This window comes from Paroedura picta, chromosome 7, assembly GCF_049243985.1.
Source record: "Paroedura picta isolate Pp20150507F chromosome 7, Ppicta_v3.0, whole genome shotgun sequence".
In the NCBI taxonomy this organism is placed as follows: domain Eukaryota; kingdom Metazoa; phylum Chordata; class Lepidosauria; order Squamata; family Gekkonidae; genus Paroedura; species Paroedura picta.
The window spans coordinates 21,733,843-22,022,200 of NC_135375.1; the positions used below are offsets into that span (position 1 = coordinate 21,733,843).

The 288,358-nt window shown below is 45.0% G+C and overlaps 3 long non-coding RNA genes and 1 pseudogene across 6 annotated transcripts; 3 read left to right on the top strand and 1 right to left on the bottom strand.

Moving 5' to 3' along the window:
- Positions 1-37,429: 37,429 nt before the first annotated feature.
- Positions 37,430-57,615, top strand: LOC143841733 (uncharacterized). The gene is made up of 3 exons (XR_013232764.1): positions 37,430-37,547; positions 50,383-50,543; positions 56,159-57,615. It is a non-coding gene; the product is annotated as an uncharacterized LOC143841733 (long non-coding RNA).
- Positions 57,616-73,011: 15,396 nt separating this feature from the next.
- On the top strand, positions 73,012-201,243 carry LOC143841735 (uncharacterized). 3 transcript variants are annotated; one of them, XR_013232768.1, is made up of 4 exons: positions 73,012-73,108; positions 78,712-78,771; positions 158,398-158,464; positions 183,793-184,008. It is a non-coding gene; the product is annotated as an uncharacterized LOC143841735 (long non-coding RNA). The 3 variants fall into 3 exon arrangements; XR_013232767.1 differs by lacking the exons at positions 158,398-158,464; positions 183,793-184,008 and adding an exon at positions 127,541-127,631; XR_013232769.1 differs by lacking the exons at positions 73,012-73,108; positions 78,712-78,771; positions 183,793-184,008 and adding exons at positions 127,546-127,621; positions 201,025-201,243 and having other exon boundaries at positions 158,395-158,464.
- A 32,438-nt stretch (positions 201,244-233,681) lies between these two features.
- On the bottom strand, positions 233,682-233,775 carry LOC143842516 (U6 spliceosomal RNA; annotated as a pseudogene).
- Positions 233,776-252,643: 18,868 nt separating this feature from the next.
- On the top strand, positions 252,644-271,499 carry LOC143841734 (uncharacterized). Of its 2 annotated transcripts, none has more exons than XR_013232766.1 (3): positions 252,644-252,693; positions 258,179-258,375; positions 271,431-271,499. It is a non-coding gene; the product is annotated as an uncharacterized LOC143841734 (long non-coding RNA). The 2 variants fall into 2 exon arrangements; XR_013232765.1 differs by lacking the exon at positions 271,431-271,499 and adding an exon at positions 262,355-262,546.
- The last annotated feature ends 16,859 nt before the right edge of the window (positions 271,500-288,358 follow it).

Below are 288,358 nucleotides of genomic sequence, written 5' to 3' on the forward strand. Positions count from 1 at the left end.
CTGCTTCAGTTTTGCTTGTCCGAGGACCTCACAATACCATGTCTGAATGCTTGTTCTTCACACTGAAGCCCAGGGCCCATTCTGCACACACTGGATAATGCACTTTCAATGTGCTTTGGCAGCTGGATTTTCTTTTGCAGAACAGGAAAATCTACTTCTAAAGTGCATTGAAATTGCATTATCTTTTGTGTGCAGAATAGGCCCAGCTCTCAAGGTGCTGGACATTATCTAGAGAGCATATCAAGATTTGCCCTCTCTTTTATTCCTCAAACATTTGTAAGATCTCCTGCCTATATTTACTATTTTTGATCAGTCACGAGGAAGAAACAAAGGTGTACTTATTCTGGAGGCATCTTAGGGCAGGGAGCGTAAGGGCAAGGACGCAGCTAATTGCTGTCAGCAATTGATGATATATTTGCTCGTTACTCTCTCATTTAGACATATTTATTGAGCCCAAGATGTTTCCCATGAAATTCAATCTGTTGGAATTGTATCCAAATAAATCCCAATAGTTTGTTATTCCTGTTTATCTCTGGAACCTGTTAAACTTTTTCATTGTGCTGCCTGCTAATTTACTGCTTACATTTTGCATTTAAGTAGGAACTGATTCTTTCCATTCCATGGCCATTGCATCTGAGGAAATGTGCCTGCTAACAAAGGTTCATACCTTGAATAAAACCTGGTTGGTCGTAAAGGTGTCCCTGGACTCTAAATTCATTCTGCTGCTTCAGACCAGCATGGCGACCCAGCTGGATCCAGTTGCTTCAAACTTATTGTTGCTGCTGCCATCAAGTCACAGTTGACTTATGGTGACCCAGTGGAGTTTTCAAGGCCAGAGATATTGAGAGGTGCCTCCGTGCCTCTGCATCATGACCCTGGTGTCCCTTGGTGGTCTCCCTTCCAAATACTAAGGCTGACTCTACTTCGCTTCTGAGATTATGATGAGATTGGGCTAGCTTGGGTGGAGTCTGCACGGAGCTTTTATTCCAGTCCCAGGTTGATTCAGTCCCTGCCATCTCCACTGAATGCGATTTCCATTTTGATTTTGTCTGATTAAAATTTTCCCTCTGCAACAAGCATGATTGATCCAGAGTGACCCTACCTTTATCCTGCAATATCCTGGAGTGGTTTTAACCCTCAATATTTGAAGAATTGGGTTGAGAAAGCATGAGAAAACATGCGGAGCTCCGGCTTGCTTTGAATCTGTTCCTGAACTCTGTGGTAGAGAAGCCCTGATTGGCCAAGGCTGCCCAGGTGACAAGCTTGCTTTAAAGGGGAAGCCCCTAATTTCTCTCAGCAGAAGCTCCCAGAAGCCCTAACTTCTGCCGGTAGAGATTTGCCTCTTGTTTTTTTCTTCTTTTTTCTCCCTCCTCTGCTATCTCCAAACCTCTCCCCCCCTTCAAGACAACAAAGAAAGAGTCTCTGGCTATGCTTAGCTCCTGCCTCCCCTTCTGAACTTCTCTAACCATGTGCAGAACACTTTTCTGTTTCAATGGGTGGGGGGGGGGAGAGGAAGACCCGAGTTCAAATCGATCTGGATTCAGCAGGATCCACAATGGAATAAACAAAGTAAGTGCAGATTCAGCCCTGGGTTGTCCAGCAATCTCATGGAAACCAGTGGAAAAATGCTGTCTACAAAATGGTTTGGGAGATCTGATACATTTTCGACCTGCAGCGAAACAAACAAGAGCCAATCACACTGGACACAATCCATCTATCATGAAGGATTCTGCTGGATTGGGCACGCCATCTGTTGTTACCGAGGAACATAAAATATTGGCACAACATGCTTCAATAGTATGTTACGTGTGATAACACGCTTCCCCCCCCCCAAGACACACTTATTTCAAACAATTAAAATGCATTTAAAGCAGACAATAATAATTACAGAAAATTAGTATACAGGGGAATTTTGCAGAGGAGGCCTGTTCAATGCCTAAGATCAAATATGATGCATGAGAAGATAGCAGTGTAGAAATTTCATACAATGAGTGTTTTATTTATTTACTTACTTTATTTATGGCCCACCTTTATCCCTGAGGCACAAGGCTCACCCACACCATATCGGCACAATGCAATCAGTCAGGCTGAGACACCCAATTAACAGTGCAATAGGGCTAGGATCACAAATGTCAGAAACACAATGCAGAAAGATAGAGGCTTCATCTGCGATGCATCACCGGCCGTGCAGAAAATGGAATGACAAAACGACAAGACAACGCAATAAGAGGAGCATTAAAACCTGCCATAAGCCTTGGGGACAGGCTGCAGGTCCGTTCCTTCTATCAAGAAGCCCCCCTCTGAACCGTTCTACTAAACGACAGCCCTGTTCCCTTTATAAAAAATGCTGAGCTTGTAAATAGTACCTAAATTAGTTGCTCGGGAGAGCCAGAAGCATGTAGGTGGCAAGTTTTGGTCAGCCTCATCTCTGTGGTCCTGGCAGAGATCTGGCACAGTTGATTTTGTATATTCCAGCTACCAAAAAAAAAAAAAGTCAAGACCCAGCTTGCACCAAGCTTGTGGTATGGCCTTATGCCAAACTCCCACGTGTTTTGGATCCTGGGGTGCTGCCAATCTGGACTGCACCAGGGAGCGACTCTGCCTTCTCAGATTGAGTCATCATGGTTCGTGGCACGAGGGTTACAGGAGCATCAACATCTCTGGCAAGGTATTGAATAATGTGGTAATGAAATCCTTGATAAGATGAGATATCACGCTGGATAATTGAAACCTTCACATTCATTTGCAGCAGGATAAAGCCATTGTCTTCTTGAATTCTTTGTTGTCTTCCTTAAGGTGTTGTCTTCCTTGTTAACCACTGTGGGAAACAGGATGCTCCAGCAGGTTTCTTCTTAAGTTCTTATGAAAGCCATCACATAACAGCTCTGGAAAGAGATTCCTGATTATGGAGTTTGGGCTTAGTGATCTAAAGGCCATTTCTGTAAAGAGATGCAAAGATAGAGGTGCTTGCAGTAGCAACAATTGGGATGCGGTCTCAAGCACGTGGTCTCAGGTACGTGGTCTCAAGGACATGATGTGAGCCACCTAGGTGCCTTTCCAGATCTTATACTTCCTGCCTCCATCTAGAGCAGGGGTGGTCAAACTGTGGCTCTCCAGATGTTCATGGACTGCAATTACATGAGCAGGCAGTGTGATGCTGCGGTAAACAGAGTAAACAAAGGCACCACATCAAAATCACAAGATGTCATAGTCCCATTGTATACGGCACTGGTCAGACCACACCTGGAGTACTGTGTGCAGTTCTGGAGGCCTCACTTCAAGAAGGACGTAGGTAAAATTGAAGAGTACAGAGGAGAGCGACAAGGATGAACTGGGGCCAAGGGACCAAGCCCTATGAAGATAGGTTGAGGGACTTGGGAATGTTCAGCCTGGAGAAAAGGAGGTTGAGGGGGGACATGATAGCCCTCTTTAAGTATTTGAAAGGTTGTCACTTGGAGGAGGGGCAGGATGCTGTTTCCATTGGATGCAGAAGAAAGGACACGCAGTAATGGGTTTAAACTACAAGTACAACAATAAAGGCTAGATATCAGGAAAAGATGACTCTTTTCACAGTCAGAGTAGTTCAGCAGTGAAATAGGCTGCCTAAGGAGGTGGTGAGCTCCCCCTCACTGGCAGACTTCAAGCAAAGGTTGGATACACATTTTGCTTGGATACTTTAGGATGCTTAGGGCTGATCCTGCATTGAGCAGGGGTTAGACTAGATGGCCTGTATGGCCCCTTCCAACTCTATGAGTCTATGATTCTATATTGTGCTGGCAGGGGCTCATGGTGACTGTAGTCCATGGACATCTGGAGAGCCACAGTTTAGCCACCCCTGATCTAGAGGATTTCCATCTGGTGAGATTCATCTGTAGGTCATATATTGTGGCCACTGGGTTAATATTTGCCTATTTCTTCTAAAGAGTAGTGTTAAAACTGTTGCTACAGTTTCTCTTTCTTCCTCTGGACAAATTTGCAAGGCATGAAAGTTTGGCCTGTAGTACTGGGTGGGATGGATGATGTTCATTCAGAAATGTATTTGTGCTCCGTTTCCTCCTTCTATATTGGCATGACATCATAACCAACATTGGAGTAATGTCCGGCATATCTCCCAGGAGGGCCCCAGAGGATATACAAAGACCCCTGCTGGATCAGCCAAGTGGTCCAGCTAGTCCAGCATCCTGCCTTGCACAGTGGTCAACCACTTCCTCTGCAGAGCCAACAACGGGGCATAGAGGCCAAGGCCTTCTTCTAAGGTTACATCATACGCTGCTTTCTAGAGGCTTACTGAGTCTGAAATTCCCTTTCGAGGAGACCAGAGTTAGCAATCTGTTGTAACTATGTTTGTTCTCCTTGGCTGTTTGTCCAAAGTACTTTCTCTAGAGTTTCCATATCATAGAATCATAGAGTTGGAAGGGATCTCCAGGGTCATCTAATCCAACCCCCTGCACAATGCAGTCCCTTTACCCATTCTATGTTGGCCTATTCCATGTGTAGTTAGAAATTTGATGCTTTCAAATTAAGATGACCATATTTTTAATATGTTGAACTAGTGCACTGAAGGTGATACGTATTTGAAAATTTTAAAAATTATTTTTGCAGCTCAGCCTTTGGGTTCCTAACTTTTATGAGTTTTATATGTGTCAAAAACAAGGCAAGAGGGCTTTATATCCTGTCATGCAGGCCAAAACGTGGTGTGATAAATCTGTGATAACAAGAGGCATTTCAACTGGTGAAATGGGATTTCCTCATCTTCCCCCTGCTGCAGGCTGAAATGCTTTCCCAAATGCCCCTCAGAATAATAATAATAAGAATTGGTTCTTATATGCCGCTTTTCTCTACCTGAAGGAGGCTCAAAGCGGCTTACAGTCACCTTCCTTTTCCTCTCCCAACAACAGACACCCTGTGAGGGAGGTGAGGCTCAGAAAGCCCTGATATTACTGAAGAAGAAGAAGGGTTCTTATATGCCGCTTTTCTCTACCTGAAGGAGGCTCAAAGCGGCTTACAGTTGCCTTCCCTTTCCTCTCCCCACAACAGACACCCTGTGGGGTGGGTGAGGCTGAGAGAGCCCTGATATCACTGCTCGCTCAGAACAGCTTTATCAGTGCCGTGGCGAGCCCAAGGTCACCCAGCTGGCTGCATGTGGGGGAGCGCAGAATCGAACCCGGCATGCCAGATTAGAAGTCCGCACTCCTAACCACTACACCAAACTAGGGGGACATGGAACACACAGGTTACCCATAGGGGGTAGTCAGAGGTCTGCAGTGGGAAGGAGGAATCGGCTAACGTTTCCCTCTTTCCCTTAGCAGAGACTTTCACTAGAATCCTGAACTACCCCTGGAAATGAATGTCTGCGGGGCGTCCTCAGTGCATACAAATCTCTCTTGAAGGTTTTAACGCATGCTGAGGAATGCTGCAACAGCAAATCCCTGATTACATATACAAAGTCCATATGTGCAGACGGCAAGGCTCCCTGCAAATGTTTGGCAATACGAATGGAGACTTGGAGGGCGCAATGCTGTTTCCTTTATACACAGGGGGGACGGTACACCTGAGAATGATTGAACAGGGTTAGGATATCATGGCTGTTCACCTGGAGTTCCTTCTTCCAGAGGACAATTGGAGTTCATCACCTGTTCTCACAGGCCATCTCGTTTTGCATCATCACTTAATTTGGCATTTCTAACAGCTTCCTCGGCTCAAATAAAGTCCTACCAAGGAAATAGTTGATAAAGAGGAACCAGACCAAAGGATATGGTGCAAGTAATTCCTCCGAACAGGCAGAAGCTATAATGCGGAACGTGAACATCTGTTAGAACTTCAAGCTCATTCGTGAATCATGTGTTTCCGACGGTTTTCTGTGGATGTGGACGTTTTTGAGGTCAGCAATATTGGAGGTTCCAATAAACCCTACAAAGGCACCAGTGACATGGCAGTGATTGTGCGTTTCAGTCACATGTGAAGGACATAAAAGAATCATGGAAGCATAGAGTTGGAACTTCATTGGGTACTTCTGTGTTCTAATACTATGGGGCAGGGAGAGAAAGGTCTCTCTATCCACTTTCTCCACCCTGTGGTGAATTTTTTGAATCTCTGCCATGTCTCCCCCTTTTTCTGCACTGGAAACCCCCAGATTGTTCAGCTTTTTCTCATATTCATAATGGACTGCTTTCACATGTCGGATAATGCAGTCTCAATGCACCACAGCAATAGTTTGTGGATGAATTTTCTCTTTCTTCTGTACAGATTCCAGGTCTACAAAATCCGTTTTTGAGATGGGGGGACCAGAACTGTGCATTTGATTCCAGCAGGGGAATCGGCTGCCTGAAGAGGTGGTAAGCTTCCCTCTCGCTGACAGTCTTCAAGCAGTGGCTGGACAGATACTTATTCTGGATGCTTTAAACTGATCCTGCATTGAGCAGGGGGTTGGACTAGATGACCTCTATGCATCCTTCCAACTGTAGGATTCTATGATTCTAAATTCTGCAGGGCCTGCAAGATGGAGCTCTTCTCCCGGGCCTATGGTTAAGGCCCACCAGAATCAGAATTTCATTAACCAGGCCTCCCTCCTTTCCTTCCCTCTCCCCAACTCCACCAGCCTGGTTTCCTGTTATTTAAGTGAGTCATTTAAGACCAAATAGACCAGCTACTGGCAAAAAAAAATAATAACTTTTAAAATTATGAATTGATTTTATGATGTTTTATGTGTTTTACTGCTCAGTGTTAGGTATTCTGCTGTTCACCACCCCAAGATGGCCAGTTTGAGAGGGGCGGTATATACATCAAACTATAAATAAATATAACATGGATCTATCTAACGGCCATACAACACTGACCATTGTATTTTAAATCCTTTTCCTAATCATCTCCGGCATGGCGTTTGTCCTTTTTCAGCACCGCTCTGCCCTGAGTTGATGTTTTCATCAAGCTATCAATGTCAGTCCTTGAGATTGAGTTCTTAAAATAAATCTTGCTCTCTTAAAACAATGTTTTAAATAACAGGCTGTCAACTCCGGAGGGAAATCTCCAGAGTGGATTAGCTGCCACTCCCCTCAAGTAGATTTTTCAGAAACTTATTGCTGTTGCATCCCGTTCCTGTTTTAAAACAAGATGTCTTGCTTCATGAAGGTTTCTTGTCACAAGCAAATGCTTACATATGTGTTCCCCACCCTACCATTATTAATCTTCATGCAAAACCCTAGGGAGTAGAGTAATGACCAGTTTGGGCCATTTTAACCTTCAGAAAGTCGCAGCAGAAGTTACCAGTGGTGCTGCTTTCTCACTACACGTAAAATGCGCCTCACATGGAAATCCTGAACAGAACTGCTCCCTTCTAGAATCATTGACTTCAAGGGATGTAGGAAGGGTATAACTGCTTAAAATGATGTTGCTAGGTGTGCTGAAAGATAACTTTGCAGGAACAAGAGTCACTCTTAGAATCATAGAATAATGGAGTTGGAAGGGCCCTCCTGGGTCATCTAGTCCAACCCCCTGCACTATGCAGGGCACTCACAACCCTGTCGCTCACCCACTGTAACCTGCCACCCCCTTAAGCCTTTACAGAATCAGCCTCTCCGTCAGATGGCTATCTAGCCTCTGTTTAAACATTTCCAAAGATTGGTCAACAGATTGTTCAAAATTTTACAAGTGTGTTGTCTTTCTTATGTGCTTTAGTCTAGTGACCCACAAACAGGACCACAAGTGGTCTTTGAATCATAGAATCATAGAGTTGGAAGGGGCCATACAGGCCACCTAGTCCAACCCCCTGCTCAATGCAGGATCAGCCCTAAGCATCCTACTGTCCGGGCTACTGTCCGGGCAGCAAATGATGGCAATATAGGCTTACCCAGACTGGTTGGAGCGGTGGGCAACCTCCTGCCCTCACTGACATCTCCCACTCTTGCAGAAGGAAATGATGTTGCAGAAGCTGTGACATCACTTCCACCACAAAGATCTAGGAATTTTCTCAAACTCTGTGTTTTTTTTCCTGGACGTGATTTCATGCTGCACAACACCTTCCCATGCTGCACGCCAAGGTTCTGGGATTACCAGGCATAGGCCTGGAAACCGCATGCCTAGAGTTCAATGGCTGAATCCATTCTTTGCTTGCAGAAGGTCCCAGGATAAATCTCTGACATCTCCTGTTTAAGGAACTCTGGCAGACAACATTGGGGGAAATCTTTCTGGACTTGGGACTATGAAGAGAAGCTGTTAGTCTGAGCAGGCCCAAATGGATAGATGGACCTTTGGTCTAATTTCAAATAACATACCATTGTCTGTTCAACTCTTGATTTTGGAAGTTTAGGCTGCATAATGTCTGTATTCTCCAATCGAAAGACCTCTCCTTCCTCCTACTCATGGCTGATTTGGCAGTACACCTGAAGAAATCTGGATTATTCCATTGGAAATTCTGCTTTCACTAGGCTATTAATCACGTTCATTCTTTGATACACTTCGACAGTGCAAGCAGTCATCCAATCACAACACTTTTTTGCCAAAACAGATGTTGCCAAAGTTGACAGCTGTAAAGTCCAACTCGTAACGTCAGTTGTCCTGGGGATTTGGCCATAGACTTCTTCGGTTTAGGATTCTGTTTTAAAGCTTCTGCACGTGTACAGTCAAGCTGACTGTAATGCCTTGCAGTAAAAAAAAAAAAAAACCCTTTTCCTAGATGAAACTCTTGTTAAAACACTCATTAATTTCTCTGATATTGCCAACAGCATCCTAAGCTGATTTATACCCTTCTAAACCCATTTAGAGCCTCTTGTGGTGCAGAGTGGTAAGGCAGCCAACCTGCTGTCTGAAGCTCTGACTATGAGGCTGGGAGTTCAATCCCAGTCACCCGGATGGCTGCATGTAGAGTAGTGGGGAATCAAATCTGGCTCTCCAGATTAGTAACAGATTAGCTCTTCTTCCGCACCAAGAATCTCACTTAGGAAGCTCATAAATGCAGAGATTCCGACTTGACCTGCGGAGAATTTTGGCCGTTCTGCCTGCCGGCCATAAATGCTCTTTTCTTCAGAATGGTCAAGTCCACACTCAGCATTATCCTTTTCTGCTAACTTATTTCATCGGTAGCCCAGTCACTTCCCGAGAACAAAGTTAGCAAACTGACTTGTTCTTTCAGACTTCTGTGGTTTCTCCCCACGTATTAATTACGATGAACTTCTCGTGTGCCATTCGTTATGCGATGACACCATGACTCATTGTCCCTGCTGCATTAGGACTCATTTCCTGTGGCCGAGGCCCGGTTGAAGTATTATGTAACTATGGCCTGTAAGCAAATTCCCAATTCTCTTCATCCTTCAAGGGCCAACAGAGGAAAGCTCATGAATGTTTGAAATGGCACTTAAACAGGATCGTTGTCTGATGGTTCTGATAGAGGGCATAACAGGCTGAGACAGAGGGAAGGTGTGGCGTGGACAGTGAGTGGAGGTGCGGGGTCCCCGGCGGCACCTCCCTGGCATTTGTGGGAAGTGGCAGCGGGCAATCCGTATCTGCCCCCTGAGGGCATGACAGCGGCCACGTGGGTGCTCTCGGGGTGGCATCAGAGTGTGTTGGGGGGGGGTAGGTGCACCTCCCTCGCCAGCCCTGAAAGGCTCGCAGTGGGCTGGGGAGGTGGCGGGGAGCCCGTTGGGGGGAGGCGCGGTGACTGTTGTGGTGGCGTTCTGTGGGCCAAGCCAGCCAAGGGAGGCTTCCTCTTCCCATGCTGAGAGCACAGTGGAGGTGGGACTGGGTGGATGGGTCCCCCCCAATGGGGGAGCAGCAGTGGGATCTGTGTGGCTGTGTCTACAGCACCAGAAGGGGTTGGGGTGGGTTCTGGTGCCCCCCCAGGAGTCCCCTCGCCTCCCTCCCAGGCCGGGAGACCCACCTCCTCTCACTACGGTTGCCAGGAGCGCAACGGCAGCAAGTTTACCAGAGTGCTCCTGGCTGGGGTGGTTGGGGGGTGGGCAGTAGTGGTGCCTGGCCAATCAGGACGCCTACAGTCCTGATTGGCCCAGAGTCCAGACACACGTTCCACCCAGGAAGGCTCTGCGCTTTTATTTATATAGCAAATGGTTAAAGATATATCCCTTCTTGACCTGAAAGCCAAGATACATCAGCGCCTGTGCTCTTAATCTTGGAAATGATTTGATCGTACCAAAAGAGGAGTCCTGTCAAAGAGGCTGGCAGCTTTTTGAGTTTTCTTATGCAGCAGCTGGGGTCAAAAGGTAGGTGGTCAGTGGGAGGCCTGTCAAGCCTACCCACAGAGTTGTTGCGAGCGTAAAATGCAGGAAAGGAGAACCAGGTGTGCTTCCTCAAGTCGTATGGAAAGAAGGGTGAGATAAAAAGGTCCTCAGAAACTCTGTGGAAATGAAAGGGAATGTTCCCACCCCTCCCTTGCCTTTAAATTGGTACCCACCTAGCTACTGTGGTAATAGCTGCCAAATTCCTCACAAAACCAGAGAGAGAGAGAGAGAGAGAGAGAACATTACTTGGCCGGGAATATTAGCAACCCCCTGGAACCGTTTCACATACTTTCCTCACTGTGGGGAACAACAGTTGGGTTTCTAAAAAAGACCTTTGTACGGGACCTTTTAACTTGCATTCCGTGTATATCCTATAAAAGCCTAGAACAAGAGACCAGCTTTCTTCTGGACCTGTCGGTAAAAACCAAGGTGTGAGACAGGCGAATTACCCTGTTACAGATTTTCAAGGGGCAAGAAAAAAATAATGAAATGACAGGGATTTATTTTCCTTCCAAGTTGGTATTCCTGGAGGAATGTGCCTTTAAGGGTTACTATAGCAACGCGAGCTGTGATTGAAACTGTAAACATTAATGATGACTTGGAAGGCTGACCCTGCGAAAACATTTCTCTCCTCTGGCCCAGGATCGGCCTCGGCCGGGCTGTAATGGAAGTCCAAGATCGAGAGGTTTCTTTCTAAAAAAGCCCTTGCCTTGCTAGACGGAGAGTTCAGATCCAGTGAAGAGGAAATAATACATTCTAATTTTATAAGAAACCAAAGTTCCTGCTTCAGCATATTTTGGGAATTCGGCATATATTTCGGGCCGCGGCAAGGCTGCATTTAAAGAACCATGTGCTTTGGCAAGCAAAAATTCCTCCCCCTCACTCCTTTCGCTGCTTTTACAAACAGAAATGTCAAGACTCAAGGCTGCGATGGCCCCAAGAAATCCATCACACGTTACCTGTCCTTCCCCCAAAGACCTTGGAGCAGCCTATAATGTCCCCCCGACATATTCAAAATGATCTTAGGGTTAGCAGCTCCAGGTTGGGAAAGTCCTGGAAAATTGGAGGTGGGACCTGGGGGGGGGGGATGGTTTGGGGAAGGGACCCCTGCAGGATTACACACTGTAGTGTTCACATTTCAAAATAGCCATTTTCTCCAGTGTGTCATCTAGTACAGGGGTAGTCAACCTGTAGTCCTCCAGATGTTGATGGACTACAATTCCCATGAGCCCCTGCCAGCAAACGCTGGCAGGGGTTCATGGGAATTGTAGTCCATTAACATTTGGAGGATCACAGGTTGACTACCCCGATCTAGACCAGTGGTCCCCAACCTTTTTATCACTGGGAACCGGTCAACGCTTGACAATTTTATTGAGGCCCGGGGGGCGGGGGAGTAGTCTTTTGCCGAGGGACATCGCCGACGCCTGAGCCCCTGCTTCTAATATGATGAGCTGGGTTTGATTCCCCATTCTTCCTTCACATGCAGCCAGCTGGGTGACCTTGGCCGGGCCACCGCACTGATAAAGCTGTTCTGACCGAGCAGTGATATCAGGGCTCTCTCAGCCTTACCTTCCTCACAGGGTGTCTGTTGTGGGGAGAGGAAAGGTGAATGTAAGCCACTGAGACTCCTTCTGGTAGAGGATAGTGGCACATAAGAACCAACTCTTTCTTCTTCTTCATTTATTTATTTATTTATATTTATTTCCCACCGCTTCCGAGGCTGGCTCATGGTGGGTCACAAAGTCTATAAAACCATTTAATCTCCCCCCCCCATAAAAGGACATAAAATCCCCTCACAATCATAACAATTCAATAAGATAAACATGGCGAAAAATATAACCCCCTCCCCCACGCTAACTACTCAAGGGGATCACAGGAAGGATGTCTGAATAGTTGAATGTAAAATAGTATCAGATGTTAGTAGCGCTAAGCAATAAGATGAGATAAATAACATAAAATAGAACAGCATAGAATAGAAAGGGGGGGACCTCTCAATCTTCCGCACCGACCCCGGCCTCAACCATAAACCTGGCGGAAGTGCTCCGTCTTGCAGGCCCTGCAGAATGCTGAAAGGGAGATCTTCTTGTGAGATCTTCAGTCACCACCCAAGAGCCAATGTAGTACAGTGGTTAAGAGCAGTGGACTCTAATCTGGACAACTGGGTTTGATTTCCCCCTCCTCCTCCTCAACATGCAGCCAGATGTGTGACCATGGACTCATCACGGTTCTACGTCTCAGGGTGTCTGTTGTAAGGCGATGAAAGGAAAGTTGTTTGTAAACTGCTTTGGGACTCCTTTAGGTAGTGAAAAGTAGAGTATAAAAAACCAGGTTCTCTGTAAGCTGGCAACCCCAGGTCAAGGAGAGGCCGGGTAGGTGGGTGTGAAACAAGAGTCATGGTAAGATCCCAAGATCTGTTTATGGGCGTATTCAAGAATGCAAACCCAGAAGTGTGTCTTACAATAACATTCTTGCGATGGTTTTCAATTCAATACAATAATAACTAAAGATAATACCCGCTCCTAAGGAATGATCACATGTCTGGAGGTCATCACTTCTTCTCATGTCCCTAATGGCATGTTGGTACTCGGGAATGAATTCAGCCTGTGCAGCATCACCCATCCGAAGAGTGGACTTCTAGGAGTGATGATGAATTTCTCAAAAAAATCTCCATTTGGATTTCACTTTTCCCTTGTGCTAAGTGAACTCATGATTCTTCATTTCCTTGCATCATTTTGCAAGACATGCCTTTTCCAGTGTTGCTTGGGCATTCCACAAATCAGCATTATATCTTGTAGGCATGTTATACCTACATGTGATGTAGGGTTGCCAGCACTGGGTTGGGAAATAGAAGGAGATTTGGGGGGTGGAGCTGGAATTGTTGAGATTTCTGGTGGGGAGGGGCATCAATGGAGTGTAATGCTATGAAGTCCACCCTCCAAAGCAGCCGTTTTCTCCAGGGGAACTTATCTCTGTCACCTGGAGATGAGCTGTAAAACCAGGGGATCCCCAGGTCCTACTTGGGAACTGGCATCTCTACTTAAAATCTACCAATGTCATTGTGTGTTGGGGGTTTTCATGGACTCGCCATCGGAAGCCTGAAGGGAGCAGTGAAAACGGACAGTGCTTCAATTAGGGGTGCTACAGATCTCTCCACAAACCTCTAGTGTGATGCTCTGACACAAGCCCATTGTCAAAGGTGTTCGGTTTGCTACCGACTGACTCAAATGGCTGCCCAACAAGTTGGTCCTGAATTTTTGCAAAACTGTTTTTATGCTGGTGTTTTTGCCAAAATGGGTTCCGGATATTGCATCGCCTGTTTTCAAAATAATGTGTGCCGCTGAGGAAAGTATTATTTTGGAAACGGGCTATGCAATATCCGGAAACCGTTTTGGCAAAAATACCGGCATAAAAACAGGTTTTCTGTACTCTTTAGTTAGAGTGATTTTGAGTTGTTATGTAACCAAATATCAGTTTTGATGTTTATTATGTAATTGTACAATAAGTGAGACCAATGACTTTTGAGTGAAAATTGTTTATTGAAAAGCTGCTTGTTGATCCCCCACTACACTGGATTGTGAAACTGACTAGCCTATTTTGCTTCCACTGGGTCAATGAACAGGCAAACTGTCCATCTCAAAATTGACTCCCTATTCATGACTGGCAAACAGGGTTGAAGCTGAACCAGCAGATATTTGAACATCCTTAATTGCAGCAGTGCCCTGACCTTGGTGGCCCAGGCTAGCCTGATTTCATAAGGTCTGGGAAGTTTAGCAGAGTTTAATATTTGGACAGGAGACCAGCAAGGAATCCCAGGGTTGCTATGCAGAGGCAGGAAATGGCAAACCACCTCTGAACCCCTCCTGCCTTGAAAACCCTACTGAGTCACCATAAGTCAGCTGCAAAAATAATAATAATGATTCTGATTGGTCAGGAATTTCAACAATGCAAAACGAATATGAGAATCAAGGCTCAGTTTATTGCATATGGTGCACTCCAAGTTTGGCTACTCGGTTCTGCTCGCCACTCACAAAGCTGGCACAGTGTGCTCCAGGATCCACATCCCAAAAAGGTCAGCCTGACCTTAGTGCAAATGCCAAACAGTATATAATGTGTTAATGATTCGCCATCTTGATAATCCTGGGATGGATGCCAAACAGCTTTCTTGAATGAATGAGCCTGTGAATTATTTTCAGAAGAGCAGGCCTCGATAAAATTGATTGGAAGCAGTGGGGAGGAGGGGAGGGGCTTTTTAAAAAAAATCATAACACAATTTCAATTAGCATTGCTGAATCATTAGCTTTGGAGAAAGTCCAGATGAGTGGATGTCTTAACCAAGAAATAAAAGAGAGAGAGAGATTTACATTGCATGATGCAAGAGGCTGTACAATAGCCTGAGACGAGTTAATTGAGGGAGAGAGAAATATAAGGGTGGAAGAATGGGAAGTTTTCTTTTGGGAGCAGAGAGAGTTAAGGACCGAGGAGCTAAAAATAGAGACATTCCATTTACATATTGGCAGAACCCCGCTTTGGAATTGGAGCCAGCTATTGAAAACAAACATCTAGGGAGGCGAAGTAGATGAATCACCCCCCGTTAGAGATTGAGACAAGTCAGGACCAACCCTGTTTTCCTTGAAATCGTCTTAGTTGCTGTATTTATAGTTTTTAATTTGGCTTTTGAAACTAAGCTGTTTGCTACAAATCGTGGACTAGCCTGGTGTATTCTCCTGGCATGAACTTTTCATTTGTATGGTAATGAGTATTTAATCCCAGCTCCCTTAACTGCACAAAAGAAGTGGCAAATGGAAATCTCCAAGGGGATTTTGAAACTGATGATATAAAATTCTGCCTTAAGAGAACACCCGTGACCGGCTTATCACAGATTAATAGGGTTGCAATTAAGAGAGAGAGAGTGATGGCTTCTCTTAAGGCTATGGCTTATGCCACCCATCTTGTAAAAAGGTAAAGGTAAAGGTATCCCCTGTGCAAGCACCGAGTCATGTCTGACCCTTGGGGTGACGCCCTCTAGCGTTTTCATGGCAGACTCAATACGGGGTGGTTTGCCAGTGCCTTCCCCAGTCATGACCGTTTATCCCCCAGCAAGCTGGGTACTCATTTTACCAACCTCGGAAGGATGGAAGGCTGAGTCAACCTTGAGCCGGCTGCTGGGATTGAACTCCCAGCCTTATGGGCAAAGCTTTCAGATGGCTGCCTTACCACTCTGCGCCACAAGAGGCTCATTACCCATCTTGTACGATGAGTTAAAATGAAGGCTGCTTCAGGTAACTGAAAATGACTCCAAGGTCCGTAGCAGATGAAGGGGGTGAAGACCCGTGTTGTGTTGTAGAAATGCAAACCCAAGCAGAGTTAATGTTTTATCCTGGGAGTTCAATCAGCATTTTATTGTGACCTCAGCATGATGTTACAAGAGGCAGAAGGGAACTGAGAAGCCCTTGAAAAACCCCAATTTACATACAGTAGGAAACAAAGGATCTTCCCACCAACGCGGGCTATTGGTCAGTTTTGGTTTAAACTGACTGGATCCTGCAGACGGGTTCTAGCCACACATTGGCCAGTAACACTGCCAGCTTCGATCCTGCCTCGGACAGTTTGTATATTTCTGTCGTGTGGAGTAGGGTGGCTGTTGAGTAGCGGCTTGAAATTGTTGGGTACGGGACTGATTGTAAGGAAAAGGCTTGTCATTTGGCTGCAATTGGTGGGAGATATCCTGCCCCCAGCTCCTATAGCTTGCTGGCATTCCAGCAGCTGATGAGAATGAAAAATAAGAAGTTGCCATCAGAGGCAGCATGTCATTCTGAGGAAAACCAGGAAGTGACATCACGCCTCTCTAGGAATTGCTAGAACTCTTGTTTCTAGTGATTTTTAGGGAGGCATGACATCACTTCCAGGTTTCCCCCCAAAAATGATGCAACACCATCACCTCCCCTCCACAAGTACCTACCTTTTAGACTCTGGCCACCAGCTGGTAACTGCAGAAAGAAAGGATGGACCTACTTCCTTAGGCATATGAGAGGAAAGGGAGAAGTTGCAGGATGAACTGTAGGGAAGGATGCCAGTCCTCAGGTAGGACTTGAGGTTCCCCTAGAATTATAGCTCATCTCCAGTCAACAGTTCCCCTGGAGAAAATGGCTGCTTCGGAGGGTGGACTCCTTACATTACACTCCACTGAGGTCCGTCCTTGCCTCAAATCTTGCCCACTCCTGGCTCCACCCCCAAAGTCTTGAAGAGCTGGAACTTTTTATTACCCAAAGAAGTCACGGCTTACAAAGTCTCCAGGTATCTCCCAACCCAGAGCTGGCAACCCTTTGCTGTTAAGTCCTCAATGATGGCCTGTAGAGGTTTTAGTTGAGATCTGTAGGTGATGGCAAAGGGCTTTCTGTTATTTATTTATTTTGCTGATTATTGAGTATCTCTGTTCTTATTGATCTGTGAACATATTGTAGCTTTTAAATATTTTAATTTTACTGCAAGATACATATCTGAGTGCCCCCCTCATATTCTCAAAGATGCGCAATATTACCTCAGTTTTACTCTCTCCTGAGTACAATATCATTTGTAAACCATAGGGAAAAAGTAAGGGTTGTAGTTGGTTATCATTCCACAGTGTTTATGTACCAGACAAATGAGTTATTTGTTTGGATCAGAAAGCTTGGGGTTTTTTGTTGAAGAATTCCCAAGGGCTTTCATTGCATCAGAAATTGCTGTTTTCCTGTTTTGTGGAGTAATAATAACAGAGAAGTCATTAGGTGAAGTCTAAGAGCATTCCTTTGAAAGTATAAGCTGAGTCCTCCCACCCCCTTCACAATTAAATAAAACTGGAGTCTTTAGTTCAAGGTAAAATAAATTATATTTGATGTCCCTGATTTGAAGTTGTTTCTATTGGGTCATGTTGAACGATTGCTTATAACAACAGGGTAGCACAAGGTTCAGTATCTGACAGAGTGAAATGTCTCTAAATCACAGTCTCTAAGCCTTTGAACTGCATTAAGAATATTTAGATCTGCCAAATTCGGAAGCCTTCCCTGGACTCCTCTTAAAAGCAATAGCCCTGACATGGATGGCCCATGCTAGACGGATGTCATCAGTTCTTGAATGCTAAGCAGGGTTGTCCCTAGTCAATATTTGGATGGAAGACCACCAAGGGAACCCAGTGCCATTACGCAGAGGCAGGCAAATGGCAAACCAGCTTTAGACCTGCTACCGGCATTCTGCAGAGCCTGCAAAACAGAGCTCTTCCACCAGGTCATTGGCTGAGGCCGGGCGACAAGGAAGATCAGGGCCCCCCTATAGGGGTGATCGGAGCAGAAGTAGCGAGTGCCATCAGCGCCCTCTTTCTCCCTCCCTTCTAGAACAGGTTGTGTTTTTACTGCCTTATCTTACTGCCTCATCTTATTATAACTGTGGTAAGAATTTATTGCAGGATTGTTATTATTGTATCGTTGTTTTATTCTGTATAGAGTTTTTATTGGGATTTTAAATGCTGTAATTCGTCTTGAGCCTCAAGGGAAAGGCAAGTAATAAATCTAAACAACAACAACAACAACAACAACAACAACACTGGATACACACTTTTCTTTGATGCTTTGGGCTGATCCTGCGTTGAGCAGGGGGTTGGACTAGATGGCCTGTGTGGCCCCTTCCAACTCTAGGATTCTATGATTCTAACAACAACAATAACAACATCTCTTGCCTTGAAAACCCTTCAAGATCACCATAAGTCAGCTGTGACTTGACAGCTCTTTACATGGGGTCCCACACCACCCCATATGGAATAGCCTTATGGTCACAGTAGTCTAAGAGAAATGGTCACATCCCAGAACTGGCCCGATGGATGGAGTGATAAGAAATGAATGTACCCATATGAATGTATCACTTATGAACATATCACTCCAACAGTCTGGCCCTTTCTGAAGAGGGACCATTTCTCTTAGAAATACTTGCTTCTCTCATCATTTAATCCAGCTTTGCTCAACTTTTTTACCACCGAGAAACCCCTGAAACATTATTCAGGCTTCGAGGAGTGGTGTGATCATGCAGAATATAGTTGGGAAGCATATCTGTGTAGACACCCACCAGGGTCCCTCCCCTCCCCACCCCCTCCAGGTACATCATTGGTCATTTTGGGAGGGAGGAACAACATGACCATATATGGTCATATCACCTGATAAACTTTTAGCAAGCTTTTTTAAAATTAAAAATTAATTAATTTCCACCCATTTGGGAAACCCTGGTTGGGAAACCCTGATTTAATCTATGAACTAAGGCAATACAAGATGACCTGCTCTTTTGGGGACATATTTGTGGTTTCAACCTTTTGGTCCTCTTCACAAGGACATGGATTACAGATCAGAAAGTGAGCATCTAAATGGATCTGCCCCAGCAGTAGAGCCAGTGCTTGGCTGTTTTGATCCTCTGCGATTTCAGAGAGCAGGTACACAGTGGAAAGATCCCTGCGCATGAAACAGCTCCAGTTGACCCTGGCAAACACAGCTTTCATGCTAGAGGAAAGTCAAATAAACAGACAAGACAAATTGCACCCCCACATGCTTCTTTCCGACCACAAATATGGACATTGGTCAGACCTTAAACAGGAAAGTTTCCCCCACCCACAGTGCGAACAACCAAATATCATCTGTACACTCACATCTCAGAGCTTTTCCGACTGAAGAGAAGGAAACAAAATAAAATGACAGGGAAGGAAGACAGGAATTCCTATTCCCTCTCTTCTTCTTCTCTCTCTCTTTTAAAGGAAACAGCCTAATTCCTTGTTAAACCCTATTTGCTCAATGTAGAAGAAGTGAATTCCTGCTATACGTAATGTGTTGGGGTGGGGTGGGGAACTAGTCCTAAGCATCTGCATAAAAAATTCACAAGAAATCTAAAGGCAGATGCAACTTCATTGCATTCAGCAATTTCTTGTTGTGGTGTATCCTGGCATCTCAGAGAAAGGGGTGGCCAAATTCATGGGGGGGGGAAGGGGGAGAGAAAATCCTCTCCTGATCTTAATGAAAGTGGCTCAATGGCAAAGCAGATATATGTGGAATGCAAAAATGCAAACATATTTCTCAGCTGGTCTCTAGCAGTTAAAGGGCCTAACCAGGAAATTCCTTTGTTTGAGACCAGGGAGGACTATCGCTCAGAATCTGAATGCATAACAGTGTAGACCTAAACAAAGTTACACCCTCGTAAGCACATTGATTTCAAAGGATTTAAAAGGGTGTAACTTTGTCAGGTTCCAGGTGTGGTCTTTTAGCATGTCAAGCTAACAGAGCAAGGAGTCAGTTCTGCTGGGGATGCGGAGAAAACAGTTGCCAGTCAAGGTAAACACATTACTGAACTACCAGCGCTCTGACTCAGTTTAAAATAGTTACTTACATACCACCAAGATATCAGAAGAACCGTCTCCCAATGAGTCTGCTTTTTTACTTTCCTTTACTCAGCTTCTTCTGGATGCTGCTGGGAAAATTAACTACGTTGTTCCCACCACCGAAAGAGTCCACAGAAGTTACTAGTCCACCAATTTTTTCTAGACTTCCTTTCCACATTGGTTTATATTAATAATCTGTACTCTCCAAAAATACATTTGCAAAGCTTCCTTTCCTGGCTCCGTAGAGGCCATTCTTCCTTGCCTTGGGCAGCCAAGGAATTGGCCATATCTAGCAATTGCAATTTGCTTTGTCTTTCACAGGTTTATAGGGATGCCAGCCTGTGGATGGCACCTGAAGAGATCCTGTAGTTACAGGTGATCTTGAGATGACCAAGATCAACCCCCCTGGAGAAAACGGCTGTTTCGGAGGGTAGACTCTGTCCTTATACCCTGTTGAGGTCATTCCCCCTCCCCAAACCTTGTCCTCCCCAGGCTCCACACCCCCAAAATCCAGGTATTACCCAACCCAGAATCGCCAACCCTACATGTTTATACAGCCCTCAGGGCTCAGGATAGGGCACATGGTTCTTCTCATCTCTCTTTATCTTCACAGCAACCCTGTGAAGTAGGTTACTCTGAGAGAGTGAATAGCCCAAAGTTCTCCAGTGAACTTCATGTCCCAACAGCCCCATCCTAACCCATCTCCCGGTTACCTAATTCACTTCTAAGAACATTTTCTAGGAGTCAGGACTTCAGTAGGATTCTCCCTTGTAGGGTTGCAAAATACCCGGTTTGTGAAATTTCAGGATATTTAGGGGGGTGGAGCCTGGGGAGGGTGGAGTTTGGAGAGCAGAGGGAGTATGATTCCATAGAGTCCACTCTAAGGCAACCATTCTCTCCAGGGGATCTGATCTCATTTGTCTGGAGAGCCATCATAATACAGGAAGATCTCCTCATCTCACCTGGGCCTAGTCTGCACACAATAGATAATGCACTTTCAATGCACTTTAGAAGTACTTTTCCTGTTCTGCACTGGAAAATCCAGCTGCCAAAGCACATTGAAAGTGCATTATCCTTTGTGTGCAGACTAGGCCCTGGAGGCAGGCACTCCTACTGAGTAGACAGTTTAAGGATTGCATGGTGAACGCACATTGAAAGCTATGCCTTACCCAGTTCTGGTCTGGCACTAACCACTAGGCTACGCTGAAAGCTTGATGTCAATTTTGTGTCTGGAAGGAAAATACAAAACAATCCTGTATGCACAGAGAGTCTGTGTGTACCCACAAAGGGAAGCAGAATCAATCCGGCCCATGTTTTTTAATTGTGATTTTTATAGTAAGATCCATAAAGAAAACATTGACCGCTTGCTGGAAGGTTTCCCTGGCTGGTCAAATAAAATCAGACTTGAATTCTCTGATAAAAACAATGGACTATGTGCCGGAGGGCTAGATAGTGCACTGAGGTCTGCACACTCAAGAACAATCTGGAAACCTGTAAGTCAGGGAAGATCATAAGAGGCACTCTACACCGGGACCAGGAGGAATTTATAAAACTGATTAATTGGTTTTACCTTTGTATTCATTTTGCTTTCATTATCCAAACAGTCAATCGCCCATCCTTATTTTTGTATATATTTATGCTGACTGAGACGGTCCTTGAATCTATAAGATTTTCTTTTCCTGTATTGCAATTGGATTTGGTCAAAGACTGCAATAAATATTTGTGTGCGTCTCCTGTTTGTGGTTTTCAGGTCCACAGTCGTTTCCTCGCAGCATTGCTCGAAAACTCCAGTGAAAAGTGGATTCTCGGTCCAGAATGGTTGCTTTCTCTCTTTTTGGGGCCAACATTTTAAGACAGATTTTTATATCCTAGGTGTAAACTGCATGGAGCTTTTATTCCAACCCCAGATCAATTCAGTCCCTGCCCTCTACACAGAATGCGATTTCCGTTTGGATTTGGGGCGATTTTAATTTTCCTTCTGCAGCAAGAAGGATTGATCCGGAGTGACCCTACCTTTATTGTGCGATATCTTAGAGTGCTGTTAATCCTGAATATCCAGCTTGGGAAAGAAAGCTCCGTGGTAGAGAACCTCTGATAGGCTACACCTGGTCATATGACATGCTTGCCTTAAAGGAGAAGCCCCTAATTTCTCTCAACTTCTGTCGGTCCTGGATTTTTCCTCCCTCCTCTGCCTTTTTCGATCTTCTCCCCCTCCCCTCCAAGAAAAGAAAGAGGCTCCCTGCCTGGCTCCTCTCCCCCCCCCCTTCAAGAAAAGAAAGAAAGAGGCTTGGCTCCCCCCTCCCTTCTAAACTACCCTAACCACGTGCAGAAGACTTTCCTGTTTCAATGGGGAGGGGGGGGGAGACGAAGACCCGAGTTCAAAGCGATCTGAATTCAACAGGATTGACAATGGAATAAAGAAAGTAAGTGCAGACTCTGCCCTGATCTCAGGGACTTGTTCCGTTATTGCATTCCAGTGCTAAATACGAAGCAGATTTATACGCTTCCCCGTGGCTGGCATGATGACAGGAACAAGGCAGTAATCATCCTCTTGGCTCTGGAGACCACAGTGTTGTGGCGAACAGCTGATAACATGATCAATGAAAGTTGGCACCCAGCCCCTTCTCTTTTTGCTCTCAGTATTATTGAGGAATGTAAAGCAAACGGCCTCCAGGCAGCTGCAAAGAGTTACCAGCATCTTCACGGCAGTCCACAATCGTAAAGGTTTGATCTTAAACGGATTTTTAAAACAATGTGTTGTGAAACTGTATCTCAACTTTCCTTAACTAAGTAAAACTTTGGCAAAACTCCTGTGTCCCAATTCACCAGAAGAAAAGGATGGGGATTTCTGATACAACGGATAACGGTTTTCAGAAGCAGGTTCGTTTTTTTGGATTTTTTACTTAAGTCTTGTGACTCTTAACAGGGCAATCCTAAACAGAGCTAACCCCCTTCTTAGCCCATTGAAGTTAACACGCTCAGAAGGGCATAACTCTGCACAGGGTTGCGCCACAAAGTCTGTTCAGTGTTAAAAATTACTGTTCTCGTTTTTTTTAAGAACGAACAGGGATCAAAAAGGTGTTTCCTTCTGTTTTGACTTCTATGGAACCAATTCTCATGTTTGCCTTTAAAAATAATCATGTTTCAGAGCAGTGGGATCTGCCTGCCAGAAGCCAAGAAACTGGTTCAGTTTGGACTTTAAACAGGGGAGAAGGACATTCCATTTGGGTGAAGAGTTTGCTCCTTTCCAGTTGAAGGGCTCTGATTCAGAAGGGCTCCGATTTCTCTGTCCCTTTCCTGGCTTTGACCTTGCTTCTTGGAAAGACAGTTTTGCAAGGCCCTCTTGGAGTACACAATCTGAAACAACACAGGATTCGAGAAAACAGGCTAGAGAAAAAAACAGTTCTGGGCAGCTGTAGGGTTGTCAAGCTCCACACGGGATACTTAATGACTTTCCGTAAGGCAGCATGGAACGGACAAGCATTCTGGAGACTCTTCTGTAAATATTACCCTCCTCTATTTATTACTCAGCGGCCTGAAATCTCAGTATATGGACTACTAAAGGTCAGCCATTAATAGAAACTTCCAGCCAGTTGTTAACTATTTGCTTGTCATTCATCAGCGACAGTAAAACAGTAACTTCTTGGTCTTAACTGCTCCAGTCACATGATGCAAGGAGCCGATAGACCAGAAATGACCATGGCAGGTTGCAAAATACCTAAGATTGGTTGCAAAATCAAGGTGCTTTTGTGGCATGCAGAAATCAGAGCCGGTTTGTGCATTCAGCAGAATTAAGTGAACCTGAACTAGCAGGTTCATAGTTTTTGGGGGGGAGGGGAGACTATTTGGTCAGGCCTACAGGTAAGCTATAGGTGTCCTCCGTGGCACATGATTCCTTTGCACAATTTCAGCTGGTGCATTGAATCAGGTTTTTCCCTAGAAAAGTATGATTTTGCCATGGCAGTCCATGTTCTAATCACGTCTATGCTAGACTGCTTCTGTACAGGGCTGCCTTTGAAGACTGTTCAGCATCATCTCTTTGTACAAATTGTCATGGCAAGATTGTTGATAGAGGCCAGTTATCTATTGTGTTCAGAATAGGCCCAGGTCAGGACTTTCTGAATGTTAGATGCCAATCCCTTTTTTATTCATCCAGACTTTGGATTTTGGTTTCCCTCATTTTCTTTCTGATACTCACACCTTTGATGAACCCCACCTCCTTCCTCACTGCTACATATTTCTTGACAATGCTGTTAATGGTAATTATATTGATGCACAGTAGGGGGCCCCTGTGGGCACCACAGGACTCCCTGGTAGTATTTGTGGTGCCCACTGAGTGTTTTTAGAAAGTGGGCAGGGTCAGATGGGTCACTGGAGATCTGATTGGCTGTGTGGACATTAAGTCAAGTGAGGGGCTGAACAAACAGACAAATGGATTAATTAATTAATTAATTAATTAATTAATTAACAAGAATGATGACAACCACATTCAAGTGTAGACCTTCCTGCCTTTTGTCCTTCTGTTTTTACTTTCACCATTGATAAAAATGTGATGTCTCTCGGTCACTTTTTCTGCAAACTCTGAGTCAGGCCATCCGCATGATCCAGTTTGTTCTTCCCGGCAAAGACTGTTCTCAACGAGAACACGATTTATTTGCTTTGGCCAAGTTGAAAAATGCTAACTCAATTCCCAGGGACCTGGCTCCATTTTTTTCCTCTCCCCCCTGGACTATCACACTTCCATTATTCTTCCTGGGCTGTCAGGGAGTCCTTTAAGGATCTGCCATGGTTGTTGCCAAACTCTGTTATCCTTTATTAGTAAGCGGTACATTTCCCGGCTCCTGAGACCATACAAGCCTCCCCTTTGTTTGGGTATCGCTTACCATCGGACACACGTGCTTGTCAAAGTGCCTTTGCTCCTGATTCAGCAAAAGCCAAAGCTAAAACAGTCTCTGTGCGCGCGGGGAGGAAACCTCATTTACTTTGGGCTATTTATGTTTAAAGAGATGGCCTTAAGGGAACGCATCCAAGAGAGTTGGAGAAAATGTATTCTGCAAAGCGCAGGAGGCAGCAGGCGCATCCTGTATTTCTCTGCCATTCAGCAGTATCCCCTGCCAATGTCAACATCATATACTTGCTGGGCTATATTTTACTTGTTTTTACACTGCGTGTTTGGACTGAACCGCGAGAAATCAATGTTGTCTTCCCATTCTGCACCAGCGTTGATGATACAGATTTGGACAGCCTCCCCATTTTAGCACTTCGCAGTGGAAAAAAGGGACTTATACATGTTTACTTGGAAGGAAGACCATTGAATTCCATGTCGTTTCTCCCCAATGATTCCTTTCCTTTGAAAGAGCAGCCATGGAAGCTGCGATCCGTGGCAAGAGACCAGCGTGGAGGTGCTTCGTGCTTTCCATTATGCTTCTTCTAAGGGCCTTGGTACAAATTATGATGCAATTTGTCATAGAATCATAGAGTTTAAAGGGACCTCCTGGGTCATCTAGTCCAACCCCCTGCACTATGCAGGACACCAACAACCCTATCGCTCCTCCACTGTCACCTGCCACCCCCTTGAACCTTCACAGAATCAGCCTCTCTTATAGAAACTCAGCCTTTCTTATAGTTGCTGGTGGACAAAATAAGGATTTTTTATCAGAGGCATTATGGGAGATTGGTCTCTCCTAGATGCGTACTGGCCTAGAGTTGCCCAGATTGGGTTGGGAAACTCTTGGGAGATTTTGGAGGTGGTGCCTGGGGAAGGTGTGATTTAGGGAGGGGAGGAACCTCAGCATGGTATAATGCCACAGAATCCACCTTCCAAAGCCACCATTTCCTCAAAGAGTACTGATCTTTATGGTCTGGAGATCAGTTGTAATTCTGGGAGATCTTTAGCTGCCACCTTGAGGTTGGCAACCTTAACTGGCATTTTTCTGCTGGCAAGTACAATGCATGAGGGGAAGTAGCTTCAGCTTCCCCTTTCTCTGCCATTTTCACTTCTCCAAACCTCCCTGGGGACATGTCGTTGGCTCCACTATGAAAATTATGTGCAGGGTCTGGGTACCCACATCTTTCCACCAATGGGAGGAAAAAAACCACAAACCACCCAGTGTAGGTTTAGCAGAGAAATGGCCAACAGCATTAAGAGAATTCATGTGCGCAGGTTTTCCTCTTCAGACCACAGCCTCTGTTGCTACGTTCGGGAGAAGAAGGTGGTGGTGGTGGTGGGACTGTAGGTTGAATTTGGTCCTTGGGATCAGCATTGTATGTTCCACAGAATCCCAACTTCTTTCCTTTCTGCTTTATTCGCTCAAAGCAGCCCTGATTGGCCAAGCTGCATCTGAACAACTGGGCAGTGTCAGTTTTTCCTCCTTAGTCCTTTTTTAGCTTAAAATCAGCCTCCTCCAGCCGCTTTTTCACCCACTGGCCTCCCCGTGGAGGTGAAGTAGCGCACGGTCATTTTGTGACCACACACATACGTGCATTTAAATGTGCCCTTCTAACGTTGAGAAATCAAAGAAGCCTTACAGTCTCCAGAGAACAAACTAGCAGCATTTGTTAAAGAACTCCCAGCATATCACCCAGAATCAAAATAGGGAGAGAGATTTGCCAGGGACGGGCACCAGAAAAGAAGCTTTGTCCCTAGTAAACCTAGATAACAGGTGACTCACAAGGACTTTGCAGAGTGGGATCTCATCTCTCTTCCCCTACGGTTTGATCTTTCTTTCTTTCCCCTGGAAACCACCATTGCCTCTCCCCTTTTCCTGCTTCCTCCTCTGCTTCCCACACACACTTTTCAGTTTCCCTTCTTCGTTCTCCCAGCAATGTTTATCTGGGGAAACTACTGCCAAGTTCTGCAGTGCTAGCCCCAGGGCCCAGTGCTGGCCACTGACAAATCTGCAAGGACCTGCAGGGCACACCTCACTTTCCCATATATCATGTTCTCCATACTATTTCTTCTTTCCTCCTCCTGGAAGCTCCTGTATCTTTAACTTTCCCTTCTTCCTTCTCTCTCTTGAGAGCCAGCTTGATGTAATGGTTAAGACCCATGGCCTCTAATCTAGAGAAGCAGGTTTGATTCCCCACACCTCCACATGCAGCCACCTGGGTGATCTTGGGCCAGTCACAGCCCCGATAGTGCTGTTCTGACCGAGCAGTCCTGTCAGAGCTCTCTCAGCCTCACCCACCTCACAGGGACCGATTATGCACGGGAGCAGCCATGCTGGGATGCTGTATATACCACCGTTCGCCAAAAGGTCTCACGGTGGTTCACAATAAAAAATAAAATCAAAGTAAAATCACATAAAATCCCATAAATTCCCCATTATTGCAATAAAAAGATAGAATTCTATTCTATAACTTTCCCCACTTTCCCCACTTGTTCAGAGAGAGGTCGGACGTTAATTCTGTAAGAGAGAGAGGAGAGAAAGGCTGGCCGATGGATTAGGGATCTTGGATGGAACCCGGGCTCTGCCCTGGCCTCAACCATACGCCTGGCGGAAGAGCTCCGTCTTACAGGCCCTGTGGAAAGATGGTAATTCCGGCAGGGCCCTTAGCTTCTCCGGGAGTTCATTCCACCAGTTGGGGCCAAGACTGAAAAGGCCCTGGCCCTGGTCGAGGCCAGGCGAACATCCCGGGGGCCCGGGACAGTCAGTAGATTCATATCAGCAGAGTGGAGAGCCCTGTGGGGGGCATAAGCAACCAAACGGTCCTGCAGGTAAGTCATATGACATGTATGTAACATAGCCAGGAGATCCTAAAATTGTCTAGCTGGCAGGCAAGAGATATTTGCAGGTGGCTTGCCATTGCCTGCTCCTGCAACATAGCCATGATATTCCTTGGGGGTATTGATCTTCCAAGCGCTAGCCAGGGCCAACCCTATTTAGCTTATGTGATCTGATAGGATCGGGCTTGCCTAGGCAGGGTGGTTCTAACAGCACAGAAGGCTTCAACTTCCCATTTTAAAAATATTTCAGATTTTCCTGCAAGCTTGCACCTCCCCCCCCCACCCCCCACAGCAGCTTTGTAGAAAGTGCTGCCTTTTCTGTTCATGTCTCCAGTCTCTGGATTTAAGTATTCACGGATCTGGCCATGTTGAGAATTTGCTATGATTGGGAAATATGGCATTCTCCTTTGTACATCCTTTAAGAAAACTATTACAAATAATGTTCTGTTTTACGAGCTGTCTGACACACCACAAACAGCATGTCCCAACTTCAATATAATTTTATGGCACATTGATTACTAATAATTGACGGAGACCAGGCTTTTCCTACACACAAATACATGGCTTGTTATATCCGGGACATGTGATGAAACTTATTTGAATGACCAAAATAGATCCTGGTGTTGCAAGACGTTTTTGTGGCTGCTCTTTGCTCCTGAAGCAGCGCCATTATCTGTGACTTTCATTTGCAGAAAGCATTTCAAAAGAACACTGAGAACCTCTCTGCATGCGGCATCAGGGAGGAGGTGGGTGGAGGAAGCCAGATTGTTGTTGCTCAATGCAGGAACTCTCAGTACAGACACGAGGAACACTCCAGAGCTCTCCTCGACAGTGTTTTGTCATCCCTATTTTTGTGTTCAGCTTAGCTCATTCCCAAGCATTCTGGAGAGGGATCAATGCTCCGGTTGCATTCAGAAAATGTAGCGACTTAAGCAAGATCACACTATGTGTCCATATGACCCAGCATCTTGCTCTGAATGGCATGGACACCAAAGCCTCCCCATGTTGTTGCCTCATGTGCACTGGTATTCAGAAGGTTACTGCCTTTGAATATGGAGGTTCTCTTTTGACATCATGGCTAAACAGCCATTGATGGATGTGTCATCAAAAATGTCATATGCTTCCTTTTAGTTGAGTTGTACATGCATGCAGTTTGTTTGCTGGCCTTGCATATGCCTCCTCCTCCTCCCTAGATCAGGGGTAGTCAACCTGTGGTCCTCCAGATTCCCATGAGCAAATGCTGGCAGGGGTTCATGGGAATTGTAGTCCATGAACATCTGGAGGACCACAGGTTGACTACCCCTGGCTTAGATCATGATGAAGTTGGAATATCATAGGGCCCTTCCAACTCTATGATTCTAGGAAGTATTTATAGTTTTGAAACAAATTCTGATCCTTCATCATAATTGACAGAGACTGAACTGCAAGTCTCCTTATGCTCCCCGCAGAGCCCTTCGTTCTGCAGGTGTTAATCTGTTGGTGGATCCTATCTCTAAGGAGGTACACCTGGCCTCAACAAGGACCAGAGCTTTTTTGGTCCTGGCCCGAACCTGGTAGAATGAGCTCCTGGGAGAGCTGAGGGCCCTGACAGAGCTATCACAGTTCCACAGGGCCTGCAAAATGGACGTCTTCCGCCAAGTCCTGGGCTGAGGCCAGAGCTAAGATCATGTGGCCCCTCCTCATGCTGGGCATTTACATTTTTGCATCCTGCCTCTAGATTAGTGTTACGTAATGGCGTAACACTAAATATTATCGTGCCTCCAGGCATTCCTTTACCTTCTTGCTGTCTCACTTCCATAATATTGGGGCTCTTTCAGCTTCACGTACCTCACAGGGTGTCTGTTGTGGGGAGAGGAAAGGGAAGGCGAATGTAAGCTGCTTTGAGACTCCTTCAGGTAGAGAAAAGTGCCATATAAGAACTATGTCTTCTTCTTCTTAGTGAAAATAATGTGGTTTCTCAGATATGATGAGTTCAGACTATACTACACCATTCCACATGTCCTGGAGAATGTCAGCTGTGTTCTACGTTCCATGAAAATCATGCTTCTATGAGGCCTAAAATCCCTCTCTGCCATCACTTGGATAAACTGGTGACAGGGATGAGACAAAGATCCTTGCAGGGGAGTCATTGCAAAGTGGCTTGGTTTTTTAAATTACCTGGACCTAATCGAAGAGTCATTCAATTAATTTTCACCTCTCAAGGTTTGCCAACTTCAAGGTCGGTGGCTGGAGATCTCCCGAAATTATCAGTTCATCTGAAGAAAATGCTCGAGTTGGAAGTTCATCCCCGTGGCATTACACCCTTTGACGTCTCTCCCCTCCCCAAGCCCCACTCTTCTCAGGTTCCACCCCCTAAATTCTCCAGAAATTTTCCGACCCAGAGCTGGCAGCCCTACCCCACCCCACCCCTGAAGTTTTCAATCCATGAGAAAACTAGGGCTGCCAACAACCTTGGTAAACCCAGTCCCTTGAATAGGTTTAATGCACAGAGATCGACAGCTTTCCATTCTTCCACTGTCCGGATGCAAGAAGAAGAAGAAGAAGAAGAAGAAGAAGAAGAAGAAGAAGAAGAAGAAGAAGAAGAAGAAGAAGAAGAAGAAGAAGAAGAAGAAGAAGAAGAAGAAGAAGAAGAAGAAGAAGAAGAAGAAGAAGAAGAAGAAGAAGAAGAAGTCAGTTCTTATATGCTGCTTTTCTCTACTCGAAGGTAGCTCAAAACGGCTTACATTGGCCTTCCCTTTCCTCTCCCCACAACAGACCCCCTGTGAGGTGGGTGAGCCTGAGAGAGCCCTGATATCACTGCTCGTTCAGAACAGTTTTATCAGTGCCATGACAAGCCCAAGGTCACCCAGCTGGCTGCATGTGGGGGAGTGCAGAATCGAACCTGGCATGCCAGATTAGAAGTCTGCACTCCTAACCACTACATCAAACTGGTGATGTCCTGCAGACATTTGCCAAGGACGCTCTCTCATTCACGTGGTTTGCATAGAAAATCAACAAAGCCTGTGCAAGGTTTTAAAGACAAGTTGATTCTTTATGATGTCTTGAAGAACAAACGTGAAGCATTGTTGCCATAACACTTCCAGCAAACAGGAAAAAATGATTTTTCTTTTCTTTTTTGGGGGGAAAGCTTTGTCACTAAACTGACACATTGTTCTTGTGCAGAGGCTGTGCACATTTTGATGGATCTTGTGTTGGTTTATGTCCAGCCCAAGCTAGATCTGAGATCAGGCCGAAGGAATCGGGGGCTGATATAAATTTGTCTGAACGTAACCTATCCTCCCAGGAGTTAATCTTGATAACAATAAATCTCCTTTATGACTTATTATATAAATATATATAAAAGAAAATCATTGTTACCAATGCATGTGTCTCAGATTTTGTTTTGTATCCTTACATGATTGAACAGGAATGAATGAAATTTTGACATGTCAAGCTGGTGCTGAATAACAAGGGGATGTTTCAGCAACAAATGCAAAACAATAGACTGATGCAACCAACTCTTCTGCTGGTTGAAAGGGTTAGAACGGTTCCCTCTAACCCAGTTCCCTCTCAACCTTCCTAATGCTGCGACCCTTTAATACAGTTCCTCATGTTGGGGTGACCCCCAACCATAAAACTATGCAAGGGTTCTTTCACAGAAATTAAACCAAAACTGACCAATAATGTGAAGAACTGTTGTTCATGATTGTATACAAATTGTTTTTTCCCCCGGGGTTTCTCAGTCCAGTTCTGCCTCTTGTCCCACCATGCCAATCTTGCTCTTTTCCGCTGCTCCAGACAGACGAACGCTCTATCTCGATCTACCCCACAAGGCTGTTGTGTGGATCGCACTCCCGGGCAAGCTGCTTGCCCTGCTGCAACCCCTGTGAAAGGGTCATTCGACCCCCAAGGGGTTCCGACCCCCAAGTTGAGAACCACTGCTCTAACCATTCAAAAATGACAATTCTGGGGATCATGGGATCTATAGACACAAAACTCACATGGGCTGAGGACAAAAGGAGAGGAATTGGGTAAGATTGAGGGAACAGCAGCTTCCTAATGGGCGAGACAAATATAATGTCTAATTCCTTAGGAATCCAGTCATCAACCTTTTTTAATTTTTTGCCATCAAGGTCCACCTGATTTACAGCAGCCTTTTTCAACTTTTCGACCACGGAGGGCAAGTAGCAAGCTTAAGAACTTGTCAAAATTTGCAAGGCCTTTCAATGGGATTTACGGGGCAGGGATCTTCTGTGTGTGTCTGTGTGTGTGTGTGTATTAATGGGATTCATAGAATTTTGAAAGTTTTTAATTTCAGAATTGCAAGCATACTTGGCTGTGACCTGCAGGGCCCAGCCTGGCCTGATTCGGTCAGATCTCAGAAGCTAAGCAGGGCGGGACCTGGTAGGAGCCCACCAGGGAGTACCAGAGGCAGGCAATGCAGAGGCAGGCAATGGCAATTGGCAAACCCCCTCTGAACGTCTCTTGCTTTAGCAACACTATGGCCGGGGTGCCCAAGCTGTGGCTCTCCAGATGTCCGTGGACTAGAATTGCCATGAGCCCCTGTCAGCATGGCCAGTTGGCAGGGGCTCATGGTAATTGTAGTCCTTGGATATCTGGACAGCCATAGTTTGACTGCCCCTGCACTGTGGGATGGCCATTAGTTGGTTGTGACTTGAAAGCATTTTCCACCACTTCCAAGCAGCCTTGAACCACAAAAAAACAAAAACAAAACAGGATATACAAAGTTTAATAAAATTAATAGCTGCCAGCCAGTTGGCCTGGAAGCGGAAGCCTATAAAACGAATATAATAATAACAAAACAAAGGCAGAAGTCTCAGATATGAAAATGACTTGTGCGTTGACACTTCATACCTTCTTCTTCTTCTTCTTCTTCTTCTTCTTCTTCTTCTTCTTCTTCTTCTTCTTCTTCTGCTTCTGCTTCTGCTTCTGCTTCTTCTTCATGCTCCAGAACTATGGGGTGAAGAGGGTGAAGCTGTGCTTCCCTACTTTTTTGCAACACCCAGAGTGGTTCTGCCAGAGGAGGGGGTGGACAACCAAGATATTGTCTCACAGCGTCATTACAAGCAATGGTTTTCTATCAGGTGCTGGGTTGCCTTGCTGAACTTTAAAGCATGCTCCATCTCCACCACCAGCCCCAGCAACTGGGAAAGGGGTGTGGGGTTTTAGTGGCCCACTATTTTAGTGGCAGTTGACATCTCTAGCAAAAACCAATAAAAGACAACCACTTTGGGCTCCGTTAAAGAGGTAGGTTTTTTTGTTTATTACAATTGAATTAGGCATCCGTGGGTTCACTGGGCAATATTGCTTGGCAGCCATGATGCATTCTTTTCAAGTGGCTTAGAATGGAATGGCAGTTCATTGCCAAATTTTTATGGATACTTCTGATATATCAACAAACATCTCCCCCCAAAGGCAGGGAGTTGGTGGGTTAATGGCAGAGGGGGACAGGCAACATGAAGTGAAGTTGAGGTTCAAGATCTTCTGCCAGACATTACAGCAGGGGCATCTTTAGATCAGGGGTAGTCAAACTGCGGCCCTCCAGATGTCCATGGACTACAATTCCCAGGAGCCCCTGCCAGCATTCGCTGGCAGGGGCTCCTGGGAATTGTAGTCCATGGACATCTGGAGGGCCGCAGTTTGACTACCCCTGCTTTAGGTACAGGCAACTTGATGGATGGTCCAGAATAGCAGCCTGGGCTGGCCCTCCTGGAACCAACACCTAGGGCAGTGAAAGGAGAAGAAAAAGAAATAGGTGCAGCAATCAGAAGTCTTGTGAAAACAAGCTAACTAGGTGGTGGGGATATGGGATCTGTCTGGGGTTGCTTTAATACCCAGTGGTTTGCCTCCTGAGCTGTTTGCCAGGGAGAAGATTATTGAAGGATTTTTTTTTTTTGGGGGGGGGGGTCTGCCTGTTGACTTGTTCTTGGCTGTTCAGCAGGTTTCCTCACCATATTCTTTCCTATGAGTGCTGTATGTAGCAAAGTTGACCTCTTGCCCCATTGAGTTGTACTCCCCTCCCCATCCCTGCATAACTGTGGGTCTGCTTGACAGGCAGTTGTTTAAACAGACTTAAATCCGTCACAAATAATATAAATCAAGAAGGCTGTGTTTTAAAAATAATTCCTATCCTTTGGTGTTCTTCTAAATAGACCTTAGCAATGTTAACAGATGCCTACCTCTTTGGAATCGGATTAGCAGCATTTTGGGAGCGTGCACAGTTTGGGGGAGGGGGACCCAATGATGCAAGTTTCTTTGGCAGGCATTCAACTTCTTTGGTGCCTAACTGAAAAGTCCTGATGCCAGCATAGAGTCGTGGTTAAGAGCAGCACACACTGATTGGGATAACTGCGTTTGAATCCCTCATGCTCAACATGAAACCTGCTGGATAACCTTGAGCCAGTCACAGTTCTCTCAGAGCTCTCAGCCCCGTCTACCTCACAGGGAGACTTTTGTGTTGAAAGGATGGGATCTGTAAACTGCTTTGTAGTTCCTTCAGGTAGTGGAAAGTGGATATAGAGACCTGGGCTGATTCTGCACTTACTTTGTTTTTTTCTGTTGTCGATCCTGCTGAATTAAGATTGATTTGAACCTGGGTCTTCCTCCTATCCCCTCCCCCAATTGAAACAGAAAGTATTCTGCACTTGATTGGGGATGCTCAGGATGGGAAGGGGAGCCAAGTGCAGCAAGAGGCTCTTTCTTTTCTTGAATGAGGAGGCGGGGAGAATATTGGATACAGCAGCTCACAGAGAACAAGGAGGGGAAAGTAAATCCAAGAGGCAAATCTCTGCTGAGAGAAGTGTAGGCTTCTAGAGAACAGTCACTTTAAAACAGGGCAAAAATAAGTCTTCGTAGGGAAATCTTGCAACCGGGAACCAGGAAGTCTTTGAACAATCAGGGAAGACTGCTTTGCTACGTCAGCATTGCAGGAAGTTAATCCGGCAAAATGCAGAAGATCTACACTATATTGGGGGCTTATAAAGCCAGGTCTTCCAATATAATGACTTATATCTGCTCCTGGATATGGCGGGGGAAAGATAGGGTCACCGCAGATAAATCATGTATGTTGCAGAGGGAAAATGTACCGCACCCAAAATCAAAATGGAAATCAAACACAGTGCAGAGGGGAAGGGTTTATTTGGGCTGGGAGTGGACAAAAAGTGAAGTACAGACTTGACCCTACTCTTCTTCTTCTCAACTGTTTCACTTCTGATCATTACAGTCCATCAAGTTAAATCCAACATTTGACATCTGAGGCATCCTTAAATACATTGGTTGAACTTTTGAAGTTTGTTTTCTGAAATTCTCCAGCTTAAAGGACTTGTTACACGGCATCTAGGGTAGGTAAGTCGGTAGGACAATACTGGGTTGGCTGCTGGTTACCAGCTCTTCTGTCCATCAGTGGATGAGGAGACCACAGCAGCCATTGGGCCCAGCATGAATGAAGGCCAAGGCTGTTATATCTCTGCATGAGCCCTTAGAATTTCGCAGGGATTTACGACCAACCAAGAGGTTTCAAACAAAACTGTGAAGATAGCAAAACCACTTGAGTAACTTCTTAGAAACTGCATGATGACCAAATGGTATGTGATCCTGTGCAAGAGAGCTGGCGAAGCCCATCAAGAGCAATCCTATAAAACAGGAAAAGGGTTAGTGAGACATTGAGGTCTATAAGTCACAATGTGGTAAACTGGATCTGAGCAGTGTCATTAAGTAATTGTCCTCTCAGGGCCACCGCATCCTCAAACAGCCCATACATCCTGGGATCAGCAGGACCAGGGCTTCTTCCTGGGTTTTTAAGTCCTGCAAACACAGCTTTTCTTGGCTGGAGGTATCCTCATGTGGTCAGCTTCTTTCAGGCCACCCATGCTCTGGGAATGTTTTCCTAGAGAGCAGGCTTTTCTTGGCTTGCGTCTCGGTGGAATTTGGGTTTTGATGATTTCGATACGTGGGCATTGCGCCGTAGCTTTAGTGTTCTTAGGTCAGCAAGTAATGGCAGATACATCTTCAACCCGCAAAACCTCCAGACTTCCTCCATCACCTGGCAGACAGCTGTTCTGGCCTTCAGTGGATGATCAAGGAGGCAACTGGAGGACAGGAGCTGGGCATGCACGAATAATTACTAAAAGCTGGTATAGTGGCACATGATTCCATGGCGTTTCCTTAAGATCTATGACTGGGAAGAAGGTAGGGTGGGTGAAGGCTGTCAAGCAGCAGGACAGCCATGTGCTAGAGCAAGACTGAAGGGCAACAAAGCAACCTGAACTCAATAATGCATAGAAAAAGGTCAGTGCCATTTTGCGCTGTGTTAAGAGGCATAATTTCCATGATTGGAGAAGCACTTACAGGGCCAGTTCAGGGTCCTACTCCGTTTTATAGACATTTTATATGGTCGATCATACCTGTTCCTCTCATTGATAAGATCTGAGCAGAAATTGGCTAAACTCTATGAAGTCAGTTTTCATAGTCCTACAGACTAAGATTAAAAACAACCCTGATGTTTTCAGGAACAGATTTCTAAACCTAGCCTACAATTGCAGCCCAGCCACCAGCCAGATAGCAGGATTAATTTCCAGCAATTTTAGCCGCATTCAGAAGTCAGCACAAGCTGCAAATAAAGGGACACAGCCTGTTGACAAACCTATGTACTTTCTTTTCTCTTCTTCTCATGCATGGAACTTGATCAAAAACTTCCTGGTCTGAACAAACTCCAGGTTGCCAAGGTACCTGATTGCAAAGGTCTTGGCAGACTGGGGTTTCTTTCCTCCCCACAAACCTGGACTCTACACCTCAATTAGTTTAGCACATCAGCTTGCGGGGAATCCAGTTTGTCAAGACACTTTGGCAATTTTGAGCTTCTCAGCAAAACACTTTTCTTAAAAAATCAAGTTTAATGGCAGATTAGGGATAGAGCAGTCAGTGGCTCAGTGGTAGAGCATCTGCTTTGCATGCAGAAGGTCTCAAGTTCAGTTCCCAGCATCTTCATTCAGATAGTAGATGATGGGAAAGACCTCAACCTGAGACCTTAGAAAGTTGGAGGAGGCAACATTGACCCTGAGGGCCATCTTGGTGTAGTAGTTGGAGCCAGTTTGATTCCCCACTCCTCCTCCTGCAGCTATCTGGGTGACCTTGGGCTCGCCACAGCACTGACTGAGCAATAATATCAGCCTCACCTCCCTCACAGGGTGTTTGTTGTGGGGAGAAGATGATTGTAAGCAGCTTTGAGATTCTTTCAGGCAGTGGTATAAAAACCAGCTCTTCTTGAAAGAATCTATATAAGGCGGTTTCGTGTATCCTGATTATCTTTTTGGATTGCCTTTCTGGAAATAATAGCTTCTGAATCTTCCAGAACAAACATACCCAAGAACAAGACAGAATTTTAGATTTGAATTAGGAACAAGAAACCTCCGAGTGAATTGGCTCAGGCAGTGAAGATTAGAAACCAAAAAGCTGTCGCCTTCTGATTATATAGGTCACACAGCAATCTGGGAAGATTTTGTGGAGAGAAGGAATCTGATTTTAAAAGATTCCTGTGCATGCACCCCTGAAGCAGATGACTCTCTGAATAGGTCATCATTATGGCAGATCCCATGTTTGAGCACAAGAAGGCATCTTTGGATCCCGTCCTATAATTCATTATCTTTGGGGTCTCAGCAGCAATCCTGTTTGGATCAACACTCGCCATATCACATCTGAAAACGCTTATTTGTCAGAGAGGAGGCCGATAGCATCAGCCGGTTAATCATCCTTGAGCTGACCTTTCCATATATGCCTTTATGAATAGTTGCTCCTTTGGCCTTTCATGCTGTCCGTCTTTTTCTGGCTTCCTCTCTTTTCCCACCTATTCTTGCTGATTTAGCGAAAACGAGGAAAGCACAAGCTCTCCGGAGTGGCCTGCAAGAGGAAGCTACCGTTATTTACATTATATTTTCGAACACGTCAATGCTCTGATAATCCAGATCCTGTTTGGTTTCCCTCTTCCAGGCTAAATGCATTGTTGTGAAGACATTCATCACTTCAGAGGACCCTGATGCATGAAAATGTATTTAAGTTCAACCCTACCGTTGAAATAAGTATAAAATCCAGAATCTATCCCTCATTTAGAAGAAGAGTTGGTTTTTATAACCCCGCTATTCACCACCTGAAGGAATCTCAAAGCAGCTTATCACCGCCTGCCTTCCTCACTCCATAACAGATATCCTGTGAGGTAGGTACAGCTGAGAGAGCTCTGAGAAATGTGACTAACACAAGGTTAGTCACCCAACTGGCTGCATGTGGCAGAGTGGGAATCAAACCTGGCACTCCAGATTAGGGCCAATGCTCTTAACCACTTCAGCACACTGGTTCTCTTGGGAAAATTTAAGTCCTCAGTATTGAGCATGGATTGTGTGATGTGAGCAGCAGGGGATGGACCAGCATGGAGTGAGAAAAAGTAACATCATGACTCCCAGCTGATCAACAGTAGCGTTTTTTTTCAGGAAGCAACTACTTGTCTCCCAGCTGAGCAGCAGTGGTCGGCTGGAGGTTGAGGGTAGGTTCGACCATGTCAGCTGACAAGTCAGCTCCCTACCTTTCATGGAGAGGTCAGTCTCTCTTGTGAGAGTCAGTCTGTAATGGGCATTCTATTCAAAGGTGGAGAGCCTGAGGACATACCAAATCCTAGTCCAGGTTGGGGAACAGCAGAGGCAGGCAAGAGGAAGAAGACATGGGTGATCCAGAACACACTTCTGTTTGAAAATGAGCCAAAGGAACTGAAGGAAACATGTTGAGCTGCTGTTCAGGCCAGTGATCCCCATTAGAAGAAGAAGAAGAGTTGGTTCTTATATGCCGCTTTTCCCTACCCGAAGGAGGCTCAAAGCGGCTTACAGTCGCCTTCCCAGTCCTCTCCCCACAACAGACACCCTGTGGGGTGGGTGAGGCTGAGAGAGCCCTGACATCATTGCCCGGTCAGAACAGTTTTATCAGTGCCTGGCGAGCCCAAGGTCACCCAGCTGGTTGCATGTGGGGGAGCGCGGAATCAAACCTGGCATGCCAGATTAGAAGTCGGCACTCCTAACCACTACACCAAACTAGCTGCATGTTGTCTCTTCTACCTGCCAGCAGCTTTCCAAGGTCTCAGAGAAAGGTGTTTTCCAGCACCTTCGACCTGAGATGCTGTAACTGGAGAGGAAAGGGACTGAACTGGGGCTTTCTGAATGTATAGTCCGCACGGTATTACTGAGTCATAGCCCTTCTCAAGGGAAGTAAAAGATGTTGTAGTTAGTAAATAGACCATCTCTGTAAAATGTACCTCACCAGTTGCATTGAGGGCTACAAATACTGCCACATTGTAATAACTGTCGTATGTTATTTGTCCTTCCTTCCTTAGTTAGCCTTAGACAGTTTTGCAGCCAAAGAGAAAAGAATCTAACACCCCACCCAATAAATCCTTCTTCCAAGCTCTCAGCTGGAATCTGGAGATTGGTTTGTTAAGCGTGAGAGAGATCAGAGGAAGAAAAATGGCCCCCTCAGTCTTCTTGACATCTGGAGTCTGAAGTGAATTCCTTCATCCTGAGGCCAGCTCTTTCTTTCTTTCTTTCTTTCTTTCTTTCTTTCTTTCTTTCTTTCTTTCTTTCTTTCTTTCTTTCTTTCTTTCTTTCTTTCTTTCTTTCTTTCTTTCTTTCTTTCTTTCTTTCTTTCTTTCTTTCTTTCTTTCTTTCTTTCTTCTTCCTTCCTTCCTTCCTTCCTTCCTTCCTTCCTTCCTTCCTTCCTTCCTTCCTTCCTTCCTTCCCCTTTGCAGTGCAATCATAAGAAAAGTCACACCTTTCGAAACCCAAAGGCAACTTCAGCTTCGATGCTGCATGATTGTGGGTGAGGAGTTGTTTGAGACTGGGGGGAGGCTGTCTGTACACAGGAAAAAGTTTGTCCTCTCCTCCAGTACTTGTGAAAGAGAACTGACATTATTCACTAGAAATTGGAAGCCACTGATGATGAGTTGAACTGTTTTGAGTTGAGAGCTGTAGGTGACCACTAGTGGTGTTCGGTTATCGTCTCTCTTGGGCCTGTCTTGCAACAGGCTTTCTCTGGGTACCATTCTGGCTTTGTTAATCTGTTTCTAGACTTAATCAGGTAGATACTTTAGTTCCAGAAAGGCCTGGTGTAGAACCTTCAGGTGAGGATCTCTGTATATAATCTTGGAACAGATGTGGCTGCAGCACAGAACCTGGCCGTATCACTTTGGGATTTTTAGGACGGTAGCTTGAGACATGTAGGTATGATTGTCGCTCAGTAGGTTTCTGGTATAAGGAGGTATCTATGCATCCATTATGTATTTTTACAGTAGTGTAAAATCTAGAGAACACTCTTAGCCATCATAGATGTGCAATCTCTATATACCAACTTCTCGCACAGAGATGGATTAGAAACCATAAGAAATATGAATTTCTGACAACACCACAGCTGGCTTTGCCACCAAACGGTGTCATTTTGTTCTCACCCATAACTGCTTCCGATCTGGCAGCATCTAAATCAGTGGGACTTCCTTGGAAGTCAGTGGGGCTTACTTATAAGTTAGTGGGAGTCACTTCCCCCAGGCTTTCTGTTGAGGGTGCTTGAGGCCATTTTTCTACCACCCATTAGCAGTGCCACCTGAGCTGTGGGTTGTTAGGTGCCAAATGAGCATGTTTTATTCTGATGCCCGAGTCACGGGCCCATTATGCACGGCCGCCGAAATGGCGATTTCGGGTCACATGGAAAACGCAGAGGGGGAAGACGCGAAGCACACCGGTTATGCATGGAACGGGGCGCAACGGCGGCAAAACCCAGAGTAACCAATTATGCACGCGGCGATCCCGGCACCGCTTCTGGTTGCGCCCCGGTCACCTGGAAGCTGCACTTTCTTCCGCGTTTTGCTAACGCAGCTTTTTTGGCGGCATGCACCGAAGCTGCGGCTGGTTGCAGCCGGCTCCGTGCATTATCGGTGATTTTAGTCGCCGCCATTCCACCCCGAATGTGCGTTATTCCCCCCGTGCATAATGGGTCACGGTGCTGCTTGATCAATTGCAGTGTAATGCTTTTGCACGTTACATCTCTGTTTATATATTATTTTCTTGAATGCTTTGAGCCACTCTGAGGCCAGTGACCCAGGGGAAGGGCAGGGTTTAAGCCTAACGCTAAGTAAATAAAACAAAAATATGAGACTGTAAACATCCCTATGAGTCCAGAGAATGTCTATTTTCATTTTTCTTAGTAAAGAGCTTTGATTTTTTATTTTTTTGTATAAAGGCCCTTGGTTTCTGTGAGGTCCAAATCCAGTCTTCAAATATACCTTCAAGAGAAAGGACTTGGGGTGCAAAAAGGAAAGGAAAGGAAAGACACCCCCACCATCCCCACCACCACTATTCCAGATATGCTCTAGGGCTGCACAATAGTTAAGAATTCTCCCTGTTCCATCGCCTCCGCCCACATCAAACCTCTTGGTCCCTTTTCGGAGCTTGTTAATTCAACATTAGGTAGGATGCTCTGGCCTTGTTCCCAGAATTTAACAGTGGGGGCCTTGTGAAATGCTAAATGATGTGTATAACAGCATTCAGGCCCTCCGCGAGCCGATCCGTCAAAACATTCGCTGCTTTGAAAATGTGTTCTTAAAAGGGAGGGGGGGGGGAACAGGGCATATGGAACATATTAGTATATTTTGGTGAAGTTTAGGCAGCCTGTCCCAAGAGAAGCTTTAAAAAGCTGGAGGGCAAAGTCCTACCTTATAGCAACGAGCATCTCCTCAAAACGGTTCTTCCGTGACCTGGCGCACGCAGGAGCCCTGAGAGAACATTCACAAATATGGACGTCGATCTTTCTCCAAAGTTCTTTGTGCGAGGCCTTGAGTAAGAAAAGCAAAGAAGGTTCATGACACTTGTGCACAATGGCTGCTATTTTCTTTAGCGTGGCTGTCTTGGTTAACGGCATTGATCCTTGGTGCTTTGAGTCACGCAGTATTGCTCGGGGATCTCCGACTCCATGATTTCACCAATCAGAATTCCTGCATCCCTGAAGGCATTTGCGGGAAGGGCCAACCCGTCTCCTTGGAGATGCACAAGATGGTTCCACAGTAAAGAGAGACAAGTGAATTTAGGCAGATTGTAAGTGGGTGGGCAGAAGGGAGTGTGTAGGTAATTGGGTCTTGTGCAACAGGGAAATGCCCATCACCACTTTGGGATAAAAAGGTGAATTTCCTCAAGGCCAGACTGGCTGGGGATTCTGGGTTGTTGTTGTTTTTTTTGGGGGGGGGGGAGCACCTGGCTACATTATCTTTCCCTTAATTCTTTTTCCACATGGACAAAGACAGTGCACAGGTATATTACTTGCCCTGCCAAAGAAGAAGAAGAAGAAGAAGAAGAAGAAGAAGAAGAAGAAGAAGAAGAAGAAGAAGAAGAAGAAGAAGAAGAAGAAGAAGAATTGGTTCTTATATGCCGCTTTTCCCTACCTGAAGGAGGCTCAAAGCGGCTTACAGTCGCCTTCCCATTCCTCTCCCCACAACAGACACCCTGTGGGTGGGTGAGGCTGAGAGAGCGCTGATATCACTGCTCAGTCAGAACAGTTTTATCAGTGCCGTAGCGAGCCCAAGGTCACCCAGCTGGTTGCATGTGGGGGAGCGCAGAATCGAACCCGGCATGCCAGATTAGAAGTCCGCACTCCTAACCACTTCACCAAACTGGCTCTCAATAATAATAACAACAGTAACAAATGGTGAAAGGTTTGCCTGCAGCAAGAAGGCATGAGGGCTTTTGAGATTAAACCAGGTTGAGGTGGTCGAAAGCTATTTATGGGAAGAATAATAAGTGGGCGGGTTTGGAGACAAATAAACTTTTCACTGCTTTTCTTTTTAAAGGTTGAGGAAAAACATAATAAAATACAACAGTAGGTGAGTGAGTACAGGGATTTTTCTGGATGTGCTTAAATTGTGAAACATGACTTCTACAACACAACATTAAAGGGAAACATTTCTTGTCTGTAGCTCCCAAAGTCTCTGATCCAGAGGATGCTGTTCAGATTTCGTTTTTGAGGAGGTGGGGAGGGGAGGACATCCAGAGGAATGTTTCCATGAACACTCTGCCACTAGACTTTTGTGGCATCCTAATCCCAGGACTGCACTGTAAACCACATTTCACTTTCTTTGCTACTGACTAAAGGCCAGACTACATGATACATGTAACATGAATGTGGACACGCATACCAAAACTGACCCCATCTTGTGTAGGGTCATTATAGTTCTCTTTGAAAGTGTGTCACCCTGTGCAGCTCCAAATGCTGCAAGGGGGGCAATAGCAAAAACAGCATGGTTGATGTCACCACCTTGCATAACACTCTAGAAATCTACCTGAGCTCTATGGTTTTTACCATAGAATTTCAGGGAAATCCTAGAGTGCTGCATAATGTAGTGATGTCACTTCCAGTTACACTCAGCCAGAAGTGACTGAGTGTTTCCCACCTGTCCCAGTTTCCCACCAGTTGCTAGCACTGGGATAGCAACCTTACCAGAGGCACCCCAGAGGTTTGTGGAGGTTTCATAAAGCTATTGTCATTACACTGAGGATTGATTTCTGATTACACCGAGGATCGGTTACAATAAAGTCACAATAAAAATTTATTGTGGCCACTACTGAGCATTGGGCTTCCTGAAGTTTCATATTGAGGCCTTTTAAAGAACATTGTTCAAGTACCAAAACAAATGACGCATTCTACATTCAAGTTTCTTTTGCTCCGCTTCTTTGTTTTTGGTTAAGTAGACTCTAAGCCAGAAAGTCATGTTCTGCTCAGGTTATTATATATAGTTTTAATAATTTAAATTTATTCTGCTTTGCTAGCATATAGTCACTTCCCAGGGATTTGTGCCCAGAAAAATTAGAAGAATGAGCCACATAAGACCACGAGAGAGAGAGAGAGAGAGAGAGAGAGAGAGAGAGAGGCTGTAAAATAAACATTATACCATATGTGGGGGAACATTTTTACAGTCAGTGGCTGCTCTCACTTTCTGGCATTTTACACACAGAGCCATCTGTTTGAGGGTTGTTTGAAATGGATATTTTCCAGCATTTATGTAACTTTGCAGCTGAGAGGAAATGACATCACAGTTTCCTGCAGAATATTAGCAATGTCAGAACTATGGATAATAAATAGGTTTTTTATTTTATGATACTGTCCCCGTCCCCCCCATGGAGTTTGCTTACCAATCATAACTTTATGTTCTGTCTTGCGTTGGGGCCGTGTCCTCAAACCCAAGTTTTGCTCCTATGCCCTAAAAATCATTTCTCAAACAAAGACAAGCAAACTGCCCTTGGTGGGAAAACTGAACCGATGCGATCAGAACTCTGCTGACAGTTTTTGTCTGATATTTGTCTTTGCAAGTGTTGACAAGCACTTCCCGTTTTCACCTGCTTTCTGCCTTCACTGTGAAAAACAGTACGTTGTGTCATGACTGGGTTTTGGCAACATTTTTCTTTGCCCTCCCAGTTTGTTGGCTTCATGAGCCTTTAGGAACCCTATTGGCTGTGGTGGGCCACATGACATGTCAGTGATAGTTCAAACTACCTATCAGGCCATGCTATCGTCATAAACAAAGGATTCTCAGTCATGCTGAAGAACAGGATTAAACTGTAGTACTGGCAAATGAGGTAGAGGGTAGTGAGGGCAGAAAAAGGAGGGAAATGATGTTAAGAAAATACGGCAAGCAAACAAGTCGAACATTTGATGCAACAAAGCATTTTAAAATGCTACTCATTTTGTTGAATATATCTAGCACTTAAGTGCTTTGCACTGACTTTCGGAGGGAATATTGAAGTAAGACAACATTAACTGTGGTCACAGATCATGATCTATAATGGGGTGGCCAAATTGTGACTCTTCAGATGTCTCCTAAGCCTCTGCCCCACATGTTGGCAGGGGCTCATGGGAATTGTAGTCCATGGACATTTGGAGAGTCCCCTCCTGAAGGAAAACTGTGGGGCTCAGAACAGTTTTGCAATGACTCATAGTCCTGGATAGCCCAATCTCCTTAGAGCTCAGAAGCTAAGCAGGGCTCCTGCTTGCCCTGGGAATTGCCATGGAAGATAGGGATTGTGATCCAGAGGAAGGTAATGGCAAACCACCTCCTCTCATCTCTTGCCTTGAAAACCCCATGAGGTTGGAACCTTCATTGGTTGTGACTTGAGGGTACACTTAAAGGTAAATAGACTCTCAAATGCCTGAGGCTGTTAATGGTTGAGTTCAGTAATACTGGTTGTGTGCCTGAGGCTAAGAGATAGACCAAGAGACCAGGGCCCATTCTGCACACATAGGATGATGCACTTTCAATGTGGTTTGGCAGCTGGACTTTCCTGTGCGGAACAGGAAAATCTGCTTCTAAAGTATATTGAAAGTGCATTATCTATTGTGTGCAGAATAGGCCCAGGTCTGATGGGTCAGGGAGAAGTCAGCATGGGATTTGTTGTACTCAGGGTAATGTCTGACAGAATATAAGTGGACCTGTGAGCCAATCAGAAAGCCTGGAATAAAGCTGATTGTATTGGTTTTTCACATGCATGAACACTATTCCCCCCCCCCCCAGTTAGCTCAAGAAGGAAGGGAGCTTTTGCCCAGTTCCTCTTCTTATTGTACCTCCACTGTCATTTTTTAAAATCTATTAAGGTCCTCTAAACCTGAGCATTGCTTTTTAGGGGGAGTCAAAAGAGGCTGCAGCTAGAAGGGGAAGATCCATTTCCACCACCGTTTGTGCTGATTATTTGTGGAATCCAACCCTATAAACTTTGATTATAATGCAAAGGCATCTGGAGGCAATATTGAAAAATATGCAGAAATTAACAAGCACAGAAAAGATGCACATTATAGAGTTTGGGAAGTTTTCATCTCTATCAGTTACTAAGCTTGGCGTACACATTTCCTCTTTAAAACACTGCTCAATAGTGTCTAAGAAGAAGCAGGCCATTGTCTCCTTCCTAATGACCCGCAGCAGAAACTTTTAAACCTGCAAAGGATTCTTCCTAAATTTTGGGAATTTAATACAGCTGTTAAATATCGAGAAAGGGTCAGGGCCATTCTGCACTGGGATCTATGTAGCAAATTGGTTGCGGAACGAAAAAACGCCATTTTAAATAGTGGAATTCGTCATTATGCATACCTGCCTTTGTAGTGGAATCCAGTTGCGCTTCTATCGTTTCCCACAGGTTTCCGGTCTCGGCAAAAATCGCTAGCCAGGAAGCGATATTGCCGAGCTGTGTCCCGCCCCTGGCCGTCAAGCAGCCAATGGGCAGCCGTTATCATGCTCCCAAACAGCCCCTTTCCCTTTAAGGAAGGTTTAAAAAAAAAAAAACCACACACGTTGCAACGAATCTGCGTTGATTCGTTGCAACCGAGAGACCCATCCAGCTAGCAGGTGGTGTTTGAGCTGCCGTTTCATCATTGCCACGCTCTCCCCGAGTGAAAAAAAAAATGCCCCCCCCCCTCATGGGCGCTATTTTCGGCCAAAAACAGTGTGAAAAATAAACGGAAAATAAATCAGCAAACGGGCCTCTGTGCTGCTTGTGCTTGGTGACTTTAAACAGAGGGACTGCAACCGGAGAAGCCTCGCTGGGTAAACGAAGGCTTGCCGGTGCGTTGATCTCCACTCGCTCTGAGAAAAAAAAATGGCAATCGCTTCTCCGGAAGATAAGAGGAGAGAGCCAGGGGGAGGGACTTTGCAGAAATCGCAACAATGGTAACGCACAGAACTTTTCCGCTAGTGTTGCAGATTGGTTGCAGGAGTGTAGCCCTTTCCAGAGGGTGAATCTACTTTTTGGGATTTCCCTGAAAGCGCTACAACGAAGCGCTTTTTGCGGATCGGTTTCAGGAGTGTTGCAGATTGTCAACGACGTTGTGCATAATGGCAAAACTGTAGCGATTTCAATTTATAACCATTGTACTATTTGGGACGAGTGCGGAACAGCCCTCAGTCTAGGAGTCCTGCAAGAGTGCAGCTCTGTAGTAAACCATGAAGTATTGGAATATGTGGGAGACTATATGTGGGGATTTGATAACCATCTTCAAGTATTTAAAAAGCTGCCATGGAGAGGATGGAGCAGAGTTGTTCTCTCTTGCCCGGGAGGGATGGACCAGAACCAATGGGATGAAATTAATTTAAAAGAAATTCTGTCTCAACATCTGGAAGAAGTTCCTGACAGTCAGTGGAACAGGCTTTCTCGGGAGGTGGTGGGTTCTCCACCTTTGGAAATTTTAAAACAGAGGCTGGATAGCCATCTGACGGAGAGGCTGATTCTGTGAAGGCTTAAGGGGGTGGCAGGTTACAGTGGATGAGCGATAGGACTATGAGTGTCCTGCATAGTGCAGGGGGTTGTACTAGATGACCCAGGAGGTCCCTTCCAACTCTATGATTCTATGACTAACTGACCTGCCCGGGCTCCACAGGAAGAGTAAGGCTGCCAGCCTCCAGGTGGGAGCTCCAGAACTGCAAGTGATCTCCAGACAACAGAGACCAAACTCTCAGGAGGAAATGGCTGCATTGAAGAGTGGCTTTTCTGGCATCCCACCCCTGCTGAGCTCCATCACCTCCCCCAAAGCTTGCCTCATATCTCCAGGAATTTCTCCACTCAGAGCTGTCAGCCCTACAGAAGAAGTATGCATGGAACATGCCTGTGCCAATTTTGATGTTGCTTCTTTGAAAGTGTTCATGTAGAAGACTCAAGCAAAGTGAAGGCAGTAACTTATTTAGTGATCTTGTCCATATGAATCTTCTTCCCTGGGGGGCCTTCAAAAAACAACAACAACAACAACAACTTTAAAATGCCAGGAACAGTCTTTTGTGTTTTAAAAAGAGGTCAAAAGCTGTAGGTTTAAATGAAAGGGGGATGGGGAGAATAAGCCCACCTGGTATTCATTCAGAATTCTGCACTTTTAGTTCATGGGCTAGCTTGCCAAAACAGCAGGGTTATTTTAAAATAGAAAAGCAAAAAAACCCTCCGATTGACCCGCAGGGATATAAAACTCAGTGATGCCAGCCGACCAGTCAATTTAAGTGGACTACAAGGAGGAAGTTCTTGGCAGGTTGACAGAAGGTGCCTCCGGAGTTCCCGATGAATGCCAGGTGGGCTTACTGCAGCATGAAGCCAGTGCCTTTGAATGGTTTGCATAATGCTGGAGGAGATGGATTCTGGTTGTTTTCAAGGCATTTTTTAAGGGATCTGCAGGCCAGTGTTTTTCAAGTTACATTCCAGGAAACCCCCTGCGGATCCCAAGAAGCTTGTCAAGGATCCTTCAGTCACAAAACAGACAAACTTTCCCGACTGTTTTCCCATTACATATTTTGATGCTACACTCCCTCTCACTGTCACATTTCTACCTTATAGGGCAGTTGTTGACTAGGTTTGCCAACACCAAGCTGGGAAATTCCTGGAGGTTTGGTGGTGAAGCCTGGGAAGAATTGGTTTTGGGGAGAGCAGGAACCTCAGTGGGATATAATGCTATATAATGACGTAGAGTCTACTATATTAGATAGGAAAAATCATATGCATCAATATGGGATAGGTGAGACTTCTCTTGGGGTCTGGGGGTCTTAGTAGAACAGACATGGAATATGAGCCAGCAGTGTGACTCGGTAGCTAAAAATGCAAATGGGATTTTGGGCTGTTTATTATAGTGTCCAGATCACGTGAATTAGAGTGTCCAGATCACATGAGTTGATGCTTTACTCTGTTCTGGTTTGGCTTCACTTGGAGTGTTCAGTTTTGGGCACCACAAGTGAAGAAAGATGTAGACAAACTGGAACATATCCAGATGAGGGCTACAAAGATGGTGAGTGGTTTGGAGACCAAGATGTATGAGGAAAGGTTAGAATCATAGAATCATAGAGTTGGAAGAGGCCATACAGGCCATCTAATTCAACAAAGGAGCTTGGTCTGTTTGGAAAGATGATGACTAAGAGGCTATATGATAACTATCTTCAAATACTTGAAGGGCTGTCATATAGAATAGTAATCCCCAACCTGTGGGCCGCAGACCACATGTGGGCCGCAGACCACATGTGGTCCTTCGACTAATTGGAGGTGGGCCCCAAAGGATGCCTTCTCTCTCCCCCCCCCGGCCTTTACTTCATCCCCCCCAGCCCTTTACAACACACTTCATTGTTGTGGCGTGTCTGTATCTTATTTTGAAGGGATGTTTAAACATTACCATAGCGATCAGAGAGCGTTAGGGAAGTGGTTGAGAGTAGAGGAGTAAACTACCCCCCCCCCACCGGGCCTCAGTAAAAGGCGTTGAGTGGTCCCCGGTGTTGAGTGGTCCCCGGTGATAAAAAGGTTGGGGACCACTGATATAGAAGACGGAGCAGAGTTCTTTTATGTTTCCCCAGATGGTCAGATCAGAACCAATGGGTTGAAATTACTTCAAAACAATTTTCAAACATCCAGAAGAAGTTTATGACAGCTAGAGTGGTTCCTCAGTGAAACAGGCTTCCTCGGGTAGTGGTGAGTTCTCCTTCTTCAGATGTCATCAGGCAGAAATACTGATTTTATGAACTTAGGCAGATTGTGAGTGGGTGGGCAGGAAGGGATGTGCCAGTGTTTGTCTCTTGTGACCTTTCCTTGCATACCCAGGGAATGGCTGATTGCCACTGTGGGATAGTAGGTGAATTTTCTTCAGGCCAGGCTGGATTCTGGAGAGTTTTGGTAGGCTGATCACTTGGGCATAAATTTGGGGTCACTGTGGGTAGGCAAATAGCTGTGAGTTCCTCCATTGTGCAGGGGGTTGAGCTCAATGACCCAGGAGTTACCTTCCGACTATATGATTCTAAGCGGCCATTTTCTCCAGGGGAACCATCATCTGAAGAACAGTTATAACTTTGGGAGATTCCTAGGCTCCATTGGAAGGCTGGGAACTCTGTGTGAGATCTTGGAGAACTGCAGCCAATCAAAGCAGTTAAACCTGACCTTGATAAACCAATGACCTGTCTCCATTTAAGACAGTGTCATGTGTTCAAAATAGTTTCATCAGATGACCGTGGTGGTCTACAGTAGAACAGCTAGATACAAATCCAGTCGCACCTTAGACAGCAACAAAATTTTCCATGTAGGAGCTTTCAAGAGTCATAGGATAGAATATCTTATTAAAGGAGTTTTGACTCTTCAGAGCTCATACGATGAAAATCTTGTTGATCTATCATGGCCTACTGGACATATCATCGATAAAAGAAAATATTAGAAAACCAACTAAGATTGTCCAGGAGCTTTCAAGGTTAACGGCACAACAAGAACTTGGAGAGGCCAGCCATTTGAGTAATCGATTGGGGGGGAACTACATAGAGTGCTCTGAATACTTCGGAAGAAGGGCAGGGCAAAGAAATAGCCGATCATCATTATAGCAGCTGAACACTCCTGAAACTGCCTTATACAGAATCAGAACCTTGGTCCATCAAAACCACTATTGCCTACCCACCAGCTCTTCTGGGTCTCAGTCTTTTACATCATCTACGGCTTGGTCCTGTTAACGTGAGATGCTGGGGATTGAACTGGGGACCTCGTGCATGCCAAGCAGATCCTCAACCACTGAGCCATGACCTCTTCCCTACTCTATAGCATCAGGTTTTGAGGACCTCCATCCCTTCTTCCTTGCTAAGAACACCAGACTGTGAAGAATCCTCACCCCACACCTGCTGATATTTCTATTACACACTAGCGGCCTCATTGCTCGGCCTGTGTGTGGGAGACTTTGAACATCAAAGACAGCCCTGTTTGACCCATTTCCCCAGTTCTTGTTGAGTGTGCGCTTCTCCCCATTCTATCAACAAAGAAAGGCACCTAGGAAAACAAAGATGCACAGCTGATTTCATCTCAAAAATACGAACTTGACACTGAGCCAGATGCTTTCTGCATTTATTAAAGTGAACATCTGAGTGTGTTTCATTTTGGGCCCTCTGTCTGTTGATTGAAAGCATTTTAAAAAAGCCTTCGGGGAGGGTGGTATATAAATGTGAATAAATAAATAAAATGAATGTCTAGTTAATCATCTGCCTTTATTAATTGCAGGTTGAATTGCACTGAAAATTATGGCCTGTCCTATGATTTCTGCACATGGAATGCAAATTTTATTGCTTCTCCCTTCCTACTGGACTGCAAATAGCTCCAACTTCTGCTGCTGGGAGCAGAGACCCTGCAGAACAGCAAGAGTTCCCCCTGCATGTATAAAGGTAAAGGTAAAGGTATCCCCTGTGCAAGCACCAAGTCATGTCTGACCCTTGGGGTGACGCCCTCTAGTGTTTTCATGGCAGACTCAATATGGGGTGGTTTGCCATTCCCTTCCCCAGTCAAGCTGGGTACTCATTTTACAGACCTCGGAAGGATGGAAGGCTGAGTCAACCTTCAGCCGGCTGCTGGGATTGAACTCCCAGCCTAATGGGCAGAGCTTTCAGACTGCATGTCTGCTGCCTTACCACTCTGCGCCACAAGAGGCTCTCCCTGCATGTATAGATCTGGCTAAAAGGATCCAAGCCCGTATTTTCTGCCCAACTTTCTCCAAGACACTTAAGGAAGGATGCCTCCCATTCCTTTATCCTCATAACCCATTAGGAAGATGAAGAAGACAAAGAAGAAGAAGAGTTGGTTTTTATACCCCACTTTTCACTACCCAAAGGAGTCTCAAAGCAGCCTACAATCATCTGCCCTTCCCATCAAAAATGGTGCAATGGCTGTTTTAATGCTCTGTGGAATTACAAGCATTTTGCACAAAATCTTACAATTCAGGTACAGCTCTGAATGGGCTCCCTGTATGCCCCCTTTTTTGTAAATGCTGATAAAACCAGATTCCTCCCTGCTTCCTGGGAGGGAATTCATGGTTACCTAAAGAGGAAGCTCAAAAGAGTCAAGTTGGCTTCTGTTTCCAACCTGAATGACATTTCAACCCTGACCAATGGTCTGCCTGTCTCTCCTCCCATCCTTCCCTCTTTCCCTTCCCTCCATGCCATATTTTTTTTATTTTGGACATGATCACGTTACAACACTAATCCACAGTAGCATAAGCACCACACACACATACTGCCTCCCCATCTCTCCCTCCAGCATCTAAATGCACCTTACAATTGAAAGTGCATTTTGTAAATTTCATGTATGCTTGGAAGTAAGAAATCCTTGAAGCCCATGGGATTTTCTTCCAGTTCAAGACTTTCAGGTGCAAAATGCTTCCTGCAGCACCATCTTTGGCAGAGGTTCTCCCGTTTAAACCCATTGAAATCAATTGGCGGTGACTTTGTACAGGGTTGCACAGTCCGATTCTTCTGCAAAACAGTTGGGTCGTCCCAGCACACTGGGCTTCCAGGAGAGCGTTTGAAGGCTTGCTTTTGGACAAAACAGGAAGTGCCTTTTCTAGTGGTCATAGATTTGCTGAGGGGCCGTGCCTGATCCCTTCATTGTCCTGGTTTTCCTGTCACCGTCTGAAGGAAGCAGTCGGGGAGCAAGGGTGGGGGGAGCAGGGAAGCTCAGCCAGAGCTCAGTGGCTTTTACATGGCAAGTTCTGCTGGCTTAGGAGAAGCCTGATGAAAAGCCACTCCAGTCCCTGCCAAAAGCGCACTAGAAATATTTGACATCTCACCCCCATCAACAAGCAGAAGTTAAAGGTTAAATTGCACACAGTCCATGTGCTCGGGGAAAGGATGTGTTTGTGTCATCATCTTTCTTTGTTCCCAAGCGCTAAAGATATTGATAGTAAAGTTGCGGCCTGGTGAAAGTGAGAGAGAATGAATGATGCTGGGAGAGGGTTGCAGAGCTTTTCGGAATAGTCACTGCCATGCAGGCATTACATGGAACGGAATTTGGGGTAATGTGATTCTAAATTTCGGAAGCTGCTGGAAAAGCTGGTTTGGTGCAGTGATTAAGTGCAGCAGGGTTTAATCTGGAGAGCTGGGTTTGATCCCCCACTCCTCCTCCATCTGAACCCCACATGTATAACTTATAGAATCCTGGAGCTGGAAGGGTCCATACAGGTCACCTAGTCCAACCCCCTGCTCAATGTAGGATCAGCCTCGAGCATCCACAAGAAATATCTATCTGGCTGTTGCTTAAAGACTGTCAGTGAGGGGGAGTTCACCACCTCCTTAGGCAGCTGATTCCACTGCTGAACTACTCTGGCTGTGAAAAATTTGTTGTTAATTCAAATTTGAATTACACATTGCCATCTTAAGTGGCTGGGCTCATATATCCTGAGCGTGTCTCATGGCTTAAGTGCCACTCAGCACTTAACACCCACTCAAGGTGGCTGTCTCATCCCTGAGTGCCTCCTCCTCCAACCGGCTTGTCTGTCCATCCAGCGGCCAGCCAATCACCTTCTGTCCCCCATCCCTGACCACCCCCTCCTCCTTCCACTTCCCTCCGAGGCTCGGAGGCTGCAGATCCCTGTCGCCTGAGAGCTGCCCCTACCGGTGAGTTCCCTAACAGCTGCCTGCAGCCTTTTCAGATCCTGGGGGGACAGGAAGACCATCCACAGAGTTCCTCCATTCCACCCACCCCCCAGTCTAGCGCCTATTGTATTCCTGAATGCAACGGGCTTGGCCCCTAGTATTAATATAAATCTAAAATCTCTCAGTGAGGCATGGCATAGAAACCAAATCAAAGCCTTTCTAAAGAGATCCCATAAGAAGCTGCGGCTATTTCAACAAGAGACACATTTCTTGGTTTTTAGCCAGATTGTGAGGCACAAAGTGTTTCCGTTGTGTATCCCATTGTGCTTGGATGATGGAAACCATATGGCTTGACTTTCTTTCAAAAGGAATTTGCCTTACCCAGGTTAACTTGCTGAGTCCCAATGAGATGGTGTTACACCTTGGTCGTCTTATTAATACGTTAGTGAGTACAATGTGTAACCTTCACATTCGAAGCCGCTATCCTCGTTCCCAGATCTCTGCTTCCAGGGACACTCTGACCGGACAAGTTTAAGCCTTGTTTTCCCGTCACTCATGAAACAACCATGAGGAAGCACATCATTTTTCATGTTCATTCTTACTTCATGTGGTCAGCATCACACGTATTTCTTTGGAACGGCCGGCCACTGAACGAGGAGAGAAATCCACCACAAGGGCAAAGATCAGCTGCTGTTTCTCCTTGACCTTTGACCTTTAGCAGCCACTCTCTTTTCCGTCCCCTGAGGGATCATATGACTACTCTCCCAGCAGATAATTTTTTTTCCTGGACTCCACTTGGCTATTTCCTGGTTAGGCCATCCTGTCCTCTCCTGCCAAGTGTTTAACTGATACTGTTGAATCTCACATTAACCCTTCCTTCTTGAAAATATACATTGTCTTCCTTTGTGTCAGTGGTAAATAATTGTGGGTTTTTTGTGTGTGCTCTAATGGGTTTCTTCCTCCAGGGAAAGGGCAGTAAATGCTAGAAACAACAGTGGCAATATTTCAGGAACTGCTATATTCAAAAAGGTGATCTTGAAAGCTGAGAAAACTCTGGTGTGGGCATTTGCACAGGTCGCTCTCATGCTAAAGGAATGCATTTGTCTTACATTGACACAGCCTTAGGGCAGCCTCAGAGGAAGCTTATACATGATTTTAAATCAGGGCATTTCAAATGTAAATATGTAATTGTAATAAACTGTTATGAGCCTCTTGTGGCACAGAGTGGTTAGGCAGCCGTCTGAAAGCTTTGCCCGTGAGGCTGGAAGTTCGATCCCAGCAGCCGGCTCAAGGTTGACTCAGCCTTCCATCCTTCTGAGGTCGGTAAAATGAGTACCTAGCTTGCTTGCTGGAGGGTAAACGGTAATGACTGGGGAAGGGACTGGCAAACCACCCCGTATTGAGTCTGCCATGAGAACGCTAGAGGGCGTCACCCCAAGGGTCAGACATGACCCGGTGCTTGCACAGGGGATACCTTTACCTTTACCTTTAATAAACTGTTAGCCAAAGACATATTAGCTTGCGTTCTCCAGAGTTCTCTGGAACAAGGAAAATATGAGATTAAGGACATTTATGATTGGGAGGCTGGACAAATGGATCCAATTGGTAACCAGTGTAGCTGCTGGAGGTACGATATGAAAGTACGATGGTATCATACTTGGAAAATATTGCTGGTTTCTAAGGTGCAACTGGACTTGTATGTAGTTGTTCTAGTGCAGACTGACATGGCTACCCACTAAAACTATCTTGGGCAAGGATGGGAGACATCTGTGTTTCAAAACCATAGAGGAGTAGGAATCCTGTAAAGCAGGGGTAGTCAACCTGTGGTCCTCCAGATGTTCATAGACTGCAATTCCCATGAGCCCCTGCCAGCAAACACTGGCAGGGGCTCATGGGAATTGTAGTCCATGAATATCTGGAGGACCACAGGTTGACTACCCCTGCTGTAAAGCAAAGGGCTTATAGCTGGTAAGTCCGCAATATTTTGAGAGGTATGCCCTAGGTTGAGGAGTAACAAATGTTCTTTCCACATCGGTTCATTGGAGAAGAATGCAGCTTGCGGTAACCAGCTGGCTAGTTACCCTGATCAGCTGTATGTTCTGTATTCCTGGTCATTTTAATTAAATGTCTGAAAGCCAGATCAGTGCGCTTGCAACACTGCATACCAAGGGAGGAGAAGATCCAAATTGTTCGTGGGGAACATGAAGAGCATATTCATTGCTTAAATTCCCAAGAGGCCCCTGACAAACCACTGCTTTGTTTATCACTTCCTGTACATGAATAACAATGCCGGCTCTCTTGCTTGCATTACTAAGCCTATTGTGAGCCTCTAGCTGTGCTTTGGAGTAGCTTAATTTCAGAAACAAAAAAAGAGAGATATGTTATTTGTCTCTAGTTAGCATGTGATATCTCCTACAAGGGCAACATCTGAAGAATTACTGTATGCCCCCATAGTCTCATAGTCCATTTTGGTCAGAGAATCCAGAGCTTGCGTTGAAATTGTATTATTGCTATGAATGGCACTTAAAAAACAAACCCACACTCTCATAACCCTCCCTCCAAGGAATTTACAATATCACTGTTGCTATAAGGTAGACATAAACGACAGGTGAGGAGAGATGAGGATAAACAGTAAGGTTGCCAACCTCCAGGTGATGGCTGGAGACTACAACTGGTCTCTGGGTGACAGAGATCAGTTCGCCTGGAGAAAATGGCCACTTTGGAAGATGGACTTTTCTAAACTGAAAAATCCCAGACTCTTCAGCCTTATAGTGATGGTGCTCCAACCCCTTATCATCTCGGTCACCCTCCTCTGTTCTTTTCCCAACTCAATGATGACTTTTTTGAGATCCGGGGACCAGAACTATATACAGGATTCCACCCCGTAGATCTATACATGGATATTATAATATTGATCATTTTATTTTCAGTCCTCTCATACTCCCTAACACAGAGTTTGTGCTTTCCGCTGCTGCAGTCCGCTGGGTCGAAATTCTTATTGAACTGTCCACTATGACCCCAAGATTCCCCCCCTCGCAGCCTCAGCAAGTTCAGACCTCATCACCTAACAGTTACCAACATTGAATTTCATTGGCCACATGGTCGCCCACTCACACGCTCTCTGGACATCCTCTTGGAGGTCTTCACAGTCAGCCTTGGTTCACGCTATCCCAAATAATTTTGTGTTATTTGCAAACTTGGCCACTATACAACCACAGCCTAGTTCCAGATCACTTATAAAAAAATCAAATAGTACCCACCCCCAAACTGGATACCCCAACTACTAACTTCCCTCCATTGTGAGAACTGTCCATTTATTCCTGTGCTGTCATCTAACCAATTCTCAAGCCATAAGCAAACCTGTCCTCTTATCCCATGATTGCTAAATTTACTCAGAAATCTTTTCTCAACAGCACTTCGTCACATGCATCCATTATGGGTGGCCAAAGGGGGCTTCAGAGGAGAAGAGAAGAAAAGGAAGACCTGCTGTAGGACCCATAGAAGACTCATGAAAGCCTGGCAAACAAATGAGCGCTGCAAATCTGCCCGTTTGGGCTGCAGCAACAGAGATGGATTGCAAAATACATACAATCCCTTTCTTGTTCTCACTCCGTCATCGTATAATGCAAGTAAATATGAGAAACCAAGAGTCAATATTGGCTTTCATTCACATTGCCTTCCCAACTTTTTTGTTAGATGTGACATTTGTATCTCACTGTTCGTCCACTAGGTTGATCAAGGTGGAGTACATAGAGTATATGTCACAGGTCACCCAGCTGGCCACTGTTGCGGTCCAAAATACCTCCCTACACCCTACTTCATTGGAGAATCTCCAGCACTCTAGAACAGTTCATCTCCAGCCAACTGGCAGTGTCACATGCTCAGCAACGTCCCTGTTATTAAGATAGCCATTGAAAAAGTTGCCAAGGATTAGTGCTGAAAATCTGCCACTGCACAGTCTCCAAGGGCAGTGGGAAAGCACACAGCAGTGCAGTCTGGCTCCTCTGGCAGAGTTTGCTTCTCCCTTGCTTCTCTGCTGCAATGCTGGGGTTTGCAATCAACCCCTCTAAACAGTCAATTGAAACTAATCCTGCTCCATTCAGTAATTCTAATGTAGATGCCTCCTACTTGGTACACCAGCCAAGGATGATGGAAGAAATGTATGCTGCAAGACTTCAGATCTGAGCTTGTACGGTTTTTGATCCGAGCTATCTAGCAACACCGTATATCTGACTTACCTACCAATTTAGGCTTCAAAAAGTCACCTGAACTTAATTGTTCCTTCATCACATGTGAGAGAAAGATTAGGGGAGAGGGTGTGGACCAGTGGTAGAACATCTGCTGTGCACCCGTAAGGTCCTCCTGAGTTAATTATCCAGCATCTCCAGAATGATCAGGGAATGGGTGATGTGGAAGACCTTCACCTGAGACCCAAAAGATCTGCTGTCAGTCAGCATAGCCTGTGTTTACCCTGATGCCTCAATGGTCTGATTCAGCATCATGCACATGGGAGCAACCCTAAGCAGTCTTTTCAGAAATAAGTCCCATTTCATGCAGTGAATCTTATTTCCAGGAATCTATAGTTCATCAAGGCCCAGTCAAGGTGCTGGTGTTGACCTTTAGAGCCCTATGTGACATGGGCTCCCCCTATGGCCCACCTACTCCCAAATGAATCTACCCCATCACTCCAGCCATCTTCAGATGCCCTGCTTGAAGTGCCCTTGCCATGTGAAGTTAGATGAGTGACCTTTTGCACACCTCAGTGTTGTTGCTGTTTCAGATGATGCTCCAACTTTGTGGCCCTGCTCCCACAAAAGGGCATTTGTTTGGTGAATATGTTTCTTGAATTTGGATCCAACTATCCCCATGTGTACTGCTCTTCGTTTGAAAAGGAGTTATATGGCAATGGCATCATGTACTTTGTCAGCGATGGAACCTCCTCTTTTTTGACACATGCATAGTAATGTTATAACATCATAACACTGTAAATAAAAAAAAAGGCTGGATGTATTGGAACAGCATGGTTGCTGACATTTCTATGTTCCTCCTTAGACACCAACTAAGAAAATGGCTGGTGATTGTTGAACTGGATACACCAATTCACAACAGGGTTATTCAGTAATTATGAAGCATGCTCAATATGTCCTCTTGTGCTTTTGTCAATGACGGAACCTCCTTTTTCTGAGCATACGCCGTAATGTTATAACATCATAACATTGTAAAAAAAAAAACACTGGGAACTCTAGGGGAAGAGAAGGATGAAGAATGAAGAAATAATGCAAGCACATAGAGTGAAAACCTACAAACCAAAAAGAAACAAAAAGAAAAGAACTTCATGGACAGGTATTTTAATGGAGAAGACTACATGAAACCTCAATGCCCATTTTGTCACAATGTTTTAATGTTGCTATATCATAATGAAAAAAAATCACATTGAGACACTATCAACATTATACTTCATTACAACAATAAAAAAATGTAGTGGATTGCTCAGGGTACAACCTGGGGGTGAGTGAGTGAGGGGGTGAGTGAGGGGGTGAGTGAGGGGGTGAAAGGTGGGTGAGCATGTGACACTGATGACACCAAAGGGCAACAGGAAATAAAATTTGAAATTGGGAATCCTTCACTGGAAAATTGTGGGAAATCCAATGGGGAAAAATCATAGAAACGGTGAATTCAGAAAATGTAGGGTAATGGGACACTAAATTCGGCTCTACTCCCGAGGAGGCAAAAATTTGTGTGAAAAGTTTTATGAACTTCAATTATTTAAGAATGTCAATGTGGACTTTCAAGACAGGCTGAAAGGTATTAACTGTCCTGGTTGCTCTGGTGACAGAAGGACAGGATACAAACATGTTAAATAAATGAATAAAACAGATTGTTAACAGGCACTGCTACAATCACCAACTGAGAAGGTGGCAACCCTGACTGGAAACCAATCTGTGTTTCGATTAATTTTATTCCAGTTAAAAAAGATGACAGTTAAGTTCTTAAAACTTTTGAACAAGGCCCCTTTATTGAGTCAGAACAAACAATTCCTAAGGGGGGGGGGATACAGACACACCCTCTAATTTACCTGAATAGTGATTAACATTCAATGAAAATTAAAGTAGGGTTCAATAAACAGCGATTTTATACTACTGAAGTTAACTTTGTGTTCCCTGTCCTGAGGAATCCCGTTTGAAAAAAAAAGAGAGCTTTCATAAAATATTCCTCTCCTTTTGCTTCAGTAACCTCCACAGGTAAACCAATGACAGAAAACAAACAGGATAATGGAAATGCAAGCACCATGTTTCTTTAAGATATATATTTTAAAACAATTATCTGATGTTCAGTTCAGGCTTTTAAAAATTACTCTTATTAGAGTAATACCTATTTTCATTTCTCCCTACACACCTGCCTTGGAAGAGATGACCAAAGATTCTGAGTCTTCCATTAACAGAACACTTTCCTGGGAGTAAGTCCTATAGACAAGACTTGAGTAGGATTCTGAGTACACCTGCTTAGGACTGTCCTCACACACGCAGTTCCCAACTCTCCCCTGATGGGGGAGATTTAATGGGGGCCCCTGACTCAAATCTAGCTTGTAGCTGAAAATCATGTGGCATCATCATATTCAAGATTCCCCTTTTCCTGCAAGAATCGGCCATTGTTGAGTACCAGAGAAATGCAATCTCGATGATGTCACCTTGTGCTCTTTCTTCCTAAAGCACATTACCAGGAAGCATCCACCCAGTTGGTGGCACCCACCCATTTCCCTGAAAGGCACAATTGGGGTGTTAGTTCACAAGAAGCCCATGAAAGGTCTCCCTGTTGCCATACTTAAATGGAGAATGTTTTTCTCTAGCTGTCCTTTCCACGGTAAGATCCAAAGCCCTGCCTGATTTGTTTGTCACTGTTCATCTTCCCATTGAATCTTCACAGACACAATAATGACGATGATGATATTTAATTGGAGTGCGGTTTGGTGTAGTGGTTAGGAGTGCGGACTTCTAATCTGGCATGCCGGGTTCGATTCTGCACTCCCCCACATGCAGCCAGCTGGGGGACCTTGGGCTCGCCCCAGCACTGAGAAAGCTGTTCTGACTGAGCAGTGATATCAGGGCTCTCTCAGCCTCACCCACCTCACAGGATGTCTGTTGTGGGGAGAGGAATGGGAAGGCAACTGTAAGCCGCTTTGAGCCTCCTTCGGGTAGGGAAAAGCGGCATATAAGAACCAACTCTTCTTCTTTTTCTTCTAATTTCAATCCTGTCCCTCCCCATATGGGATCAGGGTGGTTCACAACAATATAACATTCAGTCAAAATAGTTACAATAATAAAATCACAACAAAACACCATTTTAAACACCCCACACATCTCTTTCATGCTCTTCGCCAGCTCCCCCAGGCTGAAGAGATATTGAAATGGGGGAGCCAAGAAAATGATATCAAAATGGAGGAGGGAGGCCTATAAAACTATGGGCTGCCTTCACCTCAGCCATAGGCCTGGTGGGAGAATGCCATCTTTCAGGCCCTATGGAACCTTAATAGCTCTGTCAGGGCCCCGGCCTAGTGTTCATGGTGGTTGGGGAGGGAATGTGATTAATTTCGGGTGCGTTACATTTAGCAGGCAAACGATGCAATTATCTCATCCAAGTTATTTCATCCAACACACAGAAATGACATAATCATAATCATATACATGCTGGAATGAAAACACACACACAAAGAAACAAAAAGATCTGTAAGAACCAATAATAAATGCAAAAATCACAGAAAACATATGCAGTTCAACTATTTGATTGATAAATTATGTTCAAAAACAGGAATTCAGCAAACTTTGCAGCAAACAGGCTTGGCAGGTGAACATATCAGAAGGCTGCGGTCACTCGTGAGCTAAGCCTTGGTTTTGTCCGCCTTGGGCAGCTGTCGATCAGCTCGGCAGCTGCGCAATAGATTGTGGAGCGTCAGTTTCATTTCCCTCTGCATTGAGACATTCTTTTTTCATCTGCGCAAGGGTGGTGGAAAGCACGATCAAGCTGTAGCCAATTTACAACAACCCCATAGGATTTTCAAGGCTAGAGATGGACAGAGGTGATTTGCCATCGTCTGTAACCCTAAACCTCCTTGTTGGTCTCCAGTTCAAGTACTAACCACTGGATTCTTGTTCTTTTCTGCCACTAGGGACAGAATGACACCGCCACCCATCTTGCTCTATTTCCTGGTCAGGAATAATAGAATCTTTGCTTTTTCAAAAGTAAGGATAGGCTGAATTCCCAGTCCAAGCCAACCTGCAAATAATTTGTAATATGGATGGTGAGCCAGGTTGGTGTAGTGGTTAGGAGTGTGGACTTCTAATCTGGCATGCTGGGTCCAATTCTGCACTACCCCACATGCAATCAGCTGGGTGACCTTGGGCTCGCCACAGCACTGAGAAAACTGTTCTGACTGAGCAGGAATATCAGGGCTCTCTCAGCCTCACCCACCTCACAGGGTGTCTGTTGTGGGGAGAGGAATGGGAAGGCGACTGTAAGCCGCTTTGAGCCTCCTTCGGGTAGGGAAAAGTGGCATATAAGAACCAACTCTTCTTATTCTAAAGTGGGCCTAGACCAGGGTGTTATATCTTGACATGATATCACCAGCATTTATCTGGGGATGAGAAACAAGAAACTTACCCTCCAGGTCCTACCTTTTTAAAAATTACTTGCTAGTAAAGTGACTATTGAAGGGAGAAAGACTCTCCCAGGAGGGCTCCATTTACAGCAATGACGGTGAAAATAAACAGGAGTAACTGAGAATCACAGAGAGGGATGAAAAAGTGGAATTCACTGCTAGATGTTGTAGTGATGGCTACAGGCATGGACAGTTTTAAAAGATTAGACAGATTCTTGGAGGATAAGTCTATCAGTGGCTACTAGCCATGGTGACTGAGGGGAACCTCCACATGCAGAAGCACTAAACCTCTGAATCCCATAGCCAGGAGACAACATCAGGGTAAGGCCTTGGTATCTATGCCCTGTTGTTGGCTGCCTTCCAGAGGAACTGGCTGGCCACACATGAGACAGGATGCTGGACTAGATGGATCAATGATCTGATCTGGCAGGGTTCTTCTTAAGTTCTTAATGGGGACTTGGATCTTTGTGTGACACCGTGGACTGTTTCAAGAGTAGGGTTGATGTAAATTCCATGGCAAATTATTGAACTTACCCATATTCCATTGTTACAATCAGACACAATTTGATTCAAGTCCAGTAGCATTTTAGAAATCAACAACATTTTTTAGGGAATGAGCTTTTAAGAGTCAATGCACCCTTCGGCAGATGCAAGTAGAAATGGAGATCTCTGAGTCCTTTTATCTTAGCCAGAAGATAAGGGGCATGTTAAAGCAGCCTTTCTCAACCTTTGGACTGTGGAGGCACACCTGAAAATTTTTCAGGCTTGAGGCATACTGGAAGCGATGTCAGCTGGTCACACCTCCCTGCCCCATGTCCCCCCTGGAAGTGACATGTCACCTGGAAGTGACATCACTCAGGTGGAACCACTGCTTCATTAGCAAGTTTTCTGCTACAGATGAGAGTCAAAGGAATAGGACACCTGGGATCTCCAGTCTATGTGAAACCCAACAATTAAGTAGGCTTCACTGTAAAGATGAGTTGCTGTTGTTGTTTTTTGAATCACAGAAGGCCCCTCTCTCCACTACTCAAAGTCTGGAGCTTGACAGGGGGCAGCAGAGCTAGTCCATGGCAAGCACAACAAGGCAGAAGGCCTCTCTGTGCCACCCAAGGCCCAGAGGTTGCAGAAGACCCCTTTCTCAACCGCCAAGTCAACCCTCCCCCCCCCCAAAAAAAACACCCAATTCTCTCACCCCAACTCCTAGGATGGACTCATCTTACTCAACTCCAGCTGCCACCAACAACCTAGGTTGATGAAATGGCAGGGACCTCATCTCCCAAAGGTTCGAATGACTGAAACCTCTCCCTTTCCCACCCCCTCCAGGCCCATCCTTGGCCACTTGGGGAGTGGGCGAGTTAAAACACCCATATGAGGGAGTTTCTAAAAAAAACACCCTATAATAATAATAATATTTTTTAAAAACCCCAATACACCATGGGTGCACGAATGGCATACCAATGTATTACAACACACTGGTTGAGAATCCCTGCTTGTAGAAATTGCAGAGGTACAACGAATGTTGCAAGTGGCTTGATCAGGGAAGTGCTTGGGGGCAGATGATTAGCATCTGTAGTAAGATAAGCATCCTGTGTCCACATGCAGCCCTGGGAAGGAGTCTGCTGTTCTGACCTTGTGAATGAACCCCAGTTCAGCAGTGTCATTTCTCCTTGAAGCTTCCTTGAGCACTGCCACCACTCAATGAGATGTGAATTGATTGGTAGGTCTGTTTTGTTAGACCAGGCTTTCTCAACCAGGTTTTCATGAAGGCCTGAGGTTTCTTGAGGGCCCTGTAAGGATTTTCCGAATGGGTGGGAGTTAGTTATTTAATTTTTTAAAAAAATGTGTTAAACGCTTATCAGGTGATATGACCATATACAGTCATCTTGACCTGCCCCCCTCCCCAAATGGCCAATGATAGGCCTAGAAAGTGTGGGAAGGGGAGGGGCCCCAGATGGGCGTGTCCACAGCTATGCTTCCCAACCATATTCTGCATGATCGTGCCACTTCTGGGGCTTCTTGAAGCCTGAGGTCTGTTTCAGGGATTTCTCGACGGTAAAAAAGGCTGAGAAAAGGCTCAGTGAGACAGTGAAATATTCAGATGTCTGACAAATTAGATTTTTGCAAAAACTTTGTGGGGAAAAGTGCTGTTGGGTTGCAATGGACTCAGGGCAAGGTAAGGTTTTTAAGGCAAGAGATATTTAGAAGTGGCTTTTCATCACCTGCCTCTGCAAAACAGCCCTGGATCTTTTGGGTAGTTTCCCATCCAAGCCCTCACCAAGGCTGACGCTGCTTAGCTTTCAAGACCTGACAAAATCCAGCCAGTCTGGGCCATGCGGATCATGGTACAAAAGCTGTCCTTGTGCAAGCACACTGCTGATCTAACCAGACTGGCCGTCTTTACCACTGCTGAAGACAACTTAAATACAGAAGAGCAGGATTTTTTATTTTTTACATGCACATGCAGTGTGAGTTTATAACCGATTTCTATGATTTGTGACTGTTTTACCTGTTAATTCAAACAATTGCTTGACCAGCAGTGCAGTAAGGACAGGAAGAAACAGACATTCATCAAGCCGGGTCAGAACACGCAGGCACAAAAACCGTCCTGTACTGTTCTGCTAGGAAGGACGACGTTGCAGCCGCCTGCCAAGCCACCACAAACAGGCTGATGGACTGCCAAACACGCCCAAAATAATTGGCTCTCTATTTACAACTAGCATGGGGGGAGAACCTAGTTACATGAACAGCTTTAAAAAAAAAAGAGATAATTTTATGACAAAAGGACTATTTCTCCACACATGTGCATATTCAGATGTGAAAAGTCTTTATATCACGAATAATGAAATAAACAATACATCACAGAATCATCTTAACATTGGCTCATATATTTTTTAAAGGGCCATGTAGGCGGCCCTATCCAAGCCCAGACAGTCACCCTGTCCAGGTGGTATCCAGGTAAGCGGGCCTATCTGGACGCACCCGGCCCCTGGAGTGCCTGCCTCCAGGATCCAAGCGCGCGGCCTAATCCGGGCACGCCCAGCAAAGCTGGGCACTTCTGTATTGGGACAGCGGTGCCACCCAGCCACCACATCAACCATGGGCCCTCTGGTGAGGAGGGCACAGGGCCAGGGAAGCCGCGGACTCACCTGGGGGGGGGGCTCGGGGATGGGGATGGCTTCCCCATGGCCTGCTAAGCACACCTGGCACCTCTTCGAAGCGGTGGGTGTGCTTGGCAGGCCACAGGGAAGCTGCTGACTTGTGGAGGGAGGGTGCTGGGGATGGCACCCCTGTGGACCGCCAAGCACACCCGCCACGTCGAAGAGTCACCGGGTGTGCTTCGCGGCCCACAGGGAAGCCGTGGAGTCGCGGGGGGTGGGGGAAGGGCCAAGGATCACTTCAGGTGATCTTATGAACGGGCTTTGAAGCTAGTAGAATCATAAAATTGGAAGGGACCTCCAGAGTCATCTAGTCTAACCCCCGTACAAGGCAGGATAAACACATTGCATACACTGCTCGTCGCATGCCTGAAACTGATTCTAACCATGCCCCCTTTTTTCCTGGGTTTGCATTTTTGCAGTTTACATCTTCACAGAGAACTTGCATAAAGAGCTAATTGTGTGTGCGCGCATGTGTGTGTGAAGGGCTGTCAAATCACAACCAACTTATGACAACCCTGTAGGGTTTCCAAGGGGAGGGACATTCAGAAATGGTTAGCCTCTGCATGCCCCTGCAGAGCAGTCCGGAATTCCTTGGCCGTCTCCCACCCGAATTCTGACTAGAGCCAACCCTGTATAGCTTCTGAAATCCCAGGAGGTCAGGCTAGCCTGGGCCACCCAGGTCACGGCCATGACATGGAAATTGTTGTTGTTGTTGTTGGGTGTGAAGTCGTGTCCGACCCAACGCGACCCCCATGGACAATGATCCTCCAGGCCTTCCTCCAGACCATTCCCCGGAGTCCATTTAAGTTTGCACCGACTGCTTCAGTGACTCCATCCAGCCACCTCATTCTCTGTCGTCCCCTTCTTCTTTTGCCCTCGATCGCTCCCAGCATTAGGCTCTTCTCCAGGGAGTCCTTCCTTCTCATGAGGTGGCCAAAGTATTTGAGTTTCATCTTCAGGATCTGGCCTTCTAAGGAGCAGTTAGGGCTGATCTCCTCTAGGACTGACCGGTTCGTTCGCCTTGCAGTCCAAGGGACTCGCAAGATATCTAGCCAATTCTGCTCTAGGATGTTAGGTAAAGCAGAGATGACAGCCAAAGATGAGTAGAAAAGAAAAGGTAGTTTTCACGCTGGCAATGGCAAAAACTTTATTCAAACAATGTAAACTGTTAAAAGCAGAACGAGTTCCTAGGTGCAACAGCCTCGTTTTTGTTTTAACTTCATCAGCGGACTGTAACAAAAGCAGAATATATCATGTCTTCATGCAGACCCGTATATATTTTTATAACTAAAGTTGTTTTCTACCTTAAATATAGTTTAGTATTTCTTAATTGCTTTTTTAAAGGATACTAACAAAGTCAATCTTCAACATGCTTCCTGTATATGCAAATATATACATTTGATATTAAAAAATTCTTACATCAAAAAGGCAAATCATTAAAGAACATATGCCAAATATCCATACCTTGTATTTTATAGCCAGTTTGGTGTAGTGGCTAGGAGTGCGGACTTCTAATCTGGCATGCCGGGTTCGATTCTGTGCTCCCCCACATGCAGCCAGCTGGATGACCTTGGGCTCGCCACAGCACTGATAAAGCTGTTCTGACTGAGCAGTAATATCAGGGCTCTCTCAGGCTCACCCACCTCACAGGGTGTCTGTTGTGGGGAGAGGAAAGGGAAGGTGACTGTAAGCCGCTTTGAGCCTCCTTCGGGTAGGGAAAAGCGGCATATAAGAACCAACTCTTCTTCTTCTATACCTTATATTTTATGACATAATGGATGTTAGGTAGTCTTTTTACCAAGCTTCCGGTAATGGGAGAGACTTTCCAGAGATTGTCACAGAGGGAAAAGGCAATTCTGGAGTCCACAGGGGTGGGCAAAATATATCAGTCCACAGGGTCAGAGCTAGACGAGAGAAGAAAGTATATCCGTGCAGGTTATCTAGACCATCTGCCCTAACCTGGATGGCCCAAGGTGTCCCGATCTCGTCAGGTCTTGGGTGCTTAAGCAGGGCCGGCCCTGGCTAATACTCGGATGGGAAGTCTAGTGTTGCTACACAGAGAGGAAGTCCATGAAGTCCAAGGGAAATCCAGGGTTGCTTCACGGAGGCAGGCAATGGCCAACCACCTTTGTTCGTTTCTTGCCATGAAAACTCTACAGAGTCACCCTATATCAGCAGTGACTTGACAGTACTGTCCTCCACCCTTCGGACCATGTATATGGCTAGGTGCTGGAGGCAGGTGGATCAGAGAGCCAGTTTGGTGTAGTGGTTAGGAGTGCGGACTTCTAATTTGGCATGCCGGGTTCGATTCCCTGCTCCTCCCCCACATGCAGCCAGCTGGGTGACCTTGGGCTCACCATGGCACTGATAAAACTGTTCAGCCTCACCAGCCTCACAGGGTGTCTCTTGTGGAGAGAGGAAAGGGAAGGCAGTTGTAAGCCGCTTTGAGCCTCCTTCGCATAGAGAAAAGCAGCATATAAGAACCAACTCTTCTTCTTCAGTCGTCAGCAAAACATATTACTGGGGAAGGCATCTGGCCAACAAATAATATAAGGCTAGGCCGTATGATTTATTTGGTTCTTTATCCAAACTATTTATAATTTACTCATCTGATCAACGGGACTCCAAGGAACTGAAATGGAACTTTTTGAATCTGCACCGAGGATTCTTCTTCAAATTGAAGGAGTAAAATAAAATGCTGAAAATCAATTTATACGCTGCCAACATCTTTGTGTAAACTAGATATCACATTTTTGCATCACTTACAGGGGTAGTCAAACTGCGGCCCTCCAGATGTCCATGAATGTCCCCTCCCCACACTGAGGGACCTGCATGGTCCTATGGTTGGGAAACCTGGCTCTAGTGAGTGAGCCCAGAATTGGTGTGTTTGTAGGTGGGTGTCCTTTTCTGGAAATTGACATTTTTTGAGTGGGTGTGTTTTTCAGGAAGAGGTTAAGACCCACAACAACAGCAACAAAATTCATGATAGTCGAGACCCGATTTTGATATTTCAGGTCAGTGAGTATGTGGAGCAGATGGTTGGACTTGGTATCATTCAGTGTGAACTGCAGAAGGTGTAAGATTTTCTAAGCTGTCAGCACAGATTTATGAGAGCAACAGATTGGCTCCCGGTGCCTCCAGAATCTGTACTTTCCCAGGTTGCTTCCTGATATATTTACATCTTCCACTGACAAGCAATGTAAGAGTTTCAGCCGCTGTCACACTGTAGGGCTGCTCTGAAATGTAATTAGTAATGTGCCTCGTTGCTTTAAAAGCGACATTTGGTTGATCGTCACCAAGACCAAGGAATGCACAACTTTTGAGAACCATTCCACAGAGCAATGAACTCTATGAGAACATAATTTAGTTAGCATAGGGTTGCCAACCTTCAGGGGAGGCCTGGAGATCTTGGAAGTTACGAGCCCAGCGTAGCTCATGCTGCACCCCCCCCCTCACCAATCTCCAGGAATTGTCAAACCTAGAGTTGGCAACCATACTTTATCACTATAAAACAAGAGCTAGCAATGGGATTACAAGCCTCTTGTGGTGCAGGGTGGTAAGGCAGTTGACATGCTGTCTGAAGCTGTGACCATGAGGCTGGGAGTTCGATCCCAGCAGCCGGCTCAAGGTTGACTCAGCCTTCCGTCCTTCTGAGGTCGGTAAAATGAGTACCCAGCTTGCTGGGGGGTAAACGGTAATGACTGGGGAAGGGACCGGCAAACTACCCCGTATTGAGTCTGCCATGAAAACGCTAGAGGGCATCACCCCAAGGGTCAGACATGACTCGGTGCTTCCACAGGGGATACCTTTACCTTTTAGCGGTGGGATTGGCTTATGAAGGGCTAGAATGGAAGGGGGTCCCGTGTGCAGTTTTTCATGGGACCCCTACCTTTTCTCCACTAAGTGTTAGGGTTGCCAATGTCCAGGTGCAGCCTGGAGACCTCCTGGAATTACAACTGATCTCCACACTAAAGAGATCAGCTCCCCTGGAGAAAACGGCTGCTTTGGAGGGTGGATTGGGTGGCATTCTACCCTGCTCAGCTCCCCCCCTTCCCTCAGCTCCCCAAACGTCACCCTCAAATCTCCAGAAATTTTCCAACCCGAAGTCAGCAACTCTATGCAGTTTGGTTCAGGAGGTCTGCTATGGCTGTGGCAACTAGAAGAAGAAAAGTTGGGCTTTATACCCCACTTTCACTACCCAAAGGAGCCTCAAAGCGGTTTACAATCGCCTTCCCTTCCTCTCCCCACAACAGACACCCTGTGAGGGAGGTGAGGCTCAGAAAGCCCTGATATTACTGAAGAAGAAGAAGAGTTGGTTCTTATATGCCGCTTTTCTCTACCCGAAGGAGGCTCAAAGCGGCTTACAATCGCCTTCCCTTCCTCTCCCCACAACAGACACCCTGTGAGGGAGGTGGGGGCTGAGAGAGCTCTGACTGAACTGGTCTGTGAGAACAGTTCTATGAGGACTGTGATTAGCCCAAGGTCACCCAGATTGCATGTGTAGGAGATGGGAATCAATTCCGGCTCTCCAGATTAGAGGTTGCTGCTCTTAACCACTACACCAAACTGGCTCTCAGGGGAAAGGCTATTGTCCCTTGCTCTGCCTGGGACATATTTCATTTTCAAGGCTTGGCAGGTGAACAGTTGCCTGGCAGTGTTGAAATGCGGCTCAGGTGTGCAACTGACGGTAAATCACCTGGCCTCGGTCCACACCTGCAACAGAGGGGAGGACATCCAGGTATTTTGCAGGGGGAAATTAAAAGGTAGCTATATAGACATCTCTTCTTCCCCTCAGCAGGGAAGATAACTTTTTGACATATTGGGTGTTACTCAGTATTTGTTCTGGGAATCCTCTGAATAAAACAAAACAAAAACCTCTTCTTCTTTTTTTGCTGGAATAACCCAGTTATGGGAAAAAAATATTTTTCATGTTTTCTGCATACTTGGCTGTAGGACAACTGTGAAGAGCTGCTGACTGGAATAAAAGTTTTCATTTTGTGGTCTTTGAAAATTACCTCTTTACCAATAAAGTAATTTTTTTTAAAGTTTGATTGACCCATACTTTTCTCTCCCTCTCTGTATGTGTGTGTGTGTGTGTGTGTGTGTGTGGGGGGGATTTTCAAACAGCTGTGAAAGAACTTCAAGTATGTGTACTTAATATGCCCTGGGTTTTAAAGGATTCTAGGTTTTAAACGGATTAAGACCGGATTGAGTTTCTTTGTTAATTTGTTAGCTGAACTTTGTCCTTCATACTTCAGCGCCAAGATTGTCTGTGAGACTGAGGCCTGCCGTCTGCCTCAAATAACACAAAATTACTTTTGGGGTATGGATATGACTTTCTAAAGGCTTTTGCAAAGTCATGCCCTTGCAAAGCAGGTAGAATGTTTGGCTGGTCAAAGGTTGGTTAACTTGTTGTGAGCCTAGGGGTTCCAGTCCCCAGGTGGGACATGGGGGATCTTCTGGAATTATAGCTCATCTCCAGAGTCCAGACCAGGGGTAGTAAAAATGCGGCCCTCCAGCTGTCCACGGACTACAATTCCCAGAAGCCCCTGCCAGCATTTGCTGGCAGGGGCTCCTGGGAATTGTAGTCCATGAATAGCTGGAGGGCTGCAGTTTGACTACCCCTGGTCCAGACTAAAGGCAGAAATGGCTGGATGGAGGATGGACCCCATAGCATTATACTCCACAGAGGCCCCTCCCTGCCTCACATCCCTCCAACTCCCAGATCCACCTCCAAAGTCTCCAGGTATCCCCCAACCCAGAGTTGGCAGCCCTACATGAACCAGTCATAGAGTTGCCAAGCAAAAGACCTCCCACCAACCTGGTTTGTTGCCCACCAGCTCTTGAAGTGCCAGTGTTTGAAATTAGGGGGCATATGTTGTCGTTATATTAGAATCATAGAGTTGGAAGGGGCCATACAGGCCATCTAGTCCAACTCCCTGCTCAGCGCAGGATCAGCCCAAAGCACCTATTGGTGTGCTGATGTCACTTCCAGTGAAAACTGGAAGTGACATCATGGGACCCCCTAGGGTTTGCAAAAGCTCCATGGTGATAGGTTGCAGCCTGGCAACCTTGCAGCCCTCTAAGCTCCTCCTCATACCCTGCCTCAGACACGAACCAAAAAGATAGGTAGCAAAGATCACCTACTAGCTGGGTGTGAGTTAATCAAGGTGTGTGAGGAGGAAAGGAGGCAAAGGGGAAAGGGAGTGTTGGGAAATGCTACATAAGAGCTGGCCTAAGGGCCAAACTACAACTTATAATTAGAGACAGGTTTTCCTCAACCAGCTTGGACTGTCACATGTCAGGCTGCCCTCTGTACCCACACCCACCAAGCTGAAATGCTATACTTTCAACTGAATGACCTCCCTCCATCCCCTATGGAGACAACTCTGCAGTTGATTTTAATATCTAATTTTATTTTTATTTATTTATTTTGGGATTTGTAAGCTCCCCCTCTCCAAAAATTGATCTTGTGGCAGTGTATAACAGTAAAAAGGATACAAACTACAGTCCATCTGAACAAAAGTTCTAAAATTCAACTAAAACCAATTCCTTAACCCTTATTAATCCCTTCTGTTCTAAACAAGCTAGCCGAACAAACAGACTACTCTGATCTCGCCAGATCATGGAAGCTAATCAGGACAGGCGGACTGCTTGGAGGGACTCCCCCAGACAAGACGCAGAGACAGGCAATGAAACCACCTCTAAATGTCTCTTGACTTATGAACAATTTGGAGTTGCCATAGTCAGCTGCGATTTGATGGCAACCCCCCCCCCCAAATTAGTTGTTTTTCACAGATAAAGCACTGCCTAAATTTCACCATGCTATATAAAAGCACGAGAATATATGCTTTACAGAATTTTACTCAGGTACACTTTCTGCTTGTACATAAATGCTAGGACACAAAGCATCGATCACGTTTCTGGCTTTTATCCTAATATAACATGTGTGCTTTGTGCATATGCTTGATTTGCTGTGTTTAGGGAAATGCCGCTTGCCAATGGATCGCCACAGAATGCTGTGTTTGCAAAAGGATCAAGTGCTAATAAATCCAGAGTTTTAAGCAGTTGGAATGTGCAATTTTAGATTTTTGGGATTTTTTTTTTTTTTTTGGCAAAGCAAGAAACTACCGAAAAGAACCCTCCCCCCCTCCCCCCCCCAATGTCTGTATGCAGAACCAAGTCATTAAAGCAAAGCTGGAGAGTCCAGGGGCACCTTTAAGACTTTATTGATCTTAAAGATGCACCTGGACTCAAACTTCTGCTGCTTTAGACCAACACTTCTTGAACCAAGTCATTAAAACATTGGAGAAAAACAACTATTCTTTTTCTGCAATAAGTATCCAAAGTTCGCCACCTAGTGCTCTTGTTTGGAAGTACATGAACAGGTTGCCTATACAATAGTAGCTTTTCAATGCCTTTTTGATCTCAGCTTCTTTGGTATGAAGGCCCTGTGTGTTGCAGAAGATTCTGCGGGGAATTAATATTGGAGGAGGGCTGTAGCTCGGGTTTTGGGTTAAATCCCTGAAATCTCCCCTTAAAAGGACCAGGCAGTAGGCAGTTTTAAAGACCTCTATTGCAGACCCTGGAGAGTTGGCTGCCAGTCAGGGGTGGGCAAACTGTGGCCCTCCAGATGTCCGTGGACTACAATTCCCATGAGCCCCTGCCAGCAGATGCTGGCAGGGGCTCATGGGAATTGTAGTCCACAGACATCTGGAGGGCCACAGTTTGCCCACCCCTGGAGTAAATAATACTGACCTGGATGGATGAATGGCCTGATTCAGTGTAGGGCAGCTCCACATATGTCCATGCATGCCCCAGTTTCCTACATCTTTTCCAGGGGGGATTAACAGGATGACCTGAAAACACATCCAACATTCTCCTATGGTTGAACATTGCAGACGACGTTGGATGGCACAGAGCAAGCTGTCTTTCAGAGAAGTCAGTTTCCCCAGGACTTGTCTTCTGTTTGAGGAAGTTCTGATAAGAGCTGAATTGTCTGATAAGAGCCTTGGGCAATTACCCAGAACTGCTCTGAAAACATGCATTTATCTGCTCATTGAGCAGTGTGCTTAATTTTTGGAATGATGGGAACCACTTATTCAAACACGTACCTCAGGTCATCCTAGGTCAGGCAAATGTCCCTGTTTCTTCCCCTCAAGGGTTAATGTGTGGAGTCACTAACTCCATCTTGCAGGTGTTCCTAGTCGGGCCACTCAGCCAGCAGACCTCTCATCTTCTTCAAGGCCAAAGCAGGGAGGAAGCTAATTGGCTCATCCCGAGAGCTTGTGAGCCACACCCTGGGAGGGGGAGGATCAGGAGGAGTGAGGTAATTTTCTAGAGAGTTCTAGCCAGGACCTATCCTGATTGGTTGGTGATCATCATTACCTGATTCAGGTGGTGGGCCAAAACTATAATTGGCCTAAGGGGTAGAAGCAAGAGAGCTTAGCTTGGATTTCAAAGGGACTAAAGGCTGGCATATTTGACCTGCTGAGGTGCAAATGGACAGTGTCCTGGAAAATGCTTGAGCTGGGGCCTGGGGTTCCATAACAGTAAGACTGTGTCACCTAATATAATTCATATATATATTTTATTAAGCCTATAGGCTTATTTACTATATACTGGGTGCCCACTGGGTTCATATTTGGACTCTTTGACAACCAGCTTGTAGGAGGCCTATGGTAATGTGGGAAACATGTGCAAGTTGGATTGCTGTTTAAATGCTGTGTTGCATGTAGGGATGCCAGTCTCCCAGAGTCCGGGGAAACACCCTCCCCATTTTACAGGCAGCAGAGATCACTTCCCTTGGAGAAAATGGCTGCTTTGGAGGGTGGACTGCGTAGTATTACACTCCACTGAGGCCCCTTCCTGCCCCAAATCCTGCCCACTCCCATCACCACCACCAAAGTCTCCAGGTATCTCCCAACCCGGAGCTGGCAACCCTAGTTGCAATACCATAATTTGTCTCTCAATATTGCATGGTTGTTGTTGCCCTACTCCTAAAGGTGCTTTCTTGAGAATAAGCCCCATTTGATAAACTGGGATTTAATTCTGTGTAAATCTTGCTTAAGGGTCATTCTGTTGCTGTAGAATGAAGATTTGTTTTGCCCCTACTTTTGCTTTCATACACAGCTGCCAGGGGGGGTTGTCAGTTTGGGAAATTCTTGGAGATTTGGGAGGCAGAGCCCAAGGAGGGCAGAATTTGGGGGAAGAAGCTCAGCAGGTATTTGATGCCATACAGTCTACTCTCTGAAGCTGCCAATGTTTCCATGGAAACTGATCTGGGTAGTTTGATGAGCAGTTGCAATTCTGGGGGAACACCACCTGGAGGTTGGCAACCTTAAGTGATACACTGTTCCATCTTTGCTTTCTGATTCTTTGTTGACTGATGTAAACCATGAAAAGGAGATTGAAACAAGCCCCTGTGGTGTATAATTTACCCATGTGTGTTCTGTCTATTTCGCTTGAGTAGGGCTAGCTGACTTTAAAGGTCCCCAGTCTGTACATGCCACCTGCATTTCATGAAAATACAAACTGAAATAAAAAATAATCCCTTTCATCATTTAATGAGTACAAACCCTAACAGTTTCTTGGTGAGCTCTACTGTAGATAAATTAAAATAGCAAAAATCGCCTCATGAAAACCACAAATATTTTATCTAGATTCAAGTCTTAAGAGGCCAACAAGATTTTAGAGGGAAAAACTTTTGAAAATCATGGTCCCAATCATATCTGGAGGGAATGTTGACTGTTTAAAAGCTTGTAGCCTGAAATAGTATTGGTCACGATAGTGCCACTGGACAACATGGCTACCCTCTGGAACAGTTTAGTTTTTTAAGGTGCACAAACCAATTTGAAACTGAGAGGAAAAATACCGGGATCTTCAAAGAAGACTTTAGTCACAACATTATAGTCATTCAGTGGTCACCAGGTGCTGAATTGCCAATCCACACAACTCCCCAACCAGATGGGAAATTTGAGGAGGCCTTAAATTCAAGTTCTAATTCCTACCCGTCAGCCACTAGCTGTAACAGAAGAAAGGAATCAGTAAAGAGGAGAAACCCAAAAATATATCAACAGAAGCAGTGCAACTGGACCAACGTTCATCAAATCAAAGCAACTATGAATACAGTTGACAGGATGGGATTCGACCATGATAAATGTGAAGGAGCCTTACCATTTGGTAAGAACCCAGCATGCTTTCTAGTTCTAGTTTCCCCTCTCCCCATAGACTTCAGTTTTCTCCTTAGTATTGGGCAGCCAGCTCTACAAAAAAAAAAGTGAGCAGATGAGCTGGAAGTTTTTATCATTTTTATTTATTGCCTATATGCTTATAGACTGCCCTTCCCAACTGGGACAGATTATAACTGAACATGCTTTGTTTATTGAGTTTTGATTATGTTTCTGTGATTGAAGATATTTATTAATGTCATTTAGCAAAATTATCCCCATGTCATTTAATAATCTGACCATCCATCACCATGGGGGAGAATGAGCCAAACAGTTCTGGGTGCTTGGTCCATGAGTGCCATACACTATATGCTTGCCATGACAGCTGTGGCCTCTCGAGCCAGACTGGTTCTCTCAAGGCTGATTCAAGGTATTTTGTTACCCTAAGGGAGGGACAACTTCATCTTCCCTCTGAACAGCACAATATGGGTAACTGGGAAGTGCCCTACAGTTTCCTGTGATGCAATTTTACCCTCATCCCCTGGAATGAAGAAACAAGATATGTATGCATAGGCCTATTGGAGCTGTCTGCAGTCACCTTTTAAGCTCTAATAGACTCCCCCCCACACACACAAAAATGTGCAGATCATCTTCAAATTAGTATGGCACTGGGATTGACTAAGAATTGGAGAAGTACAGCTTTGGGATTGGCTACAGCAGGGGTAATCAAACTGCGGCCCTCCAGATGTCCATGGACTACAATTCCCAGCGAATGCTGGCAGGGGCTTCTGGGAATTGCAGTCCATGGACATCTGGAGGGCCGCAGTTTGACTACCCCTGGGCTACAGCACTGGGATGGGCTAGTTGCCTAGCCTACGGAATGATTGCCTTGGGGTACTGTGGGGTGGAGGTGAAGCTGTCTGACTAGGATGGGGGAAATTCAGGTTCAAATCCCCACTGGTACCATGGCAGCTTGCTGGGTGATCTTGGGTAAGTCACACACACTCAGCCTTGCCTACCCCACAGGGTTGTTGTTAGGATAAACTGGAGGAGAGGCGAATGATGTAAGCCACCCTGGGTCCTATTGGGAAGAAAACCGAAGTCTAAAAGAACTGAGTCAAATAAAATTTGAAAAATTGGTATCATTTGGGAAAGGGGTTGGTGCCAGATTTATTATTTCCCCTAGTATTAGGTATTAGACACGAAGGGCCATTTTTATACTGTCACACAGTTAAAATAGTCAAATGTCAACAGAAAGATTTGTCTTCCCCAGAAATGCTTCAAACTTCCACTGTCTCTTTAACATCTTTGCATTTGGTTCATAGTTTATCAAATGTTTTTATAGTAACTGCAGAGATCTGCCACTAGATGGCAATATTCCCATTTCAGACATTCCAGGCAGCCATCCTGCAATACAGCTCATATTAATTGATGTTCTCTACTTCCCATTTAGTAGTCCCATTTTTGAAACATGGCCATACAGCCTTCCAAAAGGAGGCTGGCAGAACAGGGGAGGATGCAGGAACTCAAGTTGAAAATTGTGGCCAGGGTACCAAGTGATGCTTGATGGCACCAAAAGCCTACAAAGTTTAGTTTAATGGGCAGACTGACATGATCCCAATATGGTGCATGACTGGTATGATATTTATTGTATTTATATACCACCCTCCCCTGGGGCTGTCTTCCAGTTGCTTCAAGATGCTGTCGGGCCAGGGGTCGATTGTATACTGGTGTGCTGAAACCATGGGTGTATACACCTAGAGGGGGGTTGCCAGTGGTTTCTGAAATACCGGGAGGAGTCAGTCTGGGGATGGTGGGGTTTGGGGAAGGGAGGGATCTCAACAGGTCTTCCCTCCAAAACCACCACTTCCTCCATGGGAACTTATCATGTTTGCGTGGAGATCAATTGTAATAGGTCTCCAGGTACTACCTAGAGGCTGGCAACCCCACACCTAAAGTAGAATAGCTCTGAAACAAACATTGCGTCACTCCCCAAACTGGCACATCACTATCATGTTGATGATAGCTTCATAATTTAGTGCGTTAGTATGCGCAAAATGCTTTCTGGACTTTGCTTACGTTTATGGACCTCTTAGGCCCATAAACCTTTACTCTTCCCCACCCCCAATAAAGCAGAAATAAAATCCTAATCCTTTAATTCATCTTTTTACTCCTGTAATCTTTTTACTCCTGTAATTCATCTTCTTCTGCAGCTCCCTTTGAAATGAGAAGAAATGTGGCCCCTTTTGACATTTCTGCCTTAGCGGAAAGCTCAGGGAAAGCAAAGTGGTACCCAATTTACTAAGGCTTTGATTCTAGATGCATAAACTTTGATTTCTAAATAAGGAACTTCATAGAATGGGGACGGGGGGGGGGAAGAGGGAGGTGCGGGCACCAAAGCGTCTCCCTTCCCCCTGCCGCTGCCCAGTACCGGTCAGCAGCCCGGGGGTTGGGGAACACTGCTCTATAGCATTATACCCCACTGAAGTTCCTCCCTTATTCATTCATTCATTCACTCACTCACTCGTTTATTTTCTGGACTGCAAGTCTCTGCCAGGCCAGCTCAGTTTACAATAGTAACAACAACAACAATAACAACAACAATAACAACAACAATAACAACAACAATAACAACAACAATAACAACAACAATAACAACAACAATAACAACAACAACAATAACATTAAAACCCCAGTACATTGATAACAGATGGTGGTAGCAAACAATAACCTATTCTTTCCCACGGAGCCCCACTCTACTGCTTATCATCTGTGTGATGGTCTGGTCGATGTTGGCCTAGGGGAGTACTGATCAAAAGGAGGAAGGGAGGGACCCGATCTTACTAACCCTGGTCTCCAGCCCTTTCCCAAACCCTGCCATCCTCGGGCTCCGCTCTCCCAAATCTCCAGGTTTTTCCCAACCCAGGGCCGGCAACTCTAGTCAAAGGACTTCTTTCTGTCTTGCTTGTACTTGGCATCCATTTCTCTAGGAAACCTCAAGTGTGAAGGTGATGAGAGGGAGAACACAAATCTCTGCCCATTCTCTCCCCATCATGCATGTTTTTATAGACATACATCCCGCCCCCTGCCACCAGTCATCTTTTATTCTAAACTGAAAAGTAGGGACGATTGTGCAATTGGAATAATCAGCAATCTAATCAGCATTCTCCCCCCCCCCCCCCCGATTCTGCTGACTGGATCAAATCCATCTCTGTGGGATTTCAGATTTCTGTTTTCACAATCTGTCACAGACCACAGACAATGGGGGGACATTTTTCTAAGGAACCATCATCACATTCTTTGATGATCCCACAATGCTGGGATTGTGCTAAAATGCTTTCCTGAAGCTACTTGAAGATTCCTGGCTTTTGGGAGAACAGAGCAGCATTGGCCATGGTAAACCTTAAATTTTGAGCTTAAGGGTACGTGTCACGAATCATAGAGTTGGAAGGGGCCACACAGGCCATCGAGTCCAACCCCCTGCTCAACGCAGGATCAGCCCAGAGCATCCTAAAGCATCCAAGAAAAGTGTGTATCCAACCTTTGCTTGAAGACTGCCAGTGAGGGGGAGCTCACCACCTCCTTAGGCAGCCTATTCCACTGCTGAACTACTCTGACTGAGAAATTTTTTTTCCTGATACCTAGCCTATATTGTTGTGTCCTTTGTAACCTCCTACCTCTATATCCTCTTAACCTTGTCATTGAAGGGAAGGCATCTCCCCCACACTGTGGGATTACAAAAACACACTCATATGGGGAAAATATTCTAAGCCCCAAATGGAGCTCCTTCAGCAGCCCCAAGTCTAGAAATCCAGTTGGATTTGGAAATAAATTTGTTTGCGCTTCATGGGGCTTGTTTATCAGTTAGAATTTTAGAGATGCTAAAAAGGACACATCAGAGCCCCAGATTATATTCTGAGGAGTCCCTGAAATATTGGGTTGTTAAAGATTCTCCCAAAGAACAATGATCAGTTGTTGTTTTTCAGGTGGCTGGAGCTGTTTGAACCCTTGGATCTTCTGAAACTTCTATTTGGTGAGAAGATCTGGTAAGAAACTGATGCTCAGAACATATGAATGGCAACACATCATTGGCATGTCAAGTTCAAAGTTATATTTTTGCCTGTCCCTTGAACCTTCTTGCAATCTAATCCCTAGAGGTGAGATTGAGAAGCTGCTGAGGCTACATACCAATTGTAGATACATGGCCCTGTCTCCATTCCTCAGGAGTCAATACCTGAATTCCCTCTAGCCTTGGTGGTTATGGATTTACAACCAGGGCTGTCACTTTTCATTACATCTACCTCTTAGTTTCCTGAAATGCCTCACTGGGCAAGGCTATGAATCGAATTCTTCCACCGCTTTGAATGACACTAGACCTGTTAATGCAGATGTTATTTTTACTTGCTGCTTGTACATCAGGCAGCGTTAACTTCTCCCAAACAAAAACAAATTCTCATTCTTTACAGGGAAGTTTGCAAACAGGACACTTTCAGCATTATCCTAAGCAGAGTTAAACCCTGCTTAGTCCGCTGAGGTCAATGGACTCCCAAGGGTTTAACTTTTCTTAGGCGACACTGTTTTTTTCTGAATTCCTTAGCTGTCTGATTATCACAAGTGGTGTTGGTGCAGGGAGAGATATTAAGAAAATCCCAAGGAACTGACTTTCTGGTTTCTAAGAGCTGCTTCTGAAATGCATCTCCGAAACACCCAGGGGTTTGAATTGCCTGTCCTCATTTTCAAAGCAGGTCTGATGTACTAAGAATTCTGCATTGTTCCATTAATTATTCCAAGTTTTATATAGATAAATGTCTCCCAATGAGCTTCTATGGCAGAACATGGATATGAACCTGGGTCTTCAAGATCCTGGCCAAGCACTGTAGCACCTAAGTACACACCTGTCTCTCATGTATTGCTCCAGAGATCTAGCACCTATTTCACTTGGATTTGACAGAGTGGGGTGCAGTGCTTTATTTGCTGTGGCACCCATTTCCTAGAACTTCCTGCTTATTATATAGTTTTTTGCCAGCAGATTAAACTGTTTTTGTCTTGAAAAGGTCTTTTGCTTGTTTTGTTGTTGGTTGTACAACAGTGTTTTGTTTTTAATTGGCACGTGGTCATAGCTGGTTGTAGTTTTACACAGGGTTTTTTAGAAACTGGATGTCCCTTCAAGTGCATTATGGTTGGCAGGGGATCTAAAAAGTTCTGTAAGTAATAGACAAGACATTCCCAGGGGTGCGCACTGGGCGTTGCTAAGACATCGGTCTTTTGTGCCTCGGCAGAACCGCAAAGGTCACCACGAGCCAAAATGCAAAGTGCCAGGGAAGTGTGGCTGGTTTGATGTGGACTTTGAAGTTCGGGACACAGAGTGTGGCTCTGATGGACTCGAGGCCACCAGAGGCATGAGTGAGAGTTGTAACCTTTTGGAACTTTTTGCTAGTTCACACCAGCAACATAATGCAATTGTCAGAGAACAATATTGGATTTCCTTTGGCTCCCTCCGCTCACTTAACGAGAAGCAAAGGCCAGTGGTCTCATTACTGCATCTTTTGTTGTGCTTCCAGGCCCCGTCTGTTTTGCAGAAAGAAAAATGTGGCCATTTAAAGGGAAGAGGCGGTGGGAGGGGAAGGCAGAGTCTTGTTAACCTTTACATGCTTGGAGACTCAAGCATTCCTTTCGGGAGACCGGCCTTGAGCAGCTAGAGGCAGCTTGCCCCTTGGCTATGAACAGGCAACCTTCAAGACAAGGCCCCTCCGCAGAAGGACTTGTAGAATTACAGCAAGCAATCCCCAACAGCACTGGCAGCATTGTCCAAGCAAGTCAATGGGCCAGATGTAGGGTGGCCAACCTCCAACCTCCAGATCTCCTGGGACTACAACTGATCGGTTGACTTAGAGCAGGGATGCCAAATTGTGGCTCTCCATATGTTCCTGGACTACAGTTTCCATGAGCCTCTGCCAACATGGCTAGTTAACAGGGGCTCATTGGGAATTGTAGTCCATGTACATCTGGAGAGCCACCGTCTGGCCATCTCTGAATGGCCATTTTGGAAGGTGGACTCAATGGCATTATACCCCACTGAGGTCCCTCCCCCCAAACTCTGCCCTCTTCAGGCTCCCTCCCCCTCAATTCTCCTGGTATTTCTTATGTCACTATGCATGCAGTTCTCGCCTCTGCAAATTCTTTTGTTGTGCTGTATGCTAATTTGCTGCTATGGACAGGTCTTATGAACTGCCTGAATGCAATCTTAGCTATCATTATTTCTCAGTTACTAATGTAACTTGACTTTAATTAGCTTTTCCTGGCAACAGCCTCTGGACCCTCCCCCTATAAGTAATGGGTGGTGAACTCTGTTTCAGTGTTATCTGAAGAAGTGTGCATGCACGTGAAAGCTTATACCCAGAACTGAAACTTTATTGGTCTTAAAGGTAGAGAAAGAAACAAATGGTTTGCGTGTTTCGCATTCAGCTTTATCAGGAGGAAATTACTGAAATAATATAGAACATATTAAATACCTCATTCTTTTAAAATACAGGACAATTTCACAGAGCTTGTACAAAGTTGTAATTTGTTGTTGAAAACACTAAACCAGCATGAACATATACCATACTATCACAAGTCATATCCAGAGAGCAATTAATATGAACCACCCTGAGCCTTAGGGAGGGCGGGGTACAAATGTAGTAATAAAATAAATTAAAACATATACATAGTACGTAGACTCAAAAGAATCTCTGTTTAGAGTATTAGCTAAATAGGTGTTAGAAAATCATCCCAACCAGCTTGGTGTAGTGGTTAGGAGTGCGGACTTCTAATCTGGCAAGCCGGGTTTGAATCTGTGCTCCCCCACATGCAGCCAGCTGGATGACATTGGGCTCGCCACAGCACTGATAAAGCTGTTCTGACTGAGCAGTAATGTCAGGGGCCTCTCAGCCTCACCCACCCCACAGGGTGTCTGTTGTGTGGAGAGGAAAGGGAAGGCGACTGTAAGCCACTTTGAGAACTCCTTCAGGTAGGGAAAAGTGGCATATAAGAACCAACTCTTCTTCTTCTTCAGTAATATCAGGGCTCTCTCAGCCTCACCCACCTCACAGGGTGTCTGTTGTGGGGAGAGGAATGGGGAGGCAACTGTAAGCCGCTTTGAGCCTCCTTCGGGTAGAGAAAAGCGGCATATAAGAACCAACTCCTCTTTTTTAGATGCTTTTCCCAATTCCCTTCTATGTGACACTGGAAAAGGTACCCCTGCTGCACCTGGAGATTGACAGCCTGATGCATTAGCCTACCTATTCTGGCAAGAACAACTTGTAACTTTTGGGCTGCTGACACACCATCTTTCTGTCTTGTCTTCAAGTGTGTGCAAGCAAAACATTTCTCTTTACCCCACCCATCTAGAGCAGACTGGATATCTATCACTGAAATGTATATATGCAAAGTCTGAATCCCCACCATCAATCTACACAAGAGTTGACCAACTTGTATAAGCAAAGCATGCCTCTGCTCCCTGTAGAGCCATGGGCAGGCTGTTTTTACAGGTCACAAGGCTGGGAAAAGCCCCAACAGTTACCCTTCAGTGTGCCCTGCCTGACTGCCAGCAGATACAAGCAAAATGTTTCCCCTGTTGTCAGAAATGCAGGCCCAGATGAGAAAGCAACTCAGACAGCCAGGACCCATGGCTATACAGAGTATAGGACTCGGCTACCACACTGACTACCAGTGAATCTCATTCAGTTTTAAATGAGACTTCACCCTTACTCCATCTGAAAAGGACTGCACCCTGAAAATTAAAATTCCTAGGCCCATTGCAGCATTTGAATGCATTTCCTGAGGCAAAAGATCATGACCACACACTCTCCATTCTCACTACGTGTCCTATGCTAGTTCTCCTGAGAACATCATGCTTTTACATACAACGTTGTGGTTTTAGAGCAATGTGTGTAGGAGTAAATTGTTGGAACCCAGTATTCTCTATCAGGTTCTGTCATATAGGGTTGCCAGGTCCCCCCAACCACCAGCAGATGATGGGAGCCTGTTCCAACATTGGATCAGCTTATATGAAGTGTGCGAAGTGTATGCACAGAAGCATTATCCCCATGGCTACAAACCATTGGAAAGCAGCTTTCCTTATGTGCCCAGCAGCTACATAAATACAGTGCAGAGATCTGTGATGGGGTTTGCCTGCTCTGGGCTGGGAAATACCTGGATATTTCAGGGGTGGAGCCTGGGCAAGCCGGGATTTGGCTGTATAAAATTTCATAGAGTCTACCCTCCACAGCAGCCATTTTCTCCAGAATATAATTCCTTGGCAGCCATTTTCTCCAGTATATAATTGCATACAGTCTACCTCCCAAGCAGCCATTTTTTCCAGGTGAATTTATCTTGCTCACCTGGAGACCAACTGTACTATGAGAGATTGTTAGGTGCTACCTGGAGGTTGGCAGCCCCAGTCTGTAAGCACCAACTCTCCATGAAATGATTGTGCATAGGTCAGAGGTGAACCCAAGACTTGATCGCGAACAGGGGCGCAAATCTCAGTTCTTGATCCCATTTCCCCTTTGCGCTTAGCGATGCTGCGTATTTATGTCCCGTACACAGAGCTCATGTGTCAACATACGTGGGTTGGCGGAAATAGCCATGGCATTGCAACAGCTGTTTAGAGTTGCTGTTTAGTCCAGGACAAACACACAGAAAGTTCCTCCATGGTCCAGCTACCAAATATGGATGTATTAGTAAAATATTATTAGAGCTGAAGTCAGTTAAACCATTTTATGGCTCTGGCTTCAAAGAGAAGTACAAAGGTGGAGAACTGAACACAAAATCACCATAAAATGTGAAATGTAGCCGTTCTTTCCAGGGAAAAACTTGGCAGTAGAACAATGTCACACCCTTCTACTGAAATTCATGGGCCTAGAAGGGGGCAACTCTGTTTAGGATTGCGTTGTTAGTATCTCTTTCTAATCATTCAAAATTAGATTTTGCTCAACTGCAACTCTTTTTTATGACTTAATTTGAAAAGCTTTGATGCCTGATTTTACTGCCCAATTAAATTTAATTGTTGAGGGCGTTTGATAAGGGCACTTGTCGTGTTGCACTGAAGTCTATTAACGAAGAAGTGTGTTTCAGGCAAATCACTGTTGGGAGCTGGTGCTTATTCGTTTTGTTGTTATGTTATTCTTCAAAGCATGAAAGGTTTGCCTTAAATAATTCTGTCTTTTGACAAAAACAAAACACCATATTCACTATTTTGTTTGCCTGCTTAAGAATACACAGTGTTTCCAATGGTCTATTACACTATACATGGGTATAGAATCATAGAATCATAGAGTTGGAAGGGGCCATACAGGCCATCTAGTCCAACCCCCTGCTCTATGCAGGATCAGCCCTAAGCATCCTAAAGCATCCAAGAAAAGTGTGTATCCAATCTTTGCTTGAAGACTGCCAGTGAGGGGGAGCTTACCACCTCCTTAGGCAGCCTATTCCACTGCTGAACTACTCTGACTGAAAATATTTTTCCTGATATCTAGCCTATATCGTTGTATTTGTAGTTTAAACCCATTACTGCGTGTCCTTTATTTTTATTTATTTTATTTATTTAGATTTATATACCGCCCTCCCTGAAGGCTCAGGGCGGTTTACATTAAAACTAATCAACGATACATGAATCAGTCTTCGTTAAAACATACAGTAATTAATAACAGTGGTTGTAACCATATAACAGAATAACAATATAATAAAATAATATAAAGATGGAACGGTGCAATACCACAACAGGTCCAGAGCGCTCTGGTGGAGTTCTGGGAGGAAGGGGAGGAGAGGGGAGGAGGGGAGCGGGGGCCCTTCATTCGCTGTTGGTTGTGCCTGGTCTCAACCAAATGCCTGGCGGAGGAGCTCCTTTTTGCAGGCCCTGCGGAACTGTTTAAGCTCCGTCAGGGCCCTGATCTCCTCCGGGAGCTCGTTCCACCAGGTGTGGGGGCCAGAACAGAGAATGCTCTGGTCCTGGTCGAGACCAGGCGGACTTCTTTAGGGCCAGGGACCATTAGCCGGTTGGTGGCGGTGGAGCGCAGAGCTCTTTTACGCGCATAGGCAGGGAGGCGGTCCCTCAGGTACCTTTCCTCTGCAGCCAACGGGAACAGCATCCTGCCCTCCTCCAAGTGACAACCTTTCAAATACTTAAAGAGGGCTATCATGTCCCCTCTCAACCTCCTTTTCTCCAGGCTGAGAGAAAAGGACACTTTCACAGGACATGTCTGTTGGGTTTTCTTTGTCAGTCCGTGTAGATTTTTCCTTCTTCAGTGCTCAGTTTGTTTTCTGGTCACTCTCTCCTTGGGCTTACTGAGAGTGTTTTAGTGCCAATTTTCTCCTTGTTTCGCTCCCAAGATGAAGGTAATTCAAAAGTATACAGATTTCCCCCCATCCTTTTGCCATCCCTCAAAGGTCACTTCCCATGGTGCACCTTCCATCATCCTCCCCCCCCCCTTTGTAGAAGTACAATAACCATTTTTCCCTTTTTGTAAAAAAAGTGGCATTAGTGTATTGATATGAGATTATCGGCCATCTCAGATTGCTGAATTAAAAGTTAAAATGATGGAAGGAGCTGTATGAGGTTTAGTTTTCTGCTAGTATTGACTTAAAGGGAAGGTTGAAAAGGAGGCAAATGGCAGCATCCCCAACTGGAGAAAAAATTCACTGCTTCTTGCAAACAAAATACATGGAGTGGGGGAACATCAGCACGGAATGCAATTGACATGAGATGTAAAGAGACAAAGACACTGGGATGAGAAACCTAAAGCACTGAAAACATTTTTCTTTAATATTTTATTAAACAAAGTTTGGGGGAGAACCATTTTGGCAGTCTTCAGAAGCCTCGCATTAACATGGCCGCTGAGCCAAATGAACCTTCTGCAAACCACCAAAGTTAAAAATCACTTGGGATCGATCCATTTGGAGGGCAGAGGGAAACCCACTCAGGAAAGGCTGTAAAAAATTGCCATGATCATGATTAGTGTGCAGGATCAAATCAGAGAATCAATGAGAGAGAACCATGCAAATTTGCAAGGAAGGGTAGGAAATTAGCATTTGCTAGGTCATCTATGAAAATGCCCCCCCCCCTCAAATTAGTGTCACAGGACTAAAAAGTTCATTTCAGTTTAGCAAAACAGCACAGCAGGACGATTGAAATTGCTTTTCCATGTGAGCCAGTTTGCTTATCTAAATTGGACACTGTGTGCATAGGAATTAGCATTGAGCAGGGAGTTGGACTCTGTGGCCTTTCTGGCCTCTTCCTACTCTATGATTCTAGAAAGAACCTGCAATGAACACAAGTTCTGGACTCCAGGCCCAGACCTGTGTAATCTGTAAGATACAACTCATAGTGGGTTTCACCCTGGGGAAAGAGTTCATCCGTTCTGGATAACTTCTATAAATTAAAGCAGGGGTAGTCAAACTGCGGCCCTCCAGATGTCCATGGACTACAATTCCCATGAACCCCTGCCAGCATTTGCTAGGAGGGGTTCATGGGAATTGTAGTCCATGGACATCTGGAGGGGCGCAGTTTGACTACCCCTGAATTAAAGTATGAGAAGCTGTTTTGAAGGTTAAATATATAGATTCTCTTGGTAAAGGACTATTCTCAAGATAAAGGTTCAAAATTTACTGTTTATTAGGACACATTCTTGATACCTATCTATAATCATTCTCTCCCCCCCCCCAACTACTGTAAAGCTTGTGAGAGAGCAAATGCCTCTCCCCCAATCTTAGTGGAAAATGAAAATTACAGAATAGAACCACAATTTGCAAGACCTTCTGGAAATCCAGGCTTGCAAATGGCAATTATAAAGCAAAGATAGGAATGTGGGGGGAAAATGGAACCATATCGGATTGACATGCCATAACCTGAGTTTAGGATTCAAGTGACCAAAAGTGACTTTAAGGGACTTGCTTGATTTATGCCTAACAAAAATAGCCAACTGCAAAAACTTGACTTGATACATTACATTGTGGTAATAAACAAGGGGGATAGCAACAGATGAACTGAAGGAATGGGTTGCATTCGACTGCCTTTGCAACCAGCGAAAAATCAATGATGGGTCCACGTTGGCCATCCAAAATGCCAATGGGGTGTCAAGGCAAGAGACCAACAAAGGTGGTAGGTTTGCCATTGCTTACCTCCAGACATCCTTGGTGGTCTTCCATCCCATTACTAACAATTGCCAACCCTGCTAACTTCGGAGATCTGGGGTGATATTCAGGCCAAGGGCGCATTGAGTTTGGCACAGAGATCATTCATTTCAATCCAGAGAGGCATTACAACTCAAGGTGCCTCGACCAAGAAAGAGTAGAAATGTTTTTTATGAGAAGCAGCTCAATGCCATATTTTGGGCTCAAAGACGGCTCTTGCCTTTGCATGAAAGACAGACCACAGTGTGCAGTCTGTGTATTAAAGCAAGCTTGGGCATCGATGTCATCAGAGAACTATGTCTAATTTCCTTGGCTGAGCTTTTGGAGCTATAAAAACTAGAATTAATGCAATAACAAACACTTGAGTGTCAAGTATGGGCTTGGCCTTGGCTGGAAGTGAGCCTGGAAAGGCTCCATTGTCAGGGCTTCTGATAGCTGACAATGTATTGAAACTGAAAGACGTTTATCACAGTATATATTCTGTTTGGGAGAGGACCAACTCTTCTTCAGATAAAATAATATGTCAGAGTGAACAGCCCCCTGTGTTGTTTTTGTGCTCTTCTACATCCTAGAGCAGCGGTCCTCAACCCCCGCGGCCGCGGCTCCTTCTTGTCCTCCTCGGCTGCTGTTCTGGGGGCTGCCCTGCCACTCTGCCACTGGCTCACCTTTGGTGCTCTCCAGTGGCCACCATGGCTGGGGCTCCCCCTTGGCGTGGCACTGCACAGCTGCTGCTGGCGGCGGGAAGTCAGGGGCGCCGGCAGGAAAGCAAGCAGAGCAGGGGCTCAGGCGGTGATGGTGACATCCCTCGGCAAAAGACTACCCCCCCCCCAGGCCTTAGTAAAATTGTCAAGCGTTGACCAGTCCCCGGTGATAAAAAAGTTGGGGACCACTGCCTTAAAGTTTCTCTCCAGCCTGCGATCAACCACACCCACTGCAATGTAGCCAGCCTTCTTAGTACAATACTGGGTGCAGTAATCAGCTTCTTTATTTAGGATCCATGTAATTCCAAGTATCCTTTAAACAAAGGGCTTGACGTTGTGGCATAATGGAAGTTATAACAAAGTTGGGAAAATGCATTGACTTTTTAAAGGATGAAACACTGGGCACATTTACTGCTTTTTATAGCCTGACCGAGCACATGAATTTAATAAAGCTGCCTTTCCAAACCCTGATAGATTATGCCCGAGTATTTGACAGAGGCCCTGTTTCACATCTGCTCTGCTTCATAATCAAGTATTTTGATCATCCAAACCGTAACGTATCTCTTTGGCCCTTTGGAATTCTCGAGGAGCCAGGAAAAGAACTGGCAATGTCGGAACATCTGCGTAAACCTTTTACTGAAAACCTGTGTTTACTTTCCATGCCAGGACCTACTCACTTGCCCGGAACTATTAAGTTATTTGCGGGAAAATGATGTTCTCTCCATTGCAAGGGATGGGTAAACTTTGATCTCCAAAAAAGGAAACCTGCAGCAGCAAAAACTGGAAAAGGAGCCAGCAGGTCCAGTTCTAAGCAGACTCAGGTCCTTCAAAGCACAATGTCTTTGAGGCTGAGAGGGGACATGATAGCCCTCTTTAAGTATTTGGAAGGTTGGAGGAAGGCAGGATGATGTTTCCATTGGCTGCAGAGGAAAGGACGCGCAGTAATGAGTTTAAACTACATGTACAACGATATAGGCTAGATATCAGGGGAAAAAATTTCAGTCAGAGTAGTTCAGCAGTGGAATAGGCTGCCTAAGGAGGTGGTGAGCTCCCCCTCACTGGCAGTCTTCAAGCAAAGGTTGGATACACACTTTTCCTGGATGCTTTGGGCTGATCCTGCAGGGGGTTGGACTAGATGGCCTGAATGGCCCCTTCCAACTCTATGATTCTGTGATTCTTAAATGGATATAGACACAGGGGGAACTCTGTTTAGGATTGCCTGGCCTGTCACAAGCCACTGCACCCAATTTTAGTTCTCTGATTGTTACACTATAATTACCAGGCAGGGTGCCTGTTTCAGTTCTGTCCAAGCACACCATCCCCAAAAAACAAAGGCCAGAGCATTTTATTTCCTCTAAATGGCAGCTTTTCTTAAGGGAAAACAAACAAGGAGCAAATTCAATAGGAATTTGATCATGTGTTTATGATTATGGATTAAAGAGAACTGCAGAAACATCACAAACAGGGGAGTGGGATTGTGTCATGGCCCCCTAGCAATGTCATGGTGTCATGGCCGCCTGGTGTCATGGCTCCCTAGCAATGTCAGTATAACTAATGATGTGACTGGGTGATTCTTCATTGCTCATCCTCCTTTTTGGGCCAGAATAGACCACCTTCTGAATGAGTAGGGAACAACCAGAGGGAATGTATTTAAAAGGGTTGGTAAACATTGAAAACCGTTACATGCATAATAGGCCCTGGTTAGAAAGAGGTATTCAGCCATTTCAGGAGTCTTGCCACCAGAGGGTGCAAATACACCAAGATAAGGACACGTTGATCAGTACTTACCAAGTGCGGTTGTGGTAGCATGTGCGTTCTTTTCATTTTCGCACACTTTATAGATCAGTCAAAAGTGAATCAATCAGGTGTTTTCAGTTCTGTAACACAGTTTAAGGCTTGATGTCAGATCATGTAAACAATGAATAAGTGGGTTCCCAGTTAGAGCAAGCCTGAACTGTTCCTAGAAGCTAAAAAGACTGAACTGAGACCATCATATTTTGGCTGTATCATGAGAAGACAAGATTCACTGGTAAGCTCAGTTGCAGCAGAACACATTGCATGTACAATATATGGTACCTCTGCTGTTTAAGAGGCATTAAAAATAGCACCATCCTCCTGAAGTCTGAAGAAGACCATTTCTGTCACTTCATTTGGGTGATATTGAGGTTATGTGGGGCATAGCAATGCAGATCTTTTTTCTTTTAAATAGCCTTATGCGCTTTCAGGAAGTTGAAACATGGACAGGGATAACTCCAGGAATCATCAAACTCATGGGGTTTTTGATAATTCCTAGAGCTGCTTTGAAAGTTGGCTCTAGGAATCTTAGAATGTGGAAACCCCAGAGTTTCCTGTGTTTCCTAGAGCTAACTTTGTCACTTCTTGTGTCAACTTCCGGTAATTACGTGAAGTTACTTTCCTCCGTAATTTCCCCACCACCAACACTCAGCTAGGGGTGGGCTTGGGGAGTCTCCAACCTCAATGGGGGTCCTGGAAACCTTAAACAGGTATGCTCTGCATGTGTTTGAAATAGTCTCTCTATCTCTGGCTCCTCAGGCCTTCAGCCTCCTGATGTGACCTGGAGATCTCCCGGAATTACCACCGATCTCCAGAAGACATAGATCTAGTTCCCTGGAGCAAATATCTGCTTGAGAGGATGGACTGAGGTTCTTCTCTTCCCCAAATCCAGCTTCCCCAGGTTCTGGCCTCAAATGTCAGGAATTTCCCAGCCTGGAGCAAGCAAATCTATGTTGTGGCTCTGGATTTCTCACTTCATTCTGCTGTGCTGTGGTACGTGTAGACCAGGCCTCATCCAGTTGCCTTGGCAGACATTTTTGGTTTGGCCAATTTCCTTCCTACCATTGACACAGTTATATACCAAACAGCATTTGAAGGCAGATAGGGAAGATGGCGGATTTGTGCTGTCGCAAATTATTCATCATTGAATCTATAAGAGTCAGCCCAAGGGAACTCATGGTTATGATACATAGACATCAGGCTTTTAAAAAAACGCAATTGTTGCCTGAAGCGCAATTTGAATAAGCAGCTTCAGATTATTTTCCCCTTTTTCTTGATCTTTACTTAGACAAATCGTGTTTCACAATCTGAAGCATTTATCAGCTTGCTCTGTTCAGTGTCGTGGAGACTAATAAGTATTCTAGCAAGACCAGACAGCTACTTCTGAGGAGAAAATGCCATAGTCTCTCCCCCCCCCCCACACACACACATTAAATGAAGGCTGTGATTCCAGCAAAGGATAAAACCAAAAAATGAGTGCAAAAGCCGAAATCTTGTCCTTCACAATAGGAATTGCCTACGACAGTTGGTTGACAACTTCTATGTCTGAATTATCCAGCACATGTCTTTAAAATGGCTGAACCTCCCCCCGTTCTTTGTAATAAGATGAGAGCTGAAATGCACTGACCTCACTTAGAATCATAGAGTTGGCTGGGGCCATACAGGCCATCTAGTCCAACCCCCCGCTCAACGCGGGGGATCAGCCCTAAGCATCTGTAACTTCTGGTTACAGAACCGGAAGTGGTGTCATAGCATCACATGCCACCATTTCACCAGGCCCCCACCCTCTGCTGAATGCCAGTGCTGGTCCGGCCCTCCTCCAGACTGGCTTGGCCAGAATAGATCAGAAATGAACTTGTGCTGTTGCCTTTAGCCACTCTTGCTAGCTCCAAGACTCTCTGGGCCACCAGCTCTGTGACTGGCCTGCACCTGAGACGTCTCTCCATCCATGCCTTCATTCTTTTGAAGCACAGCACTGCTACAGGCTACTTCAGCACATCTCAAAGGCAAGAAAAGGAAAAGCAGTGGAACCATGGCAACCCTATGCTCCATGAGCACCCCAATCATTCATTACACTGGGAGTTGGCAACTATAAAAGAGCCCATCATTGGCACAATTGGTAGATCTTAACTAATCCTGCAGTGTGGTTTGCCTATACCAAACTAGGACCAACTTAGGAACCCTGTTTAGTTGAGGCTGATCCTGTATTGAGCAGGGGGTGGGACTAGATGGCCTGCATGGCCCCTTCCAACTCTAGGATTCTATAAGCAGCAGTTGAACAGAGACTTATCCTGGATGCTTATGGCCCCTTCCAACTCTAGGATTCTGTGCTTGAGGCTGATCCTGTATTGAGCAGGGGGTGGGACTAGATGGCCTGCATGGCCCCTTCCAACTCTAGGATTCAATAAGCAGCAGTTGGACAGAGACTTATCCTGGATGCTTATGGCTCCTTCCAACTCTAGGATTCTATGCTTCAGGCTGATCCTGCATTGAGCAGGGGGTGGGACTAGATGGCCTGTATGGCCTCTTCCAACTTTATTATTGTAGTTCTCCATGTATATGCTTTCTCTCTCTCTCCCCCTTCCCTCTCTGATATGGGAGAATCTTGGTTTCTGCCCTGCTAAGAAGACGGGTTGAAGTGGAACAGACAATTCTGAAGGCCCAGGTCCTGCTGTACATGTTGTACGCCAGGGTGTTGGGGGAGGACGCACTAATTCCTGTTGGAAGAAATTGTAAATTACATTATTGCTTGCCCTAAGGTAACTGAATAAAAGCCAAATAAGATTTCCCACTCCGAATTCAAAAGGTGCCGTTCATCATTTTATCGAGAGCACAAAGGCAAAGGGAGGCAGAAATTTGATTGCATTTTTCGGCTGCTTTGCACAGTGGCAAACCGGAAGTCTCTAATGATGAACTCAAAAATCCTCATTATGGCAGTGAGCAAGGAAAAAGGACAGCCGCAAACCTCTCCGTAATGCAATTGAAATAGCGCTGCGAGGAACACCTCCGCAGTTTGAGGCGAAAATCTGTCTCTAAACTTTACAAATGCTCCCAAATCACAGGCAGGCACATTTTCAAGCACATAAAGCAGCTCCTGCTTAAGGAGGCTCCTCCCTTCCCTGCAGTGGAGGAGACAGGTCTATCTCAGATTCCTGGAGTGCAGAAGCTCATTTTGACCATTGGTGGTCCTCTGTCCACATAGTGCCACTGGATGATTTAGAATTGTCCATTGCTGCTTCCTGGTGTAGTGGCTGGAGTACCATCTAAACATCCGGAAGAAGTTCCTGACAGTTAGAGCGGTTCCTCAGTGGAACAGGCTTCCTCGGGAGGTGTTGGGAAATTCCCTCTTTGGAAATTTTTTAACAGAGGCTGGATAGCCATCTGACGGAGAGGCTGATTCTGTGAAGGCTCAAGGGGGGGGGCAGGTTACAGTGGATGAGCGATTGGGATGTGAGTGTCCTGCATAGTGCAGGGGGTTGGACTAGATGACCCAGGAGGTCCCTTCTAACTCTATGATTCTACCAACAGTGGGATTTGGGAGACCCGTTTCAGATCCCCACTCTTCCAAGAAACTCATGACCCCTTGCAAGGCTTTCTTCCTCAGCCTAATCTCCCTCACACCACTGGAAAAGGGGGAAAACCAATCACACTGGCCTTAACCTTTGGGACAAGAAGCAGGATAACAGTATACTCAACCAATTATTATTATTATTTAATTTCTTACCCGCCACTCCCAATAAGGCCCGTGGTGGGTTACAAAATGTGCATAAAACCCCCGATAAAACTTCCCCTTAAAACACAACCAGAAATTACAATTGAAAATAAAATACATAGGATATGAAAGGTTGATTCCCCCCCAATCGTTGTTGTTTGTTTATTGAAAACATTTTAATGCTGCCTTCCCACCCAATCATGCTCCACCAGGCAACTGACATAAAAACACTGGAAATGCTTTAAAAAACTTTGCTCCTTTCTGGTTTGGCACCAACCCATGATTGACGTTCTTTTGGGTTTCATGTCGATTTGGGTTTCTTCACATACTTTCTCCCCTGTAAAATGTATGCATTTTTCAACATTAAGGGTGCATCAGTGTACTGGCATTATATAAAGAAATGGCATACTTTGTATGTAAATTGTACATCAAAACCAAGCCAGAAACATTTTCATTGTATTTAAAGCATTTCTTTTGACCCAATTCAGGGGCTTCAAAGTGGTGAACATCAAAACATTCCAAACAACTAAGCTTTTAAAACATTAAAACAGTGCTTAAAGAACAAATATATTTATTATTTGGATTTTTATCCCGCCACTCTACAAAGACTCGTGTTGGGTCACATAAAGACAAATTAAAACCCCATTAAAATAAATCACAACCCCCAATACCATTAAACCCATTAAAAAAACCAATAAAGTGGCAGCATAATCCCCAATCCTTCCCCAATTTACAGTCAAACCATCACAGGTACAGGATTGTGGAGTGGAATAGAGCTTGCTGGGGGAAGGGTCCCGGTTCTCCATGATATAATCCAACATTAAGCCTGAGCCCAAAATCTATGCATCTGCCCCTTTAAGGGGAGCATAGCTCTATCCATAACTTACATCATCCCAAATCCTGGGTCGAACTTTCCCCTAGGGTTGCCAGCTCTGGATTGGGAAATGCCTGGGGTCTGGTGGGATGGTGATGGAGCCTTGGAATGGACCTTGGAAGCTTGGGGAGGGACCTTAGTGGGGTACAATGTCATAGAGTCCAAAGCTGCTATGTTCTCTAGGGCAGGGGTAGTCAATCTGTGGTCCTCCAGATGTTCATGGACTACAATTCCCACAACCCCCTGCCAGTGTTTGCTGGTTGACTACTCCTGCTCTAGGGGAACTGATACCTGGAGGCCCTGCCTGGAGGTTAGCAAACCCTACTATCACCCTACTGATAGCATCTCTGTTTTGTCAGGATTTTGTTTCAGTTTGTGGCCTTTCATTCATTCCAAAACTGCTTCCTGGCGCCAATGGATGCCAGTCCCAGGTGTGAGCAGGAGAGCCAGTTTGGTGTAGTGGTTAGGAGTGCGGACTTCTAATCTGGCGAGCCAGGTTCGATTCTGCGCTCCCCCACATGCAGCCAGCTGGGTGACCTTGGGCTCGCCACGGCACTGATAAAACTGTTCTGACCGGGCAGTGATATCAGGGCTCTCTCAGCCTCACCCACCCCACAGGGTGTCTGTTGTGGGGGGAGGAATGGGAAGGCGACTGTAAGCCGCTTTGAGCCTCCTTCGGGTAGGGAAAAGCGGCATATAAGAACCAACTCTTCTTCTTCTTCTTCTTCCCCCGGAATTACAGCTCATCTCCAGACTCAAGAGATCAGTTCACCTGGAGAAAACGGCTGATTTGGAGGGCGGACTCTATAGCATTATTCTCCACTGTGGTCCTGCCCCACCCCAAATCTCACCCACTCTTGACTCTACTCCCAAAGTCTCCAGGTATTTTCCACTCAGACTGGGCAACCCTACCAGGACCTGTTCATAGTTTCCACAGCCTCTTTTGGATCTGCTGGAGAATGACCTTGTAGAATGAGCTCCTGGAAGATCTGAGGACCCTCTCGGAGCCATCACATTTCCACAGGGCCTGTAAGATGGAGCTCTTCCATCAGGCATTTGGTTGAGGCTGGGAAGAGGAACACGTGAAATATTAAAAGAAATGGAATAAGGAACATCCACTCATCCCAGATGACCTCAGAAGAGAATTGTGTTTCTGTAACCAACAGAAATTATCCCTATAATCCATTTAACCTGCCAGTTCTGTGGGCTTGTTTGCATTTGTACATCCTTCACAGTGCTTTCTGAGACCAATGTGCTCTATCTAATTTAAAATTAATCATAAATTTGGATCCAACACTGCCTCATTTTGTCCATCCCTGACTTGTTAGAATGGATCGTTCATTTTCTTCTTGAATCTGGACAGAATTGTTGCGGTTCTTTTTTTGTGGACAACAAGATTACCACCACTGGATCAGAAGGGCAAGCAATGGAAGCTGTGATATCTGACAGAAAACTGGCCCAAGTTGTGCTGAATGTGTCTTTTATGGCTTAGTGTCAAAATGTTGCTCTCAGATAAATGCAACTTTAGATTAGGTTGGATCAAATCTGTATTACACAGCCAAAGGGTGAGACACTTCTGCGGCTTGTGCATATCGCTTTCCCCTTGTTCTAAGATGATTCAATACCCAGACGTATTTTATGAAAGCAGCACATTAGAACGCGGTAAAATGAGACATACAGGCTCTTAACTAGGCTAGGTGGAATTGTTCTTTTCTCATGCCTCCCATAAACTATTGAGGTATGTGTATGTTCGGAACATCATCTTGCGATTGTTCTGTTTAAGGGAAGAAATAGCCCTAACCAATAGAAATATACTTCTAATTCTTTATATGGGAAATATGATCTGCCACAGATGGGAGAGAAAGATCACTTAGAAGCCATAAACCTCTGGGAAAGTGAGACCAGCCTTGGAGATATACCAATAACTCCCGGTCTGCGTTGGCAGAGTTTAAATATGCAGGAGAGTTCCAAGCGCCAAGCTGTTTAAAAGAATAAAATAGTTTTATTTAGGAGAGAAACAACTTTGCATGGAAAGAGAGGGGGGGAGACCTAAGTAACTTTCTCTTGTTCTGTATTTATGCGATCTGGCGTGAATTCAAGCTGGAAGGAAGTGTGCTCATAGGAACAGGAAGTCTCCAGTTGACCAAATCAGGAAGCTGGAGGAGATTATTTGAAAAATATCAGGAAGTTCCTATTCTAACGATGCTAAATCCAATCTCCTCTTATGCCCCCTGCTGGATATTATTCATATTCTTTGAATTATGCACACTATAGGTCCTGCAGAGTCCAACAGTTCTCCGGACTCTAGCAATTATGCAATGGTACCACTTCTTCTGACCTTTCTCCTTTAGAGCTCTCTCCCAGTATTTCAGAGGCTCTTTTAATAATGTATATTAGTTTTCTCTCTTCTACCCTGCAGGGTTGATTTTTTTTCAGTGTTACATTCTGCAGGGTAGGCATGGATTGCCTCTGTCTAAATATTTATGTATTTAAAACAATTATCCCACTTATCCTGGAGATGGCTATATTAAAAAAGTGGATTTCATGACATAATCTACCAAGATCCTTCCTCTCCCTAAAACCAGGGGGCTTTTCGCACACCTTCAAAATCGCACAATGGTTGCCAATTGAAAACGCTACTGATTTGCCATTATGCACAACGTCGTTGACACACCTGAAACCGATCCGCAAAAAGCGCTTCCTTGTAGCGCTTTCAGGGAAATCCCCAAAAGTGGATTCACCCTCCGGAAAGCGCTACACTCCTGCAACCAATCTGCAACACTAGCGGGAAAGTTCTGTGCGTTACCATTGTTGTGGTTTCTACAAAGTCCCTCCCCCTGGCTCTCTCCTCTGATCTTCCGGCGAAGCGATCGCCATTTTTTTTTCTCCGAGCGAGCGAAGTTCAACCCACCAGCAAGCCTGTTTAGAGGCTTCCCCGGCTTCAGTCCCTCCCCAGAGCTGTTTATTCCCTTAGCACAAACAACAGACAATCCCGTTTGCTGATGTATTTTCCCTTTATTTTTTACACTGTTTTCGGCTGAAAATCGGGCCCGTGAGGGGGGGGGGATTTTTTTTTTCACTTGGGGTGAGCATGGCAACGATGAAACGACAGCTCAAACACACCTGCCAGCTGATGGGTCTCTCCGTTGCAACGAATCAACACATATTCGTTGCAATGGGTGTTTTTTTTTTTTTAAACCTTTCTTAAAGGGAAAGGGGCTGTTTGGGAGCATGCTAACGGCTGCCCATTGGCTGCTTGACGGTCAGGGGCGGGACGAGCTTGGCAATAGCGCTTCCTGTCTAGCGATTTTTGCTGAGACCGGAAGCTTGTGGGAAACGATAGAAACGCAACTGGATTCCACTACAAAGTCAGGTATGCATAATGACGAATTGCACTATTTTAAATGGCGATTTTTCGTTCAGCAAACAATTTGCTACAAGGATCCCGGTGCGGAAAGCCCCCTACTTTTCAGGCTCAATCCCCAAAACATCAGGTATTTCTGGAGTCTGAAACCTTTGGCTAAGGTACAAGAGAACGACTGGTCCAAAATCACACAGGGAGCTCTGCGGCCTGTGATGACATCACCAACTATCTTGCTTACTGATACAAATCCCTATTCTGATGTGGAGGTTTGTTGGGTGACCTCAGGCCAGTCACACACACTTGGCCTAATCTACCTCACAGGGTTGTTGTGAGAATAAAAAGGAGAGAAATGGCAGAAAGGAGAATCAACCATTTTGCAGAGAAAGGAAGTACCTGTAACTGGATTTTATTGTGTTTTATATTATTCTGTTTATATGTTGGGTATTTTAATGTTCTAAGCCCTTCTGAGCCATAGGGAAGGGCTCAGGAAGATCTGTGTATAAATGAAATAAATAATATCAAATAATTAAAGTAAATAATTTTTTTTTACCACCAGGCTGAGAAACATTTACCCATGTAGGCATTCGTTGGTAAAAATTGGACTCTCCCCCCCATCTTTATGTTTGGAGACCTCAGTATTGAACAATTAAGCACAAAACATTGTTCCAGAGCATTGTACCCTTCCTTAGCCCTGCCTGTTCTTCTGAAATTAATGCCTTTGACCCTTGCCATTTTATTCTGATGTGATAATCATCAGGAAAGTGCTCTGGCTGCAACTGAAAACAAGAAATCATTGGGAGGATTAGATTTACTTTTATATTTCTTTCCAATATGCATTTATCTGTAATGAACCTATCATGTCAAACCATTGCATCATTTTATTGACATTATGCTTTACTGAACTATCGCAATTTATTTATCTAAAGCAGGGGATCCCAACCAGGGCTCCGTGAGAGCTCCACTGGGGGTCCATGGCCTTAACAGGCTTAGCCACAAGCTAAGGAACTTGCTGCCTCCACCCAGGGGGCTTGGTGGGTAGTATTAAAATCAAGGGGGGGGGGAGAAAGTTGGTTGTAGCATGATCTGGGGTGTCCAGGCTGGCTTCTCAGCTCCTGCCTTTCTATCCAACTTGCATGAGGTGGAGCCAGTGTAGTACTAGTAAAGGCAGGAGGAGAGAGTGAAAGGAAGGTGTGGATGGTGATGTCACTTCCGGTGACATGTCACTTCTGAGGAGCATCAGGGAGGGAGCAGGGAGGCATCACCAGCTGACATCACTTTTCCAGGGGTTCTCGAAGCCCGAAAATTTATTTCAACAGTCAAAAGTTTGCAAAAGGCTGATCTCAAGACATATATAATTTCAGCCAAAGAGTGTAAAATCTATCCCACTCTATGGTATATGACGGTAATGTTACTGCACATAATATTCCCCATATTTTACCCAGCCAGGCTCGTTTAGTTGGCGCAACTGACATTTTCCAATATTTTGCAAAGGTCAATCAAGGTAGTAAATTCATTTATGATTCACCCCGTCAGCCTGGTGCAAAGTGCCTAATCAAAAACCTCAGCAGTCAGTAAATCATTTTTAAATAATATAGATCATAGTCCTGCATTAAAAAAACCCTCTGTTTATATATCAAACAACATCTATCAATAAATCAGAGTGCAAGATATTCTCTTGTTTGTTTTATGCGGTCAATTTAACCATTTGGGCATGTATTCACTGGACCATTCTTGTTTAACTAGTGCAGCTCACGCCTTCCAATGTTTTGTAAAGGGTAATCTATTCATTAATTGCATTTCTTATCCAAGCTATCATGATAGTTCAAGGTTGTTAATATCATTACATTAGCAATGAAATACAAGAATATTTCGAAACAAAATGGCATATATTCATTGAAACACCGCGTGCAGTTCCGGTAATTCTATCTCAAAAAGAACATTTTAAACTTTTTAAATTTCATGTTTGTTTTGTTTCAATAAAAAAACAGTTGAACATCAGTCTGGTTATTTCTGAGAGTTCTCAGAAGCACAAATCCTAGTATAAGGTAGAGATTCCAGCCATCCACCTCTCGCTTTGTCTCTTTTTAGCTCAGGTGTAGTCAACCTGTGGTCCTCCAGATGTCCGTGGACTACAATTCCCATGAGCCCCTGCCAGCAAATGCTGGCAGGGGCTTATGGGAATTGTAGTCCACGGACATCTGGAGGACCACAGGTTGACTACCCCTGTTTTAGCTCATTCCCCCAAGCTCAGTGGAGACTGCCTACTTGAGGTAACACTTATAACTTAAAAGAAGAAGAAGCTAGTACTCTAGCAACTGTATCAATGTCATTAGAACACAATGGTGTTCTCTTGCACCATTGGTGCAATAACAATTATGTTTTATTGTTTCTTCTTAAAATAAGAGTCCTCCTATTGGCACAGTTGGGTGAAAGGCCAGCCATGGCTGCGGGAAAGCTGACGGCACCCTCTTGCTTTGCTAGGAAGGAATACAGTGAAGCATCCTTTTGAACAGCCATAAACTGGCCAATTACCAAAAAAAAGTGGCTCCCTCTTTGCAACTCATGGACAGGACGGAAGGTGAGCCAGTGGGCATTCAAGCATTCATATGCTGCAGCCTTTTAGCCATTTAAAAGCCCCATGGAAGGGGTACAACTGAGTACAACTGTCCGGTGACTTGTTTGGTGTGGATTTTACTAAAATTATTTTTGGCTTCATTCCGCATTTCTCGGATGGTCTCTCTCAAGCAGGAATCTTGCAGAAGGCAGGGTGATAGATCATTCTTACCTTTTACCTGTCAGCCATGGGCTACAAAAGAGGTTAATGGTATCGTACAATTTTAAAGAAGAAGCATACCATTGGGGAAGACTTTAAAAGCCAAGCTGGTTGACATTTACCCATTTGCACTTGTTCAAATGAGATTGGCAACTTTTTCAGTTTCCCAATGACTAACTTCCCACTGCCTGGGCTAAAAGTAAACTGTAAGAACCAATTCTAAGGCAGGCATTCATCTGCTACTTTAAACTGGGTTAAGTACAATGAGTGTGTGCAAATAATCAGTCTTGTTACCTGGCTTATCTGCCTTTCCAGCTGTTTAGCTGGAAAAATGGGTAAACCAGATGGCAACTAGTACTTTTTGAAAACTTCATTTCCCATTGGAATAGTTTTCCTTTACTTAGATTCTGTTGACCTTAGCTGTGCTGCTGTAAGTTGCTATGTGTGGGTCTGCCCTTGAATACAAGAGAGAATCTACAGTGGCCCCAGAATACAGCAGTTAGATTACTTACAGGGTTCCGCCCTCAAACCTCTATGAATCCCCCAACTTGGAGATGGTAATACTACCCCCCATCCCCTGCTGGCAGCTAGGGTGGTCCTGCCAACCGTACCCAGAATCTACCCACAAATCTCTAGAACCTCCCACCCCAGGGCTGGTAATCCAAATTGTACCACTTGGCCCATCAGCCCTGCCTATGTTAAAGGGTTGCCAGCTCTGGGTTGGGAATATCTAGAGATTTGGGGGGGGCAGCGCCTGGGGAGGGGGGGGGTTTCGGAAGGAGTGGGGCCTCAGCAAGGTCTAATGTCATAGAGTGCACCCTCTGAAGCAGCCATGCTGTCCAGGAAAACTGATCCTTCTCATCTTGAGTCCAGTCACATCAGGAGATCCCCAGATGTGACCCTGGCAGCTTCGCTATGTCTTAAGGCTAAGAAAAATAAAATGGGGGTAGAACGCTATACTGATTTATGGATTCCCCTCTCTTTAAAGGAAAAGAATGATATTGCAGATGGGTTGCTGAATGATTGCCTAAAGCTGTTAACGTGGTAGGAACGAGAGGTGGCCTGGGGCCTTCCTGGGTTTATATTTCAGCCTTAGCCACAAGAGGTCCAATTTTAGGCTGACCCCATGAATCTGGCCTACTAGGTAGATATTCATCTGCTAGCAAAAGCTACCATCAGGGCCCCATAAACTGGAGGTGTTCCATGGAGTGACCCGAGTTACATCAGTGCAAACAATATACTATGCTCCTGACATTTTATGACCATTTTTGTGACACACGCGGGATCAAGTTGTTCCTCAGTCTCCTCTTTCTGCACTCTGCTGGAAAAAATGGAAACTGGCACGCAGGCAAGGGTCACAAAACACAGTATTCTGATGCTGTTTCTAACTGCTTCTCCAGTGTGGGTGAGAAAATGGGAACTGGAATGCTGAGAAGGTAGTCAAATAACACCATGGGCAGAATCTGCTGAATTTCACATGGGAATACTAGAAGAGAGCAAGAAACCTATCGCAAGGCAAACAATAAACCTTATGAAAATCAAGTGGGAAGTCCTCCAGTTAGTCAATTTTCTTAATGCAATGGATTAAGAAAACAGCTTGTTTTAAACCTTAGTAATTGTATACAAACGGCCAACGGCTCCTGACAGTACGGGGATAGCATGTAAACTACTACGTGTAAAATTGACTAACTGGAGGACTTCCCACTGAGGAAAGTTGTTTTCCGTTGAAAACGGAAATTAGCAGGATGCTGTTCTGTAGAAGTCCTGGCAAATGAAGAACAAGCAAAGAAAAAATACACAAGAAGGAACTGCTCTCATGTTTGATTGCATAAGCTTTCTTGTTTGCCTTAGGATAGGTTTCTTGTTCTGTTGTAGTGTTCACTTTGAAACTGTCCTGTTTTACTCTTGTTAGAAGTTTCACATGGGAGACAGCCTCGTTCGCACAGATGCATTTGTTTCCCTCTGCTTTAGGCTTGCCTGAGGGCAGAGGGAGGAGTAGAGTTTGCCCAGAAAGACAATTGTTCTCCAGTGGTCAGTTCTGCTGGGGAAAAAACGGCAGCTTCAGCATGGACTCCATGGTCCCAACATCCCCATGAGCTCCCTCCTCTCCCCAAACTATGTGCTTCATGGGCCCTGCCCACAAATTTGCGGGAATTTCCCAACCCAAATTTGGCAACTTTACTCTGCTTTCATGAACCTAGCATGCCTTTGGGATAGCAGCTGCCATTACACCAGTGGACAGCATAATCTCAAACCTATTTGCCTGCACAGCAATCAATACACTACATCCTATAGCGGACATGAAGGCTGCTACACTCAAATGCAAAGGGATGGGAATCAGCATGGTTGAACAGCTACTTCCTCCAGATTTTCATGGGGGGGGGGGCTTGTGCCAGTGCAGTAATAAGGACCTTGAGAAACCTGCCTTTGTATCTAAAGTCATTTTGAAGGATCAGACGACAGCATAGCATGCTCACAATGTTTCTTGCAGCCTGACAGAGAAAGCTCTTTGGCCAATCTCCAACTAGTTGCTGACCACAAACCACAGCTTAGGAGCTTTTGTGTGTCATTCTGTAGGAGTCAAGGATGAGGCAAGAGTCTGAAGCGAGATTTTGCCCGTGTTGTAGCCCAGTTTATATTGTGGAGCTAGCTGATCAATTTACCAGCGATTCTGCAGATGGCGTAAAAGGGTCTGCGAGCCAAGAACTTTTCAGAAGCATTATAGCTTTCAGAACTGCAAACAGGCTCATCGAAGGTTTCTTCTGCAAAACGTGCATAAGCAATTCCTCGCTTGTAAACATCACTGAACGTTAAGCGTCTGATGCCACACAGTCGGTTCTGCTGGTGCATAACAGGGCTGGAATACAAACAGTTCTCTTAGTATGATATTTTTATATTCATCCTCTGGGCCGTCAGACTTGGTCTCATAGCAACATTCTGTTTAGGTCCAAACACTCCATTATTATTTTATTGACCAGAGAAACAGAAGGGAAAGAAAGATCACATTTCCTCCAGAGCTAGGCCACCATGTGTTTTTGCAGACTAAAAGAGGATGGGTTAGGCAGATCTACAATATCCAAGGGTTGGGTGAGTGAAATAAGAATGGAAGTCTGTTCACTTCTTAGGCTGAGGAAGTTCATCAGCTCTGACGTGGGCTCTGTTTTGTACAGTTTTATTCATTAAACCCATGATGCTCAGTAGGAATCCCAGGTACCAGCCCAGGAATAGAGGAGTTAGAGAAAAGGAGGGTGGAGAGAAGGAATGGAGCCAAAGACCTCAAAGAGGTTCATTCACCCTCCTCTATCTTATTCCCTGCTATGCTAGTATCAGCTTCAGCTTCCTTGGTCATGTTCCCTTTTGGTTCAAAATAGTACAAGTTCACCATTGAGCTGCCTGAAATGAAGGAAGATGGTATCTTAGAGGCATACAAGCTAGAAGCCACCAACTGGCTTGTGTCGTAGGCTTCTGCAAAGATGAACATTAGAGTTTGCCTTTAAGAAAGGCCTATTATCTGGTTTGTTTATTTATGCTCAAATTTGTATGCTACCTCTCCTCAACAACTCAGGGCAATGAAACAAGTCTCCTCGCTTCAAGTATTTATCAACTTCCATCCTAATGGAGTCAGAAATATCAAACCAACTCTACAAATCACTGTTGGTCTGTGCATCTACAATATGCACATACATGTTCCATTCTTGCTTCTAGAACGCTTATGTTGTAACCGTCTGAGATATAAACACAAGATTGTCACCAGCAATGGAAGCTCCTTTCTCCAAAACTGCACCTACACATTCTTTGGCAATATGCTTTTGTGGGCCTACAATAATCATTCACAACCGGATGTTCCTTTGTGGGCAAGACTATCCCAGAGGGGGCTGATTACTATAACTTAACCATAGCACAAGACCTAATGATGTGCAGATGAGGCCTAGCACATAATGTACAGTTATGTAAAAGCATGATGTGATATCACCAGGAACAGTGTCCCACCAGGAACTTTCCCAGTTAATTACAGGGACAGTTCGCCCCATGATCATTATGTCGCATGTCTCTCTTGCACATCATTGGCTGCCATGTGGAGGTAAGGGGTAGGGAAATATTGACTCATATGTCTCTGTTGGGGGAGGAGGGGAAAGTCAACCAGGATGATGTGAGTTCCCATAAGTACCAGGGAAGAAGGGAAAACTCAAGATGGGGTTGATGCCAAAAACGGCAAAACCATTATGAACTTTAACCTTGCAGGGTGTAGTTACAGGAATACATTATGTGAATCATCATGTTGTACATTTCCATGTCTCCAAGCTGCAGCCAAAAATTTGGGACAGGAAGATGGGATTCTTGTCATCCCTTTGGACCTCAGATGGCTTTCATGCAACAGTCTTGTCTATACTTTCAACAATAGTGCAGGACTATGTATGTGCTCAGAATGCATCTCTTGACGTATTACCTCTTTCAGGAGTTTCTTACCAAAAGACTTTAATATCTCTGAGAAGCAAGAAGAAATGGGATTAATTTTCAAGATTCAGAAGCCAGGCCTTTTAAAAATCAAATCCCAGGAGGGCCAGATAAGCCAAGAAGCCAGTAGTTCTTCTGCTTGGGTTTTACCACTATTCTTGGTGAGTCTGTTTTGACTTGCCTCTCAGAGTCTTCATATAAATCATGTCTGAGCTTGGTAATAAAAAAGAAAAAGTTAAAAAAAAGACCAGTCTAGAAAAATGTGCACTAAATATATCCAAGGAAATAGACAACATCTTTGCTAAAATTATAGTTTTGCTCATGTTTGCTGTACAGATGGAGTATCTGAAAACATCAGCAAGTCCCTTTGAGATACTTTGTCCCCTTCCACAGGCAGATGATAAGTGGAAGAGGGGGTAAGTGCCCTAGAGATCTAGCCATAACAAAGCTCAATCCATATCTCAGCAGTCAACAGTTTTGCCAAGATTTCCTCCCATCTAGAAGAGCCTCTCTTAATGCCAAGGCTTAAATGGTTGAAGCAAAGTATGGAACAGAATCTAAGTTCAAATCTCACTCAATTGCCATTGATGTTTCTCTCCTGTAAGAAGGCCATGCCCAGGAATAAATAACTCTTAACAAAAGAGGGAATGGGAGCTTATCAGGATTTACCCAGATCGCAAGCTCCTTGAGAAGTTCCTAAGACTTCATCCCTGCTAGCAGAGTCCTTAGTTGTGGCCAGGCTTAAATACCTGTCCCTCTAACAAAGGAGGGAAGAAAAACTCCAATCTTAGCTCATCCCCAGATTTTCCCTCCCATTCACTCCCTTACTTCCTCCCAAGGTAAGAAGGAAAGGCGAACGATGTTTACTTCAGTCTTACTAACTCAGAAGTTGCTGAATCTATCTGGTTTCCTTGATTGAATATATGAGGAACTGCATCTCTCTGGGCTGTTGTCCCTTACATTAGGCAGAATAGCCCTGATAAAGCCAACCTCCCCCCCCCTCCCCACCAATGCAACAGGTTCTATGATAGTGTGGAAACCTATTTCAGAGGAGGCTCAGCTATATAGTCCTTCGTTTCTGGGCAGCGTTTGGACGGGATTTATTTTGAGTGCTTGTATCTTTTGTTCCTGGCTATGTAACCTTCCTTACCTCCACAGGTGAAGGGGAAGAGAGTTGAAAGGATGCTAGCTTTAACTAGGGGAGCATTCTGAAATGAATGTTCAGTAGTGTAGCTCTGAGTATCAGTTGCTGTGGGGTGACAATGAGGAGAGGTTTCAGCCTACATTCCCTGTTTGTAGCCTTCATGGGACATCTGGATAATTACTATGAGAAATGGTATCTGGAATCTGGGGGACATTTGGGCTTCCCCCGCAGGGCACTTTGTATGCCCTTGTGCTCATATTCTTTTCTGAGAAAGAGTGGATGTGTGGAACTTATCTGCTGAACTCATTCAGCTAGTGAAAAAGTCCTTCCATCCATCCATCCATCCATCCATCCCAAGGTTGTTTATACATAACACAGGAGAAAATAAGGATAGCACAGTGTAATTCAGTAGTCATCTAAATATCAAATAAATAACAGTAATAACATATAACAAATAATTTTCTAACATTTCATAACTGGTGGTAGCAACATGAAATATAGAACTGCAATCCCAAAGGTTGGCCAGCTCAGGATTCAGGTCAGGGGAGGGGTTCTGGAGGTCCCAGTAGATCGTGTTGGTTTGGTTGATCTCAACCAAATGTCTGGCAGAAGAACTCGTTTTTGGAGTCCCTGTGGAACTGTGTTAGCTCTGGCATGGCTCTGCTCTCTTCTGGCAGCTTGTTCTACCAGATGGAGGCCAGGATCTGGCCCTGGTTGAAGTCAGATGTGCTTCTTTGGGGCCAGTGATCACTAGCCAGTTGGAGACACTGGAGAGTAGAGCTCTTTCGGGGGTATAGACTGCGAGGAAGAGGTTATTACTGTCAAATGACGTATCTACAGCTTTTCCTGGCTTTCAAACCCGGCTTTCCAAATTACAGGCTGTTGCTCTTAACTACTACACCCAACTGGAAAACCCAGCTTCAAATCCTACCCTGTCTTGAAACTAACTCATAGGCAAATTCTCTCAATTGGCCCACCTCACAGGGTTGCTGGGGGAATAGATAGAGGGCAAGCAATGTGTGCTAACATTGCATGGCACCCACAGGTTAAATAATGTAACCAAATGTTACTCCCAAACGAATCAGGAATGTATCCATATGTTCTAGATTGTAAGGACTGTATCACTTTGACCGTTTATGCACTGGAGATTTTGTTGTGGCAGGTTTCCCCACCTCTTCCTGCACCCACATAGAGGAACATTTGGCCCAGTGCACCTCATCCACCTCCGATTTGTACTCCTGTATGAGAGCTGGGGCAGTGAAGTTCCCAGTGCATAAACGGTCTTTCAGATGCTCAGAATATCTGACGTGTCCTTTTCTAATGAAGGAATTAATTCCGCTTGTGACCTGACAGTGTCCAACCACTCATGCCTCTGTTTCCTGCTTGCTTTCAAAACTCGTATCAGGCCAGTCCCCAAATAATGGGTCAGACTCTATAAAAACCAGCTGGAAATGGTTTTCTGTGGCAGTAGCAAGCGATAATGAACCAGAACCCAAGTCTGGTGTTAAAAGGCTAGCTACTAATCAGTCTTTTTGTATACATTGTAAAACTCCCAACACTTGCAGTGACTTGTAAGATCCCTCTGGTTCTCTTCCCCCCCCCCCCACCCCAAGAGCAGGAAGCTAATTCTAAAAGCCAATTACGTTTTTTAACACGGGTGCTTTTCTTGGAATTTGAGCTGAATGGAAGCAGTTCATCTTTGATTCTTTTCTTGAACATGCTTGTCTCTTATAGTTCAGCAGTAGTCAGAGAGGAAAGTGGAAACTTAATATCTTTTTATGCCTTGACCTGAATTGCTCGTCTGGCCACATCAGATCTTGGAAGATGAGCAGGATCAACCCAGGCCTGTATTTGAATGGAAGGACTCCAAGAAAGACCAGGATCGTGACGATGAGGAGGCAGGGAATGGCAAAGCAACTCTGAACAGCTACAGGGTCAACAAAAATCAATTATGACTTGGTGCCTTTTCCTACCATCATTTATTTTTGTCCTCTCTGTAAAGAGGGCTCCCTCCTGCAGCTCTGATCCTAAGTGCATTCACTCCCATGCAAGTTGCATTAATTGCACTGGCCTCAGGGGTCAGCCAAAAGATATTTTCACATGCAAACTTTAAATGGCCTTTCTGTCTCTCTAATACAGGCTTTCTTGACAGCCCTGGGAGGGTTTCCTGAATGGGTGGGAGTTAATTCATTTTTTAATATTTATTATTATTATTGTTGTTAGGTGCGAAGTGGTGTCCAACCCATCACGACCCCATGGACAATGATCCTCCAGGCCTTCCTGTCCTCTACCATTCCCCGGAGTCCATTTAAGTTTGCACCGACTGCTTCAGTGACTCCATCCAGCCACCTCATTCTCTGTCGTCCCCTTCTTCTTTTGCCCTCAATCGCTCCCAGCATTAGGCTCTTCTCCAGGGAGTCCTTCCTTCTCATGACGTGGCCAAAGTATTTGAGTTTCATCTTCAGGATCTGGCCTTCTAAGGAGCAGGGCTGATCTCCTCTAGGACTGACCGGTTTGTTCGCCTTGCAGTCCAAGGGACTCGCAAGAGTCTTCTCCAGCACCAGAGTTCAAAAGCCTCAATTCTTTGATGCTCGGCCTTCCTTGTGGTCCAACTTTCACAGCCATACATTGCAACTGGGAACACCATAGCCTTGACTAAACGCACTTTTGTTGGCAGGGTGATGTCTCTGCTTTTTAGGATGCTGTCTAGATTTGCCATAGCTTTCCTCCCCAGGAGCAAGCGTTTTTTAATTTCTTTGCTGCGGTCCCCATCTGCAGTGATCTTGGAGCCCAGGAAAATAAAATCTGCCACTATCTCCATTTCTTCCCCATCTATTTGCCAGGAATTGAGAGGGCCGGATGCCATGATCTTTGTTTTCTTGATGTTGAGTTTCAAGCCAACTTTTGCACTCTCCTCCTTCACCCGCATCAACAGGCTCTTTAGTTCCTCTTCACTTTCAGCCCCAAAACACCATTTATGTATTTCCCACCTATTTTCCCCCCAATTCAATTATAGCCAAATGCACACCCCTAGCTACTGAATCTCTTCTTAAGTACTGATGGGACATTAAAGAATGTCTTTTATCATAAAGAAAAAAAATGCTTCAAGTGAATATACACCCGAGGAAGATTCATTTCCTGGTTACTTCATAGCCCAGTTCCCGTTTTTATGGTTTAGGAGGAAAATACCACATTTTGTCAACATCCTGATAAACCCAGGATGAGGCCTTTAATCTGCGCCTGAGGTTTCTGGATAATAATCATGGCGCTCTAGAGCTATGGCTTATATGAAAATAGTTCATGAACTCTTAGCTTGGATACAAATCAAACATCTTGCTAGCTCGTTATATATAATCATCTTGGCCTTTCAGATTAATAGCCTATCTGTTCTTCTGCTGCTTCTGGGAAGGTGGATCTATTGTCTGATAAAAACATGAATCCCTCTTTTATTGGTGTCTCTGGAAGGAATTAATACCTCCTTAACTATATATTCTGTTGTCCATATAAAGGCACTTGGAAAGCACAAATCAATGTGATAAGCCAGCATAGCCTCTAGTCTGCAGCTGATGAACCGAATGTATTCCCCAAAGGGTCCTTGTTGCTTGTGATTGCATCTCGTTGTTACAACTGTTTTGATAGCTAGTTACTTTGAAGCCCGTTCACCATTTTTAAACTCATTGTTTATAGCTAGGGGGTTGGGAAAGCTGAGGTTCTCAAGGACATGGTCTTTCCCACTTTTGTTAGGGTCCAGCTGACTTAAGTGTCTAGGAGTGAGTGTTGCCAGGTCTCTCTTCCTGGCAACTGGGGGGAGAGGGGGGAGACTTAACAGGAGCAGGAGGGGGGCTGAAGCTACATTGCTGGTGACATGACAACATCGCTTCTGGCGAAACCTCTGTGGCAAAAATGGCTATTACCAAAGCATTGCCATGATGTTGCCCACATGATGATGACACTTCTGTTACACACTGGCAGTGATGTCGCCATGTGGCTGGCAACATAGCCTGGGTCCCCTGCCTCCAGTGGGGTCAGACTGGCAACCCCACTAGGGGTGGTATTGATCCAACTTTACTGCTGACTAGCAAGCTACTGCCGCTGCAAGAAAAGAGCATTCTACCAACTTCACTCAGCTTAGAAGATAGCCCACTACTTGGATTCAGCTGGTGTGACCATATGCTATGGTTCTTTTGAACCTAGACTAGTGTAGTGTATTCTGTATAGGTCTGTCCTTGAAGATGACTTGGACAGTCCAGATGGTATAGAATTCCACAATTTTCGTTACTATTAAGGACTAAGTGAAATGTGCATATCATTCCCCTTCTGCAGTCAGTCTGTTGGTTATCAGTCAGTTGCCAGGTTCAGTGGAAGGTTCTAGCTCTCATCTACAAAGCCCTTTATGGCCTTGTGTTACCCAAAGCAGACCTCTTGAACGGAATTATGAGGAATTTGTATATATTAGCAAGAGGCTGGGTAACGGCAGGACTTTTTTACCAATGTTTATGGGGGTCCTTTTCCCAGGAAAACGATGACTTAACTTGAACTCAAGAAGATTTAGTTGGGGAAAAAATCAGAGCACACTCAAAACACAGACAGGAGCAAAACTCATATACATTCCTAAGAAATAAAGTAGAGGAAATTGAGATATCCAGAGTAGGGCCAGGAAATATTTACCTATTGGAGGAGAGCTGAAGATTGGAGGGGGCTGTCATGTGACCAACAATGCAGTGCCTAAAGCCAGTTAGCACTACAAGTGTACCGATTACAAGATAACAATATGACCACAACAATATGGAGCTAGAAGGCTATTGTTATAGCAATAATTGTAGCCTGAGGCCATATGCTACATGCTGGAAGTCTAACAATGGCTTAACTTCCTGAGGACTAGAAGTTTCCCAGAAGACAATGTTTACAATTTCTAAATAGTTTGAAATGGTGTGGCTGAATATTTGCGCATGCTAATAGACTCATGATATTGGAAAGGGGGATGAAGAAGATTACTGGTTGGAAGGCAAGATTGAGTAATTGCCTATTTTGATGGCCCATGAATGCAGATTTGTTGGAAGGAGTACAAGACAGCCCTGTGACACTTTTGTGTCAGGATGAAACTGCTTATCCCAGCATGCCCCCATCTTCATTTCATCCAGAGTCCCTGTTCTGAACACAGATACAATATAATTCTTATTTCTTTAGGGCTATGGGGGCTATAGAGCCTCAGTGGCGCAGAGTGGTAAGGCAGCAGTCATGCAGTCTGAAAGCTCTGCCCACGAGGCTGGGAGTTCAATCCCAGCCACCGGCTTAGGGTTGACTCAGCCTTCCATCCTTCCGAGGTCGGCAAAATGAGTACCCAGCTTTCTGGGGGGTAAACGGTAATGACTGGGGAAGGCACTGGCAAACCACCCCATATTGAGTCTGCCATGAAAACGCTAGAGGGTGTCACCCCAAGAGTCAGACATGACCTGGTGCTTGCACAAGGGGATACCTTTACCTTTACATTTTATGGGGGCTGCCTTTGGGGGGGGGCTATCTAGGCTGTCCTTCTAACCCTCAAAGGGAAGAGTTGTCAAGCTGGTATCAAGTGATATCGCTTGGATGCATGTATTGCCTCTCCTGCTGTGTTCAGCTGCAGGTGGGTGGGTGGGTATTTGTGTAAGATCAAATGACAGCGTGATGAGAAGCTGGAGCTGCAGGGTTTTCTTTAACATGCACTCTGCAAACCCTCTTTCATAACTACTATGGCATTATTTTGCATTGGAAATAAGTGTGACGGCTGCCATTTATTTGTTTGCGTTGTGAACAAACAGAGCATAGAACTGTTTGCATTTTAAGGGGCAAATCCAGACTTCTGATTGCAACAGCTCAGAATGATAAGCTCATACCTAAAAGGACAATGGCTCCCCCCCCCCCATTGTGCTGATGGAAACGTAATGATGGTTAATGGTTGCGATACTGTTTGTTGCTACTTTGCCTGGAAACACAACTTAGTGAAATCCAGAGGAGCTGAGCTCTTGGCCATGGCCTTAGAATAGTCAGCAGCTTTGGAGACGATGTCAACCGTCCATTATCAGCCATTTGTTTCTCAAGGTAGAAGCAGAGACGACCCATCAGTCGAAGATGTGTAGACAAGAAAAAGGTAGTTTTCAGGCTGGTGATGGCAAAATCTTTGTATTCAAACAATATAAACTGTTATAAGCAGAACAAGTTCCTGGGTACAACAGCCTTGTTCTTGTTTTTACTTCATCAGTGAACTTATCAATATAGTGTAGTATTTCTTTAAATTGGTTTTTACAAGGATACTAACAATGGCTGTTTATGCACTGGAGGTTTCATGCTGGGCTGCAGGCTGGAGTTTTAGTCGTGGCTGGTTGCCCCACCTCTTCCTGCAGCCACATGGGGGAGCGTTCGGCCTGGTGCACCACATCTGCCCCTGATTTGTGCTGGGGCAGTGAAGTTCCCAGTGCATAAACGGTCAATGTTAGTCTTCAACACGCAACCTTAAATTTTAAGACATATATCTTGGGTTTACTAATATCAAAGGTCCAACAAGGTAACCATCCTCTAGGGCAGTGGTCCCCAACCTTTTTATCACCGGGGACCACTCAACGCCAGGGACCACTCAACGTCTTTTACTGAGGCCCGGTGGGGGGGGGGTTAGTTTACTCCTCTACTTTCAACCACTGCCCTAACACTCTCTGATCGCTATGGTAATGTTTAAACATCCCTTCAAAATAAGATACAGACACACCACAACAATGAAGTGTGTTGTAAAGGGCTGGGGGGGATGAAGTAAAGGGCCGAGGGGGGGGGAGAACGCGTCCTTCGGGGCCCACCTCCAATTAGTCGAAGGACCACATGTGGTCCGCAGCCCACAGGTTGGGGATCTCGCTACTCTAGGGAATCTTATAAATAACCCCTTATATATACACATTATTATTTTTCCTGAACTGCTCACATGAATTTAGAATTAGACTACACAAGCAAAGCAGAACAATAAAAACAGTTACAAGTGTTTGGGTTTTCTCAGCCCGCTGCTCCCCTTTTACAAATGACCATACATTGACAGCTGGCACCAGCAGGTTATTATCAACACCTCACTGATACCCCCAAGGCTACACATAACCAATAATAATACTGAATGATGATGGAATTAGGCTGGTCAACAGGCAGATCCTGGCAAAAGTTTGGTTAGGATAGCTTGGATAGTTTCTTTGTGAAAAAGAGGCTCTTCTGAAATGTCTGGATGTTTATAAATATTGAGGATGAGGATGAAGGAGACAGACAGGTCAGTGGTGCTACTCTGGGAAATGGCATCAGTCCTCTGAAATAACACCCTCAAAATGATATCGCATGCAGTAAAACCTTGTGCCAGCTACACAGTACTGGTTTCGTCCAGTTATACACATACACCTACATCTAGAAGAAGAAGAAGAAGAGTTGCTTCTTATATGCAGCTTTTCCCTACCCGAAGGAAGCTCAAAGTGGCTTACAGTTGCCTTCCCTTTCCTCTCCCCACAACAGACACCCTGTGAGGGAGGGGAGGCTGAGAGAGCCCTGAGATTACTGAAGAAGAGTCGGTTCTTATATGCCACTTTTCTCTACCCGAAGGAGGCTCAAAGTGGCTTAGAGTCGCCTTCCCTTCCTCTCCCCACAACAGACACCCTGTGAGGGAGGGGAGGCTGAGAGAGCCCTGAGATTACTGAAGAAGAGTCGGTTCTTATATGCCGCTTTTCCCTACCCGAAGAAGGCTCAAAGCGGCCTTCCCATTCCTCTCCCCACAACAGACACCCTGTGGGGTGGGTGAGGCTGAGAGAGCCCTGATATCACTGCTCAGTCAGAACAGTTTTATCAGTGCCGTGGCGAGCCCAAGGTCACCCAGGTGACTGAATGTGGGTGAGTGCAGAATTGAACCTGGCATACCAGATTAGAAGTCCGCACTCCTAACCACTACACCAAACTGGCTCTCTAGAATGTTGGTAACCACCACCATCCTACACTCGCAGTAAATTAGACAACAAAAGCATGGAGCAATCATCTTCTCACCATTAGAATCCATTAAGGGGTCATATTCTTGCAGCTGATGTCCATTTAGGAAGCAGTTTCTTGTCATTAGTGCCTATTAAGCAGATGTGTTTTCGGCGCTGGTGTCCACTGAATAACCACCTAGGGTTCTTAATTTTAATTTAAAGGGAATCCAGAAATAACTCAGTCTTGGCGCTACACAACCAGATTTATGTGGCAATATTTCTCTGTTTTTTTTTTTAACTCAAAATATACCCAAACCATTCAGGTTTTTTTCCTTTGTATATTTGTCTTCTGGATCTTTCTAAAGCTTCTGAGTTGTCTCTGGTTCCTGTCTAATGCACCTTTCAAAAGGATGTGTTCGGTATGTAGTTGATGACACGAGTGTTACGACTCTCTTCGGCCCATTATGCACAAACATCTGACTGCCGATTTTTCAGAGCAGTACGCCTTTAATCTTGTCTTCGGATTCTGTGCTCGCCTTTTGCCTTTGGTGTGCTTATTCTGCATCTACAATTTTTAAAAATGTACTTTTGTAAAGTAGGATGGAACATCACTTGTGACATGTGGGGGATGTCTAAAGATTTTTTAAAAACCCAATTTACACAATTTCCACCTGAGCGTTACTCTGTTCTGGTTCGGCCTCACTTGGAGACCTGTGTTCAGTTTTGGGCACCCCAGTTGAAGAGGGATGTTGACAAACTGGAGTGTGTCCAGAGGAGGGCAACAAAGATGGTGAGGGGTTTGGAGACCAAGACGTGTAAGGAAAGGTTGGGGGAGCATGGTCTGTTTAGCCTGGAGAGGAGATGACTAAGAGGGGATCTCATAACTATCTTCAAGTATTTAAAAGGCTGCCATATAGAGGATGGAGCAGAGTTGTTCTCTCTTGCCCCGGAGGGATGGACCAGAACCAATGGGATGAATTAATTCAAAAGAAATTCCTTCTAAACATCTGGAAGAAGTTCCTGACAGAGTGGTTTCTCAGTGGAACAAGCTTCCTCGGGAGGTGGTGGGTTCTCCATCTTTGGAAATCTTTAAACAGAGGCTGGGTAGCCATCTGACGGAGAGGCTGATTCTGTGAAGGTTCAAGGGGGTGGCCGGTTACAGTGGATGAGCGATTGGGATGTGAGTGTCCTGCATAGTGCAGAGGGTTGGACTACTAGATGACCCATGACGTCCCTTTCAACTCTATGATTCCATGATTCTATGCCTTATTGTGTCTGCACAGTAGTGTCCTGCAAGTGCTTTCCATTTAAATCCTCATGGTTCAGGTTTCACACATACAATGTGGTGTTAGTTCATTGAATGAAAGGGAACATAAAGGAATGCAAAGGATGGAGAAGAGCCTCTTGTGGTGCAGAGTGGTAAGCGGCAGAAATGCTGTCTGAAGCTGTCTGTCCATGAGGTTGGGAGTTCGATCCCAGCAGCCGGCTCAAGATTGACTCAGCCTTCCATCCTTCCGAGGTCGGTAAAATGAGTACCCAGCTTGCTGGGGGGTAAACGGTAATGACTGGGGAAGGCACTAGCAAACCACCCTGTATTGAGTCTGCCGTGAAAACGCTAGAGGGCGTCAACCCAGGGGTCAGACATGACTTGGTGTTTGCACAGGGGATACCTTTACCTTTACCTTTATGGCTTTGAAGAGAAATAAGAGGGAAATTGGCACAAAGGCACTTTCAGAAAACCCAAGGAAACAGTGACCAGAAGGCTAATTGAGCACTGGAGGAAAATCAGTGCAGAAGGACAAAGAAAACTCAACAGATATGCCCAATGAAAGAGGAAAAACACTCATGCATAATAGGCCTATGTCCCTCATAATTTGTATTTCAAAACAATTTGGGAAGGCTTAATGGTGATTCTGTGGATTGTGGATGTTGCATCACAAAAGCCTTTGCCTTAATTCCAGGAAGGCTGCCATCCCAACATTTTTCCCTTCCAGTATACAAGCAAATCCACATAATTATTATTTCTTGTCAAGCCGGCGAGTGGTAGACTTCTGCTTCTCCTCCCTGCCATCACGGCCAGTCCTTCAAACAGAAGAGAATGGGGGACATTGATCTTCCGCCTCTCCCTTGGGTTGCGAGCAATTGTTACAGGAAAAGCTATTTTGTTGAGTGCACAAAGGAACTGAGCCCTCTATTGCCAGCAGGATAGGATGCTCGATCAGTGATAAAAGGGGGGGGGGAATTAAAATCAGTGTGTGTTAAGACTATAAATAGTGAGAGCTGAAAGTAAGAGTCATTCCACAATGACAAAGATGGAAAGATCACTACAAAACTCTTCTTCCTTCAACAGGAGAAATGTCAATCTATCATGGAATCACAATTGCTTTAAAACAAATTAATTTGTGGGGGGAGGGCAGAAGTGGTAGTTTGGAGTTTTACTACATGAGTAAATACGTTCTTATAGAACATGGCATGCTTTAAGCCTATTCTTCATTATGCTGATATAATCGAATACTTGATACTGTTATCTGCAATACTTAGTTACTTTAACTGATACTGCCTTGAGAAAGTAGAGTAAAAAAAAAACACCTTATAATATCCTTGGTTAAATATTTAGTGACACAACTTAGTAAAATCCAGGGGGAAGATCCTGTGACGAATCAAGCATCACCTGCTAGCAAGAACTCAGGGAACAAGATCATTTTTCGACTCATTCTTCTCACACAGGGGTAGTCAACCTGTGGTCCTCCAGATGTTCATGGACTGCAATTCCCATGAGCCCCTGCCAGCGTTTGCTGGCAGGGGCTCATGGGAATTGCAGTCCATGAACATCTGGAGGACCACAGGTTGACTACCCCTGTTCTAGCGTACCTTGAGAGTCGGTTTCAGATGAGAGGTCTGCAGGAGAAGATCAAGATAAGAGCCTGGCTGCACCTGAGAGACCAACAAGATTTTCAGTGTGTCAGCTTTGAAAGTACAGAGTGTTTGTAGAGTTCTATATGCAGAGTGTGAAGCACCATGATGCTTAGATAATAAAATGGTTTTATTGATGGAGAAAAAAAACGTCATTCAGAATGCAATCATTCTTTTGTTCAACTGCTGTTTTGGAGGGAAGCAGAGAGGAAGTGTATTCAAATCAGCAGGAAGTTCTCTGTTGAGCCTATCAGGGCACAGGAGGAGAATATTTGACAATCATGAAGAAATTCCTGTTCTAAGAATGCGAAATACATATCTCCTCCGATACCTCCTACAGGACATCCTTCATATTCTGCTCAGTCCTGCACACTGCAGATCTTGTATATGCCAAGACAAAGTCTCTTGACTCTTGAAAGCTTATTTCCTGAAAATCATTTTGGCCTTTAAGCTGTTACAGAATTCAAATCCAACTTGTTTTGATAGCTGAAATTCAAAATAACTGGTGGGTAGTTTAGACCAGGGGCAGTCAACCTGTGGTCCTCCAGATGCCCATGGACTACAATTCCCACGAGTCCCTGCCAGCATTTGCTGGCATGGGCTCATGGGAATTGTAGGCCATGAACATCTGGAGGACCACAGGTTGGCTTCCCCTGGTTTAGACCATACTGTGCAATCCTAAACATGTCTACTCGGAAGAAAGTCATACTGTGTTCAATGGGACTTACTCTCAGGTACATCTGTGTAGGATTGCAGGCTTATAGTACAATTCTGTTTAGGATCATCATTACTGGTGTAACCATTATGGATAAGCGATAGGGTTGTGAGTGTCCTGCATAGTGCAGGGCGTTGGACTAGATGACCCAGGAGGTCCCTTCCAACTCTAGTAGTCTATGATTCTACGATTACAATCCAGTTTTAAGCAGAATTCTACTCTTCCATAAGCTTAGCATGGTGCAACTTGCCTGAGGACTGCATTGTAAGGAAATAAGAACAATGTCAGAAGCAAGAACCAAATGGAGGCAAACATGAGAGAAAAGCATTCACCTGTCTGTAATATTTGTTAGGATAGAACTGGTATGGCTTGGGAGTCAGACAAAACTGTGTGAGTTGTGTCTAGTAGTCAGGATGACACCCTAGGCCATAAAGAAACATCACACTCCAGATAAAACTGAAAATAAGACATGTCTTAGATCAGCAGTGAACCAACAGTTTCCTTGATTTTCTGCTGCTCCTCAAATTGATGTTCCAAGGTGGCTGCGTGGACATGCTGTGGTTGATTTGTTCATAGCCTGAAGCCTGAGAATTGGCTTCAGCAGCACTCAAACACAGATGAAAGCCAGTGGTTGTGAGTCAGCCTGAATCAGCCAAGGTCTGCGGTGAGCTCAGTTGGAATGCTCTGTGCAGTTCCAATTCTTGGCCTTCAAGCCGGTTGACTGAAGTCAAGCGTACTCCAGGCATTCCAGGAACTTTAAATGCCCGAGGTTGTAATTGTGGGCAGGGCGTAGGCAGAGCAGGAAGCATTAAAGTAGCACTAAGGGACAAGATCAATGAAACACCTTTGACTGGACCAAGAGGTCGTTCAAGTAGACCATTGTGTTTGTCGTGTTTCTCAGAACTCTTCATCAACAAAATTGGGTATTCTTCTAGCTGGAAGCATGTTCCAATTAAATGACTTATGTTTGAGAGTGCGGGAACGTTGTATTGTCTAATCCATTTTGTTTCTTTGGATTGTGTTTGTGTATACCGGTAAAGGTTTTCTGAGTCTGTTCTTCTAGCAAAAAAGTTCAACAAGTAGGGATAAGTGACTGTTGGTTTCTGTTCATTCTTTTCCTGTTCATTTGTGGTTTTTGCTAACAGCTTTGGTCCTTTTCTTTTTGTGGTTGTGTCGATTACTGCAACCATATGCTTTGTGAATATAGTTTTGGAGATAACCCTGTTGGTCCACCACAGAACAGGTAAACTTGAATCTGGGAGCACCTTTGAGACCAACAACATTCTGAAGGGCCTGAGCTTTCAAAAGTCAGGACCATTCCGCACCGGGATCCATGTAGCAAATTGTTTTCTGAACGGAAATACCCCATTTTAAATAGTGGAATTCGTCGTTATGCATACCTGCCTTTGTAGTGGAATCCAGTTGCGTTTCTATCGTTTCCCACAGGGTTCCGGTCTTGGCAAAAATCGCTAGAAAGGAAGCACTATTGCTGAGTTGTGTCCCGCCCCTGGCCGTCAACCAGCCAATGGGCGGCCGTTATCATGCTCCCAAACAGCCGCTTTCCCTTTAAGGAAGTTTTTTTAAAAAAATAAACACACACCCGTTGCAACGAATATGCGTTGATTCGTTGCAATGGAGAGACCCATCCAGCTAGCAGGGGATGTTTGAGCTGCTGTTTCATCGTTGCCACGCTCCCCCCCGAGTGAAAAAAAAATCCGCCCCCCCTCACGGGTGCGATTTTCAGCCGAAAACAGTGTGAAAAATAAAGGGAAAATAAACCAGCAAACGGGCCTCTGCGATGCTTGTACTTGGTGACTTTAAACAGAGGGACTGCAGCCGGGGAAGCCTCACTGGGTAAACAAAGGCTTGCCGGTGCGTTGATCTCCGCTCGCTCATAGAAAAAAAAATGGCGATTGCTTTGCCGGAAGATCAGAGGAGAGAGCCAGGGGGAGGGACTTTGCAGAAACCGCAACAATGGTAATGCACAGAACTTTCCCGCTAGTGTTGCAGATTGGTTGCAGGAGTGTAGTGCTTTCCGGAGGGTGAATCCACTTTTTGGGATTTCCCTGAAAGCGCTACAACGAAGCGCTTTTTGTGGATCGGTTTCAGGAGTGTTGCAGATTGTCAACGAAGTTGTGCATAACGGCAAAACTGTAGCGATTTCAATTAGTAACCATTGTGCTATTTTGGACGAATGCGGAACGGCCTTCAAAGTTCCTTCAGATCACGCTTTGTTGTGTTTGCTTAATCAATCAATTAATTGATTCATATTCATTTGATTTCTATACTGCCCCTCACTGCGATGTCACTATTTATGCATAAAGGGTCCATCATTTGAATGTACCACAAAGGTATAATGATGATTTATTGGTACACGAACAATGAAAAAAAATATGTGCATTTTGTGAAAAATACAGAATGAGGAAACAGGATTTGGAATTAAAATAACCGTGCAATCGAAAGAATTATGGCAGGAAGGGCCATAGCTTAGAGCAGGGGTAGTCAACCTGTGGTCCTCCAGATGCCCATGGACTACAATTCCCATGAGCCCTTGCCAGCAAATGCTGGCAGGGGCTCATGGGTATTGTAGTCCATGGACATCTGGAGGGCCACAGGTTGACTACCCCTGGCTTAGAGGAAAAACATCTCCAATTAAAAGGATCGGATACGAGGTGAAGGGAAAAACCTCTGCCAGAGACCCTGATCAGAGCAGTGATACTGATTTTGATGGACCCTTGGTCTGACTCTGTAGAAGGCCGCTTCACATGTTCACGGTCCCTTTGTTCCCCCATCGCGTCACAGCTGACTTATGGTGATCCCTTGAAGTTTTCAAGGCAAAAGATATTCAGAGGTGGTTTGCCATTGCTTGCCATTTTGTCAGGACCCTGGACTTCTTTGGGGGTCTCCCACCCAAGTACTAACCAGGGCAAACCCTGCTTAGCATCTGAGATCTGTTGAGATCAGGCTAACCTGACCTATCCAGGTCAAAACTTCTGGTTCCATCGGAAGGAGATAGCCAGAACAGGGATTTGCAAGTCGAAACCGCAGGCATGAGAAATGTGGGCTTGTCCTTGTTAACACAATCCTTCCTCCTGCTTGAGAAGCCAGTGTGAACTGTAAGCTGAAAAGCAAGAGGTCATGGAAGTTTCTTATTCGTGTCTTTTTGAAATGACATCCTTCTCTTGGGAGTTCTGAGAGCTCTGGGTGGCACTCTGTTTAAAATAGCTCCTTATAGCAAAACAAAAGTTAGTTCCCACCTGATTTTCCACTAGTGAAAACAGAGATGAGGTGGGGTTACCTTGGACCGGCCAAAGGTCATGCTGAATATCCTGGATAAAAGGCATGTAGGATGTGACCCACCTTATAGCTTAAGTGCCCTTCATCCAGCCTACCAGAGAGCCAGGTTATAAATAAATTACATCTGCATTCATGCTTTGATTTGTTTATATCCCACTTTTCAACTTGCAATTGGGATGCATGTCTCAGAGCATTATTTTGCTCTCCTCCATGCTTTCACAATGCCCCTGCGAGGTAGGCCAGACTAAGGATTTAGGACCAATGCTGCCCAGAGAGCTTCCATGGTAGAAGTGGAAATTCATTAAGTGTCCTTTTCAGTGCTGTAAAACAGATAAAACTTTTCTTTCACTAAGATCTCCCCCAAGGATTGTTGGCTCACGGTGATAGAGTCTTAAAATGATTTTCAGCAATTGTTTAACACTGTCACCAAGCATGCACAGCAGGTCTGACTTTGCTGTTTTATACAGCATCCATCTTCCGTCAGACCTCTGAATCTAAGTGCGGCAATTAAAAAGAGACATAAAAATGTATGCCCACATCTTTCCCAGGCTCTTGGGGGTTTTGTAATCAGACAAGAGCCAGCAATGTGTTTCAAGTTCGTTTCGAAAATTCATTTGAATCAAGAGGCAGAAACACCTGTCCAGGGACAGTTGCGAGCCAGTTTGGTGTAGTGGTTAGGAGTGCGGACTTCTAATCCGGCATGCCAGGTTTGATTCTGTGCTCCCCCACATGCAGCCAGCTGGGTGACCTTGGGCTTCCCACAGCACTGATAAAACTGTTCTGACCCAGCAGTGATATCAGGGCTCTCTCAGCCTCACCTCCCTCACAGGGTGTCTGTGGTGGGGAGAGGAAAGGGAAGGCGACTGTAAGCCGCTTTGAGCCTCCTTCGGGTAGGGAAAAGCGGCATATAAGAACCAACTCTGCTTCTTCTTGCGGGATAGTTAGGAGGCTCTGAGTCATAGCAGTAATAATCCTTACACAATGACATTTTCTTCACTTTAAGGAAGATTTTAGCACAACAATCTGGTCTGTTAAATGTCCCACTATAAGTACCAAACAAGTAAATAAATAGGGGTGTTATTTCCATGTTCATGGAGGTTGCTAATTCAGAAGACTGCCATAAATCAGAAGCAACTGGATGACATGTAAGACATGTATGTTTCCATATTCCCTACCATCACAATTTACCATGCAGCATATATTTTTATATATGAGCCTCTTGTGGCGCAGAGTGGTAAGGCAGCCGTCTGAAAGCTTTGCCCATGAGGCTGGGAGTTCAATCCCAGCAGCCGGCTCAAGGTTGACTCAGCCTTCCATCCTTCCGAGGTCGGTAAAATGAGTATCCAGCTTGCTGGGGGGTAAACGGTAACGACTGGGGAAGGCACTGGCAAACCACCCCGTATTGAGTCTGCCATGAAAACGCTAGAGGGCGTCACCCCAAGGGTCAGACATGACCCGGTGCTTGCACAGGGGATACCTTTACCTTTTTACCTTATATATTTTTATTTATTTATAATTATATTTATTAACCACCCTATCTTGTGGGACTCACAGGATATATTGGTACAGGATTTGGACATTTTTAAACAGAGGCTGGACAACCATCTGACGGAGAGGCTGATTCTGTGAAGATTCAAGGGGGTGACCGGTTACAGTGGATGAGCAATAGGGATGTGAGTGTCCTGCATAGTACAGGGGGTTGGACTAGATGACCCAGGAGATCCCTTCCAACTCTAGGATTTTAGGATATTAGGTGAATTTCTCATTGCAATTTTCTAAGTTTGGGTTGTTTTTGTGTGCGTTGGGTTGCCAACTCCAGCTTGGGGAATTCCAGGAGACCTGGGGCTTAGTGCTTCTTGATCACCACCTCTGTTGTCCATCAGCCTGACAAGGACCAGAAAGGGAACTTTGTTTTAAAAAGCAGCATTACAGCACTGCAAATACCCAGGAAGGACATCACCTCACTGAAGTGATACTGACACAACATTCTAGGATTCAGGCAACATTCTATGGTTTTCTGCTCAAATCCTAGAGTGTCACATTGACATCAAGCTGCTGGTGGTGTCACTTCCTGGTATTTGCTGGAAATGAAGTGACATTATTTCTCTTGCCCCCCCCATTGATTGCCCACTGGTGGCTGGCAACTCTACCAAGCAGGGATGAGTTTGGGGATAGGAGGCATCTCTAGGACTTCTGTTTCTCTCAGACTCTCTATGATATACCATAAAGCCTTGACTCTGGCATTGTCATTTCTTTGAAGGAGACTGATCTCCATGGTCTGGAGGTCAGTTGTAATTCCAGGTGAACTCTAGACCCCATACAGAGGTAAGTAGCCTTAAAAACAATCCTGTATGGCAGGGGTAGTCAACCTGTAGTTTTCAAGATGTTTATGGACTACAATTCCCATGAGCCCCTGCCAGCATTTGCTGGAATTGTAGTCCATGAACATCTGGAGGACAACAGGTTGACTGCCCCTGCTGTATAGTATGTTAAGGTGAGAGAGAATGTCTATTCCAAGGTTTCCTAGTGAGCATCTTGATGGCTCTTAAAAAGTATCAAAATTGAAAGGGTTTAAATATACACATATATGCAACACCAAGCTGCTTCAAAGCTTAAAATAGTTTATTTAGAAGAGAAACAACTTTGTAAAAGGAAAGAGAGAGAGAGAGAGATTCCTGTCAAACTGTTGTTCTGTATCCATTCATTATGTTACGGGAGGAAGTGGGCTCAAAGGAGCAGGATGTCTCCAACTGAGCCAATCAGGACACAGGAGGAGATCATTTGAAAAATGCTAACTACACATCTCCCCCAATGCCCCCACAGGGTATTATTAATGTTCTGTTGAATCATGCATATTCCAACAACCAAACATGCCAAATAGGTGGGACAGATAACAGATCTCCTCTGCTGATTGCCAAATAGAGTTGAGAGCTTTGGTGTGATTTGGCCGCCTTGGCAATCACCAAAGCCCAAGGCAGCCAGCGGCAAGGTGCAGAGAGGAGGGGCGGTGGTGGCGGCGGCACGTCAGCTGGCAGCCACCAGCCGTCTTCTCCGTCCTGCCATGCTGGCCGCCTCGGGCTTCCTCGATGATCGCCAAGGAAGCCGAACCACGCCAAATCGCTCAACCCTATACCCAAAGTGGGAAGGAAGACTTATGACTGCAAACATTCTCAAGCAATGGTTTATGGCTAGGGATACTGCAGGACAGAAGCAGGCCTACCATCACAAAAGGTCTGTCCATAGAACAATGCAGTTTCATACATGCCTCTTCCTTTTATTGCATCGTCATTACTCTCCCCACATACACATCCCATCTGCACCAAGAGTGGTCATGTTCCCTCCTATGTTTAAATAACCGTTTCCCATAAATCAAGAAGATACAGATTACAGACAACCAGTTTCTGGAAAGGGCATTAAAAGCTGAGCTGGAGAGACACCTATTTATAACCAAAACGACGAGTGGGTTACGCCATTTCTTTTGTGTACATTTAATAGCATTGTTAGCAGAGTTACAGTCAAAATATTGCTCAGACTGAAATGGAAAACTCACATCTACAAGGAACAGAATGTGTTTACATGAGAGGGCTATCCAAATCAGAGTTACACCGTCCAAAACTCTCAATGGGCTTAGAAGGTGTGCTTCCTGCTTCAGATGGGACTGTATATCCATCAGCAGGGAAATACTGTGGCCAGTTCTGGAGGTCTCACTTCAAAAAGAACATGGACAAAATTGAAAGGGTTCAGAGGAGAATGACAAGGATGATCCAGGGTCTGGGGACCAAGCCCTATGAGGAAAGGCTGAGGGGCTTGGGAATGTTCAGCCTGGAGAAGAGGAGGTTGAGAGAAGACATGATTGTTGTCTTTATGTATCTGAAAGGCTGCCACTTGGAGGAGGGCCAAGAAAGGTTCCTGTTGGCGGCAGAGGAGAGGACCTGCAGTAATGGGTTTCAATTATATGTAGAATGATATTGGCTAGATATGGGGGGTGTGGGGTGGAATTCACAGAGTAGTTCAGCAAAGGAAACGACTGTCTAAGGAATTGGTGAGCTCCCTCTCACTGGTGGTCTTCGAGCAGTGGCTGGACAGATATCCTGAATGCTTTAGGCTGATCCTGCATTGAGCAGGGGGTTGGACTAGATGGCCTGTATGGCCCTTCCAACTCTAGGATTCTATGATTCTAAGACAGGACAAGAACATCTTTGCCAGACAGGTTTTTGGCCTGACCTTGGCTAGAGGTGTCTTCGACGCAGTAGCCCTGATCCTTTCCTGGAAGTGGCCTGCGCAGTGAAGGTCCCTGGATCCGTGGCGGGAAAGGAGCAGGGCCGCTGCGTCGAAGACGCGGCAGCCCTTCTCCTTTCCTCCCGCTGACCAACAAACCTTGCCCGGGGGGGAGGCCTTCCTGAGCCTCCCAGCCCGCCTTCCCCCCAAGCCGTTGCCTTGCCATGCCTACCACCGCCCGCCACACCTTGTGCCCCTGCCGAGCCGCCTGCTACCACTGCTAAGGTAAGCCCCCCCAAAGCCACCCACCCACCCACCCACTCAGCTCTTCCGCCCACCCCAATATGTCGCTGGACCCCCGCGGTTTCCCCGCTCCCAATCACCCCACCCCGGCATGATGCCTCCCGCCCTATGCACCCGACCCCTGCCCACCCACCCCCACAAGTCGCCGCTGTGCTCACCCCTCTGCTGGAGACCCACCGACCCACCCATCACCATTTCCCATGGCCAACACTTCCCATGGCCAACACTCGCCCCTGCACTCCCCCCTCCCCTGCAGATCCCCCGAGCCACCCACCCACCCGTTGCTGTTTCCCGCCCCCGATGCCCAACACTCGCCCCCACGCTCCCCCCTCCCCCGCAGATCCCCCAGGCCACCCACTCACATGTCACCATCTGCCACCGCCCACCCCCCAAAAGGTGCCCCCCGAACTGCCCAACTACACATCCACCCCTCTCTACCCCACGCTCTTCCCCCCAATCACCCCCCTAATCGCTCCCCTTTCACCAATCCCCTCCACGGACCCTTAACCCCCCCTCCTTTTTCCCCACTCCCCTTCAAGTCCACCTACCTCCCTGCCTGCCTTCCTTCCTTCTTTCTTCGTTCCTTCCTGACTTCCTCCACTTCTCCATCTACTTCCTGCCTCTTTCTCTCTCCCTCTCACTTTCTGTCTTTCCCCCTTCCTCTCTTTCAGACTTCCTTCCTTCCTGTCTCCCTTCTATTCATCCCTTCACCCACCCCTTGCCCTCCTTTCTCACTTCCATCCCTCCTTCCCTCTTCAACCTCCCTTATTCTTCCCAATCCACTAGCGCCCACTGTATTTCAGCTACAGTGGGCTTAATTTCTAATTTTCTTATAATTTGTTATGTTCAATTTTGGAACCGTTGTTATGTTACTGTCACTAGATTTCTATGTATATTAATCATCATTAAACCGCCTGGAGCCCTATGGAAGGGCAGTATAGAAATTCAACAAATGAATGAACAATCGAATGAGCTCCCACCCATTCGGGAAACCCTTCCAGGACCATCTAGACCCCCCAGAGATTCATGAAACCCTGGTTGAGAAAACCTGTCATAGGATATCTGCATCGCTCTGTTAAAAAGTTACAGTTGTGCTTCTCGGACTGTAAAAGTAGGTCTCTGATGGGGAAATGCTTAAGAGCCAGTGTCACAGGTTATTAACTTTTATTTCTACAATGAATAACATGGCAGACAGCTTTGGCATTGCACTAGGAAGCAAATTCCAGATGACTTCTTCTTCCAAAGGACCTTCAGTGTGATACTTTTACATGCTCAGTTCTCCTTGCATGACTTTGCAAGATGCCTTCCTTATTAAGGCTTGGCTTTTTTCTTTCTAAGCAACCTCTTCATGGAACTTGATATAAGATTCTGAAGTCTTTCAGGAATATGTAGGAAAAGTAACTTTTTTCAGGAGTAAACTTATTTAAGAGAAACAAGGAAAAGAACACAAAGCCTAACCAAGTCCATCACAGTGGTCTTCTCTACAGTTTATCCAGCCATGAGTAAAATCTGGGCTGGAATGCCCCCAGATTTTAGTATCTTGGAAGTAATATAAAACATTAAACAGACTAATGAACATTACACTTGCTACCACAGGCTGTGGCCAAGCTAGCTTCAGATGGTTTAACAACAGAGTTAGGAAAATTCATGGAGGATATCTCGACCAGCAGATGTTAACAATAATAGATGGACAACAGACAGCACATTCTCTACTTCTTGTTAGCTTCCACGGAGATCTGGCTAGCCCAATACTGGAGGGGAATTCAGCTCAGTGTTAAAGTGACTTCTTAGAGCCAGTTTGGTGTAGTGGTTAGGAGTGCGGACTTCTAATCTGGCATTCCGGGTTCGATTCTGCACTCCCCCACATGCAGCCAGCTGGGTGACCTTGGGCTTGCTACGGCACTGATAAAGCTGTTCTGACTGGGCAGTGATATCAGGGCTCTCTCAGCCTCACCCACCTCACAGGGTGTCTGTTGTGGGGAGAGGAAAGGGAAGGCGACTGTAAGCCATTTTGAGGCTCCTTCAGATAGGGAAAAGCAGCATATAAGAACCAACTCTTCTTCTTCTTCTTCGAATGCAGAAGGTTCTGGGTTCCGTTCCCCAGTATCTCCATTTAAAATCAGTCAGTAGGTGGAGAGAAAGACCTCTGCCTGGAACCATGAAAAGCCTCTTCCAGTCAGAGTAGATAATACAGACTTTGGTAGACCAACAATCTGGCTCAGTATAAAGCAGAATCATACGTTAGCTGATGGTTAGACTGGCCATTGGCCAGATCTAGTGAAAGAAATATAATATTTTAAAAATCTTTTGGGTCTTTCTTTCATCTCATTGCTATCTTGAAAATCTGGAAAGGAACCAAACTAGACAACCCGTCTTTTAATATGAGGAGACACATGGCTAACTGTCCTTGGCCCATTTCATAGGAGAACACAAGCAGACAACATCTTGGCTTGAATGAGGAATGGCAGAGATTAACTACAGCAGACAACTCAGCAGGAGGTTTGGTGAGTAGACTCCTGGGGGGAAATGGAAGAATACTCAGCCAAGAAAGACAGGATAACCCCAAAACTTGTGAAAACAAAAGAACAATATATTGCAATATACAAACAATGACCAATTCAGCTACACAAAGCACCATATAATAATTCAAGAACCGACTGCAAACATCCGCCGGCAGTGAGACAAACCTAAGTGCCATATGCAGTTCTGACAAACTGTATTCACTCGTAGCTCAAACTATTAATATAATCAGTGCCTCACTCATACAGCGAAAAATCACAATAAAGCACAAAGGCCAGTTGGGTGACCAATGGATAAGATCTGAAGAGAAACCAAAGTATGAATGACCCAGTTCCAAGCTCTGGACATTTTATGAACTCCTCATGACAAAACAACAGGCTTCAGTAAGATCGTTCACTTCAGGATATTGCTGAAGTAGCAATAAAAGGGTCAAAGACTCACCTCTGACTGCTGTTGACACTGGAAGGCTGGGCGGTAAGGAGGACGCTCTGGGGAAGTGAGTTTGATGGTGCTCAGGGTGGGGTATAGCAATTGCAGCATGCTTGTCACATTTGATCTAGATGAGGGGGTGGAGGGACTACTCATCAAGTTTGCAGATGACACCAAATTGGGAGGACTGGCAAATACTCCAGAAGATAGAGACAGAGTTCAACGAGATCCGAACACAATGGAAAAATGGGCAAATGAGAACAAGATGCAATTTAATAAAGATAAGTGTAAAGTTCTGCATCTGGGTCAGAAAAATGAAAAGCATGCCTACTGGATGGGGGATACGCTTCTAGGTAACACTGTGTGTGAACGAGACCTTGGGGTCATTTTGGGCTGTATCAACAGGGGCATCACATCAAAATCACAAGATGTCATAGTCCCATTGTATACGGCGCTGGTCAGACCACACCTGGAGTACTGTGTGCAGTTCTGGAGGCCTCACTTCAAGAAGGACGTAGATAAAATTGAAAGGGTACAGAGGAGAGTGACGAAGATGATCTGGGGCCAAGGGACCAAGCCCTATGAAGATAGGTTGAGGGACTTGGTAATGTTCAGCCTGGAGAAAAGGAGGTTGAGAGGGGACATGATAGCCCTCTTTAAGTATTTGAAAGGTTGTCACTTGGAGGAGGGCAGGATGCTGTTTCTGTTGGCTGCAGAGGAGAGGACGCGCAGTATTGGGTTTAAACTTCAAGTACAACGATATAGGCTGCCTAAGGAGGTGGTGAGCTCCCCCTCACTGGCAGTCTTCAAGCAAAGGTTGGGTGCACACTTTTCTTGGATGCTTAGGATGCTTAGGGCTGATCCTGCATTGAGCAGGGGGTTGGACTAGATGGCCTGTATGGCCCCTTCCAACTCTATGATTATATGGCTCAGGGCACCTTAAACGGTGCCATGTACAGCCAGCCCAGCCTTGATCGCCAGAATCACTGTTGGAGCAGCTTCCCTCCCAGCCAACCTGTTATGTTGGCTAATACTGTTATGTTGTATGGCCACTGTCAAAATGTATTTGAGTTTCATCTTCATCGCAGCTGGTGGTTTGGCATGGATGGAGCCTGTTCTGGGGGGAGTTCAGTTTGCGTATTGGACTTCCCAAGTTAGGGGCCTTCTTAAGAGGTGGCAGGTCTGCAAACAGGGCCAACCCAGCAGGGGAGGCATGGAACCCGCTGGGTGGGACTAAGGGAGGTGAATGTATCTCCTTGGCACCCCAGGATTTACAGTGCCAGGTAGCCCGGGGTGGGGCCAAGGGAAGTGTGTGTTTTCTCTTGGCACCCCAGCTGCAGGGGGACCCACATCCCCAGTGGGGGAACCAGGTGGACCCCACGTACCACTGGGGTCCGGGTTGTTATGGTCAGCTGACTGCAAGTCGGGCTCCCTCTCCCATGCTGCCCCAACACTCCTGTGGGGTTAATAATAAAGCTATGGCCTTATTTAACCCAGCAGACATGTGTGTTCATCTTCCTTGAGCCAAGGTGCCCTCCTGCAAGTCAAGAAAATACACATAGGTAAGGATACCACTGAAATTATACCAAATAGCTGCCAGAGTTGTCAGTTAATAGCTGGGCCTGCATAAGGAAGCCCAATCTCTGCTCTTAACTTCTAATATGGTCAAAGAAGAAGAAGAAATAAGTAGCTGGGTCAGCAGAAGGCTTCAGCAGAGAACTACGACTGAATTCTCTGAGTTTGGAATGGGGACGAAGAACATAAGAAAAGCCATGTTGGATCAGGATAATGGCCCATCCAATCCAACACTCTGTGTCACGTTGTGGGCAAAACCCAGGTGCCCTCAGGTGGTCCACAGGGCACAATCCTTCAATTTCTCTGGCCCCAATTGCCCACATAACAGAGTAATGAAAAGGGCTCTCTTCTTTCTGAAAGTAAACTCTGCCATTGGTTCACTCATGCCATGGGCTGGATCCTATCCCTATTCTTCCATTTCCACTTAGTAAAATTTGAAGTCTTCCTCCAGCCTATGGGTCCTCCTCCAGCCTAACCTGCTTCTCCTGCAGGGCAAGAGCTGCTGGAGGAGGGCTTTCTGGAGGAAGGATGGACCAATGCCAATGTTCTGAAAATTGCACCTGTAACAATCATTGGCACTACTTGAATTACATATTGTTCTGTCTTTGAATCACAAGCTATTTTGGGAATCAGTCTGGTTGAAAAGTGGCATGTACATGCAACAAATAAAATATAGTGCTTTGAAGTGCTACCAAGTTGTGACCCCATATTGTTTTCAAGGCAAAACACAGATGGTTTGCCATCGCCTGTTTAGCAACTCTGAACTTCCTTGGTGGTCTCCTATCCAAATACTAACTACAGCTGACTCTGCTTAGGTTTTGAGATCTGATCAGGCTGGACTAGCCTGGCCGCCCAGATTAGGGTTCTTGGAAGCCTAAAAATATAAAGTATGAAAGTGCCAACCATATGGTTGGAAACATATCGGAACTCTTGTCAAAAAGGACTCATAACCGGCTATGATTCCTTATTGAAATGAAGAAGAGCCAGTTTATATGGGCTGTTTTTCACTGCCTGAAGGAGTCTCAAAGTGGCTTACAATTCCTCTCTCCACCACAGACACCCTGTGAGGCAGATGAGGCTGAGAGAGCCCAGATGTTACTGCTCAGTGAGAACAGCATGATCAGGACTATGATGAGGCCAAGGTCACCCAGCTGGCTGCATGTGGAGGAGCGGGGAATCAAACCCAGGCCACCAGATTAGAAGCTGCCACTCTTAACCACTACACCACACTGGCTCATCTAGTATTCAGAAAGCAATCCCTAGTGCTACATAAACCTCCCTAAATTATCTCAAATTTTTCTCTTGTTTTACAAGAGCTATCAACCTCAATAGCACTGTTGTTTCATTTTTTTAAATTATATCAGATCTTCTTCCACAAGTTCTAAATTGTGATGAAAAAAGCTATGCTATGAGAATTATCATGGCTACTTGCAATAGATTGACAATTTGGTTTGTTATTTTTAGTAACAATGAACTCAGCTGTCTTGAAGAATTAATATAAGGATACAAATTGGGCTCCCAATTTGACCCAAAACCCAAACTTTGGATGAAACAACGTCATTAGGGCACTACCAAACTCTGCTCCCCAACCCAAAATTCAGGAGCCCCACAGAAAGGTGACCCACCACAAGTTTCTGAGAGCAGCGGGATATAAATCAAATTAAAGAGATAAATTAATAATAAATAAAGTCAATGGCTATGCTCCGTCCCTCTTTCTGCTGATTTGAAACCACTTAATCCCATCATGCAATAACATCTCCTAGACAGACATCAAATGCCATGGGATCAGTGATGGCAAAACCGATTCGTGTAAGGTCAGCAAATGTTTATGCAACTTGGAAACTACAACACCCACAATGCAATGTGTCATCACGAACTGCTCTTTCTTAAGTCACATGACAATGTTCATGGGCGTGAAAGCACACATAGGAAAATATCTGAGGTCCCTAACAAAAGTGAGCGATTAATACTGTGGAAGGAACAGAACTAGCTTAAACTTGAACAAGCGATTTCCTACAAGCCGTGTTGCCTGGGGCTCGGAGGATATTGATAGAAATGGAATTTCATAAGCTGGCTTCACACATCAGCGTGCAAAGCCAAACGTGTTTTATCTAGTCTCGGACCATGCTAGCCAACTCTGCTCAGGAGGAAAATAAACCTAGTGGTTTGGCAAAGAGGAGCAATTCCTTAGGCGAGTCGTGCAGGTAGGAAAAGCAACCCCCCCCCCCTCTTTTTGGACTGCACAGAAAGGAGTGGCAGCTGTGGGTGAAGATGAAATAAAGCTTTGTGGTCCTCACAGGAGAGCGGGAATGATGGCATTACACTAAATTCAGTCTAATTATCCAGCTTTGGAAAACCAACATATTTGTGGCTTTGTTTGTTTTCTCTCAGCTGTCAACCCAAAGAAGACCTAAGGGATTCAGCAGATGAATCTTCTTTGGGAGGGAATTCAACAGTTTTATGCCAGGTTGTAAAAGGTCCTTTCTTGGGTTGCTACCTGCTTTGCCCTCAAATTATAGGACCCCTGAAGATGGCCATATTATTGAGTAGGTTCATATGGCAACCGATCAGGTTAAAATGTAATATTTACCAAGACCCCATCAATAAAAACCAATAAAGTCTTTAAAAACCAGCCGGTTCATTAAAAACCTGAGTTCAGATAGGTACTAAAAACAATTCAACACCTAGACACAAAAGCAAGGGAACCATAAAACAATATATCCCATAAAATCAGATTAAAACAACAGTAACAATGATCACAATATCCCACAGTTATAAGAGGGGGATAAAACAATAATCCCCCCCCCCCAACCCAACTCCGCTGATCCCAACCAAGGAACAAAATCCTGATCTTAATTGTAATTCTGGGGCGTTCAAATAGAGTGGAACCCCCAGATCAAAACTTTGGTCAACCCTCTCCTCCCCCCTCCTCCCCCCAGGAGACGCTGCTCACACGGCATGTGTTAAAACAAGATCCTGCGTTGAGCAGGGGGCTGGACTAGATGGCCTGTCTGGCCCCTTCCAACTCTATGATTCTGTGAAGAAATGTGTTCTATAGATCCCAACAGGGATCTGGGCATGTGTGTGTTGTAAGGGGCAGAGGTCACAATGCTACTCTGCAAATTCTCACTCTCTCCCTGGAATATGTTCTAATCACTCCTTCACAGTAGGGTTACCAATTTCTGGTTGGTAAATTCTTGGAGGATTGGAAGTGGGGTATGTGGTTTGGGTAGAGGGTCAGTATACAATGACATCCAATCCATTCACCAAGGCAGTCATTTTCTCCAGGGGCACAGATTTGGTTGACTGGAGATCGGTTTTGATAGCAGGAGATCTCCAGGCCCCACCTGGAAGTTGGCATCCCTACTTCCCACCCGACCCTTGCCTCTCTGCTTGGATAATGCTCCAGTTTGGCTTTGTGAGTACATTGCCCTGCCCATACGCAGAATCATTTGCTGGTTGTTCCCCTCCCACACAGACACATATGTTGTTTTTTTCCCCAAACCACTACAAAAGTGGGGTGGAAAAACACAGGAAAACCTCAAAGGAATTTTTTTGGTTTTCTCTTTAATATTCCCTGCTCCCGCCAACCGCTGGCATGAAAATATATAGGAAAAACTCAAAGTGAAAAAAGGGAAAGCAACAACTGGCATGGGACACTGAGCATAAAGCAGCGGGAAACACGATGCTGTTAAGAAGCCAAACTCAAGCCAAAATGCAGTGTGGAGCAATGAGGACTGGCTGAGGGACTTGGAAATGTTCAGACTGGAGAAGAGGAGGCTGAGAGGGGCCAGGATGGCTCTCTTTAAGTATCTGAAAGGCTCTCACTTAAACGAGAGCAGGGAAAGGTTCCTGATGGAAGCAGAGGAGAGGATCCGCAGTACTAGTGGAAGAGTTAATTCTTATTTGCCACTTTTCTCTACCCAAAGGAGGCTCAAAGCGGCTTACAATCGCCTCCCCTTTCCTCTCCCCACAACAGACACCCTGTGAGGGAGGTGAGGATGAGAGAGCCCTGATATCACTGTCCGGTTAGAACAGCTTTCTCAGTGCTATGGCGAGCCCAAGGTCACCCAGCTGGCTGCATGTGGGGGAGTGGGGAATCAAACCCAGCTTGCCAGATTAGAAGTATGTGCTCCTAATCACTAACACCAAGCTACTTTAAACTTTGTGAAGAATGATATCAACTAGATATCACCAAAAAAAAAAAAAGAAAATTACAGTCAGAGCAGTTCAGCAATGGAATCGATTGCCTAAGGAGGTGTTGAGCTCCCCTTCACTGGCAGTCTTCAGCTGCAGCTGGAAAGATAATTATCCTGAATGCTTTAGGCTGGTCCTGCATTGAGCAGGGGGTTGGACTAGATGGCCTTTACCGTACCTTCCAACTTTAGGTTTCTATGAAAGCTGCAGGGACAGGAGTGGCAATTCTGATTTCCACCATCCTGGGAACGTGATAAGAAATGGGCGGGTTCAGACACCAGATGCACAACTCAGCTCTGGTTTACAGGACATAGTCCATGGGCAATTTGCTGTACACTTCAGAAGCAGAGGAGTAAAGAAATTCCAGTTAGGGTTTTTTTTTTAACAACTCTTGATAACATGCATGAGCGCCTGAGAATTACAGCGATATGGAAGATATGCAGCAGATGTCATTAGGCTGCCTGGGGATAAAATGTTTAATAGAGGTTTAATGGGATGCTATTTACCTGGCAACTTTATTTCCCTCCTTGCTTCAGTTTCAGAGTCTGTTTCCACACATTAAGCCTCTATTCAAGGAGAGGGTTTTTTCCTCCCTCCAGGCCTGCTGGCAACCCTGGCAAATCAGGCCCTGACTCATGTGTGTGCATGTATAAAGTGCTGTCAAGTCACAGCCAACTTCTGGCAACCCCAGCAAGGGCCCCCAAGGCAAACGAGAAGCAAAGATGGCTTGCCATTGTCTTCTTCTGCAGAGTCTTCCTTGGTGGTCCCCATTCCAAGTGGTCTCCCGGCTTGTTTCCGAGATCTGATGAGATCAGGCTACAGCATGCAGGCTTCCCTCTCAGGCCTGCCTTGTACATTCAGTAAATAAAAGCACAGGAACTAAGGAGAGATAGGATTGCTTAGGTAGCCTAAATCCAAGGACAGCTAAAAATTCTCCCCATCAGAGTCCATCATTCCCAGGGAACAACCTTGCAACCTTGCAAAACACAGTTTGGGTCCACTGGCATCTTTATGACCAACAAAGTTTAATTCTGAGTGTGCGTGTGCACTCTTCTTCGGATGCATTAAAACAGACTGAACTAGTGAGCATGCACATGAAAATGTATACCAAGAATAAGACTTTGTTGTTCTTAAAGGTGCCAATGGACTATTGCTTCAGATCAGCATGGCTACCCACCTGGAATCCCTGTTATTTCAATACCCTAAAGCAGGGGTAGTCAACCTGTGGTCCTCCAGATGTCCATGGCCCCTGCATTTGCTGGCAGGGGCTCATGGGAATTGTAGTCCATGAACATCTGGAGGACCACAGGTTGACTACCCCTGCCCTAAAGCACTGAATGGGGACAGTGGTTTCTTGGTTCATTTTTACCACTTGTTTGAAAATGCATGCCCAACATACCGTAGAAGTACACACAGCATACAGATGGGAATTGGATTACCTCTAGCAGGGCCTTGTTGGAATGATGGGCGTTTTGCTAGGGTGTCACAGTTGCGATTGTCAAACATCTTCCTTATTGCTCCTCATCTTTTTTAAAAAAAGAAAATCCTTTCTTGATTGTTCATTTCTCAATCTTCCATGCAAATGATGCTGGCACTAAAATGCCAGAGAAGGGGTAAAAAACCCTACAAACAAAAAAAAACCCACTGTGACATAATCCTCCAAAAACGGAGATGTCGAAACATGAGGTCACTTAGGTGGTGAGAAGAAGATCAGGCATATTTTCATCTTTGGATGGTTCCTTCTCTGCATCTCAGGACATGACCGTTCTGGTTAGAAGAACCTTTACCTCTCACAATGAGCCTTGTGAAATCAAGATTTAGACAAAAGTGCACTGTGTGAAAAGACATGTTACTGTCTGCGGCTGCAGATTATATTTAAAAAGTGTTTTTTTTGCAATTTGTGTGGATGGGGCCATGATCCTTCAGACAAGGCTCTTTGTCTGCTTTCCCAGCTCTGAAGGTGTTTCAATTAAGGCATCATCGGGCACAATTCAACTCACGACATTTGTAGTTCCAGAACTGTGTCAACATACATAATTATACATGTAAGTCAGACAGCAACTTAAAAAAAAGGTCTTGTCTACTTTTAAAAAAGCTTTTCTTAATTTGTACATCCACACATATCAACACGCATATGGCCTATGTGGTCTAAGGGTGTCTTTAAATATTCGAAAGGTTGTCACTTAGAGGAGGGCAGGGAAAGGTTCCTGTTGGCAGCAGAGCATACAACTCACAGCAATGGGTTCAAACTACATGGAGAACAATATTGGCTAGATATCAGGAAAAAGATTTCATAGTCAGAGTAGTCCAGCAGTGGAACAGGCTGCCTAAGGAGGTGGTGAGCTCCCCCTCACTGGCAGTCTCCAAGCAGTGGCTGGACAGAAATTATCCTGGATGCTTTAGGCTGATCCTGCATTGAGCTGGGGGTTGGACTAGATGACCTGCATGGCCCCTTCCAGGTCTATGCTTCTATGATTCTAAGGCAGAAAGACGAAAGCAGGCAGGGGGAAATCTCCTTTCCTTTTATCAGGTTTGCCTGCTGCTTTTTGCTGCCGCCGCCACGAAGCACACCAGTGGCAGCAATGGAATTTATGTGGGGTGGAGCGCTTAAGGTTTCTGAATGCTTGAGCCCAGGATAAGCCAATATTTCTGCTTTATTGTCACACAGACTATATTGATGGGCTATGTGACATCTGAATGATGCCCCATTCTCAACACAATGTCTGTTTGGAAGGGATCAACCACACGATTAATACTTTATGGAGGGCAGAGCAGCTGTCAGGAGGAGACAGATCCTCATTCTACAGCCAAGGAGCATTAAAGGTTTCGTGTACGAAAACACCTCTTAAAGCTCACCCGTCCCAAGACCGATCTGTGATTCTTCACTCTCACAAAAATAGATTGAAGCACAGAGCACACTGGCAAACTTTAGACTCCTATTCCTTGTGAGAAAACACCAGTGAAAAGAAGAATGAAAAAAAAAACCCTTCCAACTTTCAGTAAACACAACTATTTATCACTCCTTGGCAGAAGACGGAACAATTGGCTGATGTAAAAGCACTGGGTGAAAACCCCCTAAAGCAGAATCGTTTTGGAAGGTTCCCATGTAAACCTTGCCAAGGTTCTTGATCCACAAATTGGTATAAAACTGGCAGCATGTTCAGAACTTGAAACATGTTTAATGGGAGACAAGTTTACGATATACAAAAATGGCTTTTATGGAGGACTCCAGAGCAGTGGCAGTGTTAGCCTCTTGTAGCAAAACAAAGTTCGACAACATTTACTCCAGCATGTGTTCGCTTGAGGAACAGCTCAGTGCTTCAGACATCACGGAGAGGAAATCATTTTTGACACCGTAATAAGGAAAAATACAGCAGAGAAGGGGGAAAGGGAGGAGCTGGAAGCTGAGAGAAGCTTGGCGTGAATGTAGAATTGCCAGACCTCCTAGTATCCAGACGATGGATATCAGTTCCCCTGGAGAACATTGCTGCTTTGAGGAATGAGCCGTAGAGCATTATGCCATGCTGAGGTTCTGCCTCATCTTCCTTGGGCTCCACCTCCAAAATCTCCAGGAATTTCCCAGCCTGAAGCTGGCAACTCTAAATTATGCCATAAATCCATTCCAGTCCTTTACAAAGAAAATTGTCCCTAAATGATCTCTCCCTGTTTAGGTGCCACCGGGTTTCTGTTTTCTTAAGGCAGTCTGGAAGGATAAAAAATGAGACGAATTCATGGAAATCTATCAGCAGCTATTAGCCATAATGGTTAAAAGGAGCTTCCATGCTTGGAGAGGCAATGCTGTTACAAGAAGAAGAAAGAAGAAGGAAGAAGAAGAAGAAGTAGTAGTAGTAGTAGTAGTAGTAGTAGTAGTTTCTTATATGCTGCTTTTCTCTACCCGAAGGAGTACCAAAGCGGCTTACAGTCCCTTCCCTTTCCTCTCATAGAATTCTCATAGAATCTATGAATTCTATTCTATTCTTCTCTCCTCCCAACAGATACCCTGTGAGGCGGGTGAGGCTGGCAAAGCCCTGATATTACTGCTTGGTCAGAACAGCTTTATAAGTGCTGTGGCGAGCCCAAGGTCACCCAGCTGGCTGCATGTGGAGGAGCGGGGAATCAAACCCGGCTCACCGGATTAGAAGTCTGCACTCCTAACCACTACACCAAGCAGGCTCTCAGGGAAGATGGTGGCCTCCGTACCCTCCTTGGGAATCCCCAGAGGCAATTGGTTAGTTGCTTACCAACATGACACTTTGACATGATTTTAAAAGAGAAATCATAGCTCCAATCCCTAGTATCTCCAGCTGGAACTAGCAAGATATGAATTATACAGTATTTATATCCCGTATTTCAACCCTCACAAGGGCCACCAAAGCAGCTTGACTGGAAAGAACTTTGCCTGAGGATTTGGGGGAAAGTCATGTCCAAGGTGGGATAATGATCTGACTTGACACAAGCCAGTTTCATATGGCAGCTCACACTCTCTTAGGGTGGATGTAGGGCCGTGATTGAAGTAACCACTGGAGGCTGCCAGCGTGCCACTGAAGCATAGCTTCATTTGGCTAGGATTGCCAGGTATAACCTGGCAACAAGTGGGATAGGAAAGGTGGAGACATGGGGGATGACAATGATGTCATTCCTGGGCTAAACCTGGAAGTGATAACATGTCTCTATAAGTATCACTAGAAACTCTGTGGCGAAGCGCAGAGTTTCTAGTTATTCCGAGGGAGGATTAACATTCTTTCTCGATTTCCCCAGAAGTGACATCACACCCAAGATTGATTTTTTTAATGGTTATTTTTGTCCTGGGCCCATTCTGCACACAATAGATAATGCACATTAGAAGTAGATTTTCCTGTTCTACACAGAAAAATCCAGCTGCCAAAGCACGTTGAAAGTGCATTATCCTAGTGGTGGTAGTGGCAAAGAAGCTGGGGCAGCCCTACTCTTGAGTGACAAGAATGCTGGAGGTGGTGATGGGCTTAGCAGGCCCACGATACCACTGCCCAGGTCCAGGCTGCATTCCTGAGGGGCTGGCAGCCAATGTTTAGCCTTATTTCTGCCTCCTGAGCCTGAGTTGCTACCAGAAGGCTCCCAGCCAAGCTCCTGCAAGCGTTGTTGGCCAGGGTTCAGGTTGCCTGAAGGGAAGGTCTGGGAAGACAAAATGTTTTGTTCCAGAATGGTGAGAAAGATTCACAAAGGAAACTGTTCACTTGCATTTATTTATTTAAGTTTCTTTCCCCCTAACCCAGCCAGGTTGGCTTAGAGGCCAGAATAAAATAAACCCTGACAGCAAAAGGCAGTGGGGCAAGAGGATGAGCACACTGCATACCAGTAGACTATCAAGGAGGTTGTTCCCATCATCAGGGGGATGGGAGGGAAGAAGTAGAGCTGGGGAGATTGAACAGGAAGTTGCCAAAGGACAGTAGCTGGACATCCCTGAAGAGTGCCAAGGTCCAGTCAGCAAGCTTGGGTGGCAGAGGAAGTAAGAAGAGGAACGTGTAGGGAAGGGATTGAAGTTTCTAGCACTGTGATTGGATGATGGAGCTAGACCTAGGCCTAGTCTGCATACAATAGATAATGCACTTTCAATGTGCTTTCGTGGCTGGATTTTCCTGTGCGGAACAGGAAAATCTACTTCTAAAGTGCATTGAAAGTGCATTATCTCTTGCGTGCAGACTAGGCCCTAGACTCCCTGCAGATAGTTAGAAGACCTGTAGGCCAGAGTAGGCAAAGGAGCACACGAAGAGCACAGCTTCATAGCCTGGGAAGGAATGAGCTAGACCCCCTTCATCTTCATCCAACCATATTATGATAAAAGATCCACAGGGAGATTCATTCATGGCGTGGAATCCAGGTAAGCATTTCCAGAGGCAGAATAATTTCTTCTCGTGGACTGATTATGCACGGGGCAGGAATCCTGGGATGGTGGCAACAGGGCAGCCTCGATTATGGATGACACTGCTGCCATCCCAGCCCAGGCCTGGTGCAGCACCCCGGAAAACCCACGACAAGGGAACGTGGAATTTTCCACATTCCCTGGGATGCTGTGGGCGCGAGCGGGGGCTGGGTCGGGCCAGTGCCATACATAATCGGCAGAGCTGTATATGCTGGGGGATTCCCTCCCCCGTGCATACACGGGAAGCATAGAATCATAGAGTTGGAAGGGGCCATACAGGCCATCTAGTCCAATCCCCTGCTCAACGCAGGATTAGCCCTAAGCATCCTAAAGCATGGGGCATGCTGGCCTGGTGCAGTGCTTGGCAGCAGCCCAGCATGCCTGCTGCCATGCACAATGGGTCATGGAGAGGTAGCTTTCTGCAGCACCAAACCTGAGATGCTACTCCTGGAGACAGGGAACAGCATTAGAGGGCCCATTTTGAGCTGCTGTGGGAGAAAATAAAGCATCACAGTCAACAATCTTTCCACCCACGGGACCGCTCTGCTGGATCCAAGCCCTTGCTGTTTATTTCTGGGAGCAATGAAAGATGGATCTATCTGGCCAGACTCTCTTAAAATGTCCCATCCATCTTGGGATTGAATTTGCTTTCTGGTTTTAAAGCCCCGTACAGTCGGCACCGCTGCCCTCCACCGTCAGATGCAGGGAAGTTGCTGACAGATGGTTTTGAGTTGTTTGCTGCTCCGCTGACTTCAAGCCCCCGTTCAGGATCACTCTGTCTCCAGCAGATGTTAACCTCAAAATGGCTGCGGACCATCAGGGACAGGTTCTTCGAAAAGCACACAAAAGAAGCCTTTCTTTCGTATCCCCTGGAGAACAGAAATAAACTCCTGCCCGCTTGTTGAAGCAGGGTTAAATCAACACATGCCAATAATGTCTGAAATTCTGTTCTATATTTTTTGCCTTAAGAGAGGGTGTGTGTGTGTGAAGAATACAACACAGAACTCCTTGTTATTCCCTGGATGCTGTCCATCTGGCCACAATTGCCAAGTACTATGAAGGCATTTGCCAAGGCTTGACCTGAAACAAACTGGTGGAAGAAGTGTTTCCTGAGCTCCAAAAGGGACTTGAAGACCAACATTAACCAGCATGCTATGACTCTGTCAACAGCTTCTACCAATACCATTGACAGAGCCAGAGAGGCCAATGATTGAGTTTTTGTCCTGAGCTAGTTGTGGGTCTTTGCCAGGTGCCTTAATCTTCTCAGCAGGCACCATAAAGCAGGGGTAGTCAACCTGTGGTCCTCCAGATGTCCGTGGACTACAAACGCTGGCAGGGGCTGATGGGAATTGTAGTTCATGAACATGTGGAGGACCACAGGTTGACTACCCCTGCCTGAAAGGGAAACAGAAAACCCAACCTGAAAAACTGGCGAGAACCAAAAGGGTTAGGGATGAAAGCAATTATAAAAATAGAAACATTTTATTTGTTTGTTACACTTATATACCGCCCTCCCCGGAGACTCAGGGCAGTTTACATAAAATGTAGAAAACAATACAAGAAACAATCCATAACACATAGATAACCAAAACATTAATACTACTAACCGATAATTGTAACAGTGGTAACAGTGCAATCAGGTCCAGGAACAGAACTCATTGACGGATTTCTGGGAGGGAGGGCGGGCGTAGGGGCCCTGCAGATGTTATTGGTTACACCTGGTCTCAATCAAATTCCTGGCGGAAGAGCTCCCTTTTTCAGGCCCTGCTCATATATTTAAAAACATGAAAATATCTGACAGCACACATAAAATATCTGGGCAAGTCCACCAGTATTGCCAAGTTGTTGAAAACCTAATGTGTTTAGATCGAGCGGGTTTCATTTTGGACCTTTCTTCAGAACAACATGCAGTAAGACTCTTGAATATCCAGGGGAGATATAAGCTGGCTGAGGATTCTGCTAAACAACAACGCCTTGCAGGATGAGATCTAGCTATACTGGATATTGCACAAATATATATTCCTGTGTGTGCATCTGTCAATTTGCCACTGATGAAGATCTGTAAGATTTAAACACATTAGGTACAGGTCCTAACAGCTACTTGCCCAGATATTTTATGTGTGCCATCAGATATTTTAATGTTTTAAATATATGAGCTCCAATAAAATGTTTCTAATTTTACAATTGAAGAAGAAGAAGAGTTGGTTCTTATATGCCGCTTTTCCCTACCCGAAGGAGGCTCATCCCTAACCTTTTGGGTTCTCGGCTTAATTTTTCTCCACTGATATTTCTTTACAGGTACATTCAAGTATGGATGCTTCCATGCTTGCGTGGAGACGGATGGGGCAAGCAACTAGTCTCTTTTAATTATTTCTTTTCACAACTGGGAAAGCCTCTGCTGTTAATCCCTACCCTGGACATTTTGGTTTCTCCAGTGTTTTTTGTGAATTATTGTTGTTGTTGTTATGTGCGAAGTTGTGTCCGACCAATCGCGACCCCATGGACAATGATCCTCCAGGCCTTCCTGTCCTCTACCATTCCCTGGAGTCCATTTAAGTTTGCACCTACTGCTTCAGTGACTCCATCCAGCCACCTCATTCTCTGTCGTCCCCTTCTTCTTTTGCCCTCGATCGCTCCCAGCATTAGGCTCTTCTCCAGGGAGTCCTTCCTTCTCATGAGGTGGCCAAAATATTTGAGTTTCATCTTCAGGATCTGGCCTTCTAAAGAGCAGTCAGGGCTGATCTCCTCTAGGACTGACCGGTTTGTTCGCCTTGCAGTCCAAGGGACTCGCAAGAGTCTTCTCCAGCACCAGAGTTCAAAAGCCTCAATTCTTTGACGCTCGGCCTTCCTTATGGTCCAACTTTCGCAGCCATACATTGCAACTGGGAAGACCATAGCCTTGACTAAACTCACTATTGTTGGCAGGGTGATGTCTCTGCTTTTTAGGATGCTGTCTAGATTTGCCATAGCTTTCCTCCCCAGGAGCAAGCGTCTTTTAATTTCTTTGCTGCAGTCCCCATCTGCAGTGATCTTGGAGCCCAGGAAAATAAAATCTGTCACTATCTCCATTTCTTCCCCATCTATTTGCCAGGAATTGAGCGGGCCGGATGCCATGATCTTTGTTTTCTTGATGTTGAGTTTCAAGCCAACTTTTGCACTCTCCTCCTTCACCCGCATCAACAGGCTCTTTAGTTCCTCTTCACTTTCTGCCATTAGAGTGGTATCATCTGCATATCTGAGGTTGTTGATATTTCTCCCTGCAATCTTGATCCCAATTTGTGACTCCTCTAATCCCGCATTTCTCATGATGTGCTCTGCATACAAGTTAAATAGGCAAGGCGACAGTATACAGCCTTGCCGAACTCCTTTCTCAATTTTGAACCAGTCAGTGATTCCATGTTCAGTTCTCACTGTTGCTTCTTGACCTGAATATAAATTTCTCAAGAGATAAATAAGATGCTCTGGTATTCCCATCTCTTTAAGAACTTGCCACAATTTGTTGTGTTCCACACAATCAAAGGCTTTAGCATAGTCAATGAAGCAGAAGTAGACGTTCTTCTGGTACTCCCTAGCTTTCTCCATGATCCAGCGTATGTTGGCAATTTGATCTCTAGTTCCTCTGCCTCTTCGAAATCCTGCCTGTACTTCTGGAAGTTCTCGGTCCACATACTGCTGGAGCCTAGCTTGTAGGATTTTGAGCATAACTTTGCTAGCATGAGAAATTAGTGCAATGGTGCGGTAGTTTGAACATTCTTTGGCATTGCCCTTCTTTGGGATTGGAATGTAAACTGACCTTTTCCAATCCTGTGGCCATTGTTGAGTTTTCCAAATTTGCTGGCATATTGAGTGTAGCACTTTTACTGCATCGTCCTTTAAGATTTTGAATAGTTCAACTGGAATGCTGTCACCACCACTAGCTTTATTGTTACTCAGACTTCCTAAGGCCCATTTGACTTCACATTCCAGGATATCTGGCTCCAGGTCAGTAACTACCCCATTGTGGTCATCAGGGATGTTAAGCTCGCTCTTGTATAGTTCTTCTGTATAATTTTGCCACCTTTGTTTAATCTCTTCTGCTTCTGTGAGGTCCCTACCATTTTGGTCCCTTATCATACCCATCTTTGCATGAAACGTTCTCTTCATATCTCCAATTTTCTTGAAAAGATCTCTGGTCCTCCCGATTCTATTGTTTTCTTCTATTTGTTTGCACTGTTCATTTAAGAAGGCATTCTTATCTCTTCTAGCTTTTCTCTGGAATTCTGCATTCAGTTGGGTGTATCTTTCTCTTTCTCCCTTGCCTTTCACTTCCCTTCTCTCCTTAGCTATTTGTAAAGCTTCCTCAGACAGCCATTTTGATTTCTTGCATTTCTTTTTCTTTGGGATGGTTTTAGTTGCTACCTCTTGTACAATGTTGCGAACCTCCATCCATAGTTCTTCAGGCACTCTGTCTATCAGATCTAATTCCTTAAATCTATTTGTCACCTCCACTGTGTATTCGTCGGGGATATGATTTAGTTCATACCTGAGTGGCCTAGTGCTTTTCCCTACTTTCTTCAATTTAAGCCTAAATTTTGCAACAAGAAGCTCATGATCTGAACCACAATCAGCTCCTGGTCTTGTTTTTATTGACTGGATAGAACTTTTCCATCTTTGGCTGCAGAGCACATAGTCAATCTGATTTCTGTGTTGACCGTCTGGTGATGTCCATGTGTAGAGTCGTCTCTTGGGTTGCTGGAAAAGAGTGTTTGCTATGACCATTGTATTCTCTTGACAAAATTCTACCAGCCTGTGCCCTGCTTCATTTTGTACTCCAAGGCCAAACTTGCCTGTTATCCCGGTTATCTTTTGGCTTCCTACTTTAGCATTCCAATCCCCCATGATGATAAGCACATCATTTTTGGGCGTTGCTTCTAGAAGGTGTTGTAGGGCTTCATAGAACTGATCAACTTCATCCTCTTCAGCAGCAGTGGTTGGGGCATAGACCTGGATCACTGTGATGTTGAATGGTTTGCCTTGGATTCGAACTGAGATCATTCTGTCATTTTGGGGATTGTATCCCAAGACTGCTTTTCCTACTCTCTTATTGATTATGAAGGCTACTCCATTTCTTCTGCGAGATTCTTGTCCACAGTAGTATACCTGATGGTCATCTGAATTAAATTCACCCATTCCTGTCCATTTTAGTTCACTGATTCCTAAAATGTCGATGTTCAGTCTTGTCATTTCTTGTTTAACCACGTCCAGCTTGCCTTGATTCATGGATCTGACGTTCCAGGTTCCTATGGAATAAAAATCTTTACAGCATCGGACTGTCTTTTCGCCACCAGTTACTTCCACAACTGAGCATCCTTTCGGCTTTGGCCCAGCCGCTTCATTCATTCTGGCGCTACTCGTACTAGCCGTCTGCTCATCCCCAGTAGCATATTGGACACCTTCCGACCTGAGGGGCTCATCTTCCAGCGTCATATCGTTATGCCTATTGGAACTGTCCATAGAGTTTTCATGGCAAAGATACTGGAGTGGTTTGCCATTTCCTTCTCCAGTGGATCACCTTTTGTCAGAGCTCTCAGCTATGACCTGTCCGTCTTGGGTGGCCCTGCACGGCATAGCTCATAGCTTCACTGAACTACGCAAGCCCCCTTGCCACAACAAGGCAGCGATCCTTGAAGGGGGTTGTGAATTATAACTGAACCCAAAAGACGGAGTAGCCTTTTTAACAATGGATTGTCATATTGCATAATCTGGATGTTATGACACAGCTGACTAATTTGCTGCTCATTTATTTTCTCCTTATATCTGTTCTTTCATGATCCTTGTTCCATTGTGTGTTGTCTGAGGAAGAGCGCATGCACTCGAATGCGCACACTTTGAATAAATCTTTGTTGGTTGCCGTTGGACTCGTATTGTGTTGTATTTGTTTACAGGGTTTTACAACTTATTTGGGCCAGGAGTTGCTCTTTAGGTCTCACCTGCCTTAGCATGAAAGTAGACTGTTATCCAAACAATAACTAATTGGGTTCTTGATCAAATCAAGCCTGAACTCTTCCTAGAAGCTAAAATGATTAAACTGAAGCTCTTTTACTTTGGTCACATAATGAGAAGACGGGAATCACTGGGAAAAGCGAAAATGCTAGGAAAAGCTGAAGGCAGTAGGAAAAGAGGAAGACCCAACCCAGCCAAAGAAACAGTGGCCCCCAGTTTGCAAGATCAGCTAGGACGTTTGGGAGATCACTCACTAGTAGGGTCACCATAAGTTGAATGTGACCTAGAATCAGGGTTGAAAAGGACCTCTGTCCAACCCCTTGTACAGTGCAGGAACTCACAACTACCTCCCCACTCACAGTGACCCCAATTTCATACCCAAATGATCCCCCATCCCCCAAAAAATCTCCAGAATCCATCCTGGCCAGGAGGAAATCCATTTACCATCCCACATTGCAATTAGCAATTCCCTGAGTATGCAAGAAAAGGGCACAAAAGTCAAACACTGGCACATCCCTTCCGGCCCACCCACTCACAATCTGCCTAAGTTCATAAAATCAGCATTTCTGTCATATGACTGTCTAGCCTCTGCTAAAAACTTCCACAGAAGGAGAATTCACCACCTCCCAAGGAAGCCTGTTTCACTGAGAAACCACTCTGTCAGGAACTTTTTAGCCGAAAATTCTTTCGAATTAATTTGATACACTTAACGCACATAAGCCCTGACATTGATAGCTCAGGCTAGCCTGATCTCCCGAGATCTTGGAAGCTAAGCAGGGTCAGCTCTGGCTAGTATTTGAATGGGAGACCTCCAAGGAATACCAGGAGCGTAATACAGAACCAGGCAAGGACAAACCACCTCTGAACGTCTCATACCTTGAAAACTCTACTAGGACTGGAAGGCTCTTTCCACCAACACAACATAAATGACACACCTGAGACAACTGGAATGGCTTTCTTCCATCCCAGTCAAAAGCATTTAAAAAGAGGCAGCTCTTAAACCAGCCTTCTGCTGTTGTTCATAGGCTGTGCATGCCTCACCTTGAAGCTAGCACACATACTGCCGTTGGTTTGGTTTGCCTTCTGCTGACAACTACTAGAACGGGGGTAGTCAACCTGTGGTCCTCCAGATGTCCATGGACTACAATTCCCATGAGCCCCTGCCAGTGTTTGACTACCCCTGTACTAGAATATGCAAGCATCCTCCTCTCCAGCCTCTTTGCCTTTCCATTCCATTTTAGCTCAGCTCCACCTCTGCTGATTCATGTGTCATGGAGTACCCAGGCTGGGTCTGGGGTTCTCATCCTGTTTAACTCTCAGACAGGAGTTGAGAGTTCTCTTCAATTCCCACGCATGTTGGGCCTAATTCGAATCGGGACTCTAGTGTGTCTGAAGAATAGTCCTCAGTCTTCCCCTCATGCTACTTTCTTGACTGGAAATTGTCCCAGAGTTGTTATTTGGCCCCGTGGGAAAACTAGGGCTGTTGGAGATGACCTTTTAACTTTGAGGTCGACCCTCTTTCTGCCACTCCAAGGAGCAGTAAGAACAAAATGAGAAGAAAAACCAGTATTGCGAGATGCTCTAGGAATTTGCCATAGAGGGCTTTAGTATGGAGGTCTGAGACATTGCTAGAGCATTGCTGATGCTATAATGTCATTTCCAGGTATGAGGCTGGAACTTCTGTAATAGCATTGTGCAATACCCCGCTTTTTTCCCTTTTTCTTTTCAACCCCTCATTTCCAGGTTTTGCCAACTGAACTAGCAGCTGTAGGGGAAATCCATGTGTTCCTTGAGGGACATTTGAGTTTCTACACATCCTGGCTAATACTGTTAATAGCACACGTCTGAAGTTTTGCTTTCACCAAATCTTGCTAGGGACAGCTTGCATGTCACGAAGCATCTCGGACTAGATAGTAAGCGAATCCGATGGGTTAAGGAGAGAAGAAATTATGTCCAGAGGCACTAGGTGAATGTTCTGTCCCTTGTTACATCATACGCATCTCCTTTCCTTTCTCCTCGTGGTGCATTTGACATGTGCCCTGGGCTGTCATTGCACCACCAGGCTGAGTGTTGTTACCTCACAGGTGTCTGTGATTTATGTCAACGGTCCTTTGTAAAACTGTGGCAAATGAGAAGACACTTGGAGAACAGTGTCTGTGGGTGTGACCTGTAGCCCCAGGGCCATTTAAGGGAAGAATGTGGTCATTTCAAAAGGGGAAATATTGTTTTGGCACCTGTGAACAGGCATGTCTTTGTGGTCTCACCTGAGCCCACCATGCGTTCTGGCATTTCTACATGGACAAATTCTTTTCTAAAATGGAATGGCCACCATAGGTGGCCACTGTAACATCAAGTCCAGCCCGACTATGGCCAGAATTTCCTAACATTTGGCTTCCAACAGTATGGATATTCAAGCAGGGTTGTTGGCTTGCTGTGCTCTTTGCCCAAGGAAGGACATTTTTGAAGCTGGTAGAACTGAAAGCCAGCATGGTGCAGTGGTTAACAGTGGCAGACACTAATCTGGAGGAGCGGGTTTGAATCCCCACTCCTTCACAGGCAGCCAACTGGGTAACCTTGGGCTAGTCACTGTTCTTCTAGGCCTGTTCTAGCAGAGCAGATCTCTTACAGCTCTCTCAGCCCCACCTCCCTCACAGGGTGGCTGTTGTGGGGAGAGGAAGGTAAAGGTCTTCATAAGCTGCTTCAGGACTCCTTCAGGTAGTGACAGGTGGGTTGTAAAAAAACAGCATTTCTTCTTCCTTATTCCATTAAAAGGGATTCCAGGGACAGTTATTGGGTTGGAGAAAGTATGCTGCCACTTGATTTTTGGTTTTGGTTTTTGCTCTTGTATGTTTAAGGGGTTTTTATGGGTTTATGCTGTATTTTCTTGGTTTTATGCTGTGAGCTATTTGTCGTGAGGGGCAGTATACAAATGTAAATAGAAATAAATAAATAGATAAATGAATGATGAATGAATAAATAAATAACAACCCAAGTAGTCCGTTGTATACACCTAAGCATTAGTCTTTTATGCATCCTGCTGGCCAGGACTGGACAGGCACAGATGTCTCTCATTTCAGAATTCATATATATTGCCTCTCAAGCGATATTTTTGCCAAGCAAACATTCAAACAGCCAATTAGAAGCATCTTGTGGTCTCAGCACTGCAAAGAGGACTTTCCAGCTTCTCCCTTTCTTATCTCTGTCACCAGCGCAGCTCATCCTCGGACCCTCCTGCTTTGACCACATCCTCTTTCTCCCCACCCGCTTGCTGTGGACCTAAGCGGAAAAGAGCTTGCCTTGCTGCTCTCAGCGCATGATAATAAGAAGATAGTTATTAGCCTTTGTAGGAAAGGGCGTTAGCCTGCTGGTTATCTTTTTCCTGTTATTAGAAACAGCACTGGCATTAGCATGAGTTCTCTCAGAGCTCTCTCAGCTTCACCTACCTTGCAGGGTGTCTGTTGTGGGGAGAGGAAGGCGACTGTAAACTGCTTTGAGACTCCTTAAGATAGGTACAACCTCCCCCCCCCCAGCTCTTCTTCTGATTGTTTTATTTTGTGTGTGCATGTGCGCACACACATTCACAGTCATGCGTGGGTGTGTATGTGTGTGAAATTCCATATAATTTGCTTTTCATAAAGAAAACAGGGACAGGTTTATGTCAGCGTGGTGTAAGGGTTAAGAGCGGTGGCTTCTAATATGCCAAGCTGGTCTTGATTCCCTGCTCCTCCACATACAACCAGCTGGGTGACCTTGGGCTAGTCACAGTCCTGACAGTGCTGTTCTCACAGAGCAGTCCTGTCAGAGCTCCCTCAGCCCCCACCTACCTCACAGGGTGTCTGCTGTGGGGAGAGGAAGAGAAGGAGATTGTAAGACTCTTTCGGGCAGTGAAAAGTGGGGTATAAAAAAATCTCTTCTTTATTATCAATGCCCAAATATGTATCATTAAATTAAGCACTTCACAAACAGAAAACAGATGTATACTGAGTCCAACCATTGGTCTGTCAAGGACAATTTCATCAAGCTAGCAGTGGCTCTGCAGCATCCACAGAGCCTCAAGCAGAAACCTTTGCTGGACAGAGACTTATCCTGGGCAGAGTCTGCACTTACTTTGTTTATTCCATTGACAATCCTGTTGAATCCAGATCGCTTTGAACTCGGGTCTTCCTCTCCCCCCCCCCCTCCATTGAAACAGGAAAGTCTTCTGCACATGGTTTGGGTAGTTCAGAAGGGGGGGCAAGGCTCTTTCTTTCCTTTCTTGAAGGGGGGGAGAGGAGCCAAGCAGGGAGCCTCTTTCTTTTCTGGGGGGGGGGGGGTCGGAGAGGATTGAAGAAGGCAGAGGAGGGAGGAAAAATCCAGGACCGATAGAAGTTGAGAGAAATTAGGGGCTTCTCCTTTAAGGCAAGTTTGTCAAATGACCAGGTGTGGCCTATCAGAGGTTCTTCTACCATGGAGCTTTCTTTCCCAATCCGGATTTGAAAAATATTGAGCGTTAAAAGCACTCTAAGATATAGCACAATAAAGGTAGGGTCACTCCGGATCAATCCTTCTTGCTGCAAAATTTAAATCGCCCCAAATCCAAACGGTAATCGCATTCTGTGTAGAGCTCCATGCAGTTTACACCCTGGATGCTTGAGGTTGATCCTGCATTGGCCACGGGGGGTTGGACTCTGGGGGTAGTCAAACTGCGGCCCTCCAGAAATGCTGGCAGGGACTCCTGAGAACTGTAGTCCATGGACATCTGGAGGGCTGCAGTTTGACTACCCCTGGACTAGACGGTCTACAGGGCCCCTTCCGGGTCTAGGGTTCTGTTCTGTTTCTTTCCTGGGTCTTCCACATCGCCTACTGCCGGTCTAACTGGAGATTCCGGAGGCTGAACCTTGGACACGCTCCGTGCAAAGCAGAGGCTCTCCCACTCTGTCACCACTCCTGCAAATTCAGAGCAAAGGTCAGGTTCACTTTGTCGTAGCCTGCTCACCACTTGTAAATACCTTTTCAAAGAACTGGTTCTACCCCATTCTGGGGTGGGGTGGGGGGTTCATGATATTTCGCTTCTTGAAAAAATATTACGGAGGAAACCACATAGTAAATGCTGACAGGCGAGCATTATTTTCTACATAATGGGCCTGCGGACTTGAAAATAAAGGGGGGGGGGGGGACGACCCTATAAATAAATAAATAAACATGCTAGTCCACACTTGCAGTCTGAGTAAAAGGCTGCCGCTGAACACGAATGCAGAAGAGGTTTTTAAAAATTGCTGTGCAACGCTCATCTGTCTGGTAGAGCCAGTTCGATCTCTCTCTCCTTGCTCTCTGTCCTGTGCATAATTGAGAGGGGAATGAAGACAGGGCCATAAAAATTCTAAGCCTGCCTGAGCTTGCTGGATGATGTTGGGAAGAGTAAACTAACATACCACAGTCTCAGTGATGCAAGAAAAGAAATGTGGCTCTCAAAGCCTCTCTCTGGGTCACTGGTGGTTCATCGCGGGGACAGGGCCCAGGCCAACGCATTAGAAATATGCCACCTACGCTCAAGTGGAACGATATCAGAGGTATGCAAAGGAAGGAAGGAATGAAGAATCAGACTTGGTTGTGTGCCATTTTGAGAGCCTCGGCTGGGTCCTTTAATGCTGGGATTAAAGGTGGATATAATTCACTTCTGCACCAATAGGGATGTATGGTATTCCCCGGATTTGTACCCCACGTCCATCCCTCCCACATTTTATCACAGTAATGTCACTGGGAGATGCTCTGTTAATGTTTTCCAGACCCAAATCATCCCTGCCCTGCTGTGTCAGTGCCAAGCACTTATATGCCGCTTTTCTCTACCCGAAGAAGTCTCAATCATAGAATAATAGAGTTGGAAGGGACCTCATGGGTCATCTAGTCCAACCCCCTGCACTATGCAGGAGACTCACATCCCAGTCACTCATCTACTGTAACCTACCACCCCTTTGTCTTCAAAGAATCAGCCTCTCCGTCAGATGGCTATCTAGCCTCTGTTTAAACATTTCCAAAGATGGAGAACCCACCACCTCCTGAGGAAGCCTGTTCCACTGAGAAACCACTTTAAGTGTCAGAAACTTCTTCCAGATGTTTAGATGGAATTTCTTTTGAATCAATTTCATCCGATTCGTTCTGGTCTGTCCCTCTGGGGCAAGAGAGAACAATTCTGCTCCATCCTCTATATACTTGAAGATGGATATCAGATCCCCTCTCAGCTGTCTTCTCTCTAGACTAAACAAACCAAGCTCCCCCAAAGTGGCCTCCAATTGTCTTCCATTCCTCTTACCACAACAGACACCCTGTGAGGTAGGCGAGGCTGATATTACTGCTCGGTCAGTGGTGTGAGGAGCCCAAGGTCACCCAGCTGGCTGCATGTGGAGGAGAAGTGGGGAATCAAACTCGGCTTGCTGGAATAGAAGCCGCAGCTCTTAATCTTTGTTGTTGTTGTTATGTGCGAAGTTATGTCCGACCCATCACGACCCCATGGACAGTGATCCTCCAGGCCTTCCTGTCCTCTACCATTCCCCGGAGTCCATTTAAGTTGGCACCGACTGCTTCAGTGACTCCATCCAGCCACCTCATTCTCTGTCGTCCCCTTCTTCTTTTGCCCTCGATCCCTCCCAGCATTAGGCTCTTCTCCAGGGAGTCCTTCCTTCTCATGAGGTGGCCAAAGTATTTGAGTTTCATCTTCAGGATCTGGCCTTCTAAAGAGCAGTCAGGGCTGATCTCCTCTAGGACTGACCAGTTTGTTCGCCTTGCAGTCCAAGGGACTCGCAAGAGTCTTCTCCAGCACCAGAGTTCAAAAGCCTCAATTCTTTGACGCTCGGCCTTCCTTATGGTCCAACTTTCGCAGCCATACATTGCAACTGGGAAGACCATAGCCTTGACTAAACGCACTTTTGTTGGCAGGGTGATGTCTCTGCTTTTTAGGATGCTGTCTAGATTTGCCATAGCTTTCCTCCCCAGGAGCAAGCGTCTTTTAATTTCTTTGCTGCAGTCCCCATCTGCAGTGATCTTGGAGCCCAGGAAAATAAAATCTGTCACTATCTCCATTTCTTCCCCATCTATTTGCCAGGAATTGAGAGGGCCGGATGCCATGATCTTTGTTTTCTTGATGTTGAGTTTCAAGCCAACTTTTGCACTCTCCTCCTTCACCCGCATCAACAGGCTCTTTAGTTCCTTAATCTACACTATACCAAGCTTGAGTCCAATTGCACCTTTAAGGCCAACAAAGTTTTATTCAAGATTCGTGTGCAGGCACATCTCTTCAGACAATGAAGAAGACTGTATGCTCATGCACTCACCTTAACTCACACCTTAAAGGCCCAAACTTTGCTGTGCTTCTTCAGACCTACCTGGCTACCCATATGAAACAAGTATCAGAATAATTACATTAGTCCATCAAGGTCAATGCTGTCTTCTCACATTCACTGCAGTCCTCCAGAGCCTCAGAAAGAGGTCTTCCATACCATCAGCTTCTGGCTCACTTTAACTGGAGGTGCAAAGGATTTTTCGATGGTCCACAGGGCCTGCAAGACGGAGCGCTTCTGCCAAGCCTCTGGATGAGGCCAGTGCAGAGAGAAGATCACTTGAGGTCCTCTCTATCTTAAGAAGTCAATATGACCACCTTTGAATATCGTGGTGGTGATTAGTTATGGTACCGTCTCACTGGCCCCCGCTGATAGTTGCGTTTGATGGGGAGGGTTGATGTCATTACCGCCATTTTGTAATTTTTTGTTTTGCATGAATGTTTTTAATAGGGTTTTATTGGGGGGTTTATTGTGTATGGGATTGACTTTGTAACCTGCCATGAGCCAGCCTGCTGGGAATGCTGGGAAATAAATTGGTTTTATATCCTGCTTTGCACCATCCGAAGGAAGCAGCCTACAATCACCTTTCTTTCCCCGCAACAAACACCCTGTGAGGTGGGCGGGGCTGAGAGAACTGACAGAACTGCCCCCAAGAGAATAGCTGTAACAGAACTGTGACTAGTCCAAGGTCACTCAGCTGGCTGCATGAGGAGGGCCAGGGAATCAAACCCTATTCTCCAGATAAGAGGTGACCACTCTTAACCACTACACCACCTGGCTGTCCACATTGATTATACATATTTTATGTACATTCTCTCTCTCTCTTTTTTGTTTCCATCGGTTTGGCTGTGGGCTTTTGCAAGAACTTGGCTATGGCGTGACCTCGAAGTCAAAGGAATTTTTGGAAATTGTGCAAAAAAGATGAGCTTCCTCTTTGCATAAACACCAGCTTGTCAATCAGTCAGCAGAAAATCTGTTCTGGTTAACAATTCTCTTGCAAAACCATGAAAGAGCTGGGCCTCTTAAGTGTGTCCATCCAAACTGGGATTATTTCTTGAAATAAAGCCAAAGTTTTACTGAGCTTCCTGTGTGGGGTAATACCACAAGGGAGGTCCAGACGACAGGATGTGATAGTAGCATTGCCAGCCTCCAGCTAGTGGCTAGAGATCTCCCGCTATTATACTTGATCTCCAGGCAACAGAGATCAATTCCCCTGGAGAAATTGACTGCTTTGTAAGGTGGACTGTATAGCATTATACTCTATTGAAGCTCCTCCACAAACCCCACCCCCTGTAGGCTCCACCTCCACCTGTAGGCTCCACCACCAAAATCTCCAAGTATTTTCCAGCCTGGAGGTGGCAGCCCTGTGTGATACTGATGTGATATTTCCAGGCTCAGTCATTCTGCAGCCCAATCCTGTGGGTGTTTACTTAGGCATACGTACTACTGAATTCAGTGTGGCTGAGTCCTATGTGCAAAGGACCAAGCCCGTTTCCGCACTGGGAACTTTGCTGCCCTGGCTCCCATGTGGGAGCACAAATCTGGGGCGGACAATGTGTTCCAGGACAAATGCTCCCCTGCACGGTTGCAGGAAGCTATGGAGCAACCTGCCTTGGCACAAACTCCAGCCTGCAGCCTGGCGCAAAGTCTCCAGTGCAGGAGGACAAATATTTGTACAAGCCCATTTGCCATGGAACCAGATCACGTCACATGCAGTCTTGAATGCTCCATCTCCTCCACAGGGAAGATAAAAGCCAGAGCAGCCCTGACTCCAATTTCTGAGTTATAAAAAGACCAAACACACCCAAGTGAGGAATTTATATAAACTGATTTATCAGGGTAGAAAGAATTACTGACTGTCGGGAAGAACTGCTGACTGCTTGATCTGATGAATGCTCTTCGATATGACGTGCAAAATGTGACAAGCTCTAGAAAGGGAATGCAAAGCCAAAGAAGACCCAAGAGGAAGATTTCCATCAGGGTTGTGCAGATATATTTGCAAAATGCAGTTTGGGGACTAAGAATTATGGATAACCCTGATAGTGTACGGAAGTACAACCTGATATTGTGTTACCCTTGAAGCAGAGGGTGAAATGATGGTCACTGAAGTTGAATGCTGAAGTGTACTCTATCTTTGAAAGGGAAAACAGGTTGACAAATATTGCTAGATTTAGAATAGAGAGGCGGATGCTTTCAGGCATTAAAATGTGCATGGAGGAATCCCTGGTGACCCACAAGCTCACCTAACAAACCAGGTACCCTACCTAATTCCTGATCCCTGTTCTATCACCTTCAGTGCCTTTGGGATGGCCTCACCCTTTGTGACTGTCTATTAGATTGGGCCCCAAACTGGGTTGTAAAATCCTTTAATGCAGTGGTCCCCAACCCCCAGTCCGAGGACCGGTACCGGTCCGTGGATCAGTCGGTAGCAGGCCGCGGCTCCTCCTCATCTTCCTCCTGGCTGCTGCCTCGGGGGCTGCCCTGCCACTCTGCTGCTGGCTCACCTTTGGTGCTCTCCATCGGCTGGCATTGCTGGGGCTTCATCTCGGTGTGGCACTGCACAGCTGCTGCTGGCAGTGCCCCCCAGTGGGCACCAGTGGGAAGTCAAGGGTGCCAGCGGGAAAGCAAGTGGAGCAGGGGCTCAGGTGGCGACATCCCTCAGCAAAAGACTACCCCCCCCCCCCGGGGCCTCAGTAAAATTGTCAAGCGTTGACCGGTCCCCAGTGATAAAAAGGTTGGGGACCACTACTTTAACGTATGAAGGCATTACCTGGAGAAGGGGAGTTTGTGGAGGAGAAGGATGTCACTGTAGAACCTCTGAGGCTTCTTGATTTATGGTACACCACAGAATCCACCCTTAAAAGGTGGCATTTCCTATAGGGGGACTGATCTCTCTCTAGTCTGGTACTCTGTGGTAATTTAGGGGATCTGAACCGGTTCAAGTTCATGTCAAATTTTGGCTCGTAAACCTGTTTGTGCCCATTCCTAAGGACAACGACAGAGAAAGTGCATCAGAGCCACTTGGTCCCTTTTGTACAATATAAGCGAGGGTTTCTACAGGGATAGTTGTGAACTACGCATCCTCATTCTCATTGAAATATGGGAATTCCCCTTAAAAATTTTACTTTCATTGAGCAAACTGAAGCTACATTTCCTTGACCACATCTCCCCCATAAAATGCACATGCTCTTTACTTAGGCAACCATCAATTAACATTTTACATTATATTATTAACAGAACATGTGTCCAGAACTGTTAACAGAACTGAGTCCAAAACAGGGGTAGTCAAACTGCGGCCCTCCAGATGTCCATGGACTACAATTCCCAGGAGCCCCTGCCAGCGAATGCTGGCAGGGGGCTTCTGGGAATTGAAGTCCATGGACATCTGGAGGGCCGCAGTTTGACTACCCCTGGTCCAAAACCATATGAAACAGAAACACCAACAAAGCCTGCAAATTATACAGAGCAGAGAAGCTTTAGACACAAATACAAAAATGACTATAGAGAAAAACAATATAGGACCCATTCACTGATCTCCCGAAGTGTGTCTCATCCTGAAGGTTTTTCTCCCCTTTGGGACTGGAAAGAATTTGTTATTTCACTTGCTAACAACAAGTAACATCTGGCCGTCAGTAGAGTGCCAGTCAGCTGAGGACAAAACCGCTGTTTGTCATTTACTGGCAGGCACATTCCCTTTCTGTATACAAAGGAGGTATTTCCTAATGCTTCTCGCCCATATTGGACTGGCTGATGACAACCAGCTATTTCTGTTGATGGATGGTTATCTGTCCACATCCCCAGACTCTCTGGCTAAATGTCTGGAGGCCATGGTGGGCTGGTGCAGACAGAGTCAGCTGAAGTTAAATCCAGCTAAGATGGGCATCTGGCTTGACTGGTGGGCCAGAGGGAGTGTCCAACTGACATTTTTGACCACAGTCAAGAGTTTGGGTGCAATCCAGGATGCCTCCCTATCCATAGAGGCCCAGGTCATGAATGCCATCCACTTGGCATTTCTCCATCTTCGCCAAGCACCTTGCAGCTAACTCCATACCTTTGACACATGACCTACCCACTGTGGTTCATGCAATGGCCACTTCCTGGCTAAACAGCTGTAACATGCTTATGCAGGGCTACTCTTGAAACGTCTCCAGAAATCCCTACAGGTTCAGAATGTGGCAGCTCGGACCCTTACTGGGACCCAATGGAGATCACATACACCAATGCTCTCCCAGCTGCACTGTCTCCAGTTTGGAAACCAGATTAAGTTTGAATTTTTGACTCTCACCTTCAAACCCTAGTCTGGGATCCTTGTATCTTCAGGACCGCCTCTTCTGTTCCATTCCCCCAAAGAACCATATGGTTGAGTGATCAGAATTTGCTCAGCGTCCCCACCCTTAAAGATGTGACACTGGCCTCAACTAGGGCTTTTTTGGCCCTGGCCCTGACATGGTGGAATACTATACCTCAGTGGTCCCCAACCTTTTTATCACCGGGGACTGGTCAATGCTTGACAATTTTACTGAGGTCCGGGGGGGGGGGGGTACTCTTTTGCCAAGAGACGTTGCCATCGCTGCCTGAGCCCCTGCTCCACTTGCTTTCCCACTTGCTCCCCTGACTTCCCACCACCCGGGGGGGGGGGCACAGCCAGCAGCAGCTGTGCAGTGCCATGCCGAGGGGGAGCCCCAGCCATGGCGGCCGCTAGAGAGCACCAAAGGTGAGCTGGTGGCAGAGTGGAAGGGCAGTCCCTGAGGCAGCAGCCGGGGAGAAGGATGAAGAGGAGCTGCGGCCCGGTACCGACTGATCCACGGACTGGTCCAAGCCCCCGGACTGGGGGTTGGGGACCGCTTCTCTATCTAATGAAATTAGGGCCCTTTGGGATTTAAAAACAGTTCCACAGTGTCTGTAGGACTGAGCTGTTCTGGCAGTCCTACAGTCAAGGCCAGGAAAATAGCATCTAGAATACTGGATTCTTTACTTGAGAATCCATCCACCCCCTCCACCTCACTAAACCCCTCAACATCAGGTAACCCACCTCTGTAAAGGTATATGGAAATACAAGAGGTGGTTTTAAAATGGACATTTTATCATATCCATATTAACGGATTGTTTTATATTTGCTGTTAGCCGCCCTGAGCCAGACAAGCAAGGACGCCATACAAGAATAAAAATTATTATTCGCTCACTGGGCACAACACGACCCGCTTAAAAACTGCAGTCTATGAGCAAGAGCCTGTGTGCGTCAGGGTCTTTTTAAATTCTCAGGAACTGTGTGTTTTGAGGGAGGTTTTTAGTTCAAGACATGGTCCCCACTGGAGAAAACAAAACATTCTCTCTTCTTTCATTCCACATCTCATGGACACAGCAGCTCCCGTGCGACTTGAAATCAAACAAGCCGGCGTGCTACTCTTCGATAATTGAAATCCCAAGTTCAGGTAAGGTTCAAATACTGTATCATCACCAGGCAGGAAATGACTATGGCCCCTGCAGGATTTTGGTCCAATGTAGCCCTGCCGTCCTGTGTGAGAATTTGCTGACTCATCCCTGTGAGTTATAATCACCTAGGCAATCAGCTGTTGCCAGCCTCCCCAGACACTGAAAACAGAAGCTATAAACATTACGGTCATTAATTGGGTTAGCCGGGCTGCATGCTCACGAGGGTTACGTGTACATATAAGTGAGAGGAAGAGCTAGAAATGGATTGATGGCAGAAAAAGGGGATGGAATGAACATCTTGATAACAGAAAGAACATAACATCGGGATGACTGTGTGTTAATATGGTAGCCCATCCAGACTGGGGTCAAGCAACTGTACATGGAAAGACTTCACCAGTGATGAGGGATGCCAGCCTCTATATGGGACCTGGGGAGCCCCTGGTATTATGACTATGGAGATAAGTTCCACTGGACAAAAAATGATACTTTTAAGAGTGGACTCTATGGCAGGGGTAGTCAACCTGTGGTCCTCCAGTTGTTCGTGGACTACAATTACCATGAGCCCCTGCCAGTGTTTGCTGGCAGGGGCTCATGGGAATAGTAGTCCATGAACATCTGGAGGTCCACAGGTTGACTACCCCTGCTCTATGGTATTGTGACCCACTAAGATCCCTGTCCTCTCTAGACTCTATTCCCAAATCTCCAGTAGTTTCCTACCCAAGCCCACTGTACCCTGCTGGTGGTCACGCGGGCCTGGTTAACCCTACCAGTGAGACTTGGCAGCTTCCAATCTGATGAGCCAGATTTGATCCCCCACTCCTCTTCCACATGCAGCCAGATAGGTAACCTTGGACTCTTCACAGCCCTGATAGTGCTTTTCTGATCAGGCAGTCTTGTCAGAAGGTCTCTTAGCCTCATCTATCTCACAGCCTCACCTATCTCTATTGTTGGGAGAGGAAGGGAAGGTAATTGTAAGCCACTTTGAGACTCCTTTGGACAGGGAAAAGTGGGGTGTAAAATCCAACTCTTCTCCTTCAACTATCCCCTCCTGATAACCCAATGACCATTTCTGTTATCACAAAGAACAGTAGAAAAAAATTCCCAAGATACAAGCATTGCTAGCAGTTATTAGATCAAGATGGGTGTTAGCCAGCCCCTGCACAGCCTCGGGTTGCTCCTGACATCATGTGGAAATAGCACTAAAACCCACCAGCAACTAGAGGCTGTCCAGGGGCAGATTCCTCATGCAGAATCAGTCTCAGTATTTCAGTAGGCATTTCCCCTGGGAGGCCAGCCAGTTAGATGTTATTAGGTGTTGTATTTCTGGCCCCCACCATAGGCCTGGTGGAATAGTTTTATCTTACAAGCCCTGCAGAACTGATTGAGGCCATTCAGGGCCCTGATCTCAAGTGGCAGAACATTGTACCCTTCCCATCTCTTGATTGGCTTGTTAAGGTTTTTCTGGTTCTTGAGAGAATTTGGCTTTCTTCCTTTCTCCTAGCTAGACTAGATCATCCTCTCTCTCTCTCTCTGCTCTTTTCTTTAAAGTTTGTCCTATTCTTTAATAAACCAATTTATTCTGACACAGCTTGTGTTCACCTTTACTGCATATTTTTAATGCATTCTGCTTCATTTACTGTGTCATTGTAAAAATTTGTATATTGTAACTTGGCTAAATGGCCCCCAGCGGATAAACTTCTTTTATGCCCTATGTTGCCTAGAAATCAATATACTGAGACGGAGCATCTCAATAGAGTTTTATTTTTGTATTGTTGTATTGTTGTATTGTTATGTCCACTGTAAACATTTTATTACTGTCGATGGAACGGATGTTGTACACCACCCCAAGCCTGGATGCAGAGAGGGGCTGCAAATAATTGAATAAGTACTGTATTGCACCCCCACCCTGGGTTCTGGTCTTCATAACTAAAGATGGAAATTTTTAGAATGGTTAAACTGTGGTTTTAATTGCATTGTTGGACATATGCTGTTTACCACTCTGAGTCTGCTTGAGCAGAGAGGGCAGTTTATAAAGCCATATGTATGTATGCATGTATTTATGTATGTATGTAGGTAGGTAGGTAGGTATAGGTATAGGTATAGGTATAGGTATAGGTATAGGTATAGGTATAGGTATAGGTATAGGTATAGGTATAGGTATAGGTATAGGTATAGGTATAGGTATAGGTATCCCCAGTGCAAGCACCAGGTCATGTCTGACCCTTGGGGTGATGCCCTCTAGTGTTTTCATGGCAGACTCAATACGGGGTGGTTTGCCAGTGCCTTCCCCAGTCATTACCGTTTTACCCCCCAGCAAGCTGGGTACTCATTTTACCAACCTCAGAAGGATGGAAGGCTGAGTCAACCTTGAGCCATACACACACACACACTGCCCACACCAAGTCCCTTGGGAGGCAGCTCAGACTTTCTGACACGGGAGTCCTAAGGCAAGTTGCACACTTCTAAGTCCAATGACATCCATGTGCTTATGAATTTAACCCTGTTTAGGATGATACTGTTATAGGCATGCCATATGAAGTGAAGACCTGGCTGATGTATAGATCTATAGCCTTTCGTTTGGCTCTTTATTATGTTACTAACAAAGAAGGAAACTAGCTTGACTTCGGATAATCCTTTTCCATTCTGTTTTACTCCTGGGTGCTTACAAAGTAATGACATTATTTGCTCTAATGCAATATGCTCTCACCAGCTGGCTTTCCTGAGGGCTTCTAGTTCAATCTATTGCTTTTCTGATTACATTGTCCTTACAGTTGCATAAGAAGGACCTGTTTCTCCAGGTCTGAGACTGGGCATAACTTTGGGATCACTGTTTTCTGCCCAAACTGGACAGACGCTGACTTTGACTGATCAAATCTCATAAAAGGGGGAAACTGAATTCTGCAGTCAACACTAAAAAAAAGTAAAATGAAAAGGGTGTGGGGGTAAATCCTAAAATAGCTTAATGCCCAAAATTTGAAAAGGGAACAATAGCCAACTAGCTTGAAACAAATATGCAAAATGATCAAAACAAAATAAAATCAATTTAAGAAGGTCCAAAAATAAAACTACAAGTCATCCAAATCCAAAATGTTATAAATATGTATAAAATAATCATTAAAAGCATAGACTTCAAAGGCTGAGATAATTTTCAACAACATATTCTTCATCACTGGTCAACTGAATAATGGTTGTAGCAGTAGAACAATATAAATTTTAACTGGATAATTTTATAATTTTTCTTTCTCATCTAGCCTTTGCTCCTCTGTCAGGTGATTGATTCCCCGTGTAGTTCTATGCCCATAATTATCACTTAGGAAAAGAAATTATATTTTATATAACAACTATAATGAAATTATATTTTTCAGGAACACGTTAATACATAAGAATGTGATGAAACATTTGTCTTTAAGAGACACTTTTTTCCCTGGCAAAATTCAAGAGTGCCATAGCTAAAGGGCTTCTAGAAGCCCAGACCGGGATCACATCAATGCACATCATTAATAGACATCTCCATGGAAAAGCAGCCAGAACAAATGTAGTGTTAATCTGCCTGATATATTATCCTGATATTCTTTGGGTAAAATAAAACAGAAGTCCGATGCCACTTTAAAGCCTAACAAAATTTATTAATCTCTCTTTCTTTTTCTCTCTCTCTCTGCTACAAGAGATGTACCATGGATGCCACTTTGCAACTATTTTGGTATCTGTCATCTTCCTTTTTTTAAAAAGAAATTATAAATGATCTGAAAGTACCTCTGTTGTATGTGCAGCAAAGAAGCCTCTGTGATTTCAGGAATTATTCAGCAAATGTGCTCACTGTTCATTTCAATTATCCTCTAGGATAATTATCATGAAGCCTGAGCTGATTGCCCCGCAGTATTATGATATCATCACATGAGCAGAATGAACCTTGGTTTGGTAGGATTATCTACCCATCTAAGGCTAGCCTGATATTGTCAGATTTTAGAAGCTAAGTAGAGCCAGTCTTGGAGCTATTATGCACGTATAGGTTTTCAACCAAGTTAGTATGCTGGCCCTTTTAAATCATCATTTAAAAATAAACTGTTGCATTTATGCATGTGCTCTGATACTGCATTGGTTTTTTTCTGCATACAATTATGCATTTGAAATATAATAGCAAATCCTTAAGTGGGGGAACTTCCTCTGTTGTGCTAGATGCTCATTGGCAGGCAATGATCAGCTGCAATGTAACCTGACTGCCACTCTGGCACATGCTGCTGGCAGGGTCTCATAGGAACTGTAGTTCATGGACATGGGGGCATAAAGCCTTTTGAAAACATTACAACTTTTCCCCCTCAGAGGTATACTGTTTTGGATTGAAATGCCACCGAGGGAATGAAAGAATTAATTTCTACTGGTATAATGTTGACATAGCAGAGGTGGAAGGATCTGCTCTGAAGATCCTCAAGTTCACATTGCTGGATGAGGGACTAGGGGATGTCCATTCACCCATGGGTATATGGTGGCACAGAGGAGGAGATCAAAACCATGCTAATGTTTATGCATGGGAAACAGGCATTTTTGGCACCTACAATAAAATAAAAGTTGTAGTAAACTTAGTTTCAAATGCTGCTCAGAAACCATGAGGAAAAGGCTCACTCACCAATATGAGGGGGGTAGGACAATGCAGAATCAAAACTACTGTGGTGGCTTTTCCGTGGCAAAACCAGTATCACATGCAGAATAAAAAAAGATGTCTTGTTTTGCAAACTTTTTGTGAAGTATCCTGCTGTGCATAATGTCCCTAGGTCAGTTTCTGGATGAGAGACCACCGAGGAATACCAGGGTTGCTATGCAGAGATAGGCAATGGGCAGCCACCCCTGAATGTCTTTGACCTTTAAATTTATTTGTCACCATAAATTTGCTATGACGTAAAAAAATTACAATCATTGAACTTCACTTGGTCTCACTGTCATTAGCCTTTGTGGGAGGTCATCTTCTAGTGAAATTCGGGTGAGCCCACTGAAGTCAATAGGGTTAGAAAGATTTCATTCTGTTTAGGATTGCACTGATAATTTCATGTTGCAAATCAAAGTCTAGTAAACCAAACTCTAGCATCTTTCCTTTGAAAAAAGGCTGAAGAGTCTAGGAGCTTTCAGTTTAGAAAAAAAGACATCTAAGGGGAGGGGGACATGGCAAAAGTTTATAAAATTATGCATGGAGTAGCCTGGGCAGAGAGATTTTTTTCTCCCTCTCTCAAAATACTCAGACTTAAGGGTATCCAATGAAATTAGTATACAGTAGATTCAGGTCAGAAAAAAAGGAATACTTCTTTACTCAATGAGTGATTAAAATGGAGAATTTGCTGCCTGATGAAGTGGTGATGGCCCAAGCACAGGGGGTCTTAGAAGAGGACTGGACATTCACATAGGAGAAGTCTAACTGTGTTAGTAGCCATGGTGATTAAAGGAAACCACCAACTTTGGGAAGGCCTCAGCCTTTATGCCTTGTTGTTGGCCCTCTAGAGCAGGGGTAGTTAAACTGCGGCCCTCCAGATGTCCATGAGCTACAATTCCCAGGAGCCCCTGCCAGCGAATGCTGGCAGGGGCTCCTGGGAATTGTAGTCCATGGACATCTGGAGGGCCGCAGTTTGACTACCCCTGCTCTAGAGGAACTGGTTGGTGTATGTGTGAGACAAGATGCTGGACTAGATGGACCATTGGTTGGATCCAGCAGGGCTCTTCTTATGTTCTTATGTTGTTAGCATCAAATTAGGTATTGAACATTTGGGATTTTGTTAATTATTAGTAAGCACGGCCCTTTTTATTTAAAGATAATTTATTATATTTGAATAACATTGATTTTTTTTTGTAGCTAAAGTCTTTGCTGCTGAAGATAAAAAAAAGGAAAATCTGTGTGCCAGAGGACAAATTGATTTTTAAAAAAGGTTCTCAAGGGTGATTAGTTTCAAAAACTTGATTGTAGTTATCTTGCAAAATTAAACAGGGAAAGAACAGAACTTGCCGTACCAATATGTTGCCAAATGCCTGCAAAAGGGAGAGGGCAAATTTTCTTAGATGGGCAGGAAAGACTTGATGGAAGTCTGTAATTTGTTAGAAACAGCCGATTTTGTAGATAGGCTGCGTGCAAAGAGTATCTTTGTGCAAGGCTCTGCCAGATGTATTAGGACACAAAGCAAATAAATAAGACATACTCTACGTTGGATTCTGCAGAAATGAAAAGCCAGCAGGATTCTTGGGTTGTGAAAAACCTAGGAGCAGGAGATTTCACTCAAAGGTGATCACTGGCCACAGCAGGGCATCAGGACCCAGCAGGCTTCATGGCCACACTTTCAGTTTTTAACAAATCTTAGGTCCTGTGCTGTGAATACAGCAGGGTGAGAATAAAGTGGGAGATACCTGTGGTTGCAGAATGGGCTATACCACTTCAGAGAATCAAATTTTGTAATGCTACCACTGTATAAAGTATTTTTTTAAATCTTGAAAATAGAAATCTAGCTCAGCAGAGAATAGGCTCATGTGATCTGTCACGTAGATTGAAGACAAAGGATTACCAGGTCTGACCATCTACCCACCATCCTGAGTTAGAAACCAAGGATGGGCACAAATTGATTCATGAGACATAATTGATCACAAATTTGGCCTGTGGGGAGGCACCTCCCTTAGAACATCTCCCACACTTTTGTCCAGTTTGGGGGTACAGGCCATTTAAACCTAGCAGTTTAGCAGGGCGGTCCATCTATCAGCAGTTATGTTTAAATGGCTGGCAGCCATTTCAGTGGTCCATTTCAATTTTTCCCACTTCTAAGTGGGGAGAAGTGAAACAGACTGGCCCAAACCAGTTGGTTTGTATTGGGTCTTTTGGTTTGGCTCATTTTGGGGGGTTTGGTTTGGTAATGCCCAGAATTCCCAACTAATCTGGAATTAGTGCCACAAAGCAGAACCACTCTTCTTTCATGCAGAGCACATGGTGAAATAGCCTAGTTCCATGGTGTCAAGGTATATGGCTTCCCATTTGGCATGCTGGGGGACTACTCACTTCTTTAAAAAGGAGGTGATTGGTTCAGTGCAGTGAAGGGAAGGCAGGCCTTTGGGGGATGATTGTCACAAGTGTTCTGAGGGCTGTGTTATCTGGCAGTTTTGCACAATAGGCAGCAGGTGCATAGATAAGATACTACCTGTCATATTAGCTGGGAGACTGGACTGAGGGGATGTGTTAGGGAAGGGTTGTAGCTAGCCCTCATGAGGTTGATAGGGTTAAAACAAAGCAGAAAAGCCTTTAGTTTAGAGAAATTATAAGAAAACCAGGGGAAACTTATGCCCAGCTAGTCATTTATAGAGAGCCATGAATAGATGGGTTGAGAGGAATAAAGGAACAACATTTGAAGAGCTAAACAGCTAATAGGCTTAGAACAATTCTACAGGCAAGTTCCCTCACAATTTAGATGGTTCCTGAGGGTTAAAAACTAAAAATAGTGAATGAAGCCACCACTTTATTAGACGAGATGGAGGGGGGGGTCTTTTTTCCCCCACCTCCCATCAAGAAAAATAAAGATTGGGGCACCTCAGGAAAAATCAAGCCATCTAATTCCAACCCTGCGAAGTGGAATGTTTCCGCACAAAGTAGGCAGGGAGGGATAGTGTGTTCTGTCAGCAAGAGGGACAGATTCATGCATTCAGCATTACTCAAGAACGTGGAAACAAAACCCCAACAAATCACATTCACTACACACAAAAAAAACCCCACATTCATGTTGATACAATCAAACATAACCCTGTACCAATCATAGCCCAGAACCCCCCCCCCCCTCACACACACACACACACACACGGGGCAACCCATGGAAGAGAATCCATGTCTCTTGCTTTGGCAAGGTTACCATCCTCCCAACACTTCTGCATGCTCAATCACAGTATCCCATCACAACTACACAGCACCCACACCAAACGCTACCTAGAGCATGTTCTATTTCATACTCAGCAGCCTTTAATGCTTGTTAGCCAGTGTTTCAACATTCATGGCACGCAAAGGAAAGCAAACTTTGCTGATGAAAATGGATCCAGCTGAAATGCTTCCAGGTACACTGAAGCACATGGGTGCGTGGATACACTTGAGCCCCATCCTCACCATCTTCACCAGGCTGTACTCTGCCCTTGCATCCTGCCTATTGCCACTAGCTACAGCTATATTTTGAGTCACTGGGACAGTGTGAGTCACTAGTAGAGTTCCGGGACTTTCATCTTACCGGACGATGCCTTTACCATTTGTCTGTCTGAGTATTTTTAAAAACGCGTCATGGTCATCTCCCAGACAAAAAGCTGAGACGACCGAAGTGACAAGCAATATGTTACTTTTAAAACTGTTTTGGCAATATAAGAAGTAGCACCTTTTGGGGCCAGTCCTTTTGTATAGGGGACAGCAGCAATAAAAATGTGATGACATAAATTTGAAGAGGCCCGTTGCCATTCTGGTTGGGTATATATTGCCTTCTGCCTCTGCAGAGTAGCACAGGAAATTGTCTGTTTGGATGTTACATGACTTGTACTACACCCACATATCTACTATTTTGTACTCTCCATTGCATAATACTTATCCTCAGGCTTGCTTCATCATTCATTAAAAGATGCCCCATCATCTCTCAAACACAGATGGTATGGTGAGAATGAAAAAAAAGCAGGAAAATGTTCTAAAATAAACAGTGCAGATAAATTAGGGGAAGGCAGCCTGCATATGATCCCAGGTTCAGTCTCACAATATCCAGCTAGATGCATCTCCAGATGGCTACAGATCTTCTGGGATTACAGCTGAAGAGATTAGTTCACCTGGAGAAATTACCACATTGGAAGGAGGACACATCTCCAGATGCATCTCCAGAGCCACCTTGGTGTAGTGGTTAGGAGTGCGAACTTCTAATCTGGCAAGCTGGGTTTGATTCTGCACTCCCCCACATGCAGCCAGCTGGGTGACCTTGGTGACCTTGCCACAGCCCTGATAAAGCTGTTCTGATGGAGCAGTGATATCAGGGCTCTCTCAGCCTCACCCACCTCACAGGTGTCTGTTGTGGGGAGAGGGAAGGGAAGGCGACTGTAATCCACCTTGAGACTCCTTTGGGTGGGGAAAAGTGGCATATAAGAACCAACTCTTCTTCAGTAAAAAGTTGGAAAATGACTTCTTCTAGAGACTTGGGAGCAATCTGTCTTGGCAATGCAAGGTTAAATAGGCTGGGACTTTAACTCAATATAGGCTCCCTTTAATTTCCTTAGCCTCAGGCCAGCAACTAAGTGGAGAACCCAACTCATACACACTTACAAATAGTCAAGTCTCTTCCATTCTTTCTTGTGCTTGAGAATAATCCTTGCCAACTAGGATTACCAGATCTGAATTGAGGACTACCTAGGTATTTGGGGAGTGGAGCAGGAGGATGGCAGGGTTTGGTTAGAGGAGGAGCTTCAAAAGGGAATGATGCCATAGAGCAGGGGTAGTCAACCTGTGGTCCTCCAGATGTCCATGGACTACAATTCCCATGAGGGAATTGTAGTCCATGGACATCTGGAGAACCACAGGTTGACTACCTCTGCCATAGAGTCCTCCTTCCAATGTGGTCATTTCTCCAGGTGAACTAATCTCTTCAACTGTAATCCCAGAAGATCTGTAGCCATCCCCTGGAGGGGGCCACATCTTGCAAATCACCGCAGCTTCCAGCTGCAGTGACTTCCTCCTAAAATTACCTCCTCCATGCCCTTTTTGTTCTAAGAAAAGTATAGAGTTTTTAAAACCTCGAGACAGTGGTTCCCGGGAACACATTGCTGGCAATATCTCTGACTAAGGCAGCTGGAGACTTTTTAGCTGGAGTTGCTCCTTCAAAGAGCGCACCATGTCAATGGGCAGCAATCTTTTTGTCCTGAACCTTTCTCTCTTTCGATAAGCACATTGAAGTGCTTCCATATTTGTGTTGGTTTTTCTGTTTCCTTTGGGTACAACATGTCTTGACTCAGAACAGCTTTTCCTTGCCTTTAATGACTCCCATTTAACTACCGCTGGTATTCAAGGAAAACATGACAGAATTAGCTCCAGATAAATAATTGCTCGTCTGTATTTTTTTGTTTCAAAAGAGGGTTGTCATTTCTCTCCTTTTAAATAGCATGGGCAAGGACTGTTTGTTTCACTGAAGTTACTAAGGGTTGAAGGGTGGCTTGACCTCTGAGTCTTGGAAGGAAGTGGAAGCAGGAGGAGATGGTCAGGGGTGGGGGATGGAAGGCGATTGGCTGGCTGCTGGACAGACAGGCAAATGAGTTGGAGGAGGAGGTACTCAGGGGCGGGACAGCGCCCCTGAGTGGGTGAAGCACTGAATGGCACTTAAGCCATAAGACCCGCTCCTCCTCCAAGGCCTTACCAGAAATATATTATGAGGAACAGATATTGTGTCTTACCATTTCACACAATGTGTAGGATGTCATTGAAACAGACAGAACATATTTCCAAAGGTTCCTGGGTTATGTTGGAGAATGTAAATGGTTCAGTTCAGAATTGATCCATATGCAGTAGACTGCTGTTAATATATGAACATAAGAAGAGCCAGACCAGTGGTCCTTCTAGTGCAGCATCCTGGCCACAACATCAGTAGAAGAGAAAACACCGTGGCATAGCTGGCAAAACCAACCAAAAACTTCCAAAGTTCATATAAAGGCTGAGGCATTCCCCTGATGTTGCCTCCTGCCTCTGGGATTCAGGAGATTAGTGGCTCTGAATCTGAAGATTCTCCCCAGTTGCCTCGGCTGGTAGCCCTTGATAGACCTTTCCTCCAGAAATCTATCTAATCCCCCTTTAAAGCTGTTTATTCCTGTGGCCATCACTACATCCACTGGCAGCAAATTCAAATATCAAGGGCTTTCACAGTGGCCTGATTTCTTAGAAGTCTTAATCAGTGAGCTTTCCTTGTCGAACTATTTTACAAATTCAATTATGCCATATTTCCAGAATGGGCTGTTCTACAAATTTCCAGCGATGCGAGACGAGCAGTCGTGCTGTAAGCATTAAAGATTGAATTAAAGATCTGCGAGACAAGTTAAGATGTTCTGCTGCAAAGAGATTCAATCAGGCTAATTTAGCGTCTGGAATTGTTCCGGTTTAGGATTATGCAAATTTCTGTCCCAAAATATCTGTATTATTTTCCACGAATGCCACATATGGAAATGTGAGCCAACAGCCCTCCAGCAAAGTGGAGAGGTATTTTGTTGATAAATATGGCTTGGCGACCTTATTGTCAAAAGGTGAGGTTTGCCATTGATCAATCAGTGGTTATTAGCCATGAGGTATAGATGAAATGTTATGTCTGTGGCAGGGATGCTTTGTATTCTTGGTCCTTGGGGGGCAACAGTGTTAGAGCTTCTGGAATTCTGCCCCCCGCCATTGGTGGGGCTCTTGATAACACCTGTTTTTAGCCACTGTATGATGCAGAGTGTTGGACTGGATGGGCCATTGGCCCACGCCAACATGTCTTATCTTATGTTCTTACATCTCAATTGACAAGAATACAGTGATATGTTTTTAGGAGAAGTTTTAGAGTTAGCTCCTTTAAGGTAGCTGTATTATGGCAGAGTCATGGCAGTGTCCAGGAGGAGCCAAGTCAAGGATCAAAGAGAAGTCCTTGGGACATTGGGGGAGCAGAAGCCCAGACTGTGCTGAATCAAGAGCTCTAGTTACAGGGAAGTCCATAGGTCAGTCCTGGGGAAGCAGAAACTAAGTATAGCAACTCATTAGACTTGGACTGAGCAGAGCTCATGAGGAAGTGGTCATGTGATCTTCATGAGTTAGCTGTACTGTAGCCAGCTTGTTGTAGTGGTTAAGAGTGGCAGCCTCTAATCTGGAGAATCAGGTTTGCTTCCCCATTCCTCCATGTAGTTTAAACTACAAGTACAACGATATAGGCTAGATATCAGGAAAAAAAATTTCACAGTCAGAGTAGTTCAGCAGTGGAATAGGCTGCCTAAGGAGGTGGTGAGCTCCCCCTCACTGGCAGTCTTCAAGCAAACACACTTTTCTTGGATGCTTTAGGATGCTTTGGGCTGATCCTGCATTGAGCAGGGGCTTGGACTAGATGGCCTGTATGGCCCCTTCCAGCTCTATGATTCTGTGATTCAAGTGCAGCCAGCGGGGTGGCATTGGGTCAGTCACAGTTCTCTCAGAGCGCTCTCAGTTTCCGCACGAGGGATATTGTTCAGATTTGCATTTTTAAAGGATTGAGTTTTTTGTCCATTTCCACACTGAAATTCACTTCTCCTGGCACAAAACGCATATTGCCTCCTCACTTGCCCCACAGCAAAGGAATTCCCAGGAAACTAGTTTTCGTTTTTAAAGCAGGGACCAATGGAGTCTAATTCTGGGCTACCAAATGCAGAAATGCATGCAGTTGGGTTTTACTCTGTGCCCCCCCCCCATTTTGAGTTGTTTTGGAAGCCCCCTTTCCTTGTTGCCGTCAAAAAATAGAGGTGATGGCGTTACAACGCTATTTCGAAGACTTTTTAAAAATCAGTCTTACACAAAAGTGTTATGATGTGATAATGTTATAACTCAGGGTTAAAAAAAACATTTGGGACTCTTTGGAGGGGAGGGAGGGATGCGATTAAGGGTGCAGGATGGTGGGATTAAGGAGCAAATGTAAACAAAGTTGCAAGCAGGCACCATTTTGCAAAAAAAACCCCCACATTTTTGGAAAAGGGGAAGGGAGCAAAGCATGATGGGAGCTGTTGATCATATTTTCCTTTAGAAACACGTTTAGTACTCTTGTAATCATTTCTCAAGATTTATTGATCAGAGGAGTTCCGAAAAGGAAAGGCTAAGTTCTGCAATTTGGGGGGCACATTAGAGGTACATGAGAAGCTACCTTATATAGCGCTGTTTCTGTGCATGATCAATCTCTATGGCAATGTTCGACCAGAAGGTGGCCATTGTGAAATGAAATAAAGTGACTGTTCAGGTGTGCTAAAGGATACTCAGGGAATTAGTGACCTCAACTGAGTATCTGTTTTGAGTCAAGCCCATTGCTTCTCTCTTCATCTCTGCAAAGGACATTTCGGCAAGGTTTTGGTAAGGTGTGATAAATGCACAGTGCTTGCCAGCGTGACCATAAATTCAACCCACATTATTGTGGGGATAATTACATGTGCGGTTCAGCTAGCTGTGAACTTGATTGTGGCTCACCATTTAATAACATGGTCAGCAGGAACACACTCAAATCTTGTGCAATTTGGTTATCAAATAACGGTGTCTGGTGCTTCTGGAATTCCCCTGAACTCTTTCTTCAGATTAACCACAGGGAACAGGAGCCCCAGGTTTTTTTTTTTTTTAATGGTTTGGACTGAGCAGAGCCCATGAGGAAGTGGTCATGTGATCTACCATCAACTTGCCATTATATTAGCACAGATTTGCTCACAGCTCTTGCAAAAGCTTTGAAAATGCAGGTCAATGTGAGAGTTTGTGGCTGATGATGCCACCCCAAGACCACATCAACATCCTGGCCCTCATGAGGTTCACTTGGCCTTGACCAGAGGTGAAGTGAGCTCCCGGGAGAGCTGAGGGCCCTGATGGAACTTTTACAGTACTGCAGGGCCTGCAAGGTGGAGCTCTTCTGCCAGGCCTTCAGTTGAGGCTGGATTATGGAAGATCTGGCCCCTCCTCTGACACCTCTTCTGGCGCCTGGCACCCTGGTGTTGATGCATGCCTTGTTACACCTTCCTTGGTGCATATGGCAGTTGTTGCTGGCTTGGCTTGGGGGTTTATATTGGGATTGGGGTTGGCTGGCTTGGTTATGGAGGGTGGGAAGATTTTAAAAGTTTTTCCTGTATTTACTGCATTTTTATATCTTTTGTAAGCAGCTACAGGCTGGCTAGACTGGGAGTGGCAGCATAAAAGTGGAATTAATAAATAAAACTGATAAATATATTTCTTCTGTATGAGCCATAAAGTTAAAGGTAAAGGTATCCCCTGTGCAAGCACCGAGTCATGTCTGACCCTTGGGGTGACGCCCTCTAGCGCAGTGGTCCCCAACCTTTCTGAGGTTGGGGACCGGCAGGGCATTGGGGCGCGGCCCGTGGCCCGCGCGGGCCGCGCCCCCGCATCGGGCCGCGCCCACAAGCCACGCCCCCGCATCGGGCCGCGCCCACAAGTCACGGCCCTGCATCGGGCCGTGCCCACGAGCCGTGCCCGCACGGGCGTGGCCCGGCCCCGATTCCCTCTCCCCGCCCTCCCGCAGTAAGAAGCTTCCCGGGCCGCAAGCTTGCAGCCTGGGGAGTTTTTTACTGCGGGGGGGAGGGGCGGGGAGAGGGAGCCGCGGCCCGGCGCCATGGCCTTCGCGGCCCGGCACCGGGCCGCGACCCGCAGGTTGGGGACCACTGCTCTAGCATTTTCATGGCAGACTCAATACGGGTTGATTTGCCAGTGCCTTCCCCAGTCATTACCGTTTACCCCCCAGCAAGCTGGGTACTCATTTTACTGACCTCGGAAGGAAGGAAGGCTGAGTCAACCCTGAGCTGGCTGCTGGGATTGAACTCCCAGCCACATGGGCAGAGCTTTCAAACTGCATGACTGCTGCCTTACCACTCTGCGCCACAAGAGGCTCTAAAGGCCATAAAGTTACAACCAATTTATAACCCCAGGTTGGGTTTGTCATTTCTTTCCTCTGCAGAGCCGTCCTTGGTGGTCTTCCATCCAAGTATTTAGCTCCTTATTTAACATCCTCCCTATTTAGCTTCTGAGATCAGATGAGATCGGGCAAGGATACAAAAATCAAAACAAAACTGGTCAAGCATCAATTCATTTGCACCTCTGTGAAACAGGAGGGTGTTAAAAACATGTTACTTAAAAGGAATTCATTTTACTAAGTTACAAGAAATAGGATGTTTAAAACCAGATGGCTTTATAATATGTGTTTAAAAAGTATAAAGATATCATTTATTAGTGTAGAATAATCACCCCAGCTGGGTTATTTTGGGGAAAAGACCTCAGGGAAGGTGCAAACCAGGCTCCTCAGTCACTGAAGAATCCCCCCAAGACCCCAAATTTAAAGTTTGTATATTTCCATTGTGAAGCATAATCAGGATGACTTTTGCAACATAGCAACTTAACTCTTCCCCCCCCCAATTATGTTCTTTTAAAAGCCCAAAACAAAATAAATATTAAACATTAAAAAGAAAAGACGGGTTTTCTGTTGCTTCTGATTAACCTCCTGTTCCATTCATTCAATTGTCTCCACCAAACCTGGGGGAGTTCATGACTCACTCGGTGCCTATTGCTGTTTGCGACAGATGTACCACTCCAAGACTTCATTTAGTTGCACGTCTTCTCCCCCCCCCCCCCCCCGAAACCTGTAGCTTGTGATCTATTGTCTGGATTCATTCCTTGCAAGTGATGAGGTTTTCGATGCTTCCTGCTCGGCCCCTTCAGCCTCCCACTCTGAACACTGTGTGTCCTCTCGCCGACAAGCTCTGCATGTTGTTTGAAGAACTCCTTGTTCTCACTGGGCTAGTGTGCCCATGTTGAGCACATCTAACCTGAGACACAAAACAAAGGAACTTGCACGTTACAAAAGGAGCATTTGACGGGTAAAGCTTCACCCCTGGCCATTTCTTTCTGGTTGCTTTAATGGAGGAGATCGGTAACAGATGAGTGCACAGCTCCTGTCCTGGAAACAATAGGACATTCGGCAGCTGCAGCCTTTCTGAGCCCCGCATGACAGTTTGCACTGAAAAACCGAGGAGCTCTGCCAGATCTCATGAAGATGCCTTCTGTTGAGCCCTTCAAGGACAGTTTTGCCCACTCAGACTGGCCGTGGCTCTTCAAGGTCTCAGACTGAGGTCTATCATATCATTTGCTACCTGATCACACATGAAGCTGCCTTGGTCTATCAAGGTCAGTATTGTCTACTCAGACTGGCAGCAGCTCTCCAGGGTCTCAGTCTTTCTCCTCACCTACTGTCAGATCATCCATAAAGTTGCCTTCTACTGAATCAGTCTGAATTGTCCACTCAGACTAGCAGTGGCTCTCCAGGTTCATATTATCTACTGCCATATTTTTAACTGGAGATGTCAGGGATTGAACTTGCCCCTGAGCCACAGCTCTTCCCACATCAAAGGTCCTCGTGGTCTGGTCTGATGAGTAGTTGTCACCCGGTGGCCTACGATGAATAATAATCATCTCCAGGTAAGGGATGAAAATGACGGAGATACAAAGACATGAGCAAGGGTCAAAACTTAGAGAGAGCATCAGTAGAGGGAGCATCACTTGCACTCTCAGTTTTGCAGCATGTACCACACATCACCTACTGGCCTCACCTACTCTATTGTGTCACTCTGGTTTTGCTGTTAAGAACAGGGTCAGCCACCCCCCAGCAGGCAGGTCACAAAGAGATGGATGGATTTGCCAAGTCAAAGTGGAAGCTAAACAACTCATGTGTTAATCTAATGTTTCTATCTCCATGCTCATTCCCAGCTCCCTTCTAAATCCTGCCTCAAACCTGAGTGGTGAAAGCCCAGTCATGTTTCAAAGGTTGCACTCAAAACCCTTTTGGATATCATTGCAAAGACTCAAGAAACAAGTGGGTGTCCAGAAACACACTGTTGTGCACCAAAGCTTCCCTGAAAACTGTGTGGGGGTGTTGGTCTGGTAAACAAGAGACTGGGGTGGGGGGACCAAGGCTGGCAGAGTAGTGGGACAGAATATGGTGGGGACAATGAACTGGGAAGACAAAGATCATGGGTGTTAAGGAGACATGAGCTGGTAATCTAATGGGTGATAAATTGTTGTATCCTCATTGGATAGATTGATCACATTTTGGATGGAGACTTCTCTCATCACAGCAACTTGTCACATCTCAGTTGTGAATATCAAGTTTCATTTCCCATTATTTGTTGCCCTTCCTTGCTGCTCTTACATATTAACTTGCTTCTCAGTACTTGCACAGGACAGTGGCCATTATCAAGAGCCCACATTGTGCAGTGAGGGGAACACTAGGCAAGAATTGACGAGACCCTGGTTTGAAAGCAAGCTCCCCCCACCCCTCTCCAAGCTGTGGTAGCTTGCTGGGTGAACTTGGATCAGTCATTCTCTCAATCTCGCTTATTTTTCAGGGTAGTTGTTGTGAGGATTACATTGAAGGAGCAGAGAACATTGTTCTAAGACAAAATTTGAGCCCAATGGCACCTTAAAGACCAACAAAGATTTATTCAAGTCTTGAGGGGTAACATTCACCCTCCTTCACTCCTATGGCACATCCCCTGGCTTCCATGAAGTCTTGAAGATGAGTAATGAAGGTTCTGCAAGCTCTTCAGAAAGGTCTTTGAGCACTCTCGGGTGCATACCGAGAGTTTGTATTCATCCAGGGTCTCTCAATGACCTTTCTTCCACATAAACAATCAGCTGGTGCCATGCTTTGCCTTCTACCATCTCTAGATAAGTCTGTTCTCTTCTTCAAGGGCAGAGCCTGTTCCCTTCTTCAGAAATTGTCACTGAGCCTTTATGCTTTCTCTCTGTCCTCTCTCAGAGCTTCTCCATTTCCAACCAACAGTGGACTTATCATCCTTTTACCTTGTGTTTGCTCTTCCCATAGCTGAAGAACCTTTCCCTTCTTGTAGCAAGCCACTCTGGCCAACATCAGCTCACTCTGAGCTTTGGTCTCTCTGATGGAGAGACCTCTCTCATGGGACATAAATGTTGAAAAGCCATGTGGTAGGGAGGCCCTAGGAAGGAGGGGAGTTAGGTGAGATTGAGTAAAAAAGCTGGTGGGATCCAACACTCAACAAGGGCCTTTGGATTGCAACTGTTGCATGTCTAACTTTTTTTTTAAAGTTAAGATACAAAGAATGAGGACAACATATAGAGATGCTTGCAAAAAAATAATAAACAGTTGAAGTGCATATGACAAATAATCAGGAAATGAGTTAGACATATAACTGGGAATGCCGTTTCCCCTCCATACCTTCTCTGGCATCTTGCCAGATTGCAAAGAGGTAGGAAATCATTTACAAGGCAAATACGTATCACTGTGTAAGTTAATCTATAAGACATTTAACCTGGATGTTTGACGTTGATACCTTAGAATGATCTGGATTTATATATTTCTTCATAAAGATAAAGACTAGAACTAAATGAGTCTCTCTAGATTTGTAGATTTATGACTCGCTTGTTTGAAAAGGGGGAAATTCCTCTCTCTGTTTCCTTTTTTGTTTTCCTAATTCCACAAAATTGTCCCTGTGATTAGAGTGAAACCAAAGAAATACAGTTGACGAACAGCGTCAGAAACCTAAAGAATGTTCTGAGATGGCTCATTTCTCCTTTAATTTTTTAATCTTTTTTTCTCCCTTGTTTCACACATATTTCCCTGTTAAGGAGTAATAAAAGTGGCCCTTTATTCTGTGAAGAGGCAATCAAAAGAATACCAAACTATCGCCAAGATATACAAAGCTCTAGAAAAATCTAATTCAAGCAGCAGTAGAATATCTAAAACCTACGAAACACCCTGTTCCCTTAATATCCATGGTCAGTTCTTCCCTTCCCTCCTCCCCTGTGTTTTTGCTATTAACGTGTGGCATGGCACCCATTGACGCATAGCTCCTTCCCACAGTTTTTTGAGTAATCCTGGAAGCTCAAATAGCAAGAATATGATTACTGGGTCTCTGGCTTTGCATGTATCATGAACACCTCCTTGATAGACAAATCATTGTTTTGTTCTTGAGTAGGGTTGGCAGTTCTGGGTTGGGAGATAACCTGGAGACTTTGAGGGAAGAGCCAGGAGTGGGTGGGATTTGGGGCAAGGAGGGACCTCAGTGGCGTGCAATGCTATGGAGTCCACCCTCCAAAGTAGCCATTTTCCCCAGAAGAACCAATCTTGTTAGTCTGGAGATGAGCTATAATTCTAAGGGATCCCCAGGTCCTACCTAGGAACTGGCATTTCTAGACTTGATCAATGACTATGGATTAACCTAGATGGGTGGCCATGTTAGTCTGTCTGTAGTAGTAGAAAAGAGCAAGAATCCAGTAGCAAGTGGGTATCTGTGTTGGTCTGATGCAACAGAACAAAGTTTGAATCCCGGAGCACCTTTAAGGCCAACAAAGTTTTATTCAACGTGTGAGCTTCTGTGTGCATGCATTCTTCACTAATCATCTCATTTTGTTTCCAGCCTGTCTACTTGCTCATGCTTATCAAATGTTGCAGCCATTTGTACCAGAGGCCTGCCAATCAGATTGCACCGTGTAGCCTCGGTACTCATTACACAACTCCCTGATATGTCATGATTCTGATTCATGTGGCCCAAAGCTGCCAATCCATGACTTGCCCCTCTCAGAGAGCATGGAGGCTCCTTGGAGGAATCAAAGAAAGGCTGTTGCCTGTGATTTTCTGATTGAGCACCCAAATCCACATTTTCTTTTCCTCCTGTTCCACTCTCTTCTTCTTCCTCCTGATCCTTAATAGGTCTCCTGCCCTGGCACGACACACGCAACTGTTTTGCGCTTTCCTTTTACTTCAAAGTCTCTTGAAATGTCCTTCTCTTTCCAAATCTACGCACATAATACACCTTCTCAATGAGTCAGTCTTAATATGGGTACGATAATTTTACGTACGTTGAGTCAGTTTATTGCTTAACCACAAGATTATAATAGCACAAAATCTCAAACAGGGAGGGGGGGAAGTTCAAATGCAGTGTTTGCAATCTACAGCATGTCAGCTGAGATACTCCTTCTCAGTTTCTGAGTGGTCACAACAAATTTTGATACTCTAACACTCTGGCAAAATGGTTTATAGTACTTCTATAGTTAGATCACAAGGGGAGCTCTGTAGGTCAGAGATAATACTGAAATTGAAAGCCATATAAGACTTAGGAGGAGGAGGAGGAGGAGGAAGAAGAAGAAGAAGAAGAAGAAGAAGAAGTAGTAGTAGTAGTAGTAGTAGTAGTAGTAGTAGTAGTAGTAGTAGTAGTTGTTGTTGTTGTTGTTGTTGTATGCTGCTTTTCTCTACCAGGATTGGCTTACAATCACCTTCCCTTTCCTCTTCATACAACAGACACCCTGAGAGGTAGGTGATGCTGAGAGAGACCTGATATTCCTGCTCGGTCAGAACAGCTTTATCAGTGCTGTGGTGAGCCCAAGGTCACCCAGCTGGCTGCATGTGGAGAAGGAGCAGGAAATCAAACCCGGCTCCCCAGATTAGAAGTCCGCACTCCTAACCTGTACATGAAGCTGGCTCATGAGGAATAATAACTCTGAAGCAGTGGAATGAAATAAGTTCATAACCAATATACTAGTCATTTGATAATACTGTACAGTGAGACGTTAAATACTCTATTTACAAACCAAATATGAATGAGAAGATTATTTGAAGATGTGCTTCAATCATTTTTGAGATTATTCTTTAGAATCTCGAACCACCTGTTGTGCATGAGAACTTCTTCTTCTTCTTCTTCTTCTTCTTCTTCTTCTTCTTCTTCTTCTTCTTCTTCTTCTTCTTCTTCTTCTTCTTCTTCTTCTGCTTCTTCCAGGCTAGATAAGAGCCAGGTGATTCCAGTCCTGGGCTGTCTGTTTTGCAGGTCTGCTGTAAAGAAAACTGAGAATAAATAAGAGAAAGGATCGTTGGAAACAGCAGCAATTTTCCCCAACTTATAATCATCTTTAAGGCTTGGAAAACCAACGTGAGCGCTCATTAAGAACTATTCACAAATCCCACAATCTGTTGCGCTCTCGTCAGGATCTTAATGCTCCTGCAATAATGGAATTTGCTTGCAAGCTCAAGAGTTTCACATGGGGGGTGCCAGGTAGTCAATTTTCTAAGTCTTTCATGTCTCCAAGAGTCTTTAATGCTAAACAGCTCTTTAGAATAGGAGACAGAGATTTCACCATCAAGTGCCTCGAGGTATTTTTCTTTTTGTTTAGTTTCTCCATTCTAATCAGTGCAGCTGGCAGGCTTCCTTTTCCATCCATCAGGCCGTGCAATTTTTCAGTGCCTTGTTCGCTTAAAGAAAACACTTTCCCTAGTTTCATTGGGTTCATGGTGCTATAAAAATACTCTTTTCTCCAGAGCAGGGGTAGTCAAACTGGAGGGCCGCAGTTTGACTACCTCTGCTCCAGAGGAACTGATCTCTGTTGCCCGAGGATGAACTTTAATTCCCAGGGATCCCAGGTCTCACCTGGGACTGGCATCCCTATTCCTACTGGACAAAAAGCATGTCCTACAGATAAGCATACAAGTGCCCTGAAATGCAAATGTTTGATGGGGTTTCCACAGCAAACCTTCCATAGGGTTTCCATGGCAAGAGACAGGCATGGGCAAAAGTGGTCTTCCTTGGTGGTCTCCCTGGTCTTCCTTGGTGGTCTCCCAAGTACTAACCAGGGCCAACCCTACTTAGATCCCAGGCTCTGACAAGCTTGGGCTGGTCTGGTTTATTTTTGATATAAATCACTGTCATTCAATGATTTCTTAATTAATTGTATTCTTATCGTATTCCTAACAGAGGAATCACTTACTGGAATGCGTTGAGTGACAAACTCAGGGCTGATCTAATCATGATGCCTGCAAGACGTTACTGTCTAGGGAGGCTGTGGACTCACACCGTGTCTCGTAAGAACTGGCTGCCACCCATGCAAACCAAATTTGTCTGCGTCAATGCACCGGTATAAAGAGGAAGAAACAAATCTTGTTTGAGGACTCAATTGACTGCCCCAGCCACCAATGGGAATGGGAATGGGAGTGTAGGACTGCCAGATCCAGGTTGGGAAACTCCTTGAGATCTGAGGATGGAGTGTTGGAAGGCAGAGTCCAAGACCACAGAGGTCACGCTTCAAAGCAGCCATTTGTTTTCTGGAGATAGGGTTGTTAGTCCCCAGTTGGGGCCAAGGGATCCCCCAGTTTGAACCCTCTCCCTCCATTATAAGGCTGTCATAAACTGGGGAAACTTACCAGGTATAGGGAGATAATGACCAGGGGTAAGCAATGTCCCTGTGTCACCCAGAAATGATGTCGGTGAGCTTGTAGCGGGATGACACACTGGGTTTGGTCAAAACTCTATGGTAAGAAGCTAATTCTACAATAGAGGCCCACAAACCAGAGTGTCATCTCCAATGTCCCCAATGAGCTGCATTACTTCCAGATGATTCCAGGGCATTGTATTCACTTCCTGCTTCTTCCCTTCGAGCTCCTGGTAAGGTGCTCCCATTCTCTGCCAGCTGATCTGACTGACCTGGTGTCTTAATGTTCCTGCAATAATGGAATTTGCTTGCAAGCTCAAGAGTTTCACATGGGGGGTGCCAGGTAGTCAAAAAGTGGGGTTTTGCTCCTTTTCCACCACGATATCAGGATCTGAAGACAAGGTCAGGAACAGTTTTTAGGACAGGCAGCGTCTCAGAACGGAATCTTGCCGAATTCCCTTCATTTGTTTCCTCACTATGCTGAATCCCGCCTCCTCACAGACGCTGACTGCCCTATTTAAATATCCTTCCTCCCCTCATCCCCACCTCCCGAGTCTTCAAGAACCACCCACCAGTTCTTCCGGGTCCACCTGTCCTGCGTTATCCATTCTGCTCTCACTTTGATCCAGGCTCGTCCGGTCTGTCGGCCTTCCTCTTTTCCTTCCCTTTCGCCTTCCTCCTTCTCCTCTCCCAAGTATGGGTCCGTGGCCTCTGACCTCTGGCCCTGAAGGACTGTTGCTCTGCCTGAGGTGATGGGGTTTTTGCCTGTAAGTTGGGGCGTTCCCGACACCTATCTGGAACCTATCTGGAAATGAGCTGTAATTCTCGAGTATCCCCAGGTTCCACCTGGAAGCCGGCATCCCTAAACACAACATTGTTCTGGGCTAGAGGCCTGTGGCATTGTGTGAGTAGCTGCTTTTCACAATGGACAACTATGTTGTGCAGGTGCAAAGACTGGAGGATAAGTTCTTTTGCCTCACCAATGCTATGTTTCAGCCAGTCCTGACATGATCTCCTTGATCTGAAAGGCATGTCAATAAAGGAAGGAAGGAAGGAAGGAAGGAAGGAAGGAAGGAAGGAAGGAAGGAAGGAAGGAAGGAAGGAAGGAAGGAAGGAAGGAAGGAAGGAGGGGAGAGGAAGGAGGGAGGGAGGGAGGGAAAGGATATTAGGGCCTAAGTGGGTTCTGCTGCTCAGAGACAAGAGCCAGCACAATAAGGTCTTGGTCCTTTCTTTTCATTTTCCACTTCAGAAACATGGGAGAGAGGCATCTGGCCTGGCCTCCCTTTCTGGTTAAAAAATGTAAAGGGTCTATAGCACATTGGTGAGTGTGGCATCAGAATCTGGAAGACCCAAATCTGTACCCCTACTCTTCCCTGGAAGCTTGATGGGTCAGCTTTGGCCAGTCACGCATTTTGTGCCCAGCCAGTCTCTCAAAGGGTTGGCCTTAAGAAGGAATGGAGAAGGGGAAAATATTGTTAGCTATGCTTTGTCCTCACAGAAGAGACACGTGAAGTATAAAAGAAGTGAATTTGTAAGTAAACAAAACCTGGGAAATGATAGTTTCTGGGTTCTGATTGTAAATATCTTCATATTAATTCATACTGCTCATTGTTGTACCTTATAAGCAACCCTGAAAGCAGTTTGCCAAGGCACGGCCTCAAATAAACGAACAAATAAATAAATAGCATTGACATTAACTCAAGTGCAGCTTTTCCATAGATCAAATATACCTGAGAGCGTGGCTGTGATTTAGCTTTATGTATTGCAACAAGGAAATGATCCCTCACACTCCGTTCTGTTAGGATTTATCACAAGGGCAGCCTGAGAGTCGAGTGCTGGGAATTTAAATGGGAAAGTCTCCTTGACACAGGGATATGGGGGACAGCTCTTCAGTGATTGATCTCCTTTCTCTGTGGTCGAGGACAGAGGGTAGTGGTCGGTGACAATCAGCCACAATATTGTTGACTCCAATGTGGGGTCCCACAGCGTGCAATTCTCTCACCGACATTATTTAACCCAACTCTGTCTCCTGAGGGAGAGTAGATGGGATGCCCCTGCAAGGTCTTTGGGCCGGTGCTTGGAGGTCACGGTGGAGTGGCTCAAGGAGAGCCACTTTGAAGACAGATGTCCTGTGGCTAGGGAGGAAAGGACCAGATCAGGAATCACACCTTTCCAGGCAGGACAGCATACAGCTGACACACTGGTACAGACAGCCAAGCTGGCTCTTTAATGCCTCCTTATCCATGGAAGCTCAAGTCACAAGAGTAGTTCAGTTGGCATTCTTGCATCTCCACCAAGCAAAGCTACCAGCACCCTATCTGCCCCCAGAGCACCTAGCCACAGTGATCCACAAGGTGGTCACCTCCAGACTCAACTGCTATAATTCACTCTACACTGGCCTGCCCTTGTCCCTGCCCAGCTCCCCTTCCCAACCATATTCTGCACAATTGCACTACTTCTGAGGTTTCTTGAAGCCTGAAGAATGTTTTTTCAGTAAAAAAGTTGAGAAAGGCTGGCCTAGATTGTCAATTTTGTTTGCATATCAGCAATTCCTCCCCGCACTTTGTCCATGCCTGCAAATCTTCCACTAGTAGCCAGGGCTCCCTGGCTCAGCCTGGCATCTCTAGAAGGATGGGATTCTGGACTGGATGGACCACTGGTCTGATCCAGCAGGGCTCTTCTTACATTCTGCTTTAAACCTAAATCCAAACAAAAATGTGTGTTTCTTCTAGGAGACGTTTGTTCCTTGCTGCCTTATGTGGGAATCTGCCTCCATTGTTTGACAGGTTCCTATTAAAAACTTGACCTGCCTGCCCCGCAGGGACCTATCACGGATTCTGAGTACCCAGTTTAAAATAGCATCACTTGACCCTTGTGAATGAAGCCCAGCTTGTCACAGCGCTGGGAAACGGTGTATGTTCACAGCTCATTGGCTTGGGTGACATGCCATTTAAACCATCGAATTCTCACTGTAATGGATGTACACAGTGTTGGACACCGTAATGATGCTTCAGGCTGTTTGCTGGCTGTGCCCATCGTTCTTCTATTTAGGTCTTTGTAGGTAGCTATGCAGATAATCTCTACAAACAATGTCGTAGTTGTGACAGACAATGATAAATGACAGTATGAAGTGGATTACAGTCTGGAACATCCCTGGAGCCGTTCTGATCAGTGGGGCCTCAGAACAGGCTCATCCATTTCCTTCTTCTGCTTGGCATCCTTCCTGTCATATGCAAAGCACCAACACAGCTCAGCGATGGGCAAGAAAAACAAGGAACATTTGGTGTAAAGAGGCTACTAAGTAAATGAACAACCACAAAAAAACTCTCAAAGCTTTCTGTCTTCTTTGGAGTCCAGCCAACACAACCTCTGGATTTTATTTTGTTTTCAAAGGATCTTTCCCCAACGGCTAGGACTGCATTTACAAGTGATGTCAGACAAGCCAAAAACCTCCATCTCTGCTCATTTTGTGAGCTGTTTAAAGTCTTCAGAGTCTCTAGGCACATCTCTTAGGTAAGGCAAAGCCTCCTCCCTCTTTTTGAATTTACCTTCACTTACAGGCCTACTGGATATTATTATTATTAATGTTATTATTAATATTATTAATGTTATTATATTCACCGTATCTCATGAGACTCGGGGTGGTTTACAATTGAATAAAACATAAAATTAGTATAAAATATACATCTGAATACATATTAAATTATAACATTACCAGATTTAAAGCCCATTTTATGTTAGAATAAAATAGGCGCTAGCTGCCATCCCTGGGGACGGCGCTTGGTGGCTGGCCAGGGCAGCAGAAACATTTTTGGGTGCCCCCCCCGATGGCGAAAGGCTCTGCGAGCCGCCCAGCACCATCCCCGGGCCCGTAGAATCCTTTGTGCTCCCCCAGTCGGGGGAAGGCACAGGGAGCCGCAGGCCTACCTTCCCTCTTGGCAGCCAGCAGAGCAATGGCCGCCGTGCGGGGAAGGTTTGCCCTCGTTAGGTATGGGGCGGGTTGGGAGGCACTTTGCGCCTCCTGGTTGGTGTTTGCTGGGCCAAACAGCCAATCAGCAGCTGTGTACAGCGTGGCTCCTGAGCGCCTCCCGATTGGGCCCTCCGCTTGTCAGTCCAGGGGAAGGGGCCAATGGGCACCCTTCCTCATCCCGGACAGGGCCCACCGTCAGGGCCCTTACTGTATTATTTAATCCGCTTCGCAGGAGTGGTTAAAGATAGTAACAATGTTATATAATATATAACATTATATATAACATTGAATACATATTAAATTATAACATTAGAACAAATATTAAACAGTTGCCTGTTCTTAGAGTTGCCATCTCTGGGTTGGGAAATACCTGGGTACTTTGTGGGTAGAGCTGGGAGTACGTGGGATTTGAGGCGGGAAGGGTCCTAAGTGGAATATAAAACTACATAGTCCACATTTCTGCTGCCTTACCACTCTGCGCCATGAGAGGCTCTAAGAGAGCCTCTTGTGGTGCAGAGTGGTAACACAGCAGTCATGTAGTCTGAAAGCTCTGCCCATGAGGCTGGGAGTTCAATCCCAGCAGCCGGCTCAAGTTCGACTCAGCCTTCCGTCCTTCCAAGGTCGGTAAAATGAGTACCCAGCTTGCTGGGGGGTAAACGGTAATGACTGGAGAAGGCACATATGCTAAAAATCAATACAACAGAGGTGACGATCTAAAATCCCCTCCCACCCCCACTCCCAGGATATGCATAACAGCTGGGGGAGGGTGGTTATAGGGAGTGCCGTAGATCTTGGGGAGCCCAGATCTTAACTGCTCTCCTATTGCCTTGAACAACAACCCCCTCCCCCCAAAGCTGGGAATTCCTCATGCTGGATTTCCCACAGGGCATTCCATTTGACCTTGAACTTACTGACGAAGTCAGTCCTAAGAGCGGCCCAAAAGTTGTCTTTTACTTTTATACTTGAAGGACACATCAGCAAAATAAAGTACAAGCAATGTCCTATTTTGTAAAAACTTCACAGAGGCTCTTCACATACTGAGAACACAAACATTTAAAATGACCTCTTAACTTTTGAGGCCAACTCCTCCATTTTATCTGAAGAAACTAATAAATTCTCCTTAACTGGGCATTTACAGGTCTGGCTTGAAATCAATGACCTCTACAATCACTCTAGTGTAAACTGAGAATAAAAACAGATCCGATCTGCTCCTTTGTGGTTCCCCTTTGATACCTTCCGATAAGCAAACAGGACAACCATTTTGGGGCAGTTAAATTTCAGTTTCTCTGCCAAGTGGAAAAGCTGGGCTTGTGTGGGAATCGAAGAAACTTGATAGCAACAAATGGGAAACAAAGAAATCCAAGAGACACGACGAAACATCAGGAAGGATATTTAGGATTGCCAACAACTTGGGAAATACATGCCTTGTCCCTACAATGGAGGTTTAATTTGTGCAAACGGGCTGCAGAGGAAAGGACGTGCAGTAATGGGTTTAAACTACAAGTACAACAATATAGGCTAGATATCAGGGGGGGGGGGAAATTTCACAGTCAGAGTAGTTCAGCAGTGGAATAGGCTGCCTAAGGAGGTGGTGAGCTCCCCCTCACTGGCAGTCTTCAAGCAAAGGTTGGAGACACACTTTTCTTGGATGCTTTAGGATGCTTAGGGCTGATCCTGCATTGAGCAGGGGGTTGGACTCGATGGCCTGTGTGGCCCCTTCCAACTCTGATTCTATGATTCTATGAATTTTTGCTGGTGCAGCCAGCAAAGCTGATATTACTGCTTGGTCAGAACAGCTTTATCAGGGCTGGGATGAGCCCAAGGTCACCCAGCTGGCTGCATGTGGTGGAGCAGGGAATCAAACCTGGCTCACCAGAGTAGAAGTCAGCATTCCTAACCAACACACCAATACGACTCCCGAAAAGCTTGATACTACACCAAGCTGGGTACTGAAAATCTGGATCTAAAAACCAACTCCTTTTCTTTTTAATATGTCTTTCACTATAAATTTAACTGCTGTTCTCAGACTCTCTCTCTTTCCTCAAACTTCAAGATAGATCTGTTTCCCAAGTATGACGTTAGTCTGACCATAACTGCATACTCAGCCATTTTAGTGTTCCGATCTTCATTGATGCTCACTTCTAGGTAAGAGCTCCTAGGATTTCATCTTCTGGGCTGAACAACACGGTATGTGTGACACAACCTAGGGATCCTCACCTGGGGATCCCCTGGAGTTACACCTCATCTCCAAGCAGCAGAGGTCAGTTTCCTGGAGAAAATGGCTGCTTTGGATTCTGTACCCGAAATCCCACCCACACTCGATTCCCACCCCCTCCTCAAAGTCTCCCAAGTATTTCCCAACCCAGAGCTGGCAACTTAGACACAAGACGTATAGGGGGAGCCCTCACAGAACAACATTTTACTCTGCTCAGAACTTCAATGCATACGGAGGAGGGGCTTCAGCCTGCATCATGCTCCATTTTCCCAAACTGAAACAGCTGCAACAGAGCCTGTTTGCCCCCACTATTGGCCTCCCCTTTTACTGACTAACCCCTGGCTTGGCTAGGGTCACCCATATGCAGTTTGGCCTTAAATTCCAGCCAAACTGCTCTCTCCCTTTCTCCTAGAAAGAACTTTTCTTTCTAGATGGAGCGGCCTCTTTCGTCTTTTCCAGTAATCCCAGAACAGCTGGCAAGAACACAGGATTCTTCGTGGGAGCCAAAAAGAAAAGGGATATTTCAAAAATTCTAACTCTTGGACACAGCTTCATTGACAGTAGCTGCTTATTAACATGATCAGATTGATGCCTTTGAATGAGATCGAGTCTCCTCTTACCGCTGATATATAATTATATTTTGTACAGCACTGCAAGCCAGAAGATGAAATCTGCTACTGTATTTTTGTATTTAGACTTCTGTTAAATGCTGAAAGTCCCTCTATGTCAGTGGAATTTTAGTTTGCCTGGGGGTGGTGGTGGTTGTTGTTGAGGAAGAATGTGTTTTGCAATGTTGCTGTGAGGGGACGAATTAAACAGTAGCTGTTGACATTTCTTTAAAATATTGCAGGCATATCTAATTAGGGTTTTCTGGCACTGTTCTGATTCCATAGATTGCCTATCATCATCATCATACATAGAAAATTAACGTGAAATCTCACTGCTGCCAAGTTAAGTGTAATCTTGTGTCTCCGAAGCCTTCATACTCCTACAATTTGTTGCCCTGTAGGATTTAAATATCATTTCTAGAACAGAATACGAGATCCTTTCCAGATCATTAAAAACACACAAATCTATTCCCCCCCCCCGCCTCTTTAGCTTTACAATAATGCTGACGCTGTTCTCTCTGTATGATACCTGTAATGATAAGAAATTATCTCTCTTCAGGCAATAATATACTACACGTACCTCTTTTTCCTTCTCCTAAAATCAAGAAGAAGAAGAAGAAGAATTGGTTCTTATATGCAGCTTTTCTCTACCCAAAGGAGGCTCAAAGCAGCTTACAGTCGCCTTCCCTTCCTCTCCCCACAACAGACACCCTGTGGGGTGGGTGAGGCTGAGAGAGCGCTGATATCACTGCTCGGTCAGAACAGTTTTATCAGTGCTGTGGCAAGCCCAAGGTCACCCAGCTGGCTGCATGTGGAGGAGAGCAGAATCGAACCCAGCATGCCAGATTAGAAGTCCGCACTCCTAGCCACTACACCAAACTGGCTCTCAAGATTGTTATGGCGTGAAAGTGAAAAATGAGAGTGCACTAGTGTGTCTTAACCACGCTTCTCACCAGCGGTATGTGCAGGATAAGAGAATGATTCCTTCCAGTGCTCCTGGCTTCCATAATTTTTTCAGCAGTTTTGTTGCTCCATCATTTCCACTGCTTTCAGGTAATAGTCAGTCGCTGTTTTCACGTAAAGCTTGCATGAGATGGGGCTCAGCAGTCTGTCTGGAATCAGTTGTGTTTGGCTTCCTTGAGCCGTTCCCATGTCCTTTCAGGATCGTATTTATTTTATATTTATTAAGCGATATACATACCGCCCCTATCAGACATTGCTGTCTCAGGGCGGTGAACAACCATTTAGATAAATTGTAATGAAACCAATAGAAGAAGAAGAAGGAGAAGGAGAAGGAGGAGGAGAAGGAGAAGGAGAAGGAGAAGGAGAAGAAGAAGGAGAAGGAGAAGGAGAAGAAGAAGAAGAAGAAGAAGAAGAGTTGGTTCTTATGTGCCGCTTTTCCCTACCCGAAGGAGGCTCAAAGCGGCTTACAGTCGCCTTACCTTTCCTCTCCCCACAACAGACACCCTGTGAGGTGGGTAAGGCTGAGAGAGCGCTGATATCACTGCTCGGTCGGAACAGCTTTATCAATGCCGTGGCGAGCCCAAAGTCACCCAGCTGGCTGCATGTGGGGGAGTGCAGATTCGAACCCGGCATGCCAGATTAGAAGTCTGCACTCCTAACCACTACACCAAATTGGCTCTCGAAAATAAAAAATTGACATGAAAATAGAATCAGATGCATGAACTTTAAAATAATAGATAAAACCACTGTCAGCACCAACCATAATTAATGAGATTGATAGTGATTTCAACCAGCAAAGATGTTGAATAGAGGGAGGAGTTGGAGGGGAAAGGGAGGAACGAGGGACAGGAAGGAGGCCTGGAATTTAGGTGTTTTCTGGCTTTCCTCAACCACAAGCCTGGTGGAAGAGCTCCATCTTACTGGTCCTGCAGAACTTAGCAAGCTTCCAATAACTCAAGGGTGTCTCCCATTCTGCCTGCAGATCCCACAGTATGATATACCCAATGTTAAAAGACCCTAATTTGTAAAAGTGATAAATTGCTGCCTCCCAAACTGACACTGAAATGTTCTTTATTAAATATAAGGGTCAGATCCTATATCTCCATTCTGCCAGCAGAAGTTTTTTTCCTCCAATGGAAGGAACTTTCCCTGAATGCAAGGAAGAGCCTCCTGTGTCAGGAGAAGTCTCCTTTCATGAATGCATGCTAGCCTTCTGCTAGCAGTTCAGATGTACAGGATCCAACCCTCATGCTTATAGCTAAATACATATTTCACACGGCACAGTTACAAGCTTAAAGAAAACCCTCAAAACTGGCTCTCCGATCTGGACAAAGTGTGCACGTAGAAGATGCTATGCACAGAATTAGAAAATTATGTTGAGAACCCCAAAATACTGGAGTTGACTTTCACCATGTAGAGTGGAAAAGAAGTCTGGTAGAGTGGACCATTAGTAGAAAAACATTGGATTTGTAGATTGGGGAAGGAGATTTCCCTTGAAGAATTAAAATGCTTTGAAAGCTTTCTGTGGTCATCTAAAGTGTGTCATTTTAAGACAAAAGCTCTCTGTGACTAAACAGGTTTAGATGTATTTCCATAACATTTCTATTAAGATCTAGACCTGCAGATGATTATCTGAAATAACGTGAAACAGCCAGAAATAACAAGAGCATTTTCAGGATCTCTCATCATGTTGATTCATTCGTCACGCTGACTTATAAAGATCTTGTGTCGGTAAAGAACATCTTAACTTGCCAGCCATTCATCATTATAATGGGGACAATTGTTCCTGTGGAGTGCTCGTACGGCGGCAGCGCTGTGAAATAGAACTGCTTAAAAAGATAGACAGTAAAGATATACTGATTGTCGCTAAAACAGTGTTACCCGAAAGCACATCGCCATTGAATTCATGATCAATTCCTTTCAGTGCCCAGAGGCATTCAGGATACCAGATTCTCAGTGTTGTACCAGGTAATCTTGTGGCAAACTGATGGTCAGGCAAACAGATGGGCCCTTGAGGAGCAAGTCAGTCCAATCTTGGACAACATTAGGTTGAGTAATAATGACAGAGCCACTGGTCAGACAACAAGGCATTTATTGTTGTTGTTGTTGTTGTTGTTGTTGTTATTGTTATTGTTGTTGATGTTATTGTTATTGTTATTTAAATTTATAGCCCACCTTCCTACACTCAAAGTGGGTTAAAAGGTAAAGGTAAAGGTATCCCCTGTGCAAGCACTGAGTCATGTCTGACCCTTGGGGTGACGCCCTCTAGTGTTTTCATGGCAGACTCAATACGGGGTGGTTTGCCAGTGCCTTCCCCAGTCATTACCGTTTACCCCCCAGCAAGCTGGGTACTCATTTTACCAACCTCGGAAGGCTGGAAGGCTGAGTCAACCTTGAGCCGGCTGCTTGGATCGAACTCCCAGCCTCATGGGCAAAGCTTCAGACTGCATGCCTGCTGCCTTACCACTCTGCGCCACAAGAGGCTCTCAAAGTGGGTTACATAAAAATATAAATTCCATAAAATACCATAAAAACCCCTAACCTGTATAACTCCCAAGGTACCAAGATGGCCCGGTCCCTCTTACTGGAGACTGAACATGCAGTAGGGTTGGGGAGAATGGATTGGGGAGAATCCCCAACCAACATGCATTAAGAACACGTTACATAAGATGAGCTTTGATTGCTCGGACTGGTGGTCCATCTAGGTTGTTTATGCACAGGATGGACACACTGGACCAGCACTTGCACATCGGCGGGGCAAATCCCAGCAGACACATGATGTTGCTTTCAGCCCAGTCCCCTCCCATCCCTAGCCCGCATCCCTGACCTAGATGCCCTGTGGGTACTTTTTCCAGCATTCCCTTCCTTAACACGGAAGCCATTGGAGCCCATGCCGGGCTGTGTCCGTGTGTATGGAGACGAGCCAAGGGGAACTCCCCTGAATACTATGTGTCTGAGACCATGCCTGGAACCCTCTGAATGGAAAATATGTGCTCTGACTTTGAATTCTGAACAAAGTATGGCTCAGACTGCTCTGCACAAACTTCTGTGGGGAAAGGACTCCTATGGAGCTGATGCGTCTCACGCAAGCAAGGGACACACACTGTTACCCTTCCATACAGCTCTCTTTGTCTTTTTGAATGGACACAGTTCTATTCTGTCTGGTTACTCCAAGGTCATCTGATGGCAACTTAATTAGCATGGCTTCTTCCAGCCAATCTGGGAATCACGTCACTCACGTCAACCAGAGCCCATTTACTGGAAAATGGTTGACTGTGACCTCCTTTATCATCTCCCCAGCACTCCACTGTATTAGAGGGCATGACTTCTATTAAAGCTGATGGTGCTCAGTCTAAACATTATTCAGCAAGTTATGCATTTAGGGATGTCTTTAAAAAAAAACACACACACACTCACAGCAAGAAGACGTGCTGCCAGCACCAAGAAATCTAACCCAGTTTAAACGACTCACATTGGGAATATGCAAATATTTTTGTAAGGCCGCCCTTTCCAGCAATGCCAAGGTCAGAGAGGGGAAGAAGAAGAAGAAGAAGAAGAAGAAGAAGAAGAAGAAGAAGAAGAAGAAGAAGAAGAAGAAGAAGAAGAAGAAGAAGAAGAAGAAGAAGAAGAAGAAGAAGAAGAAGTAGTTCTTCCCTTTCCTCTCCCCACAACAGACACCCTGTGAGGTAGGTGAGGCTGAGAGAGCCCTGATATTACTGCTCGGTCAGAACAGCTTCCTCAGCACCATGGCAAGCCGAAGGTCACCCAGCTGGCTGCATGTGGGGGAGCGCAGAATCAAACCTGGCTCGCCAGATTAGAAGTCCTACCTCCTACCCACTACACCAAGCTCACTTGTGGGGATGGGGAAGAGAGAAGAAATATCCCCTGGCAGAACCCTGGAAAAGGCATAGAGCCATAGGAACCACGCATGAATCCATCTGCTCACATGTAAAACATTTATTTCATGTAGTTTACAAAAGCTGAGCAGGGAGACAACTCTTGACTCCCCTCTCCACCCCAACGTTACCCTACTGTGCCAAGTTCTAGGAGATTTAAGTATTTTTGATTCTTTCAGCCGAGTCTTTGTGGAGGTCTTTCGACTGGGCACGTTTTGTTTTACCTTTCTGAAAGCCATGAGAAGTCATCCATTGGGGGAAGGGCACATTGCTTGATAATAGTATTCCAGTTGACTACTGGGCAGATGAGCACAATATGCTGCCTCCTAATGAGAGAGAGCACTGGCTCATCAAAGTCAGTATTGCCTGTTCTGGCTGAAGGTGGGTTTCCAGGGTCTCAGGCAGAGGTATTTCATCTCACTGACTTTCTGATCCTTTAACTACAGGCTCTGGGGCCAGACCTGGGACCTTTCGTATGCCAAGCAGATGCTCTCCAACTGAACCACACCACTCCTGAAAATTAAGTTTCAGATGGGAACGTTGTGTCAGTGCATTCGACAGACAATAGTATTTGCCACAATGCTATTAAAGAAGCCGAACAAAAGCATTTAACTGACTTAGTGAGCCAGACCCAGCTAGTTCTTTGCATATGCTGAATGCAATTTCTGTCGCTGCCTGTCAGTCGAGCCTGGTCTCTCCTAGGTGCATTATGCATCACGGAAAACTCGCAAAAAGCCTGCCAAAAACGGCTTCTTATTTTTTAAATTTTTAACATGGCACTGTTTCCACAGCGCAAAACCCATCGCGTTATTCTCATTTTTGCATTGCAAATGCTGCCCACAGTTCCGGCAGCATTTTTTCAGCAAGGCTTCTGAAATTAGTTTTACGGCGATTTTTCTTGTGTGACAGCACTGAGAACGGTCTTTTTTTAATGCAGAAATGTTAGCTTGTTTTTGGTAGCCTCCCCTTTTCTGCTCACAGACCCTCATCTACCAATGGGGGCTCGAGCACATACCACTGATACTCTTCCTTTGTCAGCGGTCACCATTTGCCCTGGCAACCGAGGCAGCTTTATTGCTGTGTAAATTAGTAGAAATTACCCTGTGGTATGCATGGCATTTCTTCCACAGTGTTCCACGAACACTCCTGAGACTACAAAGCTCTACCTCTGATCAATGAATGGGGGGGGGAGGCTTGTTTGAAAGTTTAGCAGACTGGCGAAGCGGAGGGGACTGAAATGCCAGTTCCGGGTTGCAGGTGAATGAGGAAGCAGAGCTGCTTCAGGCTATGGGCAGAGGCTCCTGTTTTAGGCTTGCCAGTGATTTAAGAAAACCTTCATGGGGGAAGGGATGGGATGTTGGGGGCTTTAAGTTTGCATGAGAGCATGCAGTCTGCTGTGGTCCATCCTGCCCACTCTCTACAAAGAACAGTGTACCCCAGAGAGGGAAAAGTGGTAATTTTGGCATTCAGAAGTCTGTGTGTGCCCATGGAAAAGTCTCCATGTCCGCGAACACAATACTCACTTGGAGTACTGTGTTCAATTTTGGGCACCCCAGTTGAAGAGGGATGTTGACAAACTGGAACGTGTCCAGAGGAGGGCAACAAAGATGGTGAGGGATTTGGAGGCCAAGACGTATGAAGAAAGGTTGGGGGAGCTCGGTCTGTTTAGCCTGGAGAGGAGACGACTGAGAGGGGATTTGATAACCATCTTCAAGTTTTTAAAAGGCTGCCATATAGAGGATGGAGCAGAATTGTTCTCTCTTGCCTGAGAGGGACAGACCAGAACTTATGGGATGAAATTAATTCAAAAAAATATTCCATCTAAACATCCAGAAGAAGTTCCTGACAGAGTGGTTTCTCAGTGGAACAGGCTTCTTCGGGATGTGGTGGGTTCTCCATTTTTGGAAATTTTTAAACAGTGGCTAGATAGCCATCTGACAGAGAGGCTGATTCTGTGAAGGCAAAGGGGTGGCAGGTTACAGTAGATGACCGATTGGGATGTGTGTGTCCTGCATAGTACAGGGGGTTGGACTAGATGACCCATGAGGTCCCTTCCAACTCTATTATTTTATGGTTCTATGAACTACAATTCCCATAAGGCCGTGCCAGCAGCACGTGCCAGAGTGGTGGTCAGGTGACTTTGCAGCACAATGGAGGAAGTTCCCCCTTCCACAGTTACAGTCAGAATGGTTTAGAATCCATAATTGTTCAGAAGAACAACAGCACAGAATCAGAGCACATGCATAAACAGGAATGTTTTAGAAATGTTTTTTTAAAGGACGATTTAAAAGGTTCAATGATGGATAATAAAGGAGAACTCATTCCAAAGGCTGCAGACAGAGCTTGGCCTCCCAGTAACGGAACTCAGACATCAGGCCAAGTGTTTGAATCTTTCAGCAGAAGTTTCCTTTTACGCCTTTTCTTCTCTTGTGCGCTCGTTCCCTAAAAAAGAACGTTTTATGTTGGCCTTGAAGGAATATTTGGCAAGTTACCTTTTTGTAATCAATTTTCAACTGTACACCGTTGACACAAGTGAGTTGGACATTTGTTACCGCCATTTCTCCCTTGGGCAAAGAGCCAGTTTCTCAGCTGCAGTGCAATATTATATGAGAAAAACCTTCACAAATCATTAACGTGTGGAGGAAAAGCTCAGAAGAAGTGATACACAACTGAAATGAATGAAAACTTCCAGGTGGGATTTGGCATACCGCATAGAATTATGGAAGGGGCCATATGGAAGGAGCTATTGCAACCCCCTGCTAAATGCAGGATCTGCTTAAAGCATCCATGATAATATCAGTCCAGCAGCTGCTTGAAGACCCTCACTGTGGGGGAGCTCACCTCCTTAGGCAGCCTGTTCCACTGCTGATCTACTCATACATGGAAGAGCTCCCACTGTATACCAGGAAGTCCTAGAATTCTGTTGTCAGGTAATCAACACAGATCAGTCATCTTAAGCTTGGTGCTATAATATAAGATGATAACTCTGGAAGAAAATATTCATGCCAGAGTATCTAAGAAAGCATTCTGCAACGTATCTTCACCAAGAAAACTGGTGCAGTTTTGATGCTATTGTGTCTGAGGGTACAACCAGGTGAGATATAAGGAAGATCTGATTTTTAAAAATGTCTCAGTGCCAGTGATTTAGATTTAATGATTTAAGTCAGGTGGCAGTTTTGGGAATTGGAGTTAATTCTTTCTCCATATGCTATTTCCGAACTAGAAGCCCCATTCCAAAGGTCCTGCTAACCCCTGAAGGGGAGCAAAAATCATCCCAAGTATAGGGAGCCAAAGTTTATCCCAATTCTAAAGACAAATATGTTGCAGACTGGGACTGGCTGGTGTAGCACATGCCTTTGAATGTGGGACCTTGGTTTGAACTTTATTTTCACTGGTCAGCAAGTAGAAGAAGAAGAAGAAGAAGAAGAAGAAGAAGAAGAAGAAGAAGAAGAAGAAGAAGAAGAAGAAGAAGAAGAAGAGTTGGTTCTTATAGACCGTTTATGCACTGGAGGTTTCATGCTGGGCTGCAGGCTGGAGTTTTAGTCATGGCAGGTTGCCCCAACACTTCCTGCACCCACATGGGGGAGCATTTGGCCCGGTGAACCTCATCCGCCCCCAATTTGTGTTCTTGCATGGAAGCTGGGGCAGTGAAGTTCCCAGTGCATAAACGGTCATATGCTGCTTTTCTCTACCCAAAGGAATCTCAAAGCGGCTTACATTCACCTTCCCTTTCCTCTCCCCACAACAGACACCCTGTGAGGTGAGTGAGGCTGATATCACTGCTCGGTCAGAACAGCTTTATCAGTGTTGTGGCGTGCCTAAGGTCATTCAGCTGGTTGCATGTGTGGGAGGAGTGCAGAATCAAACCCGGCTTGCCAGATTAGAAGCCACCACTCCTAACCACTACACCACTACTGGCTCTTTATTAGGAAAAATCTTTCACTGCCTGAGAACCTGGAGGGCTGATGTCGGTCAAAGAAGATAATTCTGAGTGGACCAATTGTCTGTACAGGTGAATTGTACAGTTTGACACAGGTGAATTATATACATTAAACCTTCAAGCTTTCATTTCTTCCATTAGGCCCATCTACTAAAGCTTTGGTTGATGAATCTGTGGGAGTCAGCTCTGATTCATGTCACTTGGTAAAGCTGAGAAGGACGGGCGCATGTGTCAGGTTATTGTGTGTATTTTGATGCTCATGTCAAAAGGGTATGGGATCCTTTCCTCCAACAATAACTTGTATGGAGTTCCTTTCATACAACCTTCTGTATGTTAAAAATCATGATTACTGGACTTTCTTGATATATACAAACAGATGCTCATATTTGATGTATTTATCAGGGGCTTAATCAACTAATGTTTTAATCCCTACCCATCTCTGCTACGGATTAATATGATTCTACTGCAATCCAAATGAATATGATGGACCAAATCATTTCTAATCAAATCTGAACTTGAACAAAAATGTTCGTAGCTTTCTTTTTAAAGGATAACATTTCCAGCTGAAAAGACTAAGCGTTGGAATGTTCACCATTTCCAAAAGACAAAAATCGGAGGCAGAAAGTCTTCCAATGAGCTGCTCAAAGCCCTTGGCTGTTTTGCATGCGTGTCTTGAGGGTGGCATTGTCGAGCTGTTACGGGCACCAATCAGGGCAGCCTGGCAGGGGGTGAGGCAAATAGGCTTTCCGATAACAAGCCAAGGGTACCACAAATATGTCAGGAAACCCAAACCTACAGTAAATGAGGCCGAATGTTTGAGTGGGTGACAGATGCTGCGTATGAAATGGTTTCAGTCACTTGGCTGTGTTACTGGAATATCAACTTCTGAGCCAGAAATCTGAGCCTCCATTATGGTAGCTGTGAATTTATAATTTAAGACAGTCCCAACCATTTTCTTAAATCTTCCTGGTTCGGTGATAAGAGTTAGAAACTGAGAAAACTGCCTCTGCTGTCTTACTCTTCTCAAAAGCAATTCCCTAACCTAATATTGGGTAAATATTCTAAATGTGTCAGTGCTTAAAGCAAAGAATAAGATATAGAAGAGTATGACCCCAATTTTGTACTCATAAACATATTTTCTACCAAGGAGTTCAGAATGCTGGATGCAATTCTCCTTCCATTTCCATCTGACAATAGCCCTCTGAAGTAAGTTAAGCTGCAAACAGTGATTGTACCTAAGCCACCCAGAAAGCTTCCTTAGAGAATGGGGATTTTGAACCTGGGACGTTCTAGACCAGTGATACCTAACTGTAGTATCCCTTGGCCCCATGGGACCAACCATGGTGTTTCCTAGTACTCAATTCCTATTTCCAAAAAGCATATCTCCCCCAAAGCCAGGCATCATGTTTCTCCATCTCTTTGGATCAGGAGGTGCTTGGGAAGAGTCCTGTAGGCATCACCTTTGAGACTGAAGGAACAACCCATTCAGAAAAACCTGCTCCCATTGTAGGAGAACACTTAAGTCCATTCCGCACAAGTTTAATGTAGAAGGAGTGTGGCAAATTGTAATCGCTACTAATATGCAGTTATGCACGACGTCGTACACAATCTGCCACATTCCTGAAACAGTCCCGCTAAAAGAGCTTTGTTGTAGCACTTCCTGGGAAATCCCCAAAAGTGGATTCACCCTCTGGAAAGTACTACACTCTTGCAAACAATCTGCAACAGTTTCGAAAAAGTTCTGTGCATTAAGTCCCTCCCCCTGGCTCTCTGAACTTCCGGCGAAGCGATTGCCATTTTTTTTTCTCAGAGCGAGCAGAGAACAACAAACCAACGAGCCTTCATTCACCCAGCGAGGCTTCTCCAGCTGCAGTCCCTCCACAGAGCTGGTTTAAAGCTCCCCTAATTCACCAAGCACAACACAGCCCTGTTTGCAAGTTCCCTTTATTTTCGGCCAAAAATCGCACCCGTGCACGGGGGGGGGACACTTTTTTTTTACTCGGGGGAGCGTGGCAACGATGAATCGGCAGCTCACACACCAGCTGCAAGCTAGATGGGTCTCTACATTAGGAGGAATCAAGGAATCAAGGCATATTCATTGCAACATGTGTTTTTCTTTTTTTTTAAACCTGTTCTTAAAAGGAAAGGGGCTTTTCCAGAGCATGATAACAACCGCCCATTGGCTGTTCATTTGATTGACGGCCAGGGGCGGGACAAAGCATGGAAAAAATTGCTTCCTTTCTAGCGATTTTTGGCGAGACCGGAAACCTGTGGGAAACGATTGAAACGCTACTGGATTCCACTACAAAGGCAGGTATGCGTTACACCAGATTCCACTATTTTAAATTCCGTTATTTCTTTCAGCAAGCAATTTGCCACATTGATCCTTGTGCGGAATGGGCCTCTGTCGTACTTCCCATAATACCTAACTGAAGTATTTTCAACTCAAAATCACGTAGAGGGTGTGAATCAAAAGGAAATACCATATGGATAAAGACTCCTAATCTTAATTGGTAGGCCAACATAAAAAGTTTTGATACTTTTAAATTTGAGTTTTTACCATTCTGTTGTCATTCCAATTTGACCCTGGCTTCCTGCTGCCATGTCCTGGAATTGCATTTATACATTTTCCCCTTTCACTTTAATTGGGGTCTGACCCCAATATCATTTTCTAAAAATCTGGATATCAAAAGAAAACACAACGTGAAGGGAGAATTAAATACCATTGGAAAATCTAGTCTATTATTGCAAGGAAGAAAATAGAGTGGAAGGTGAAGGTTTAAGATTAGAAATATGAGAGAGAGAAATATCAGGTAGCCAAAGAAAGACATGATTTTCTCACCATCACCTCAATTTCTTTATGCATTGTAAGTTTAATTAATTCTTGCTAATAGGTAGTTTGTCTCAGCACAAGGGGGGAAAGGACCCCCAGACAGAGAAACCTCATGTTTCTGTACTTCTTAGAAGAAGAGTTAGTTTTTACACTCTGCTTTTCATTATCCAAAGGAGTCCCCAAACATCTTACAATCAGCTCCCCTTCCTCTCCCCACGACAGACACCCTGTGAGGTTGGTGGGGCTGAGAGAGCTCTGACAGAACTGCTCTGTGAAAACAGCTCTAACAGGATTGTGACTAGCCCAAGGTCAGCCAACTGGCTGCATGTGGACAAGTGGGGAATCAAACCCGGCTCTTCAGATTACAAGCCATCACTCTTAACCGCTACACCAAGATGGCTGAACAATGGAAGGATAAATCATAGGGGCTAATAGGAGGGTCTCCTCTCCCCACCGGTCAGTGGTGCTCAGTAATGGGGAAGGTCCCCATGAACTTCCAGTGGTCCAGTGAAGCTGGGCTTGGAGCTAGGTTGGGCTACCATCCCAAACTCATTTTGTTGCTTTGTGCGTATGGGTAGGAAAGTATTGAGAAAGCTTCTAGTGTGCTACAAAAATTGACTTCAGCAAATAACAAAAGGCTGGAATGAATGCACTGCCTGGAAAGGTTGCCTACAGGAGGGGTAGTCAACCTATGGTCCTGGGGCTCATGGGAATTGTAGTCCGTGGACATCTGGAGGACCACAGGTTGACTACCCCTGGCCTACAGTATCTCTGCATGATTCGCTGTCCTGACATTTGGTCCTAATCCATTGCCTCTGAAAGGTTACGTCTTTGCATTCAACTTCCAAATGGATGATGCAACAGATGGGCATTTTCAGACTAACATTCCCCAATACCTTTGATATTAAAACACTAATATAAAGGAATATAAGGAAATGCTGTAGGATTTTTCCACACTAATCTTTCACTATTGTTACAACAGTCTTATATTGAAGGTCTCAACCACTGAAGAAGATATTGAAAAAGGAAATTATCTAGAAACCATTAATTGTATTAGAATTGAATATATATATTGTTCGAACAAGAATATTGCCTTGGAAAGGTTCCTGGTTTTTCTGTTGTTTTGAACCTTCCTTTTTTGTGTGTGTGTTGTAGTCTGCTTATAGTAGCAGGAGCCCTCCACCCCAGCCTCCAAGAATTCAGTTTACTGTGGGAACATGTTAGATCTGTGAGATGTGGCCCTTTCAGCCACTGCCATGGCTGGGTGGCACAGCCTCATAGCACTACAAAAGCTGGCCAAGAAAATCCAGTTGCAAATTCTTGCTGCCGCTCAACATCTATCAATGGATGTATGCAGCCCATTACCCCTCTACCACTATTTACAGGTTTAATGTACACTTTTCAGTTGCCTAGAAAAGGCTCATTGAAGGATACCAGAAGCCTGCAAATGAAATTGGCCAGTAATGGCTGTCATGAGTTTTCTGATAGATCATAAAAATGGGAGGATGGTAGAGCATGTCAGATCTTTGCTGTTATCCTACAGATCTGATGACTTTTATTAGAAAGACTGGAGGAAATTCACCTATTATTCTACAGTGGTAATCAGCAGTTCCCTGGGTATGCAAGGAAGGGTCACAAGAGACAAACACTGGCACATGTCTTCCTGACCACCTACTCACAATCTTCCTAAATTCATCAGAATTTGAGTCAGAAAATCTGTTCTGGTCAGATAAACTATTATATGCATAAGTCCCTGTAAAATCTTCATTGTAAGCCAAAGAACTGGGGAATTCTGCTTTTTTCATCATAATCACAGAAAGAGAGGTGTCAAGAATTCCGGCATAAGCTTTTTACAAGAATTGTTCTCAGTTTTCTAGCTATTGGCTTTACAAGAAACAGCTGCTGGAAATCAGCTGTGCCAAACTGGTTACAATTATTTTCTCTTTAGGGTTCCATCCCTCTGCCTTGGTGAGCCTATAAAGCTGCGTAGGTCTGCCAAGGAGCATAGTTTCTACTATGGCTGCCAGTGGCTCTCCAGGATCTCAAGCCGAGGTCCTTCATGTTATCTACAACCTGATCCTTTTAACTGGAGGTACCAGAGACTGTGTATACTACCAATGCAATGCACACCCAGCTGCTGGCTTACTCAGTCTATCCCTCCTTTCCTTCTTTCATTTCTGCCTCTCTGTTGTCATCCCAGGTCCTATTAGAACTCCTTGAAGGAAGAGCCTTGACAGGATCTCCCAGCTTCCCAGCTCCCAGGCAGAGAGCTCTGACCAGCAGAAGGGAATGGAGCTGCAGACAAACAAAGGCTTAGACTCAAAAGTTGTTGCAGAAGCTCCTAAGTTCTCTGCCCAGCCTCTAGCTGCAGCTTCTGTCTTGTCAGCCCACCTGTTTCACCTGAGCCAAGTAACTAACTCCAGCTATGTGTTTGAAGAGCGCTCCAATCTAAAAGGCACCACATCATGTTAGCAAGACAGCTGCTGACTGTGGAAGCCTGTGAGTCATCACAGAGTGAGGACAGAGAGGCTACTAACAACCTATTTTAACTTGGGACTAGGAGGCCTGGATTGCAGAGGCAACTTTGCAGCTGTGAGATGTCTAATAAATATATTTTAAATAAATTAGGAAGGTTTGAATTGCATCTTAGTGACAGTGTATCTATTTTGCAGGCAGAAGGTCCTAGGTTCAGTTTCCAGACAAAAGGATCAGGTCACTGGTAATTTGAAGTACTTCTGCCTGAGACCATTGCTGATCAGATTCAGATGGGTAATCATGTTGGTCTGAAGTCGCAGAACAAGGTTTGAGTCCAATGGCACCTTAAAGACCAACAAAGTTATATTCATGATGTGAGCTTTCATGTGTACGCACACTTCTTTAGACAATGAAATGGAAATCACTAGACCACACATATAAGGAGAGAATAAATTAGCAGTAACTTAGTAAACAGCTTCATGAAAATATGTAGTGTAATGAAGATGTTTAGCAGTTTCAAGAGCCTTGCTAGAATAACAAGCTGAGTTTTATAAGGTTCTCAGTCCTTTGGGTTCAACTCTGAAAAACATAGTAGAGGGAATAAAAATGTCAAGATTAATGATTAATGGCAGATGCATTCCCAGTTGTAGAGCAGAGTAATTAAATAATGCTGATCTTGATTACCTTGACTGTAGAAAGTTACATGTGGGCTATTGAAGAGAAGAGATTGTTGTAAATATCTGAAGGTTCTCCTTCCGATCAACACATCCTTAAACAGATTGTTTGTGTTTGTGCATTTACAAGAGTATAACCAGCCACGCACTGCTTCTCATCTAAACAGATGCCTGTCTTTGAAATCTCCTCTTTAATATGGCTCATTAACGAGCTGATATATCTTTCAGACAGACACACACACACACAAATATGCTGTCTGGAACATGCTGTTCATCTGAGCTGAATAAATATCCAACGATTGAACTACAGCAACACAACAATAATTGAAGGATTTGCACAGACTTCATTATTATTATTTTTTGTATAATAACCACAACATACCCATCAGCTTGAATGTTGAAACCTGGAGGAAGGAGACTCTCCAGGGACCTGGGAGAATAGATGTTACATCAGATGTTACATCAGCCTTTTCAATCCTGTGGGCACTTTGGGATTTATCATACAGTGTTCAGGCTGCAAGAACAAAAATGCCTGCCATAGGAGGAGGAGGTAACCACAAAATGTCAGAGCGGGAGAGCACCCATAACTCTAAGAGCAGGGGTAGTCAAACTGCAGCCCTCCAGATGTCCATGGACTACAATTCCCAGAAGCCCCTGCCAGCATTCGCTCTGAGCTAGGAGGCTAGGAGCAGGCAGTATCTGGGACAGGAAGGGACCTCAGTGGAATACAATGCTATGGAGTCCACGCTCCAAAGCTCCTATTTTCTCAAGAGGAATTGATCTCTTTAGTCTGGAGATGAGTGATAGTTCCAGGGCATCTCCAGGTCCTGTTTAACCACACTACATTGGGGATCTTTGTCTTATATTAGGGTCAACATGCTGGGACTTGTGGACTTGTCTTGATCCTGAATCCCTTCAGAGAAATAGAGCTGCAGAGTAACAGAGTGTTTTGAAAGCATGCAGTTATTAGTTACCTTTGTGGATGAGGCACAGGTCCGGACTCACAGCCTTTTTGAGGTTTAAAAGAGAAAAATAATTCCAGGGAAAGATTATTTTCCAAATACATATCATATTCATAAGCTTCAGTGTCCTTACTGAAGCAGACTACAAAAGCTTAAAGAGTAGTTACAAAAGCAGTATATTCCAAGCCCCTGTGGCTGGGCTGCATGCAGACTACATGCCTACACAGCAGCACATGGAGAGAACAGAGAGCCTAATGGAGGCTGCTTGCTTGCTTCAGCAAAGAGCACATAGAGCTGATCTTCCTGAAAAAAGAAGTGGACAGGAGCTGAACTTAAACAAAGGGAACCCCAGCCATGTGCTTGGAATTTTTCCACTGCAATCCCAGAGTGAACACTAGGCCTCAGTAGTGAACACATAGGTACAGCTTAGTAGCCTAACAACTTTACAACAATCCTTCAGAGCTGACTTCACTAAATTCCTTGCTGGTTGCAATTCCAACAAGACATGTTGTAGTGGTTAGAGTGTCAGACTACAATCCACATCCGAATCCCCTCTCTGTCCTGGACATTTGCAGGGTCAGCTTGCATCGCTTACTAATTCTCAGCTTAATTTACTTCCCAGTACAAACCATAGTGCATGCTGATTTGTGTTCTCACTGGGGTGGAAACAACCATTCAAATAGCCTTCTCAGATAATAACATAACTAGAAATTGGGCACTTGTCAGCTTTGTTTCCCTCCCTGGAAGGATTTCTGAAAACACTGAAGAGCTGCCCGAAAGGCATCAGATGCCATAAAAGAAGCATTCCCCATCACTTTGTCTCGCTGCTACTAAAAGCACCACGTTCTGAAATTCATGCAGGCAAACAGCCCCAAAGAGCCCCAGGGAGAATGGGGGCAACTCTGCAGAGGAGAAAAATGGAACATGTCGAATCATCCCTGGCCCTGCAGATGTTATTGGATCAGGAAAACTGCCAGAGACAGTGGCAATCTAAGCTGAAATGCCTTCTTGCTGAAGCTCTCCTTTGGTGATCTTCCGTTCAGATCTTCCAAGAATGCTGGTAGTGTAAGGAATCCCGCTGGCATGCAAGTGTACTCCCCAGGGCATCGTCAGAGTACTCAGTGCTGTGGTTTCTCAGCAGACTGGCAACAGATCCAGCAAGGTTTTTGCTTGACTTCTCCTGGAGTAGTACAGGCTACCTCTTCATGAGAGGCTTCAGAAACCAAAACATTAATAAAGCCAGCTTTGCAAACTTCTGGAATTAAAAAAACTTCCTAAGCCCCATGATTGGTTCATCCCAGAGGGAGATGTCTCTTGATGTGGGTGCTGAATGGTGATGCACTGAAAGAGTGGCATTTTGAGTGGAAATTCTCCCATGGGTGCCCTTCTTCGAATCATAGAATCATAGAGTTGGAAGGGGCCATATAGGCCATCTAGTCCAACCCCCTGCTCAACGCAGGATCAGCCCAAAGCCTTCTTGCTCCACAAGGATCCCTGCTCACCAACTGCACCATCCTCAGAACGCTCTTCTGGGAGGAAACTCCTTTTGGGGGGACCAGGGCAGAGTCTGCACTTACTTTCTTTATTCCATTGTCAATCCTGTTGAATTCAGATCGCTTTGAACTCGATTCTTCCTCTCCTCCCCCCCCCCATTGAAACAGGAAAGTGTTCTGCACATGGTTAGGGAGGCTCAGAAGGTGGGGGGGGGAGCCTCTTTCTTTCTTTTCTTGAAGCCTCTTTCTTTCTTTTCTTGAAGGGGGGGGGGAGCCAAGCAGGGAGCCTCTTTCTTTTCTTGGAGGGGAGGGGGAGAGGATCGAAAAAGGCAGAGGAGGGAGGAAAAATCCAGGACCGACAGAAGTTGAGAGAAGTTAGGGGCTTCTCCTTTAAGGCAAAAGTGTCACATGACCAGGTGTAGCCTATCAGAGGTTCTCTACCACGGAGCTTTCTTTATTCAGGATTTTCAGCACTCCAAGATATTGCACACTAAAGGTAGGGTCACTCCGGATCAATCCTTCTTGCTGCAGAAGGAAAATTAAAATCGCCCCAAATCCAAACAGAAATTGCATTCTGTGTAGAGGGCAGGGACTGAATCGATCTGGGGCTGGAATAAAAGCTCCGTGCAGTTTACACCCAGGATAGGAGAGCCACTTTGGTGTAGTGGTTAGGAGTGTGGACTTCAGTGGGGTTTGATTCCGCGCTCCCCCACATGCAACCAGCTGGGTGACCTTGGGCTCACCACGGCACTGATAAAGCTCTTCTGACCAAGCAGTAATATCAGGGCTCTCTCAGCCTCACCCACCTCACAGGGTGTCTGTTGTGGGGAGAGGAAAGGGAAAGCGACTGTAAGCCGCTTTGAGACTCCTTCTGGTAGAGAAAAGCATATAAGAACCAACTCTTCTTCTGAGTATAGCTGCTTAGGACTGTTCTCCAAGCACCTTTTAGGACTAGGCACTCCAATAAAACAGCTGAGCTGCATACTTATTGTCCGGAGATGGACACCCCCCACCCCCCATGACATTACCATGTAGGGGAGATGCAGTGATATCACTTCCTGGTTTGCAGCATAAGCGATGTTGTAGTATCTGTGTGATGCCGGTTTTGTTGTCCCTGCCCTTCCAGCATCTACTGCTTTCAGTCCTCGCAGAACTTGGGGAAAAGATGTGGAAAAACTAGCAGAGAGCTCCCACACCAGGAAGCTCATTGCTAATGTGTCTGTCTCCACAGCCACAATGGTGATAAGTGCAATGTGGAGAATCCTTGGCCTGTGGTAGGGCCCATACTGCACCATTGGTTTTGCTGCTCTGGGAGACTGCTAAAAGCAATACTGATGATGGTCATTAGGTTAGTTTTCTTGAAGAGATGATCAGACAAATTCATGGAGGACAAGTCCACCAATGGCTATTAGCCATGATGTCTCAATGAAGCTATGGTCAGAGGCAATAACCCTCTGAATACCAGTGATGCTTGATGGTATGCTGTTCTGATCCAGCACAATTATTCTTATGGTCTTAGCCCTTATATTTGTACACCACCTTGTAGGAAGAGAGCTAGGAATACGGCTTTTAAAGCTCTGTGGGAGGAGCTAAGTTAAGATGAGTCAGGGGTGGGGCTTATGGATTTCATGAAGGGCTCTCCTGTCTTTTCCTCCATAATTTGAACACTGATACCGACTGATTTCCCAGGGGGTAGAAAAAATTCCAATATAGTATATGTGAAACTTTCAGGTGCGTGGTGCATGTTAATCATTATTCCATTTTTATTGTTCATCTGTGATGCCAGATATTGACCCGGGCATTTTCAACCAATATGCAGTGAACTAGGCTTGCCTTTTATGGTACCACCTGTTCAAAGGGCTCAAAGTGTGTGTTGATAGATTATCTTGTTTTGAGTATAAATACAGGCTTGTTTGAGCTCTATTGGCTTATGTTGCCCTTTTCCTGGAGAAGGAAGTAAAGTGCACAGCCAGCTCGTCACAGCCAAAAAAATCCTTCCCAGATTGCACAAGAACAGTCCTGCAAACTCCCTTGCTGCATTCAGACACCATGCTGGACCATAATTCATTCCCTATTGTCAGTGGTAGATATCCTGGCAAGATATCCATGCTTCACTCGTTCCCCCTCTCCGCTTCTTACATGGTTGAATCCTGGATTTGTTGGGGGACAAACAACACACCATGTTCTCAAACACCTGTGTTTGGTTGCCACAGGTCACTGGAGCTCACTTGCAATGTCATGTGCATGTGTTAAGTGCCATCAAATTGCTTCTGACTAGGAATTAATGATCTACCCCTCTTATCATTAATAACCTAGCTCACATCTTGCAAACTGAGAGGCATGACTTGATCCATCTTATGTTGAGTTGATCCACCTTATGTTGGGTCTTCCTCTTTTCCTACCGCCTTGAACTTTTCCTAGACTTTTCCGGTGAGTCTTGTTTTCTTATCATGTGACCAAAGTATAATAGCCTCAATCAGGTCAATTTATCTTCTAGACTAGAGAGAGTTCAGACTAGATTTGATCTAGAACCCACCTATTTGTCTTTTTTGGTATCCCACAGTATCCGTAAAACTGTCTTCCAACATCATATTTTAGTGGATCAACTTGCTTCCTATCAGCTGGTTTAATTGTCCAACTTTCACACCCATATATAGAAATAGGGAATTCTATAGTATGAATTATCTTGATCTTGTTTGCCAGAGATGCTACCTTAAACTTAGGGATTTTTTTCTAGCCCCTTCGTGTCTGCTCATCCCATTCTCAATCTCTCTCCACTTTCTTGGTTGCAGGCTCTCTTTTGGTAAATTATGGAGTCACGGAATAGAAAATCTTGAAGAGTTTCAATTTCTTCATTGTCAGCCTTAATGTTGTGTAATTCCTCAATAGTCATTCCTTTTGTCTTATTAATGTTCAGCTGTAATTCTGCTTGGGCATTTTTTCACTTTAGTCATTTCTTCACTGCCACCCCCATACATAGTAATGGGGTATCCTATGATATGAATTATCATGATTTTGTTCACCATTTCATTTACTCCTTTTGTGTTCCAGTTAAAAATCTGATAAAACTGGCTGAGTCTTCCGTACATTATAATTTTTGTAATTCCTGGTAACGTATTTATATGTATTACTATTGATATATATGATTTTGTATAGTACTAGCAGTATCTTTATTCCTTGTGATTTTTGTTTCTTTTCTTTATAGGTGTGTCTCAACTGTATTAGTAGTCCTGTAGACTCATATATTAACATAGTACTGATAAGACATTGAGACACCAGACTGCCTTGGGATATGTTGAGTGAAACATCGGCATATTTATTAAGTGTTCTTTTGGAGCACTGCCCCTTGAAGAAGCCTTGCAGGGTGAAACGTGTTTTGGGCCACAAAAAAGTCTTCCATGTCATCGTCCTAGTAGAGAAACTGAACATATTTATCAAGCTTCACAGTGTATTTTTTTCATATTGTGTCTACATTTTTGTTATGTTATGTTTCTTTGTGTAATTCTCCGGTATGTTTTTCATAGGAATCATTATATGGTTTCACTTTAAATTGTTTCAGGGGAGCTACATTTTTATGGCATTTACACTGTCTGATGTAACAGATGTAGTGTGATACCATAAACATGGTACTATTGAATATACATATATGGTTACTTTATTTAATGCATGTGAGACTGTTTTACATAACCCTTTCTGAAACAGTTAACTTCCAGATGGCGCCTGAAGCTCTCCCAGAATTACAAGTGATCTCCAGATCCCTGGGGAAAAGGGCTGCTTTGCAGGGTGAGCTCTAAGGCATTATATTCCTCTGAGGTCCCTCCCATCTCCAAGCCCCTCCCCCATCTACCCCTTATCTCCAATAATTAACAAACCTACCCAAAAGTGATGCCACATCATCCACAGTGCTCTTAGAAAACTGGGCTAAAATGAATAAGATGAATTTCAGTAGTGATAAATGTACAGTTCTTCATTTAGGTAGGAAAAATAATGACTTGGTAGTAGTACATATGAAAAGGATCTGGGGGTTTTAGTAGTAGACCATACACTGAACTTGAGTCAACTGTGACTCGGTGGCTAAAAGAGCAAATGTGATTTGGGGCTGAATTAAAAGAAGTATAGTGTCCAGATCATACAAGATGATGTTTCCACTAATCCACTCTGGTAAGACTTCACTTGGAGTGCACATTTGAGCACCACAACTGAAGAAAGATGTAGAGAAACTGGAGTGGGTCCGGAGGAGGAGTACAAAAATGACGAGGGGCTTGGAGACCAAGCCGTATGAGGAAAGTTTGAGGGAGCTTGGTCTGTTCAGACGAATAAGAGGTGATATGATAACCATCTTCAGATTCTTGGAGGACTGTCATAGACCGTTTATGCACTGGAGGTTTCATGCTGTGCTGCAGGCTGGAGTTTTAGTCGTGGCAGGTTGCCCCACCTCTTCCTGCAGCCACATGGGGGAGCATTTGGCCTGGTGCACCTCATCCGCCTCCTATTTGTGCTCCTGCACGGGAGCTGGGGCAATGAATTTCCCAGTGCATAAATGGTCATAGAGAAGATTGGGCAGAGTTGCTTTCTGTGGCCTGAGAGGGTTAGACTAGAACCAATGGGTTGAAGTTAATTCAAAAGAATTTTTGGTTAAACATCCAGAAGGAGTTCCTGACAGAGCGGTTCCTCAGTGGAACAGGCTTCCTCAGGAGGTGGTGGGCTCTCCTTCTTTGGAAGATCTTAAGCAGAGTCTAGATAGTCATCTGACAGAAATGCTGATTTTATGAACTTAGCCAGATTGTGAGTGGGTGGGCAGCAAGGGATGTGCCTGTGTTTGTCTCCTGTGGCCCTTCCTTTCATACCCAGGGAATAGCTGATCACCACTGTGGGATGGTAGGTGAATTTCCTCCAAGCTAAACTGGGCGTCTAGAGATTTTTGGTGAGGGGATCACTTGGGCTTGAGGTCACTGTGGGTGGACAGATAGTTTTGAGTTCTTGCATTGTGCAGGGGGTTGGGCTACATGACCCTGGAGGTCCCTTCCAACTCTGATTCTGTGAATTACCAATAATCTTGATGCTCATTACCACAGAGATAGAGGGACTCCTAGAACATCATAGGAAGTGACATCTATTTTGGATAATAACCCAGAAGTGATGTTGGAGTGTCCATGGCATCATTCCCTCTTCCCCTATCCAGGTACAAGGCTGGCAACCCTATGTGTCTTCCTGCCAACAACATTCTTTACCCACCAAGGCCATATGTCTCGTGTTGAACTGGTTCCCCTGTTGGGAGTATAGACCAAATGAATGTTTGAAATCAGTTCTGAGGGTTCCACACAGTGTGAATGACCTCATTCTTTCTACAATTCCCATTGCCCCATACCAAAGCTTTGCCAGAATCGTTGGCCTTGGTCTTCTGTGCCAGCAGTTTTGCATGGTTGCTAGGGCTCAGCGGCAGAGGCTATAATTTCAGATTCACAAGAACAAGCTGTAACATCTTTGCAGGTGTGACAGAAGCTGTGCTGGAATAATGAAGGTTGCTTCCAAGTCCCAGGGTATTATCTCCTTACTAACGGAACTCTGCTCTGGTTCGGCCTCACTTGGAGTCCTGTGTTCAGTTTTGGGCACCCCAGTTGAAGAGGGATGTTGACAAACTGGAACGTGTCCAGAGGAGGGCAACAAAGATGGGGAGGGGTTTGGAGACCAAGATGTATGAAGAAAGGCTGGGGGAGCTTGGTCTGTTTAGCCTAGAGAGGAGACGACTGAGAGGGGATCTGATAACCATTTTCAAGTATTTAAAAGGGTGCTATATGGAGGATGGAGCAGAATTGTTCTCTCTTGTCCGAAAGGGACAGACCAGAATGAATGGGATGAAATTAATTCAAAAGAAATTCCATCTAAACATCCGGAAGAAGTTCCTGACAGTTAGAGCGGTTTCTCAGTGGAACAGGCTTCCTTGGGAGGTGGTTTGGTTCTCCATCTTTGGAAATTTTTAAACAGAGGCTAGATAGCCATCTGACAGATTCTGTGAAGGCAAAGGGGTGACAGGTTATAGTAGATGAGCAATAGGGATGTGAGTGTCCTGCATAGTGCAGGGGTTTGGACTAGATGACCCATGAGGTCCATTCCAACTTTATTATTCTATGATTCTATGATTCTAGGTGTAATTTAGGGAATCATGGCTGTTCTCATTCTCTAGTACCAACATTCTATGGAATAATACAATACAGAAGGAAGGGCTAACATCTTCATAGCATCGTGAGGTGGGTTAGGCTGAAAATGTTTGACTGGCCCAAGATTCCATGGCAGAGTGGGGATTTGAACCTGTGTCTCCCAGACCTTAATCTAAAACTCTAACCAGTGTTCCTTCAGATGGTGGCTGCTGTTGGAAAGTAGCAAACAGCCTGGGTGTTCCATGAAAGTTGCTTGGGATCCAGTTGTCCAGTGGCTGCTGAAGGCTGGCTTCTTCAATTATTTTGGGAAGTTTTAACCCCATCGATGTAGGGTGGTTGTTTGTTTTGTTTTGTGTTTTAGACTTCAGATTTCTGCAAACTGAGGCTTTAGTAGATTAGTCTTGCCTGTCCCTGGCTCTAATCCAAATGTAAGGATCCGCAGATGAGGCTACATGATAATTGGATATATTCATGTTAAATTATTGCTGAATAAATACTGGAAATCTCATATATTTATGGAAAAATTTTGATGCAAGGAAACCAAAAGGGAATGAAAATAAACAATTGCAAGTTTAATTTACATACTGAAGAATCAAAATCACAACAGGGATTTTGGGCTGAAGCCATGCAAGTTTTGCATAATGGCAGCTAAATCACATTGTATAACAAACGAGGAACTCATGCAAATGAAACGTGTAGGAGAGATGTTTTAAAAGTGCTGTTTATTTAGTCCATGGCCTAAACTGAGATTTGCAGTCAGATGTAATATGAGGAAAACTTCCTCAATGTTGACCTTGCTCTTATCTTGACAAATGAAACCCTTAATGCTTTTGAGAAGGAAATCAATCATTGCCGGATTGAGGAATACAATGAAGGTCTGTAGGTGTGGGAAACAACGCAACAGAATCTCACACATTAACAACATTTGGTGCTTCCTTTTTTCACCAATCATGAATCTTCTTTCATTGGAAAGATTCATTGGAGAGAGCCAGTTTGGTGTAGTGGTTAGGAGTGCGGACTTCTAATCTGGCATGCCAGGTTCGATTCTGTGCTCCCCCACATGGAACCAGCTGGGTGACCTTGGGCTCCCCACGGCACTGATAAAACTGTTCTGACCGAGCAGGAATATCAGGGCTCTCTCATCCTCACCCACCCCACAGGGTGTCTGTTGTGGGGAGAGGAATGGGAAGGCGACTGTAAGACAGTTTGAGCCTCCTTCGGGTAGGGAAAAGCGGCATATAAGAACCAACTCTTCTTCTTCTTCTTCAAGTTCTCACTCCAAATTTGATTCCTAATTACTAAACAAAACTACTCCTGTGTGATGTAGTCGACCTTCTCTCAGGGTGGCAACTTTAAGGAGAGCGCACGGCTGAAGTCCCCATTCCAAATGGAACAGACTGCTAACTCAACAGTCATCTTCAGGTGATGGAGATCAGTTCACCTGGCGAAAAATGGCCAATTTGGAAGGTGGACTCTATGGCCTTATAGGCCATTGAAGTCCGTACTCTGCCCAAACCCCACTGTCCTAAGGCTCCAATCCCTAGGTATTTCTCAATCCACAGGATGGAGAGGGGTGTGGAAACTGCTCAATCAACAAGGGGAAGGGAAGGCAAGATCTCCTGGGATTAAAATTCATCTCCAGGTGACAGAGATCAGTTCACCTAGAGCAAACAGTCACCTTACAAGCTGGACTTTATGACAGCACTAGTATCAAAGGATGGCAAGCAGGAGAGCTCCCCCAGACTGTGGCAAACCAGGCTAGTGTGTTGTCTGCACATGAACCAACCATTATTATGGCCACAGATATTACACTGAAGTCCCTTCCCTTCCCCAACCCCACTGTCCTCAGGCTCCACTCCTGAAATCTGCAGGTATTTGGTAGCCCTACAGGATAGTGAGGGGTCTGGAAACCAAGTCCAATGAGAAAGAATGTAAAGAGCTGAACATTTTTAGCCTTGAGAAGAGAAGAATAAGGGGAGGCATCTTTGCTATCTTCAAGTAGCTGGATGGCTGTTTCATAGAAGATGGAGAAGCTTTGTTGTCTCAGAAGTAATTACAAGGTAGTAGGTGTTGTCTGCAGGAGAAATCTCCAGCTGGTAAGAGCTGTTTGGAAGTGAAGCATAATTCTTGACAGGTGGTGGATTCTCCTTGACTTGAGGTATTCGAGCAAAAGGAATATGCATAGTCCTACACAGGACAGAAGTCTGCATTAAATAACCTTCAAAGTCCTTTTGAACTAGTTCTTTATGACTCTGAAGAAGTGTGCAGTGACCAACAAAAGCTCACCCCCTGCCACAAATGTTATGAATCTTGAAGGTGCTATGGGACTCGTGCTTTTCTCCTGTCACAAGAGAATGGTCTTTCACAGAATCTAGTGCAGCCTTTCTCAACTTTTTACCATTGAGATACCCCTGAAACATTCTCCAGGCTTCAAGGAACCCTAGAAGTGATGTGATCATGCAGGATACGGTTGGGAAGCCTAGCTGTGGACACACCCATATGGGGCCCCTCCCTTCCCCTTCCCTTCCCCTTCCCACCCCTTCATTGGCCATTCTGGGAGCAGGGGGCAGGTCGACATGACCATATATGGTCCTATCACCCAAGTAATGTTTAATAATTTTAATATATTAAAAATTAACTCCCAACCATTCAGTAAACCATTCAAGGGCTGTCAAGAAACCCCAGGATTTCATGAAACCCTGGTTGAGAAAGCCTGACCTAGCACCTGAGATAATGTAACTACATACTCCAGGGACTGGATCTGGGACATTATGCATATGAGGCATGTGCTTTATCTATGGTTTCCAGATGCAGGTTGGAAAATTCTTGGATAAACCCTGGAGAGGGCAGAGTTTGAGGAGGGGAGAGAGTTTGGCAGGGTTTAATGGCATGTCATCATCAAATCTATGCAGGCCCTCTAGTCCAACCCTCTGCTCAATTCAGGATCAACCGAAAGCACCCATGATACGTATCTGTCCAGCTGCTGCTTGAAAACTCACAGTGGGGGGGGGCTCATCATCTCCTTAGGCAGCTGAACTACTTCCACTGCTGAACTACTCTGACTGTGAACCCGATATCTAGCCAATACCTTTCTGCACATCCAAAACTGTCATTTTCTGGAGATCAGTTGTAATACTGCAAGATCACTAGGCCTTCCTGGAGGTTGGCAACCCTATTTCTCACTGAGCTAAGGCCCTCCATATTTTAAACAAACAACTGCCAGAATTGTTTTCCAGCCTGGAGGAGGAATTGCTCAGTTTGCTGAGCCCTTTTCCAAAGTAAGGGGAATTCACTCCTCCCTTTTCATCTGGTGCCAACATGGCCTTTGGGAAGCTGAAAAACAATTTGAGAGCCCCTGTTATATAAAAGTCCCAAGTTTATCGGAGCAGCAGCATATAGGCACAAGGCTCCAGCTTCCTGGGAAGAGTCACCTTTTTTTTTAAAGACTCGTTATTAAGATAATAAATTGCAAGTGACAATCCTTCAGCAATTTCCTTCTTGCTGCCAGCCGGTCAACAGGTGCCCACTTTGCTTTCAGGAGAATTGTGTAATGTAAACGCAGTAGGCATCAATCAAGCTCCGTTCTTCCAGGAAATGAGTAGACGCTGGAAGCTAAAGAGACAGCAGTGCTGTTGGTTTCTTGCTCAAGTGAAGGGTACAGACTGAAACTGCTGGCTTGTTAATTGGGGAGAGCTGTCACCAGTCTATTGTGCAGTATATCTTGACTCAATGGGGTTGCCACTTGGTGAGGTTGCTACTGTTCGTAGTCCTCTCTTCACTGGGGAGATGCTGTCAGCACCACAGGCCCCATCAAGCTGCTGCAGGTGGTGGGAGCCATACTGCCCGAGCACCCTCAAGCCTCCCCTCCCCACCTGCCCAGGGCTCTCTGATTGCTCCTGGGTGCAACTGCAGAACGAGGTGGGATTCCCAAGAGACAAGGTGCCCTTGAGGTTGTGGATGGATCAGGTCTTCCTGAAGTTGGCCCTACTCTGAACCAGCGAGGACAGCTGCTAGAAACCAGCTGCTAAGCCCACCCAGGTAGACCCCTTGCCTCTGCATCACAAAGCGCCATTCACCTGCCCACCTCAGGCACCAAATAGTTTAGGCACACCACTGATTTGGATACCCTGAGCCAAAAATATGCCTGAAAAATACTTTACCAGTATTTTTCTGGTATATTTCGGCAGGTGACCTGTTAGTAGTTGCAAAGCAAATGGGCGAAGAGGACAGGTTGGCCACAGCAAAGTATGAAGTAGCTGAGTCGTTTTTAATATGGATCAGCACATAAAGCCAAAATGTGGACTGGCAAAAAGACGTGTTTTCATGGCTTTCCTCAGCGGCTTAGTAAAGATAGTGGCAAGTTTTACATTCAACTTTGATGCTGATTTGCAAGAGGGCTCAAACTATTGATCTGTATTGAATCAAAATAAAACTATTGAGCAGAAAATTGCAGAAGAGATCTTCAATGGGGAACGAGTACTGATAGTTTAGTTTACAAAGAGGAAGAGGAGGAGGAGGAGGAGAGGAAGAAGAGGAAGAAGAAGAATTGGTTCTTATATGCCATTATTTTGCCTTTATCTTTACTAAGACACTTGAGGAAAGCTGTGATAAATTGTCATTTCACCGGTCCATGATTTGGCTTTATGTACCTGATCTGAATTAAAAACTACTCTTCTACTTCATACTTTGTTGTGGCCTGTCTGTCAGCTGACCCCCATGTGAGACCTGGAGACCAGAATGAGGAGGGATGACAGATATCAGTGACCCCAGAGAAAAACTGCTGCTTTGCAGAAAGGTCCCTAGGGTATGACACGCTGCCACATACTATGACCTTTCTGATGGCAGTGTGTGACCAAGCACTACTGTGGCCACCCAGAGGGAGGCAGCTTTAGCATCTGGCCTAAGAAGAAAGCAAAACTTGACCATCTCCTGGCGATTTATATCCAGCAGCCTCTTACAGTTTACAAGCGATGATTAATAATCATATAGCACTCAAAAGACTAATAAAAGGAGAAAAGCCACTATTATAACATAAGACTCATAAAGTGAGAAAAGCCACTTCTATTAAAAATTAACTTCTGTGGCGGTTTCTTTCATTAACCACAGTGAATTTAATTCTTTTTTTTAATCACAGACATGACATTTTCCCCTTATTATTTTGGAAGGGGGGAAGTGTGTTAAATTATACGCATGGACAGATGAAGCTGCCTTCTACTGAATCAGACCTTCCATCCATCAAAGCCAATACTGCTGACTCAGGTTGTTAGCAGCCCCCCCCCCCCAAGGTTAAAGTGACCAGAATTAAGGGAACATAAGGCAGAATGTGCCGCCGCTGGGGCCCCCTCCCCCACGACTGGGCTCAAGAAGGTTGGTGGCAAGCCCCTCCTCCCTCCCCCCGACTGGCCTCAAGAAGGGCATTGGTGGGCCCCCCTCTCCCTCCCTCCCTCCCCTCCTGGCTTCAAGAAGGGTGGCGGTGGCAGCAGCTCAGGAAGAGCCTGGCAGACGGATCCATGGAGGCAGGAAGGTGCGAGCGGCGGCAGCAGAACGGCGGGCCCCGGCGGGAATGGCAGCACCGTGCAAGCCCCACCCCGGAGCCCGGGGGCCTGCACGGGGGCCTCCTGAGCCCGGCCTGCCTGCTGGGCTGTCTGCTGGGCAGCCGCGCAGCACGCAGCAAATAAAATAAAATATAATACATTTTTTTAAAATTAAAAATTGGAGAAGGCTGTGGGACATCTGGAAAACGCCGCAAGATGCGGAGCAAATGCCCCTAAATGCGGGACTTTCCCGTTAAAGGCGGGACGACTGGCCACCTTACTCAAGGTCTTCCCACAAGGTGATTAGGCTTCTCACCTTCTAATATTCCTTTTACTTATCATATGGTGTCTGTAGAATAGCCAGGAGAGCCAAGGATTGTCTGGCAGCCAGGCAAGGGACTTTGGGAGGTGGTTGTCTGCCCCCACATCACCATGCTCCCATCAAGACTGCTTTATGAGAATTCGCTTTCTTACTCAAAGTATGCTCATGTTTTTAAGTGCTTTATAGCTGGAAGCACAATATCTATTCAACCACCTTTTAACTCAAAGAATGCTCAAAAGGAAGCTGGGAATGGGAAGGCAATTGGGGGGACTCACATCAGATTCCAAAGGGACTGTGAAGGACTGTGGCAAAACGTTCAATAGAAAGCACTAAAAGAAACTTCAAAAGATGATTCGTTTTTGTAACACGAACTGCCGGTTTTCACCTCTCCCTGTTTTTCAGGTTTTCTCAAGTTCTAGAACTTCCACGGCAGCCGGCAAGTCCAAGAGGAGTTGTGGTGGTGGTGGGGGACAGACACACCAGTGACACAATGGTGTACTCTTCCAGGGAAAAAAACAACAAACTGAATTGACATCATTACGTTGGGGGTGATGTGGTTAAGAGCAGTGGCTTGTATTCTGGAGAGCTGGTTTTAATTTCCCACTCCTCCACATGCAGCTAGCTGGGTAACCTTTGGCTAGTTACAGTCCTGTTATAGCCGTTCTCACATCGCAGTTCTTACAGAGTTCTCTCAGCCTCATCTACCTTGCAGGGTGTCTCTCGTGGACAGAGGAAGGGAAGGTGATTGTAAGCCAAAAAGGAAGGAGGCCGAGGATAATCTCAATAGATGGGCAGGAATTAGATGTTGTGGGAACAAAACCTGAAAAACGGGTTTTAGAGTAAGGGCCTTGAAGGTTCATAGATACAGCATTTAGGTTCAAATTGTGCTTGCTGTCCTTGCCCACACCCAGGGTAATGGATGTACATAGTCTTTCAGAGTTCTGTTCACTATACTTAGGGTTGGCAGAAGATTTTGAGGGCAGTTCCTGGGGATCGTGGCGTTTGGGGAAGATATGTCACTTCCCGGTGATGCTCTAGGAATTTTCCTTAATCTCTATGATAAAGACCACAGAAACATGGGGAAATGTATATAGTGTTACTATGGAGGCAATTTCATGTCTATTTTTCCTTCAGGGAGGGGTATTGTGGCTGAGAACAGGAGTTTAACTACTGTGGATTGGCAAAATGGCATACCTAAATACACTTCCTATGTATTATGTTCACCCAACCTTACAGCATTCCTGTAAATAGGTCAGTATTGTTTTCCTTCCCCAGTGCACCCCAATACCATCTCACATAGCACATAATTAAATTATGAAAATTGCTGCATCTCGTGATAGTGAGGGCTGCATATTTAGATGGCTTTAAAAGAGGATTAGACAAACTCATGTCAACGGAGATTAATCATAATGGTTAAAAGGAACCTCCGTAGAAGCAGTGTATATTTGATTACCTAACTGCTGTGTGTGGCGGGGGGGGGGGGGGTGGCAAGAAAAGAAGGGACTTGGGTCTCTGTGCCTTGTTTGAAGACATTTCTGTGACATCGGGAGATGGAATACTGAATCAGATGGATCGGGTTGCTGCTTGTGTTCACGCATAGATTCTTACATTTGTGTGTGTGTGTGTGTGTGTGTGTGTATTAAGTTCCATCAAGTCACTTCTGACTTATGGCAACACTATGAATGAAGGACCTCCCAAATGTCCTGTTGTTTGCAGCCTTGCTCAGATCTTACAAACTTAACGCCATGGTATCATGTTGAGTCCTCCGCTTTCTCTGCAGTCAATTTTCCCTACGACTCTTGTCTTGTTATGTGACCAAAGTACAATAGCCTCTGTTTAGTCGTGTTGTGTCAACTGCATTGGCTTCCAGTTCTGCATCGTGTTCAAGGTTTTGGTTTTAACCTTTAAGGACTTACGTGGCTTGGGCCCTGGGTATCTGAGGAACCACCTCTCTGAATCCGTTCCCCAGAGAGCACTTTGTTCTAGTAATGCCAACCAGCTGAAGATCCCTGACCCTAAAGAAGGCTGATTGGCCTTGACCAGGCCACAGCCTTTTTTGGCCCTGCCCTCTGCCCGGTGGAATGAACTCCCCAGGGAGATCAGGGCCCTATTAGAACTGGCTAAGTTTCACAGGGCCTGCAAGACAGAGCTCTTCCACTGGCCTTATGTTTAAAGCCAACTGGGAATCATTAGTTATCTGTCGAGCCTCTCTTTCTCCTCCCCTTCTCCTGATTCCTCACACCCTCGCTGCATAATGAAATGACACAACATGTTCTATTTAAGTATATTTTAAAACTTAATAATTTTAAATTAACTGATGTGTTTATATTTTAATGGACTGCATTTATTATATTAGGCTTTTGAACTCTGGTGCTGGAGAAGACTCTTGCGAGTCGCTTGGACTGCAAGGCGAACAAACCGGTCAGTCCTAGAGGAGATTAGCCCGGACTGCTCCTTAGAAGGCCAGATCCTGAAGATGAAACTCAAATACTTTGGCCACCTCATGAGAAGGAAGGACTCCCTGGAGAAGAGCCTAATGCTGGGAGCGATCAAGGGCAAAAGAAGAAGGGGACGACAGAGAATGAGGTGGCTGGATGGAGTCACTGAAGCAGTCGGTGCAAACTTAAATGGACTCCACGGAATGGTAGAGGACAGGAAGGCCTGGAGGATCATTGTCCATGGGGTCGCGATGGGTCGGACACGACTTCGCACCTAACAACAACAACAACAATTTATTATATTATGATCACAGCCCTGAGACAGTAAGCCTGAGAGAGGTGGTATACAAATGAAATAATAAACAAACTAGTAAATCAAAGTGAGCTTCTAGGGAGAGTTCAGACTTGCTTTATTGAGAGCCCAGTTATTTGTCTTTTTTGGGAGGTCTAGTATCTGTAAAACTCTCTTCCAATATAACATTTCATATGAATCTTCTATCAAAAGCATTTAGATCTTTGCTACTTCAAGCTTCATTTCTCCTTCATTTCAAAGAGGTGATTTAGAACAATGCTTGTTTCAGTCAAAACAAGTCCTCAGCAAATTCCTCATTACATAAGCAATTGTTCTTTAAGTGCTTTTCCATCTAAGTTCGATTCTGAATCACAGATGAAGAGCTAGAAGCTCATAGGAAAGTACTGTTCAGAAGTATTTTTCTCACCCGCATCTGTTGTAAAGATGCAATAACAGATAACATTAATTGATGATTAAGGCAGTTCAACCAACAATATCAAGAAACATGACGGTGCTCAGGGTAAACATCCAGAATTCAAGTGATAGGCATCCCGTGTCATTCAACACCATAGAATGTCATTCCTTCTCTGCTGATGAATAGGATCACCGAATTAATGGATGATAAAGGCAGTTCAACCCACAATATCAAGGAACATGACAGTGCTGAAGGCTCGTGTCAAAGCATTCTTCTTTTCTGTGTATTTATTTATCATATGGCATGTGTGTAAAGAGCCTCTTGTGGTGCAGAGTGGTAAGGCAGCCGTCTGAAAGCTTTGCCCATGAGGCTGGGAGTTCAATCCCAGCAGCCGGCTCAAGGTTGACTCAGCCTTCCATCCTTCCGAGGTCGGTAAAATGAGGACCCAGCTTGCTGGGGGGTAAACGGTAATGACTGGGGAAGGCACTGGCAAACCACCCCGTATTGAGTCTGCCATGAAAATGCTGGAGGGTGTCACCCCAAGGGTCAGACATGACTCGGTGCTTGCACAGGGGATACCTTTACCTTTTTATGGCATGTGTGTAGCACAACCAGGAAATACTAGGATTCTCTGGAAACCAGGTAAGGGATATTTGGAAGTAGTTTGCCATTGCCTGCCTCTGCATCGTGTATTTTTTATTTTTTAATATTTATTTGTTTGTTTGTTTGTTTTTTTACCTGCCACTCCCAGCAAGCTGGCTCACGGCGAGTTACAATGATCAACCCCGCAGTAAAATAATAAAATATACCCCTTAAAAACATTCCTTCCCAGGTGAAAAAATACAACCCTCATCCCCCCCCCCCCCCGGGTCAGCAGCCTCCCTAAAGTGCCTCAGAGAGGATGTCCATGGGGAGCCAGCTGACATGGCTAAGCCGGGGAGGGATTCTCTGATCTCAGTTGAGAGCCAGTTTGGTGTAGTGGTTAGGAGTGCGGACTTCTAATCTGGCATGCCGGGTTCAATTCTGCGCTCCCCCACATGCAACCAGCTGGGTGACCTTGGGCTCGCCACGGCACTGATAAAACTGTTCTGACCGGGCAGTGATACCAGGGCTCTCTCAGCCTCACCCACCCCACAGGGTGTCTGTTGTGGGGAGAGGAATGGGAAGGCGACTGTAAGCCGCTTTGAGCCTCCTTTGGGTAGGGAAAAGCGGTATATAAGAGCCACATATAAGCGCAGCATATAAGAGCCACTTCTTCTTCTTCTTCTTCTTCTTCTTCTTCTTCTTCTTCTTCTTCTTCTTCTTCTTCTTCTTCTTCTTCTTCTTCTTCTTCTTCTTCTTCAATTGCCCTGGCCTCAACCAAATGCCTGGTGGAAAAGCCCTTCTAGTCCTTGGAAGTCTCCTATCTAAATGCTTGCCAGGGATGACCACACATAGCTTCCAAGGTTGACAAGATTGGCCTTGTTTGGGTATCCTGGCCAGGGCACCTCTTCATCTAATACCAATTTCAGCCATCAGGTCTACCGTCCTTCTCCATCGCTCGTCACATTGCTGAGTAACGCAACCTCTCATTTTGAGATGCCCCACTGGTTGGCCCCACTCTGTCTACTGATGGGGCGCATTACAAGTAATATCTATGAAAAGGAACTCAATTCTGAAATAGAGTTTTCTTCATATGCAAATCAAAGCATTTCTAAATGCCGTCAGAGTCTAGACGCTTCTGCATTAACTGTCATGGTACGTAGGCTACGACACAGAACACATTTCGTGGTTTTTCTTCTCATTCCAGTTCATCTCCCTGTGACTCTCCTCTTATTCTGTTCTGCCAAGAGGAATGCTAATTTTTGCGTTTCTCCTGCATGCAGGGTTGCCAGTGCTGGGCTGGGAAATTCCTGGAGATATGGGAGTGGAAGAAGGGATTTGGAGCGGGGAGGGACCTCTGCAAAGTTTAATGCCATAGAACCCATCTTCCAAAGCAGCCATTTTCCCCAGGGGAACTGAGGCCCATTCTGCACACGCTAGATAATGTGCTTTCAATGCAATTTCGAAGTAGATTTTCCTGTTCTGCACAGAAAAATCCAGCTGCAAAAGCACACTGAAAGTGCATTATCCAGTGTGTGCGGAATGGGCGTAAGCTCTTTAGTTTGGAGACTGGTTGTAATTCTGGGAAATCACTGGTGGGTCCATTCCACACACATTGGATAATGCACTTTAGAAGGAGATTTTCCAGTTTTGCACATGAAAATCCAGCTGTAAAAGTTCATTAAAAGTGCATTATCCAATGTATCCTACTAGGAGTTTAGCAAACAACTTTACCTGCAGACCATGATTCCAGTGTGATTTGTTCCTACTTTGAAGCCTGCTTTTGCCGCTAATGCCAAGTGTGTCCACTGAGAAATTCATTGGGGGATCTGATAGGTTTCTCATTGTGGGTAGGTGGGGAAATTACAAAAATAGTGGGAACAGATTGACAAAAATAGCTGGAACAGATTGAAAGCTGCTTCAGTTCTGGAACCAAGATTAGAAATTCACCTAATTAAACTTTAGCATCATGTTAATGGAGATCTGAATGAACACATGGATCACAATCCCATTTCCCACCAAAAAAATCAGGAGCAGAATAAGGTAAATCTGTCCCCTTCAAATATCTTTGGGAATCAATGGGATTTGTCAGTTCTGAATTTTGGCTGCAGTATAGGACACCAGTTTGGATTTTAAATCCTATTGATAGTCTAATATATAAACTGAGTGGAATATTCCATGTACCAAACCTTCCTTGGATGCTTCGGGTATTTTTCCATCTGCCTAGTTTACATAATGAGAAGGACTGGTTTAGAAAATTGTCGTTGGAGCAGCGCAGTAGGAAAAAGGGGGAAATACACTTTTAATTAAATTGTTTTGCATAGCACTTGGCCACAACAAATGATTATAATAAGGGACATACTACTGGCATCAGCTAGGATTTTAACAGCACCAGCCTAAGATGGACAAATGATCTTCTAAATTCATTGACTTCAATGCACTTACAAGGGTGTAACTGTTTGGGATTGCATTGTTAAGAATGTATGGGCAATATCAAAGAGTATTTGTTTGGATTTTTTGGGGGCCTTGAAAGTCACTGAGTGTCCCACCCAGCAATTAAGAGCCTGCATTTATTCAATTAAAATGGAAACATGGCAGAGATCTTTATGCTTCTGCATTGAATTAGGGCACAGGTACACAGTAGCTACTGCCTGCCACCACCCCAAGCACACTCATCCAACAGTATATAATTATTATATAACCTTTAAATTGCCAGGGCACTTCTAAGTGTGGGAGTTTCGTTTTGTGGGTTAGCATTCAGCAGCAGTACACACCATTCCAACACCTTTCAGCTGCATATCCTGACCCAGCTTCATCCCTACATCTCCACAGCTTGAATATGATACGTGGAGATAAACCATGAAATAGCTGTTCTATCCATGTCCCAACCAATATCCCTGCTTAGGCTTTCTAGCTGCCCATCCACTGCAGGTACGCCCCTGTCCAGCCCCAGTGAAGGGGGGGGGGGAGGCCAGAAAATGGCCTCCACGATGACACTCTAGGAATTCCCACGTGTATTTCTGCTCCTTCCATAGAGATTAGAGGTAAGTCCTAGAGGGTCAGCCACAAGGGATGCCACATTTCCCGCACCCACCTAGGGCATGACTCAAAATCTTCCAGGTTGTGCTAGCAGGATACTCTTTCTCCCCAAAATGACCTTTACACTTGAAGAGGCCACAGGGCGCTAGTGCTGGCTATCATTCCCCCTATCTGTTCTTGAGCCATCCTATAGAAACTAGCCTTCCCCTTCTCTCTGGCCCATGCTTGTGCTGCTGCCCCCTATAGAACTTCATCTCTGTTCTCCACTTTTCCTCCAGGTCAGAGTGCTCTGGGGCCTGACAGGGCCTAGCAGCACACTTGTTCACCCTTTCAAGAAATGACTGTCCCATTCATTCTCCAAGAACTCAAAGCCCAGTCAACCACTGCTAGTTCTTCCCCCAAACAGCAAGATTCCAGAACCACCCTACATTCTATTTCTAGATTATCCTTTCCATCAGAACTCCCTGAACAAATGGGATGGAAAAGCATTGAAATAATATCATGCTATTTTAGTGTTATGGAGGAGGATGGTTCACATGCCTTTGTTTCCCCATACCAAAAAAAAAATCATTTATTTTGAGGGATTTGTGTGTCTGGGAGATTTACGAAACAATTTTCCACCCTGTGAATAGTTGAGATAAACCGGCATACAGCTGTCATTGCATTGGGATGTAAAGGGACATCTGCTTCTAATTACTCATCTTATTAATATGGAGGGACTATCCCAGGGCAGTTCAGTTTTGTTTTCCTGGAGCTCATCAAGTAAGAAATTATTCTCAAAAACCAACCTTTGTTTTACCTACTTGAAGAAGACCTCTTCCAAACGCAAGTGATGCTCCTGTTAAACTTAGAAGGGAAAGCAGGTGAACCATTCTAGGACTTTATAATTAAGTGATTACAGACCTATGAATATTTTGTGAGCCCGGTTGGGATGAATGACTTCTTCCTGCTAGAAACACACAGGCCTTCCTTTGTCTTGAGAGGTCTTTCTCTTATTGTTTGATGATACAGCAGGAGATCCAAACTGTCCATAAAGTGCAACTGCAAATGTTAAGAGCCAGGACGTGATCCTGGATACCACTCTGTCTGCAGAGACCCAGATCACAAATGATGCCCATCAAGCATTTTATCATTTTTGACAGGTGTGACAACTCGCGCCCTACATGCCGGCATCTAACCTCACCACTGTGATCCATGCAACAATCACTTCCAGGCTAGACTACTGCAACTCGCTCTACACTGGGCTTCCCTTGAAGCTGCTCCAGAAGCTCCATCTGTTCCAGAATGCAGCCAATTGGATCCTTACTGTGACCCAGTATGGGGAGGACATATTCAATTTGTGCTCTCCCAACTGCACTGGCTCCAGATTGGAGACCGGATCAGGTTCAAGATTTTGGTATTAACCTAAATAGTCTGGGGCCATCATATCTTTGGGATAGTCACTCCCATTATCCTCCCCCCCCCAAGAGTGCTAAGAACCAGCAACTGAAATTTGCTCAGGGTCACCAGCCCCAAAGAGGTGAACTGGCTTCACTCAGGGCCAGGGCATTCTCACTTGTGGCCCCAGCCTGGTGGAGTTCTCTGCCAAATGACATTAGGGCCCTGCAAGACAGAGCTGTTCCACCAGACCTATGGTTGAGGCCAGAGTTAACATTGAGAAGATGGTGGCCTCCTTGTCTGAAAGTCCACCCACAGGTACATAAATATTGTGTACTGAACCTGGGTGAATTGCTATAATCAGCCCTGTCTAGAATGCCAAGTCTCTCCTAGCAACCAATGAGGAATGGAATGGTACTTACCTGGAGAGAGAGAAAGGTCTAGGTCTCATTGCTGACATCACTAAATGATGTGACACTTCCTGTGTGACATGGCAACCCTAGACAGGAAGCTGGACCAGTTGGACCACTGTTCTGATCCAGCAGGGCTCTTCTTAAGTTCCCCTCACTTAGAGGAAGGAATACATAGAATCCAACTCAGTGGGTATCCTGCCACCTCAGAATGCTGCAAAACAGCTGTTAAAATGTGCAAAGACACAACTGTTAGCTTCACTGGACAACAAAGCTTAAAAACATTTGTGAAATTCTGCCATTCACAAATGAATGAAGCAGTCTCCCAAGTTCTACCAGTGAAAGAAATGGGTAGCTCATCCAAATGCCTATTTCCTCTTCCTCCTCCTCCTCCTCCTCATTGTAAGGTAGGGCATGAACTCTGTACAATTTGAGACCAGGGCTGATTAGACTTAGATGGTCAGGTGAGGAGACACCTCTCTGTTAGTCATCCCTAATTAGGCAACATGTTCCTGCCTTTTAGTGCTGCGATTTATTTAAAGCATCGCTATGCCGCCTCCGCAAAGACCTGCTTATATCAGCTCATAAAATAAAATCATTTTTAAAATACAGTAATTAAAATGAAGCCCAGAAGCATAAAAACACCCCTCTACAGGCAGCCGCTAGAAATGACTCAAGGTTCCCAGGGCTAAGAATATGAACCCGAAGTGTTTATAGTTGTATCCCGCCCTCCCCTGAGACTCAGGACGGTTCACATGAAATGTAAACAGTACATGGAACTTTATTTCTAAATGACATATAAATGGACTGCGACAATAATAACTGTAACAATAGCAACCATCACCGAAGGGAACGGTCTAATCAGAATAACGGTTCCTTGGTTCAGGTTGGGTGTATGGATTCCTGGGAGGGAGATTCAGGAGCCCTACAGATGTTGCTGATTTTGGTTGACCTCAACTAAATGTCTGGTGGAAGAGCTCCCTTTTGCAGGCCCTGAGGAACTGTTTTAGTTCCATCAGGGCCCTGGTGTCAGACCAATGGCCCATCCAATTCAACACCCTATGTCATATAGTGGCCGAAAGCCAGGTGTCATCAGAAGGTCCAGCAGTGGGGCCAGAACTCCAGAAGCCCTCACACAGTGCTCCCCCAAGTATCAAGGATACAGAGCATGACTGCCCCAGGCATAGTGCTCCATCTCTACCTTGTGGCTAAGAGCCACTGATGGACCTCTGCTCCATATGCTTACCCAATCCCTGCTTGAAGCTTGAAGCTGTCTGTTTGTAGCTGCCACCACTTCCGGGGGCATTGAATGCCACCTTTTAATTGCTCTTTGGATGAAGAGATACTTCTTTATTAACTGTTCTAAACCCACTGCTCATCAGTTTTCATGGGGTGCCCAAGAGTTCTTGCATTGTGAGAAATGGAGAAAAGTACTTCTTTCCCAACCTTCTCTATCCCATGCAAATCTATCCCTCAGTTGAGAGCCAGTTTGGTGTAGTGGGCCAGGTTTGAATCTGCACTCCCCCACATGGAGCCAGCTGGGTGACCCTGGGCTGACCGAGCAGTGATAACAAGGCTCTCTCAGCCTCACCTTCCTCACAGGGTGTCTATTGTGGGGAGAGGAAAGGGAAGGTGACTGTAATCCGCTTTGAGCCTCATCAAAGGTAGAGAAAAGCAGCATATAAGAACCAACTACTCTTCTTCTTGTTCTTCTTCTTCTTGTTCTTCTTCTTCTTGTTGTTTCTCCAAGCTAAAGAGCCCTTTCAGTGGGGTGTTACTTCTGGCCATGGAACAATACTGAGATAAAAGTTAGTTAAGAGTAGCGAGGGTGATCCATGCTGATGCCCTGCCCTCAAGAATTTGGCCTTGAAGTAGACTTAAATGGATTTATGATTTTGTAGCCATAGTATATTTTTGGAAAGAGGAAATGGTTATGGGGCCAGTGATGTCACCAAGGGGTAGAGCATGTGCAGCAATTAGCTTCTTATTATAGGCCACGGTGTTGCAACTTTTATAATCTAGTTGTGTGGAAGGAGAACTGATACAAATCATCTCTGATCTGAACAGGCAGTCAAAGGTAAATAGCTCTCGAAAGCAACAATCAGTCACCATCCCAACCTTTTAAGCGAGTTTGTATTTGTGTGAATGTTTTCATTGTAATTGCTGTTGCCTGGTTACATGGAGTTATTGTATTTGTGTGCCAGGCTCAGGAAAGCATAAGAGCACCTGAAATCATCACAGTTTTATGGTGACAACCTTCTGAAGTAGGCTAATCTACATGTATGGTGGCCACATACGTAGCAGTATTTTTGCAGTAAAAGGTAGTCTCCCAAGCATTTGTTGTATTTTATTCATTTGCACCCTCCCGTTCTCTCCAATGTGGACCCCTAATAGCTGATATCCTTTTTCCCTGCTCCATTTTAGCCTCACAATAATCCTGTGAAATAAACTAGCCAAGAGAGCGTGGCAGGCCCAAGGTCACCCAGTGAACTTCCATGGCCCGAGTAACCATTCAAACCTAGGTCTCCCATTAACTAGCCCAACACTCTTAACCACTATGCCACACTCTCTTAAAGAGAAAACTTTTGCTATCTCAAAGCACCAGTGTCTCTACAAAACTAAAATTCAGCAGTTGCTACTTTAAAGATGGAGACAATTTTGCCCCTGTTTGATTGCCCCCTGGAAGATGGCAGAAATGTGGAATGTCTCTATTCAGGGCACAGATCATTGTGACTACTGAAACCATGACCTCCCCCTCATTCCATCTGAACCCAGATTACATGATAGTTGGTTACCTTTTGGTCTCATTGCAATCTGAGAGCCAGTTTGGTGTAGTGGTTAGGAGTGCGGACTTCTAATCTGACATGCCAGGTTCAATTCTGCACTCCCCCACATGCAGCCAGCTGGGTGACCTTGGGCTTACCATGGCACTGATAAAACTGTTCTGACCGAGCAGTGATATCAGGGTACTCTCAGCCTCACCTGCCCCACAGGGTGTCTGTTGTGGGAAGAGGAAAGGGCAACTTTTGGATGAGATTTTGCAAATCAAATATTTGAGGTCTCGTTCAGCCTGATATTCAAATCCAGTTGTCCAATTTCTATTGGCTTTCTTCTTTCTTTTAAGTAATTGCAACCTATGATCAATGAATGCAAAGTCCATTTTGCCAAGAAAACCATTGTAGGTTATGGATAGACAACTGAGTCCCTGGAGGACCATCTGGCCCTAGGAACTTTCCTTCCTTCCCCCAGCAGAACAAAGACCATCCTCTGTCTTCTAAGTGGATCATCAAAGGCTCTTGAACTTCCTTCTTCCTAGTCCCGGTGTGATAAACTTTTTATCAGTTCCGTTCAACCTGAAAGCTTTTTTCTGGAGGGGGGAAGGGGGGTTTGTGTCAAGTCACAGCTGACTTATGACAACCTCATGGGGTCTTCAAGGCAAGAGATGTTCTGAGGTGGCTGGCCATTGCTTGCCTCCATGCCACGACCTTTTGTTCAGTCTTCTCTCACCACCTGCTATCCCAGGTTGCTGCCAAAGTAAACGAGCAGAAGGAAGAGGAGGAGAGTTCTCATTGCCTTCCCCCCTCCTGGATTCTTTTGGGTTCCCCTCCTTTGATACATTCCACAACAAATGATATCCTTCAAGGGGCAATGAGGAAGGAAAGAAGATGGTCAAATCCATTGGCTAATGCACACGACTTTGCAGAAAGATACTCAACCACATTGTCTAAAGCATAGGACTCTGGTTTTATGTTTGCATCTCCCTTGATGGATGTGGGCAAGGGGTTTTCATCAGAACTCAATGAATATTACTTGTCATGGAAGTTCATTTAAATTGAACTTGATTTTTAATAAGGTTTGTTTGTTTGCATCCGGCTGGTACTTTCACACATTTTCTTTTTTTGCGTCATTCGGATACATTAAAGCGTTCGTTCTCATACCTAGACTGTCTCTAGACAATTTGCATTTTCGAATGGATTTGTTTTTCAATTTAATCAAAGGCTGGGTCACGCTGAACTTTTCATAAAGCAATTAACTATGTAGAAACAAATAATTCCTTTCCACTGGCTGATTCTAGCAGAAGCGGCTGTCAAACACCTAGCAGTTGTTTTTCTAGGGAAATTATTTCAGTCTCTTCAATAAATATATATATTTAAATAACACAAACATATCATTCAGGTCCCATCTTGGGCATTTCATTTAAAAGGACCAGGCAGTAGGCTATTTATTTTGTGGTTGTTGTTAGGTGCGAAGTCGTGTCCAACCCATCGCGACCCCATGGACAATGATCCTCCAGGCCTTCCTGTCCTCTACCATTCCTCGAAGTCCATTTAAGTTTGCACCGACTGCTTCGGTGACTCCATCCAGCCACCTCATTCTCTGTCGTCCCCTTCTTCATTTGCCCTCGATTGCTCCCAGCATTAGGCTATTTATTTATTTATTTGTAATTATATTTATATACCGCCACTCATGAGTGTCTTGCGGCGGTTTACAAAAATGAATAAAACACAACAAAACCCCCAACGATACCCTTAAAACAATATAAGACCACATTAAACAAGATGGCGAACCATAAAACATCAGCCTTCCCCTCTGTTCAGCATGTAGGTCAAGAAACTGGGAGTGGGAATCCTAGCTGATCTTCGTTGGTCTCAGATGGAGATCTCAGATAGAACCACCAGGGATGCCGCCCTGGCCCCAACCATTATGTATTATGTGAAATATCTTTGCCTTACATCCTGGAGAGGTGCTGCCAGTCAAAGTAGGTGATACAGACCTTCATGGACCAAATGTCCGAATCAGTAGAAGGCAGTTCCATATGTTCATGAGACACCCTGAACAACCATAGTTAGCACATATTTAGTTAATCGCAAACTGGGTTTGCATCAGGTCTGAACAGAGCCTAACAATGCAGCCCTAAATCTTTCTAAGCTGATGAAACTCAGTGGGTTTGTTGGGGCATTACTGTGCTTAGAATAGCACGGTAAATCTCATTTTCAATCAGCATCTCTTTTATGGAAAATAGGGAGTTTTAGAACCCTCGAAACAGTACATTGAATTATGGTGCTACTGGTTTATGTGGACAGAAATCAGAAATCAACCTAATGCCCTTTTCAAAGAAACAATGGGAAAATGGCAGATTCTTAATAGCTGCAGATGACACATATCAGTGGAAAACTACTGGTATTCATTGCCTAGATATAGGATGCTTTGCTAAAAACCTGCGTATGATATGAGCACGTTTCTCAGTAGGGACTCACGTAGTTAGCATTTTTTCATTCCTTCTATTTCTCAGTCATTCTCTGGGGCATTTTTAACATTTGCCCCCAGTTTCACAGAGCAACGTGGCTGAAATATAGGCACGGGGAAAAGGAATCCATTTGTAGGGACGTGTTTTTCCGTATCCCAAGTGGTACAAAAGGTCAAGTGCAGCTCTTCCTTGTGAAGACACTGGATACTTACGGCATGCATATGATACAAGTTTGACAAATAGACAGGTTGAAAGGGGGATTAGGGATGTTCCCAGACTGCCAGGATCAGTCCATTCTTCCCAAAGCTAATCAGGAAGTAGCATCTCCTAAGGTCCTTATTGGTGGTGGTGGAAAGTGCAGTCAAGTCACAGTTGACATGGTAGCGACCCTGTAGGGCAGGGGTAGTCAACCTGTGGTCCTCCAGGTGTCCATGGACTACAATTCCCATGAGCCCCTGCCAGCATTTGCTGGCAGGGGCTCATGGGAATTGTAGTCCATGGACATCTGGAGGACCACACGTTGACTACCCCTGCTGTAGGGCTTTCAAGGCAAGAGACTTTCAAAAGTGGTTTGCCATTGCCTGTCTCTATTGGGCTTCCTTGGTCTTGGGCTGCCTTGGTCTTCTCCTAGCCAAGTATTAACCAGAAGAGCCAGCTTGAGGTAGAGGAGCTACCTCTAACCTGGAGAGCCGGGTTTGATTCCCCACTCCTCCTCCACATGCGCCCAGCTGGGCTAGTCACAGTTCTGTTAGAGCTATCTGTTCTGTTCTGCCAGAGTCCTCTCAGCCCAACCTACCTCACAAGGGGGTCTGTTGTGGAGAGAGGAGGGGAAGGGGATTGTAAGCTGCTTTGAGACTCCATTGTGCAGTGAAAAGGGTGGTATAAAAAACAGCTTTTCTTCCTCTACCTCTAACCAGGACCAACCCTGCTTAGCTTAGGGGTTGCCAAACTGTGGCTCTCCTGATGTGAACCGACTACAATTCCCATTAGCCCCTGCCAGCAGACTGCCAGCACGGGGTTGTGGGAATTGTGGTCTATGGATATCGGGAGAACCATAGTTTGGCCACCCCTCTCTGACAAGAGTGAGCTAGCCTCATAGAATCATAGAATCATAGAGTCGGAAGGGACCTCATGGGTCATCTAGTCCAACCACCTGCACTATGCAGGACACTCACAACGAATAATCTTGGGCCATTATTAGCTAGCAGCAGAATAAAAACAGCAAGAACATTGAGAACTGCCCTAAACTATTTCTCCATCCACATCCAAGCAGATAAGGTTGTTAGCAATCAGAATTCATTAATGCTCATTTTAGGTAGCTGCTTCCAACCAACACTACCAGCTGAAGCAGCATCTTCATTTATAAACTAGAGAAAAGTCCAACGAATTTTAGTCTTAGAACCAGACCAAACAATGCATTTTGCTGTGTGTGTGCTTACAAGATCTCCGAAGCCAATTAAAAGACAATAAGTACATGATTAAATGTCCTAAATTTAATTACACCCTTCTAAATTCATTGAAGTTACTGAACTTAGAATGGTACATCTCTGCAAAATGAATTGGACATGATCAGGTACACTTTCAAAGTCTGCATGAGCTGTCTAAATGTACGAATCTTTATCAGAGACCTTGAAGCAAAATTCCTTTGCAACCTAAATACAATTGATCTGAAGTCAGTCATTTGACTGACTTTGCTGGTGGTAAAATACACACATGTACTCCCTGGAATACTGGTTAATATATAAGCTCTCCTTGCTCATCTGTCTCTTGGCAGAATGCAGTTCTGATGGAAGGAATGTATCCACAATTCAGTAATCTCTTATTCCACTTGCTTTATCATTCGTTGGATCCGTAAACCTTTATTTCATTCCCCTTCAGAATCATACGGATGGTTTGACCATCATTTTTCAACAGTAAATCAATATTCAGTGCTTGATGCTGCTTAGATGGGCATGTAGGTTCTGAATGCTATTGGGGTTGGCTCCAGCCAGCTTCTTCATTTGAAGAAGAATTTTCTACAACTCCTGTCCCATGTGGCTTTCCTGCATGCAATACTCAATATATTCTTCAATTGGTGATCATTATTGGAGTGGACCCTTCATTCGTTTTTTCATCAGTAGAAAAGCTCCCTGGATCCAACCCATTATATGTGTGGAACAGGGTGGTACGGAAGTTCTGTCTTGGACTTTCAGCGATACATTTGCATGTGCCACCTGCCAATAAATGCTGCAGTCACCAAGTGAAGTGTTGCAATCAAAAGAAAGACAAAACAGTTGCTTCCCACATCTTGTCTTGCCCCTCACAAAAGAGAGATCGCTGTAGATACCTCCCACAAATATAGAGAGACAGGAGAAAGAATGCAGTTTAAACTACAGCCAGAAGCTAAGAACATAAGGGAGGTTGCAATAGCATGATGTTCTCACCTGGGTCAGATGAAAGATCCATCTGGTCTCCAGCAGCAGATAGGCTCAGAAAGATCATGGAGATAACCACCTGCGCTTGGTACTTTTGCAGAACAATTTGCTTTAGATGGCCCCATTGAGCTTCATATATACTCCCAACCACCCCCCAAAGAACAAACCAGAGTAATTCACCTGTGAGCAAGAGTAGTAGTGCTAGTCTGTAGTAATTCTTGACTTGAGCCCGTTTATGATGATCAGCTGAATTCTTCACGTGAGCCAAATTTACTGTATCTTCCTAACAGATCTGACAGAGGGACAAGTTCAGTGCACAGTAGCTGTCCTCTATCCAGGTGGCAAAATCATTTTTATCTTCCTCAGGATACTCGTCATGTTTTTGGAGTACTTGTATAAAGGATGCCCCCCAAGATAAAAGAAAATGACTGGACTCAATCTTCCCGGCATTTTTCTCTGGACTTGTCCTCTTGCTTGCCAACAGAAAGATCAGTTTTATGTCCATTCTCCAATAATCAAAAATACCGTGCTTTTATTTGTTCTGTTCATAGAAGGCATATCTATGGAATCTATAGAGTCTGGGAGGAGCTTGTGTAGTTCTACAGGGAATCTAAGCGAAATGGACTATGATAAATGGTTTCCTGTCTTACAAAAAGCTACAGCATATTATTCAATGCTGCACTTACAGAATGTGATATACAACTGGATGGCTTTATTTTTAAAAAGTTTCTCAATTTAGGATAGTTTAAGAAGGATCTGACTCTTCACATGTGGCATTATCCCTCTGTATACTTCCAGGGGACTTGCAATATCTTGTCTGCTGCTTGTACTCATGAGCACATGAATATGCTTTATAATGAAGCTGACCCTTGGCCCTAGGTCAGCACCCCCTACCCAAACTGGCTGCGATTCTCCAGGTCCCAAGCACGATCTGTTACCAGATGTTTAAAACTGGTGATACCAGGGATTGAACCTGGAACCTTCTGCATGCTAAGCAGTTGGTATACCACTAAACTACAGCCTGGGCCCCATGGAATGCTTCAGGAATTTGTGTGTCATCCTTGCTAATATTCTCTGTATCATTTCAAGTTTAGGATATGTGCTGTTGAAGTCAGCACAAACTTGTCTTCATCTTTGCCTGTGTTTCTCCATTTTCTCATGTTCCTCCTGTTAGTTTGATGAGGCTCTGACCCATGCGGTGCTTGTATTCCCCCAGCTCACCAAGAGAGTATTGACCAGAGGTTGGGTTTATGTCTTTTGCCCACCATGCTTTTCACAAGGCACCTTGGAGGAAAGCACTGTGTGCCCATATTTATGGGTGGTAGAAACTGGTAGGCATTTCTCATGAGGTGGCATCAGATAACAGCTGTGAACCTACACATATTGTGGACCCACACATGACCATTTATTTGAACATTTGTGCACACAAGTTCAATTTTTTTTAAACTTCAAAATCAATAATGTATTATTCCATCCAAACACACCATTGGCCATTATTAATGCCAAGTTGTGGCCAGACGATCATTCCTAAACCAACAAGTTTCTTGTTTCGAAGAAGGCAAGGAGCATGCACAAAACCATAAGGATAATATCTCTGGGATGTAAGAACTCCATTGAAGCTAAGTTTGGGCGTTGTGGGCATGTACACAGGCTAATATGCTGAACTTTAATTCTGATAAGAGTATGGAAGGAGCTATCATCACCCAATTTTAATATTTTGGAAATCTTCATTAGTTTTGTTAGGCTCTTCTGTGTTATTTCAAGTATTTGTTTTTGGGACTGGACCTGTCCCTGGTATTAGAGCTTCCCCTAGACTTACCTGATCATTCTATCGTGGCCACATTGGGATGGTAGAAGCTGTGTCTGGGCTCTTTAAAGTCCAGGAAGCTGGCAGCAGCCATGCTCAACTGAGAAAAGGTCATGGTGGGGAAAAATCCATGTCATGGGGGCCCATGGAGGTATATGCCTCCATAAGGGACTAGGCTCTCTCTCCGTGCTTCACAGGAAAGTACCAGTGAACGCGGAAAAGAACATGGGGTCATCAACTCCCTCCCTTCTTCCAATCTGAGGCTCTGTTTGTTGCAAGTGGGTTGACAGGGGATGATAGATTCTTTTGTGTCCATCATCTGTTATTGCTTTTCGTTTATGTCCTTGGATGGATATATCCCTTTGCCTCAGTCAGAATTAGCAAAGCAATCTCCCTGCAATACATGGTGGAACAATTTGGGCTAGATTATATAAAATCTATAACTCCATGGGATCACTTCTCAAGGGCCAGTAGCTGGAACAAAAGAGTGTAACCTTTATGGGCAGGAGAAAGAACAGCTTGTACTCCACTTGATGCTTGAAAATCACACTATCAAGCTTGGAAATCTCCCAATTGTATTTTTATCAGTTTTTCCACCTTATATCTCATAAAGTACACGTTAGTCTCAATTTTTTTCTCTCTCTTGTTGCTCCTTTCAGCCTGCTATGAAATATTATTTTTATAAATCTATAACTCCTGCAGGAGAGAGACTGTGAAGTCATGGTGGAGCTCACATTTTACATGTAGGAAGTTCCAGGTTAATTCTCTAGTTCAGTAGTAGTCAAACTGCGGCCCTCCAGATGTCCATGGACTACAATTCCCATGTAGTCCATGGACATCTGGAGGGCCGCAGTTTGACTACCCCTGCTCTAGTTTTTCAGGTGAAAGAATTTCATGGAAGAGGTGTCCAAAAAGACTTTTCTTTGCTCGGGGTCCAGGAAAGTCATGGTCAGTTCAAAGTGAACAACAGGACAACAGAACAAGGATCTGACTCAGTATAGCACAGTTTCGTCTTCCATGTTATGGTCTTCACCTCTTCACCCCATGTTGTTTGAAAGCTGCAGTAAAGAATTAGGCTATTGTCTAAGAATGCTGATGTCAAAAGAAAAAAAAAACTTCCACTTTCTCCCAGAGAGGCCACAGTACTTTGGAATTATCATGCATATAGTTTTTGAGATGATTACTGTGTTCTTCTCCAAAGTCCTAGCCAAGCGTCAAGTGTTGCTTTTCAAGGATTGCCATGGAGATCCATTCCAGCAAAATTCCTGGGGCTTTGATCAGGGTCCATCTCATCAAAACTGCAAGCAGAGAAATGTTCAGGCATGAATCCAATAAGAAGATCCCTGCTGGATTTGACTGGTGGCCTGTCTAGTTCAGCATCTTATGTCACACAATGGCCAACCAGATAGTAGATAGATAGATAGATACATTTATTCCAGTCAACGGCCAGTACAAAATACAAAACAGTAAAACACTATATAAGATTGATTAAAAATTCCAAAATACTTTATGTATTCAATAAATCCGTCCCAACCCTTATAGATATTTAGCCAAGCACTTCTACACTTAATTGCTAGTCTTGCATATTTGGAAATAATATGGGATAAATTCTTATTTTTATTTGAAAGGAGTTCCTTTAATTTGCAATGGCCAACCAGTTACTCTGGAGGGCCAGCACAACAGAGCGTAAAGGCCAAGGCCTTCCCCTGATGTTGCCTTCTGGCACAGGATTTCATAGGTTTACTGCCTCTGGAAGTAGATGTTCTCTTCAGTCAACTTGGACAGGAGCCAATAAAAGACCTACCATTCATGAACCTGTCAAACTTTCTTTTGAAGCCATCTGCGCTGGTGGCCATCCCCTCATTTTTCTAAAGTTTTCTCTATTTAAATCAAATGTTACTCTTTTAGATGTTAGGGGTAAATGGCCTCTGACAAGAATGCTAAACTTAATTAATAATATTGTGGTCATTACCACTCTGGTTGACTTGGTTACTATATGTCCCAGTGAATATCATAAATGATATCTAGGCATCGCATTTCTACATCCCTCAGTGCTCCAAGCCATATTTGATTTCAAAATTGTGACTTATTTTAGGTGACCCATAGGTTCTTATTGGTTAGCACACATTCCTATTTGGTTGTTTCTTTCCAGATCTCCTGTAATAGGAAATATAAATTGTGTCAAAATACAATGAACTATTCTGAGAGATCTTGGCTCTCCCTGGGGATATGTAGGCATGGTTAGGGATTTTTTTATTGTTGATTTGCTTTTTGGGGAGGGTTGTATTAATTTCCTGAGTTCTTACCCACCCACACATTCTGAGATTATTAGCACTCCCACTGAACTCTCAAGGGGTGTAGGCAGAGGATGGAGTCTGGATATCAGTTAAATTAATAAATGTTTAGAGCTATGACTCTGTTAGGAAGTATTTGATGGAAACAATCTAGATAAGGCTTTCTCAAAAACACAATGCTTAATCCAAACTCAGAGCTTATATCAATATTTCTGGGAATGAGCAAGGGGGCAACCCCAAGGGGCATCTATTAGTTTCCTTCTTCCCAGGCATTTGGATGGATCTCATGTATAGAGGAGAGAGGATGCATGGTCATACCTGCAACAGAAGAAGGTATTGCCCTGTGATCTTCATTCTTTGGCCATGCCTTGAAATAAAACAAATCACTTATGCTTCCTCTGTCACTGCTATTTAGATTGTCCAAAACAAATTGTCCAAAACAAATTGTTCAAAACATGGGACACAGATCTTTTCTGAATTCTAAACTGGGGGGAAAAAACACCCTAAACGTTTGGTGAGCACGGTGCTTTGATGAAGTTAGATCAATATTCTATTCATTTCAAAGTACTGGTCCCTACTTTGCATTGGCAAAGTTTAAACATACAAAGGTATAGCATGCTAGTGGCTTAAATCAGGGGTAATCAACCTGTGGTCCTCCAGATGTTCATGGACTACAATTCCCATGAGCCCCTGACAGAATTTGCTGGCAGGGGATCATGGTGTAGTCCATGAACATCTGGAGGACCACAGGTTGACTACACCTGGCTTAAATGGTTTTATTGTGAAGCGAAACAACTTTGCAAAGAAAAAGGAGAAAGAGAAAGAGAGAGTCCTAACTGCCTAACTGCTTTTCTCTACCCATTCTGTTCTGTTCTGGAAGCAATCAGAGAAGAATTGTGCTCAAACGAGCAGGAAGTGTTCAATTGAGCCAATCAGAATACAGGAGAAGAAGATTTGAAAAAGACCAGGAAGTTCCTGATCTAACTATGCTAGTCACACATCTCCTCCAATGCTCCCTATAGGATATTCTTCATATTCTATTGAATTATACATATTACAGTTCTTTCATATTCGAACCCTTTGAAGATAGCATCACCAGCTATGGTGGGCAACCTGGCAATAGAAATAGGAGGTGGATAATAAGGATGATCACTTTTACATCACATCAGCACAAGAGACCACTTCCAGGGCAAAACTGAAATTGACGTCATCATTTTTGGATGATACTCTAGGAGTCACTGAAAAAAATCTAGAATTTGGAGCAAACACTAAAGTGTCACCCAGTACAATGATGAGACTTTTGCATGATGCCTTGGAGATCATTGCGTTTTCCTACTATCAGCCTTTTAAGCAGTGCCAGGGAACAGGGGACTGAAGACGGGAGTTCTCCAGCTATAGTGGCCTGTTGCTGGAAGGCCCAAATGGCTTGGGGGCAGTTCCACAAGGCCTGTAAGGCAGTGCTCATCCACTGGGCCTGGGGTAGAGGCCAGGGAGACTTACAGAAGGGCTCCATGCCTTTCTTTCATGCCACTGACGTACCTACCATGTCCAATAGGTGGGGAAAGAAATGATGGCAGAAATATAGGTGGGGTAAGGTAGCCAATTAGTGATATTAGTTGCACATTAGAGACTTGATATTTTAGTGTTTTGCTTGTTAGACTTTTAATATGTAATTAATAAAGTATTTAACTGTGCATATACTGACAACTGCCATGAGCCCAATGGGAGGGAGGCTGTCTAGAAAATCATCATAATAATAATAATAAGAAGAAGAACAACAACGACAACGACAACGATGACAACTACCACAATGATAATGATAATGATAATGATAATGATAATGATAATGATAATGATAATGATAATGATAATGATAATGATAATGATAGGTATTTTGTTCAGTTACTGTCCTGGATTTTGTTTAGTTGCCTGTTCTTCGTATTTTTATCCTAGGCTAACATATTCCAGGTATAAGCTTTCATGTGCATGCACACTTCTTCAGATATGTGTGCAGAAGAGAGCCATGATGAACATGATCAAGGGTCTCTGAGGAAATATTGAGGCACTTGGGAAATTATGGGCAGAAAAATAACAGCTGAATATTAGGGGGGAAATTTTACAGTAAGAGCTGTGCAGGTGCGGAACCAGCTGCCTAAGGAAGTGGTGAGCTCCCACTCACACACTGGCCCAATCTTCAGGCAGGAGCCGGATAAACTCTTGTCAGAGATACTTTAGGCTGATCCTCCACTGAGCAGAAGGTTGGAGTAGATGCATGGTGCCTTCCTACTCTGTGATTCTATTATTCTATTTATCCAAAAAAAAAAAAACAGAGGGGAAAGGGTTAAAATGCCTCTCCGCCTGCCATCTCCCATGTCCACTGCCATTGTTGCATTATGTAAGCAGACAGGGAGATAAAACATTCATTGCATATTTTTTTGAAATATTTTTTTTTAACTGTGTGCATTCATTGATCCAGGCTGCTGCATGCAGCAGTCTGGGAAACAGCGGAGGACTGTAAATTTGCTTAGATTGCTATATAATTTAGTAATGAACCCTCTTTCGTTTGAACGGGGCTGGCTAATGCAGCCATCGTAACTTCATTACAATTCTGAGGGATGCTGATCACATTTAACCTTAAGCAAGCTTAGATATTTTTTTTCAGACTAAGTTAATCAAATCATAGACAGTTGGGCTTAGCCCACAGAAAAAGCAGAGGTCCTGGTTTCCTTCAGTACTTTAGCAAAATTATTTAGGCCCTGAAAAGTATCCCAGCTAATCGGCTTTGGCTTAATGTCAGCATATATCAGGTTTATGTTGATCATGCCCCACTTTTTCTCTATCATGGAATATCAAGAAATAGTGTTGTTCAAATATCTGGAAAAAGTTTTAGCCAATTACATTGAGTGGCTTATTACATTATACTGTACAGTTATATGGCACTGATTTCTAATTTTGCAGTCCAATTGGTGCCACAGTAGCAAAGAAATAAACTGCACAATTAGAGAGGGGAAGCAATAAGAAGATTCTAGGATAGCTGGCTAGCCAGTGTAATGTAGTGGTTAGGAGCAGTGGCTTCTAATCTGGCGAGCCAGGTTTGATTCCCCGCTCCTCCTCCACATGCAGCCAGCTGGGTGACCTTGGGCTCGCCACAGCACTGATAAAGCTGTTTTGAGGGAGCAGTGATATTGCGGCTCTCTCAGCCTCACCCACCCCACAGGGTGTCTGTTGTGGGGAGAGGAAAGGGGAGGTGAATGTAAGCCGCTTTGAGACTCGTTCAGGTAGAGAAAAGCAGCATATAAGAACCAACTCTTCTTCTTCTGTAATATCAGGGCTCTCTCAGCCTCGCCCACCTCACAGGATGTCTGTTGGGGGGAGAGGAAAGGGAAGGCGAAAGCAGCATATAAGAACCAACTCCTCCTCCTCCTCCTCCTCCTCCTCCTCCTCCTCCTCCTCCTCCTCCTCCTTCTTCTTCTTCTTCTTCTTCTTCTTCTTCAAAACAATTGCGCCACTTCTGGGGTTTCTCAAAGCTAGAAGAATGTTTCAGGGATTTCACAATGGCTAAAAAGCTGAGAAAGGCTGTTCTAGACCAAGGTACAGAGACATGTCACATGTTTTAGTCCCTTTTCCCAATCTTTGACGCCATTTCTCATTCTCCGTGGGTCCAGAAATATACATCTGTTCTCAATTCCTGCTCCCTTCTTTTCTTTTACAGAGAAAAACAGAACCTTTCCAAGGTCATTGGTACAATACATTTTATATATCAATAATTTTTTAAGGATCAACCAAAAATTATTGATATATATAAAAATATTGATATATAAAATTTATTGTACCAATTGCCTTGGAAAGGTTCTGTTTTTCTCTGTATATGTTTTGAACCTTTCTTCCTTTTTCGTATTGTAATTCCATTCTTTTCTTTGCCAAACAACCATGTCTGGAGATTATCCCTGCCAATGTGAATTGGAATAATAACCTGAAAAATCTTCGATACGAGATTAGTACTATCTTGACAGGGCTACTGCACTTCGTATCTTACTTAATTGCTATTGATTTTTTTTTTCTGGGTGAGCATCTGTTTAGGTTACCGGAAGGCAAAGCCCACACACCCATTGTGAAGGGTGATAGAGGTGAGAGTCAGGAATTGGGGGACTGGCCAGCCCTGTTTGCCACCTTGTTGGAGCTGGTCATTTCCAAGAAGCTTTTTCTTTGGGCCACCCATCGTCAAAGGCAGGGGTAGTCAAACTGCGGCCCTCCGGATGTCCGTGGACTGCAATTCCCATGAGCCCCTGCCAGTATTCACTGGCTCACCAGATTAGAAACTGCTGCTCCTAGCCACTACACCAAACTGGCTCTTTATTATATAACTTAGAACAGGGGTAGTCAAACTGCAGCCCTCCAGATGTCCGTGGACTACAATTCCCATGAGCCCCTGCCAGTATTCACTGGCTCGCCAGATTAGAAACTGCTGCTCCTAGCCACTACACCAAACTGGCTCTTTATTATATAACTTAGAACAGGGGTAGTCAAACTGCAGCCCTCCAGATGTCCGTGGACTACAATTCCCATGAGCCCCTGCCAGTATTCACTGGCTCACCAGATTAGAAACTGCTGCTCCTAGCCACTACACCAAACTGGCTCTTTATTATATAACTTAGAACAGGGGTAGTCAAACTGCAGCCCTCCAGATGTCCGTGGACTACAATTCCCATGAGCCCCTGCCAGTATTCACTGGCTCGCCAGATTAGAAACTGCTGCTCCTAGCCACTACACCAAATTGGCTCTTTATTATATAACTTAGAACAGGGGTAGTCAAACTGCAGCCCTCCAGATGTCCGTGGACTACAATTCCCATGAGCCCCTGCCAGTATTCACTGGCTCGCCAGATTAGAAACTGCTGCTCCTAGCCACTACACTAAATTGGCTCTTTATTATATAACTTAGAACAGGGGTAGTCAAACTGCAGCCTTCCAGATGTCTATGGACTACAATTCCCAGAAGCCCCTGCCAGCATTCGCTGGCAGGGGCTCCTGGGAATTGTAGTCCATGGACATCTGGAGGGCCGCAGTTTGACTACCCCTGACTTAGAAGGAAGTACAGTGATTCTGAAATAGGGCTGCCAACCGCCAGGTGGAGCCTTCTATTATGACTGATCTCCAGATGACAGGGATCACTTTCTCGGGAGAAAATGGCTGCTTTGGGAGGGGAACTCTATGGCCATATCCTGCTGAGGTCCCTCCCTTCCCCAAACCCCGCCCTCTCCAGGCTCCACACCCAAAATCTAGACACCTGGGTTTGATTCTCTGCTCCTCCACATGCAGCCAGCTTGATGGCCTTGGGCTAGTCACAGTTCTCTTAGAGCTCTCTCCATCTCACCTACCTCCCAGGGTGTGTGTTGTGGAAAGACAAAGAGTGGGTGATTGTAAGCCACTTAGAGCAGGGGTAGTCAAATTGCGGCCCTCCAGATGTCCATGGACTACAATTCCTAGGAGCCCCTGCCAGCTTTTGCTGGCAGGGGCTTCTGGGAATTGTAGTCCATGGACATCTGGAGGGCCGCAGTTTGACTACCCCTGACTTAGAGGCTCCTTCACGTAATAAAAAGCAGGGGACAAAACCCCAGATCTTCTTCTTTTTAGAAATTTCTGCTGAAAAAATCACGTATTTCCGTGATTTCATGCCACACATGCTATGGTGCTGCATGTAAGTTTATTTGCATGGTTCTAAGTCACAGGCTTCACAAACTCCTTTAAGCCGGGGGCCAGACTTCTCCCTGCTTTTGATAACCCCAAGCCGTTGATCAAGAAGCCTGCGCATGGCCTTTGCGGGTTCCCTTTGCCAGTCACATTACAGAGCGCTGGGACGGAGGAGAAGGAATGCATGGAACTTTGAAACATATAGATTGCTATCACCTTTCATTTCCTTACATCTAAAAAGGGCAAAGCTTCGTGAACCTCCCTGTGCCTGTGCATTTCAGTGAAGCTGAATGAGATTGGAGCACATTCCAAATGGCTTCCCAAAATAATTGGTTTCTACGTTGACATGAAAATAAGGGTGAGGTCACGTGATGTTTACCCAAGAGCCTTTGCAGCTATTGCAGAAGAAATGTAACATCAGCTCGGACAACTTGGTTGTTGAAATACTTTGGCCACAAGTGTTTCAAGGGATTTATAAATAATAGGAATCAATGCAATTAATGATTGCTGCTTATTGCTATGAAACTTGAACTTCACACCCACAGCAGTCATTCCGAACACAGGAGGAGGACTGACTGAAGAGTGGCTATTATTACAGCATAGCGATGTTTATGAAACTTGGTGCTCGGTGCTATGTGGGAGGGACAGGAGCATAATAACATCTTCGTGCATCCGGGTTTAATTAAAAACAAATGATAATATACTCGGGCAATGGCATGAAGAAATGTCGCCTTTCACCCATCCGTCGGTGATTAGCTGTGCTTGTGTCCCCCCCCCCAAACAAACAAGACAGCCATTGTAGTATTTCTTTAGCATTAATTACAATAGTCCTAGATTCTCCTGTGCATGCAAAAAGAAATCCCCAGTCATTAAAATACTAAATGTTGCATTGGAAGTGATACATTTTCACTAGACCTCTGTATAAAGGTAAAGGTATCCCCTGTGCAAGCACCGAGTCATGTCTGGCCCTTGGGTTGACGCCCTCTAGCGTTTTCTTGGCAGACTCAATACAGGGTGGTTTGCCAGTGCCTTCCCCAGTCATTACCATTTACCCCCCAGCAAGCTGGGTCCTCATTTTGCCAACCTCAGAAGGATGGAAGGCTGAGTCAACCTTGAGCCAGCTGCTGGGATAGAATTCCAGCCTCAAGGTCAGAGCTTCAGACAGCATGTCTGCTACCTTACCACCCTGTGCCACAAGAGGCTCATAGACTTCTGTATAGTGCATACCATAGAAACATTTGGAGATTGAACCACATACATATTGCCATAGGATTAAGTAGGTACAATTTAATGGACTTAATATATGTTTATTACATAATTGTATAAAACTTTGATTAATATTATATTATTTATTATGCATTTTTAAGGGTCATACCCTTCTGATATATGATAGGAATTCATTTAAAGAGGAACTATTTTTAAAGATTAAAGGTATTTTTATTTTAATTTACTATTACTATTTATTTACATTTAACATGGAGACATTTGTTTACATAATATATATTTTGTATTTAGAATATCTTACATCACTGACGAACTTACTGAAAATGAAAAAATACCTAGGAGTTCGATTTGATGTTTTGGAAGTTTGAGGAATTGTTTATAGTGGAATAAACTGTTATTTGCCATCGCCAGCTTGAAAATCATTTCCTTTGTTTGTATTATGGCTGATGGGTCCTCACCTATTGGATTCCTCCTTTCTCTAAGCAAGGATCAGAGATCTGAAGGACTGTAGGCTATACTAGACTAAACTTCTCTGACCTTGGCAGTGGCTGGAGAAACAGGGTCTAGCTTGTCATCTTAAAGGTAGAGGCGTTTACCTATTGAGGTCATAGCAATCTGCCCTGTCCATATCCCATAGGTGGTATGTTCTTCCTTGGAAGTTTTGAAGCAGAGCCTAGATGTCCATCTGATAGAAATGCTGATTTTATGAACTTTTAGCTCTTGTGGACCTTTCTTGAGTGCCCAGGGAAATACTGACAGACACTCTGGGGTGGGGAGGAAAATTTCCTCCAGGCCATAGTGGCCAGAGATTCTGGTTATGGGCATGGAATTGGGGTCACTGTGGGTGGCCAGGTCATTGTGATTTTCCTGCATTCTGCAGGGTGTTGGAATAGATGACACAGGAAGTCCCTTCCAATTCCATTAGTCTATGATTCTATGTTATTTAATTCATTCATACAATAGGATTTTTAGGGTGAGCCAGTCAAACAGGGGGAGAGGAAACCTTTATTGCTGTTATTGATGTGGAACACATCTTCTGGCATGCCCTCTGGGATGGAAATGAGTACGGACATGATTCCATTTCAGGGAGAGACACACGGCTCTTTCCCTCTACCCCGTACCATCATCTAGTGCAGGGGTAGTCAACCTGTGGTCCTCCAGATGTTCATGGACTACAATTCCCATGAGCCCCTGCCAGCATTGACTACCCATGACCTAGTGGGCTTCACAAGCCCAGGCTGGGTACAAGGCTCTTGGCCACACAGCTGCCCCCTTCTTAGGACCAAGACTCTGTTACCAATCCTGAGCTTTAGGACTGGTAGCACACCTTGCCAAACAGCTGCTGCGTTCACCTCCTATGACATGCAGTTGACTCAGGGCAGGCCCTTGGTGCACCCCCGCCTGAGTCTGGTCCAGAGGAGGAACTGGGGTGGGCCTGGCCAGGCACTATCCCCGCCCTCTCTGCCAAACATTAGCTAAGGAGCTGTCCTATATGCCGTTTTTCTGCTTCTTCTCCATATATTCAATGGTGGGATAAAAGGAGTGGGACAGAAGGAGGCCCTTTCCTCTGAACCAGCCTTTTCCCACAAGCTGTCCTTGTGACTACTAATTCTCTACTAATTTTCCTGCAGCTAAAGTATTCAGCAGCAATAAACATCTAATGTTTGATGGTTCTAATTAGCTGAAGGCAGCAAAGTTAGTTTAATGGTGATTCGGGGGGGGGGGGGGGAGGAGCCGAAAACAAAAACAAACTAGCACCTGCTGAATCACCTATAGCATGTATACATACAAACAATCTCTCTTTTTAAAGTGATGAGAGAGAAAGTGGGTATATTGTTACATCAGGGAAATTCCAAGTGCTCTAATTGGTGTTTGCTGATTGAACTCATCTGTTCTTGTTTTGATACCCTGTTCAAGAAGAATAAATCATTGGCCAGGCTAAATAATGCTTCGGTCATGAGAAATGGACAATCCACGGTCTTATGCAAGAAAAGAGGTTAATGTTGACCTGTTTTATGTTTCTTAGTAGACTGACCAAATTATGCCAGTCAGAACAAAAATTATCCTGACAGTCTGACTCTCAGAGGGTTGGGGCTACTTGGTCAGGGCCCCCTCCTTCCCTCACAAACACATGCACACATACCCAGACTCCCTTCCCCACTCCCCCCAACCTCCTCCTTGGTTCCTTGCCTTTCCCTCCCTTGCAAACACACATGCAGACATAGAGACATAGAGAGCTTCCCTTCCTATCATCCCATTTCCCCCCCTTACCTATTCGTTTCCCAAACTCCTCCTTGCTTCCTCCCCCCTCTCTCCCTCACAAACACACACATAGAGTCTCTCCCCCCTTCCCCCCTGCTGTTTGCCCCTTTACCTATTGGTTTCCCAACCCCCCCACCCTCCCTCCTAAGCAAATACACACACAGAGAGACATACACACTTCCTTCCCCCATCCTGCTTACCTGCTCCTCCACCATTGCCTCAACCAGTGGCTGCCTTGGCTCCTGGGAACTATGCAGCCACTGGCTGGGCCCTTCTGGCAGGCTTCATGGGAGGGACTATGGACAGAACACCTGTCTACATTTCCGTTTTATGGGGTGTGCCAGAAGATGTGTCCCGCATCAATAATTCTGGCTTTATTGACCTGATTGGAGAGGGGGTTGACAGTTTTTGCTTGTAAAATTTCAGAATATTTTGAGATGGTTCCTGGGAAGGTAGAGGGGCTTCATCTAGGCCCCATCTGAGCTGGTCCACAATTTTGTAAATCTGCATTGTGAAAAGGGATGGAAGTATAGCTATGATTCAGGATTAAACTTGAAGCTACAAGATTTGTCTGCTTTTTCTCAGGAGCAGAGTGTGAGGTCAAAATTGGGGGGGGATGGATTCTGGTTTTGGGGGCATCATCTGGACATGGAATTGGGGTCAGTGTGGGTGGACAGATAGTTGTATATTTCCTGTATTCTGCCAACGGTTGGACTAGATGACCTTGGCGATACCTTTCAACCCTATAATTCTATATGATTCCTATTATCTTCATCTTGAGCCACTAGGAACAGCTGTGGCCTTCTTTTGATCCTCCAGGTGCCTTCCTCTGCCCCTAAGTGGATACCATTAGAGTTCCTCCCCAATTCACCAGCCTCTATTCTCTGTTGACATATATTTGGCCTCAGGAGATCTGCAATCCCTAGCTGAGAGAATAGAAATGAAGGCTGTTGTGCTTTGCTATGGGAAAATTTGAGATTATATCCTACTGCCTTTGCTTGGTGAAGAATGTTGGATCATCCCAGCTGAAATATTTTACAGTTTGCCAATAAAGCTCTAGTTTTCAATGCCACATTCTGCATTTGCAATGATATTTGATGGGTTTTTAATCTGGGAGTTACTCAAAACTGCATTTCCCCCTCCCTTTCAAGCATACCACTAGCCTAAGTATCTGCCAGATCTTCCATTACAATCCCAGTGTTTAATTTCACTCAGGAAACACATGAAAAACATTAGATGGATGACTTTGTCTTCTTTCCCTTTTGTGAAAAAGAGGGGAAGCCAGCAAAATCCATGAGAATCCAAGCCTGCCTAGTCAATAAATTACTTCTCCTATCAAGAACTAGAAGAAAATCAAGCTGACCTTCTCATCAACTCACCCAAACTACAACTAATAGCTTGATGGCTTCAAATCAAGGAGCTAAAAATACATCTCAAGGCTGTGACCTTGCTGATCTTAAATAAGCCTAACCAGTTGCTACCCAGATTATGGCTCCAGCTCAATTAAAAACAAAAAACCTGGATAGAGAATTGTTTTGCAGAGGCACATGGTTTCCAAAAACCATTGATGTTTTCATTCTTAGATGAATTTTAAAATATGTAGCACGTCTGTCCCAGAAAACTGCATTGAATCGAATGCATCAGTCATATTGAAAACATTTTCTTTAGTTCTGCCATGTTATTTCTTCTTTTTTAAGTGTAGTTTATAATAATATTTTGTGCAATGGCCTTTTATGGCACATGGGCATTTTGAGCTGCAAGAAGTTATCATACCCTGGTGGAGTCTGAAAGGAATGATTTTGGATGCAGCAAAAGGGGAAAGAGTTGTGAGGTGGAACAGCTGGAGAATGTTGCTCATCTACTGGCAAAGCAGCTCTTGGGATACTGGCTTGGGATACAGACTAAGACTAAGACTGCAATCCAGCAGCTCCAAACTCTCACTGGAGTAAGCCCCAATGCAAAAATTGATACTTACATGCCAGGAGACTTGCTTAGGCTTTCCCCCATCCTAAACAAGTCTACTCCCAATAGAGAAATGGAAAATTTCTCAGGTGCAGTCACTGTAAAGTGTCCCTAAGACCGTTTATGCACTGGAGGTTTCATGCTGGGCTGCAGGCTGGAGTTTTAGTCGTGGCAGGCTGTCCCACCTCTTCCTGCACCCACATGGGGGAGCATTTGGCCTGGTGCACATCATCCGCCCCTGATTTGTGCTCCTGCACGGGAGGTGGAACAGTGAATTTCCCAGTGCATAAATGGTCTAATGCTGCACTCTTCAAGATAGAATTGCCAATTGTGCACCAGCAAGATTTGAGGGGCAGTGCTTAAGGATGCTGGAGTTTGGGGGGAATGTGATGTCACTTCTGAGTAACACTCTAGGAATGTCTCCATACTCTTTGGTGTTTACCATAGAAACTGGGAGAAATGTTCAAGTGGCATGGAGGATGTGTTGTCACTTCTAGCTGAAAGATTAAGGGATGTCACTTCTGGATGAATCTCTAGGAATCCCCACAATCTCTATGATCTGTACCATAAAGACTGGGAGAAATTTATCCCCTACCATTTTTTCCTGCTCCTCAAATTATCAAAGGTGGGGAAGTATGAGTTGTTGGAATATTGCCCACTCCCACCATGTTAGTTCTAGTGTCATCCTATGGAAGTTTATTCAGAATCATGTCCACTTTGTTCAGTGGACATATGCCCAGGAAAGTGTGCATAGAATCACAGGTTTAGACAGCTCAATATGCATCCCCTAACTTTCCATCTTATATGTTCTTGGGGTTACAATCCTTAAAATCATACAAACAAAATGAATCAATCCAGCACACATTTTCAAGTTTTAAAGGTAAAGGTATCCCCTGTGCAAGCACCGGGTCATGTCTGACCCTTGGGGAGACGCCCTCCAGTGTTTTCATGGCAGACTCAATACGGGGTGGTTTGCCAGTGCCTTCCCCAGTCATTACCATTTACCCCCAGCAAGCTGGGTACTCATTTTACCAACCTCAGAAGGATGGAAGGCTGAGTCAACCTTGAGCCGGCTGCTGGGGTCGAGCTCCCAGCCTCATGGGCAGAGCTTTCAGACTGCATGTCTGCCGCCTTACCACTCTGCGCCACAAGAGGCTCTTAAGTTTTAAGTCTTAAGTCTTCAAGTTTTAGCATCAGTTAAAATAACTTTCTTTTTTAAAAAACTCAAACAAAAATGCATGAATGTAACCTGATGCCTTATAGATGGTGAGGCTTCCAAGAAGGGGACTTCCAGAGCTGTGACGTCACCACAGAAAAGTTCTCTCCAATAACCACGTCCTCAATCTGTGGTGGTAAAATGTCAGCACAGCAGACTAGAACTAGTGAAACCACAGGTCAAAACTGTTCCTGTACCTGTGAGTTCTCATACTTTCTCAACCTAACTCCTCTTACATGGGTGTTGTATTGACAAAATAGAGAAAGGGAGAACTTTGTATATCATCTTGAGCTTCTTGGAAGAAGATGTACATACGGTAGATATAGATCTGGATGTTCAACCTTTGGAAATTAACAGTTCTTGGGAAAGTTATAATAAATCACCTATAATCCAGCATAGGTATTCAGTATTTTTTTTTAGGAATGGGGGTAGGAAGGGGATCTTATTATTGTGCTGCCATGTTGTGACATTTTAAAGTCTTTTAATGGGAATTTTAATGGGTTTTTTAAGACATTGTAACCCACCGCGAGCCATTTGGGAGTGGCGGGAAATAAATCGAAATAATAATAATAATAATAATAATAATAATAATAATAATAATAATAATAATAATAATAATAATAATAATAGGTGACAATTTGTGGCATTCTATCGCATTGATAGTGTAATCTGATCTTGGGGCAGTTGGTGACTGCCTAGGGCTGCCTAGGGCTGAGCTTTTTAGCAGCTGTGTTTACAGATTCGTTGGCATCATACGCATTTGTTGTCTCCCCTTAATTTCCATTTATTTGCATTGCTTGCCACTTGTAATAGATGTAAAATGTCAACTAGCGATTTATTGGTGAACAAATAATATGAGAATGCACTGCACAAAAATTTGGTACAGGGAAACAGAAAGAACCACAACGGAGATACAAAATCCAAATGTAGGGAGGAGGAACAATTCTAGATTATCCCTATAATCTGTCATTGGCTATGAGTTTGAGGACTTCTTGCCTCCTTACATCAATTTTGTTTTCTTTCTGAAGCAGGAAATAAACTGGATCATAACTTGGACTGGATCATAACTTAAGCCTGCAAAAGATAAGGCGGTTGAGATGATCTTTCATTGGGCCACTCAATGGTCATAAATGTATACCAGCTTTGGAGCTCTGTCTATTTCCAAGGTGTGGGATCAATAAAACAGCAACATTACAATGGAGAGTATCGGAATGAATCTGAATCCTACTGACAGAAGCTTTCTAAGGACAAGGGCAGTCAAAAGTGTCCACATAAATTCTGTGAGGATTTGAGACTTGATCCTGAATTAACTTGCAACAGAGTTGCCCATACATAACAGTTTGCAAAAAGCCTTCCCAAAAGGTAAAGAAGATGCCACTCATCTATATTTCTAGCTGACTTTTATTTAAGTGGCAGACTAGGGTTGCTAGCTCTGGGTGGGGAAATACCTGAAGACTTTGGGGTGGAGCTGGGAAGGATTTGCGGTGGGGAGGTGTCTCAATGGACTATAAGGCTATGGAGTCTACCTTCCAAAGCAGCTATTTCCTCTGGGGGAACTGATCTATGTCACCTGGAGATGTGCTGTAAAACCAGGGGATCCCCAGGTCCTACCTGAGGACTGGCATGCTTACTTAGAGGTTGTTCTGTATGCAGACTGAAAAAGATTGTACAAGACTCAGAGCTTGAGACATGAGGCTGGGATCCTGAGCCCTTACTTGGAATTCAATAGGCCTGGGCTATTAACCAACAATAGAAGGGACTTATGGACCTATTGGGGAAGGCACTGGCAAACCACCCCGTATTGAGTCTGCCATGAAAACGCTAGAGGGCGTCACCTCATGGGTCAGATATGACCTGGTGCTTGCACAGGGGATACCTTTACCTTTACCTTTATGGACTTATCAAGAGCCAGCCTTAAGATCCAATCATGGGCCTCTGTTAAGGACCAATCACATCCCTTGGTGGGAGTTAATGTAAGTTCGACCACTTGCTTGCCTGCTGTTCAGTATTTCTGGCTCCAGTAAAGTTGTTGGTTGTTGGAGCTGAGGGTCCATGTCTTACTGAACTCACAGATTTAATAGAGGTAAAGAAGGTTTGATGGTCCCAGGATCAATGGTCAGCTTTAAAAAAAATAGGATTGGGTAGCAAGTGCTGTGAAAGACCCTGCTTGAGACCCACTACCAGTCAGCATAGACAATACTGACCCTGATAGACCAGTAGGAAGACTCTGCTTAAATCAGGTTCATGTGTTTGGTTTACTGATGTTCATTGAGAAGGACACACAATAAGACATTGATTGCATCCATATGTAAACTCAAGAAGGACAATATAAAAGTAACATCAAAACTTCCAGTTCTTCCTTGGTCTTAATCATTAATAGGTCTCTGGGAAACTCAGCTAAAATTGATGGATTAAGAATGGGAAGTTGGGGATAAGACCAACAAGCTAGTGATATTAAGTAAAATGCACCTAATTTTGGTAGGTGGGGGGAGTTTAGAACCAACCAGTGAAAACCAACTGCAGAAAAGTGTAAGGCTTGTCTAACTGAGACTTGAAATGACAAGGTCTTTGGGGAAGGAGCCATGGCTTAATGGCAGAGCACGTGCTGGACATGCAGAAGGTCCCAGGTTCAATCCCTGGCATCTCCTGTGAAAGGATCAGGTAGCAGGTGATGTAAAAAACCTCAACCCGAGATCCTGAAGAGCTGCTGCAAGTCTGAGCAGACATACTGACTTCAGTGGCTCAGCATAATAGGATACCACAGTGAAAAAACCATACAATTCAAGGGCCATGCTATGTCACTGCGACCAGATATCAGGGTACCAGCCAGTTTGGTGTAGTGGTTAGAAGTACGGACTTCTAATCTGGCATGCCAGGTTCGATTCTGCACTCCCCCCACATGCAGCCAGCTGGGTGACCTTGGGCTTGCCACAGCACTGATAAAGCTGTTCTGACAGAGCAGCGATATCAGGGCTCTCTCAGCCTCACCCACCCCACAGGGTGTCTGTTGTGGGGAGAGGAATGGGAAGGTGACTGTAAGCCGCTTTGAGCCTCCTTCGGGTAGGGAAAAGCAGCATATAAGAACCAACTCTTCTTCTTCTTCTTACATTACGCACAGCCTATGCTCACCCAGAATTCTTTCTGACTTTGCAAGGGATCCTGGGTTGCTCCTCTCCATGGGACAGTTGCAGGTTTCTGATTGGCTGACTGCAGGATTCTGGCCTGCTATGCTTTTGGTTTGTAGCATCTCTGCCAATAACTCATGGTGACGCCTTGGGCTGTAGCCTGCAACCTTGTGAAAATGAACAAATGTGTCCTGCCATTTTGGCAACACTGGTATAAAAACATTTCCTCTTGAGAAACAATGGATCTGTATGATCCAAGAGTCATTCTCTGTGCTTGTACAAAGCTGGACATGAATATTTTAGGAAGGAAATCCAGGCACGGAGTTGCCCATTCTATCTGTGTGTATGTTTTTTTCTGTCCTTGCAGGCACAAAAACTCTCTCTGAAAAATTCCTCTGTCCTTTCAAGAGCACGAATAGTGTGGCCAAAGAGTGTGTCTCCACTCTGGACAACCAGGTCAGTGTGTGAAAAGCAAGGACATCCCTGTTTTCCCAGCAGTTCAAAGTATCTCCTTTAACCACAGTGTAGGGGGGAGGGATTGGCTGTTCTAACTACAAGCAGACAGAACATCCAAGCAAAGCATTGACTAAGCAAATTGTCATCCCTTCTAAAGCTCAAAGTTAGTCATATTCTTTGATTCTCTAGCCTTCCATTTCCATTCAAAACGACCACATTCCCCCCCAAATTTTTCTACTGCTCAGTAACTAATTCATCTTTAAGGTTGCTGAGCACCCAGAAGAAGACAATGAAAGTCGTGTATTGGTACAATTTGGCACTAAACATGTTGTTTAAGAAATGTTAACATCTACAGAGAGCCAGTTTGATGTAGTGGTTAGGAGTGTGGACTTCTAATCTGGCATGCTAGGTTTGATTCTGCACTCCCCCACATGCAGCCAGCTGGGTGGCCTTGGGCTCACCACAGCACTGAGAAAACAGTTCTGACCGAGCAATGATATCAGGGCTCTCTCAGCCTCACCCACCTCACAGGGTGTCTGTTGTGGGGAGAGGAAGGGAAGGTGACTGTAAGCCACTTTGAGCCTCCTTTGGGTAGAGAAAAGCGGCATATAAGAACCAGCTCTTCTTCTCCTAATTAGCCAGAACAAATAGCACCCACTTTAAGACCAAGACAGCACACTCACAATAGTGGGGGAAGTATAGTGGAAGTACCTTTGCAGCGGAATTAGCTGTAGTTTTGCATCACTTCCAATTTGCAGCAGAATGTAATTGCATGAGCTCAGTGGTCTCATGTATCTCTTCATAAACGCACACATGAAAATATGCCCAGCCTATGAACTAGGGAATCTTTATAGTACACATGAGCCTCATATAATGTTTTAGCTTGGCAGAAAAGAACTTACTACAGCCAAGGGAAAAGAGTAAAACAAAACCATAAAAGCATCAGTGACGTCTTGCCGGAGTTATATAAACAGAGAGCACTGGCCGTGCCAATCTTCACTTGGCTACAAAAAAGGGGCAATTATCAAGTAGGAACATGGTCAGTATATCGGTGAAGAGGAAGTAAAAACTGGGTGAGAATGTATACCGGAATGAGCAACCTCATGGCAAGGTTTAAGGGTCATGCAGTGTCGTCAACCACGGTGAAATGTCCTTTTCTGACTGCAAATAATTCTCTTTAAAAATCATAATAAAGATAATAATACAATAAAATATATATAAGAGTTGAGATAATAGCATTACCAAGAAGAGAAGTAGCTGACATCCTATAGAATATTTGCATGGCTTAAGCCAACTTTGCTCTTGGATTCAGTGGGCGTTTATAGACCTAACAGCAGAGGTCTTCACCCTTTCCAGGACCTTCAACCCCCAGGTTGTCGCAAGGGACCTTCTGAGCTTGAAGCATGTGATAGGAAGTCACATGAATTCCCCACAATGTGTTGTGTGACAGGAAGAGGCTGAGCCCGCATTCACAGGGGACCTCTTTTTTCAGACTTTCATCTTTGATCCATTGCCAGCTAAACATCCTTGAAATATTTTATCAGTTAGATTCTTTCTTAGCCATTCCTCGCCAACATTTTGAACACCCCTCCACTAGGAACAGGCCAAATGTTTTTAGCTTCATAAGAAAACATGCCTTCTTCATGCACAAAACCACACAAGAGTCGCTTCTCATGGGACTTCCTATAAGCACATTTGTTCCCATCCACTCACTCTGGGACCTGGCTGTGAAGACCAGTACTTTTGTTCACATCATGGGCTAGATCATTAAAATGTTTTGGTTTTTCTTCCATCTCAAAACAATTTTCCTCATGATTTCTGGAACTGGACTCCTACACAATCATTTTGATTGGACAATACTGATGGACTAAGGATCTGATTCAGTGAAAGGCATCTTCTTCTGAGCTGTCTTGCACAAGAAGGTACCAAGCAGTCTTCCTTAGGTAGCTCTTCCTTAGGTAGCTGTTTGATGTCCTTCCTTGTTTCTGCCCTTTCAAGCAAAGTGGAAGATTATCCTAGGTTATATCTGAGGAAAATCCGGACTCACTGAATATCCATGCTTGAAACAATAGCCTTCAGCTTTTCCTTGCATTATTTTCTTTTCCAGTGACTCTGGTCTTCTCAGAATGGGACCAAAGTACCCTAGCCACAGTTGGGTCCTTTTATGTTCTCGGGAGCGTTCAGACTTGATTTGATCTAGGGCAGAGTCTGCACTTACTTTATTTATTCCATTGTCAATCCTGTTGAATTCAGATCACTTTGAACTCGGGTCTTCCTCTCCCCCCCTCCTCCCCATTGAAACAGGAAAGTCTTCTGCACGTGGTTAGGGAGGCTCAGAAGGTGTGGGGGGCTCTTTCTTTTCTTGAAGCCTCTTTCTTTTCTTGAAGGGGGGGGAGAGGATCGAAAAAGGCAGAGGAGGGAGGAAAAATCTAGGACTGACAGAAGTTGAGAGAAATTAGGGGCTTCTCCTTTAAGGCAAGTATGTCACATGACCAGGTGTAGCCTATCAGAGGTTCTCTACCGTGGAGCTTTCTTTATTCAGGATTTTCAGCACTCTAAGATATCGCACTATAAAGGTAGGGTCACTCCAGATCAATCCTTCTTGCTGCAGAAGAAAAATTTAAATCGCCCAAAATTCAAACAGAAATCACATTCAGTATAGAGGGCAGGGACTGAATCGATCTGGGGTTGGAATAAAAGCTCCAAGCAGTTTACACCTAGGACCCCCTTATTTGTCTTTTTTGGCGGCCCACAGTTACCACATCGCATTACAGGCCACATTTCCGATTCTTCAAGTGCATCCCGACACAGAGACATTTTTTGAACACTCGAAATGTAGCAAGCAAATGCACATTTTCTCCAGCACGGAGACACATGGCAGGAGTCACTATATCACTCTGTTAGGAAAGAGGCAGGGATAAAGCCAGCAGACCAGTGGCACCCATTGAGGCCTGCAAGGCCTGTGAAAGGCGCTTAAGGGAGGAGCCACCGGTGAGCCTGCCAAAATGAAAAACAAAACCCCCGCTGTGTCAGTGAGGAAAGAACTTTCTGTTCGGTCCAGATAATTTATTGTCTGGCTGCTGCAGGGAGGTGTGAATCTCAGTAGGCTGAGAAAGCGACGAGGCAAAATAGAGAAGGGAGCCAAAAACCTGCCAACTTTGCTTTCGGGCCCAACCTGTGTGAAGCTATTAGGCTTTGTAAGCTCACATCTGGAAGAGAGGGAAAGATTCACGGCTGCTTATAACCATCTATTATACATGTTTTGAAGGAAGATTGCAAACTTAGGGCTGCTTCACACCTAGGCCTCGTTTCTTTGTGTGAGCAATCCCAAGGGATGAAACCAGCGGCAGCAGAGTTGTTTTTTACACCCCGCGTTTCACCGCCCAAAGGAATCTCAAAGCAGCTTACAATGGCCTTCCCTTCCTCTCCCCACAACAGACACCCTGTGAGGTAGGTCTGAGAGAGCTCGGACAGGACTGCTCTGTGAGAACAGCACTATCAGGCCTGTGACAAGTCCAAGGTCACCCAGCTGGCTCCCTGTAAGCATATTTATGAGGGCTCTTCTCATTATGATCATACAAGCTAGGATCCTGCCAATGGTGCATTATAAAGACAGCACACTGCCCTCAGTTCTTTCAATACATGTGTTTACCATGCTGCTCGATTTTTCAAGATCCTAGTTCATGTGAATAAAAAAATCATACATATTTAATTTGTATACTGTCGTATACCCATTAGCTCAGGGCCGTTAACAACAGCTTAAAACAATACATCATCATCATACCCAATAAAACAACAGGCCTACATTAAAAACCACCTCCTGTTACTGACTCCCTGTGGGGATTTGTCAGGGTTTGGAGGGTTGGTGGATGTTTCTTGTGCGGAGGCCAGCTTCTCATAATGCCATTGCCTGCCCTCAGCCATAGGCCTGGTGGATCAGATCAGTTCTGCAGGCCCTCCGGAATTCTGCGTTCCACCAGGTCAGGGCCAACACTGAAAAGGACCTGGTCGAGTCCAATATTATCTTTCTGTGGCTGGGGGCCCAAAGCAGATTCAAACTCTCTGATCATAACATTCTTGTGAGGGGGGGAGGAGGCACAGGGGAAGAGAAGGTCCTGAAGATACAGGGGTCCTCGGGGCGGGGGTTAGGGCCTTGAACATCAGAGTCAAAACCTTGATTCTGATCCCATTTTCAATCTGGAGCCAGTGCAGTTGGGAGAGCTGCATCGAAGATCTATGTGTTGTCCCTTTCAAGAATAGGGATGCCAGCCTCCAGGTGGAAATGGAGAATTATAGGTCAATTCCAGACTATATAGATCAAATCCTCTGGAGAAAATCGATGTTTTGGAGGGTGGACTCTATGGCATGGTACCCCACCGAGCCTGAATCTGACAGTCTTTCCTTCCCATCCCCTGCTGATGGACAAGGGGGACCTAGATAGCTTATTCAAGCAACATGGCAACTATATCTATTGGGAGGGCTTCTACACTCTTTCTGGCCTCCCAGAAACTTCTGAAGAGCCCTCCTGTGAACCTAACATGGGAACACTGAATCAGTCTGCATTTCCTGCTGCACCCAAGCCCTGTTAAAAAGCAAAGATCTTGGATGATCCCAAGCTTCTCTTCCCTGCTATCTATCTATCTATCTATCTATCTATCTATCTATCTATCTATCTATCTATCTATCTATCTATCTATCTATCTATCTATCTATCTATCTATCTATCTATCTATCTATCTATCTATCTATCCATCTATCCATCTATCTATCCATCTATCTATCCATCTATCTATCCATCTATCCATCTATCCATCCATCCATCCATCCATTTAATTTGTATACTGCCGTTCCCAATTGAGCTCACAGCGGTTTACATAGTAAAACAATAAAAAACACAATAAAACCCCCATAATGCCCTTAATACATTATTAAACATTAAGACGGCAGACAAAAGAAAACCCACTAGCAACTCACCCCCTCGATCAGCCAGGGCCAACTTTCTTACTGTCCTACTGACGAGAGTGGGGAGCAGATCAATAGATGGATACGATAGACATGGGGATTCCCAGACTGAATAGCGGGACCATGCCCTGGCCTCAACCATATGCCTCGCAGAAGAGCTCTTTGTGAGGGTAGCCCACTGCAGGCTGAGAAATCCCTGGAGATTTGCGGGTTGGACCCTGGGAAGGGAAGCATTTGTGGTGGGGAGGGAATTTAGCAGGGTATCAAAGCCGCCATTTTCTGCAGGGAACGTGGTGCTTGTGGTCTGGACATCAGTTGTCATTCTGGGACATCTCCAGGCCTTACCTAGCAGTCAGCATGCTTTGAAATATCCTTATGCAAAGCTGCAGTCCGCCAGACTCACAGGAAGATGTGACAATGTTTTGTGAATTCTAATTGACCTTAGATGAAGAAAAATCTACCTGGGAGTTCTGATGGTCCATAGTTCATATTAGAACTCTTCTTTATGACATATTTATTTCAGCCAAAATTGGCATCATGACCCCATGGCAACTTTCCACCAGGCTGTGAAAACTGCATTGAATGAATCAGATGAAGGCTTTTCCTGCAGAGAGTGGATCTTTTGGAAGATTCAGTAGACGTCATGCTTTGACAGCTGTTACTGTGGATTATCTTTGTGATTCAGCGTGTGTTTATTAATACTTGCTCTACATGCCAAAGGTGAGAGTCCCCTCTTATTGTTAGCTCTTCACAACATTTCCCCCTTTGGGGGATTGAATCTTCCTATTATTGTGTGTCCTGACTATGTGTCTCACCTGGAAGTCGGCAACCTATGCTACGACACCCCCCCACCACCACCACCAAATCCCTAATTCAATATGGACACCCACACACTGCTCCCCTATATATGGATAGATTCAAATGGGTAGCCGTGTTGTAGCTCAATAAAATCTACTGGACTCTGATTTTATTGTTCTCCTACATATGAGATCCCTCCTCAGGTAAATTGCGGATGCAGGTGAAGTTTGGGGACACTCCTGAGATCGATTCTTAATTAATAGCCTAAACGCCGAAAGTGGCAGTAGAGAGACCATCCAACATTGTCATTAAGCCACAAACACGTCAGCATTCCTGGATCAGCCCAGGAACACACACGAGCCCATCTGAGTCACCAGAACGATTCACCCGCCCGCTCTCCTTTCTGGGCACTGTGCTCAGCTGCATAAATATCCCCTCTGAGTTAAAAGATGGCACTTTTCAAAAGGATGCCCGGTAGCGTTTCCCACCTTTGCCAAGCGTTTTGCTTTCTGACACCCAGGCTCCCAAAGGGACAGTGTGAGAAACAACAACCCACAAGTCTGACTGGATAATACCCCATTGCAGCTTTAGTCACCATCTTCTTGGCTTCCCTCCAGCTGTTCTGGGAACACAAGCGTTGGAGGACATTGTTCGGATCGTTTTGTAAAACTCGTGAATGAAGCATTAACTTCAAAGGCGATCAATACGATCTAATGCAGGGTTAGTCAAACTGCGGCCCTCCAGATGTCCATGGACTACAATTCCCAGGAGCCCCTGCCAGCCTTTGGTCGCTTTCAGGAGGTTCTCAAGGAAAAGCTGAGATCCAGGTACCCCAAGTGCCTTTTGATCACTTGGTCTAGATTCTGCCAGATGGTCAGATCCCAGAACTTCTGTCCGTGTGTTTCATTCTAGCCAGGTCCTGCAAGGGACCCTGGCTTGGTGGCAGAGAGTCTGTTCAGCATGCCGAAGGTCTCTGGTTCAGTCCCCAGCATCTCCAGTCAAAAAAAGACCAGATGGTAGGTGAAAGATCTCTGCCTAGGAGCCTGGAGAGCTGCTGCCATTGGGACTTTGATGGATCAGTGGTCCAATTCAGGAGAAGGCAGATTCATGCACATGTGCTTGGCTAGCCTTGCGTGATCATCATCAATCTTTTTAGCCCACCCTTCTCCTAAAGCTCAGGGTGGGTCACGACATTTTTAAAAACAATGGAATAAAACTCTATTAAAATGTATTAGAAGCATGGTGGAGGCCAATAGATGTCCCAACAATAACTGAGGACCCTACATAAACAATAACCATAGAATCATAGAACCATAGACTAGGAAGGTACCTCCTGTGTCAGTGATATCAGGGCTCCCTCAGCCTCACAAGGTGTCTGTTGTGGGGAGAGGAAAGGGAAGCCTCTTTGAGACTCCTTCGGGTAGAGGAAAGCGGCATATAAGAACCAACTCTTCTTCATCATCATCTAGTCCAACCCCCTGCACCATGCAGGACACCCACAATCCACTATACCTTCCATATCCTTGAGCCTTCACAGAATCAGCCTCTCTGTCAGATGGCTATCCAGCCTCTGTTTAAAAATTTCCAAAGATGGAGAACCCACCACCTCCCGAGGAAGCCTGTTCCACTGAGAAACCGTTCTATCTGTCAGGAACTTCTTCCGGATGTTTACATGGAATTTCCTTTGAATTCATCCCATTGGTTCTGGTCCGTTCCTCCGAGGCAAGAGAGAACAACCCTGCTCCATCCTCTATATGGCAGCCTTTTAAATACTTGAAGATGGTTATCAGATCCTGTCTCAGTCCTGGATGCCATAGCTAATTCCACCTCTGCATTTATTCCTTCTCCCTCCCACTGGATTTGAATAACAATGTAATGTTTTAGTCAACCTGTGGGTAGTCAACCTGTGGTCCTCCAGATGTTCATGGGCTACAATTCCCATGAACCCCTGCCAGCAAATGCTGGCAGGGGCTCATGGGAATTGTAGCCCATGGACATCTGGAGGACCACAGGTTGACTACCCCTGTGTGTTTTTAACTGCTCAGTCATTTGGACCGGTCTTGTCAGCCGCCCTGAGCCCTTGGGGAAGGGCAGCATAGAAATGTGATAAATGAATGAATTAATAATGGGCTCTCTCGGATAGTTCTAAGCACGTCAGCTCATGTAGTGGGAGGGTTGATGGAGATCAAGTGTTCAGGTATCATTTGGCTGGTGTTTTGAACAGGAAGGCCTGGATTTCAGCACTCTTTTCAAGCCACACTCATAGGCCTGGCAGAACAACTCTGTCTTACAGGCCAGGGGAACTGTCCAAGGTCCTTCAGGGCCCTGATCTCTCCAGGGAGAGCGTTCCATCAGGCCGGGGCCAGGGCCAAAAAGGCCCAGGTCTTGGTTGAGGCCAATTTGATATCTTTGGGGCTGGGGATCATGACCAAGCTTTGTTCTCTAGATCAGTGGCCCCCAACCTTTTTATCACCGGGGTCCGGTCAACGCTTGACAATTTTACTGAGGCCTGGGGGGGGGTAGTCTTTTGCCGAGGGACGTTACCGCTGCCTGAGCCCCTGCTCCGCTTGCTTTCCTGCCGGTGCCCCTGACTTCCCGCTGCCCACTGGGGGGCTCTGCCAGCAGCAGCTGTGCAATGCCACGCCGAGGGGGGGGGCAGCCATGGTGGCTGCCAGAGAACACCAAAGGTGAATCGCGGCAGAGTGGCAGGGCAGCCCCCGAGGCAGCAGCCGGGGAGGAGGACGAGGAGGAGCCGCAGCCCGGTACCGACTGATCCACGGACTGGTACCAGTCCCCAGACCGGGGGTTGGGGACCACTGCTCTAGATAATCTGCAAACACTGACCGTATAGAATCCATTTCTCGGTGGGGGAATACACTTTACCACTGGCTCAGGCTACAGTGGCTCAGGCTAGCCTGATCTTGCCAGATCTCAGAAGCCCAGCAGAGTTGACCTTGGATAGTATTTGGGTGGGGGCAAGGAATGACAAACTAATCTCTCGAGCCTCTCTTAGCTTAAAACACTTCGGAGTCACCATAAATAAGCTGTGATTTATCGGCAAAAAAAAAGTGGCTTGGAAAAAGTAAAATTGACCAACCATGTCTTTCATACAAGACAAAAGCTGTTTATTTCTTCAGATTTTTAATCCAGCTTGGTGCAGTGATTAAGAGCGTTGGCTTCTAGTCTGGAAAGCTGGGTATGATTCCACTCCTCCTCTACATGTAGCCAGCTTGGGCTCATCACAGTCCTTATAGTGCTGTTCTCACACAGCTCCCTCAGCCCCACCTACCTCACTGAACTCTTATCTTTTTGGCATATCTGTTGTGAGGAGAGGAAGGGAAAGGTGATAAAGGTAAAGGTAAAGGTATCCCCTGTGCAAGCACCGGGTCATGTCTGACCCTTAGGGTGACGCCCTCTCGCGTTTTCTTGGCAGACTCAATACGGGGTGGTTTGCCAGTGCCTTCCCCAGTCATTACAGTTTACCCCCCAGCAAGCTGGGTACTCATTTTACCGACCTCGGAAGGATGGAAGGCTGAGTCGACCTTGAGCCGGCTGCTGTGATTGAACTCCCAGCCTCATGGGCAGAGCTTTCAGGCAACATTTCTGCTGCCTTACCGCCCTGCGCCACAAAGGTGATAGTAAGCCACATTTGGGTAGTGAACACATTTGGGTAGTGAAAAGCAGGGTATAAAGCACAGCACTTCTAGCTCTTATGGCTGAAAAGAAATGCTTGGTGGTATGTAGGCAAAAAGAGCCTCTTGTACCTTTACCTTTTTATGTAGGCAAAACTTATGCGTTCATTTTCCTAGTTTGTGTCTCCGCCCCCCCCCACCCATGAATGAAAGAGTGAGCAAACAAGCAAATGCATGAATGAACCAACCAAATGAATGATTTATTGCAGTCAAGAGACCAGCACATCCCCTCCATGACAGTATGCCTAGCAAGTGCCAGGGAACGGATTCTTCTTGTTTCAAGCGACTACAAAGAGACAGTGCCTGAACAAAAGGGAGCGACTTCTGACTTAACATAAAGAATCTGCCAGATGAGCAACCCAGAGACTCATTCACTGAAATATTAAACCCTTTCTAGCAGCCCGTTGCCATGAAGTTCTTCCAGGACCGCTGTGATTTTCAAACCAGAGTCGCTCGCTCCTCTTCCAGTAAGTGAGATTTTTTCAAATGGCGCACTCTAATGCTATGTGAATGCGCTTTCAATTAGCCCTGCACGCGGAAGTGGTAGGAGCTAAATTAGATTATTATAGTTTAGCCATTACGGCCAGCTCTTGCAAAACAAGGAAGCGGCTGCCAAAACGGGAACAGCTGCAAACTGCTTGAAGTGTAGTGTTTAAACTGGCGATTTCTGGATGCCATTGATCGACTGGAAAGGGGTGGCAAAGAGACAGAATGAGAAATATAAAGTATGGGGTTTTGTTTTGTTTTTTAATTCCAGTAAACTTTTAAGGAGTGTTGGATGATAGTCTTCTCTACTTTATAAAATCTGGCAGGTGATTATAATGAATCCCGAAAGTATCATCAACACAGAATCAGCCTGTTCCTCTAAAACTGAACCCAAACCAAGACACCTGGAGGTTTGTCTGCAGCCTCTCCTATTAAATGCTGCCAGTGGTTCTGCTCATGCAACTTGTGCGCAATTAGGACTCCAGAGGGCATTTTCTTCCTCCATAGCTATGCCGGGACTGGGCAAACCCCTCTAAATATTGTTGACAGCCTTGCTCAGGGCTTGCAAAGAGAGGGCCCTTGTGGCTTCCGTGACTGAGTCCATCCATCTACTGTTGGGTCTTCCTGTTTTCCTGTTGCTTTCACCTTTTCCTAGAATTAATTAGCTTTTTCAGTGACTTTTGTCTCATAATGGGATTAGAGCAGGGGTAGTCATAGAATCATAGAATCATAGAGTCATAGAATCATAGAGTTGGAAGGGGCCATACAGGCCATCTAGTCCAACCCCCTGCTCAATGCAAGATCAGCCCTAAGCATCCTAGAGCATCCGAGAAAAGTGTGTATCCAACCTTTGCTTGAAGACTGCCAGTGAGGGGGAGCTAACCACATCCTTAGGCAGCCTATTCCACTGCTGAACTACTCTGACTGTGAAAAACTTTTTCCTGATATCTAGCCTATATAGTTGTACTTGTAGTTTAAACCCATTACTGTGTGTCCTTTCCTCTGCAGCCAGTGGGAACAGCTTCCTGCCCTCCTCCAAATGACAACCTTTCAAATAATTATTAGGGCTATCATGTCCCCTTTCAACCTCCTTTTCTCCAGGCTGAACATTCCCAAGTCCCTCAACCTATCTTAATAGGGCTTGGTCCCTTTGCTGGCAGGGGCTAATGGGAATTGCAGTCTATGAACATCTGGAGGACCACAGGTTGAGTACTCCTGGATTATACAATAACCTCAGTTTAATAACTTTAGCTTCTAAGGAGAGGGCAAGCTCAATTTGATCTATAACCAGCTTAGAATCTTCGAGGTGGAAGGGGCCATCGAGGCCATTGAGCTCAACCCCCTGCTCAATGCAAGATCAGCCTAAAGAATCAACCTTCTTCTCATCTTTCTTCATTGTCCAACTTTTGCACAGAACTTCAAGGGGCCAGTAACATAAAATGAATATTCTTTGGTCAGTGCCACTTGTGATATAGCTCCAAATATCATACCAGGTCACAAATCTGCTCCCAAGGTCAGCTGATAAGCACCTCACCGAAACTCTGTGATTGTAAGCCACTATCAGCAAGGTTACTGCTATCTCAGATCAGTTCTTTATGACTCTCTAAGTCATAAATGTGTCTACCCGATAGTCAAGAGATATGTGACTTTGCTTTGCCAGCATGGTGCAGTGGTTAAGAGCAGCAGAAGTGGGTTTGATTTCCTACTCCTCCACATGAAGCCTTCCCCACTGTTGGGAATATGCAAACTCTAACAACCTCCCACACAACACACACATTCAACCCTGTGCCCTTACAGACTGGACAACTCCTCCCCTTTCTCTCCCCACTGCCAAGCTCTAGCGCCTGTTGTATTCTTGGAGACAACGGGCTTTGCGCCTAGTGTGAAATAAGTTGGCTACATACAGTTCAATTCCCCCCTTCATGCACCCTGGACTGCAGACAAATTGGGACTCCGCACGGCTGCTGTTTGCAAAATTTAAAATGCTGGAAAGCTCTGAAAACAAGATTTCCAGCATCTCTTTTCAGTTTGCCCTTTTAAAAAAACACTCTTTGTCTCCAGTGCCCTGACAGAAACCAGCTTTTATGGAAGGAAATCTATTTGAACACCTGCGCGCTGCTCTACCTTATTAAATCATATTTGTTGTTCAGGAAACAAAGAGGCCTTCTGAATAATGTTCAGGCACCATTTCCCTAATTGTTGTCGAAGACTTTCCTCCCCTCATTATTGCAACTTCATTTCTGAGGCCCAAATTAAGAGACTGACAAGCGGAATGTTTAGTACTTAGTCGAGGAAATAATCAGGCAATTTCCTAGCTTTGATGCCATCCTGGTTTATAAAAAGCATTTGACCTCATGCATCCTGACGCTGACATCAGAACGTTCTTCATAGGACTTCGCGGAATACCAGCCTTTCTACAGGGCCATCATCAGTAAAAATGACAGTTGCCTATGAGCAACAACTTTCTACTGCGCATTTTGTGTCATGAAGGTACAGACAATTTATGGTGTCTCCATGAGTTAAGAGTTGTTCACAGGTGGTTTTCCACTGGTTCCTCTTTCTCACAGTTGGGATTTCCTTGGTGGCTTCTCATCTAAGTACTAACTAGAGTCAACTCTTCCTAGGCACCAAAATATGACAAGAATGGGCTAACCTGGGCTATCCAGGTCAGGGTAATATCTAGAGAAGGCTTTTTCAACCAGAGTTTCATGAAACCCTGTGGTTTCTTAATGGCCCTGGAAAGGTTTCCTGAATAGATGGAAGTTAATTGATTTTAATAAGAAGTTAATTAATACAAATTGCCGGCTAGTCAACGCCATTGTCTTCCCCATAACGACCTATGGATGTGAAACCTGGATCCTAAAGAAGGAAGACAGGAGGAGAATAGATGCTTTCAAATTATGGTGTTGGAGACGAATGCCATGAATACCATGGACAGCCAAAGTTACCAACAAGATGGTTTTGGAGAGGAGCAGGCCAAAGGTGTCACTGGAAGGGAAGATATTACGGCTAAAGCTCACTTACTTTGGACACATCATGCGATCAAACTCGCTAGAAAAATCATTAATGCTCGGCATGGTCAGCAACAAAAGGAAACGTGGTCGCCAAAGGATCCGTTGGTTCGACACGATCAAAGCCGATACAGGGATGACCATGAACCAACTAAAAGAAGCAGTTAGACACAGGGACGCATTGCGAAGACTTTCCTATAGAATTACCGAGGGTCAGACACGACTGAACGGGTGACATCATCATCAATAAATGTTTAGTATATATTTAAAGTTTGTTAAACATTTATTGGGTGATATGACCATATAGGGTCAAGTTGACTCCCCCATGGCCAATGCTGGGCCAGGTGGAAAGGGGAGGGGCCCCATGTGGGCATGTACACAGCTATGCTTCCCACCCATATTCTGCATGATCCTTCTACTCAAAGCCTGCAAAATGTTTCAGGGGTTTCTCAACAGTAAAAAAAAAAGTTGAGAAAGGCTGATCTGGAGCAACATTGCTTCTCTGGCCAGATTAGTCAAAGTATCGATCACTCAGCTCCTGACATCATTTCTACAGTGAGGGTTACCTAGAAGAGTGAGGGTATTGTCTCCTCTCTGCAGTGTCTCCTGGCTGTGAGGTATGCTCATCATAAAGAACAACTTGAAGGTAGACACTTAAGGCCCTTCTTTTATCATCATCATCATGAATGTGTGGTGCAGCAGTTGGAGAGCACTCCCCCCTCCTCCAGTTTGTCTTCACAACAACCATGAGACACAGGCTGGGCTGTGAAAGTGATTGGTCCAAAGTCACCCACCAAGTTCCATCACAGAGTCAAGGGCAAAGTCTGCACTTACTTTGTTTATTCCATTTTCAATCCTGTTGAATTCTGATCGCTTTGAACTCGGGTCTTCCTCTCCCCCCCTCCTCCCCATTGAAACAGGAAAGGTTTCTGCACATGGTTAGGGAGGCTCAAAAGGTGTGGGGAGGGGAGCCAAGCCTCTTTCTTTCTTTTCTTGAAGGGTAGGGGGAGAGGAACCAAGCACGGAGCCTCTTTCTTTTCTTGGAGGGGAGGGGGAGAGGATCGAAAAAGGCAGAGGAGGGAGGAAAAATCCAGGACTGACAGAAGTTGAGAGAAATTAGGGGCTTCTCCTTTAAGGCAAGCGTGTCACATGACCAGGTGTAGCCTATCAGAGGTTCTCTACCACGGAGCTTTCTTCCCCAATCTGGATATTGAGGATTAACAGCACTCTGAGATATCGTACAATAAAGGTAGGGTCACTCCGGATCAATCCTTCTTGCTGCAGAAGGAAAATTTAAATCGCCCCAAATCCAAACGGAAATCGCATTCTGTGTAGAGGGCAGGGACTGAATCGATCTGGGGTTGGAATAAAAGCTCCGTGCAGCTTACACCCAGATCTGAATCTGGTTCTCCCAGACCCTAGTCCAACATTCTAGCCCACTACTACACTTTGCAGACATTTTCTTTTAGTCAGTCCCCCCTGGGTTTAGCATTATATGTTTTTATGATTCTGGAAGGACCATTCTGGTTAAAAGGTAAAGTGTGAAGTTTCAGATTTCAAGAACACTCTGAACTGGCTGAATCACACACTGTTTTAACATTCTTGTGCAGAGCTTGTGAAGACAGATAAAGGCATCTATTCCTTGACCCAAAGTTCTTACCCAAATGGCTCACCTTTTGTAGCATCCTGAAGGCAACATTTGCTTCTTATTATTCACTCCTCTTACAATGCTAATACTTGTCAGGGGGGAAAAAGGTTGCTAATATCGAAAATTCTAAGGTAACATTGTTTGGTTTACAAAGGCCGAGGGCAAGTTATGTAGATAGGCCAGTGCTTCTGAGCTGTATGTCATTCTTTCAAATGTCCTGACATGTCTGCATTTAAAGTTATTTCTGGAATACACTTTGTTCTTTTCCATTAATTTTTTTTTCAAAGTCTTGTTAAAATGTGCTTTCTCTTCAGCATGACTGTGACTGTTATCCAGCCAGCTGTTTAACTTAATCTCCCCTAATGCTCTTCCTCATTATAGGCCCTACCCATCATTGCTTTTCTCCACGGAAGTTTCATGATTCCCACCATAGCGTATTCAGTAACCCAAACTGACATTCCACACCCCGCAATTCTCCCCTTTTCACCAAGGGAGAATCTAAGGGGATCCAAGCCTTTGTCATTGTTGCACATTAATAATCATATTACTGCAAGCTGGAAACCTAACTGAGTCCTGAAAAGCAGGGTAAATAAATAATTGCAGTTCTAGGAGGGGTCGTCATTAATTAATTAATGGTTCATCAACTGTGGCTTATAGCAACTTGTATACCAAGCAGGAAAATAATAATAATAAGAGTTGGTTCTTATATGTCAATTTTCCCTACCCAAAGGAGTCTCAAAGCGGCTTACAATCACCTTCCCATTCTTTTCCCTACAACAGACACCCTGTGAGGTGGGTGAGGCTGAGAGAGCTCTGATATCACTGCCTGGTCAGAACAGTTTTATCAGTGCCGTGGCGAGCCCAAGGTCACCCAGCTGGCTGCATGTGGGGGAGTGCAGAATTGAAACCGGCTCGCCAGATTAGAATTCTGCATTCCTAACCACTACACCAAACTGGCTCTCAGGGGAAATGGCTCCAATTAAAAGGCACTTCCACTTGTACAACAGCGGAATGGCTCCAATTATATAGTACAATGGCTCCTATGAAAAGGCACTTCCACTTCCACTTCACCATTTTTCTTTTCCCTCCTGAGCCTTCTGTACTAAACCCCACCATTATTTCCAGGGGACTGCAATGAAAATGGTGAGCCAAGAAAGCACTGTTCTCCAGGGGTGGTTTTCCCCAGTACCATGTGTGGCACTTGCGATGGGCCTCAGAGTTCCAGGGGCCCTGTGGTACTGTATGGCTTGGGGGCCTTCACTCTATGATTGTTAGGGGATCTTCCTACCTATGCAGTTTGTGGACTGCAAGGACAAGGAAAGAAGCTGCCAGTTGCTTCCAAAGTTCCAAATATCCTTGGGAAGGGTACCCCATTGCTACAGCACAAGTGCCAGCACCAGTTGTGCTCTGTTAAGGCACCATGAATCCTTAAAACCAGCCTTTTTCAGCCATGGAGGTATCACTGCAATATTTTTCAGGCTTCGGGCTAACAGGAAGTGATGTCGGATGACCACGCCTCCCTGCCACCCCCACCCTCCTTAAGTGAGAGAAGCGCCAGGCAGCAAATGCTGAAATGGCCAGGGCCCTTCCCCTTCCTATCCCCTCCAGGGAGGGGAGGGTTGAATTTTTAATTAACAAATTTAAACTTTTTCTTTCACAGGGTGCGAAAGCTCTCCACAACCTTCATTTTGAAAATCTCCACATTTTGAAAATTCCCATGGAGGGCCTGCAAAGTGCCATAAGGTGCCTTGGGACTGTGGTTGGGAAACCCTGTCTCAAACTGGCCCTGCTATTCTACAAACAGGGCACTGCTCACGGTTCACTGGATCCTAGCCTATGCTGTTATAAGTGTAAATGCTGACAGGTACCTATCCAATCATTACTTGGAAAGAGTTCACTACAGCCTCTAGGCCACCCATTCCCTCATTGCTCTGCCTTTCAATATTGGTGCCTTGTATTCTAATTTAAGCACCGTATTGATCTGCAAGGGAGATGACTGAGATGTCTTCAGGATGGGAGAACCTGCTTTGGCACCACCACTTTCCAAGTCGATGTTTTCAACAACCCTGAACAAAAAAATTACACGGCTGCATTTTTTATCAGTAGGTCTTTCCCTCGGAGGAATCCATTGAAAATCTATAATAGCTCCTTATTTAATGTTGAATTTCCGGATGCAATCCCCTCTTGTGTCATTCCACTTTGAATAAGATGGCTTAAAAACACCACATGATTACAGTCATTAAACAGCTGAATATATAGACTATCAATTGAAGCAAAGGACTCTTCTTTTTAGAATAGTTTTATACATACCCACAATATTGTGAATTCTGCAGCTGCTGCTGTTAATAGGCCTGTTTTAATGCTGCAACCTCCATGCTTAACAATACAATCATACATAGGGTTGCCAGCTCTGGGTAGGGGAACACCTGGAGACCTTGGGGTGGAGTTGGGAGTGGGTGGGATTTGGGGTGGGAATGAACTTCAATAGTGTATAATGCTGTGGGGTGTATAATGCTGTAGTGTATAATGCTGTAGTGTATAATGCTGCCCTCCCAAGCAGCCATTTTCTCCAGGGGAATTGATCTCTATCTCCTGGAGATGAGCTGTAAAACGGGGGGATCCCCAGATCACACCAGAGAACTGGCATTCCTAATCAATGTGGTTAATCTCTTCTAAATAATAGGCTGCTTTTAAAAGGATGAACCAATTTTATGGAGGATAGGTCTATCAGTACCTACTAGCCATGGTGGTCTAATCAGGGGAAGGCTTCAGCCTCTGTGCCCTGTTGTTGGACATCCAGAGGAACTGGTTGGCCACCATGTGAAACAGGATGCTGGACGGGATGGACCACTGGCCTGATGCAGCAGGGCTGTTCTTGTGTGCTTATTCTCTAACTAGAGGCAAAGCCCATTGTATGCGGGAATACAATGGGTGCTAGCCTTTTCCCGCAGGGAGCCCCCGGCAGCCGCGCTCTGAGCGGCTGCCGGGGGCTCCCTTGGCCGGTGGCCTGACGCGTCTGAGGTGTGTCAGGCCACCGGCAAGGGAGTGTCAGGCCCCCCTTGTTGGCAGGGCAGGAAGTGGCCGGGCCAATCGGCAGGCGCTTTGTACCTGCTGATTGGCCCGGTCGATGGTCTGTCCGGAGGAAGGGGCCAATCGGCACCCTTCTTCATCCCGGACAGAGCCCGACCTAACTCCTCCCCCTAAGCCCTTACAGCTTTATTCAGTCCGCGGCACCGCAGGCTGTGTAAAGATGAGCTCTGAAGGATGTAACTCTGGGACTGACAGCACAATCACCTGGGTTGTTGCTCTTCTCCAAGTCTCTCAGTGTAACAAGCATGGAGTGGCTATCTAATACCACAGTGGTCCCCAACCCCCGGTCCGGGGATTGGTACCAGTTCGTAGATCAGTCGGTACTGGCCCGCAGCTCCTCCTTGTCCTCCTCCCAGAGCTGCTGCCTCGGGGGCTGCCCTGCCACTCTGCCACTAGCTCACCTTTGGTGCTCTCTGGCAGCCGTCATGGCTAGGGCTCCCCCTCGGTGTGGCACTACACAGCTGCTGCTGGTAGCGCCCCCCAGTGGGCGGCAGGAAATCTGGGGCACTAGCGGGAAAGCAAGTGGAGCAGGGGCTCAGGCGGCGGCGATGTTCCTCAGCAAAAGACTACCCCCCCCCCCCGGGCCTCAGTAAAATTGTCAAGTGTTGACCGGTCCCCAGTGATAAGAAGATACCATTGTAATACCACCACCACCCCAAAAAAAATTAAAACCCTAGTAGGTTTAGCCCACTAAGAGTGAGTCCGTGAATGATAGCTGGCGTGAATGGACAAGTATTTCTGGGCTCCTACCATCTTATATAAAGAACTAGAATGCTATACATGTGAGAAATTTCATATAACTTCTAGTAGTACTGGAATTATATGGATATTGCAGAGTTATGTTCTTCATGTTCCAGATTGCAGTCTGGCTTCTACATTGTCTGGTTTGTGGGTGCAGGCAGACTTAAATATGCAAAGAGATGTTCAGCACCAAGCTGCTTAAAATAATAAAACAGGGTTGTTATGAAGGGAAATAGACACTGAATAGAAAGAGGAGAGAGCAGTTTAACTAATTAACTGCTGTTTTCATTCATTCTGTCTGTCCTGAAGGCAAGCAGGGAGGAAGTGTGTTCAAATGAGCAAGAAGTCTCCAAATGAGCCAATCGGGACACTGGAAGAGATTATTTGAAAAAGATCCGAAGTTCCTCGTCAAAGTATGCTAAATACACATTTCCTCCGATGCCCCCTGCAGGATATTCTTTCATCTGCATTTGAATCATGCATGCTAAAGAACTTGCAAAGTCCAACAGCTGGACTGTACCCATTTGAAAGAGGAGTGAATAGAAGAATCCACAGCCTTGGTGAACTTGAGAAATTTGACTTGACTCACAGTGATGACACTTTTGTAAGGAAGGGTATTTTTTTGTTTAAATGAACCTGGAGAGAATATCTGCTGTAAGTTTCTGTTCTGTTCACAGATACATCTCTGTATTCCATCTTCCATGTATTGTTCTGCCTGGTGGAGAGTTTTGAGTTATTCTATTTTAAACTAGTTTCTGCAGCAAAAGAGCAAGATTTGCATCTGGGTACCTACTGAAGGGAGTTTTGGCTCTGGAAAGCTTGTATCCTGGAAATCTACAAAGTCTTTAAAGTGCTGCTGAACTCAAATCTTGCTGTTTTACACAAATTCCCTTGCGAGTTCTGTTCCTGATTTAGCCCCATCGAACCCACACAGACCTAGATCATCTCTCCCCTGACCAGTTGCTAATTTTAGAGATGATGAAGCTCTGATGCAGTTCTGAACTGTATCCGCTCCGATAGCTGTGGAGAGGAACCATGAAAGAAGCCCTTCCGGTGAGTCATTATTCCTCAAGATCACACCGGATGATGCAGACCTGGATGTCATCTGGAGGGCTATTATCCCCTTTTTCAAAGCAGCGCAAACCCATTTTAGAAGTTCACTAACTTCTTCCCAGGCTCCCTGTGTCACTGTTTTTTAGAAATGAATCACCTTACCAGTTTGGTGAGAGCAGTTCATCTGTGGCTCTCTGTCTCATTTAGGGTTCTATGCAAAATAATATAAGGTGGTAAAACCCATCCACATCAAACGACTCCCAAAAAATTGTTTTGCTACTATACCAATGACATCGCAAGCAGTTGTGGAAAAAGCCTGCTAATATCAACTATTTCAGCTCAAGTTTCTGGCAAACCTCAGGACCATTCCGCACCCGATAAATATAGTGAAATGCTTACCTTATGAAGATGCCATAATTTTGGCATTTTGCATGATGTTGCCAACCTCCCGTGTCCATCCAGCAAACCTCAAGCAACATCCGCCATTTTAAAGTGGTACTTGGGCCATAGATTCCCTAGCCTATGTAGCACGAGCTACAGGAGAGCAACCAGCAAGCCACACACTGGATGGAGGAGTGGGGAATCAAACCCGGCTCTTCAGGTTAGATTCTACTGCTCTTAAACACTACACCGCACTGGTTTTCTTGGGGACCTGGCTTTTATAGGAGGCCCAACTGCTGAGGAAGTGTCCATGATACATTTCCTAGTTCACTTGAATGCATGTAAGTCAAGGTAGAGCCTTCTAGGATGATACCACTTACCCCCATGTTCGGATTTTATACTCTAGGTTTGCAGGAACAGATCCATTGGAAGGGGGTGGAAAAAGGATCGAGGTTGCATCTAATGTCTCCCATCTCCCAACCGAAAAAGCCCACAATGTGCATGATCTATATAAGAAAATCTTCATGCATTCAAGTACACATGGAGGTCAGGAGCGGGTGGAGGGGGCATGTTTCAGTAATCACCTGGAGAGGACTCTCCTCTCCCAGTAAGGCTTAGGACTTCCCACCCATCTCAGAAGCCCATCATGTTGTACATTTCAGTGGCAGCCAATAAGGCAGAGAGCACAGGCAATATGACAGAACCATGACAAGGATCATCATGTATGCCATACAGAAGTATCTACACACACTTGAGTTTCTTGACAAAATGGGAAGGTCAAATGTAATAGATAACAGAGTAACTTTCGCAAACATTGCAATGAAAGGGAGAAAATATCACTCAGCAAAAACATTAAAGATACAAGTCGTAGGTAGTTTCGCCTTGAATGTTTCATTTTGCAAAATGTCATCTTCAGTTTCGCTTGGCTTCTGTTGGAGCAAAAAAGGACCAAACAGGGGAATCAGATGGCCTATGTGGGGAAGCCCATTTGAGGCATAATGATCTCTCCTAATTACTGTTTACGTATTCCAGGAGGCACAACTTCATTTGCAGCCACTTACAGTAAACAGCGTATCAGAGAATTCAAGGACCTCAGAAGATGCCTCATTAGCACGCTGTGGTCATATAAACCAAGAAGCTCTCACATGGTAAGAGCTTTCCATCAATTTAATCCTTCATAATGAACTCTCTTAATTTTTTTTTCAGCAAACACAATGAGAGGAAGCGAGATACCTTGTGACCTCATCTTCTCCATTCCGAGAAATTCAAGATTATTACATTGGAAGAAGTAGTGCCCTTCACACTTAAACAAATGCATAATCACGTTGATGTGGTACTCATATTTTAAAAATTGGATCATGCATCTTTTCTGCATTCTGATGTGTCCCTTCGCTATGTGCCCCCTCTAGGCCAGTTTCAATACAATGCTAGCTGAAACAAAGAAACAAAAAGAAAAAAAACACCTTTGTTCTGGTATAGCAGCTCACTTAATCTAAGTTGCTGCTTTTCACATGTAGCAAAACATTAAATGTACCCCCAGTGGACATAGTGGAATATGCCAACTAGATTGCTTTAAAAGGGGATTAGATAGATTAATGGAGAAGAGGCCCATCAGTGGCTTAATGCTATGGGGATTAAAAGGAACAACATTGTCAAAGACCTCCGTGAACTGTAGTAGTAGAAGGCTACCTTGAGGGAAGGCCTTGGCCTTTGTACTCTGTTGCTGGCCCTCCATAGTAACAGACTGGCCAGTGTGTAAGACAGGATGCTGGAATAGAGGGACTATTTGTCTGATGTAAGGGTTCTTAGGTTCTCACATCATATATAATGAAGGTCTGTGAACTATGCATTGTAGAGATGACAAAGAGGACTTTGCACTTTTTTTTGTTCTGTCTTGTTCATCTCTGTTTTCAGCTAAGAATCAGAATAAGGCCATAACAAAGATCTTCCTTCTGTTCTCAAGGTAAGGAAGTATTTCAAGCCATTAGGGACATTTATCGCAATGGTATCTTCACTGTGACATGTATTTATGTTGCATATTGACAAATGTAAGACAAATAAGGACAGTAACTCCCTGGTAAATCAGTATGACACAGGGATCCATGTTGAGGTGAGCCAGCATGAATTATACTACTTCAGCCCTCTGCAAAAACCCATCACTGATTCATGTTGATTGCCGTCATTTGCCCACAGTGATGGCATGGAATCATATAATTGGAAGGGACCATAGAGGTTATAAAATCAAACCCCCTGCTCAATGCAGGATAAGTATTTGTCCAGCTGCTGCTTAAAGACCACCAGTGAGGGGGAGCTCACTACCTCCTAAACCAGCCAATTCTCCTACTGACTGTGGGGGAAAAAAAACCCTACTATTTAACTGGTACCGTTCTACATAAAGTTTAAACCCATTACTGCAGGTTCTTTCCTCTGCTACCAACAAGAACTGCTCGCTGCTCTCCTCTAACTCAGGAGTAGTCAACCTGTGGTCCTCCAGATGTTCATGGACTACAATTCCCATGAACCCCTGCCAGCTCACGCTGGCAGGGGCTCATGGGAATTGTAGTCCATGAACATCTGGAGGACCGCAGGTTGACTACCCCTGCTCTAACTGACATCCTTTCAAATACTTAGAGAGTATGTCCCCTCTCAACCTCCTCTTCTCCAGGCTGACCATTCCCAAGTCCTTCAGCATCATGGCACCAAACTTAAGAGACCAAAGAACACTTTGATACTTTCTTGTTCCCTGCTTTGTTGGGCGTGATCTGGGAAAGGAGGTTGAAGCATTAATAAGCCATGGATTGCAATAAAAGGCTTCTTTCAAACGGCCTCTGCAATCCGTTTTCAGCTGCCGGTTACTAATGGATTTTTCTTTGTGTCACTCCAGACACAATTGTTTTGTCTCCTGGCTGCTAACAGATTTTATTTATCTTTTTTTTTTCACACAAAACTGCTTGTATCCTATTCACAGAGAAGGGCTGAGCATTTCATCTTTATTTTTTAAAGTCATTTCTTCCATTTCCAGGACATAGTTGCTCTTTAGAATCACTGTTGCGTGATGTTTGAAATGTCAGCAGTGTTGGAAGTAACTCTTTGTGTGATGTCTCCTGACGGAAGACTCTGACAGGAACTCTCTTCACCATAGAGTTAGTGAGATAGATAGGACCACTGACCACCCACCTTCTGATCTCCCTCGCCTGTCCCTAGGACAGTGGTTCTCAACCTGGGGGTCAGGACCCCTTTGGGGGTCGAATGACCCTTTCACAGGGGTCGCGGCAGGGCCAGCAGCTTGGCCTGGGCGGGCACCATCTGCACCACAGCCTTGCGGGGTAGATCGAGATAGAGCGTTCGTCTGTCTGGAGCAGCAGGAAAGAGCGAGATCAGCATGGTGGGCCCAGAGGCAGCACTGAACTGAGAAACCTCAGGAAAAAAACCCAATTTATATACAATCACAAACAATGGATCTTCATGCCATTGGTCAGTTTTGGCTTAATTTCTGTGAAAGAACACTTGCATAATTTTATGGTTGGGGGTCACCACAACATCAATAACTGTATTAAAGGGTTGCAGCATTAAGAAGGTTAATTTCCTGTTTCCTGAGTCTTCTTCCTTTTTTTCCTCCATTCCTCAAGCCTGAAATATGATGGCGCAGAGATGCCTCCAGCATCACTCTCCATCCAGCTATTTAGAACAGGAATCTTCTCTTTACCTCTAAATGTGCATAATTAAGTTCACGAATAACAGTTACTATATTAGTTAAGAACAACCTTGGAGAAAGTGTTTTTCTTTGTTTGTTGTTTTCTGCATGCTGTGATTATCATCCATACAAGATACTCTGCTAACTTTCAGGATACTAAGTCTACCAGAAGTCTCCCGCCCCTCCAAGTCTACCAGAATTTAATATACCAGTGCTTCTGCAAGAACGAGCAGTATCCCTCCCCATTCAGACTGACTCTTGGGTCTGCTGCACCCTCTCCACCAGCAAGTGGAATGATTGAAAAGCTGGCAGCAAATTAGCTGGACCTGCTGCTGTTGCTGGTGGGGACCTCCCAACTGCCTTTTTGGTCCTGAATGGCTGTATCTGCGCATTGTCTGGGATGCCGAGGCTCTCTGCCAGAAATAGAAAAATATAGACGCACTGGGAAACCAATATGGCAATAAAATATCCAAATTGGACTTATATAGAGTGTTCTCACTTCAGTAATTCTTTTAATTATTTCACACAAGTCCCAACGCGTTTTGCCTTGTGGCTTTTTGAAGGGATAATGGTTTTTATATTTAAGGACCAACTTCAGCTTATTAAGGGATCTCTTGATAGAGTATAAGGTCATGCTCATAATACCTAAACTTGGCTTGTGGCGCTTCAAACTTAGCTTGTGGCGCTTCACGATGCATTGTCCCTTGAAAAAGCCACAAGGCAAAACATGTCGGGACTTGTGTGAAATAATCATAGAATCATAGAATCATAGAGTTGGAAGGGGCCATACAGGCCATCTAGTCCAACCCCCTGCCCAATGCAGGATTAGACCTAAGCATCCTGAAGCATCCAAGAAAAGTGTGTATCCAACCTTTGCTTGAAGACTGCCAGTGAGGGGGAGCTCACCACCTCCTTAGGCAGCCTATTCCACCGCTGAATTACTCTGACTGTGAAAAAGGGGCCCTCCAGAAGCATAGTCCAAAAATCCAATCCAGGGTCAAGGGTTTCAGAGAGACTTACAATGCAAAAGAGTCAGGCACTGTGGGCGTCAGCCTTGTCGCTGGCAGCACGGTTGCTTCCACAACACCTTGAGCATCCAGCTGTGCTCAGTTGAGGCATCCTCCGCCAGCTCAGTCCTCATCCCGAGGAGCCATATCTCCTTGAAGCCACCGGCGATGGGCTGAAAGCCGGGCGCTGTGTCTTTTAGCTGTCAGCTCCTTTAGAAGATGTTGCCTGTGATAACTTGCAGCTGTCAGAGTCCAGTGGCACCCTGAAGACCAACAAAGATTTATTATCAGAAAGAGAGGCGGCAGCTTTAGAAGGATCTATTTTAATCTAATTTGTGAACCCCATCCCAGACCACCCCCTCCTCCTTCCACTTCCCTCTGAGGCTTGGAGGCTGCAGATCCCTGCTGCGAGAGAGCTCCCCCTGCAGGTGAGTTCCATAATGACAGCCTGCAGCCTTTCCAGGTCCTGGGGGGAAGGAGAGGCAGAGTTCTTCCACTCCACCCCCCTAATCTAGGGCCTGTTGTATTCATGAATGCAACAGGCTTGGCCCCTAGTCAAATGATAACAGCCAGCTTGGTATAGTGCAGGCTTTCTCCGTCAGGTTCTCATTATGGACCTGGAAGGGTTTCCTGAACGGGTGGGAGTTAATTCATTATTATATATTTTTTAAATTTGTTAAGTATTTATCAGGTGATATGACCATACATGGTGCCCCTCCCTGCCTCCTCCCAAAATGGCCAATGATGGGCCTGGAGGGAGTAGGAATGGGAGGGGCCCCAGGTGGGCGTGTGCACAGCTATGCTTCTCAACCATATCCTGAAGGTCATGCCACTTCTGGGGTCTCTCAAATGTTTTGAGAGGAATGTTTTGGGGGTTTCTCGATGGTAAAACAGTTGAGAACAGCTGGTGCAGCGGTTAAGGATGGCGGTCTCTAATCTAGAGAGCAGAGTTTGAGTCCCCACTCGTCTACATGTGGCCAGCTGGGTGACCTCGGGCTAGTCACAGTTGTGTTGGAACTGTTCTCACAGAGCTCTCACAGGCTCACCTACCTCACAGGGTACCTGTTCTGGGTAGAGGAAGGAAAGGTGATTGTAAGCTGCTCTGAGAGAGTGTTTAAAGCATTGTAATGTACTGCACTCACTGAATGTGTGAAAGGTAACCTGCCATACAGGGTTAAACTGTGTTTAAAGGTTGGATACACACTTTTCTTGGATGCTTTCGGATGCTTTGGGCTGATCCTGCGTTGAGCAGGGGGTTGGACTAGATGGCCTGCATTGACCCCTTCCAACTCTATGATTCTATGATTCTATGTTCACAAACAGCCAAACTGACTGAAGAAAAGTCAGCTCTCTGTGGCTGATAAAATGACCGTAGGCCACGCCAGCAGATGCTCAAGTATGCGTATTATATTTTAAGCATACTGCAAGATATATTTGGGGATTTTTTTAATGCCTTCACATTGACTGACTGACTGCCTACGCAGGGTATGTTGGGCCAAGAAAAACAAGAGGAGGAATGGAAAGGAAATTCTTGCATAGGGTACAGCAAGGAGTCTGGTTATATCCCCCTCGGTTACTACTTGTGACTGCAGACACAGCTCATGAATGAGTAACTGCAAAAAATTGTCAAACATCAGTAGATTATTAAATCCTCTTTTCTTTTAGACAAAACTGGGGACATAACTAGACATGATGAGAGAACGTGGGGGCTTCGCTATTCCCCACTGGGCCTCCCCACAGTTTAGATGGACTAAGACTATGGTGGGTTGTGGTCAAAGAGGGCTTAAACTTTGCCTAAACGAATTTTCTCAGTGGGAATAATATGTGCATCCCCACAAACACCTCAAACTGCTTTCAAGACAGTAGGCAGTGTTTTTTTTTCTTTCTTTTTCTCAACTGGTGATTAAATTTTCTTGAGAAAATCATCAAGATTCGAGTACAGTAGGAACTTAGAAACCATCAAGATTTGGGGGGCATCAGTCTGGTTATCTGGGTCACATTTGACAGAAATTATAAATTCATGGGGTACAGGACTACGGTGGCTGAGCAGAGCCTCCACATTCGGAATTACTAAACCTCTAAATCCTAGAGCCAGGAGTCAATGTCAGGAGAAGGTTTTGATCTCTATGCCCTGTTGTTGGCCTTCCAAAGGAACTGAATGGCCCCTGTGTGAGACAGGATGCTGGGTTAGATGGACCATGGGTAAATCCAGCAGGGGTCTGTAACTTTGTACAGTTAAAAAGGTAAAGGTATCCCCTGTGCAAGCACCGAGTCATGTCTGACCCTTGGGGTGACGCCCTCTAGCGTTTTCATGGCAGACTCAATACGGGGTGGTTTGCCAGTGCCTTCCCCAGTCATTACCGTTTACCCCCCAGCAAGCAAGCTGGGTACTCATTTTACCGACCTCGGAAGGATGGAAGGCTGAGTCGACCTTGAGCCGGCTGCTGGGACTGAACTCCCAGCCTCATGGGCAGAGCTTTCAGACGGCATGTTTGCTGCCTTACCACTCTGCCATAAACCATAATCTGAAGATTCTCTGTTAGCGATAGCTTGCCCACTTTTAGTCTTCTTTCTCAGAACTGCAGTTCACAGAGTTCCCTGCAGAAAGGAAGTGACTGCAGGACGAGTTGCGTTCTGTGGTGTCAGTCAACCGTAAGACCAGCTTTGATCCTCCTGTTTTCTCATCTGAAACCTCAGGCTTGCCTTCTCAGGCAGTAGCAAGGGGTGAGAAGATGTACAGCCCGTGAGAAGTGAAATAGCCTAAGGAGGGGGGAGGACACAGGGCCGCCACAAGGAGAGAAGAATGGGTGGCAAGTCTAGCATTGCTTAGCATGGCTGCTGGCTACCCCTAAATGTCCCATGCAGGCTGGTGGTATCATATTCTACGTCTGTGCAGCTACACTCAGTAAAAATGACCCTACACTGCCCTGACCAGGCACCATCTGGCACCACCTTGAGATCCAGTATGAAGCAAGGGTTAAGAGGGGCAGGCTCTGCTCTGGAGAACCGGGTTTGATTCCCCATTCCTCCACAAGCAGCCAGCTGGGTGACCTTGGGCCTGTCATAGTTCTCTCAGCCCCACCTACTTTACAAGGGACCAGTCATGGGGCAAGCAGGGGAAGCAGATTGTAAGCTGCTTTGAGATTCTTTCTCAACCCCCTATTCAATACTTTCGGACAGAGAAAAGCGATGTATAAAATCCTACTCTTCTTGTAGTTTTGCTTCCTTGCCTACCAGTAAATTTCAGGTTCCCTTCTGTCCAGGTTGCCCCTCACTAGCGATGATCTTTTTCTTCCCAGGTTGCTCCCTGTAGTCCTGGTACAAATGTCCAGCCTCTGAGTCACCATCTTAATTTCCTTCTTGGCTCAGCATTTGAGAACCAGCGGTGCCCATTTGTGATTTGTGACTGCAGAAGTTACTAATATAGACCAGTGTCCATGGAGAGCCATGTTAGTCTGCAGGAGAATGACCAGGCTGAGTCCAGGAACACCTTGAAGACCAACAAGGCATAAACTTTCAGGACATTAACCGTCAAGAGTCAAATCGCCTTCCAACAGTCTGTCTAACAAATGGATCTTTGACTCCTGAAAGCCAGGAGTTTTGGTTTCATAGTGCTACTGGACTTCAGTCTGCCTAATATAGACAAGACTCAAGTAGAACTTTCTATTCACAAGGTATAGCATGCAGGGGTAGACTCCCCGCCCCCCAATCCTGGGCTCATTCCGCCCATGTTGGATAATGCAAAAGTGCTTTTGCAGCTAGGTTTTCCTGAGCAAAGCAGGAAAATCTGCTTCCATTGAAAGTATATTACCCAGTGTGTGCAGAATGAACCCTGCTGATTCTATTCCATGTTACGGTTTCTCTTTGGGTTCCACTTCAATCTTCTGTTGAAATTCACAGGTCTCCATGGATCAGAATCCCAATGGGAACCGGACGGTAGCCCTCATCTCCCCATGGTCAACGGGAACCCCCTTGTCCACTGATTAGCCAGGAGGATACTTTCCCTGCTCCTGTAAGAGGGATGGATGACTCTGAGTCCACCCAGAAGGGCAGTCAGAAATCTTTGAATCCTTGCGGACACTCCTCAAATCCACAAATATGCAAGGAACCAGAATTACAGCAAAAGCTAGAGAACAGTCCTTCTCATCTCCCCATGGTAACTGCGGAAACCAAGGAAACACATGTTTCTCTCCATTCCCCCCCTCCCAGTCCGGACTGAAGGCCACAGAGTGATTAATGTGTGTTTGTTTGTTCATTGGTATGTAACTCCTTAAATCCACAATTCAAGGACCCTACCTGAAGCACTCGGAAATTATTACTAAAATTCCTGATGGTGTCTGCCAGGCAAGAGCTTGGGGAAGGTGGATTTTGAGATCTATGAACACACGCACTCCCCATGCTGAAGTTGGCTTCTCTGGTGTGCAGTAGGTAGATGCTCGAATCTGGTGATATAATAACCATCTTCAAATACTTGATGGAGTAGAGTTGTTTGTCGTTGCCTCAGAGGGCTGGGCTGGAGCCAATGGGTTGAAATTGATTCAAAAGAATTTTTGGCTAAACATCCAGAAGAAATTCCTGACACAGCAGTTCCTCAGTGGAACAGGCTTCCTCAGGAGTTGGTGGGTTCTCCTGCTTTGGAAGTTTTTAAGCAGAGGCTAGATAGTCATCTGACAGAAATGCTGATTTTTTAAAACTTAGGTAAATTGTGAGGGGGTGGGCAGGAAGGGATGTGCCGGTGTTTGTCTCTTGTGTCCCTTCCTTGCATACCCAAGGAATTGCAGCAGATTGCCACTGTGGGATGGTAGGTGAATTCCCTCCAGGCCAGGCTGGATTCTGGAGGTTTTTGGTGGTGATGGGGATCGCTGGGGTATGAAATTGGCGTCAATGTGGGTGGGCAGGTAGTTGTGAGTTCCTGCATTGTGCAAGGGACTAGATGGCCCTGGAGATCCCTTCCAACTCTATGATTCTATCAATGTGATGGATTTTAATATAACATTATAGCATCTATGTTTTATTTTAATAGCAAATTCTGCTGTAAAAGTTGCTGCAGTCATCAGGAGCATCTAAGCATGAACAATGTAATGTTTAATAGGGTGGTTGAGCATGAATAAATAATTCCCTTGGCCTTTTAAAAGGAATTGTCTCAGACTCCACATTACCCAAATCATCCATACGAAAATCACTAAAGCAGAATTTGTTGTAATACTGCAACCAGCCTTTAAAAGATCTTAAAGGTATTTTGGTGTAGTGTTTGAATATGGCTTAACGCCAAGCTCTTAAAAGCTAGGTATAGATTTCTTTAATTGTTCAAGTAAAGAACAGCACAGAGTATGAAATCGATGCGTAATAATCTGTAATGAAGATCAGGGCTTCAAAATCAGAATTGTGCTTGCACATCATATGGGAAGACCTTTACAACGGATTTCCCCCCATAATGTGCAAAGGATGCAGAGGCAACCATCCAACATGGAGTGGTTACCATTGACTCAGAACAATCGTAGCTTGGCCCAAGTCAATTCTCTGCTCAAATTATAATTTAATTACAAATTCTGAGCAATCACTCGAACAAATGTTCAGTTTCATCAAACATTTGAAATTGTTGCCAATTGTATTAAAACATAACGTGAACTGCTTTTGTGTGGCTTCTCTGTTCCCTGCCCTTGTTCGCTATTTAACAAAAAAAATATTATGAAATATATGAGTTCATTGTTTGGAGCCCCTATAGTGTGTTGGGGGTGGGCGTTGTCTGTGCTAAGATCTTCATGCATGATGAGTGAAATGGATTGGATTTTTTATCCCTGTCCCCCATCTATATGCATAAATTGTGAACAGAGAGCATGCAGGCCAGTTCTGTTCATACCATTTTAATTTATTTCACTTTACCTTTCTGCCAAGGTGGCAAACAAACTATAAACATAATAAAATCATATATTAAAAAATATTAAAACCGACAAAACCCACATTATTAAAGCAATTAAAACCAGAGCTAAAATACACATTACGCACCGGCGCTTGCACCTCCCCGCTGGCTGTGTCAGCCTGGAACGGCCGATTTGGACGCCACCACACACAACCCTAGCTGTGTACACAGTTGTGCTTCCCAACTATAGTCCTCCTGATCACGCCTCTTATTGGGTTTCTCAAAGCCAGGCCTTCTCGATCGTAAAAAAGTTGAGAAAGGCTGTCCTAGATCAATACTCCAATCACTACAACATCCTGGCTATCATACCCTGTGTCTATCTCTTCTCTCCTTTGACTGTTTCTAGGACCACACTGTTTCATTGAACAATTAACTTAGCCAGTTATGTGTTTTTATACCCTTCAAGAATCTTGTGGGTCTCAAAGGCGCCACAAGACCAGACTCGAATTTAGCTCTTCTACCACAGACCTAATGAGCCTCTTGTGGCGCAGAGTGGTAGGGCAGCAGACATGCAGTCTGAAAGCTCTGCCCATGAGGCTGGGGGTTCAATCCCAGCAGCCGGCTCAAGGTGGACTCAGCTTTCCATCCTTCTGTGGTTGGTAAAATGAGTACCCAGCTTGCTGGGGGGTAAATGGTAATGACTGGGGAAGGCACTGGCAAACCACCCCGTATTGAGTCTGCCATGAAAACGCTAGAGGGCGTCACCCCAAGGGTCAGACATGACTCAGTGCTTGCCCAGGGGATACCTTTACCTTACCACACACCAATACAGAGGTCCTCTGAAACATTCCTCCTGTCTCAAACAAAAGGGACTCCCTCTTGAGATGAGGCTTGCTGGAAGATATGTGCGCATCCTCTACCCACAGAAATAATGCTCCCCCACTCCTTTAGAAGCATTTGATTCATGTGCAAAGATGTTTGGATTTCAACTCAGTTAATCAACAAAGATAGCTTTGATCAAGTGAGAGCCCAGGTTGTTCTTACTAAAATTTTGATTGGAAGGAAATGCTTTACTGCAGGAGTGGCCAAACTGTGGCTCTCCAGATGTCCAGCAAGGGCTCACGGTCATTGTAGTCAATGGCACTGATAAAGATGTTCTGAACAAGCTGTGATATCAGGGCTCTCTCAGCATCACCTCCTTCACAGGAGGTGGGGAGAGGGAAGGGAAGACAATTGTAAGCCTCTTTGAGACTCCTTTGGGTACAGAAAAGCGGCATATAAGGACCAACTCTTCTTCTTCTTCTTCTTCTTCTTCTTCTTCTTCTTCTTCTTCTTCTTCTTCTTCTTCTTCATGGGCATCTGGAAAGCCACAGTTTGGCCACACCTTCTTTATTGTGACTTGGATCCAAGAAAGAATTTGCAAAGAGAGCACAGTTTCACCCGGTTCTTCTCTCCCAATGTAGACCTATTCTCTGCTTATGTTGTTTGGGAAGGGGGAGTCCCTCTTCCCCAGAAACAGCATTTCAGAGGGCATTGGGGCCTACTTAATGCAGGGGAGGAGTGAGGAAGTCCTGCTCTGCAAGTGGGAATCTCATCAGTGGAAATTATCTGTGAATCCCCCGTTCATGGATATTTTTTTTAAGTTTATGTAATTCGGGAAAGTACTGTGAAGCACTATGAGAGACCCCAGCATAACGAAGCAAGATGCATTAAATCTGTCAGCCAGTCAGGCAATGTCTCCACTTACAATAGGTCTGTTTTGTGATTTACTTTGGAATTCAAAGGATTTACTAGGTTTTGTACCGATGGCCAAATGAATACAACAACAAATACAGTTCTTCCACAGTTTTTCTTAACATAAAAGTTTGACACTCATCCCCCAGCCTTCAATATTCCCGGAAATTTTAGGCTACAAGTTTTGAATAATCCCTGAATGTAAACTATAATCATGGCGGTGAACCTTTGCATCATCCCTGAATCATGCATTTCTTTGAGAGCGCTTTTCTGAAATGTTGCCAAGTGTCTTTATTGAACCACTTGCAGAACATGACTAAGCACTCACTGTGCAGACTATTTGAGTCATGCTTTTATCACTTTGAGGATTTACTGCTATGGAACCACTGAGAGTGCAATCCTAAACAGAGTTATCACCACCACCACCACCACCACCACCCTGCTCATGGGTACAAGTTGGTTTAGGATGGCGCTGCCAGTAGCCTAGTGTAGTGCCCTGTGCCTTCAGATTTATCATCAAGAGACTTTGCTTCCTTAATCACTTGAAAATTCAGCACAGTGCTCTCTAGCTCCATGGGACATAACTGGGCATTAATAAATTCAGTCGGAGGTTTGCTAGTGAATTGAATGAGGAAAGAAAGAAAGAGAATCCTCTTACCTGTGCAGAAAAACTCTCTTGAATAATTTCATTTTGCATGGTTTCATTGGAATTGTAATCACCAAGTAATTTGGAGAAGTCAGCCTTGAAGGGCTGTTGTTAAGCTGTTTAAACAGCTGAGCTGTGCCTGTGTACTCACTAGTGGCATCAAGTGGTCATTGGTGAGGTTGCAGGAAATTCTGAGCCTTGTGCTCTGGGGATTCCTTTGCTTAAACTGGGCTCCCATTGACTTCCTCTTTCTTCAGGAAGAGCAGCTCAGTATGTATCTTTGCTGAAGCAAGGAGCAGACTCCATTAGGCTCAGCTCTCTCCAGCTGCTGATGTGTGAACATATAGTCTGCTTGCAGCCCGGCCATAGAAGCTTGCAATGTACTGTTTGTTACTACCTTTAAGCTTTTATACTCTACTTCATTAAGGAGACTCAAGCAGATGAATATATTTGTAAATAATCTTTCCCGGTAAAGATTACTCTCTTTCAAACCTCAAAGCACTGTGAGTATGGAATTATGCCTCAATGGCATACTTTCAACACACTATTTCTCTGGAGGGACTCAGGACCAAGCAAAGCCCAAAAGTCCCAACAGGTATGCAGAAAGGCAAGAGAGTGGGGGCCACAACAGAGAAGTCATGAGTACAGACATTTGTTGATTTAACCCAGTTCCAAGTTGGCAAAACCTGCAGAAACTTCTGCTGACACAAGAAAAGCTGTCATGGAGGCGCTTAGATGGAAAGGCGAACCCACAGCTAAGAAGGACGAGGAAGGCCTTTGTACCTTAAAGCAGTGGTCCCCAACCTGCGGGCCGTGGCCCGGTGCCGGGCCGCGAAGGTCATGACGCCGGACCGCGGCTCCCTCTCCCCGCCCCCCCTCCCGCAGTAAAAAACTTCCCAGGCAGCAAGCTTGCGGCCCGGAAAGCTTCTTACTGCGGGAGGGCAGGGAGAGGGAATCAGGGCCGGGCCGCGCATCGTGCATGCGCGGCCTGTGCGGGCACGGCCCATGGGCACGGCCCAATGCGCGGGCATGGTCCGCGCGGGCGCGACCCGATGCCCTGCCGGTCCCCAGCCTCAGAAAGGTTGGGGACCACTGCCTTAAAATGAGCTTAGAAATAAATGGACAGTCAGGGGAACATTTGCAGTAATATGCATGCTTCATCTAGTCTAGTTCCTAATAATAGCTGAAGCCTAGAATACTGTGCTAGTTGGAGTTTCTGAACTGATTTTGAGGAGAGACCAATATACAGTGCATCTAAAAGGCTAGGCTGAGTTAATTGAAAGTTTTGTTGTTGTTTTTTTGCATCTGTTTTAGAATCATAGAATTGGAAGGGGCCATGCAGGCTATCTAGTCCAACCCCCTGCTCAGTGCAGGATCAGCCTCAAGCATCCAGGAGAAGTGTCTGTCCAGCCTCTGCTTGAAGACTGCCAGTGAGGGGGAGCTCACCACCTCCTAAGGCATCCAATTCCCCTGATGAACAAATCTGTCTGTGACTATTTTCCTTGATATCTACCTGTCACTGTTCTACACATATTTGAAAAAGTTATTGTGGGTCCTGTCCTCTGCTGCCATCAGGAACCTTTCCCTGCCCTCCTCTAAGTGACAACCTTTCAAATACTTAAAGAGACCAATCATGTCCCTTCTCAACTTCCTCTTCTCCAGGCTGAATATCCCCAAGTCCCTCAACCTTTCCTCATAGGTCTCCAGGTTCCAGATCATTCTCCTCACTCTCCTCTGTACCCTCTCAATTTTGTCCACGTCCTTTTTGAAGTGAAGCCTCCAGAACTGCACCCAGGACTCCAGTGCAGTATATAGCAGGACTAGGACATCTTGTGATTTTGTTTGTAGGGCAACTAAACTTTACCAAGAGTGGGGTGAACAATGTCCTTCAAGAAGTGTGGTGATCTCTTAAATTGGATCTGAAAGTGCTTTCAAAGTTTTATATGTTTGATATTTGTTTATATTAAAAGGCCAGAACAAAAGCTCTACTCAGAGACTGAGCATCTGCTTTGCATATTTCAGATTCCTGATTTCAGTCTATAGTTAAAAGGATATCAGGAAGAGAAAACCCAGCATCGTCAGTTAAAAGGCACAAATAAGATTTGTATGTGTTTAATAGGGTTGCCAGCTCTGGGTGGGGAAATACCTGGAAACTTTGGGGGTGGAGCCAGGAGTGGGTGGGACTTGGGGCAGGGAGAGACCACAAAGGTGTATAGTGCTATGGAGTACACCCTCCAGGAGAACTGATGTCTATGGACTGTAGATTGGCTATAAAGTGGGGGGAGGATCCTTAGTTCCCACCTGGGGATTGGCATCCCTAGTGAGTGCCACCAAGCTGATTCTGCCATCTGGTGACCCTATGAATTAATGACCTTCAAGCTATCCTATTGTTAACATTCGTGCTCTTGCAAACAAAATAAATAATGTAATGCAAATGTTGGCAAAGCCATTCAGCATGGCTAGAGGCCACATAGTTGGTATGGAGTTAAATTGTAGACCCCTTGAAGACCAACCAAGTTTAACTGAATCTTGCTCTCCTGTGCTACCACCTGAAGTTTAGCCTTACTTGATCTGGCATCGCACTTACTTAGATGTCCCATCCTGTGGGATTTATCTTCCAAGTAACGATGATTAGGACTGAAGCGTGAAAGTTCATGTAAATAATGTTCTAGAAAAGCTATACATTCCCCTTGTAATCTGTTCACAGCAGGCATTTAATAGCCAATGCATTCATCTTTTCCAGCAATCATCTCCTGAGTATTGATAGTATCAAATGTCAAAAGCAGGAAACAAAAGGGATTTATGACTTCTTTTGCCAGCTGCAGGCAAGCTTTGATTCATGGAACATAGAATCATAGAATC